The sequence below is a fragment of the Carettochelys insculpta genome, chromosome 18, assembly GCF_033958435.1.
Source record: "Carettochelys insculpta isolate YL-2023 chromosome 18, ASM3395843v1, whole genome shotgun sequence".
Taxonomy (NCBI): Eukaryota; Metazoa; Chordata; order Testudines; family Carettochelyidae; genus Carettochelys; species Carettochelys insculpta.
The window spans coordinates 26098721-26386270 of NC_134154.1; the positions used below are offsets into that span (position 1 = coordinate 26098721).

Below are 287550 nucleotides of genomic sequence, written 5' to 3' on the forward strand. Positions count from 1 at the left end.
ATGGTTCAGGTGCTGGTTGAAGCGCTCCTGGCTGGCAGAGAGATGGCCCGTGTACGGGTGCATGAGCCAGGGCCGGAGGGGGTATGCCGGATCTGCGATGATGCAGAGGGGCATGGTGGTGTCCCCCACAGGGCTCTCCCGCTGGGGGATGTAGGTCCCCCCCTCCAGCCGGCGGCACAAGCCCGAGTTCCGGAAAACCCGGGCATCGTGGGTGCTGCCAGGCCAGCCCACATAAATGTCCTGGAAACGGCCCCGGCTGTCCACCAGGGCCTGGAGGACCACTGAGTGGTAGCCCTTCCGGTTTATGTAGCGCCCTCCACTGTGCACCGGGGCGCGGATGGGGATGTGAGTCCCATCCAGAGCCCCGAAGCAACTGGGGAAGCCCAGGGTGGCAAAGCCCGCGATGGTGGCATCTGGGTCCCCCAGCCTCACGAGCCTGTGCAGGAGCATGGCGTTGATGGCGCACACGACCTGCAGGGGAAGCACATGGGAGAGCACCAATGAGGGGTGAGCAGGGTGTGTGTGGCCCTCCCCTGCCCGGGCCCCCCTGCCCTGCCCTGCCCTGCCCGGGCCCCCCTGCCCTGCCAGGGCTGCCTCCCCCCTTCCCCCCATGAGTCCTCTTACCTCTATGAGGACAGCCCCGACGGTGGCCTTGCCGACGCCAAACTGCTGGCCCACGGATCGGTAGCTGTCTGGAGTGGCCAGCTTCCAGACAGCGATGCCGACCCCTTTCTCCACAGGGAGGGCACGCCTCATGGCGGTGTCCTGGTGCCTGAGTGCGGGGGTGAGCCACTGGCACAGCTCCATAAATGTCTGCCGGCTCATTCTAAAGTTCCTGAGCCAGTGGTCGTCGTCCCACTCCCCAAGCACCAGCCGCTCCCACCAGTCGGTGCTGGTGGGGTAGCTCCACAGCTGCCGGCGTGTGAGGCGGGGAGGGGGGTCGGGGTGCTGCAGGGTTGGGGGTTGAGTCCTCCTCCGCTGCAGGCCACTCCTCCTCCTGTGTGGCAAGGAGGTGCTCAGCTGCCTCCCGCATGGCATGGAGCAGGGCGAGCCCTGCTCCTGCAGGGGTGGCTGGGTGGACCTCTGGCTGCTGCTGCTGCTGGGGATCCATGACTGCGTCGCCCGAGGTCTGCGTGCCTATGGCTCTGCAGACCGCGTGCTGTGCAGGCTGAGTGTGTCTGGGAGGGGCCCTTTAAGGGAGCGGCTAGCTGCTGCCCCGGAAGCGTTAGCCCGCCCTGTGACCCTGTCTGCAGCTGTGCCTGGCACCCCTATTTCAATGTGTGCTACTTTGGCGTGTAGACATTCCCTTGCGGCGCCTATTTCGATGTGGTGCTGCGCAACGTCGATGTTGAACATCGACGTTGCCAGCCCTGGAGGACGTGTAGACGTTATTCATCGAAATAGCCTATTTCGATGTCGCCACATCGAAATAGGCTACTTCGATGTAGGCTTCACGTATAGACGTAGCTTAGATGTGCTAAGTCAAACCCCAGAAGATCAACAGCCACTACATCAATCTTCCAGTAAGGCTGCGTCTACACTACAAAATAAAATTGAATTTGTTACTATCAATTTTGTAAATCTGGAAAGATTTTGTTACATAAAGATCAAAGCAGCAGGTGTCTGCAATGGGCAGCAAGCCCCCGAAAATATTTCTGGCAGGGGAGCTGTGGTTTGTGGCTGCAGAGCCGATTGAAATGTTGAATTAGTCCCCCCAAATATCTTAGCCATCAGGGGTGACTTCCCTCCAGCAGCAGCAAGCCCCTGAATAACTTAGCCACCAGGGGAGGCTTCCCCCCAGTGGCAGCAAGCGCCAGGGGCCCATTGCTAGGGGCGTGGGGGAGTTTCAGCAGGGGGCCAGTTGAAGTAGTCCCCCCAAATATCTAAGCTGCTGGGAGAAACTTCCCCCCCCGGCAGCAGCAATTCCCCAAAAATCTTTCCCACTCTTGGAGCCCTAACTGCATGCAAGCCAGGACGTGGTGCTGCCTGGCAGCCTGGTTGGCACCGAACGGCAAGCACATCCTTTTATTGAATTGGGGGCTGCTCACATGATGTGGCTGAACACAGGAAAGGCCCCAAACGCATGGCACCTGTGGGGGAGGCAGAGAGGTTTGTGCACAAATGTAAACTGCTGAGAAGAAGTTTCTTGGCCTCTTATGAAAGCAGGACTCTCACAACAACCTTGCTGCTACATGGTGTGTCAGGGCAGCAGCTGCTGCCAGACAGCACAGAAAAAAATGCCAAGTGTAGCGACAGAACCACAAACTCTGTGCATGGGCTATCTGTAATGGGTAGATGTGCTCAAAGCGCTAATAACAAAGAAAGATAGACATTTCTCAGGCTCTTATACAAACATGACACCACAGCCACAGGCTTCCTGGTCCCGATTTGAAATTCACAGATTTCCTGTTACCTAATTCCCGCACGCCTGGAGAGCAGTGGCCAGAGTGGAGCAATGAGGGGTGTTCTGGGTTACATAAGGGACACCTCTGGAGGCGAATAAATTTGATTTTAAGATACAGTGCTTTCTCACTGGCCTTTAATTGAACTTTTGAATTTGAGCTTGATGCTATCAGGTACTGGCAATATTGTGGTATTGATATTTGTGCTCCCTAAATCAAGCTAATGATATTTACAATGAAGACAGTCATGGTAATTTGAGCTGTCGGCCTTAAATTAGAATTTACGTCATAACGTAGATGCAGGCTAAGTGCAGATGTAGCCTCATTTGGTCAGCGTTCGTCTCCCCTCCCCAGTCTCCATTTACCATAATTCGCTTCTAATTCAGTAGTTAGCTGCTACAGGTTAAACCTCTCTAGTCCAGCACGCTGAGGAACTGACTGGTGTTAACTGAGAGAACTTGCTGACCTCAGAAGGTCAATATTGTCTAACAGCATTACCAACACTTCCACTGCTTATTGGGCTCTTGGCAATTTAGGGGTAAATTAGAGCTAAATAACAGTACAGAACACTGAGAGCCAGGACTGGTGTCTGTAAACAAACTTTATGGGACTGGGGGAAACTTGGCCATACCCATAAGTGGTTGTGTGGCTAACTAAAATCATACCGGCCCATGGATGTTGCTGGATGAGAGAGTGCCAGACTAGAGAGGTTCAACCTGTAGTATGTAAACATTTTAAAAAACGCACATTAATATTTCATAAGCATGTTGGTGGACACTATTTAAAATAACTTATATGGGATGATTTTGGAACAGGAAATATTGCAAGACTCACAGTAACCTCTTTAAGAAATACTGCCTTTCTATTTGTATGAACTTTAAAAGCTATATTAATGCTTAAAGTTTCCAAACATTTAAAGCTGTTATTTCTGGATATACATTAATTAATAAGTATGACTGACAGTAAGATTTCTAAGGGAAAGTCTCTCTCTAACAAGCAACATGGTGCAATCCTGCACACTTCTTTTGTACATAATTTATGATAGGATGCAAGTAAACAAATGCCATCTGCTGTACAGTCAACATGATGTTTGTACTTTAGTCAGTAAGAATACAAACACTTAACTTTTATTTCTAGAATAAACATTTAAAACTTCTATTATTGAATATATCCGTAAGTTTTTCTTTTGATGAGCCTATATAATTGTAGGCCTTATAAGACTCATGCATGTTTAAAGAGAAGAATAAATTTCCATTAAAGTCACTAGAACAACTCAGATGCTTAAAGTTAAACATGTACATAACTCTTTGAAAGCTTGGAACTACCAGGACCTTACTTTTTAATAAAAATATTCCAATTTTATTATTTGTATTTCTGTAGTGGCTACAGGTCCCCATGAAGTAGGGAGTGTACATAGTGTGTACTTCAGAGAATCTTTGCCTTGAGCTTATAGTCTAAATAGACAAGAAAGATAAAGGGAATATAACATACAGGCAGAAGAAGAAATGTGATGATTTGCATGCATGCCAGTTCCACAGTGTTGGTGGTTGGTGGTTTTTGGGTGGGGTTTTAGGAGGAGGGATTAGTGAAACAAAAAGCCAAAGGAAATAAGAGAAGACATTAGAGGAAGTGGACAGGAGATGCAGCAAAGGAAAAAGAAAGAACCCTCATGAAGGGGACAGAGGAAGTTAGAGCACCTGGCAAATCAGCACAGTGGAGAGACCGACCAGAGTGAAAATGGAGTAAAAAATAGTGTGATAACATCATCAGTGCCTGAATGTTCTAAAGCAGGGGTAAGCAAGCTTTTTACATTGGGCCCCACTTTTTGTCCCTGCAATTAGGAGCCCCTGCAATGAACCTGTCTAATATAATCCAAAGCAATGAAAATTTAATTTATGTTCATATGAAAAACAAAACAAAACACCCTTTTGGCATATGTAACAAAGTACACATACATAAAAAAGTAACATATTTCAATATTTTAATTAGATGGATGAACCTTAGAGCCAGCAGCTGATTGTGCTGCTTACAAAATTTCATGCTGCCCCCCAAGTTGCGCATACCTGTTCTAAAATTCCCATTTGTAACCACTTTTGCTTTGGGTCCAATATGAGCTGCAAAGGGGCTAAGTAGCTTTAGCTGTGTTACATCTATCCACATGTAGCTGCTGTAATGTTTTACTGTCTGCACTATAATTTTAATTATTTGTTTTTCCATAATGTCTAGAAATTCCATTGGTTATTGGATCCCCATTTTGTTAGCTATACACAGATCTTAAAAGATAGTTTCTACCCAAAAGAGCTTACAGTCCAACATGACAAGACAGAGTGTAAAACACTGTGTAAAAAGAGATAGCGGCAGAGAGATGGTGTGCCTCTGACAGCACATAAATGGAAAAGGCAGAAATAGAACGGAGTGTCCTAGTCACTGGACCGTGCCACCTCTCATTTTAAAATGTTTTATCTATTTTACATACTACAGTTAAAGTTCATCAAGCAGATTTTGCTATATAGCAATCCACCTGAATTATTTTGTTTTTCCCTTGGAAAGAAGCATAAAATTAGCATATTTTTGTTAAGCAGATAATGTGAAATGATTAAATGAAACCAAGCAATGGCAGCAGACAGAGAAATTTTGCGTATTACTATTCTGCTTGGGAGAGGGATGCTGGGACTGCATTAAAATACTGTTGTGATTAATATAACAAGGCAATAAAGAGGGAATTTTTGCTTTCCCATATTTGGTTTTGTACATTGGGATACAGAGCATTTCAACTATGAGTTATCAGTTCAAATCTAGCCCAGACGGGTAGCTCCTGCGAATTGTTAAATAATTTTGGGTACCCAGTGGGAGATGTGTTTGTGGTCTTAGAGCAGTATTCAGTGATTCTGTGCCCTCACCAAAGTTGGCACTAATTCACAGTTTCAGCAAAGAATAAGGACTGAAGCAGCACAAGGATTGAACTCCTCTGCCCCCTAGAGGTAGTGAAAGCACATCATGTTACAGAGAGGAAAATGTGGGAAAATTTTTAACATTAAATATCCAGAGCCAAGGATTTTTTTTCTTTGATGGCTCAATAAGAGAACTCAGTGGTCCTGTCAATCTCAGAGTAGTCACCAGCACTTAAGTCACTAAAATTAAAATATAACAAAAACATAGTAGATATTAATCTTAATTAAAAATACCAGTTATAAAAGAGACAGCAGTTTGGTTTTTTTTTAATTCAAAGTTTGCATGCTTGTTTTGTCAGCCACCGCATTTTGCTGTTGCATGCAAGACCCTGGGCTTTCATACGCTGAGCTGGTAGGGCTTGCCTAAATTCAGGTGCTAAATACACTGTTAAGTAGGATGAACTGATGTTAATGGAAGTGATTTAAAATCAATCAGCAAGAAGGAAACTGACTTAAATTACTGAGTTTAATTTTATTTGAATTTATAATTTTTATTTTTCTAAAAAATAAATCTCTCTCGCTAGTTGGTATAATAATCAAAACACATTTAATTGCCCCCATACCAAATTGGGTGGGTGGCTTTTGTTTGTTTTTGCTAACAAGGACAACACAGTATCTATACATATTTACTAAGTAATTATGTAGCTGAGCATAAATTTTTTTAGATTCGTAATTTTAAATTTATATTAGAGACTGGTGAATGACTCATTTCTTTTTTATTAGATAACTTTTTACTTGGGACTTGTGTCAAGCTGCATTTGGATAGAACTAAAAATTGCCCTGAAACAGAAAAATGACATTTAAAGTGTTTTTATTAAATAAAAAAATATTAAATGTGCTGGATTATATCAAGGAAAAGTTTATCAAAATATCTTTAATCAGTAGTGGAAGAATGAACTGTAATGAGTGAGCTGATGAATTGTTTCATGTCACAATGGGAAGTGATATGTAAAATTCCACATAGGTGCTTAGGTCCTTAGAGAGATTTCAGAAGTTTAGGTGCTTAACTTTCTCCCCACCTGCGAGTTAAACTGAACACAAAAGTAATCTAGGCAAACTCTGCGCAACTGAAACAACTTACATTTGGAAAAAATGTAAATAGCAGCATTCACTACACTCTAAAAAACTAAAGATAATATATATAAACACAATATTCAGGGGGCTGGACTTGATGACCTCTCAAGGTCCCTTCTAGTCCTAGTAGTCTCTGATTCAATGTGATTTTTGACAGTGACATATTTATAAAGCCTGAGTTGACCTCAAAGTGTTTCTGCCTCTAATTCTATCTATAATTGAATTTTAGTGAATTAAAGGATGCTAAGATGGGTCATTGATACAACACTTGTAAGAAGATCACAGTAGGGTTATCCCTGAACATAGGTTGTCAATTTCAAATTTAAGTTTATGCAGGTTTGTACTTCAAAATAAAATAACTTAAATTAAAAATTCTGATTAAAAGCATTTATTTTTATCCACTTTACTCTGCAGGCACAGGAGGGAGAATTTAAGTTGAAATTGACATGAGAAGCCTATAAATACCAGTCTGGAGCACCTGACATTCATTTTACAAATAATACAGGGATCAAGACAAGGCAGAGGAGACTGTGAGCACTCAGTTCCAGATATTAGATGTCGATAGAGATTTTTTTCTGAATATTGAGTGACAGCTTTTTAATAGTGCGTTTAAAACATTTTCAGAGCATGGTATGTATCACACACAGTAACAAATTGTCATACATGCCTATATCCTATGATGTGATGCACTCAGGCACAGCCAAGAGAGGCCAAGTCTACACTAGTATTAAAGTTGATTGTACGTACACACTTCTAGTTATGGCAATCGAGTAGAAAGAATCAACTTATCTACAATTGCCTTACCTGGCCAACCTCCCTTACTCCTCGTGATATTGAGGAGTACAGAGCTTGACTGTAAACCCTTGATAGTTCAATTTTGCATGTGCCTACTAGATACACGAAATCAACCAGGTCAATCCTCCAGGTAGTGAAGACATACCCTCAGTGCAGAGCCTCCAGTGAAATCTGATAGCATCAGATTTCATTACTGTTTAAGGAAAGGAAAATAAACAGTAAGCTGTCACAAGACACTCTACAACCAGACCCAAGGCAAAGGTAACAATGTTCTAAAAACATAGTTGCAGGACTCTGACAGGTTGGATCACAGAGATCCCTTTGATACTATCACCTAATGTTCTGTCCTCCTAGGCCAGACAATCTGATCTCCCCCAGCAAATACAGAGAGTTGAGGTAATAGGTCCCTAGCAGAGTAACAAAGATGATGGTACAGGTGAGCTCTGGGAGAGCTCAGCGACTGGGACCTGTCATCAACCAAGAGCACAGCCCCAAATAGGACCAAAATCCCTCAATAAATCCATCTCACGCTGTATAAAAGTTTTACACAGAAAGCTCACAGGTTTGCTCTCCTTATCAATGAAAGAGAGATATGCATAGCTGTTGTTCCCCACAGGTAACAATTATTTACATTGGGTTTCATAATAAACAAGTGTTTTTATTAAGTATAAAAAGCAGGATTTAAGAGATTCCCAGGGATAACAGACAGATCAAATAAGTTACTAAGCAAAAATAAAAACATGCCAGCTACATCTAATGCAATAAGGCTGTGGCCACACTAGCCCCTTCCTTTCAGAGGGACCGTGGTAATAAGGCACTTCGGCAGATGCTAATGAGGTGCTGACATGAATATGCAGCACTTCATTAGCATAACGGCAGCCACACGCCTTTCAAAAGTGTCGCTTTCGAAACCAATGTCACCTGTGTAGCTGGGGGCCTTTCAAAAGGACCCAGGTTTCAAAAGCCCCTTCTTCCCAAAACCAAATGGGAAGCACCATCCATTAGCATCTGCCGAAGTGCCTCATTACCATGCTCCTTCTGAAACGAGGGTTCTAGTGTGGCCACAGCCTAAGAGAAGTTGTTAAAAATCATATTTCCCACCTTAGTTCTTATTTCATGTGCAGCTCTTCACAAACTAGAGCTGATTTTTTTTTCTGACCTGGACCCAGAAACACTCATCTATCCCTCTTGTTACTGTTCTCTTCTTTTTCTTTCTCTCCCGGTGCTCTTATGTATCCTCTTAGAGTTACGAGGCAGTTTCAAAAGCCAGCTGAAGACATTCATTGTTTACTACTCATCCCTTATACAGAATTTTCCCAGAGCAGGAAATCTTTGTTCCATCCTCCCCATTCCAATGGAAAAATACCAAACTCAAGAAGGATTCCAACACTAGGTGGCATGGTCACATTTCTTTGCAGCACCAACCCAGTTTATGCTCACAGGAAAAGCAAAACCATTTACAGATCATTGCCTTAAGCACCAGACTATTAGGGTTTTTTTTTAATCAGAGAACTGAAAGGGAACTCAAAGGGCCATTGAGTCCAGTCCCCTGCACTCACAGCAGGACCTATCACCATCCCTGACAGATTTTTTTTCTAACCTGCCCCAGACCCCTTGAAAGGTCCCCCTGAAGGGCTGAGCTCACAACCGTGAGTTTATAAGGCCAATGCTCGAACCACTGAGCTACCTCTCGCCCATGCCAGTATAACCGATGGTTTTTTACTAGATTACCTAGATTAATAAAAAGGTTAACACTTCATGTTCCTAACTTCACATCCAAAAAGGTACATAAAAGGCTTGTCTCCACTACCCCCTGCTTCGAAGGGAACATGGTAAGTAGGCTGTTGGGAGTTTATTAATGAAGTGCTGCGCTGTATATGCAGCACTTCATTAAGCAAATTCCCCCGTGCAGCAACTTCAAAGTACTGCCTCGCGTCTAGCCGCAGCTCACCTGCCAGTACTTCGAAGTGCCCACGGTACTTCGAAAACCCTTTACTCCTCAAAGGTTTAAAACTTTGAAGTTGCTGCAGGCGGGGGGGATTTGCTTAATGAAGTGCTGCATATGCAGCACAGCACTTCATTAATAAACTCCCAACACCCTACTTACCATACTAGCTTTGAAGTAGGGAGGCAGTGTAGACAAGCCCTAACACAAACAGAATATACATATTTGGGAGAATCGCAAGCTCTTGAATTAAAGGTTACTTTCGCTGTTTTGCATAAGTCATATTCGAGTTATACATATTCATATTCAAAAACATTTCCATAAAAATATGGAGGCAAACTCTCGTAATCTTCTAATTTAAAAAAGAATCCAACCCAGTAAATAGCTCAACTTGTTTTAACTGGAATAACTAATTTAATCCTGATGCTTCTGTCCCAAGACTAAAATTTTGACTTTAAAAATATTTTTGCAGTGTCTTCAAAAAAAATCTAATAATGGAATATATTCCTATCATACTACATTGATGTCTGTTATATAAGCAGCACTTAAGAACTTGTTTCTTTATGCTCCCCTCAAAAGAAATTACAAGATGATATGCTTTCTGCTAATGAGAGGCAAAGCAAACTAGTCTTTGCATTACCACATAGAATATGTTTTTATCAAGGTAGACTATATTTTCATATTAATTTTAGGGAGGAAGCCTGTTTAGGAAAGATAATAGTGCATTATATTTAGCATTGTTACCAGCTGCCATACAGGAAGTGTGAGCTAGCATTTAGAGTGGGGAAGCAGAAGCTTGAACTATTGAATTCATTACCCTGCTCTACCGGTATTGTTTGTATGACCATATCCTCCATGTGTTCTCCTTATGGACCAGGACCCCAATACACAAGGTGCTATTAAAAAGTCAGAACGGAGACAGTCCCATCCCCAAGATTATTACAATCAAAATATAACAGACAAAAGATGCATCTACAGACAGAAGGTGGGGGAGGATATAAGTGAACAATTAGGCAATATTAGTCAGCATGGTAGGCGGTGGTCTCTGCAAAGGAGCGTTGTCAAATTTTTTGTTGGCATCACCATTGACTCTCTATGGCCTTGTCTACACTAGAAAGATTTTACCAAGATAAAGGTATCAACCAGCACTGAAATGTGATGGGATACCCAGGGGTCACATGGCTCTTCAAATTACATGGACAGGAGATGCAAGGTGCCAGAGCCTCTTGGGTGGCTTGAGGGACTAGCAGGGGAAAGGGAATGGATGCCTACAGCAGGTGCTGGGCCCCCCCTCACTCACCAGCAGCCGGGGAGAGAGGGAAAGGAGCAAGATGGCTCTGCTCCCCAGTGCCTGCCATGAGTGACCACACCCTGCACTCATTGGTGGGTAGCTGGGAAACACAGCTGGCAGCTAGGGGAGGCAGCTGGGGCTGCATCACTCTGCTTCTCCCCACCACTACTGGGGAGTCCTTCAGGGGAAGAGGCTGCAGGGGAGAGGAAACATGGGTAGCATTATCCTGACCCTCCCCTGATGGTGTGGGGAGGAGTCACTTGGGGGCAGTCACATGGCTGGTGGGCTCCCCTCACATCCTTCATCACCAGTTGCCCCTGTCAGCTAGTATAGCTGAAGTAGCAAAACTCTCCTACACTGTACATACATTAAGCACTTACTGATACAGGTTAAAACTCCCAAATCCGGCATTCTCTCATTTGGCAACATTCATTGTCCAGTCGGACCATGAATCTTGCATAACCAGAGACTTCCAGGGATGGGACAAGGAGGGGCCATGAAGCTGGGGCTGGGGAGGAAGCTACAGCCTGGTGAGGCTGTCAAGGGGTGGCTGTGGCCAAGAGCTGGCAGCTGGAGAGCCTATGGGGTGGGGCGGGGTGGGAAAAAAGGGTTAGGAAGCCTCAGCAACGGGGGGAGGGAGCCCAGGAGGCCAGGGGCGGGGCAGAATTGACCACCCTGGTCTGACAAAATCCCTCATTCCAAACCACTCAGGTCCTGAGGGTGCCAGACAGGTAAGGTTGAACCTGTATTGGAATATCAGGTTCCTATTCCTAGCATGCAACAGTGGCAAAACTCTTTGTAAAGTCATCTCCCAACCGTGAAAGTGCAGTCTTGTTTAAAGTAGGCCTATGTGAATGTGGTTAAGTCATTTACATTTTGTGCTATCTATAAAATGAATACAAAAACAGATCACTGGGATACTGTGAATCTTCATGTTTGTAAGGTAGTTTGAAATCTTCCTATGAACAGCACTATTTAAGCAAAAAGCACTATCAATACAACTTCTTGTTAGCTCTTTTTATCCCATGCGGTTAGCTCATTTCCAGGATCCTGAAGGTTGTTACAATTAGGAGATAAAACTGATGCTGGAGACAGATTTTTAAAGCAATCCTGTTTATTTACAAGGATTGGGCAATGTCTTGTTTCCCTGAGCACATAAGGAGAGGGTTTCTTTATTCACAGTACCAAGCCTGTTTCAGACAGCACTCAGCCAAGAAGTCTGCTAAGCTTTTACTCAGAGCCATGCTCCTACAGCTCATGCTATCACCTTGGCTTTCAGCTTCTTCCCCATGTCTGTTCCTGTGGTGTGTCTCACTGCTTCTGTCACAACCAGCTTCATCAGTCACTGTCCTACACCTGCCTTTTGCTATATTAGGCCCCAGGTAAATCTCTTAGGCCACCAGAATCAGTGTCTAGTCAAGCCCTGCCTTGTGCCTATGTTTGAGTAATATTCCTATTATTTCAGGTGGCTGTTCCATAAATGAACCCAGTTGCCTTTTTTTTTTTTTTTTTTTTACATGTAGCCAGAATGAGAAGTGGTTGTTACAGCTACCATCTGAAATAAGGTTTGGCCCTAACATTATTAAATTGTTACTTAGATATTTTCTCATTAAAACTTCTTTTTTCCACATTGCTTTATATTCTAGAAAATTGTTCTAGCAGATGTTTCCACTGAAAAGAATTGAACAGTGTATTTCCTGTAACTCACCTATCTGCTTGTCATGTCTTGGAAACAGAGTTTGTGTTTAATTTGGCTCATAATAGCTCATGCACTAACCCAGTGCAAAAATAGGCAGGCAATACACATAAACCATCCAAATGCTACCATAATGTTGAAAGGGAAAACTGGACAACTGCCTGTGGCAGGAAAATGCAACTGAGCGCCAAACTAGAAGCACAACTCAGCAAAACCAGGTAGGGAACATTCAGTACCTCTTACGTACCTGGGACAGACCTAGCTCATAAATCACACATCATCTTCTACCTAGAAATCATCTACTTACAGGTATCGCATACTGTTTCTCTTCAGGGTATTTTCTGTGGTATCCTTTAAAATGGAGATGTCAATCACATGGGCCAGAAGTATTTATGTGGCTCTCGTGACTTTCAGAATCCCAGCACTGAGTGAATTTAGCACCACTGAAAGCCATGATGCTCACAACCATAGAACCTGAAGAGCACTGTCCACTGAGCAGGCACATAGTAGGCAGCAGCTATGGAAGCTTCTCCTTCCACCCTCTCCCACAATGTATTGCCAGCCCTGTTCTGGAGGGGTTGAACACAGGAAAGTACAAACTACCTCTCCCTATAGTCTTTGACTTCTCTGCTAATAATGCCAGCTGCAGTGATGTTTTCTATTAGGTGGACAACTACACACTGGATGGTGTTTAGGTCACCAGCCTATTTCATATGAACATCTGACAGCTAGGAATAATATATGGGAACTACAGTAATTTCTGCCACTAATCCCCTCTTGCAGTCCAGCACCTAGTTCTTGAGAGCACCACCCTCATGAGGCTGGTTTTCACAGTCTGCTGAGGAGAAGGAACTGGCATGGGAGAAGTACGGGTAACACCTTACACAGATGTAGTCATCCCATCTCAAGAGATATATTGGAATTAAAAAAGGTTCAGAAAGCAACAATAAAAATTATTAGGGTTATGGAAAGGCTTCCAAATGAGGAGAGATCAATAAGTCTGGGACTTTTCAGCTTGAAAGACAGACATCTAAGGGGAGGGGAAATGTGATATAGGTCTATAAAACCATGATCAATGTGGAGAAAGTAAATAAGTGTTATTTACTCCTTCTCATAACACAAGAACTCAGGTTCACCAAATGAAATTCATAGGTATCAGGTTTAAAACAAAGGAGGCATATTTTCATACAATACACAGTCAACCTGTGACTCTCCTTTCCAGAGGCTGTTGAAGGGCAAATCTATTTATTTTTTGAACTCTGTTTATAAGGACTTGGGGAGTGGGTCTATCAAAGGGTATTAGCCAGGATGGGCAGGGATGGTGTCCTTAGCCCTTGTTTATCAGAAACCGGGAATGGGTGACAGGCAATGGATCACTTCAGGATTATCTGTTCTAGCCCTTCCCTCTGGGGCACCTGGCAATGCTGTGATCAGAAGACAGGATGCCTGGCTAGATGAACCTTCATTCTAACCTAGTATGGCTGTTCTTAAGTAATAGCCTCCCTGTCCCAGGAACCTCCTCTCACCCCCTAGAGCCGCTAGTTTTACTTCAACATACTGTTAATCTCTTGACAGAGGAGTTGCACTGAGAGAAAAGGAAGGGCTTGACTATCAGGAATGGGGTTAGGAAGTAAAGTGAACTCTGCTAATCATCACTGACTCCTCTCAGGAGAGAATGGAAAACTGGGTGGGTAACAGCTCTCTGAAGGCATGGAGAGAGTTCACTTGATTGGGGGATTAGAACTCTCTTTAATCTGAAAGCAGACTTCAAAAGGTTAAAATAAATTAAAATATTTGGAAATAGGCTTGGGTCAAAAATATGCTACAGGAGCTAACACTAATTTTAATAAAATAGAATGATAGAAATGCAATTAGGGTTATTTGATTAAAACACATGAAAGTCAATTCTAAGTAAGAGGTGGGGTTATAATAAATTTAAAAAAATCTAAAGGCAAGGGTTAAAAGTGCAAGTAGGATTAAGCATAAAATGTGTATAAATGCAAGGTACTATTCTAGATGGTAGCATTTTTCTCCAACTTTGCACTGGAATGTCTATGCAGGTGCATGATCACAGGGAGGTAGCTGTGTTAGTTTGTATCTGCACAAAACAAAAATGCCATTTTGTAGCACTTTAATGACTAACAAAATGATTTATTAGGTGATGAGCTTCCATGGGACTGACCCACTTCTTCATATTTGGAAATTTGGTTAAAAGTAAACAGATCCAGGATCCATTCAATAAAGCAAGATCCATTTTCCTCTTCCTTTCCAACCCATCATTTGGGTGCCTGTTTAGTGCCTGCCTTATTTCTTCCTCCTGTGTGTACTTTTCTATCTCCAGTTTTAATCCCCCACTGAGTTATGGCTTTAGCCTGTCTCTCCCCCACCCCTCACCCCATGCTGCATTGTGTTCCCTTGCTCTGCATAGTACCTGCTCTCTTTGTAAACTACATTGTACACATACGCTAGTTCCCCCTCATCCTTGCCATCAATGTTTCTTTCCTCAGCACCTTTCCTCTATTCCATAAAGTATACAATCATCCTTAAGCATTTTTGCCAGGGGCCCTACCAGCCAGCCAGTAAAGGAACAGTTTTGCCATGGCCATTGTTCATGATGCTCATGCTTTCTAAACCAAAGGGAACTGATATTTCTTCTACTGAACAGCTGATTGGTAGCAAAGGCAAAGAAGAATCTGCAGCTGCTTAGCAACTGTAAACTGCTGTGCTATGCCACAGAAGAGAACTACAGTGAAAACCAGCCAGTATTAGGCAGACCATGTATCCCAGTCAGCTCTACTGGAAAACCCTGGCTTAAAAAACCCACTAGAGTACTCAAACTGCCCTGTCCACAAATCACTTATATCAATAATGTAATTGTAGAAAGGACTCTGCTTGATTTCCTAGCACATGTGAAGTTTGCCAGGCAGTAGTTAGATAAAAAAAAAAAGTCGTAAACTGAACATTTTTGAAAGTCAAAGACTAAAGAGATGGTAGTTAATTTTAAAATAACTCAACGGCATCTTTTATTAACCAGTTGCAGTTACCACACGTGTATTGTGCACATTATTAAAACTAGGGTAGTCAAGCAATTAAAAATAATCATGATTAACTGTACTATAAAACAAAATGCTAGAACACAAATTTATTCAAATGTTTTGTATGTTTCTACATTTTCAAATCTATTGATTTCAGTTACAACACAGAATGCAAAGTGGACAGTACTCTTTTTTTATGGCAAATATTTGCACTGTAAAAATACCACTTTTCTATTTACCTCACACAAGTACTTCAGAACAATCTGTTTATTATGAAAATTGACCTTTCAACTGTAAAATTATGTACGAAGAAAACCTGCATTCAAAAACAAAACTGTAAAACTTTGGAGCTTAAAAGTCCTCTTAGTCCTATTAGTTCATCCAATCACTCAGGACAAACAAGTTTGCTTACAATTTGCAGGAGATAATGGGTGAGGGATAAAGGGGGTGGATAGCCCAGTAGCTAGATCATTAGCCTGCTAAACCTGGCATTGTGAGCTCAATCCTTGAGGAGGCCATTTAGGGATTGGGGCAAATAGATAAAAGCAATATGGGAAAGATTCAATCCTCAGGGGGGCCATTTAGGCAGCAGGGGGTGGGGGAAAGGACAAGATAGTGCTTGGTCCTGCCAAGAGGGCAGGGAACAGGACTCAATTACCTCCTCAGGTTCCTTCTGGTCTCTATGAGATGTATATCCTCAATGCATAGTATGCCACATTTTTCTTGAGTAACCATGGAGGGCAGCCTATCTTGTGGAGCAGTTTGAACAGACCATCCCTGCTGACCAAATCAAAAGCCTTGGTCAAGTCGATGAAGGCTATGTAGAGTGGCTTTCTCTGCTCCCTGCACTTCTCCTGCAGCTGCCTTAGAGAGAAGACCATGTCAACGGTAGACCTCTCTGCACAGAATCTGCACTGCGATTCGGGGTACACCCTCTCAGCAATCTTCTGGAGTCTGCCAAGGATGACGCGAGCGAACAGTTTGCCAGTGACACTTAGGAGGGAGATTCCACCGTAGTTGTTGCAGTCGTTTCTGTCTCCTTTGTTCTTATACAACGTTACAATGTTAGCGTCACGCGTATCCTGTGGAACCTCACCCTCTTTCCAGCACAAGCACAGCAGCTCATGCAGGGGTTCCAGGAGTGTGTCCGCGGCACATTTGATTACCTCTGGTGGTATACCATCCTGACCAGGGGCCTTTCCTGCTGCAATGCTGTCGATGGCTGCCTTCAGTTCATCCACAGTCGGTTCTTGATCCAGTTCGTCCATTACGGGTAGGAGCTCGACGGCATCGAGGGCTGCGTCAACCACAACATTCTCGCGTGAGTACAGCTCGGAGTAGTGCTCGACCCAGCGCTCCATCTGTTTGGCTTTGTCAGCGATGACTTCACCAGATTTGGATTTCAGAGGTGCCATTTTGTTCTGGGTGGGTCCTAATGCCTTCTTCATACCCTCGTACATTCCTCTGAGATTACCAAAGTCGGCACAGGTCTGGATGCTGCTGCATACCTGGAGCCAGTGGTTGTTGGCACAGCGCCTGGCTGTCTGCTGTACTGTTCTTCTGGCCTCTCTAAGTGCTTGCTGGGTACTCTGGCTTGGTGAGCGTTTGTACTCCAGGAGTGCAGCACGCTTCTTTTCAATGACTGGAATCATCTCATCAGAGTTAGCTTCGAACCAGTCGTTCACGTTTCTAGCTCTTCTTCCAAACACCGACAAGGCCGTGTTGTAAACTGTATCCCTCAGATGTTGCCATTTGGATGTCGCATCGACGCCCCCATGGCCGCTGCGCAGATTTTCCTGGAGGGTCTCTCTGAACTTTTCAGCTTTCTCCGAGTTTGCCATCTTTCTGGCGTCAATGCGGGGCCTTCCAGCAGGTTTACAGCGGTACAGGTACACAAGATAGGCTGCCCTCCACGGTTACTCAAGATGATCCAGTCGTTCCACGAAAACGTGAGAGGAACCATCCAATATGACGGCACATTATCGGATGCTTTCAGAATCAGGAGCGGCGTCAAACAAGGATGCGTGCTTGCTCCGACACTGTTCGGGATCTTCTTCGCACTCCTCCTGAAGCATGCCTTTGGATCTTCAACAGAGGGCATCTTGCTGCACACAAGATCTGATGGGAAACTGTTTAACCTTGCAAGGCTGAGAGCTAAGACTAAGGTGCGAGAAGTCCTCATCAGGGACATGCTGTTCACAGACGATGCTGCTGTAGTGTCTCACACAGAAGACCAGCTTCAAAAACTGCTGGATCGGTTCTCCAAAGCGTGCACGGACTTTGGGCTTACCATCAGCCTAAAGAAGACAAATGTACTTGGTCAAGATGTTGCTGAATCCCCATCAATCAGCATTGACAACTGTATGTTAGAGGTTGTCCACGAGTACGTTTACCTAGGGTCCACCATCACTGACACCCTGTCGTTGGACACTGAGCTAAATAGGAGGATCAGAAAAGCGGCCACAACTCTGTCCAGACTCAGCAAGAGAGTGTGGAATAACAACAAGCTGTACACTCACACCAAAATGCAAGTCTACAGAGCCTGCATCCTCAGCACCCTCCTTTATGTTAGCGAGACATGGACCCTGTATGCCCGCCAGGAAAAGAGGCTGAACGTCCTCCACTTGCGCTGCCTCAGGTGCATCCTTGGAATATCATGGAAGGACAGAGTTACCAACACAGCTGTCCTCGAGCAAGCTGGAATCCCAACCATGCACACCCTCCTCAGGCAGCGTCGACTCCGCTGGCTTGGCCACGTCCACAGGATGAACAATGGAAGGATTCCAAAAGACATCATGTATGGTGAGCTAGCCTCTGGCAAAAGACCCCCCGGACGCCCCCAGTTGCGTTACAAAGATGTCTGCAAGAGAGACCTCAGAGAGGTAGACATCGAGCTGGACAACTGGGAAGAACTAGCAGACGACCGCGGCAGATGGAGGCAGGGCTTACACAAGGACCTTCAGAAGGGCGAGTTGAAGATCAGACAGCTGGCAGAGGAGAAGCGAGCGCACAGAAAGCACAATAAGGACTTGCCAGACACCCACTACATCTGCAAGAGATGCAGCAAGGACTGTCACTCTCTTGGGGGTCTTTATAGTCACAATAGATGCTGTAAATGAAGTCTTAAATTGAAACTTTAAAGGGCGCGATCCATAGTCTGTGCAGACTGAAGGATGCCTACTACTACTAGTAGGCCACATTGTTCTCTGCAATGATGCCTTGAGACATAGCTGTCTTACATGACACTTGGGGGAGAGATAGCTCAGTGGTTTGAGCACTAGCCAGCTCAACCCAAGGTCATGAGCTCAATCCTTTAGGTGGCTATTTAGGGATTCCAGCAAATAGATAGCAGGGACAGCACTTGGCCCTGCCAAGCAGGCAGGGAACTGGACTAGATGGCCTTCCATCTCCAATTATTTCTATTTTTAACCCCACCTGCTCCTTGTTTATGTCATCACCCAAAAGTGAGAATAAGCATTTGCATACCTCTGTTGTAGCTGGAGTTACCATATACTTGGATGCCAGATGCACTAAAGAGTCACATGTCAACCACCATTTCAGGGGACTTATAATCATGCTGATGATAGGTTCTGCTAAATAACAATCCAAAGCAGAGCAGCCTAGGCAAGTTCATTTTCATTATCTGAATCAGATGCCACCAGCAGAAGGTTGATTTTCTTTTTTGATGGTGCAGTTCTATAATTTCCACACTGGAGTGCTGCTCTTCAAAAACTTCATACCTCATCCCTCTCTGTTTTGGACACTACTTAAAATTCTTTAACTTTCAGTCAAGTGCAGGGGCAATTTTTAAAAAAATCTCATAGTGGTACCTTCTTTGCATTTTCGTCAAATCTGCTGTGAAAGTGTTCTTCAAATGAACATGGGGCTTGATCATTATCTGAGACTGCTATGAAATGAAATGTGGCATAATATGGGTAAAAGAACAGGAGACCTACAATTTGCCTCCAGGGAGTTCAGTCACACATTTAATTAACACAAGCTCTTTTTTTAAATGAGCCTCATCAGCACGAAAGCATATCCTCTTGAGTCTGAAATGGTGGCTCAAGCATGAGGGTGCATATAAATGATCAACGTATCTTGCAACACCCATTAAAAAGTTCCATGTAAATACTTGTTTTTTGTAACCCACCCACCTGTGTATGAGTCAATCCCATGTAGTGGCACTTAGACCACGTTAGAGAGAATGAGCTTTCTCTGCAGCCTAAACTGAGCACTGGCTAGCTTTTAGGTCAAACTGCAGAGCTGGCGGGACTAAGCTAGAGCAGTCCCAGGATCAAGCCTGCCTGTGGGCACTAACATCTTCACTTTCAGGTGACTTTGTAAAGAAGCAGTTGGAAACAATCTTCTGTAAATGTAAACAAGTCTCAGAGGGAGCTGTGTTAGTCTGTATCTTTGCAAAACAAAGCAGGCAGTCTTATAGCACCTTAATGGCTAGCACTTTTATTTATGAGCTAAAGACCCACTTCATCATCTAAAGTTGTTAGTCCTGCTTTTTCTTCAGCTAATCATTAGGACAAACAAGATTGTTTTACAAAACAAAGCAAGCAGTCCTATAGCACCTTAATGGCTAGCAATTTTATCTATTAGCTAAAGACCCACTTCATCATCTAATAAATAAAGTTGTTAGTCTTGAAGGTGCTACAGGACTGCTTGCTTTGTTTTGTAAACAATCTCATTTGTCCTAATGAGTAGCTGAAGAAAAAGTAGGACTAAGTGGACTTTTATTCAGACAAAATCATCTACAATTTTAGAGTCCCCACATTATGTAACCAAATTTTTTAAACACATGTAAGTTACACTTTCACAAGAGTGCATTATAATACTTGTATGAAGTGAACTGAAAAAATACAATTTTATCATTTTACAGTGCAGATATTTGTAATCAAGCTAAAGGGCACTGTACATTTCATGCTGTGTTATAATACAAATAAATATTTGAAGATGTGCAAAAGTTCAATAAATTTCAAGTTTAGCAGTGTGATTCATCACCATTCATTTTTAAAATCATGAGTAGTGTTTTGTGTTAGTTGGGTGAGTTAACTGATATTATTAGACAGCTCTATTAAAGCAGCTCAAGTACAAGCACGTCTCTAGATCTTTTGAGTGATCATAGTCTCAAAGCACAAATGTTTTGATCCATATATGTATGTTTATGGTTTACCAGTCTTGGCATAGGCTCTAGTTTCCTATAAATAACACAAGCTTAATGAATGCCAAAATTCATAACTACTTAAGTAATTTCACCTTAAAACTTGACAGTTTTAGGCAAAGAAGTATTAAACTAAAATTTTAAACGATTTATTGACTACCACATATTGATCAATTTGAAGTCTGGTTTATTTATTGAAACTTAAAAAAATGTTGCTAAGTAATTTATACAATTACCAGCTATATGCAGTAGGCCCCCAACTTACACGGAAGTTGCATTCTTGCACAACCCCGCAAGTCAAATTTCACATTACTCGGGGAGCCAGGAAACTGATCAGCTTCCCCACTTCCCTGAATGGTGGGGAGCTGAAGCCAACCTCCAGCTCCCAGGAGCAGCGAAACTGAACAGGACTGCAGAGCCAGTCAGTTTCCTCAGTTTCCCCACTTCCCTGAGTGGTGGGCAGCCCAGAGCCAGGCACCAGCTCCACACCACATTAAACTGAGATACAAGCAACTCGAGCACGCGTATCTTGGTGTTCTACTGTACACAAAGGGATCATTTCACTTTAGCAGTAGCTATATTTCAAATGTAAATAAAACTAGATGCTACAACCCAGAGTACAACGGGAATTTAACATGCTATTATTTTATAGCTTAAAAATTACTACATTATCAAAAACATACACAAACTATCTTGATGTATTGCTCATGCTGGCTACGTCTACACTAGCCCCAAACTTCGAAATGGCCACGCAAATGGCCATTTCGAAGTTTAGTAATGAAGCGCTGAAATGCATATTCAGCGCCTCATTAGCATGCGGCCGGCTGCGGCGCTCCGAAATTGACGCGGCTCGCCCCGACGGGGCTCCTAAGGGGTCCTAAGGGGACTTCAAAGTAGGCGGGGTCCTTTCGAAAAGGAGCCCCGTCGGGGCGAGCCGCGTCAATTTCGGAGCGCCGCAGCCGGCCGCATGCTAATGAGGCGCTGAATATGCATTTCAGCGCTTCATTACTAAACTTCGAAATGGCCATTTGCGTGGCCATTTCGAAGTTTGGGGCTAGTGTAGACGTAGCCGCTTAGTCTTATAGAATGTATATACTATGTCTACACAGTGTTGTCAACAAAAGCAGGGCTTTGTCAACAAAACTTGTGGCGCATACACAGTATCAACAAAACTCAGCACTTTCACCAACAGCGTTCTGCCTCTCTGCAATGAGGAATGATGCCTTTGTTGACAAAAAGCTTTGTAAATGCTCAGGAGGTGGCGGGGGGAGGGGTAAGGTCTCTGTTGATAGACAGGGCTTCCGGTTCACCAGGCAGCCCTGTTTTCTTAGCTTCTGGTTAGCTGTTCTGTCAAGAGAGGGCCAAGGAGTCTGGCTGCACTATGTCAATGGATTGGATTGCTTTTTCAATCTGCTTGTGTGTGGATGTGATCTGTTGACAAAAGAGCAACCATAACTTCGGTCACAGATCGCTGTAGTGTAGACACAGCCATAATGAATGGCCAAGCATTAGGGTACACAAATTCATGGATATAACAAATGCCATCATTTTTAATAGACAGGTTCTTTTTACCATGCGTGATTTGTTATGAATATAGCTCAAGACTGAAAAAATACAGATTAAAAGTTCATAAGTCTCATGCTAGATCAGTGGTTCTCAGCCTTTTTGGGCTTAGGACTCATTTGCAAATCTTTATGGCCTGTCACAACCCAGTAAGTAGTGCATGGAGCAGGGAGGGGATCCCAGCCAGCCTTATGGGACAGAAGCTGCAGAAATGGACACAACCCTTTGAAACATTCTGATGATTACTACCCAACGCTGGGTCCCATCCACGGGTTGAGAAACCCTGTGCTAACCACTTGTATATCCCCAGTAATCATATTGTAGGGCCGGAGAGAGAGAGAGAGATAAGGGTGTCCTGTTTAGCGATGGCATCTAATTTCTCAGCAAAAGTATATCTTTTCTGCCCCACTCTAAGATTAAAAATTGTACAACGCGTGCGCACACGCACGCACGCACACAGAGAGGAAAACCATCTTCTGTGGCCAACATTACCATTCTCAGTATTTGAGGTTTTAGTATAACTTATATAAACTTTAGATAAGAAATTTGGTTGATAAAGATAATGTATCATTGATGTAATAGATTTTCCTAAAGCATTTGACTTGACTCTTAAAACACTTTGATTAAGAAACAAACAATAAAAAAAAACAAACCAGTACTTTTTTGTTCTGGTACTGCGTACAGCACCTTGGCAGCCCTAAATGTGGGACTGGCTGGGTGGGAAGAGGAAAGGCAGGGAATTAGCTATTCTTTTTTCTTCAAAAAAAGCACTGGCAAAAATCAACATGGATCAAAACTGTCTGATGAGTCTCACACAGTGTAAACTGTAAGCAGGAAATCATCAATGATTGGTTTTCTTGCCCTATGTTAACATTTTCAATGACCTGGAAGAAATCATGATATAAAATTGTTATTGATTAAAATAGGCAAACAATAAAGAGGAGTAGTGGGTAAATAATGCAGAGAACAGGTCTCTGATGGTATGATCTGGATTGCTTGGTAAAATGGGCTTAAGCAAACAATATATTTAATATGGTCAGGTGTTCTATTCTGGCCAAATCGAAAGATGTACATTTGAGAACAAAAATGCAGACCATGCCTACAGAATGGGAGACAGAGGCCGTTAACACTGAAAGACTTGGGGGTCATTGCAGATAATCAGCTGAACATGAACTTGCAGTCCAATGCTGTGGCCAACAGAAATACTGTAAGCAATTCACGTGTGCATACTTCAAGGAGGTTGAAAAATTGCAAAAAGGCTCAGAGAAAAGCCAGGACATGAATTAAAGAACTGGTAAACACGTTTTGTAGTGAGAGACTTAAGGAGCTCAATCCATTTAGGTTATCAAAAAGAAGGTTAACGATAATTTGATCAGACTGTAAGAACCTACATTGTTAACAGAAGTTTGATAACATCCAAGTATTAAATCTGGGGGACAAAAGATTGAATGGCTGGAAGTTGAAGCCAGATACCCCCTTTCCCCTAGAAGTAAGGCACACTTTTTAAAAAACAGGATAATTAGTCATTGAACAACTTACACCACCACTATATTTTTAAACCAAGACTTAATATTTTTCTAAAACATATGCAGTAGTTCAATTATAGCTATTGGATTTTAAGCAGTAATTAACTGCAGGAAGTCCTACGGCCTGTGTTAGGCAGGAAGTCAGACTAGATGATCACAATGATACCATCTGTCCTATTAATCTAGTGTCCAAGCAGCATGGGAGTTGCAACACATGACTGCACACACACACGGCAGTACTGTACCAGTTTCTAGTTTAGTATTGTAAAATAACCAGGACAGGACCATCAGTATAAAGATTTGTAAGATGGAATACAACAAAAATTAACAATTATCAGGGTAGCTACAGAACATATGAATACTTGCTTCTACAGTGTCTTTCATCCTGGACTGTGAAATGTAACACTGTCACATAAAAGCAGCCAATTCGGGGGTAGAGAGAACTGTCACTTGGACAACAGACACAGAGCATCCTGCAGCGCACCAAGCAGTGGGATACTCTGGGCAAGAACCAATCCTGTTTCTATGGGAAGGAGCATTACTGAATCATTAGTAAGCGTACAGAGCAGAAGTCATCTTTTAAGATGTGTCTCTCTAAAGATTGCCACACACTAAAACCAAGTCAGTTTAGTGCAAAAGAAAGTCTGGGTTGACCTTTCTGGGATTTGAAATGCAGTAGTAGGTAGCCCAGTGTTTCAGAACTGATGCTTGGTCGCTTATCCATCTGTACTATAACTGTTCTCATATTGCCTCAACAGCATTTAGACTATAATTAAAATATCATTTAACAACCTTACAAAAACAAGGAAATTCCAAGTTCAGCCTTATGATGTGATTTTCAGGGATACATAGCCTACAAAGCCTCTCATTCATGAAGTCAGGGACTCCGCACTTTTGAAAAATAGGCCACTAAATCTTCACCCCCAACTCCCATTATAGTACTTACTGCAGCACAGGTTCTCTGTTCACCTTCGCACTACAAGTTGAACCTCTAGTCTGGCACCCTGGGGACCTGACTGGTACTGAATAAGAATTTGCCAGACCACAAGAGGCCAATATTGTTTAGCAGCACTATTGCCACATCCACTGCTGACTGGGCTCTTAGAAGATATTTAGGGGTAAATTACAACTAAACAGCACAGAACACTGAGAGCCAGGACTGGTGGCTATAAACAAACTTTATGGAACGACGGGAAATTTGGCTGTGCTTATCAGTGGTCATGCAACTAACTAAAATTATGCCAGATTATGGATGTTGCCAGACAAGAATGTGCCAGATTAGAGAGGTTCAACCTGCAGCTTTCACCTGCATATATGTGCAATTCTCTAAAACACACTTGTCTAGCATTTGCTTCAGCAGAGGTTGATAACCAAAAGAACAAGAGCATCCATTTTTTCAAATTCAGTAAAAAACTCAATTCAAGAGCCGCAAGGCTTGTGAATACGAGACAGTCCTTAATAAATAATGTCAAACCATATTTTTTGTATCCTGCTATTTTAAGAATAGCGCACACATATCCCATAATGCACTGCATACATTAAAGAGGGAGGTATCCAATGTTTTGACATCATATATCACTTGCTATTTAAATATGAGTTGTTTATTGTTGGGCTTTTAGATGACCACCGGCATATCGAAAATTACCAGGAGTGTTGGGGTTTTTTTTTGTTTTTTTTTTTAAAAACTTTGCAACTATAGCATCAGGAACCACGAAGAAGTCCTTAAAGAGCTTGATGTGGCTCCAGAGCCGCAGGTTGCAGACCCCTATACTAGGGTACTTCCTAGCTTCTGAAATTTTACCATCTGAGCACACAAGTATGGTTTTTTTACACGCTATGAAGTGATTAACTGCACACAAAGGGATTAGCACTGGAGAAGCAACTACACAGATGCGTACTGGGATGGAGCTAAGCAAACAAAAGTTGGACCTTGATCACCCGCTATCTGGAAATCATCATCATGGTTTGGTATAACTCAGTAAAAGTTTGTCAAACTATGTGCAGGTGGGGGAGGAGAGAAGGAGGTGATAATTTGAGTAGTAACATTTGTTTAACCATCTGAACACTATTTAAAAATTAAAAAACAAGTACCAGGAAGTCAGAAGTTGTTCTTAAATTAACTGACCACTTCCTCATTCCTCACTTACATGTTCTGTTTTGTTTGCACAACAGAGTACAAGATCTAGAATGATTTTTACCATAAAAATTCTGCAGCACTGGTTTGATTTGGATGCTGTTAGTTTGTTGTCTTTCAGAAAATTAAAAATATTTTTGACTTCTAGTCTAATAATCAAGGAACATTTTAACAAGGGTTTATGGTAGTGAAAGACCATATGCAAATCTCTTTACTAATTATTAGGTAAAATGATCAGAACTACAGGCATAAGTAAAAAGCCATGAATACAACATCATGGGATAAGGCACTCAGTGAGTTTTGCACTTCACCAACAAAGAGCTATTCTACAGAATACAAATATGCACTCCACCTTCTGCAACTAGCCCAGAAAGAGTTTCCTGTTTTGCCATACAAGGAACAAGAATGCTAGAGTACATAAAGGCTATTTTTCTAACTATAAAAGCCTTGTGATAGAGGAATTTTCATGTAGGAGTTTGTGTATCAAATATAGGTACACATACACACAAGCAGATTCCTTGTTTGCTCTAGTAAAACAGTTGATTCAGGTTGTGGCAGGATTACAGATTAACACATAGTGAACTGTTAAGAGTAAAATAAGCCGTATTGTGAAAAACATGAAAATGCAATACCTTACTTGTACAACCCTACCCTACCTTAATCCTCTCACCACATAGCACAAAGATTTTAAAACAAAAACAAACCACCAAGAAAATGACACAAAAAGGCACAGCAATCCCTGTAATATGCATCTCATCTTCAAGAGGCAAGCAACTTAAGCAACCACTTACCTTTTTCCCCCTCCCACATAGGTTCACAGTATGATTTCTCTTACACTCTGAAGAAAAGGCCACCTTTACACAACTGGGTTTTGCTGGCCCTTCATATAATTAAGGCTGATTTCAACCTCCTATCTAATTTTAGTATGGAATAATGGCATGAAAAGATGAACAAAAAAACTTTTGAAACAACCACAACACCGTCATATTTAGCTAAATGTAGGAAAATATATTTAAATCTGACACATTTAGCATACAAAACACACCCATAATGGATTTAATTGCACTAAAAACCAGACAATTCTGGTGGGGAATGAACCTTCTACACCAGTTTCGGTCTTGACCTAATTTTTTTTTTCCGCATGGAAACACAGAATAGTGAGCTGGCTGTTCCCCTTGATCCTTTCTCTAACCGTATTAATGGACTAATGACCCTCCATTTACTAAAATTTGTGGCTGATAATAAGCGAGAAGTGAGAGAGAGAGAGCCCTCAAACTCATTTGGAAAGGCGAGGATCTCCCGGCACGTACACACAGTGGTGCAGAGGTAATAAGTAATACAATGGCGGCAGCACCCTAAGAAACAGATTCCTGCAGTCCGAGGAGAAACCGGCACAGCCACAGCAACCTGATTTGGCACAGGCCACGCACTCTGCTGTCAGCTGCTCCTCCCTCCCTTCTCAGTGCCGGGTCCACCCTCTCTGGGGCTCGAAGAAGACAGGGGAAGATTAGCAACAACAAGCGGTGCCACCTACTTTGGAAAACAATGAGCGCTTTCAAAAAAGCTCAATCACAGGGCTCCTCCCGCGTTCTCCATAGGAGTACGCGCTTCTAACGACATAAGCCCTTTTCCATTCATCTAAACTGGACTAGACGGCTGGACCCGATGACCTCCTAAGGTCCCTTCCAGCCCTAGTATTCGATGAACCCCAGACAGTGAGAGCTGGTTAAAAAAACCCACCACTTTCGCGGGGGGGGGGGGGGGGAGAGAATCTCCTGCCATTTCCTGCCCGTTTGGCTATTTGGGGTCGCACTCGATCCTCGAAAGCCTGTAGTATGGGACAGTCACTGGTTTTTAAGTTTTAAAGAAGGGACCTGGAAGGTCGTCATAGGAACAGTCGTTTCCTTTACACCCACGCAGGGCTTTGCCTCGAGGCTGCCTTTGTCTTCTCTTAGCTAACGTCCTGTTTCTTTAAGACAGCAGCCAGCCTTGCCCTGGCCTCCCCTCTCCCTCCCATCCCCGGTCCCCCTCCCCCCCCGGGAGCGAATTGCAGAACAACTGGAGCCCTGCCAGGATCTCCGATTACACTCAGCCCTTGCTCGCTTCCTTCTGCTGCTGCTGCTGCTGCAAAGTGCTTGCACGAAATGGCAACCATTTTCCCCCCTGAGCCTTAAAAACAAAACCCTTCTCCTTCCCTCTCCACCAGCCTCACAAAGGCGGGAGGGGGGCAGTCACCTCCCTGCAATGATCGGAAATAGAAACAACGCCAGACACTGGGAGACACAGACGTGCAGCTGCCCCAAACCTGACAAGAATACAGCATTGCAAAGAAGAAGCCATGACGAACCACTACCCCACCCCCCTCTCCCAAAACAATATGGAGTACAACCTGGAGCTGCATGCTGAAATGCCAGACAGCCTCCCCGGCTTTTTTCCCGGGCACTGGGCAGCCAAGGCATGACACGCTTGGTGCGTTAGCAGATTTTTAAAATAAAAATCAGCTGGGAGTGAGTTGCATGGGCTCAGTAGCTGCAACAAAGCACAGAACTGCTCTGAACATCAAACTGCGTCACGTCTTCCCGACTGTAACAAGCCTGGCTGCAAAGGGTTCCCTCCTTTGGTGGCAGTCTCCCTCATTTTGGATCTATTTTCAGACCGTTTCTAAAGCTGCTGCCTCTCGTGGGGAAGGATTTTGCAGCGCAATTTAGTGAAACTTTTGCAGGCTCCTGGCCACCGTTCTGAAAACAGTCCCTTTTTGTTCTTCGCCAGCCAGATTCTTCAGTAATTAGATGGAAAGACACGTAAGGGAGCTCCCTTTCGTCCGTTCGTCTTTTTAAAGTCCTCCTTAGTAATCTCTTACTGTTTGGAGGTAGATTTTGGAGGGGGTGAGTTTGAGGGAAGAGGCACAATTCAACAGCCATGTAATGCCAGCATGGATTCACACTCTCCCTCCACACAAAGCAGCGTTTCTAAGGAGTGTTTTGTGGAGAGAAAAAAAAGCAATCACCCTCTGGAAAATATATATATATATATTAATATAGTCTGCAAAGGTTATCTATGGCACAAGAACAAGTTAGCTACCGTTTTACAGAAGATCATTAGGCTCTCTCGGTCCAGAACAATAACATTTGTTGAACAGGCCTGAGCTATCGCTTTCTCTGCAAGGGCAAAAGGGTTTACTTACCCGCACACCACTGATGAATGCAGTTCTGAAGGTGAAGTTGTGTTGGTTAGTTTTTTAAAAACATGTTTACGAGTATGTAGCTATATAATCTGTATCCTCACTTCTCGGGTCAATTTGCAAATCAAACGTATCTCGTGAAGACAATTAGAAGTATGTATATGGCTAGCAACGGTGTAGCGTCAAAAAAGCTATAGAAAATGTTGTCCACTTATGTAGAGTGACAGTATCCAGTTAGGGCTTTTACTCGAGGCTTAAATCTAGGTTCTTGTGACAGATTTACTCTGCACATGAAAAGGACAGCCAAGGGCTTTCCACACAACTACACAGAAACTCAAAAAATGTTTTCCCCACATATTTTAGTCTGTACATGTTAGTGTGAAAACACCTAGTTAACATTTACTGTATGTAAACATTTAAAAAAACATCTCTCGCTAAATAGTTTGCCTTATAAGTAAAATATTTCAAAAGCATAAGTTGTTTTAGTTAAACAGACAAAAACATTAGACATGCAAATGAAGGCTCAGAAATAAGGACAACTCCAGTAACATTAACATGAAAACTACACTTAGTAAGGACAGAATGGATTGGGTACTTACAATGTAAAAGAAAACAAAAAAGTTTATCATAGTAAATTTTTATGCCAGAATTCGCTATTCCTAAGTCTATATTTAAAACGTTACCTTATAAGCACCAAAGGAGTTAATAAAAAAAATGGCCAGGAATTAAGTGTTTAATACTGGAACTACTTTTTAAAATTTATTGTTCAGTATAATAGAGTTATAAAGCTTAAAAACCCCCAAACAAAAATATGTATTTACTTAGTTTTGAATTCAAAATTGTTACTGCTGACATGAGGGTGTGCCATGACCTAGTTATACAAGACAAAGATGGATTCCAAATCATAATGAAAAATCCAAATCTTTTTTATCTTCCTTCTTCGAGTCCTTTAAAATGTTGTCAGACATTAATACAACACTGAGAAGTCCTGAAATGGATGGAGTGGATTCAAATAAAGTATCCCCTTTTGGAACAAAGGAAAACCCAGTTGGCCATTTAATTCCATTGCAGAAAAATGGCTGCCTGATCTGTTGGCCTCTCCTTAGCTGTCTGGTGAAGGATGTTTTTAGATCAGCGTCTAATAACTCAAGCCAAATGGAAGCTGCGCGCTGATTGGCTGCGGGCGCCTGGTGCCTTTAACCAGCCAATTACCTAACCACGGCCAAATTACAAACCAAAAGCACAAGATGAGCTAAAACGACATGAAGCCCAAAGCCGGGCGAGACGCTACTCGCCCAGGAAAAGAGGCAAAAAGAGCGATCCCCAGCTGCCTTTCACCGCTCAAACAAAATGGAAGCTCCCAGCTGATTGGCTGCTGCAACCCCAGGACCTTTAATAAGCAAAACTGCTACTTTCTCCCTCGGGTTCCAGTCCTGGGCAATGGATACATTGTAACCACGCGGCGCGCCAGCCAGCGGGGCTTGGTCGCGCTGCGGGAAGCCACTGTAGCCAGAGGGCAGGGATGTAGCTCTTCCCCCCCGTGCCCCGGGCTGCGCCCTGGATGTCCCGTCGAGGCTCAATTAGTCCCCCCCAAAACTTGTCCCCCCCCCAGGTCCATCTTGTTTAGAAACAGTTTGCGTTAAGGTAAACGCAGCCCGCAGATTCCAAGGAATTTCCTGCAATGCGCTTCGCCCGGGGAAAACCCCCCTCCCGAGGCTAGGTCGGCTGGGGAAAATGCCTAGCCCTTTATTTGGGGTGGGGAGGTGCCACGGCGCGGCGGGGCTGGGGGCTTCGCGGAGCGCTGCAGCTGCTGTGAATGTGCCTTCGGTGGAGGGCGGTTAGCCATTAGCCGAGCTCCATAGTGGTGTATTGTGGGATGCCCGAGAAGCCAGCCGAAAGCACACACACAATATGTGTTGGCTCGCAAAAAAAGGAGGCAGGAGCCTTTCAAAAGCCATGTAATGTAACCAGCCCCGTGTGAAAAGGGAGCTCGCCTTTCGCCGCGAGGAGACGATCGGCCGCCTCGCACCATGTCTTTCAAGGAGATCAAGGCAGGGGAAAAAGCCAGGCACCCAGAAGATCATGGCAAAAAACAGAGTTCAAGTGAGATGGGGTCTTTTTTCTCTCTTCCTCCCTTTCTGCTGCTGGTCTCCCGGGGGGCGGCGGGGTGTCTGCTAACTCCCCCATTTCAGAGGCTGCCCCTTGGTGTATTGGCTCTCCGCTGTGGTGGGCTTAATGGGTGATGGTTAAAATGGGATCTTCGTTACATTTAAAAAAAAACTTTGTGTTTTTTTTTTCCTTGTGATTATTATTTCCAGGTTGGATCAACGGAATGGAGAACAGCACCCAAGCCAGCACTTCTGTCGAGAAAAGAAATCACCATTGGAGAAGTTACAAATTGATTATTGACCCAGCTCTGAAAAAAGGACAGCATAAACTCTATCGTTATGATGGGCAAAATTTTAGCATGCCTGTAAGTGTTTTATTTTTTAATTGTATTATATGTCCCCTCCACACACTCCTGACATGCCCCCTCCCCACCAGCAGTCCTGGTCTAGGGGAGGTGGGCAAGGATTTCTGGTGCTGTAATAATTCATGTTGTAATAAGTGTGTGTGTGTGTGTGTGGTGGGGGGGAGCCATGAAAGTTACTGCCACCTGACACAACGTATTCAACTGTCAGGATCTCATGAAGGAGCTAAAACCGGAGCTTCATTTTTTTATGTTTCCAGCCTGTCTGTTTCTAGCAGTATTGCAATTTGACACGTGTGTATGTGTGCCTTTCTCTTCCCCCTGAGGCTGCACAGGCTTCCTTGTGGTGCGTTCCCCCCCTGAAATTTCTAGCAATATTCTTGATGTTTCTTGTGTGCTCACTTTCCCCCTCCCCCTTGCAGAACTCGGGGATTGCACCGGTGGATTGTGTCAGAGATCCCAGGATAGGACGAATATGGACCAAAACCAAGGAGCTGGAGCTTTCTGTTCCCAAATTCAAGGTAGCTGCCCTAGTGTTTGGGTTCTTGTTATCGGTTAATCGAGTTTCAGTTCAAAATAACTTACTAAGCTGTTATAATGGCACACTCTTACTGCCTGTCAGTCTGTCTAACAATAAGCCTGTTCCATACAAAAATCAATGGATCTGATGGGATCAGTTTACCTGTTTTGAGCTATAACTCTGAGGCTTGAGATAGCTGCTTTGAAATATGTCTTTAACATGAAAGAAATAACTCTTTCCATATGAATTACTGAGGGCACAGAGACTGGGTTTCTCTTGACTCAGACAGCTGTGAGATTGTAGGCAGTTTCCCCAGAGTTCTAAGGAGTCTCTTACAACTCTGTTTCAAATGGTTTAATCTTCTGCTGCCTATCTCCTTCCCAGTATTTAATTCTGTGTTTGTATACCTCTTCAGATTGATGAGTTTTATGTGGGGCCAGTGCCTCCCAAGCAAGTAACCTTTGCCAAGTTGAATGACAACATCCGTGAAAACTTTCTGACCGACATGTGTAAGAAATACGGTGAAGTGGAAGAGGTGGAGATTCTCTACAACCCCAAGAACAAAAAGCACTTGGGCATTGCCAAAGTGATCTTTGCCACAGTGAAGGGTGCCAAGGAAGCTGTCCAGCACCTGCACAACACATCAGTCATGGGCAATATCATCCACGTGGAACTGGATACGAAAGGTGGGAAGCAGATTTTTAGCTTCATACTCTGTCTAATTACAACTTCTCCAGAACCTGCATCCCCTCCCCTGCTAAAGTGATATGCATTTGCGGTCTGAAGGAGCTGGATGATTAAAAACACTCATAAGTGAATCTTGCTCCTTCCCCCCCCATCTTTCTCCTTTTCTCTGGGCCATTGGAAGTCACGTGGAGCTGAATGTGTTGTCTGTTGCTAGGAGACAGTCCTGTAATTTACAAAATGCTGCCATCCTGTCCATTTCATTCACTCACACTGACACCCCGTTGGCAAACTCTGTCCTTGCCATCCCCCTTGCCCCATTTCAGAATTTCTTTGCAATGCCTTGATCTAAACTGGTGACAGCCTTCAGGGGGTTAGAAACGCACTTTGAAATATGGCTGTAAAGTTTTTTTCTTAGAAATTTCTATATTAAAAAAAAAAAAACAACTGAACTTCAGCAAGATCCTATTTTCAGAGTTCTTGGCATTTCATTGGTACTTTGTAACAAATCCAAGTCTGGCAGTAAAAAGTGCACAGCACTTGTCACTGTGTAAGAGTGAGCAAGTGTCTGTGTTTGTCTGTCCTGTGTGTGTCTCTCTTAAAGGGACAGTAACACTTGTAATTCTCTCTGTCTGAATCACAATGATACTACTCTAGGAATCAACAGTGCAGTAATTATTCAAGTACTCAGAATATTAAAATTCTGCTTATTATTCTTGTTTTATGTATGTTTTTTTTCCCCCAAGCATGTTAGTGAAGGACTTTTGTAAACATCTGGCTAAAAGCTAAAGCAAGTATTGAAAACCATACAGGCATTATTTATAACTTTATTATTATTATTATTATTTACATTGTAAACATGATCATTCTAGTTTGAGGCATGTGTAGCATTGTTTTTCTTTAAGAAGGAGAAAGAGCCCATGAACACCTTTCTTTCAAAGAAAAACAGGTCTAGACAAAGTGTAAAACATATTTCAACAACCTTTAAGTGTAATTTTTACATAACATTTGGTATATAGCACATTTTGTGAGTGTAATTGAATAATTTCTGAAATTACTGCTTGAGTTTTAAAAGAACACACACATTTTAAAATTATTAGCTGTTATACATAAACCATGACTATGATATGCTTGTGCTTTGATTTTGGAATTTAATATTTTAGCACTATGTCATCTTAAAGGCAGATTAACATATACATTTAAATTGAAGGAGTAGCCACTTTTTTAATAATGGGAATTAAAGTGAATTCACAGTGGGTGAGAGTAAGCATTAAGAGACTTCTTGAGCAAGTTGACTGGAGAGTTGTACTCTCTTTCTTGTTTTATATTTTGCTTTTGTAAGCCTGGAACAGGTGGTCTTTCAAAAGCTAGGAAAGTTAACTGCATGTTAAGAAGGTGGTGGTTTTGCATGTTTTACCTACTTCAGTGAAAACACTAACACCACTTAATTTTACATTGCACTTTCATTTTTACAAATAACCCATAAGCTATCTGTATGCCTCTAATGTTAACCTTTTATAAACTTGTGGCTACTTAGTTTTGTTCTTTTAAAAGATGCAATAATACCAGAAATACTTTGTGGTCTGGCAAGACCAGTTAGACTTTAACGCTAAAAACAGCAGTTGTAACTGATGACATTTTTTGTGTACACAGTCTATAATTTTATGTTAACTTTCCATTTATTTCCAATATTCATTTTTTCAAGAATGTAGTAAAATGTATTTTTATAAAATGTCAATATTGGATTTCAAATGGCAGCAAAATGCATATAAAAGGGAGTGCAATAAGTGTTTTTTCTGTGTATTCAATGATGATGTGGTCAGAGAAAAGGACTTGGAGTCTGGAATTTTTGAGTTCCGTTCCCAGTTCTGAGATGGACTTACTTTGGAAGGTAATTCAGTTCACTTATCTTCTTCCGTTTTTCCATCTATAGAATGGTTATAATACTTACTTCCGTGGCGGTAATTCAGATTCTGTGAAAATTAAAATATAAATGCTAAGTATTAATCTAATAATGAATAAAAAGGGTGATGAAGAAGCTAAGATATTCTACTCATTTGTGCTATTTAAAAACAAAATTTTAAAATTGCTCCTACATCACAACATTCATGAGGTAGAATTCAACATTCAAGTGCTATAATTTCATGTGAATTCAATATTTCATATTTTGTGGGCCAGATCTCTAGCTGTCCAGTTGCCATAGTTCCGTTGACTTGACCTGGGCAATGACAGTTTACACAAGGTCCAATAGTTACATCTGTGAAGCAGTGCTCTAAAACCAAACATTATTGAAGCCTAACATGCAGTATTCCTTCATGCAAAGTTGAATTTAATGGGCATTTTTCCTGAATAAAGAAGTATCAAACTTTTAATCCAGAGCAGTTTCTTTAGACAAATGCATTTGTGGTTACTAGTTATGCACAACTATGTATGAGAATTGGTTGTTTGATCCTGCAGCACTTACTTATGTAGCCTTGTTAAGTTGGAGAGTTCTCTCTCCCTCATGAGTGCATTTTGTGTGTGTGTGAGTGAGTGAGAGAGAGAGAGAGGCAGGCATGTTTAGGCATTGGATTTGTGTGCTTTTTACTGTATTTTCTTTTTTAGTTATACATTACTTATTTGTAATTGAAACAAAAAACAAAACAAAACAATAACCCTGGATAAGAAACAGTTTTAGCTGTATTGCCTTAAACTGAATTTTCAATGTAAAAAAAAATTCTCATCTTTTGAAAACAGAGAATCTACTTCTCATATTGACAACATTGAAAAATACCTCAGAGGGACTGATCTAGCTTCTTTTGAAAACTGTGACCAGCTTACTGACTGCAACATGAGTAGACTCAGGCTCACAGTAAACACGCTTGTCTAATATTAATAAACTATGTCTTCACTAAACTTCAGCAGCCTGAAAATGAGTATGTTAAACACAAAGAGGAGTGTTGCATGCGGGTTTGCATTCTTTAAAATGTTCACGCTGCGGAAGTGCTACATATACATTATATTGAAAAACAGGATAGCTAGTACCTAGAATAATTATTGTGTCCCTTGTGTTCATTGCATCTGATTTGTATTAATAATACCTCATACACTTGTGGAAACATGTATGTGGAAAAGGCTTCTAAACCGGCTACAGGTATTGGCAGAATTGGTTGTTGCATTTAGTGAAGTCTCCAGGGGTAGCCCTGTTAGTCTGCATCTGGAAAAACAACACGGAGTCCTGTGGCTCTTTATACACTAAGGGCTTGTCTACACTTGCCCCCAACTTTGAAGGGGGCATGGTAATCAGCGTGATGGGAGATTACTAATGAAGTGCTGTTGTGCATATGCAGCACTTCATTAGGCTAATTCTCCCGCGTGGCAACTTCGAAGTGCCTGCAGGTACACAGCACTCTGGCACTTTGAAGTTTGACACATCGAAGTTGCTGCAGGGGAGAATTAGCCAAATAAAGTGCTGCCTGTTCACCTCAGCACTTCATTAGTAATCTCCCAGCACCCTGATTACCACGCCCCCTTCGACCCAGCCTCACAGATTTATTTGGATATAAGGTTTCATGGGTAAAAACCAGTTTGTCATATGACATGTTTTTTTGCCCCGTGATAGCTGGCGCCCAGATAAATCTGTTAGTCTGTTAAATGTCTCAGGACTCCTCGTTGTTGCCTTTAGTGAGAGGAAGCTTTTATGAAAGTTACAGTTCTGACACACGGACCATTTGACACTTCTGAGAGGAGAGAGGTTACAGCTTTCCAGAAAGCATGGTGCAGAAACAGAGAGGCCAAACAGTATGAAAAAAGGAGGGGTGGCTGTGTGTGTGGAGGGCAGGGGAGGGCGGGGCGGTGAGGACAATGACTACTTAATACCTCTCTCTCTCCCTGTGTCAAGGGAACACATTAGGAGAGGCTACTGTATCCTTAATTATATAAAACAAGTTTCAAGTGTAACAACTAATGATGGGTTCTGCCTTGGCTAATTTTTTTGTAATGCTTTCCAGTACCCTCTCCCATTAATTTCAAAGAGGGATGGCTTATTGATAGTGCATTTTTTCAGATGCCGTGGTTGAAGATGTAGTCACTCCCATAATCTGAGAAAAGGGAGCACCTTGCATCACTTGTCCAGAAGATTTTTTAGGAAACAGTGGCACTTACATTAAGTGCTGCCCTGGTCTCCTTTGTTGGAAAGATGTTGTGCGAAATGGGGGCTATTAAGACTGCTAGCTGGGTCGAGGGAAAGCTTCATAAAGAGACTTATGATGTGTGGCTATTTTTTAATAAACTTTCATTGTGGTTTGTGCAGGTGAAACCCGTATGCGGTTCTATGAACTGCTGGTTAATGGTCTTTACACTCCGCAGACCCTTCCTGTCGGCAATGAGCAGGATGTCCCGCCAACCGTGAATGAAACTCAGCAGGTATGGTTTGCTTGTGTGTATTTGAATAGTACATTTCTAAAAACTTAGAAGCAGACAGAGATTCATTCAAATAGATTCTCCTGTAACATGCAATGTCTAGGATTGTTTTGTTTCAGCCTTGGGTAATTTTGTCAATATATTTTTAAAAAATTCTTTAAAATTAATTATCTGTGTTTAAATCCAGTTATTAAATTCAATTGAACTTGACACAGCAAATTTTATAAGTGTCACATACAAATTCATGCTGTGCCTAAGTGTCTGAATATTGTGGTGAGCAATCTGTGTCCTGTTATAAATGTAAAGATTTTTACCAAGCCAACCAAATGCATACTATTAACCTTAGAAATGTCTGAAATTAAGGATGTTGGGCCAAATCCTCAGTTGAAGTCAGCGGAATGACCTGCATGAATAAACTTGGCCTATTGTCCTTTACTTTTAAGGTTTTTCTACATGTTTACTAGGAAGGATGTATGCTTTGAATTTAGAAAGGTTGAAGTATCTTTTCTGCCCTTTTTTTCCCCCCCCCTCCTAAAATGTTTGGAATGTCCATCCTAGTTCTCTGACTTTTCAGGAGGCTGTCTCAGGAGTCTGAGATTTTTCCCTATGTCTTTTGAAATGAAATGTGGACATGTTGTGTCTTTGACAATATAAGTTCTCCAAAAAGGTCAATAGAATCAGTTATTGGTTCCAGAAATGGCAAAAACAGAGGCCAGAAGTTTCAAATTTGGGTGCCTAAAGCTATGTTCTTAAGTAGTTCTCTACGTAAATAACTATCTTGAACTGACTGAAGAGGCTGTCACCTGGCTATTCACAGACCTCCATTTAAATTTAGAGAGACTCTTTGGGACCCACATTCTGTGTGGAATGACTTTCTGCTTTGATGCCATAGACTCCCAAATAAAAGTGGCCTGACTTTTCAGTGTCCTTGAGCACCCTGAGCTCCCACGGATTTGTGTCCAGTTTCATGTGGGATTTAGATTATGGATTTAAGAGCCTCATTTTTGGCATCCAGATTTGAAAGTTTTGGCTTAAAGAGTTTTGAAGATCGTAGCTATACATCTTTGCCCTTTCTGTGGCTTGTCTTTCTCACTTTCTGATCCTTACAATATTCTCATTTGATTAGTTTTCCAGATAGATAAGACTTGAATACTGAACAGAATATCCCCCCTGCAAAGTCCCTCAGAACAAAACCTTTCAGATCATCCTTCGCCATCATAAAGAGGCCTCATTTCCTCCTCAGCAGTTTACCCTTACATGTGATTTGCCTAGGTAGCCCAGTCCTGCCAGGCGGTGAACATCCCCTGTTGGGCATCTTCCACTCCCAGTGACTTCAACAGGAGTTGATGGTGCTCGGTGTTTCACAGGGAGGTGTTTGTTACCTTATCACAGAAGATCCAAAATTAACGTGTACACATCTACTGTGGATTGGTTTTCATGGATATAAATGAGACCTTTAACTGCTTCATCATTTTCTGTTTACACCAGTCACCACCATTATTTTGGAGTAACAGGCTTGCAATTTATTATATAAAATATATCCTTATTTGAATTTTTTGGGTTACCCACAAAACAGTCAGTCTTGTGAGTCCTTCACTTGTCTACTAAATTCTGCCAAGACACTGCTTATGTTCTGTGGTAATTTCAGTAGAGTGGATTGAAATTTCTTGATTTGCCCCCATCCCCCTTTTTCAGCCATAATGATCAGCAGACTCTTCTGACAGTCAGGGTCCCTTGCTCAGACTGATCCAAAGCCTATTAAAGTCAATGGAACAAGTCCCATTGACTTCAAAAGGCTTTGGATTTGGCTTTTATGTTACCTTTCACTGGCACTGTGCTCTTGGCCCTCACCTGCAGGCATTCAAGCGTTCAGGTGGTAGATACACAAATTAGTTTTGGGAGGAGCAAGTATGAACCTAAGCTGTCTTTGGAGGAGTGGGTGGGATGAGAAATAGAAAGTTTAGCGGCGAAATCTTTTAGGATCTGCAACAGCCAGACTATCAAAAAAATAACACCGCCTGTAAGCGTGTTTGTGTCACTGTATCAGACAGCTGGGTGCCACATGAATCCTGATTGTGCTGATGATTCTGTGGAGCCACTGGCATGTGAAATTTAATTTAAGAAGTAGCAGATACTTTTAATTGATCCTATTCAAATGTTATTACTTCACTGAGGCCTCTATAAATGCTTCTCTGAGTTTCGGTTGGTTGTTTCTGGGGTTCTTCTTGATGTTTTAGATGCTGTTGTGTAGGGAATTTGGATAGGGTCACTTTCTATTGCCTGTCTACATTACTGAACATTGATTTTTTTGGCATAATACTGATATGACTCATCGTTGATTCAAGGTTTTTGATTTTTTCCTTTTTTCTTTTTGTTATTGGCTTCAAACTTTAATCAGATTGTTTGTATTAAACCCTGAATGTGCCTTTGAAGTAAATTTCACTGAGGTAGATTATTTGGATGTTCTGCTAGGTTTGTGTTTTTTTCAGTTTTTAGATTCTGTAGCTGGAAACATTTCCCCTGATCATACGTCTTTGTGAAGTTTTTATGTTTAATTATTGTTTGCAGTTCAGATACAACCTCTTCCAGTGAAGTGGATAGAGTTACTCTTCTGCTAGAACTTAGCATGTGGCAAGTGGGGAGATAAAGAGTTTGAGTCAACAATCAGACCAACGCAAAGCTCCATTAATTTCCACAGGTTCTGTGCTTGCATATGGGCCTATTATGTGGAACTGATTGCAGGTGTGGGGCCAATATAAGATACTTGTGTCCCGTCATTATGTGTAAAACAATCGGAGTCTTTTCATGAAAATGGTACTCTTCCATATGTCTTAGTTACATTCAAAAACAGACAGAATTTTTTATTTTGTTTTCAAAATGCTTGAAGTCTCATGTTCACCTAATTCTCTTGACCTTTGACATTGCTTTTAAAGAATTAGTAGTATTTGCCTATTTCGTTCACTTCATCTCCTTCAGGTCTTTTTAAAGCCAAAATAACTATTCACGTATTTTAATGGATTGTTAGTTATTCTTGATGACTTGGTTTTCAGAGTAGCAAGTACCTGTTATTGCAGTAAAATTCAGTGGAAAGTCTCGGTGCTCAGCTTCTCAGAAAATGAGACATGGTTTTTGAAAGTGTATGTGTGCGCGTGTGTGTATACACCTCTTACTTACTTTCATTTTATTTTTCATAGTTGACTGATTCTGTAAAACGGCTGAAAGACAGTAACCTTTCTTCTACGGGATCATCCGTTACCCCCAACAGTAGCACCCCATTTTCCCATGATACAGCCTATTCTAGCTGTCGGCAAGACACCCCAAACTCATATAGCCAGTATACCCCACAGTCCCAAGGAACCCCGCTCACCCCACGACTGGGGACTCCGTTTTCCCAAGATTCAACCTATTCCAGTCGTCAAACGACACCAGCTTACCATTACGGACAGGACTCAGCATATAAACCCAGGAGGCATGAAACAAAATTCACAGATGCCTACAATAGACGACCAGGACATCACTATGTTCATAACTCGGCAGGTGTTTACAGAGGATCAGAGCATCAGTTTAGCACATACAAGTCTCATCAGCAAGAGCCAGTACAATACTCTCACACTCCTCCCTTGAGTCATTCTGGTTCTTTAAGTTATAAATCTGCCTTCTCTCCGTACCAAGCACCAGCTGTATTTCCACCTTCTGATGAACAGCAATATCCCCAAACTTCCAGAGATGCTGAGTACCGCAGACCTGCACCACCTCCAGCTGAGACTTTAGTAGAAGGAAATGCTGCCACTAATACTGATTTTGTTCCCGTGAAAGAAAAACAGGAAGAACTCCCACCCCTGCCCCAGTCAAATTCTGTTACTGAACAAAATACAACATCCTTCTCTCAGACTCCAGAAAGGAGTGAGACACCTGGCACCCCAACCATGGAGTCTGAAATGCAGCATGACAGTTTAGACTCAAGGATTGAGATGCTCTTGAAAGAGCAGAGAACAAAGTTACCTTTTCTCAACGAACATGATTCGGACAATGAGATCCGAATGGAAGGGAGCCCTATCTCGTCCTCCTCCTCCCAGCTTTCTCCTATCCCATTGTATGGCTCGAACTGTCAGCCCAGTTATAGAGGTCAAACCCCATCCTCACGTCCCTCCAGCACTGGCTTAGAGGACATTAGTCCGACCCCGTTACCAGATTCCGATGACGATGAGCCAATCCCCGGGACAGGTCCTCTGAGTCAGAATTCGAGAGGAACGTCAGAGGCTGGTATGATTTCTCTTGATCAGCTGAGTAGCACATCCAAAGCTGAGGCCTCTGAGACTAAAGAAATGCACCCTGGTGACCGGACGCCAACATCAGAAAAAATGGATGAGGTAAGAGTGCCAGAGAGAATTCAGAAAAGCTACATGAATGTCTGTGTGACTAGACAAAGGTAGAGCATGTACTGTATTCAAAAAGTGGCCTTTCAAAAGGGAGTGGTGGAGTGTTTTGCGGGGGTGGTTTTAGCTTGGTTGGACTTTAGGCGTTGTCAAGGAGGTATATGTGATGTGAACTAATGGTCTTAGTCCCGTTCCTGGTTAACAGGCATCCCTATTTCAAGAGCAACCCCTGCAGTTGGTAGTTTCAGATAGGGATCTCTAGGACTGGACAGGCTGGAGAAGCTGAACTGTCCCATGGAGGTGCTCCTGCGAGCTTAGGGTTCAAACCTATTGGTAAGACTGTTTAGAAACGTGGATTACTACTGCTCATGCAGTTGTTGGCCTGTGGGGGGGGGTCAACAGAATCTTGAGTCACCAAGGCCGTCAGTCCAATAATGCATGCCAAGTATGACGTCTCTTTTTAAAAATACGTATATTTTGGTAGTTGTCCGATGGTTTATTCCGTCAGGTCTGAACAGGAAATAATGGTTGTGTCCTAACATAGTCTTTCCTCAAGTACTTTAGAAAAGAGGGAACCAAACTATGGGTGGGGGCGGGTGTTCCACTGAATCTTTCGATAACAGAGTGCAGCCAGCTGCCTCTAATAGAGTATTTGGGGAGGAAGGACATCAGGAGCTTAGCTGCATGGAATGCTGCCAGCAGACTGAGAGTGCATAGCAGTGGGTGTTTATTTGGTATTTCAGTTGAAACAAATGTGACTAACATACTGTAGTGTACATTTGTTCTCATAACATGTCAGTGACAGTCAAAATATGTATCTTCATAAGTGCCTGACCCTTCTATTGTCCTGTTTATAACACAATTTCAAGCAGACAAAATTGAAAGAATTTTGAGTGCAAAAAAAAAAAATCCCATGCAGGGAGATATCTAGTGTTCTAGCATCTGGCTAGCTAATAAATGAAGACTGTGTAAAATAATTCAGTTAATTTATAAAACATTTCTGTAATTAAACTGGCAGAAAATACTGCCATGCTCTGGTAGACAGTTGCCACAGGCATTCCGGTGCATCTATGGTTTGCAAAAGATTTGGAATTGTTTTGAGGAAAAGAGCTATATCGTCAGTTCACATATTTTAAAATGTGAAATAAGGCGAATATAGAACATTCTCCTCAGATCTATTTTTATGCCTAAAGGATGACAGATACTTTGTGTGTGTTTCGTAAGTACACGTCCAGATTTTTTGATCTCGGGCATGCCAGTCCAACTTTAGAAGCACCTCAACAACCTGGTATATCGCCATTCTTTTTATGTTTCCTTGGCTTCGCTAAGAAGTGAGCTTCTAAATCAGAATACTGGCCCTATAGGATTGAGAGAGGATTTTTTGAAAAACCCACATTTTGTGACCGGCTTATTTACAGACTGAAACTCTGCATGTTCTTTTGGACATTCTGGGTTTGAATCTGCATTTTTGACAAGTATTTCAGCACATTGTGGATGAATGCCAGTGTGAGAGGTTGGGGTCAGGGACTTTCTATAACTGAAATGTTAATATCGCTTACTATCCTCAGAGGAGTTCCTGGTATGTTGTACTGACAGATTGTAATATGGGACAACAGTGTGCAGAAGTTGAAGCCTGTGACGAATCTTAGTTTCCCCTTAATGAGATACAAGTGTCAGAAGTCAATCTTCAGAGGCCTGTTGCACAAATGGAGTAGGTCTGAAAGCCTATTTAAAACCCAAAAAGTTAAGTGTATCTTGAAACCTACACTCCCTGCTATTGTAGTCGTCTTACAAAGGAGTATTTTTTCTTCTTAGAGCTGTTTGTTCAGAACCTCTTATTATTTACAGATCCCCCTAAAACTATTCCAGTGTGTATGCCTTTCATTGCTCCTTTTATGATGTGTGCTCTGGGTTCTTTTATCTTCTGTCCTCTCCGTTTCTCCCCCACCCTCCAAATCCTCACTCCCAATTTTCCATATTCAACATCCAAGGTCCTGGCTACCCTTCCTTTTGCTGAAGTGTTCTTTGAGGGAATGAATAGAGACTCAACCAGAGGCTGAAATTTGAGCTGTAGCTTTCCAGCCTTCCAGTTAGAAAGGAGTACAGCGTTTTGGGCTGGGAAAGCTGTAGCTCAGGCGTCAGCCTACCGTGAGGTCAGTGTTCAGCTCCAGCCCTTCAAAGAATCTTTCCAGAAATAGGGAGGCCAGGACACTATTCTAATATGTGAGGAGAAAGAGCTGTAATATTTGGGTGGCGAGGGCCCTGTGGTAGCCATCTTTGTGTCTTTAAAGAAAAGCAGTAGAGGGCAGACACTTGGAACTCCTGTTTCCTTCATAAATCACTCTTAAAGTGTTTGTGTATTGATACACAGTCTAAGAACGCACATTCTGGCTGTACACACACAAGCTCTCATGTCTCCATACTTGTGGTGGTAATAGTATTCCCAAAAAAGGTAGCAGGGAAGTTTTTGTTTGAGGTGGCAGCAGCTTTGCAAAGGTCCAACCCTGCTTCTGTCAAAATGAATGGGAGTATAACAGTGGGAGCAGGTTTGGTCTCCACATCAGAATTCGATAGGGAAAAAAACATCTATCCAGCATAATGGCAGGAAACCCAGCCTCGCAATTGCAGAGGTTAAAATGAAGAGAGTCAGGTTGGTCCCATTTTAACCACTCTGCAAGACACCTGAGTTTGATTCCAGGATCTGACCAGATTTTTGGCTTGGCAGTGCGTTTGGCTCTGAGAAGGAGAATGCCATGCTTCTGTCTGCAGCAGCTATCCATGACTCATCGCAGGACCATGATTATGGGCTCCAAAGCAAGTCGTCAGCTGAAAGAGAGCTGCTAAGAAACAGAACCTAAAGTGGGCTGCGGGGTAGGAAAAAAGGCACCTTTTACAAAGAACACATGCAAGAATTTGAGAGAATGTGTAGAACTCATTCAAATTAGCATTGAGTACAAGAATGACAACTGGGAGTGAAATACACTTACAATTTTATTTTAGCAAGATTCCATAGATAACACTGAGCAAAGTTTTTTGTCCTGCCTTAGTGACAGTGAGGAACCTGCAATCCTAACAAACTCCTTGAAAAAAAATGTTTGTGTGCATGGGGTTTCAGAAGCTTAGGGGTTAAATATGAAATGTTTGACATTTTGACATCCCATTTAAGCCAGGTCTTGTTTTTTTGCTTGGGGCCTTGCTACAGGAAGAGGCCCTGCCTGCCTGTATTGGGGAGGAGGGCAGGATCAGAACAACTCACTTTGCTTTATGTTGACAATGCCTTCTGTTTTCCAGCATATGAAGACTTAGGGGCTTTTTATTTTTGAGTAATTTTTTTTTTAATTTATGATGAGCCTGTCATCTGACTAGCACTTTACTTTTTAGGAAATACTTTTATAGGAGAAACTTCCTAACTATCAGAGTGGTTAAACTCTGGAATAAATTGCCTAGGTAGGTTGTTGATTCTCTATCACTGGAGATACTTAAGAGCAGGTTAAATAGGCATCTATAAGGGTTGGTCTAGAGGGTGCTTGGTTCTGCAGTGAGACCAGAGGACTGGTTGGTGACCTCTTGGGGTCCCTTCCCGTTTTAGGCTTCTCTGTTATTTTCTGTGAGCTTTAGTAAAGGGTTTTGTAGGACAAATGGAGAGGGCATAACTTGTAGCTGTCCTGAGGACACCTAAAACCTGCTGATAAAACTAACTCTAAGAACAAGCTTTGTTTCTATGGGGAGCCTATTTTAAATTTATCTCTTGATGTTGAGATGGGTTGACACAAGTCCCTACCTTTTAACTTTTGTTAACTTTTGTAAAAATTTAATATAAAGAAACATATAATTTTTAAGAGACTTTGTAGAGCTAAATTTATAGCTCAGAATAAATGAAACATATTCGTCCCTAGTTAAGCTCCACCAAAGTCATTGGAGTAACACCCAGGATGAATTTGCCTGAGGTGTTTAAAACATTTTGGCACTTTTTTTTCCTACCTGGTCACTTCTAGGCTTCGGAAAGTTTACGGTAGACCTGACCCGAAGAAGAGTTGTGTGTGCTTGAAAGCTTGTCTCTTTCATCTCATCTACCTAGTCTCTAGAAATATGACAGGCCAGTTCCGTCCCACCTCCCTATTTCCCCTCCTCAGTTTTAACTGCATATGGCATTTTTCCTGCCCTTCTGCTCTAAAGAGCTGCAGAAAGTCACGGGCTGTCAAACAGCAGCGAGAGTTGGTTGCGTTTCAGTAGCTGGTTAATGGATTCCTTTTAAACAGGTCTAAATTTGCCTGTAGCAGCAGTGACTGTGCTGGAGAGCAAACCAATGCCACCTGTGCTTCTAGTACTAAAACTAGCATGCCTGTTAAGGGGGTCCACTGGACCATTCATTGTTGCTCCTTCATAAGAGTACCTCTTGACCAAGAAGTGTGGCCTGTCTCTTCTTGGTGCTGTGCTGCACCAAACCAGCAAAACCCAGTTTCTTTGTGTAAGGTTCAAAGGTGCAGATCCTTAAAATGCTGCTGAGTGGGATGACAGAAGCTCCCCCCCTCCAAGCCCTTGTCTTTTCCCCATTCTCATGCCTACTCAATGGAGGGCATGATTTGGGTCATCATGTGCTAACTCGTGTGTCTCCATCCTGTCGCTCCAGTGCCACTAATCTCAGGACCATTATTATAGGTTTTAAAGAAAGCCCCTGGTTGAAAGAGAGCAGCTAAGAAACAGAACCTTATCAGTCACCACTGCTGGTTGTATATCCTGTTCTCTTTCAGTTTTCCCATAGTTTTATCATGCGTGGTTTTCTTAATGTTTTAGCCATTTAAAGGAATTTATTATTTTTACAAGGCATATATTATTCCAGTGTAAAAAAAAATAAGAATGCTACTCAGATTTTACATTGTGAAATCTGTAGAAGTCCTGATCCTCTAGGGTTATGCTGCAGCTTTATCATGGGTATATGTGTGAGAGGTGGGGTGCCATTATACAGTGCAAGTCCCTATTGCTGATGAGGCTCCCAAGTCCTCTTTAAGGACTTATTTGTGGCTCCTGACATTGTAAGTGCAAATTTAAAAAAAAAAGTCCTCTCTATCAGTTTTGATAAACAGTGAATGTCTAAAAGTCCAACTGTGAACTACTTATATCTAAGTAGCAAACCATATGTGATCTCAAAATGTTGGCTAACTCTTCCTTTAGTATGTGTCATGCATTGTGGGATATGATACTGTAACTGTGTTTTGATTGTGTTGCTAATAAAGCCTTGATTTTGAAAGGAAAAGGAAGCCTGCGGCATTACTGCTGTGAAGGGCAAAATGCATGTTAGGAAGAAAACTGAAATTAAATGGGAAGTAAAATTGGCATCATTTATGTGGGTTTGGGAGTGAACGTCAGGAAGACAGTGGTACAAACACACATGTAAAGTGTGAGGAAATAGAATATGTAAAAAGTTTGTGACTGTCCTGGAGTAAACATGTATCACATTGCAAAACATTGTGGGTGTGCTGTTGTTAAAATAGGGGCTACAGAAAGTATGGCTTAATGTTATTTATTAAGGACTGTCTCACGTTTACGTGTGTTTCAGCTCCTGAATTACTGAGTTTTTGCCAAATTCGAAAAAAATGGCTCTTCTTGCTATTTTGGTCGCCAACCCTGTGCTAACTGTTTGGGGATCCTTTAAATACACAGTGCCGTATAAACGAATACAAATGACGATTCACTTAATTGCGGAGGCTGGATATTTCTGCCATATCCTCTTCTGAAAGGCACAGAAGTTTTTATTTCAAGGCAAAAAGCAATGTAAATGTACACTGAGGCAGAGAAGCTAGGAAATTCAGAGCTATGGTTTCCACAGTAGCAGTGTCTCAGTCCTTGTGCCCATAAATAGCTGCGTGAATTCTATATGTATTTTATGTATGTGCGCCTTGGACCCCCTTTATAGTTACAGCGGGAATCTGGATGGGGGTAGGTGTGGGGGAAAGTTGCACCGAATTTCCTTGTGCTAATTAAAGATTAAAAGAGCCTGAGAGCTGTGACTTATTGCCCAGTTTCACAAATACATCGTGTATGACTCAAATAAAAGAAATTTCCTGAGCTCTGAGGTCTTCGGAACGTGATCATGCTCCACAGAACTTGCTCATAATTGCAATTCAAGAAATAGGTGCACGTTGTGACCGTTAATTTCCATCTATGCAGCCAGCCAATGTCAGTTTCGCAGACTCTGTAGTATCTGTGCATTATGTTGCTTTCGTCGAACTTGTGCAATGGACTCGGCAAGAGAGAACTACTTAAACTGTGGATTCAGTTCTGTCGTTTTTACTGAAAGTGACTCGTACGGGACATAGTGGAGGATTGGACCTGCAGAGTGTAAGGTTACTCAAGGGAATCCATGGAAGGATTATTTAAACAGAACATTACATTTGTCTCTTTCAAATCCTCTTGGGCCTGCTCGCTTCCAAGTGTGAGTCTATTGTGAAAACAGAATATGTAAAATCATTTTATTTGATCATGCTCTTTGGGACAGGTTCTGCTCCTGTGGGACCAGGTAGCAAGTGTGGCAAATTAGGACACTATTTTTCCTGGGAGGGGTCGGGGGAAAGTGTATGAATAGTTGCATATATGAGAGACAGTCCCTACTATTGGGCCCTCTGGTCACCGTAGTAAAACAGCCACTGCAGCAGCATATAAGGACCATAATAGCCATCATAAGCACTAGGGGAGAACTCCTGGCTGTATCCTTGCACACCCAGTACCCTTCCACCTTGTAAGCCTCAGGGCAGATGGGATGCTAGGGCCAGGTTCATATCCTCAAGTGCTTGGGTGGGGTGAGGGTGAGAGATTCCAGACTGCTCCAGCTTGCAGAGCAGATGAGGCTGCCTTCATGAGGCTGTTGTAAATTAAGGGTGTGAAAATTACTTAAACAAAAGCCACCTTTTCTGTCCCCTCCTCCAGAGTCTCCTGGAGGCCCAGTGCAGGATTTCAAACTTTGATATCCTGTTTGCTGCCGTGACTGAAGAAAAAAGAGCTACTGGTTTATATGCCGGCTAACCCAATAAAGCTAGGAGTGTGAAATGGATGGGTTCTCTTCCTTGTACAGTCTTGGATTTGGCTACTATCTTCCAGTTGGTCCCTTCTACCAAATCTCATTGTAGGCAAAGGAATTTCACAGTTGTTGTCTTCAGTCATAATTTCCTCTGTAGAGTCCATATTTATTGAGGTTGGTGTGTGTGTGTGTGTGTGAGAGAGAGAGGGACTGCCTTGAATCTCACGTATCTGATGGCATTTGCAGGGCTGTTAGAAGAATAGTAACTTGCTTATGAACAGAACACATTTGACACAGAGCTGGAGAGATGACACATCTGGAATTGTTTTTTACAACCACTTTTCAGAGTAGAACTGCATAGGATGGGTCAGAACTTTAGTCTACTTATGTGTTGTATTCACACACGCATGGATAATAACGGGCTTGTTAGATGAAGAATATTTCCCTAACTTTTCATACATAGCCCTGTTAGTAAAACCAAAGAACAAAGGAACAAGTGTCTCGTTAGTAAGAAAACTAGAAATGGTGAAATGCTTTTGAGTCTGACTGAAAAATAGAAAGCGTGTTGCGGTTGGAAGGTCCAATGCTTCTTTCGTTATCTGGTGCCGTGCTAGGACACTGAGGCTTTTAATGTTTGCATATCCATTTTCATACCCTTTTATAAATCACTGCTGCTGGTGATATGTCCTGTTCTCGCTCAGCTTTCCCATGGTTCTACCACATCAGGTTTTCATAACATTTTCAGCCTTTTAAAGGAATTTATTATTATTATGAGAAATATATTGTTCTGGTGTAAATAATAATACTCAGATTTTGCATTGTGAAATCTGTACATGTCCTGATACTCCAGGGTCATGCTGCAGCTTTATTAAGGGTGTGGTGGGGGAAGTGGTATCATTAAGCAATGCAAGTCCCCGTTCACTCAGGGAAGGCCAACTCTGACGCCCTTTCCAGGGGTGCAACGTGCACTTCTTCGTTGCCCAGTTAGAGCCACTTGTTGGGGTGGAGTTACGAGGTTGTGGCCCTGCCACTTATCAAATACCCATGGCCTTGGGGGGATAATATCAGGAAGCAGTGACTGCTCTTCGAAGGGTTTATAACCAATGCAATAGTTGGTGTGACAGGTTTATATATGTCTAAATTCTGCTTTTCACAATGTGGACCTGCATGGAAGTGAAGCACTGTAGCCTGTGCATCTGGCACTAGACCCATCGTGTCAATCAAGTGGGTCAGAGGAGGACTGTGCCTAGCAGGCTTTGCTGCTCCCTGTGATCAGCTCCTGTACAAGAACGTTAGAGAGAGAGACTTCCTGTGCTGCTGTCTTTTCCCTTTCCTGTTGTGCTCCTGTGTAGGATCTCAGTATTTTTGGCATTTTAATTTCTGCCCTTTGTGAATCTAGACTTTTGTTCCCATCCAAGTTCAACCATTAATGGTGATGTTACTGGATGTTTGATTGTCAGAAATGCAAGTGGCGCGTATCATAGTAATGTATATACCTTCCCCAAGAATTCCTTCGGTTTCTGCAATTCTTTATTCGCTGAATTCTCCTCACCTCTTAGTAATTGTGATCACTGATTTTTTTTCAGAAGAACCAGGAAGCTGTTAATGTACTATGTTCAGAGTGCACTTTCTGTCTGTCTGTCTCACACACAGCAGTAGATTGACTAATGTACAGGTTGAACCTCTCTTGTCTGACACCCTGTGGACCTGACTGGTGCCAAATGAGAGAACTTTCTGCATCACAGTAGGTCAATATTGTCTAGCACGTTACCAACGCTTCTGCTGCTTACTGGGCTCTTAGAAGACATTTAGGGATAAGTTACAGCTAAATAACAGCTCAGAATTTTGAGAGCCAGGACTGGTGGCTATAAACAAACTTTGTGGGACCACGGGAAACTTGGCCACACCCACGATAAATGGTTGTCCAGCTAACTCAGATCATGCAGGATCACAGATGTTGCCGGAGGAGAGAATTCCAGATTAGAGAGGTTCAACCTGTATATTCAAATTTTCAGTTGCTATTGCCTTCCCTGTTGTTCCCTAGGAAAAAACAGTTAATCAGTAGGACTTGTGCACACATATCAGTTGCATGTCACTTGTGTCTGCACCCCTTTACTGTTGGTTTTCAGTTTGAGGTATAATTTGTACCTAGTGCAGCAAAGCCAAAACTCAAACTGAAACCAGCAAGTTAAACTCTGTACATCACATACCTGTGCACAAGAGCTGATTTGATTTGGGCTGCTGTCTCAGGTTTTGTAATACAATTGTAAATTTTGTGCCCTTCCAGGGACAAGTTTTTGGTTTAGGTTTCTACAAAAGATTGGGAGATCTGGCAGTGGCAGTGTGATTGTGCTTCAGAATTTACAGAAATAAAGTAGTACCTATTCTGAAAAGGCCACATTATTGAACACTGGCACATAAAAGTCAAGATGCATTAGGAAATCGGAGGGCAGGAGTTGGATTTTTTAATGGTCTTCCCACAACTTAGAGTAAAATCAGTTCTTACATTTTTTGCAAAAGTGAATTTTTAGGAGTGATTTCAGTTAAGGGAAGTTGGTGTTTTGGAATCCTAAGATCATTCTGTGCACATAAAACAGCAGGAACAATGCACAGAGAGAAGAATGAGAAAGGGAAATGAAACCCTTAGGTTTCATTTCATTGTTTGAACCTGGAGCTGGCAGCTTCCTATGGCTCAGAGAGTTGGTTGCAAAAGATTCACATGACTGTCACAAAATTGCCAATTTTGCATTTTGTGACTGGCATTTTGACCGACACGTTTTGTGGGTGGGATTTCAGTTTCATATGCAGATTTTGGGCTGCTCGTTTTGATGCAATGTATATTTTACCTCACATGCAGGTGATAAGTGTGATAAATTTAATTTGTCACAAATTTTTTACCAGCTCTTCTCATTTACCTACTATCAAGAATGTAGGTCAATGGTAGAGCTAGAGAAAGAACTCAGGAGTCCTGAGTCTGCAGTTTTAACCAGTAGTCTGGGGGTGAGAAACAGACATTTTCTTATATTACGGCCTTCACCAGTGCAATTCAGGGTAAGGAGGACATAACTGTGTTCATATTCAAGAAACCTTTTCAGTGACTAGATGGGACTGAAATGCAGTGAATACAGTAATGAAGAAAGATTCCTTCTTTAGAACAAGCAGGCTGATTTTTTTTTAAAGTAACAAGATGTTTCAGAGCTTTCCCTTCTCCCAAAGTCTTTTCCAGGGATTATTATTTCAGGTGCTCGTTGTTTATTCGAGCAACTTAATTTTAATCCAGAGCACTGCAGTGATACTGGTGCAGGCTTTAGTCTTGATGAAGGCCAGGTTTAAGTTAGTGTTGGGTTAACAGTTTGTAGGGTGGTACACCCTTCATCTCCTGTGGCTGTATAATCATTAAATATATCCATTTCAGCTAGAGGGTTTTGTGGCTGGTGGGGTCCAACTGCAGAAAATAAAGTGTTTTAGTGGAAGGGTGCAGTTAATATGGGAAAAAACACAGAAATACATGATACAAGCTTTATACTGTTGCCTGAAACATAATTCTGAAAATACAAAGATCTTTAGTACTGAACTAAAACCTTTTACATTTAAGTGAAATGTAAGGAAAAGCTGGATAAAATCATTAATTGTAGTAAAAGGAAAATGTATTTAATACATTTGGACAAGGGATCGATCTTTGGATTTGTTCAAACATTTTTAAGAAGTGTGTCCAATCACATATGGCTACAAATTTAGATTAAAAAAATTGTAATATAAGAATCATTTACAGAACCGAAGACCGTTAGAAATGTTTCCATGTCTAAGTGCTGTGTGAATGTTTCACACTTACACCTGATCCTCCAATGAGCATCACCCAGAGCTCCATCTCAGGACTGAGGTCTAACAGATTTTTGGCATTTCCATTCCAGCAGAGACAGTTTGCTGAAATAAAAACACCCCACTGCATTTTCTGCAGTCCAGGCCGTGCAGCCTTGTGCCAGAGAACTGGAAAGTGAAACTTGCTGTAAACCAAAATGACATTTCTCACTACTAGATACTTGTTTTCTAGTCTCACCCAAATCCAAAGTGAAAACGTATTAACTGAAAAGCATAAGTTAAAGTTACTTTTAAAGGGAAGATGAATGATTGGTAAGGCTTTGGCGTCTCGGTAGTTGCTGGACTAAATCAAATGCAGAATACTTACGCAGTTTTCAGTGCAGATTTATGTTTTTTCTCACAGTTGCTTACCTATATTATATTGGATGAATAATCTGCTTATGTGTGTACTCCTCTGTAATTTTAAACTAATCAACTAATTTAATGGGAGAGCATATTTTAATAAATACTGTCCATCTGGCGTGACAGAGAACCTACTGCATGTATGCTCACTCATGTTTAAAACTGATATATTGAAGGTCTAATCTATACTTACGGGGAGATGGACTGCGAGAAGATCGATCTTCTGGAGTATGATTTTTCCACCTCTGCTAAGACATGGCAAAATCCACCTCTCTCTGGGCTTGGCTGACGACCCCTGTACACCACACTATCACGGGGAGTAAGGGCCATAGATGTGAGACTTCTAGCCCCGGACTACACTAGGGAAGAAAATAGATTGTGATAAGTCAATTCTAGCTATGCTAATGGTGTAGCTAGAACTGCATATCTGAAATTGACTCTCTTCGCTAGTGTAGATTCACCTGAACACACACAAGTGTTGTTTAGAGAGAGATTTTAATATGGGGGAAACAAGAGCTTTAGATCCTTCCCAGCCCCAACCTCTTTGGATCCTGGACTGAAACTGTAATGCTGATAACATTACTGTGCATTCTTGCAGTGCTTTTTAATCAAAATGCTTTAAGTCTGATCATTCCCATTTTTACAGATGAGGTAACTGAGGCACAGAGAGGCTGAAAGCCTCACAGCAAATTAGGAAATGGATCCAAAGTTTGATCAGGAACCAGAACCCAGGTTTCCTGACATTTAGTCTTGTGTTCTAACTTATAAACAACCTGCCTATTTGCAGTGACTTGCTTACTTTCACAGTGATCACCTCTGAAATACACAAGAATTAAAACGAGCATGCCCTCCAATTTTTTCCATCCATGGGCAGAATAAATTTTGTCACGTGCACCAAAGCGTGTGGATGTGCACCGCAATGGAAACACATGCTGTCCACAGTTGGTGGCTGTGGACACTCTGCTGACTAGCTGGGCGGCATCTGAATCTCTCCAGAGCGGTCACCCAAGCGCTCAATTTACAGGGAACACTGACTGTGGCTTTCTGCGGGAGAGACTAAGGGAAGAAACTGAGTTTATCCAAGCACAAATCAGCACAGGCCAGGCAAAGAATGGCAATGGATAGTCTCAGCAGGTGAAAATAACATGGCCTCATCTGCCTTTTCCATCTCTAAATTCAGTTATTGAAGTTTCCGTCTTTACCTGTTTTACAAATGAACTGCAGTGTTGTGCTTATAAGTATTTTTCATCAAATCAGAAGGCCAACAAAAATGCCAATCCCATTGACGGAAGTATTGAAAACAGTGTTAGTTTCACTGGTCAGGTTTTGGAGAGGGAAAACATTCTGATGCTGCTTGCTGAAGAATATTGCTGTAAGCACAGATGGAGATTCAGGGAGATAGCTGTATTATTATTATTATATGTACATCAGTCTACTTGCTTGATGATATTCTCCCTGCCTTTGTGAGGTTGGGAAAATGAACCAATGATTGACCTAAGATACCTCCAGAGAGAACACCAATGGTCCTAATGAGAACACAGGGGAACTGTTAATTGTGAAATGCCTACTTGACCCGTTAGAGCCTGGTTAACAAGTTTGTTTTTCCTGAGGAAATTGACCATAAGCTGTTAAAAAAAATGTCTGGGGAGAAGGGAGTGGGGAACCAGGCCTCAGCTGATGAGGGAGAGGTGGTGAGAGGGGGAGAGAGAAACACCAGCAGGTCTGCCTGGCCCTCCCAGGTCAAAACTAGGCAGCTTGGCGTGAGTGGCACTCACCCCAAACTTGCAAGGTAAAGATAAGGTGTAGGTAAGAGCAGAGGTGAAAGGAAGGCACCACTCCCCAGCGTGCTGCTCTGGCAAGAGCCGGGTGGGGCACGTTGCTGCAGGCATGCATGGTGCAGCTCACAGTGTGCTCTTCTAGCTGGGCTCCCCAAGCTCCTGCTGGTGGTCAGCATGCAGCCAGGCAAGGCAGGTGGGTGTGAAAGGGGCTGAGTGAGGGTGCACGGAAGGGAGGCGGACATGCTCCTGGTGTGTGTGTGCCTGCCCCTATCTTGCTAGATTTTGGGCAACGCACAAGCAGTCTATGGTGTGCACTTCTGGCGATGGGCCCCTAGGAAGAGTCCAGGGGAAAGGAGCATCAGGCTGGAGGCAGGGGTGTCTCACCACCACTGGTTTCCCTGCAGCAGTGTCCTCACACGGATGTCCCACAGCTCTCCTGTGGGAGTGCAGCAAGGCAGGGACCCATCTACCAGCCAGGTAAAAGTAACTCAGCAGCAACCAGGACTGCCCCCACTCCCCATATACACACACACCCCGGCCTGTCCTGACTCTCCCCCTGCACATACACCCCAGCCCCCTGCCCTGACTCATGCACCCCCTGAGCCCCTCAAACTTGCAACCCTGACTCCTGCACTCCCCATGTCCCCTGACTCCTGTACCCCTGCATTCCCTGCCCTGACGTGTGCACCCCCCGATACTGACTCCTGCACACCCTTCCACATCCTCTGCCCTGAGCCTGTCACGCTGCACCCGATACTTACATGCCTTACAGGTACTGTCCTATCACAACGCTCCACCCAGCTTTTGTTTTCAGTCACTTTTATCACTTGCAGGTCAAGCTTCTGGAAAGAAGTTTTCTTGCAGGTGCTAAGATCTGGTCATATTTACAGGGTTGGGAGCTGGGGGCTGCCAGGGGGAGTTCGTCAGAGAGTTTGGAATATGGCATTCCAACCGTTAGAGAGGAGAAGAAGCCACGTAGTCACTGGTGAGGTGCACTTGAGAGGGGAAGCAAAGGCGTGTGAAAAGCGGCTCAGCTGTAACTGTGACAGCACCTGTTCCAAGAGAAAACTGAGGTGAAAACAGGAGAATGCTAGTTTCGAAGAGGCTTGTAGAATTGAAAGGCGACTTGATAAACGCTTCTTTTGTCCATTGCCTCAAGCACCTCCTTGCTGAGGAAACTCCATCTTGCAAGATCTCTCTTGCATTTCTCTTAGCCAATTTATTTATTACATATCGGACGCATTTTAGTACTGACTGTGGGAAGTTTCCAGAAGTACCCGACTGTAACAAAGACTTAATTATATTGCCATCATTGTTGTAGTAGTAGTAGTAATAATAATAGTTGCATGATTTCATCCATTTCTAGGGGTTGTATAGAGGTGTTAGGGAAGAAAATCAAATCTGCTTAGTTCTGCTGCTGGAGAATTGTTTTGAATACAGCGTCGGTACAAAAATTAACTGGCTTGATAGTTACCTGCCAGGCTGTTCTGCAGACTTATCTGCTTTCTTATTATTTGTGCTAAGTGGCAAGGATCCACTTCACGGGTTAGGTGGAGTTAATAGGTTTATATATGAGAGAAAATCCCAGAGTTTGGGAATTGGCTTTCTGACCTGCCACCTGGTACTGGGAACTGAGTACTTAATCTGTGGATTCTGTTACGGTATTGTGACCTGAACTAATACAGTTAATTCCTTTCTTTAACTTTGATCCTAATGTTCCTCTGTGGAATGCTAAATGGATCTGTGACTACACGTGCAGGGCAATAGTATCGGTCGTAACTATAATAGTTTGGGTACTGCAAAACCTCAGAATAAAGTCCACTGATCATATCTGAGATGAAGAGGAAGCCAATAAAAGGTTCTTTATTTAGAGAGGCTCTTTAGGCCCTCTGTCAGCTAGGTTTGCCTTATTTGTTTCTAGGGACTCTGGACTGCTGAATCAGGTGGTGACGGTGAAGAGATTTACCTGTATGTTCCACTCGCAGCAGGTCTGGCTGATTTACCTAAGAGACGTTTGGAAAGGCAGAGACTATTCCCTGACACTCTTTTTTAATCAGGAGAGGATATTGCAACTTCTCCATCACTTGTGCATGGTTTAGTTTCCCTGTTGGCTGATGCCTTTAAAGTGAGGAGTGCAAATGGACTCCTTAAAATACCACTTCTCCCTCCCCACCTCACAGGGAAACTAGAAGGTATGTCTGCTGAGACTGGCTGCATTGTTAAATAGCTGCTGAGGGGTAGGACACCTTCAGCTTTGGGTAAGACCCTCTCTTGTCTTCTCTCTATGGGCTGTCCCTGCAGACAGCTGTGGCTGAGGATGTTCTAGAGAAAAAGCTCCTGGATATTCTGCTGCTTAAAATTAAGCCTCCAGTGCATCTGTGCTTTGTAGGAAAACCCCCAGTTGTGAAGGGGGGAATGATATGACACAATCAAACATACCCTAACCTGGCGTTTAGCGCAGGTGTTAGAAAGACACGGGGTAACCTTCCCTCCACAAACACACACACTATAAAACATTGCCCTATCCACCAACCCAGCTTGGAATCTCCAAGCTTCTCATGGGAGCAAAACTGGCAGGGATTGTCCTCTAAATTTAACATATTGCACTGCCTCAGCCCGAGAGTTCTCTGTTTAGGAACTTCTGCCACTGCACTCTTGAGGAAATAGGCAGTGGATGAAGCTGCTGCTTGGGGAAGTTAAGCTCCCCAGCCTGCAGTCCCACCCATATTCCATCCCAGCTCCACCAAGGCCCTGCCCCCTCCCCACTGTAACCCTCTTCGTTTCCCTCTCCTGATCTTTGCTCAGCCCCTTCCAGCCAAATCCCTCAACCCAAATATAGCAAATGACAGTTGAAAAAATCCCACCTTTCCAAGCGCTTTCTAAAGAAAATGGAGCCTGTTATCCACTGTATGCCAGATTGTGAAGACTAGACATGCAAGAGGTACCTAATGAAAAGCACTACATTTGGGAATAAAAAAATGTCAATCACAGGTTTTTTGTTATACCCTGAAGTTTTTCAGAGACATTGTAGGATGGGCAAATCAATTGTCCTGCTGAATAGAATAATAAATATTACAGAATAGATTATATAGGTCTTCTCTATTTTACATTTTTGTAATCACTATTTCTAAGATGAAAGTGTACTCGTAAGCCCTCATAAAGTAATCATTCCAGATTACTCCATATTTGAAGCACTGAAGCAAAGATAATAATTAAAAATAATTAGTCAGAGCAGTTTAGTGTGTTCAGAAGAAAGTTCATCACTTTTAGGGAAAGGGAACACTCATTTGTTTTTGTGTGATCTTCATAAAAATAGGCATGTTTATAAAATTTCAGTGTATGTTTATGTTAAAAATATGTTTCCAGAATTTTTAGGCATAACAAAAGATTTTATATCTTAGTAAGGTACTGATTTTGGGGGAGAGTTTTCTTAAAAGTAGTTGATGAAATGGAAGTAAAGAGAGGGAAACTCATTTATCCAGCTACCTGGAAGAAAAGGGGTATTGTCTCTTTACGGGCTCCCTTCAACAGGGGGTGAAAGGAGATCGGGGTGGACAGCAAGGACAGAAAGACTTTAGAAGCAATTTTTTGTACTATGAATACTCAAAATTAAAAAGGGGTAGTTTAGAGAAGAGTGATCTTTTGAAAAAATTATTAAAACAAAAACAAAACTAACAGGAAGTCCTGTGGCACCTTACAGACTAACAGATATTTTGGAGCATGAGCTTTTGTGGGCAAAGACCTGCTTCATCAGATTAGTGCTGATGAAGCGGGTCTTTGCCCACGAAAGCTTATGCTCCAAAATATCTGTTCGTCTGTAAGGTGCCACAGGCTTCTTGTTTGTGAAGATACAGACTAACACGGCTACCTCTCTGATACTTATCAAAACCAAAACTATGTCTGAAGATCCAAGCAGCCAAGGGCAAAGCTGAAGACTCAGATTGCTGCTGAAGATTATAAAATCACATGTCTAAAATAATCCTTGCATAGATTTTTAGATGCACAAACTAATTAAATATTTAAAGTGAATTTTCAACTAAGGTCCCGTAGACTTATTACAGTAATGCACAACGGTTTTTGTAAGTAAATTCAGAAACTGACAGCTATCATGTGCCAGCAGTGTCCCATGTACATTGGACAAACTGGGCAGTCTGTGCACCAAAGAATGAATGGAATAGCTCTGACATCAGGAACTGGAATACATGTAAACCTGTAGGGAAACAGTCACAGAGAGATGGCTGTGTTACTCTGTAGCCTCACGAAATAAAAAAGCAGTCCGGTAGCACTTCAAAGACTAACAAAATAATTTAGTAGGTGATGAGCTCTAACGAAAAAAATAAAGGGGGATGAGGGAAAGAGAGTCACCTGTCATTAACAGGATCAGTGGAAGAAGTAAAGTAAGTGGATGGGTTCCATTCCTGCAAATATCAAAGTTGGGGAAGTTGCTCTTGCAATGCATAAAATAATTGAGATTTCTGTTAAGCCCAAGGTTAAGTATGTTAACGCTTGCAAATTAAGGTGTCTCCTTCTGTAATTTTGTGGTAAAATCCTTTTGTAGAAGAACGGCTACTTTCATATCCTTTATTGAATGTCCAGAGAGGTTAAAGTGTTGTTCCCTTACAGGTTTATGTGTATTTTGGTTCCTAATGTTGGATTTATGTCCGTTCATCCTTTGGTGCAGAGACTGTGTACATGGCAAAGGGGCATTGGTGGCACATGATGTCACGTATCGCATTACTGCGTGTGCAGGTGTAGGAGCCCCTGATGGTGTGACTGATGTGGTTAGGTCCAGGGATGGTGTTGCTAGTATAGATATGTGGACAGATCTGGAAACGGAGTTTGTCGCAGAGTAGGTTCTTGAGTTAGTGTCTCTGTGGTATGGTGTATGGCTGCTGGTGATTATTTTCTTGAGGCTGGGTGGCTGTCTGTAGGAAAGAACAGGCCTGTCACCCCAGGCCTGTGAGAGTGAGGATTAATGTGCCAGTAGAGGTGTAGAATTGTCAGTGATGTGCTGTGGGAGGGGCGGTTAAGCTGAGGGCTATAGGTGATAAGTAGCATTCTGTTATTTTCCTTCTTGGGCCTATAATGAAGTATCTAGCTTCTGGGTACTTATCTGACCCTGTCAGCCTGTTTCTTTACTTATCCTGGTGGGTGATTAAGTTTTCGAATACTGACAAAAGTATCTCTGGTATTGGCTTCGTTATCCCCAAGAGAACAAGCAAGAGGGTTGGGGCTTTTAATAGTTAAACCAACATCACTTTGTGGCCGAAAAGATTCACACGGTGCATACTTGGTCATCCCAGTGGTCATCTGTGGAACCAGAGGAGGCTGATCTATTCTGTGTGCCACTAGTCATTCAATACCAGAAAGTAACAGAGAGGAAGCTGTGCTAGTCTATACACTATCAAAACAAAAAGCAGTCAAGTAGCACTTCAAAGACTAGCAAAACAGTTTGTTAGGTGAGCTTTCGTGGGACAGACCCACTTCTTCAGACATGGGTCTGTCCCACAAAAGCTCACTTAATAAACTATTTTGCTAGTCTTTAAAGTGCTACTTGACTGCTTTTTGTTTTAACACCAGAAAGATGATTCTGCCTCAGGCACTTCTTTCTACAGTACTGTGACCTTAGGTTCCTTCATCTTGATTTATGGGGTCTCTCTCTGTGGAGAGGACCAGTGGCCTGGATTCCAGCTCTGTCACAGACTTGAAAACGGGAGTGGAGTAAACTGGTATTCCTAGTGTCAAAAGAAGCTGAATGTAAACATTAAGGGGCTCTTCCTTCCTCTTTGGAAGCACTAGCCTTAGGCATTTCCCTGCTGTGATAGAGCTATTCTGCTACTTATTCAAATGCCCAGGTGAGCTGAGGCAGCTGACTGCCTCCAATATTCTCAAGCACTCTTCTGTGGTTTCTCCCTGAATGAAACACAGTCTAATTAGGAAGCAGCACCTGAGCCTGGCACATTGTGAGACACAAACATGCACCAGAGTGGCATTTTTTTACACACCAGGTAGTCCTAGGAGTGAGCTGTGGTTTTCTGGGGAATTGTTCCCTCTATTCCTTTGTGTCATCTTAAGGATTCCTCTGAGTGTTTAAGAAAGCATCATAAATTAGGATGGCGATATTTGATTTTTTTTTCTTTCTCACCAATAAGATGCTCTTTGTTTTGTATGAGTAATTTTATCATTGCTATTGTCTCTCTGTTTGTACTGCTTTGTTGCTGTACACTGTTCCGAATGGCAAGTGATTTGTGCAAAAACTAGCTTCAAGCTGTTGCTAGTCTAATAACACAAGCACAAACAATCTAAAAACCTGCATACATGGAGTGAGGTGTACTCAGCAGTTAAAAAATGAACAAACAAAAACTCTAGTGTATTTAAATCCTACACCTTTAGCACACGATAACATCTGCATGGGGGTTGTTAATTAACTTAATCTACTCTCTCTCTCTCTCTCTCTCTCTCTCTCTCAGGATTTTCTTTTTTTAACTCTTGTCCAGTGATTTGATTTAAAAGATGCTGTGTTAAAAGTGTAGATGTAAATTTGGCTATTTACAGTCTTCCAATCTTTAAGCAGTTGAGTTTTTGAGAGTATTCACAGTGATTTAGTTACATTATCATGATGTAATCTTGTAACTTGTGTGTGTGTGTGTGTGTGTGTGTGTGTGTGTGTGTGTGTGTGTGTGTGTATATATATATATATATATATATAGGCACTTTATAGTAATCCTGACTCCAAAGAGCTGGCAGTCTGAACCCAAAAGTGAGTCCATATGGACAATCTGTACTAATGATGTGTGGTGAAGTTTTAGTCTGACACCGCACTCTGGCTTTTGCAAAGCAAACTCTTCTTTGAGAGTGGCAGATATTGAGTCAGGAGGCAGTTCTGCAAGTAAGTTGTGTCATGAACGATGTGGGCAAATGAGGCAAAAGGATCTCCTGAAAGGGGAAGTTTAGTAAAGAATAATGAGTCTGATGTAAATAATAACAATAATTATTGGTGTAACTGCAGATGCATGCATGGTATTGTTTGTTGTCTACAGTATGATGAAGGACATAACTAAGAGATGTGAAAGGTCTGGGGGAGAGAGAGTAACAGAACAATTGTAGCTTCTGTGTGCCTGTTTGTTTGGTCCCAGATACCCTCTAACATCCTGGTTTTCAACCTTTTTTCAGTTGTAGACTCCTAAAATATTTCTGGTGGCTATGCAAACCGCTTTGGAAATTCAAAACAAAAAGCAGTCAAGTAGCACTTTAAAGACTAGCAAAATGGTTTATTAGGTGAGCTTTCGTGGGACAGACCCACTTCTTCAGACCATCTGAAGAAGTGGGTCTGTCCCACGAAAGCTCACCTAATAAACCATTTTGCTAGTCTTTAAAGTACTACTTGACTGCTTTTTGTTTTGATAGTGTATAGACTAGCACGGCTTCCTCTTTGTTATGCTTTGGAAATTGTAGATGTAGTCTGCTGACCTCTAGGGGTCATGGACTACAGGCTGAAAGCCTCTGCTCTAGAATATATGCATCTTTGAGAGAAAGATCTGTTTTATGATCTCAGTTTAAAATGTAGGAGAGGTTTTTCATCAGTGTGTTCTTGAGTGTTTCAGCCTCATGCCTGATGCTACCACACCAAAGACAATTACTAATTGCATCTGCTCTCCCATGTCCTATTGTTCAATCATTCCACTTACGAAAGGCAAAATGTGTCACTGGGTGCAACGTTCTTTTGTGTATATGTGTATACTTTACAGTTCATCCCTAAAGTAAGTTTGTTTGTGTGTGTGTGTGTGTGTGTGTAAAACTAAAACCAAAACAAGCCCACCCTAAAAACCAGCACATCTGCCTTGGCATCTAACTCTGGACAGCAAAATAAAGTAATCCAGTGTTGTCTGACTCTTCAGCACGATTTCTACACTGCATTTGAATCTGTGCTTAAAGAAAAGAAAAAATGTTTCTCAGTGCAATATTGTTTCTTTGAGGAAGTGTTGCATGTGATGAGGTTACATTCTCAGTCTTGCGTTGTTCTTTTTGTTCTGGACGCTGCAGTAAGAAATGTAGTGACAAGTTTAAAATATTCAGTTCTCTTTCAGATTTCCAGAAGATGCAACTCAGAAAATTGTTCAAGGAGATTTGTATGTAATAGAATCATAGGCCTTTGTTTCTTCTAATCATGGGCATAATGACCTTGGGCTGTTTTCTTTGTAGAATGACACTACACTGTCATGCTTATGGCAGGGGGGAGCCCTACATGAACCCTGCAATAAAGGGCAATAATAGCTTGATGCAGTGGGTCACAATCAGGAGTATGCCTACCCTGAGGGAGAACACAAAGGTCTTACAGGGGTCTCACCAATTCATCTAGATATTTGCTTAGGTTTACAACAGGTTATATAAAAACACTGAGTCAGTAAAAATATTCAGCTAGACAATGACTTGTTCATATAGCTCTGTACACTCAAATTTAGGTACGGTATTTCTATTCTGCTGATGTATTTCATAATTATGTGGTACAATGAGAAAGTAAGCAATTTTTCAGTAATACTGTGCTGTAACACTGTAATTTTTTCATGTCTGATTTTGTAAGTAGTAGCTTTTAAGTAAGGTGAAACTTAAAAGCACACAAGACAAATCTCACTCCTGAAAGGGATACAGTAGTCTGGAAAGGTTCAGAGCCCACGCATCTAGTGGCTAGGAAATTGAAGGGACTAGGGTCTGTTCTTGACTCTGCCACTGCCTTGCTGCGAGCTTTTAAGTCAGTTGTCTTGGAAAGAGTCTTCTTAACATTTAAAATTGCTAAGATTTGCTATGTCCTTATTTAAATGTGGACCCTTCATGGCATTAGTCAAAGATTTCAAGGCCAACTTCTACCTCCATAGTTCTCATTTGTCAACCTGTGCATAGGAGAGCACATTTGGGCTTAAATACCTCACAAAAGAGCATTCAAGTGGGTAAAAGTAGTATAATTTATTGTTTGAGCACACTTCTTAAAATCAGACAGTTGTGTGAGCACTCTTAAAATCAGTCTAGATTTTGGTTCCTTTTCCTGAGGTATCACCAGAAAGATAAATCTTAGTGCTACATTTTCCTTTCTGAGGATGTGTTTTGCTGGGGGAGAAGTAAAAGTAAATTTGTTCCCTCATCTTTTTGTTTTGAGCATCAGCAGGAACAGACAATGGAGCTTCTGCATTTTTCAGGCAATGATTTGTTTCTTTATTAATATTAACCTCATGCCTCACAATGACTGCTGTTTTAAACTTCATTTCATTATATTGGTGCTTGATCATTCAACTGGGATTGCTCACTCAGTGCTATTTACTCTAGGGCTGTACTGGAGTCGTGGTTCATGTTTGGTGATATGGGTTGTCTAACACAAATGTGTGACTTGATAAACAGAAAGTTTAAGTGAAAGTAGCTGGCAGCTGGCAAATTCTGATAACATCCAACTGAAAATCTTGACACAGATATCTGATGAGACTTACTTATTTGAAATTAGTGCTTGTATAATCCTCCTGCAGCAGGACAAATATAACATGGACTATTCCAGTGCAGACTTCCAAATACAGATCTTGCCTCTGTTCATGAGATCTCTCTTACAACTCAGAGGAGAAGTCAGTCTCTCTGGCTTCATCTTTGTGCTTGAAATGACTGAAAAGGATACCAGTCTTGCTGCAAGAGCCTTCTGTGGGAACCTTCAGGAATGGTCAGAATAGGAATAGGGGAGTGAACCAGGCCTGCCGGCGGGGGTGGAAAGGAAAGAAGGGGCAGTTCCCCCGCAGCCCCTTTGAAATGCTATGGCAGCGCTGCTCTGGCGGTGCTGAGAGCTGACTGCCAGGTCCCGCTCCTACCTCGCCTGGGTCCCAGAGCAGTTGTCAGTGCTGCTGCATGGAACCTATTTCAACTAAAATTGATAGAGATTGAATGGGATTCAGATTTAGGTCACCAACTGGTGACTAATTTTGATCTTTAGTGACCTAGGTTAGAACAGGTACCCTAGACATAAGGGGCACCAAATTCCATCACCATTCACCCTGATCAGACATAGGATCTTAGGATGTTGTGTTCCGTTCTCTTTGCTCTGCCTCTGTGCTGACAACGCGCTGCATCAGTCTCATATGGGACATTTGGCATTTTGGATTGACAATACATGAGGCCATTTAAAACCAGTTAAGCTGGTCTGTCTGTCCAAAGAGATTTGCATTCCAGGAGAGCTTTGAAAAATTTGGCATGCGTATAATTAAATACTTGTTTTGCCAGCTCTTACACGCAAAGTGACATTGGCACCATGGATGACTCAGAAGTGCAACACACATTAGTATAGTTAGAAATGCCTTTTTTTTGGCAGGATTGACTTCTTTTGAAGAAATTGATAAACTACCCTTTTGAAACCCAGGACCTTCAGGTTTTGGTATAAGATCAAGGACTGATTTAATCTGGTTTTGTGATAATGGAGTCCCCATGTGAACTGCATCTGACGAAGTGGGTCTTTGCGCATGAAAGCTCATGCTCAGACATTTTTGTTAGTCTGTAAGGTGCCACAGGACTCCTCATTGCTTTTGCAGATCCAGACTAGCATGGCTACCCCTCCGGTAGTTGACCCCAAGTGAACTGTTCACTTTTCCTCATGGAGAGAATGAGGGTTTTGTAATTCCAAAAGGGCAGCAAGTCTGGAGAGAGTGAGTCCTCAGCTGATGCCAGAAAGACTTTCATTTTTTTATTTGCTAGAAACAGCTGACTATGATACATTCATATATTCAGGATGTTGAGCAAAGGAAACTTCATGTAACATATAATATTTTATGACATTTTCTGTGTCTCGTTTTGATTTATTTTCCTCTTTGACTAGTTTTCATTTTTTCTTTTATTCATTGATGTATCTATTTCTTTTAGTTTTTTTACAGTGTCCTTTTAATTTTTTTCTTCTTAGACTGACTTTGTGTATATTTGTCCTTTTAAAAATAGGTCATCATTCAGTTTTGTTGAAACCTTCTTTCTTCTAGATGGTATTTTTTAGTGTTCACATGTCTCCCTAATCAAGGGTATTGTTTTTCCTCATCTTTCCTGCTCTTTCTCTTGACTGTTACCATTCAACTTTCTTCTCTCTCTTTTCCTTCTCCCTTGGGATAAAAATTGGACCTCAGACCCTGTTTTCTCACCAAATGCCAGTGATTTACAAGCCCTGATGTTTTCAGAAGGCTGGACAAATATTGTGACTTTCTATACACCGTATCATAAATGTCAGAAGTATTTACAGTGTTGTATGCAGTGGTGGTGTAGCTAGGTTGGTCCCAAACATATTAGCAGGACAGGTTGGGTGAGATGCTATCTTTTATTAGACCAACCTCTGTTGGTGTGCAAGACAAGCTTTCCAGTTTACGCAGAGCTCCTCTCCAGGTCTGGTGAGATGCTCCTCATCCACCTTATCTCTCGGAAGATAGTAGCCTTCCAGTCTTACACTGGACCTTCGTGTATTTCATTTCGGTGCAGGTAAGCCAAGTAAAAGAGAATAAAGTCTGGTGTAAGAGCTGGTGGCCACTATGACAATTTTTCCTTTTAAAACAAAAACACACACAAATTATAATAATTTATGTAGTGTTTTTTTCAGACTCAATAAAAACAGCAACATACAGTTGTCTGTGGTCTTTACTGTAGTGTTTCTTAGATTTTTTGAGACCACTAAACAATAATATTTTTTAATGCAGAACACCTATGAATTTTTTCTTTAAAAAAAAAAAAGTCAGACCAAAAGAAACCAAACAGCAACATATGCAGCAAAACCAAAATGCAGTAATTTAATCAGGTATCCTAGCAATGGAAAAGTAAGTAACATTGTATCTGGTTTTATTAATAGAAAATATAGACCATCAATATATGGTAGCAAAAAAGTATAAGATGCTCATGGCACGCCTGTGAGTTGTTCATGGAACACCAGTGTTCTGTGGAACGTAGTTTAAGGAACACATCTTTACTGGACCTAGACAGAATAGAAACACAAATAAAGTGCTTTGTATGTTCTTATAGACTTGAGTGTTAATAAGTCTGCTTTTTTAAAAAGTTACATTTCTATGTTTGATAATAGCACTTTTCACAGCAGCACACTTGTTAGCTAACTGGGAGGCGGTGAAAAGTGGTATTAGCAAACATACAAATATTGCTTTTCATATCAGACGTACTCAGCCCTGTCAAGGCATGGTGCAAATTAAGTTTTGGATGGGGAGTCAGGCAGTGGGGCCAGCAGTGGTGGTCTAGATGGGTGAGGGACTGGCCCTGGCAGTGGGGACCAGGAGCAATAAGGGGAGGGGATGAGTCTGAAGCCCAGGAGTGGAGTGATGGAGCCCACTTCTGTGCAACCAAAGCCCAGAGCCTGAACCCCCATAATCAGAGCCCTCAGCTACAGCTCACTCTGTGCTGCTAAAGCCTGCCACCCTGTGGGTAGGGCAGAACCCTGAGCCCCATCACGCTGAGGAGGATGGGGAACTCACCACCGGTTGTCTACTTCTACAGTGTTTGTAGCTCAAGAGGAGGGCAGGGCCCATCCTCTCCTTGCAGCACCAGGTGAGGGTCCACTCTTTTCCCTCATCCCCACGTCTGTCACCACCAAGGAGGCTGTGGCCACCTTTTGAGAAATGCTGACCTAGAATGACCCTCTAAGGCTATGTCTACAGTAAGTAAGAACATCGAAATAGCCTACTTTGAAATAGGCTACTTGGACGTGTATCGTCTACACATCCTCCAGGGCTGGTGCCGTCGACGTTTAACGTCAAAGTAGCAATGGAGAACGTCGAAAGGAGATGCCCTGGAAGGAAATGTGGAGCGTCCACACACACAAGCACTCCCCATCGAAATAAGGGGCCAGCAAAGCCTGTGGATGGGGTCACAGGCTGGACTACCCCTTCTGGGGCAACAGTAAGCCGCTCCATTAAAGGGCCCCTCCCAGACACACTCATCTTGCACAGCACGAGGTCTGCAGAGCTGACAACCAGTTATAGACCCTGTGCACACAGCATGGACTCCCAGCTTCAGCAGCAGCAGCAGCCGGAAGACCTGGGCTGAGGGCTGCTGCACACGGTGACCACAGAGCCCTGCAGGGGCTGGGCAGAGCGTCTCTCAACCTCTCAGCTGATGGCCGCCATGGAGGACCCCACTATTTCAGTGTAGTGGGATGCAGATTGTCTACACACGCCCTACTTTGACGTTGAACGTCGAAGTAGGGCACTATTCCCATCTTCAGGTAGGAATAGCGATTTCGACGTCTCGCCACCTAATGTCAATTTCGGCGTCAAAATAGCGCACGGCACGTGTAGACGCGACACGTGCTATTTCGACGTTGTGATAGCTGCTTCAAAGTAGCCGGCTAGCGTAGACGCACTCTAAGAGTGTGTAGAATGTTGGGGAGTTCTGGATGGCGGCTGGCCAGTGAGCAGGTTTTGAGTTATAATGTACACAGGCCACCGTCTGGTGGTGCTCCTCCTGTGCGGATGCTGCCGATCGTGGTGGCCCAGCCCTAGCTGTGCTCCAGAAAGAAAGTGCTGACTCAAGCAGGATCACTGGGGTTAGTGCAGTGTATCGGAGATGGAGAAGCAGGAGCCAGTGAAGTGACATCTGTCCATCTGTTGAGACAAGTTTAAGCTGCCTCCCTTGTTGAAGTGGAGGACTGGGAGAAAGTCTGTCTAGGGCGCACCGAAAATGTGGTTAAATATGGGTCCCAAAATGCTTTCCATGAATTTTTCTCTGCCTTACACTGTTACTCCACTGTGAGGACAGAGAGGTGACCTTCCCCTGCAGCTCACAGCGTGCTCTGCCAGCAGAATACGAAGTCGGTTCTTGCTTTGTTCGGTAACCTGAACGTACGCGATTCCCTTGGGTTTCATAACCAGCAATTGATATTTTGCATTGTGCACCTTCTGCATTGGATCTGGGTGTTCTTTAACAATACCTTTCATGCTTCGCTTGTTGAAAAATGGTCTAGTTCCAAGTAACCACCCTTACACCTGACACAATCTGTCCTTTTCCTTTCCCTCCTTTGCCCCCTTTCACTGGAACATTGTTAAGCTGAAGCTGCCGAATTCCTCCTCATTCCTGATACATGAGACACAATCTGCTACTCCCTGAGCTGTCAGAATGGGCTAGTGGGGGATTTTTCAAAGTGTATTCGACACAGTTGGAAATGGGAAGTATTCAGGATGAAGAGGGCAAAAATCAAATTCCATTGTAAGTTTAGTGCTTCGGGCAATTGTTTTGGACCCCAGGCAAACTTTATTTTTCAATTTTAGTAATTTTAGGATTTACAAAGTACATCCATCATAGACAGTTGCCATGAATGTACAGAGTTACTAATGCAGGACGCTGAGCACTTTCAGAATTCTTTCCATGCCAACTTTACTTGGTAGCGCTGTGCTAACAGGTAGGACTGCCAGCCCTCCAGGATTGACCTGTCGTCTCCAGGAATTAAGATTAGTCTTTAATTAAAGATTATGTCATGTGATGAAGTCTCCAGTCTCCAAACTGGCAATCCTACTACTATCAGTGGACAGGGACAAACCATTATTACCTGTGTTTCAAAACAGAGCGGGGCAAATTTCTTTTGACTAATACCTTGTTTGCCAAAAATGCATTTTCCCATCAAACAAATATACTTGTGATTTTGGATTGAATGGAGCAGTTTCAGCCAAATAAAAATGGAGGAGGGGCTTTGAAAAGTGAGTGTTTCCTTTTGAAATACAGTTGGATCAGTTAAATGAATAGAAGGCTGGAAAAAAGATCTGTTCTAAAAAGAAAAAATATATACTCTTCTCTGTTCCCCCTTAAGCAACCTCCTTCTCCCCTAAACTTCTGATAGAATTAAATGTTTTATTCAAACCCAGTCTTTTTTTGTACAGCTGTTAGAGAATTGAGCTACTGAAAAATCAATTATTTGCTTTCTTTCTAAGGCACCCAGTAAGTAGGTGATTTTTCAGGAGACAGGCTCATTTTTGTAAATTATTTGTTTGTGAATAGTTGGGTCTAGAGCGGTGTTGCTTAAACTTTTTGAGACCACAGAACACCAAACAATACTACTACTAATGTGGAACACCTTTGAAAATTTTCTTCTAAAAAACTGCCAGACCAAAAAAACCCCAAACAGCAACATAGACAACAAAAACAAAATAAATTAATTTAATCAGGTATCATATCAATGAAAAAGTAATATTGTATCTGCTTTAATAACAGAAAATATGTATCATCAATGTATTTTTCCAGATGCTCGCAGCATACCTGCGAGTTGTTCATGGAGCAGCAGTATTCCACGGAATACAATTTAAGAAACACTGCTTTAGAGAAACAAGGTGGGTAAGGCATTCTCTTCTGTTGGTGAGACAGAGCTACACAGAGGTCTTCTGCAGGTCTGCGGGTTGATACTGATGTAATCATTCTGCAGTTTGAGTTAAGGAAAGAGTGACAAAAGAGGTGCACCGCGAGCTGAAGGCTTAGGAGCATGCTCTTGCGAGTTTTGAGCACGTCCTGCTCTCTGGTGGTAGTAGCTGGACAAGAAGTGTCCTTTGATTAAAACCAGCCTAATGATTCTTGTTTCCATAGTATATAATTGGTGAGTTCCTTGTAGTCTCAATGCAGTCTATCCAGCTCTTTTGCCAACACCATCATCCACCTGTGTGCAAATATCCCAGTTAAAAAAAAAAATCCCACAAAAATCAGAGAACCCACGAATCCCTGGACTGTTGTGGCACAAATACAGCCCCAGCTACTGTGCTTCAGCAGGTTCTTCATCTTTGGCTTTGTGGGGTGGTTTCTGTATTTGTGTCTTTATTTTAGAGCTTATGGCAATGTGCAAGCTGTGCGTTCAGCCTTTTTATGCACTGCTGTTATGAGGAAGAAATTGCTGGCAAGAAGTTATAAGGCAGTGGATCTGGTCATGTTCAAGAAGTGGATGCAGAGGGAAAATAGATGATAAGTGATGCTCCCCCCAGTCAGTGTTGCCAGCTGGAAAAATGGAGCCCGAAGTCTTCAGGTATTGTCGCTCTGCCCTAACTGAGATCTTGTTAATAAGCAGCTTTGCTCTGATCAAGTATTCTAGAAAACTGCCTGTGACAGTTGGATGCCTGTTCCACCCCCTATATTTTGCAGCTGGAATTTTTAAGTGCGCGCGCGTGTGGTATTTTTGTTGTTGTTTTGTTTTGTTTTTCATCTTTTTATATTTGCATCCTGTGTGACTCCAACCTTAAAATGTCTTTCCAGTATAATAGGGGGTTGTGATACTGTTTGCTGAGTGCAACTATGTCTAGAATGGATCTAGCTGATGGGTTGCTGTTGTGCGGTATTTAATTTACAAGGGCAGTTCTGGGTGCTCTATGAATCTTAAAGCACCCAGGTGCGCTGTATGTGCTAATCCATTTATGTACTAGCACCATTGATTTGAATGAGGTTTTTGGTGAGGGTAGAGGTGGAACGTAGGTTTTGCATGTTATACAAAATAGCATATTTCATGTGGTCTGTAGAATGTCTGTTCAGAAACTTGGGCTCCATCTACACTTGAAGATAGGGGTGTGATTGTCTTCTCAAGTAGACATACTAGGGCTCATTCTCATTGAGCTAATGTACTAAAAATGATAGTGTAGCCACAGTAGGGCATGCCAGTGGCATGCACCCCTGGGGCTGGGGCAGGTTTGCCATGGGGCACCTACCAGAGTTACCATATATGAACTTTCAAAAAAAGAGGAGACCCCTGAGAGGGAATGTATTTGTATTAGTATGAGCCAACATACAACATGAGTTGCTAGATACTGATACAGATACATCCCTCTCAGGAGGTCTCCTCTCTTTTTATCTGTATCAGTATCTAACAACTCACGTTGTATGTTGGTTGATACTGATACAGATAAAGTCCCTCTCAGGGGCGTCCTCTGTTTAGAAAGTTCAAATATGTTAACCCTAGAGCCTGCCCAGTGTCCATGTTTGGTGTTTCCTTTTCCACTGCAGCTACTGCTATTTTAGTGCACTAGCTTGAAGAGAGTTAGTTCAGTACCTCTGCTCAAGCTGGGAATCCACATCCCTTGCTCCGGGTACAGACGTTCTCTGGGTCAGCATCCCTCCCCATTCCCTTATCGCTCTGAGAATTTTGAATTCAATCCGTGAGGATCAAAGACAATTGAAAAGTAGATACAGAGCTCCTTTCCCAGCCCGAAACACTTTGTCATAAGGTGTAATTGTGGCAGTGGCAAACATTAACGTGAAGCTCACATCTCTTCTGACTATTGAAGTCAATATGTAGCTGCTATGGTCTGGGCATTATGATTTTAAACAAATAGAAACACTGACTTGCTGTATTGCATAAAGTGGCTTAGTTACTCGTTTCAGTTTTGTTTTCTCTCTGTCTGTCTGTAACAGATTGGGTTTCCCACTGATGTGCTGTTGTGGGTGCTTAACAAAATTGGGGCAGTAATTGCTTTGTTGCATGGAAGCAGAGTTTTGCAATTCAGGTGGCTCGTGCCGTTCACGGCGAGGAAGCTTCTGCTTCTGCACTTCCTGGAGGTTCCGTGGGTAGTCTGACATGAGACGGAATGGCTTAAATGAAACTCCGTGTGCTCAGTGGGGCACACTTTGCAGGACGTCCCTTGCCTTTCTCCCGTGGTGATTACAATGTCAGTAACGTAGCTCTTTCTCCAAGCAGCAAGTGTGACGGTAACTCACGCTAAAAGAATGTATTTCTTTTCCTCTTTCTTCCAGGGTCAGCATTCTTCAGGGGAAGACATGGAAATATCCGACGACGAAATGAATTCTGCGCCCATCACCAGTGCAGAATGTGCCAAAACCATTGTGGTGAACTCCTCCGTTAGCAGCTCTGCTGTGATGACTCAGACGATACCCATGCCCCCACCTGGGTTCCCTCCCCTTCCACCGCCTCCTCCACCCCAGCCAGGCTTTCCAATGCCACCACCTCTACCACCACCGCCTCCCCCGACTCATCCAGCAGTCACTGTCCCTCCCCCGCCCCTCCCTGCACCGCCTGGGGTCCCACCGCCTCATATCTTGCCTCCTCTTCCTCCATTCCATCCTGGCATGTTTCCTGTCATGCAAGTGGACATGATAAATGTCCTGGGCAACCAGTGGGGCGGCATGCCAATGTCCTTTCAGATGCAAACTCAGATGCTGAGCCGCATGATGCAGGGGCAGAACACGTACCAGTACCCACCTTTTATGGGAAGCCGCATGCAGTTTGTGAATCTCCCTCCCTACCGTCCCTTCTCAATGGGGGCAGCTATTGGCCGGGGGCAGCAATGGCCACCGCTGCCCAAGTTTGACCCCTCGGTCCCACCACCGGGCTACGTGCCGAAGAAGGAGGATCCACACAAGGCTACTGTGGATGGTGTCCTCTTGGTGATTGTGAAGGAGCTAAAAGCAATTATGAAAAGGGACTTGAACCGGAAAATGGTGGAGGTGGTGGCATTTAGAGCCTTCGATGACTGGTGGGACAAGAAGGAACGTCTAGCAAAGGTAGGAATTCTTAATGCTTCATACCTTAGATTTGTGTAGGTGGTTCTGGAGAAGGGTTTAAAGTGTTCCAACGTTAGGGGGAGGGTAAGCAGAAATGTGCGAGGATCATATTAGAGGGAACTTAAGGATGAAAATCAGGAAATGGTCCTTAAGGGTAAGCAATAAGACTATATAGTACCTTTCCAAGGAAAGAGGTGGATGTCTCATTAAAATTATATTGGAAGGGATGAGTCCTACACTAAATTCGATCCCACTGAAATCAGTGGGGAAAACTCTCTTTGACTTGAGTCACACCAGGATTTGGCTCTAGATGGTCTAATAAACCTGTTCCTTAATGTCTAGGATCCCATAGATAAATGCCCTTTGTTTGTGCTCTTCCTGGCTACACCCTGCACAGGCTAAAGAGTGAATCTTCTACAGGACTAGTCACTTGTGGAAATGTTTTGTATGTCCTGTTATGAATCTTCTTCTTAAGGGTGTTGTAATTCTATAAGCATTATCCTCTAGTGCCAAAGGGGTTACCTGTATTCTTTTATTAGAGCAGTGTACTGGTTGGGGTTGCTGCTCTTGAAGAGAAAGCCAGGTGAAGAACATTTTAAGTACATACCTATGAAACGCCTTCATTTTGGAAAACCTTAGGAAAACTTTCAAAAAATGGAGAGATCTCCTTTCGCTTTAGAAATCATGGCTCATCACCCCCTCCTGCATTCATTTTCCCTTTCTCCATCAGCACAAGTTTTGCAAAGCCTAAAGATCAAAGAGCTTGGTATTTTTTTTCCCATTAACTTACTCAAACTTGCTACAAGCATATATTTAGTCCTTGGCTCTCCCAGCTTGCTCCAAGCACTTCATTAGAGTCAGATTTTTAGACCATCTGGACAAAGTTTGAGAACTTTTGTTAGCTTTTAAAATAAAATTGGACCTTGGCTCCAAAACCAGAGCCAAACTTGAGGCAAATATTTGAAAGTTTTGCTCCAACAGCACCATACTTTCTAATGTCAGGCTTCTCTTCAGGGAAGGTTACTCAAAGAGCAGATGTTTTTATTTTTATTTTGATAAAGATCTGTAGGCATGCATTACTTTGTGCCAGGACTTTTAACCTGCTTCTGGCAGATGTGTGCTTCCCAACTCCCCAACACAGGTGTGTGACTGCTGTTAACATGAAGGCTATGTATTTGGGTTGTCAAATCATTAAAAAAAATTGTGATTCATCACCCTGTTAAACAATAATAGACCATCATTTAGTTAAATACTTGTGGATGTTTTCTACATTTCCAAATATTATTCTTCACTTCCTTTCCAGCTGTTGAGTTCCACCCCAGATATTTGCTGCATTTTAGTTCTTGGTTAAACGTCTTGGATCCAGAATCGAGCCTCCCTCTTTGATTAATACCCAAGACACTCAATTCCTGCCAAGAAGCCTGTATCAGGGACACACTCCTTCATGTTAACAAGGGAGTGAGTGGAACACAAAGGTAGCTAGTGGGTTCGTGAAGGAAAATGGGATAATTAAGAAGTTGGTTTAAATGAGACCAAATATAAGCGACTGTGGTCCCATGAAGTTTGTCTGCAGTGACCAATCCTGGCTCTCAGTCTTCCGTGCTGTTATTTAGCTCTAATTTACCCCAAGTGTCTTCTAAAAGCCCAGTCGGCTGTGGAAGTGTTTGTTGGTAATGTGCCAGACAATATTGACTTCCTGTGGTCTAGCAAATTCTCTCATTCGTCACAGGTCAGGTCCCAAGGGTACCAGACTAAAGAGATTCAACTTGTACCAGTTTTGGGCTACGTCTACACGTGAAGCCTACATCGAAGTAGCTTATTTCGATGTAGCAACATCGAAATAGGCTATTTCGATGAATAACGTCTACACGTCCTCCAGGGCTGGCAACGTTGATGTTCAACTTCAGGGTCACAGGGCAGACTCAACAGCAAGCCGCTCCCTTAAAGGGCCCCTCCCAGACACAGTTGCACTAAACAACACAAGATCCACAGAGCCGACAACTGGTTGCAGACCCTGTGCCTGCAGCATGGATCCCCAGCTGCCGCAGCAGCAGCCAGAAGCCCTGGGCTAAGGGCTGCTGCCCACAGTGACCATAGAGCCCCGCAGGGGCTGGAGAGAGAGCGTCTCTCAACCCCTCAGCTGATGGCCGCCATGGCGGACCCCGCTATTTCGAAGTTGCGGGACGCGCAATGACTACACGGCCCCTACTTCGACGTTGAACGTCGAAGTAGGGCGCTATCCCCATCTCCTGATGAGGATAGCAACTTCGACGTCTCGCCGCCTAACGTCGAAGTTAACTTCGAAATAGCGCCCAACGTGTGTAGCCGTGACGGGCGCTATTTCGAAGTTAGTGCCGCTACTTCGAAGTAGCGTGCACATGTAGACACGGCTTTGGAGTGTGATGTAAGCAGCAAAGCCAACATCCACTGCGGGCCTGGAGGAGAGGGAGGCCTGGCTGCATGCCCCTGGAAGGGGCAGGGCCAAATGTGAAAGGGGAGGGGCTAGAGAAGTTGCCCATAGTGCTTCCAGAACTGCAGCGCTTTCCCCTGCTGCCGCTGCTACTTTGGCAGTGACGGTGGCAACCGCAGCTCCGGACCCCCTTGAAAGGCTGGATCTGCCCCCTTTAACTCTTCCTAGCCCCACCATCAGCAAGTCAGTAAGCTATGTACTCTGTCTTTTAAGGACATCCTAAAGTATCCCTTAGATGGATCCTGTTCGCTGTTTTGTTTAACTCTATAATGATTAGGGCATAGGCCTCTCCTCTGCCAAGATGACTTAATACATTTTTGTATCCCAGATTCATCTGGGTCAAGCCTGACCAATGGACACTTGAAGAAATATGTTCTGAGTTTGTCCTTGATATGCCCCAGTGTTGGCCTGCCGGTGAGGCATGAACAAAAATTCAGACTTTCTAAAGGATTCCTTCATTTCCCCCATTTAAGCACCTGTGACATAATGGTGTGTCTGTCAGAAGATGCTGTCTTTAGAGAAGGTGAAGTCTGAATAGGAGATGGGCCACCCTGGAGGTATTTGACGCACTTCTGGTGTTTGCACAGCCACCCCAGTGTTGTTCCCTCTTTACATGTTATTTCTTTTATCCAGGCATCGCTCACTCCGGTAAAATCTGGAGAAAATAAAGATGAGGAAAAACCGAAGCCAAAGGATCGAATTACATCCTGTCTTCTGGAGAACTGGAACAAAGGAGAAGGGCTTGGCTACGAGGGAATTGGCTTGGGCATTGGGTTACGTGGGGCCATCCGGCTGCCATCTTTCAAGGTAGGAGTTAGTAAATAACAACAGTCTCCCTGATGGAGCATTCGGAGTATAATGGCTGCCTTGCTTTTTCCTTGCAAATCCCTAGAAGCTAGGGCACACCATGACACTCACTTTGCTCCCAAGTTTCTTGTCTAATAATCCCCATCGCTTTTAACATCGGCCATAATCTCTGGAGAGGGGAATTGCTACTCCTCAGCGTCAGTTTCTCCAAACTTTTCACACCATTTGTGGATATGATTACTGAGAGCCACTCTGTGGCACCATTGACCTGTATTAGGGAACAAAACATCAGCATTGTAGGAAAAAGCATTTTCTGCTAGGCTGGGTTATACGCCGTTACCAGTCAGCGCGGAGGAGAGGATGCAGTGGTAGATCTGGACTGAACATAGGTGTTGAGAATGCAACTCTGCCGACTTCAGTGGGTTGTCTCCAGCCTTCCCTCTAATTTTTTCCATATGTGGCCAGAATAAATTTTGTTCTGTGCACCAAGCATGTGCAGATGTGCACCACCCATAGAAACAGATCCTGGCAGCTGTGGGCACTCTGCCAATCAGCTGGGCAGCACTTGACTCTTTCCTGGGTCGCCACCAAAGTGGTCAGCTTATAGGAACACTGGTTGTCACCCATTTACACCAGAGTGAAATTTGGGCCTTGGTCTCATTGTAACACAGTTCAAGCATTTTTCCCAGGCAAAAAAGGGCTTAATCCATGCTAGCAGAAACAATTCTGGATTTTACATTTGCTGAGTTTAAAATGTGACTGGAGGTGGAGCAGTTGAATGAGAAGGCTTCTTGCAAAATCTGCTTGCCCCACTGTCTCTCTGCATGCGCACATTTGCATATTAAATGCTGCAAGCAATATGTAAACTATAAAAAAATGCACAGCATCCTGTGCAGCGTGACAGGATGAGATCAAGCCAGTTAGTTTATTAGGTTCTTATTCCTACCTTGTGCTAGAAGAAAGAAAGATGAGATCACTGCAGTGGAACGTACCTAAATTCCTCAAGTTTGAACCTGTAAGTTTGCTTTCATGCTTTATAATTGTGATGGGTGAACCTTAATGCCTGGAAGGTTTTGGTGTCCTCTAAGGCTACAGCTACCCTAGTGAATTTTGTTGACAAAACTGGTGGAATGTCCACACGCAATATGTGTTTTTGGCTCTTCAGCTGACAATCTTCTGCCTTTCTCAGATGAGAAGAGTGCCTTTTGTCAACAGGTCCTGTTGACAAAAAAAGCTGTGTGGAAGCTCTGGGGGGCCTTCTCTCAACCAACAGGGCATCCAGGACAGCGGGCAGTCCTGTCTGCTAAGCTTCCGGGTGCCTGTTTTGTCGAGAGAGCGGCTGGGAAGTCCAGCCACTCCGCCAACAGTGGAGCACTCTCCCAACTGGCTTTTGTGTGTGGCCACTCTTTGTCAACAGAAGTTTTGTTGGGAAATCTCTCCGGACAGGGACTTCCATCGCCAGAGTGCTGTCATGTAACCATAGCCTCAGAACAGCAAGAAGTCTTGTGGCACCTTATAGACTAACAGATATTTTGGAGCATAAGCTTTCGTGGGCAAAGACCTGCTTTGTCCAATGCATGAGTTTGGGGGTGGTTTCAGAAGGGAAACCCCCCCACTCATGCATCTGATGAAGCGGGTCTATGTCCACGAAAGCTTATGCTCCAAAATATCTGTTAGTCTATAAGGTGCCACAAGACTTCTTGCTGTTCTCGAAGCTACAGACTAACACGGCTGCCTCTCTGATACATAGCCTCAGAGTTTGCCAAAACACTTCTTTGGACTGGTGTTTTCCAATCCTAATCTAAAGATAACCTTATTTTGCAGTTTCTTTAGTTGTTTTAGGCTTGGTCTATGCCACCAGCTTATGTCAGTATATCTACATCACTCAGAGGTGTGAAAAATCCAGCCCTCTGAGTAACAGAGTTACAGCGACCTAACCCCCCAGTGTGGACAGCGCTATATTGACAGGAGTACTTCTCATGTTGAGATAGCTACTGCCTCTCAGGGGAGGGGGCGTACCTACGCTAACAGGAGCATAGTGTAGTAGTAAGTATAGGCAAGCCCCCAGTCTGAGGTTCTCTCACAACTTTCCTCATCTTCATACATTTAAGCACCTCAAGGTGGCAAGGCAGCATGCTGGAATTTAGATTGAGTACAAATCGGGAGGCAGAATTTCATTTACAGCTCAGTTCTATCTGTGAACGATACAGATCAATAGCTCTTGAAGTAAGACACTTTCTCGCATCAGTCACCTCGCTACCACTTATCGCGGAGGTGGATTTATCATGTTGACTGGAGGGTACTCTCTCACTGGCATAGTGTCTTCACCAGTGCAGACCTGTCCTTAGCTACTCAGACGAAGCAGCTGGGATCTGTGTTCTTTATCAGTGAAAGAGAGATGTGCACAGTGGTGACATACCCCCGGATAACAATTATTTACACTGGGTCTGCTAATTAACAAAAACCGCTTGGGAAGTTGGTTTCTTCTGGTTCTATTGCACCTTTTTAGAAACCCTAATTCTGTTCTTTATTCAGGTGAAAAGGAAGGAACCACCTGAAGCTGCCTCAGCAGGAGATCAGAAGAGAATCAGGCCCTCCACGTCTGTTGACGATGAAGATGAAGGTTTGCGGTCCACATTTAATTGATGCGCAAGTGTGAATGCAAAGCATACAAACACTGAAGCCTTTTAAATGTCTCAGCAGCACATTCACTCACAGCTGAACACACAGTTAAAAATCTGAGCCAGAATTTAACCTCCCTTAAAACTCTGATCTGTTGACTGATACCTGCCCTGGAATGTGCTCCCTTAAATTTATAATCCGTGGTTTATGCATAAGTCTACCAAATTTTTTTCTGCTGCTCCAGAGCTGGTCAGTTATCTGAGAGAGCTCAGGTTAGTTCAGCAACCACGCTCCAGAGCTGTGCTTATGTTACCAATATTAAGGCCATTACAGAAGTAAGTAAGGGAAACCCAATTTGGCTGGATTTCATTTTTTTAAAAAATTAAGTAATTTATTTGTCAAATGGGGGGAAGTCTATTTTAAAATATTTTAACCTTTTAAAAAGTTTGCCCTAAACAGTGCAGCTTCAAAATAAGATTATAAGTAAAGGGCATTTGAGGATTCTTTAGAACTAAAGTGCAGCTTACTGTCCTATATAAACTTGATCTTTGATCCTAACAGCTGCTCATGCATCCACGTACAGAAACAAGAGGCTTTATAAACCAAGCTTATTTAGAGAGTTCTAAACATATAAAGGACCAGAAAATACTTTAGATGTGGTTGTGAAGACAGATGTTTAGTTTAAATAAACAAACAATTCTATCACACCAAACTCCCATTCCTGATATGTTCACACCAGTTACTGAGTGAGTGGGAGCGGAAGGGCGCAGGAAGTACTCCCTCAAAATATTAATCTTTGGGTTCTTCCTTCCCTGTGTGATTAGTGAAGCAGCACACGGCGCATGGTGCTGCCCCGTTTACCAGGTACATGCATGGCCAGGCTTCCGGTGTAAAATGATCCTTCAAGCACCATTGAGATTGCAGCCGGTAGCTAAAGGGCTAAATGTTGTAGGACACTCCAAGCCTCCTGAGGCTTGCATTTAACCCTCATACGTTGAAAAAAGCTGTGATGGGCAGCGATCACAGAAATCCCCTTGGGATTGTTTACCAATGTGCTGATCATGCCACTGACACCTGCCTTCTTGCTCTCTGGGACCACCACCCTGTCCTGATGGGCCATATTCTCTGGTCTTCCTCTGACAAGGCACAGAGTTGGGCTTACTGTCTCCCTTTGGAGCAATGCGGACACTGAACTACTTCCACCCTGAGAGGACTCAGTTCTAAGGCTCAGCAGCCAGGAAGCCAATGACCAAAAGGGATCGACACCCCAAATTTATTTTTCTGGGTATAAAAGTTTTATACAACAAAAGTGCAAAGGTTAGCTCTCTTTATCAATGAAGGAGAGATGTGCACAATGGTTGCTTCTTCCCAGGTAACAATTATTTACACTGTGCCTCATCATAAAATACACTTTTGTTTATGAAGTATAAAAAATAGGGTTAAAATGGTTGCGAGTGCAAACAGCCAGATCAAAGTAAGTTACTAAATTAAAACGAACAGAAAATGCATGGTTAGTCTTAATCTATTAAGAAACTTGTTATCCGCACATTCTTACCCAAAACAACTGTTCTTTTTTCAGGTAAAAGCTTAAAACCATAGTCAAAATCTCTGACTTAGGTCTAAAGCTCTTCTAAGTCTCTTTGTATCTTTTTATGGCATACCCGACAGTTCCATAAGCCAGCTGAAGACAAAGGTCTGATAGCATCCCCTTGCTTAAATAGACTTTCCCCCGAGCAGGAATCCTTTGTTTGGCATCTCTCATTTCTATGGAAAATTACCAGGTTCAAAATGGAGTCTAGTACCTGCTGGTATGGTCACATGTCTTTCTAGACCAGTCACCATTTGGGCTTACAGGATGAACAAGGCTGTTTGCAGGTTATTGGGTTGATCACTGAGCCATCAGGTTGCCAGGGCATCAGTAATGATCCTCATTAACACCTTTTAGAATTATAAATAGATCTAGATCTGCACTTCATATTTCTAACTTCACGTACAAGAATGATACATACACAAAAATAGGATACATAGATTCAGCAGACTGTAAAATTAAATTTGATAGGTTGCATGAGGTACTTTTCTAAAGCATCTTTGAAATGTGCATATTTTTATTCATACGCCAATTTTCATGTAGTGAGAGGGAAACATCTTTCTCACCTTTACTCTTCCCCCATAATAGACCCCCTTTTTACCCTACATTTACTTCTGCTGGGTTTTATTCTGATGCGCACATCAAAATTTACTCCCTTTCTGAGGCTGGCCGCATCTCTCACTTCTTCAGCAGCAAACCAGGTCAGAACTAGACAGAATAAACCCACTAGATCTAGTGTGAGGGCCTTTCTATTGATTGGGACAAGGCCTTGCCAAAACTCCCAGAGAGGGGAGCTATCCAGAAATTCTAAAAGCACCACACCCCAAATGTTGGTCCTGCTTTCTCTAGGCATTGTTTTCTGTCTCTGCTGAATGATGAAGGCTTTGTGCTTGGTCTTAGGGGGTGCTTCCTGCTGCACTCTGCAAATACCTGCAGTAAAAATAAAAGGAGCCCAGAAGAGGAGGAGGCCGTTCCTGATGATGGCAGCTTTCTGCCCTCCTTTTACTGCCCCTTCTGGCTTCTCCATGGGGAATCTCAACCCCTGTGGGTGGCAATGAACTGTTCTTTGGCTGCCTCGGCATTTAACCCTATCATTGCTGCCATTTTCCAAATTTCGGACCAAAGACAGGCTAGAAGGCTGGTAGTCAGTCTGCAGCCTACAAAGCATTAACATTAAATCAATGCACAAAGGGCAGATTGAGGCCTGGTCCTAGGATTGGGGCCTAGTGCGCAAGCCCTTCAAGGAGGAATCAAGTTGATAAGCTGGATAAGGTTGACAGAGTAATACGGAAGAAAAGTCTGGTTGGGAGCAGGCCATAACGAGCCCTGCAGAGGCAGACAGATGTATACTGCTCTTTACCGCCAGCTGTTTCAGACCGAGCATTTCAGCTGCCTCCCGGTGTGAATGGGCTCCTGCAGGGTTGCCATTTCCTCTGATGGTGGCTCTGCTAAGATTGATTGATGAAATTTCGTGGCACATTTAGACAGTTCTCCGGGCACACCAGAAAACCACTGATGTAGAGAGCTGCTAGATATGGCTGATATCCAAAATACTGCTTGTTCATTTGTTGTACTTCACCTTGTCAGACTGTAAACTCTTCAGGGTAGGGGTTGGTGGCTCTTTCTGTCCTTTGTGTACACGCACCTGCCACCTCCTGGCTCCCGGGTGCTGCTGACCACTCCTCTTCTCTTTTTTGTGGGTGTTTGAGCCCCCCGATCACCCACAAAGTCAGTGGCTACAGTAGGGACTTATGTTCTCCATAGGATGGTGGAGTCCTCATCCTGATTGCAGTCTTTGATCGTGGCTGTAGTATTATGAATAATAATGTTATGAGCTTGCCCATGATAGTAGAGTCCCTTCACTTCATGATGTTTTGATTTCAGTTCCCTTCTCCTCTTCTCTCCCACTCCTCCAGAGTCTGAAAGGGACAGAGACATGTCTGATGTTACTTCAGACCTGTCTAAGAAGGATGCAGAAGCGGTTGGCCTCCGAAGGAGACCAGCACGACCACTGGAGCTAGACAGTGAAGGGGAAGAAGGAGACGAGACTTCAGGTAAAGAAGAAGAATCCAGTTCTGAAAAGGAAGACGAGCAGGAGGAAGAGCGAGTGTTGGTGAAAGCAGCACCAGGCAAGGTATTTTCACCTGATGTGTCAGATAATTAAATTATAAAACTCTAATCACTGGACTAGACTTATTCATAAGTGTCGTTAGAGTAGCTTTGATAAAATTATATGGGCTACTTTTCCAGTTATTTGATGATATAATTTTCTCATCAGCTCTAAGCAAATTCCTTTTTCTGTCCACTGTATATAATATTGCAAACTTCATAACTCAGAGGTGGGCAAACACCATATGTTTATTGGCCTTATACAGTGTACCCTTTCATAGCGGGCACTCTGTTGTCCAGAACTCCCAAATAACCAGCATTTTAATCGGAAGTAAATTTTAATTACGTTTCCCATAAGTACAGTATAGTGAAAGTAAATGTAAACAAATACAGCAAATATGGTATATGTTTACAGGGTACAATACTACTATTGTTGGTAAATAAAGTACTCTGCATATATTTTTGTTTCTTAATATCTAATCTTGTTTTTCTTTAGTGTAATTCATTGCTAAGTATGCCTCTGTTATCCAGAATATTTGAATATCTGGCAACTTCCTGGTCCCAGGGCTGCCAGATGTGAACGCGTTTACTGTATTTGATTTTATTGGGCTGCAACTCTGGAGAATCTTCCATGGTGCCCAGTAAATTGCGCAACCAGAATTATTCTCCATTTTTAATTGTATACTGCTTTCATTGCTGTGTCGTTTGAGATATTGATTTATTTAGTAAAGCCAGTACGTAGAGTCAGTATATTTTTTCTGAAGTGATCCTTATAATATTTACTGCCAAAGGAGGAGGAGGAGGACGAGGAAGAGGAGGAGGAAGATGCTGATGAAGAGGAGGAGGAGGAAGAGGATGAAGAAACAGTAGAAACGAGTGAAAAGGAAGATGAGCAGGACTCTGAAGAAGGTAGGCAGTCTTACTAGAAACAAAGCGAACTTTAGTTCTGATTGAGCTTCGCCTTTTTGTTACAGTAGAATTGCTCCCCTTTAGGCCAGTTCCTAAACTTGTATTCCCACCTAAATATGTGCAACAGAGTGGCTGTCATTAGACTGGTTGTACCTCTGTGCATATTGGAGTTCACCGCTCTGGGTTAAACAAGAAGAGCTCACCGAATCAAAAACTTGAGAGTGAAATTTGATTATTAATAGGGGAGTCACTAAACGTGCATTAACACCTGCGATTAATGCAGGGCAGAATTAAGGCGTTAAATAAATTAATGCATTGATCGCAGTCTTTAATGCACCCTAATGGACGGCTGGAGCTGCCAGCAGGGCTCCGTGCCCCAGCCGCTCGCAGCCATGGGGCTATTGGGGTGCCCCTGGCCAGGGCAGCTGGAGTGCAGAGCTCCATCTACAGCCACAGGTACACCAGCAGCCCTGCAGTTAATTGCAATTAATCACAATTAATTTTTTAAATCTCTTGACAGCCCTAACTTTAAAATATATTGTACATCCCTGGACCCCATCCTCCAGCCCCAGTTGTCATCTTTAACAGTGTAGAGAATAGTGTCCCCACATGTGCTTCGTTCACACGCAGACACCGAAGTTTCCTCTGCTCCCTAGAAGCTCTCCTCTGAGAGCACAGAGCTTCGAGGAAAACCATTTGTGTTTTATATCATTCAAGAAAGACTATTTTCCCATAGTGATTTTTCATGTAAAATGCGTCGTATTTTTCTCTAAGGCCGGGGTGTCCAACATGTGGCCCACGGGCCAGAATCCAGCCCCCAGAGTCTTGTAATCCCGATCATGGAGCCAGCAGTGGCACCATTTTTAAAAGGTGGCCATGTGGCTCTTGGGGCTTGGTCTGGCTTGGGGCTTGGCACAGGGAGGCTTGGCAAGGATCGCATGGCGCTTGGGGCCCTGGCGGTGCAGCTCTGGCAGCGGCTCCAGTGACTCACCAGGGGTGGGGTGTAGGGTGTCGGGCTGTGGGTGCTGCAGGATGGGGGTGAGGGGTTAAATCTGCGGTTGGCTTGGGGTTGGGGGGGGGGCGTTAAGTCTGGGGGTGGCTTGGGGCTGATGGTGGAGGTGTTAAGCCTGGGGGCTGGGGAAGCGGTGGTCTGGGGCTGTGAGGGTTTAAGCCTGGGGATGGGGATGGCAGGTTTGGGGCTACTTTGTGTTCGGCCCCCAGAACATGTAAAAAATTATCATGTGACCCCCCCCCCAATGAAAAAATGGTTGGACACCCCGGTCTAAAGAAACCCTTAAAATCAGGAGGAAGCCCCCAAAACACTATATAGGGAATTAATTTCCCTGGTTTCATGTGGTTGTTTAATGAAGTCATAAAAGGTCAGTAATAATATCTCATCCTTGCAGATGTAGTGAGTCCCTCATCTTCCAAAGCTGAAGCCGAATCATCTGATGAAAGTGAGGACTCTTCAGAATTTGAGTCGAGTTCTGACTCTGAAGAGGAGGAAGAAGAGGAAGATGAAGAGGAGGAGGAGGAGGAAGGAGAAGAAGAGGAGGAGGAGGAAGAGGTGGCAGCTGATGACCAAGAAAGAGAAGCCATAGCTGCTGAAGTAGAGCCTGAGTCTGCTAGTCATGAACTAGCAGATGAAGAAAAAGAGACCATCCTGGAGCTGTTTCCAGTAGAAGACTATATGGATGCAACCAGCTTGGACCTACAGGCACCAGCTATGGGAGTAAAAGAGGAAGAGATGGAAGAAACCAAGCAACAGGATGAAAGTTGTGAAATGCCACAGGAAACTGCTGGTGCTGAAGGTTTGGTGCTTGTGGAGAGAGACCAGGAAGTAAAGCTACAGCCTTCCCCTATATGTGTAGCAGGTATAGTGTGTTAATGTATTTGATCGCCTGTCACTGTAGTTTCAAAGTACAATATTCTCACAGTATCCAACTACATGTATTTTGGGGGCCTGTCCTGTCCTTTCCTCCTCCTTATCCTCCCAATAATGGGTTTATCCTGGAAATGTCCTCACTGGGGACAGAGGTCTAGATCGAGCTCTTGATCATCCAGGAAGGTGTTCTGCAGCTGGAGTTGTGCTACTGAAAATGCTCTGTGCATTGCACCCAGCCTGCTTATCCTATGGCAGTTTAGTGGCAGTGTCGTGGAAAATAAGCGTCTTACTTAGGGCATGTCTTCGCTGTAATCAAAAACCCTGTGGCATTGCATCTCAGAGGCCAGATCAGTGGCTTGGGCAGCAGGGCTGTAAACTTGCAGTGTAAGTGTCCAGAATCAGGCTGAAGCCTGGTTTTCGGGACTCCACACAGGCAGATGGAGGGGATTGTGTCTCAGAACCAAGGCTCCCCTGGGAGCCTGAAGATCTCTTCTGCTATTGTTAGCCCCACAGCATGAGCCCGAGTCACTTGAGCCAGGCTCTAAGGTTCAGTGTTGCAGGTGTTTTATCACAGCGTGGACATACCCTTGGATGTGTGTCAGTGAAAGAATGAGTAAGTGGCCAATGGGGTAGCTCAGAGTTAATCTACAGAGTGCCTTGTAGGCTCTAAATATTACAGCCAGGAAATGGCTCCTTCAGTGCTCTGGCTCTAAAGGAGCTGTGTGTCCGGGAGATGGAATGAGATGGTTAACAGAGCTTGAGGGCAGTGGAATGTCAGACCTACCTTAGGTCTCCCACCTACAATGGGGATGTCCACTTCGCTCCCTTGTTAATAAACATTTCTCCCAGTGTTGCTAGGAGGAGGAAATTGGTCTTTTGATGTGGGTTCCTTAAATTCACAGAGTCGTGTGTTCCGTGTGAGGACAACCTGAAAGAGATTTTAAAAATGGTTATTATGACAGGACTGGATGAGTAAATCTTGGCAAACCACAGCAATGGCAGGCAACCTGCAGGCTGCAAGCAGCCTATCAGGGTAATCAGACTGCAGCCTGCAAGGCATTTTGCTGACATTGACCATGCGCAGGGACCACCCCTGCAGCTCCCTGTGGCCATGATTTTCTGTTCCCTGCCCATAGGAGCTGTGGGGACTTCCTACAGCTCCCATTGGCCATGAGCAGAGAACTGCAGCCAATGGAAGCTGCAGGGGTGGTGCCTGTGGACGATCAACGTCAACAAAATGCCTCACAGTTTGCAATCAGATTATGCTGGTGGGCTGCAGTTTTGTCACCCACCACCACTGTGGGACTGGAGCTCTGGCCCCTCCTCAGCCATTCCCTCCTGGATGCCCTGGGACCTGGAAGCTCTCTGATGGCCATAGACTTACCTCTTGGGGCAAAGAAGGAACTTTTTCCTCAAACAGGCTCTTGTTCTTGGGGGATTGAAGGAGAGTCTCTGATAAATTCTGGAGACAGCTGCACGCTGCCCCAGGGAAGGTGGCTCAGGTGTGGAGAATCGTCATTGGAGATAGCATATTAGAATTCAGGAGGAATCTTTAGCAGTAGCATTGCTGCTTCCTACTAAGATATCCCAATGAAATGAGGCAGACCATCCTGTTAAGGTCAGGAATCCCTGTTCTACATTTGCTCCATGGCATAGACCAGAGCAAACCCTGCAATCGGACAGTCATTTCCACACACCTTCCTTTTTCCTCTTGAAAATGTTATTTCGGGCTGTCTTATAGACTGAGTGGTGGCTCCTTTTGGCCCTCGGCCCTACGGCGGTAAATAAAATACAGACAAACAAGAGGGTTATGGTTAGAGCAGGATATAAATTTCCTCAGTGATACCAACTGAATGTATCCGCATTCATTCCAGCAGTCTCTCATTTTATTCATGTTATGTTCAAGCGTATTACGCTTCCCTCTTGCTCTCTGCCATTCTTGTGGGCTGACAATTTACCACATCCTAAAAAATAAATAAGGACAGCTGGAGGCTATCGCACCCTGGTTTCTAACAGCCTTTCCTCAATTACTCGCAAATCTGTTTTATGGCTTTAAGAAGCCAGCCAAGGGTTGGTAAGCAAAGTGCTTTGTAAGCAGGAAATCTCAGTTCTAGCCTCTAGAATAGCTAGTTCCCAAGTTAATAATGTGTTTTCTGGTGGTTATCTGGATATCTGTGATTGCTTCAGGGTTCTAATTGCTTTCCTCTCTATCCCTCTACAATGGGAGGTGGCAGAGTTTCTAAAGCCTCCCAGTGGATATGAGCCAATTTTGTAATGCCAATATCTTTAACATGCTCACCCTGGGAACTGACTAGCAACTGAACAGATCTCATTCTGCTTTTCTCCTCAGTGGAAGAGTCTGAACTGGCTATCGAGCCGGAGCCAAAGGTACTAGAGGGTCCAAAGTCTGAATCTCACCATGAAGAAGAGAATTTCTGTCCCTCTGCACCAACAGGGGCGTTTAAAGAAACTCCACTCAGCAAGAGCAGCTTCTTCACTAAGTCTGATGATAGTGGCCTAGAAACCCGAGTTACAGGAAAACTACTATCCTCAGCAGAGGAGGAGGAGAGACTGCCTTGGACTCCCAGACGGGACATAGTGGTCCATTCGGATTCTGATACTCCCATTTTTCCAGCTCATAAGGTGCCACCGTCTATGCTCCCCCTTCCATCCACACCTAATAAAGAGGAAACTTTAATCCCTCCAGAAAATTTCCCTGAACAGTTACCTGTGACCAAAACAGCTCTGGAAGAGGAGCTTCCTAGGACTCCAGGGCGGGATATTATATCCAAGTCTTCACTCGGCTTTACAAAGTCACAGAGTACAGACACTGTTCCAGCCACCCCTGGCAGTGATGCTCCCCTAACTGGCAGCAGTCTGACTTTAAGTTCCCCTCAAGTCCCAGGCAGCCCGTTTTCATATCCATCCCAATCCCCTGGGATTAATAGCGGCATTCCTCGGACTCCTGGGAGGGATTTTAATTTCACACCTACTTTCCCAGACCCTGGTGCAGCCCTCCCTTGCCTGTTGTCTAGCAAGAAACCATCAGAAGATGAGCTAGATGAGAAATGTTTTAAAGAACCTCTTAGTGCTTCCATAATGGTCAGCGTGAATAGCGTTCCCTCCCCCATTCCCTTTGCTAGCCCTCCTGAAGCTGATTTCCACACAGACGTAGACTTGCCCTCTGATGAGCCAATATCTGTAGCAGGCCTGCCATGCCTTCCAGTGGATGCAAAGACATCTACAGAGGAGAGCAAGGTAGCCATGAAATCTGTTTTGCTGTACCCCGAAGCGCCTACTGTATCTCTTCCTCCTACACCTTCCTCTGTGCCCATCAAACGGAAACCAGGTCGACCGAAACGGTCACCTCCTTCGGTGCTTTCATTGGAGGCCTATCCCAGCAAAACTTCAGAGCCTCCTCCTGTCCCAGTGGCCTTGACTGAAAGTGCTGTGAGCAAAGAGTTATTGGGTGGACATCCTGATACTCTTTATGGACTGAAGGATCCTGAAGCAGTCACCCTAGACTTCCGGAACGACAGCTTCCATGAGAAGATAACTCCGGAGGCGATCGCGGAGAAACTTCCATTCAAGGAACTCGAGAATCAGTGGAATGAGGACTTCAAAGAGGAGGAAGCTCGTGTGAAATCTAAAAGGCAGTGGCGAAGGCAGAAAAAGACACCTGAGGACATCCCAGTGATTCCTTCCCCTGAATGTTCTCCACATCGGCCCCAATTTAGGCCCCGATCTGAGTTCGAGGAGATGACCATTTTGTATGATATTTGGAATGGAGGAATAGATGAGGAAGATATCAAGTTCATGTGTATCACATACGATCGCTTGTTACAGCAAGATAATGGTATGGACTGGCTCAACGATACCCTCTGGGTATACCATCCTTATATCCTTTCACATTGAGGGTCTGGATTGTACGTGAAGTATAATGTAGCCTCGGAAGACGCAGCGTGTTGTTTTATTGATTTAATCCTAATTTTTCCCCCTGTAGGAATTAATGCTAATACAGTCAAGTGGGGTAAAATAGCCCATCTCTTCTAATTATGTGTAGAATATAATTTCCACTTCATTTAAAAATGTTAATGGAACTCTGTAACAAAAGGTGGGAAATTCAAGGTTCAGGCAGACGTGCATTTTTCATTCTTTGTTATTTCTCTCCATTCCAACAGACATGATTTAAAGGTAGGGCATCTGCTTAAACTTGAGTTCTCTGCTTTTTTTATGGCTTATGTAATAGCATTGAAATTCATTTCTAATTGTTAGGAAAAAATCCAGAAAGGGGACAAAGCTAACTGTGCCTCTGCCCTTTTTAGTGTTTTGGTTTGAGGTCTTCACGAAACCCACTTTGCTGAATGTCCTTTGTCAGCCTCCTCAGAAAGTAAATGATATAAGATTTAAATAATTGGTGTCTACTTCACTTGTTGGGGTGCGATAAGGAGGGGAAAACTGGGCAATTGAGGACAATGGTGGAAGCGGAACCCATTCCTTACTGGTAGGGGGCCTGGCAGCAGCTAATGGGTGGGTATATGACCTCATGTGACTCTCCACGTGAATCCTCCCTGCCTTCCGCCATGCTTCTCCTCCCCATGATCTTTGGCCCCTTCCTGAAGGTGGGGAGCTTATGTTCCTCTCCCTCTGTGGTTTTTAAACTGCAGCAACAAAAGGAGCAGATGGTAGGGCTGCTTGGCCGCCCCAGACCTTCTGCGCTGGGTCTCCTGCATCTGCACAGCAGCCCCACTGGAGGATGGGGCTGGGAAGGTCCAGCCCCAGCAGAGGAGCTGCTGCCATTCTACTCCTCCTGCCTCTTTCTGGTGCACTGTACTGGCTAGAAATATCTTGCTGCTGTGGCATAGAGGACTGTACCACCCTATTTGCGCTGCTAGTCAAGGGTAGGAATGATGGTCCCAGAAATGGAGGAAGAGGAGGAGAGAGATGTATTTGGCAATTCACGTAATGATGACATTTGAGACAAATTCCTCCTGTTAAGACACAGTTCTAGTGCCAGTTGTTAAGATCACTTTCTACTCCAGTTAACAACCATCCGTAGCTTCCCATCAGTGTATCTGGTCCTACTCCATTGTAAGGTGACTTTATAAAAATAATACTGGATTTCTTATAACAAGGCATCAAGCACAGTGTTGAAGGGCAGTTTCCAGGCCTTTTGTTTTTGTAATTACAGACCTTCTGCTTCAATCCTATAATGTTAAAAAGAGGTCATATACCCACAGGGAGTATTACTGGATAGAGCTATCAGGTCATGTGTTTCATGCACGTTTGTGGACATATGCTTCCAATCAGACAACAGAATTCTACTTCAACACAGATTCCTTCTTTCTGAAGTGAACACAGTCATGTGTAACTGCTGCAGTCTAAATACAGATGTGTGTTTACATTGTTTTTGAAGTACGTTTTAAATGCGTACTTATTGGGAGGCTGTGTCATTTGGCTGGTGGAGATTTTGTTATGGGAAAAGTCATTTTCAAGATTTGTGAAGTGTGTCATCTCTTGATGAGATATTGTCAAGTTCAGTTGTTTTGAAAAACACTTACCTGTGTTAGTGATCCAAGCTATAGGTAGTAAATGAAACTTCTTTAAAGTAATCTTTTGCTTATTTCTTCATTCTCAGCGTGGGTTATTAAAATATACTAGTTAGCATCACTTTTAGGTCTGCTCAGTTTCATTTTTCCCTTTCTTTTGCTCTAACAGCTGCACATGCAGCAATTTTTGTTAAAAATAAAAATACTGTTTCCACTAGAAATATATATAAAAAGTCTATATTTGACTTGGTAATGTCTAGCCATGCAGCTGGCTAGAAGTTTGCCAATCAGTTTCTTTCAGTAAGCAAATTATGTGTGATGCATTTAAAATTGCAAATAACCAGCATCTCTAAATGAAGCAGCTAAACACACACAGTAATAGACTCTATAGCTGCTTAGACATAAAATAGTCATATGTATTGTAACCTGTTTGCAGTGGTTGTTTTAAATGTTGGAATACGAGAACCAGAAAGGACCTTGAGAGGTTATTGAGTCCAGCCCCTTTCACTCAAAGCACCATCTAGATCATTCCTGACAGATGTTTGTCTAACCTGCTCTTCAAAATTTCCAACAATACAGATTCCACAGCCTCTCTCAGCAATTTATTCCAGTGCTTAAGCACCCTGACAGGTAGGTGGTTTTTCCTAACATCCAGCCTAAACTTCTCATGCTGTAATTTAAGCCCATTGCTCCTTGTTCTGTCATCAGAGGGAAAGGAGAAAAAGTTTTCTTCCTCCACTTTAACACCCTTTTAGGTACTTGAAAGCTATTACAACCCCTCTCAGTTTTCTTTTTTCCAAGCTAAACAAACCCAGTTCTTTCAATTTTCTCTTATAGGTTATTTTTTCTAGACATTTAGTCATTTTTGTTGTTCTTCTTTGGACCTTCTCCAGTTTCTCCACATCCTTTCTGAAATGTGGTGCTCGGAACTGGACACAGTACTCCAGTTGAGGCCTAATTAGTGCAGAGTAGAGCGAAAGAATTACTTCTCATGTCTTGCTTACAACAGCAGTGTGCTGTGATATTATAATACTATGACCTTCTGTATTACTTTGACCTAGGACCTCAAAGCTCTCAACAAATACTCGTGAATCTTTCCCATACCTTTGTATGAGGGGGGGAAAAATCATTATTGTGCAGTTGTGGAAGCTGAGGCAAAGCGAAGTGAATTTTGTCATCCAGAATCAGATCAGATTGGTGACAGAATGGAGAATGTAACCTTTTTTTTGCCATCCCCAGCTCCAAGCGTTGCACAGTGCCATTTTCTACATAGGCCAATATCAGGGAGAGGAGGGGTTTAATATTCTAACCAGTCCAGTCCCGAGTTACGTTTGGCCAATGAGGAGTCCAGAATGAGGTTTGGAATCTCTGCTTGGGCCTGATTCTGCCCCTGTGAAGGTCTGGGGAGTTGAGTCCCTGAGGCTAATCAGGAGTATAATTTGCGAGAGAGGGAACGTCTCCTTGCTCTCTCTAGTGCTAAATCAAGTGATGATTCTTCAGTGTTGTGTTATGTATGTGGTATATTGACCACCGTTTGAGAAGTTGCAGGGAAGTTCTAGGACCATTACATGTGGGTGGAAGATGTCATTAAAAGCACACACACAGCAAACTGCTTAGCCAGGCACTCAGGTGGCTGCTGTCTTGGTCCGTGCTCATGTGGTTCACGGAAGTCATCTCCAGAAGAAATTTTTTTGTGATGAATGCACCTTTCTGTTTCATTGTATTTTTATTTTTTTTGTGTTTTAGTGTATATTGCTATCCCAGAGCTTTATAATGTCTGTCTTGCATGTAGAGACATGGGGATGTTTTAGGGTTCTTTCCCCCCGTACACTAAAAAACATTGAATTGTTTGAACTCGTGGAAGATACCAGATTGTTGGTCCTGGAGGCTGACGTTGTTTCAGATCATGTACAGATGGGAATGGCAGTGCTAACTTGTCCCACTCCACTCTGTTCCATCCTTTCCTTGAAGGACCAACTCAACTGGATCGCCGATTAGTCTGGTCTTTGTTGTCCAGACAGTCCCTGGCCCATGTATTGAGACTATCAACTAGTGCCAGAGGCAGTGCTGTCCTATGCCCACAGGGAAGTAGACTGAGATGCCCAAATGCAAGTGACAGGTTACCACAGATTCATGAGATTGAAACCACTTTAATTTGCCAACTCCTAAAACCTACAATAAAATATGCAAACCTTTCTGGAGTCCAGTTACCTGATATTTAGATGTTTACTTCTCTAGTGGCAAATGGTCTTAAATTCACTCCTCTTTTCTTGAAGGCATTGGAATTGTCCTTGTGACTATAAGCACCAAACACCAAGTAGTGTTTTGTGGTCTGATTTCCACATGTAGCTGGATTTCTCCTTAACTTAGTTCCACCAACTAGCTTTTCTACCCCGAAGAAGAAGAAGCGGGATGATGGGATGCGGGAACACGTTACAGGTTGTGCACGAAGTGAAGGCTATTACAAAATTGATAAGAAGGACAAACTTAAATACCTCAACAATAGTCGTGCATTTGCAGAGGAGCCTCCGGCTGATACTCAAGTAAGCACGTTGTTGCTGACTGCTTCCTTGTGTTAATTGGATTTTGTCTGTCTTGAAAGGCGTTATTAGTAATGCTCCTCTCTGAGATTGAACTGCACCTGTGCCACTGTATGGCTTTCCACTGTTGGAAGTACTGCTTTTCTGGGGAGAAATAAAACAAAGATTCTATTGTTTTGAGATCATTAAAGGTCCTCCAGACTATTTTCTATCAGAGTGAAGGTGTCTTCCCTCTGTGGCCTGGCCAAATTCTAGTAAGGGGAATGCATTCAGCCTACTTAAATGTCCATGTTGGTAGAATGGTATATGGTGCCCTTCACCTCCTCTCATAAACTGTTCTGTATGGTTGCTGGTGTTCTCAAAATGGCTGCTGTGTTGTTTGCCATTGCAGGGGCTTTTTTATGGTGGTTGAACTGAAGTGATCCTTCTGTATATGTCTAGTTTGTCATTTTGGAAATACTTTGAGGATTAAGGAACCTGGTTTATATAGAGAGCTAAAATACTTTATTAGAGCTGCGAATACCAAGGTATCATGTCTCAGGGCAAGGAGGTGTGATAGAAAGATTAGAGAAATGGAAAGCCTTGTGTCTGAAGAGAGACTGAAGACTTAAAGGCTACGTTTACACTACAGAGATCTTTTGAAAGAAAGGGGTGTGCTAATGAACCACTTTGGCAGTGCCTCATTAGCATAATGGCAGCTGCGTGCGTTTCGAAATGGGAGGAAGGGGCTTTCAGAGTCTGGGGATCCTTTTCAAAGGCCCCTGTTTACGTGAGCAGCAGTGTAGCCACGGCCTTCCAAAATAACTTCTTTCAAAAGAGGGCGTCCACACACAAAGAAAGTGGATCAAAAGAGTGATCTGCTCCTTCGAAAGAGAGCATCCACACAGCCTCCAGTCTTTCAAAAGAACGGTCCAGGGATTGAAAAATCAGGCCCCAGGAGGACTCCTCTTTCGAAAGAAAGGGCCTGCGGAGCATCTACACACGTTTTCTTTTGAAAGAAGCTTTTGAAGGGGGGCGGGGGGGGCGCTCTTCCTGAAACGGGAAAGGAAGAGGAATTTCGAAAGGAGTGGTGCATTCTGTCAAAAGAACACCTTGTGTGTGTAGATGCTCCACGTGACCTTTTGAAAGAGCACCTTTCTTTGGAAAAATTTTTCAAAATAACTTGCGAGTGTAGAAGCATCCATAGACTTTAAGGTCAAAAGAGACCATCATGATTAACTAGTCTGATCTCCTGAACATTATACGCTACAGAACCTCACCCACCCACTCTTGTAACAGACCCATGGCCTCAGAGAGTGGGACTGTGTGGCTGGAGAGAGGATATGTGATGGAGGTAATCAAATTAACCAGAGAAGGCAAATCAAGTGCTCCTACTTACCTTTTCTTGTGATAAAAGAACAAGGGGGACATTCTGTGAAATTGAAAGGTATTGAATCTAAAACTGGTGAAATGATATTCTTTTGCAATTAAGTGTAACTAACCTATAGAAGTAATTTTTGGGAGGTGCCAAGAAAGATAATGGGAACATCCACAATTATATCAGGATAAAAAATTCTTGGTAGGAGGGTTGTAAGACCTCATGCTGCAGGGGATCAGACAACCACTGACTCAATAGGACTTGGCAGAAACTTACCTCTAAGCTCAAGTTAATTGGTATGTATCCACAATGGTTTTGCACTTTCCTCTCAGGTATCTGTTAGTGGCCACTGTCAGAGACCAAATACTGGGCAACAGAGACAATTGGTTCTGTGGTAGAGTTGGGAGAAGAACCCAGGAGTCCAGATTCTCTGAAACCTGGCTTACGTAGCAGCCCATGTTGAAGATGTACTACAGGGAGCTTTTCACTACCCAGGGCAGACTGTGTTAACTAATCCAGTTGTTTCTACACTGTTTCCCATTCTGATTCTGCAGAAAGATACGTACTGGCTGTGTGGAAATGTGGATTACATTTTTCACTGGCTCAGCTTTGATCTCTGCATGTCACTAGGAAGCATACAAATGAATTGCCTCAGATCTTTTTAAATTGCAACTCCTGAACCTGTACTTCCATGTTTGCAGGGAATGAGCATCCCTGCCCAACCTCATGCTTCCACCCGAGCTGGCTCTGAGAGGAGGTCAGAGCAACGCAGACTTCTGTCATCCTTCACTGGTAGCTGTGACAGTGACCTACTCAAATTTAACCAGCTCAAGGTAGGTAATACAACCAGATTTTTATTCTGGAACTTGGAAAGTGCAGCTCGGGTGATGGTTAGGAATAAGCGAGGGCAGCGGTTCCCAAACTTTTTCCAGTTGTGGAGCACTTGGACGTCACAGTGCTCTTCGCAGAACACTTCGTCTTTGTTACATCATCCTAAATATGAGGGGTTGGGATTCGGGAGGTTTTAACCGGGGCTGTGTGGGGCTAGGAGGGTTGAGACGGGACCTGGAGGGTTGAGCCACAGTTGTGCAAAGCCTGGGGGGTTGAGCTGGGGCCAGGTGGGTGGAGTCACAGCTGCTCAGAGCCAGGGGGTTGAGCTGCAGCTGTGTGGGGCTGGGGCTGGGGGGTTTGAGCTGGGGCCGGGTGGGTGGAGTCGCAGCTGCTCAGAGCCAGGGGGTTGAGCTGCAGCTGTGCGGGGCTGGGGCTGGGGCTGGGGCTGGGGAGTTGAGCTGGGGCCGGGGGCGGGGTTTGAGCTGCAGCCTTGCGGGGCCGGGGGAGTTGAGCTGGGGCTGGGGGAGTTGAGCCGCATCTGTGCAATGCCAGGAAATTTCAGCCAGCACTGCATGGGACTGGGGAAAGGGGTTGACCTGCAGCCAGCAAGGGCTAAATTGCAGCCAGGGAGCTGAGCCACAGTTTACCATAGGTCTAAGCTGGCAGTGAGCAAAACTGTAAAACTGAGCAAATTGCATCCCAAAATTAATTTTTTTCCCTGAGAATGGGGAAGAGACCGCCATTAATCAATTTCACTGGCGGAACACTTTGCAATAGCTCACGGAACACCAGCGTTCCACTGGAACATACTTTGGGAACTGCTGAGCTAGGGCAAAGCCCAATATAAAATATGTCTCTATGACAGAGTTGGTGATTATGGAAATTGAGCAATGATGCCATATGTTTCCTGACCATGTTAAAGAAAATTACTCCATAGCAATATATCTGGGAGCACCGAAGTCCAGGACTTTCACAGGGTTCAAGAAAAAGCTAAATATATTTATGGAGGTTAGGTCCATCAGTGGCTGTTAACCAGGATGCATAGGAATGGTGTCCCTGGCCTCTGTTTGTCAGAGGCTGGAAATGGGTAATATAGTAAGATGGAAGGCCTAAGCCCATACAGCACAGGCCTGGTTTCAGGCTTACGGCCTAGCAACAATGGACAAAACGTGGCTAAAATCAGAGCTAAGCCATGAGCAAGAGGCAGGCCTCTGTTAACAGAAGTTGGTACAGGCAGGGCTGAGAGTACAAAACACTCATTGGTAATAGGCCCAGAACACAGCGATAATTGGTATAAGTTGAAATCACAAGGTACCACCTCGTTAGAAAAGGCCTTGGTACCTTCTCCTCCCAGGTACAGACCCAAATTCAAGAAGGGGTCTAAAATGGCAGCATGATGGATAGAGATGATCTAACCAAACCATGAGGTACAGGGTGATGGGTGGTAACTAAGTAGCATCAGAGGTGGTAATGTGACGTGTCAGTAGTGAGGTGTGCTTTGTTTGTACGTGGATATAAGGTGATGTCTTGGGGGGGACCGTCTTTGTCTGACCTAGGGGGGCAGTGGAATTCCCACTGGCTGTGTCAGTCCATTGCTGCAGGTACATCTGTACAGTGTATCAGTGCAGTATGCTATACTTGGCAACTATTATTTGTACCTTGCTTGGCAATAAAGCCTGGATGGGTGTCTTCAGTCCTTATCTGGTCTCTGGTTTTTGGGGAACCGTGAAGTCTGCTGAGATTATTGGTCCCATATAAGGGAACATGCACGCAAGCAGCCTTCTGGTTATCATCACCGGAACCAAAGACCCAGGAGGACACAACAGCAGTAAATCCGCCGCACTACAGATGACAGGAGAGGGATCACTCATTGACTACCTCTTTTGTTCGCTGCCTCTGGGGCACCTGGCATTGGCCACTGTTGGAAGACAGGATAGTGGGTTAGGTGGACCTTTGGCCTCAGCTTGTATGGTCGCTCTTAACAAGAGCTACTTATTTCAGTATGGCCAGTGGTTTTAGCTGCAAGGAGGTTGTTAATGGAACAAAGAGGGTTTCATCAGTAAATTGTGGGTTCTGGTCCAGTTCAGATGAGTAGTAACCAGCACTAGTTATCATCTGATGGCTGTGTAGCCTGTGGAAAATTAGATGATGGTCTTTGCCCAGCTCCTAGAGCAGTGGAGAGCAGCATTTTATGTCGGGCCTCACTTTTTGTCCCTACAATTACCAGCCCCGCCCCCCATCTAATGTAATCCAGAGCAATGGAAATGTCAGTTGTGTTCATATGGCAAAATAACCCTTTTGAAAATAAGCGTGTAGAATGTAAAAACTTTGTTAATCCATATGTAAGTCTGAATACACAGACATAAAACCAGCAACATTTCAGCATTTTCCTGAGATGAATGAGCCTGACACCCAGCAGCTGATCGTGCTGCACCCCCCACTTAGAAAATGTCATAGTCACTTTGCACATCCTGGTCCTAGAGGACAAGTATGTGCATCACAAAAACCTCCGCCGTGTTCAGCCATCCCTGTTTGTCATCTCAGTGAAGGTTTGGGCTGGACTTCCACACTGAACTATCCTCTCACCCAGGGGTTTGTGCAAGGGCAGGGCGAGCAAGGGGCCCAGCTGCCCCCACATCAGTAATGGACTCGGTATCGCCCCTGCTCTAGAGCTGCTAGCTGCGGTGGCCGGAGAGCTGAAGCCCTGAGGCTGCGGTGGTCTTCTCTCTCTCTCTCTGGACCACATGTTGGGCAAGGGGAGACAGCGAGCTCTTTCTGAGGTGGGGCGGGGAGAACAGCAAACAACTCCCTCTGAGCTGGAAGAGAAGGCGACTGTGAGCTAATCCTGGGGGTGAGGAGGGGAGAGAGCAAGCTTCTGTGTCCCCCTCACCCAAAAAAAAGGCTCGTATTTAAATTCCTGCACACAACCCTGTTCTCACCTCTTAGTGGTAGTGTCTCTTCAGAACAGCGAGTACTACTCCAGTATGGGGCGTTGGTTCTGTTGTCCGTGTTATTACGGGAGGCAGTTCTGTCTTTGATTTAATGCCCCAACACAGGGGGCAGAGGTCAGTGTGTGTACTCTGTGGGGTTTAATTCATGACCAGCAGTGGCAATAAAGCAAAACGAGGCAAGCAAGGAACATATTGGAGCTGAGCCATAGCGCAAAACTGTGTGCTTACTCCAGCCATTAGAAACTTGGGCAAAGGAGATATAGCCCAAAAGTTTCTGCCAACTTGCACAAGATCATTCAATGAATCAGAGCAGGGCTGGGTGTAGAACTCAAGAATCAAGGCATCTTCCCCTCTCTGCCCTCCAGATTTTGCTCCTTTTAACAGCTAACAACAATTGTTTGTCTGATTTGACTCTATAGAGTCAGGTGAAACATGATGAAATGTCACACTTATGACACGGAACGTATCACCAGTGCGCTGTCTTACGTGCGGTGTGCTGTGCAGATTGCTGTTTTGTTTTTTTGCTGATGTCAGTTTGGGGTTGTTTTGTACACAGTTCCGGAAGAAAAAGCTAAAATTCTGCAAGAGTCACATTCATGACTGGGGTCTTTTCGCAATGGAGCCCATTGCAGCTGATGAGATGGTGATTGAATATGTGGGTCAGAACATCAGACAGGTAAGCTACATCTCCCCTGGGGTGACCACGGGGCCTTTGGCATGACTCAAATCTGTGTGGAAGATCTGTCCTTTGTGAAATGTGGAATAAATGCCATGCGTATCTGACCTCAGTGGCATTGCCCTTTATACCTCAGGCTGAGTTTGTCTTCTCTGTCCGACTTGCGAACTTACAAACACTAAAGATCCCTTGAGGCTTTGAATACTGCACAACTGCGTACATCTTGGGCAGTGTTCCCTCTGATATTTTTCCATCCATGTGTGGAATAAATGTTATGTGCACCAAGGCATGTGCACCACCAGTAGAAACACACACTGCCAGCTGTGGACGCTCTGCTTATCAGCTGGGCAGCACCTGAATCTCTCCAGGGCTCTCCTGCCTGCCCCCTATTCTCTGGAAGCCATTTCTGAGAGTAACATGCAAAGTGAAATCATTCTGCAGAATCCCACGGATGATATGTCACAGGTGGGTGGAAATGAGGATAAGATAAGATTCCAATTTACGATCTTTAACAAAGAAAGTTTAAAATACTTTTGTTCACACAACAGACTTTAATGCTGAGTGGCAAAGTCATGGTGTGCTTAAAACCACAAAACACAGCAGTTGTTTAGACTCCTGGATCAAAGTAGGCTGGAACGGGGTTTCTTAAAACAAGACTAAATCCAGACATAGTCTCAGGATTTTTGTCGTTTTTTTTTTTTTTTTAAGAGAGTGACATAAATGTACACAGTCCTTCAGCTACCCATTCACTGTTCTGGAAGAACAAACAATCTCTAAAGGAAATGAGACATGGCAGAGAGTCATCTGCTTTTTGAAAGATGATTGCTGTAAGGGCTCTAAAGTCCAAACTTTTGGGTCATTTGAGCAGTGGGTTCCTGAGACACTGCTTTGCCCTGCAGCCCCTCCCCGCAAACTAGCTGCTTACAAAAATCAACTGATGCTTCTGAAATGTTGTTGTCCACATTTGAGGCTCAGAGAAATGCTCTGATTTTTCCCAGAATGATCTAATCCCATGGGATTATTCTCTGTTTGTGCACTTCACCCCGTGGCCCTTTGGGGAAGCAATACAGAAAAAAAATTACGGAGAGAAAGTTTGTAATTCCAGGTCAACACAAACTAACCCAATGTGTTTAAACCAATCAAACTCTGCAGCTAGCAAGACTGGCCAGAGGATTTGCAGGATATCTCAAGGTTATGCACTGCTCCTGTGCATTGTGACTACAAGCCCTGCCTCTGGCAGATTTCGGAGGCATGAGTTGTTAACAGTAGCTGTTCTCTGCCCGTGTCATGCAGAGGCTCCTTCTGGAAGTTTTGCCCTGACCGAATTTCTGGTTGAAGAGCGAAATTTTAAAGTACTCTAAAATCCACACACATAGGCCATTTTAAACTATAAAGCAGAGCTTTTCCAGAGTCCAAGGGAAGTAGGTGCTGAATCCCGTTTGAAATTCAGTGCCTAATCTTTGAAACCCCTCCTAAATATTTGCCCTTTGGATTCTAAGCCTGTCCTCTCTTCAGAAATTTGGGGTCATAAATATCTTTTTCAATCCTGAATGGCAGTTTGGTTTTGTGTTTGTTAAACTAACTGGATGTAAAGCCCTAGTTCTTTACTGCCCGTGTCTATGGAATGCACTGATCTGACAATTGGTTTGTCCTCTAGGTCATTGCAGACATGCGAGAGAAGCGATACGAGGATGAAGGCATTGGGAGCAGTTACATGTTCAGGGTTGACCACGACACCATCATTGATGCCACGAAGTGTGGAAACTTTGCCAGGTTTATTAATCATAGCTGCAATGTAAGTATCATTTTGCTTATCTGGGTTGAACCTCTCTAATCTAACACCCTCAGGACCCGACCGGTGCTGAACAAGAGAATTTGCCAGACCATGGGAGGTCAATATTGTCAATCAGTATTACCAACGCTGCCACTGCTCACTGGGCTCGGAGAAGACATTTAGGGGTAAATTACAGCTAAATAACAGTGCAGAACGCTGAGAGCCAGGACTGGAGGCTGTAAACAAACTTTATAGGACCACGGGAAACTTGGCTGCACCCAGAAGAGGTCATCCATGAAAATCATGCCAGATTACAGATATTGCCAGAGAAGAAAGTGCCAGATTAGAGATGTTTAACTTGTACTGCAGAGAATTGACCTTGAGTTACAGATAAACCAACCAGACGCTCAGTTGTACTTAGAACCCACATTCAAAGGTGACAGTGTTTTAAGAGGAGCTGCAGTTAACATACTGATAAGCTGATGTGCGTCAAGACTGGTATAATGAACTAGTCTGAGGGGAGTGGAAGATGTAAATTACCATAATTTATAATCAGCTCTGTGTTTGGTCCCAGAAACCCAACTGCATCTAAAGGTTTTGGAGAGAGACTATTCTGCAGTCTTTAAAGAAAATGTGTTTGAGACAAAAGAGAGCCCTAATCTAGCTGTGGTAGCAGTCTCCATATGGCGTTTATGTAAGAGCAGGGTTGTCTGTCTCGTCCAGGCACGGACTCTGCCTTCGTGTGTGTTCTGTACAGCAGTGTTTCTTAAACTACGTTCCGTGAGCAACTCACAGGTGTGCCGTGAACGTTTGGAAAAACAATTCCAAGTTTTACAATAAATAACGATTTTAAGATGCTAACACTAATGGACAATACAGAAGCATAATTTTATTTCTACATCTTGTGAGAGTGGTAGTAGTCTGGCAACGCAGCAAGGCCAAGTAACACTGTGTTAGCCTCTCCTCTCCTCTAATCGTCTTTTCTTATCTATACGACAGCATAGCAACTGGCAACACTGATGGTATATATTTTCTTTTATTAAGACCAAATACAATGTTACTTCTTCATTGCTATGATACGTGATAAAATTATATCATTTTGGTTTTGCTGTATAGGTTTTTGTTTGGTGCGTGGTTTGTTTGTTTGTTTTTTGTCTAACAATTTTTTAAAGAAAATTTGCATAGTTGTTTCCCATAAAAAGTATTGTTTGGCGTTGTGTGGTCTCAAAAAGTTGAAGAACCACTGCTGTTCAGTACTGGGCAGACTGCGTGTATTCAATACATAATAATTTGGGTGTCTTGAGTCATTATTTCTTCCCAGCTGAAATTCCAAAGCCTGTGGGTGCTGGTCATACGGACGGTGCAAACTGTCATGACTTGTAGCTTAAAAAAGCAAAGTGAGGGCTGACTTGGTTTCTGGCTTAATTCCCCATTTTTCCATGAGGAATTGAGTTTGGCTGGAAGAAGTGCAAGGCCCACACCCCAACCCTAGGACTTGTCCTGTGTCCCAACTCAGCTGATTTAGATAACTGCTAAAGAAGCCAGAAAATTGACCCCTTTCCCAATTTGTCACCCCTGCAGCCAAATTGTTATGCTAAGGTCATCACCGTGGAGTCCCAGAAGAAGATTGTCATCTACTCAAAGCAGCACATCAATGTGAATGAGGAAATCACCTACGACTACAAATTCCCTATCGAGGATGTAAAAATCCCGTGTCTGTGCGGCTCAGAGAACTGCCGGGGGACCCTGAACTGACCCTGAGGCATCTCATCACCCTTGCACCTTCGGCCGGGTTGGAACTGCAGTAACCAGGTGTGGTTGCACTTTGCCAAAAGAGAGCGAGAGAGAGAGAGAAGAAAGCCAAGCAAATTTCGCACTTCTGTCAGGATCACAAGTGAAAGCAAAAAGCGCACATGCATATTAGGACTGTTCACGTTTCCGGTGCTCTTCCTCTTCAGATCCAACACACTCACAAGGCGACTACCACTTTGTGACATAGTATATTCCAAACACTAGCTTCTCTCTGTTCAGTTCCTATGTCATTGCTCATTGTACGAGAATGGTACCTGTTTTTGTTGTTGTTTTGTTGTAAACCTTCGTCTTTCCGTAAATGCTGCTACCTTTTTCTCATCAGTTTGTTGTTTGAAAAAGACATTCAACGTTTAAATGTGAAGCAGAGGCTAAAAATGCCGTAAAGGTATGTTGGGAGCTTGATTGGCTGAAATTGCACAGACTTTTTAGAGTAAGCTGTAAATAAATGTATGGTTGATGTTACAGAGCAAGCCAGAGGCTTGGATGCAGGAGTGTGTGTGTGTGTGCGCGCGTGTGTGTGTGTGTATGTATGTTTGGATGTGTCCAGAGTGGGACAATAGGTAAACTGTCCTACCTTTTCATTAGAGATGGGCCTGATCAATTCCTCTAACCCAAACACCCTGGAATGCTGGCAAACATTCAGATCTATAATGGACTGAAACTTAAAACTGTGGGCGTGCCTCTGATTTTCACATGTTGTGCTGGTATTTTGGGGGAATCAATATTTCTATAACCCTCTGGGAAAAATATTTAATACCACAGTCTGTAATAATTAATAAGCTTAATCAGTTATTTAATCCTTACTTGCAAAAGGTGGCTTAGTACATGGCCTTTTCTTAGCTGCATTTCTGGTGGATCTGTTCCTCTCTCATTAAGAATACTGAGGTGGAAATTAAAGGATCAGTACAGTTATCATTTATGCTGTAGAAATCTTACTGTCTTTTAAGCATTACACTACTAGAACTGTTCATAGAAGATGGCACTGAGATTTCTTTCCCTATAAGAAAGCAGTCACTGGGTTTCCGCTGTTGATTTTCACCAACTTCACCCCCTGCCGCGCCCTTTAAACCACCCCATTCCCCCGTGACTTTTCATTCAGACTGCTTGTTCTGCACTGTATGGCTGAAATTCCTGTTTTACTGCTAACAGGCTATTTTCTGCCACTCTTGCTTTCAGAGTAATACCTGCAATTAGTCCCATTCATTTCAGGAGGACTAATTATGGAGTAAGGCAATATTCAAAGTGAGTGAGGGTAGCAGAATCTATCCCAATCTGCATATAGTATGAAAATTAGTTTTAAAGAAGTATAACTTCCAAATAAAAACATTGGCTTTCCTTTTAGAAAATATTTTATCATTATAAGTACATTGTAATGAAATCCTTGGCTTTTCACTAGGGATTCCGTTTCAAATGAGGTAGAAGCCTAGGCAAGTATTTCTTTTTATCTGAAATATATTTGATCCCTGGAAGGTAAGCAGATCAATCTTTCAAACTGTATTCAATTCCTTCTGCTTACAAGTGGAACGTAGTTGTACTAAGCTGTTAAAAAACCCAATCTGAATGGGGGGAAATTGTAAGGTAACATTACCTGCTCATGTTATCTCAGTAACTTAAAATCCTTTTTCCCCTTTTCATTGGACAACTGAATTCCCTACTCTTTTCTGTCTTGTGATGATCACTGCCTGGTCAGGTGTCAATGATCAGAAGCTGTAATGCTGAAAATGAGTTTTTTAGAAGTTATTTATACTGCATATGTATTTGCCAGGACTGTATTACAATATGTCGCGTGAAAGATGGGGTAGATGTTTCTATTTCCTTTCTTTTTCCAGCAAAAGGCATAGAGGAGTAGGAACATATGACTTGTACAAGCTGCCTTAATGTTATCTGCATTTCTAGTGGAAGAAACTTACATTGTCCCTGAGGCTGGACATGCAGTCTCTGCTTTTCTTTTTTTTCTCTTTGGTTTTGTTGATTGCCTCACCACCCCGCCTGCAAAAAATGCTTTCTGAAAATCTCAGTTGTGGGTATTTGTGACCCAAAGACTTCAATTTATTAGAAGCACAGGTGGCTTCTGTCTTTGAGAGCTGTTTATAACTACAGCTGTGTTGGGAGCATTCCTCTGTTTTAGTATGGTTCCTCCTTTCACACACTATCTCCAGTTGGCGTGTCTAAGGGTTTTGAGCAATGCACTAAAGCTTTGTTTCAGAACTAAAGTTCTGAATACCAAACTCATATTAATTTATCTGCCTTCTTCCTTTCCATCCTTTGAAATTAATGTATCCATGTTGGTTTCTTACAAATACATTGTCCAATCTGCATGTACAATATATTTCCTATAACCTATGTGGATTGTGAGGGATGACGGGGTGACCAATGCAATTGCTTTTGTCTATATTACAGAGACCTGTAGAGACTATGGGCAGGGTTTAAAAAAATTATAGACCAAAATTAGTCCCTGGGTTGAAATTATGCAAAGCGCCGAAGTTCCATTAGCTCGCAAGTCTCTCTGTCACTTTTGAAAATTGTATTCGTAAATCCCTATTTAGGCTCTTAAATAACTGTTGTGACTTTTCTGAAGTGGTCAGTGCCCAACTGCTTCCAAGGGAGCAGCTGAGCGCTCAGCACTTTTGAAAGGTTACAGATTTCAGAGTCTAAATACAAGCTTAGATGCCTGACTTCATGCTGCTTTGTGCGTTTTCCCTTCAGACTCTTGGCTTGCAGGCCCCTATGCAAAGCTTCCATCTTGAACCAAGCAGCCCCTGAATGGGCCAGGATGGAGCATCTGATGATGGGACTTGTACCCTGCAAAGGGTGTCTCAGCTGACATCAAATGAGTGGCAGCATGGCCTCCATTTTATGCATATCGGTTGTGGCCACCTAGGTCCTGGCAAGTCACTTATGCGGTCTTGGTTAAGCAATGTCTGGATACTCTGCAGTGCAACTAGTTATTTGGGCTGCTTGTACCAGTTATGCATTTATTACTCTTTGTGGTTACAAAGGCCAGTACTCTACACAACCTGAGATTGGAGAGCAAAGTGGAGAGGATTTAATGTGTAGACTCCAGCCCAAGGCCAGCACAGCTCACCTGTGTGCTCTCAGAGCTATTAAAGTCCCATCGTTAATGAATGAAAAGAATTGTAATGTGGGAAGTCTGCAGGATGGGAAGATGTAAAATCAAAGCTTGCCAGGCATTCTTCTGAGGGAAGGTATTTGCAGAAGTGTTTCTCTTCATTGAAGACCATATCCTTAATTCTGTTTGGGCTTAACGTTAACAACAAACAAAAAGATTGAATGAGTTTCCTGTTAAATTTTATCCCCTGAAACTGGGTCACTTTAGTGTGCTTGGTACATGAAACAATCCCAGAAAATAACACACGATCTGTGGAAATGTCGTTGCAAGCCCTATTGTTGTCCCCAAGCGTGAATGAGCTCAGCTGCTTTAGTTATGTTGGTAAATGCTTTGGGAATTGGCATATATAATAAGTACCGTTTCTGCTTGAAAAACCTGCATGTCCTGCCTGACGTGGTCATTTATCTGTCAGTTTCACATTTATAGTTTCTAATTCCAGAGCTATGTTGGGTCCCAATAAGTAATCTGTAACTATCAGAGGGTGGGAAGGGGCTCATCTTGCAGGTATTTATATTGTACAGAACAGCTTATTTCTACAAAAAATAGAAAAAAAAAACGTTTTTAAACTCTGATGATGTAGACAGTAGATTCAGTTCTGGGTTTTGTGACCTTTTTCAGGGATCATTTCCGTGCATTTCTACATAGAATAAAATTTAAGGAAAAAAGGATTTTGAAGTTTAAAAAAATGCATCTTCTGTACATAGGCAAACTTAAGAATCTTCTCTTCAGACACTGTTTCTTGTAGAAACATGTTGAAATTTTTTGCTGATTTCTTTGTACTTCAAGAGCATGTAAATAATTTATTAAAAGTGACTATTGTAATTTGGAGTTCTTTTTAAAAAGAAGGTTCCAGCTCTAACTCATGCCAGAAAGAGGAGAGAGAGAGAGAGAGAAGGAATTCATAAAGTAAAGGAGCTGGTGGCATTTACAGCTTGTGTCAAGCTTTGTATAATGTAAATTATGTATAAATATTTTTGGTCAAATAAGTAGATGAAATTAGAAGCATTAAGAAACTGAAGACAAAAGAATGCCAAGTGGGGGCTTTTTTTTTTTTTTTGCCAGTCTGAAACCTAATGTGCAAAATATATTTATTTCAAGTGAGGAAATATGTACAGTCTATTAATAGACACCCTAAAATGTATTTAAGCAAATCTGCAACTGGATTTTTTTCAATTTAATGTTTTGTTTTTATAAATTTCCTCTTTAATTGCAATTGTAGTATTTGTACACGTGAAAAGAAACACATTATTGTAAAGGACACGCTAAATCCAATTGGCAGTTTTAAAAATAAACCTGAAGAAGCTGCCCTCATTCCTTCCTATTTCATGGGTTCTGTAAACCAGTTTTTTTAATTCACCCTGTGGAGGTTAAGGGCCTCCTTTAAAAGGAGGCAAGTAAAATGGTTTGCAATAAATGAAAATTCTGTTTTTTTTTAAAAGTTCTTTTTTTAAAAAAAATTCTCTGCTTTGAAGAGTTAGGATTTCTGCTTTCTCTTTTGTTAAGCAAATTTATAAATTTAGGGATGTTTTGTGCATATAGATTCTGTCCTCGGTATGTATCTTGTTTTGAAGAAAGTGTTTTGTTGTGGATGTGTCATGCTGTATATATTTGTTCATATTTTTGTGAATTGAATACTATGTACCATTGTATTATAGTAACTTTTATAAAGCAAACCATAAATATACTGACTTTTCTTACAGAAAAAACCCTACGCTGTGCTTATTCTATTACAGTGCCATCTAGACTAGAGACCTCTGAGATTGGGTGGCCCAGTTGTAGTACAAACAGTAAGGGACTGTTCTTACCCTGCAGAGCCCCTTATCTATGTGAAGCTCATTGCAGGATCAGGGCCTACAAAAAGAGAGGCTGATTCTGCCAGTTTGTCACGTGAATAACCATGTTGACTTCAGTGTGAGTATTTGCACAGGTAAGGATCACTTACTCGAATAAGATTTGTGGGATTGGGCTCATACTTTGTACAGTTTTCCTTAGCCCAAAATGCACTAATTAAGACATGGATTGAGAGATTTTCAGGGCCTTTATGACTGTCTAGCCTGCATGTCTCTCAACAGCCCTTAGAGATACAGAAGGAGGTAGTACAAGCTATGATGTAAGGTAAGCAGGGTGCTTAGTTTGGATATTTTTTTTAACTGTGTTAAATCTGCAAGGAACTCGATTTATCTTTTCAGTAGATGGAAACACAAAATTAACCATCCTGCCCAAAGTCGCTGGTTTGGGATGTCCTTATTCATTGCTAGCACACCAACCGAAAGGTTAATACAGGCCCTTCCAGTCACTGCTGATTGGCAGTCTAACAGCAGCTGGGAAGAAGAAGTGGTGGGGAGCCTAAGAGAGCAGAGAGAAAGGAACTGCCGTGGGCAGACTGCTAGAAAGCCAGCAGGGACAACATCCAGGAAGGTGTCAACAAACTGACAGTCTGAGGTGTCTGCAGAGGCTCAAGAGAAGATAGGAAGGAGCTCAGGGCAGGTCAGGGTCAGCAACCCTGAAACTCCTTGTCTAACTTGAGGGCCAGAAGGAGTGGTCAGGCCTGGGATCCTCTTCGAGCCCCCTGGGACTTTGTGGATTCCTAGCCACCAGGACTAGACAGACAGCTCTGTAGAGCTGAAGGAGTCAGGGCCAAGAACAGCTGCCCCTGTGTGGCCGTGGGTGCGGGGGGGGCACCACATCAGTCACACATCGAGATGGGGGCAGACCTGAAGCTAAAACCCTGGAGTTGTTGCTCTCAACCCTTTCTTCTGTTCGGCCATTAAAACACCAGCCCCTCAAATTACTTGCAGTATTGTGGCGGAGTCCCCAGTGTGTTAGTTGTCTGTGGGAAGAGACAGTCCCTGCCCTCTGAGGGCTTACAGCTGAAAAAGATGAAAACAACAAGCCCTGCATGGCACAAAGAGATGTCATGAACTAGGGTTTGCAGTAGCATATTCCATCACTAAGGTGAGATGCGGTTCCCTGCAGTGGGCGAGAATGGCCTGAATATTCAAAAGCTCTGCCTGGAAAGAAACAGGTAACTTAAGTGGCATTTAAATTCAGACACCTGAATCCCTCCTGGGCAGCTGCACAAGGGCTCAGCTGACAGGGAACCCTGGCCGCCTCCCTGGAATTAACCAAGTCACCAAAATCTCTACCATTTCCTGAGAACTTTCTCCCTCTATCTGCCTGTTTCTGTGACCCATATCATCGGGCTGAGATTTCCAAGCATGGGGAGATGTTTTTTCCTGCAGAGAAACACCACGCGTAGTGAGGACTCTTACTCTGTCCTTAGCTCTGCCTGGTTTGCTGGGGGCCTGATATCACAACACAGGGTAACATTTTGAAAAGCAACAGGTAGTGGGAGCATAAATTGTATGTAGTATTCGTGCTGTGTCCCTTCATCCGTCTGGGCAAGGTTCTGCAATGTTCCCCTCCCCACCAGCCAGTGCCAGGCCCAGCCCAGACCCCAAATGGACCCCCTGCATTGTGCCAGTCCCAGCTCTGCCCTGGCCAGCGAGAGGCCTCTGACAGAGCCCCCCCCCGGCCTAGCGCCCACAATAGAGTCTCCCGCACGTCACTGTGCCAGCCCAGTCCCTTTTCCGGCCAGCGCAGGGCCTGGCCTATACACTTTGGATGTGCATTACGCCAAGTTTCTCTCTAGAACTTTCTTCCAGACCAACTTCCGCTTGCAAGTGGAGCTGCAAACAGGGCCTCTGGTCTCACTGATGGTCAATAGGACATCAGTTCCTCAGACACCTGGGCACGCTGGAAAATCTTACCCAGCATCCGTCTCTGTCCCCTGCGGCAGAGTGAGAACCCCCCTTTCTCTCCCCCTTTGCTGCTTTAAAGCCTTTCAGACAAGGAGCCTTCAGTGCTGCGTTTATTCACCTGGGTGCTTTTCTTCTTCAGCAAACAGCTAGAACCCCGCAGGGCAGCATTCTTGATCTGCAAGCATTCACGTACCCCTTTTGGGACTTGGGCCGTATAGACGTACCCCTCTCCCAATGCCTAGCTCCTGATTTTTCGTCGTTTATTTTTTGCCGGGTACCCTTGAAACAGTGGTGCGCAGCACACTTTGGGAAATGCGGCTGTAGGGCTCTGCTCTGCTCTTTTCACCCTGTGGGTGTCTCATCCCGGTGTGCCACAGCTCTGCCAGATGCCTGCAGGGGCTGCAGGCTTCACTCATCAGTGTTCCTTCGCAGGTCTCTGGTGGAGGCTTAGAAGCTGGGGACTGTGGTTACAGTGATTGACTCTGAAGAGCATAAAGTTTAATGGCAGCTGGGGGCTGACTCTCTTTGCTCCTGGCTCTGTCAAGCGCTCTGTGCTTCCAGTCCCACCCTCACTCCCTAGCCCTTATCCTCCTCGGTATATTGACACTGCAAAAAATATTTCCGTGCTGCCTGGGCCTCATTGCTCAACGGAGGAGGTTAAGGAGACTGGGCTGAGGCAGAGCAGTTAATTAGTTAACTGTTAATTAGTTTAGGAATTAAAACTAATTAGACAATAACTTTTAAAGTGGCGTTCAGGCTGAGCGCGTATATTGGCAGTTTAGGTTAAATCACATGATAGGGAGGTTGTAATTAGCACAAAACCAAGAGTTAGAAACCCAGGAGGTACACAGGTAGGATTACATTTAATGCTAGTCCTAATGTCTTAAGGTCTGACGTGGCGCTAGGGCACCAAACATTCTCTCAGCCCCCTTTGCGCCGCTTCACGCAAATCTTGGGCCGTGCACAGCATGCCGCTCGTAGAGCAGGCTTAACAGTTGTTTCTCCCTGTTACTCTTCGTAACTGAAATTCCTCCTTCAGCAGAAACTGCAAGGCTGCCCCGTAGTGATGATTAATGCAGTTGAGCCGTTAGCGGCCCAGCCCAGATTAAACTGATTTAAAAGACATTGGATGGTGTAACAAAGGGCAAAGTTAAGGCTGCTGCCCTGACATACTTCATCCCATTTGGATTTATTTTAAAGTTTAACTGAACTGCAAGGGCAGTGCATAAATTCCCCCTTTGGGGCCTCCGCCCCCTATGTCCTGACCCCTTCTGCCAGAGACCCTGCCCCTTTCACCCGCTGGAGTTCTGGGGGTCCCTGCTGTGGCTGAAGGAGTCCTGGGCAAATCCCACCCCCGCCCCGATCACTGGCTGCCCACCTCAACTGCTCCAAGCTGCTGGCTGGCCTGGCTTAGCTACACCAGCTGCTGGCCTGGCCTGGCCTGACCTGATGTGTTAGTCCAACACGCTGGCCCAACGCACCAGCCCAGCTCTGGGAGTGAGGCAGGGTGAGGGCAGGGAACCTGTGGATTATGGGCATGGCCATGGCCTGAGTTAGGAGGGGCTTCACCTCCTCCAGCCTATTATACCTGCTGCCCATGCTGAACTCTGAATTTCATTGGTTTATATGCTTGGTTTGGGGCTAATTACCCAAATTATTGGGGATTTTTAACAATATTGTGGAGGCGCTTTCATATGGGCCAGCAATTGTCTGCTGCCTAGCTCTTGCTGAGAGGTTCTAGATGAAGTTAGTTTCTCCTTCTGGTGTCAGTATGGTAAGGTTTCCTCTTGCATCCTGATCCGCTTCTATAGCTTCAAACAAAGACTTGAAATTTCCAGCGCCAAATCCCTACATAAGGGAAGAAAAGAACCGGAGCTGGTATAAGGACCTGGCAAGCGAATCCATTACTTCCAGAGGCCCAGGAGTAGAAGAAGCAGCCACAAGAGGTTTATGTACCATGGGACATCCTTCCCTAATGACACACAACATTACCGGGTGCCCTGGTGGACTAGGACTGGGACCTGAAGCCAGGAACTTTTCAGTCCTCAATGTATTTCTGCCGCTGACAACTGCAGTGGTGATCTAATGGCTCTTTGTGGCTGTTCAGGCCCTGGGAGGAGTGGGGACAGAGTGCAAATCGGGTGATTTGTGGCACTCTGAAAGTGCTGGGTGGGAGGGGAAAGAGCAAGAAGAATGGGGCTCCTGTGCCCCAGTGAGGGAGAGCTCATGGGGGGAGAGAGGGAGACAGGAGTCCAGAGCTGCAGGCGGAGCCCCAGTGGGCCATGGGTTGCTGCGCCCCACTGAGATGAAGGAGGGCTGCACATGTGGCCCTCTGACTATGCTTGGTTGCCCATCACTGCTCTAGGGAATCAAGTCTCTGCAGCAGCTTTTGCATCAATCACAACTTTAAGATTCTCAAAGCAAAATTGCTGGCTGGTCACACGGACATGAAACAGAGCGAAAATGGCACCAGGAGCTCATCCTTCCTTCCTACCAATGGTTTTTGGTCCAGCTCCATTTTTAAAATTCTAATGAAAAATCTTAACATTTTCTGTTAAAATCCGCCAGGAACAAACCTCTCGAGACCCAAATACCCAACAAACCTGATGATTGTGGCGCTGTATGACCTCCAGAAAGACAGTGGGTCTGTCCTGAACGGGTTTGGTGAAGATCTGGAGCAGGTACCCTTTCTCATCGAAGTCAACTAAGATTTTCAGTTCCTTGGAAAGAAAAACAATAAAACCAGGGGGTTGGAGAATTGCGAGATGCTGGAAGCTAGTGCTAAAGACCTGGCCAATCCACTTGAATCTCTCACCAGTATCGTGAAAAGTTTTTTTGATATATGGTTTGCAACCAGGCTGGATGAATTGTCATATCAGGAAGTTTGATACTTTAGGGTCTTTAGCTTATGTCTACACTACAGAGTTATTCAGGAACGGCTTATTCTGGAGTTGTTATTCCAAAATAAACTATTCGGAATACTACGTCTACACTACAAGGAAGCCCCCAGATAAATGAAACTTATTCTGAAACAGCATGTCCCCACACAATGGAGCCTATGACAACACAGCCGAGTTATTTTTGGAATAAGCTATTCTTAAATAAGCTATTAGTTCAAAATATCTAAGCTATTAGTTATATTAGTTATCTAAGCAATTTTTGGAATAAGCTATTAGTTCAAAATATCTATTCCAGAATAGGGCTGTGTAGACAGGAAATAGGGGCTATTTCGGAATAAGCTATTCAAGAAATAGCCCCTATTTCCTGTCTACACAGGCCTATTCTGGAATAGATATTTTGAACTAAGCACTATTTCTTGTGGAAAGAGGTTCATGAAATTCTAAAGCCACGTCTACACGTGCCGGCTACTTCGAAGTAGCCACGCCAACTTTGAAATAGTGTCCGCCCTGTGACCCTGTCTGCAGCTGTTCCTGGCACCCGTATTTCGATGTGGGCCGCTTTGGTGTGTAGACGCCCCCCTGCAGCACCTACTTCAATGCGGTGCTGCCCAACATCAACGTTGAATGTCGATGGCACCAGCCCTGGAGGACATGTAGACTCTATTCATCGAAATACCTTATTTCGATTTCGCTACATCGAAATAAGCTATTTCGATGTTGCACACACGTGTAGATGTAGCTTAAATAAGCTGTCCACTATTTTGAAATTGTTTTGAAATAGCGGTTGCATCATGAAGACACTTGCAAAATTATTTGCAATAGCCGCCGTTATTCCAAAACAACACAGCTGTGTAGACACACCTGTAGTGATTATAATTTAAAGACAATAATGTTTTGGTATATGCCAGTTTGTGGAGTGAGACTGTGTTATCCAAAATTCTGTCTACAGTTTCAGATGGATGCATTAATCTCCACTTTCTGCCTTCCTTCCTAAAGAACTGTCATGTCACCGGGTCGTTAAAACAACAGCTATGATCTGGCCCAGGAGCAGCCGCATTCTAGTGGTGAGTACAGAAAACAAGGATATATTTTCATAAGAAACAGAGAGATTTTGAGCGTAGGGAATTTTTTTTTTTTTTTTTTTTGTGGGGGACTGTTTGAGGCACTCCATAGGCCAGAATAGCTAATACCCTCATGCTTAGGGCATTCACAGGGATATGGGGGAGAGAGATTCATGTCCCTGTTCCAGCCATCCTGGATCTGAGAAGCTTTCTGACAAAATGATTGTGGACACTGGTTCATTTTTGCAAACCATTTCAGTTTTGACAAATGGATGTATTCCAACAACAAAAAGCCCACCCTGCTCAAGCGGTGAGGGAAGAGATGGCTTTCGGCAGAGTGTTAGTGCAATGCCAAAGATTGCACCATTCTGTTCATCTGTGCCTGGGGAACCAGACTCACCTCCAGTTGGTCAATGTTTTCCTTAACCTTGATTTTGGCAGATTTTAGCCTCTCTCGCAGTTGCTGGTAGTAAGTGGATGGGACTGTCATAAACTCCATGCCCCGTTCTTTCAGGTTTATGACCTGTGGCACAAGAGCAAGAGATGTTCAAGTGGTCCGGGTGATTTGCTCAACCTCTCCCCACCCTAACATAGATGCTGCTGGCTCAGGGCTTTGGTTGTGGACATGCCAGCAGCTGGTGGGAGGAGTTTGGAAGCAGGTCAAGTGGAGCTCATCCTGCATGGAGCACTTGATGGCTGGCCCCAATCAAAACCAATGTGCAACCCTCTGAGGTCAGTCCTTGTACAAGTTCTGAACACCACTACATAGCTGTCTGTCTGCATGGGGGCTGCAATGGAACCTGCCTTTAGAGCAGCACTTACACGTTGTTAAAAAATGAACGGGAACACCCACAATGATTTTACAGGGGAAGAGGTTAAAGGGTCACATTAGAAGTCTGCTGAATTCCTGGCAATAGGCAGAGAGACACTACAGGCTTCATCTCTCTGGTCTGGTGCCCTCAGCGCCTGAACAGTCCTAGACTAGGGATTTTGCTGGACCAGTGGAGGTCAGTTCCTGCTAACCTCTGGCTGCATTCCCAGGATCTCCTGCTGGTCGCTTTTTGGACTCCAATCTTGGCCTTCCTGGCCCCTGGTCCTCAGCCCTCACCATGAGCCAGCACTCTCTGGCCCCAGCGGCAGCTCCTTGACCCCACCATGGCCTGGTTGGATGTTGCCGTCCCCCCTGGCTGGCTCAGATGTGGCTGCCAGGCCAGGCCAGGCCAAGGCTCCCAGCCCCCAACTCTCAGAGTTCCCAGGCTTTCTGATCCACCAGCATCCGTGGTCATGTTGGACCATGGATACTGCTGGACCACAGTCATGAATTTTAGAAGTTCAAACTGTACAAGAGCCTAGTTGCTGCTAAGACTGCTCTGCTGCAGTCCAGCTGATCTGAGTTCTAGATGGACAGCACGGATGGCACCAGGAGATATCCTGAGGTTTATCAACAAGATTCTGTGTGTATAAGTGCTCAGTATTCCCAACCACACTGTGCATGTGAGGGAGAGAGAGCAAGAGGGAAGTAGTGCTGGTGACAAAGCTCAGATCAGCAGGCCTGGACTTTCTCATCCTGTGCGTATGGACAGACAAGCACAGCAAGCATGGTGGTAACAAGCACCTCTCCACCAAGCACCCTGCCAATTTGCTTCAGTCTTGACCTGGACATACCACCGCCAAAGGCAAGGCCTCGTCGGCCAGCCTCTGGCTTCTCTGCTGCGGCTGCTGCTATGGGGGACATACAGTGTCAGTTGAGATGGGGCTTTTGTAATGCGGGTGCTGAGCTGATACCCGCCAAACTCCTTTCACAGGGAGCCACCGAGGAGATGAAAGTTTTTCCAGCCCAGGCAGGCGGAAGGATGCACAAAAGCCATTCAAAATAATTATAATAATGAGGTGGGTAAGGCAATATCTTTTCTTGGGCCAACTTCCTTGGGTAGAAGAGACAAGCTTCCAAGCTTACCCAGAGCTCTTCTTCAGGTCTGGGAAAGGTGCTCAGAGTGTCACAGCTAAATGTAAGGTGGAACAGACTGTTAAGCCTAAGGAGTTTACAAGTGTTGTGAGAGCCCATTCAAGGTGAAGGGGGTGGTTAACCTCTTTGCACCCTAAGCACAAAGGAGGGTTCGTGGGTGAGCTGTGAACCACCATTGCTGAAGCAAGTAAGCAAAGCCCTTGGAAACGGCTTTAAAAACATTTGCTGTCACCGGTTAACTCTGCCTTTGTGAATGAGCCTGTTTCTGTTTGCTGTGCAATAGCTCACAGCAAATGAAGGGCACTGCTACATACAGCGACTTTCCAAGTTTGGGCAACCTGCAGATTTCTTTTACTCATTGCCAAACTTACAGCAGTAATAATGTTGGAGGTATTCAGTGCAATGTGCTGGACCCCAGCTCCTCCATAGTATTCAACGTATTCCTATCAAAAAACAAACACACACAATTAATTCAGGGATATTTTTTTTTTGGCTCTGGTTCAACTCCCGCCTAATTTCTAAGTTGCTTTTATGCTTAGAAACAAACAGAAGCAAATGCAGTCGCAGCTTGGACCACGGTCTTGCCCCCTGGTCCACCCATAAAAATAGAAAATTAAACTCACAGGTTTTTTAATAGTGAAATACGAGGACTAGACTGTGAGTCTTAGGACAACGAAGTCTGAGCACAAGCAGCTTCCCTGTTTGTCTAAAGGTCCCTTGCTCTGTTAAGACAGATTTGTTGGATAAGAAAGGGCAATGTTCACCGAGTCATGTTTCCATCCACAGCTGCAGATTCTCATCCCGAGATAACTTCACTGGGACATTGCCATCTCGTGTAATCACCAGGAGCTAACTGACGAGCCCTCCTGACCCCTGAGATTAGGAGCTGGCCTTGAGCAGCTGTTATCTTGTGTTTCTGTGTGAAGCTCTGCGCATGAGGACAGCCCTTAGGTGGACATAACCAACCTGAGGCAGACAGCAGCATTCCCTGTCAGCTGAGCACTTGGGCGGCCACCCAAGAGAGACTCAGGTGACGCCCAGCTGATTAGCAGAGCGCCCACAGCTACGCACAGCTGGCAGTGGACGTGTTTTTATTAGCGGTGTACATCCGCACATGCTATGTTGCACATAAAATGTGTTCAACACATGGATAGAAAAAATGAGAGAACATTGGTCAAGACCCAAGTTTCATGAGTATTTACCTGAATCTGGGATTTTTTCTTGCCCATTGCCGGTTCATTTATGGGCATTTTTATAGTCTCTTCATAGTTGGCGACCACAATGGACCGGAGAGCGCTGAACTCTGTGTGTAGCTGTTTATCATCCACTGACCAGAACCGATGAAACAGAAGGTTCTTCTGGTACCTGATCGGGCACAGAAACGGCAAAGTTCATTCCCCTGCCAGAAATCACATGGCTTCTGAGAGCCTGGAATTCAGCACCAGTGAGTTTTTATCACTAGATTAGGAAAGTAAAGAGGATAATTGCCCCCTCATTGCCAGGGTTAACCCATGAAACTCTTCTGCTTTAACAGGGCTGCATATTGACAGGGCAACCCATCCTTGCCACCATGTCATCGCACCTCTTGAAATCAATGGGCGGTGCTGGCAAGCCTGAATTGGACCTACTCAAAACAACTTCCATTTATATTCTCTCTGCCTTTTGCTGTTGTGACTCACTTCAGTGGCTTTACATGTGACTGACTCAGGCCTGGGATGCACCACCTGATAATGGTCAGGTAAATAAACTTACGCCTTACTTTATCGTCACTCTCTCGGGAATTGGGGAAGAGAGTGGAGAGTTACATTTAGGATGAGTTTTTCAGCTACTTGCTGGGTTTGCTGGGAGTCACATTTTATTGTGGTTGGTGATTGTCTTTCTTTGAGTCACTCTGTCATTGGCTGTTGGTTCCTTTTGCTATGAAGTTTACCTTTTTCTTCAGAATGTCTTCTGACACATCCAGCAAGAGCGGAAATAAATAAATAAGCCAAATGCAGAAGGGCAGTAGCCTAAGAGACGAAATACTTAGGTTCACTCTGACACAGGCTTCCTGAGTGACCTCAGGTAAATCCCTTTGGGCTTGTCGACATCCTGCGGCAGAGGAGGCCAGTGAGACGTGATTTGTTAAGTGCACTAACACGTTACGCTCTAATCACACCATGTAACTCCTACTGGTGTGCTGTAGAAAGAACCTCATTCAATCATTAACATGGGCTGTGTGAACTAGGTTCCTTTCACACCACACCAGCTGGGGCTACATAGGGCAGTCAGGTAGGGTGACCGCACTGCCAAATGGCAATTACGGCGCACCGGCCTCCAGGGATGGGGGGGCTGCTGTTCCATGTCAGGGTTCCTCAGTCAGGGGGACAGCTGCCCCACACTGAGGCACCAGGCCTGGAGGCTCCATGGCATCCTGATGAGGGGGAGCAGAGGATGGGGGCTCCATAACCTCCCAGCAGTGGGGAGCTCAAGGGCTTGAAGAGGCCACCTCATGGCAGAGCTCACTGGCAGTGGAGGCTGCTTCAGTGGGGTGCCAGGGAACGGGCCAGCTGCCCAGCAGAGGAGCTCCCTGGCAGCAGAGGCTGCTGCCTCAAGACAATGGGTGCCGGGGAACAGGAGGCCCACAAAATATGGAACAATTAGCACATTTTCTTAAAAAAAGTTGGGATGCGTGTGAGCTTAAATAAGGGACTGTCCCAGGAAAAACGGGATGGATGGTCACCTTACAGTCAGAACACTTCACAAACCACACCTCTCTAACATGCTTTGCCAGCACTGGTTAGATCAGGCCTTTAAGGTCTTTCTGTACCTCAGGGCAGGTCCACAGTACAGGGTAAAGTCAACCTAAGGTACACAACTCCAGCTATGTGAATAGTAGAGGTGGGGGTCAACTGACCTCAGGTCAAATAGCTGTGGGGTCTCCACTGTGGGGGGCGGGGGGTCAACAGGAGTAACTCTCCCATCAACTTCTCCTACCCTTCTTGTTCTGGTGGCGTACACAAAAGAGTGCTCAGTGGTTGATTTAGCTGGTCTTCACTAGACCCATTAAATCAACCCCAGGGGGCTTGATCACTACACTGCTGATCTTCTAATAAGTATAGACATGATCTCAGATTCCCATCAGGACTATGGAGATACTAGCACTGCCCTGCCTCACACAGGTGTTGTGAGGATAAATACGTTATGTTGTGAAGCATTCTGAGTTCTGTTCACAATAAGTCCCTGATATAAGAGAGAGGTAGTATGAGGTAGACTCCAGATTTTGTAGCATTTAAACTGATGTGGTGATAACCCTTTTTTCCTAATGTGCAGGACAGTCAGTCAGTTGGCATGTAATGTAGCACACCTTATCCAGAGCCAGGTTCTTAACTCCTCAGCTCATCCCCGAATAAATCATTTTGTTAGTCTTTAAAGTGTTACATTGCTGCTGCTTTGTTTTCCTCCCATCCCAGTCATTTTATCACCCTTATAAAAATTAAATACCGTGTAGTCAGAATTAAACACGATCATGTTTCCAAAACGTAGAAACTTGAGCTAGAGGCATGGACAGTGTTTTCTTCACTTTTTGTTCTGCATTAAGCATCTTGTAATCTCTAGTTTCTACAGGGGGTACGCACATAACACGGCTGAAGTCTCAAGCCTTAGGGTAGGTCTACACTAGACCTGAAAGTCAATCTTAGATATGATATATGCAATTCCAGTGACAACAATTGCGTGGCTGGAATCGATGTATCTAAGATCGATTCACCAGGCCGTCCTCACAGAGGGAGGTTGATGGGACACAGTTGCCCATCAACCTCCCTTTCTCCTCACAACAATGAGATGTACCAGGGCTGACTGTTGACCTGATGGTTCAATTTAGCGTGTAACCACTAGGTGTGCTAAATCGAACCCCAGAAGATCAACCCTGACTGGGTCCATCTTCTGGTAAGTATAGACATATCCTAAAATATACAATCCCATCATCTTCAAATCAACCATATCCAAAGCAGGCAGCTGCTATACTAGTTCTGAGCAAGGATCAAATTCTGCCCTGGCCATCACCCAGGGAGGTCAGGGATGCTGCCAAATGCTTCTGCTGCTGCCCAAATCCTGCCTGTCCAGGTAGAACCCCATGAGAAGGGAATGGTGGAGTTGCAGCTGATATTCACTAATGTTCCTATGAAAGAAATCCGCGTGTGCTCCATAAGAGCGCAGTCTGCAGACAGGGGGCTTAGCTAGCCGATCGTACTCCCCTTACTCCCACAGCACACTGGCTGGCTCTTGCACCCTCGGGAGCCATGCTGGAATACAGCCCCGCTCCCATGAAAGCCAGGGTATATCCCCCGAAAAGAACTGACCATTCTGTGCCATGTCTGTCAGCTAGACAGCTGTGTTACCCTAATAAATAGCATGTTAAGCAGCAACTTAAATTCCTGATCAGTGTTATTAACAGAGAATTGCTCGAGTGGCTCTCTTTTGAATGTTTTTTTTTTCCTGACTACTGCAGTTCTCACCATTCTGCTACAGAGACCATCTGAAGATCTGGCTGGTTCCCCACTACGTGGTCAATGAAACTCAGCTTGCCGCTTGGTCTGGGAAAGAAACACCAGGTCAGTTTTCATTCAAAAAGCAGCTGGCGTTGACGCATGTCGTGACAGCTCTTAAAATACAACCAGGGCCATCCAAGCTGATGCCAGTTAGAAGGAACCAGAGTCCCACTGAGGTTTGCTCTTCTGCTTCTAATGCACATCACCCACTCTGGGCCAAAGAGACAAAATACAACTAAAACTCTTGGCCAGTTGTCCCTGGGGGACATTTCCTCCTGACTCCGGAGATGGGTACAAACACAACTGCTTGCACTGTAATGGACGGTCCTGCTGGTTGCATGCTCACATGTGTGGTCATGTGCTGCCGTAAGGGGCAGGGGACTGGACTTCATGACCTCTCGAGGTCCCTTCCAGTTCTAGTAGTCTATGATTCGATATCAGTCCCTAGTGGCTGGGCTTTGGGAGAAGATTCCAGCAGCCACGCTGGGTTCTGAATTTTGCATTCCCTCTTCCCTGTGTCTTTAATAAGCCAAACCAGACTCCCGAATTCAGACACATGGCTCTTTTGGGTGGGGGTTGGGATCCAGAACTAGTGAATTTTGTGGATCAGGCCCTCAATGCACCCCAGTACACAGAAGGTCGGAGGGCTTCAGTTCGCAGATCAGTCTCCTCTACTAGACTGGGTTGGCTACAGAGCCTCCTTCCCAGGGAGATACACCAGAAATGGGTCTTCCAGATCCTTTAATGTACTGCCAGGACTGGCTATCGGGAGCTTAAGTTATGTTGCATATGGCTCCATCTAGTGGCTGAACTATATAATACAGTAACAGAGGGAAAGCCCTACTAGTCTATATACTATGAAAACAAAAAAGCAGTCAAGTAGCATTTTAAAGACTAACAAATTAATTTATTAGGTGAGCTTTCGTGGGACAGACCCATTTCCTCAGACCATAGCCAGACCAGAACAGACTCAATACTTAAGGCACGGAGACTGTTTTTGGTTCTGGTCTGGCTGTGGTCTGAGGAAGTGGGTCTGTCCCACGAAAGCTCACCTAATAAATTAGTTTGTTAGTCTTTAAAAAGCTACTAGGCTGCTTTTTTGTTTTCATATAATGCAGCTCAGCGTTCCATAATCAGGCCACTCTTAAGTCTTGATCGGGTTTCACTTTGTTTTCATACGCATCTGAGGCTAAGGCTGCGTCTACGCTACGAGATAAATTCAAATTTCAAGGCTTTAGCTCGATAGTTGAATTGGAATTTAGCGTCCCAGCCCTGCAAATAAAAAGGGCATCCATTATGAAAAAATCCCTTTGCCCATCACGTCGCACCGCGTCGGTCGCCATCGCATCCCATTGGCAGCAATTATCGACAGCCCTCCACTGTAATCGTGAGCACTCAGGATTGTGATCTGACCAGCACTTCTCAGGCTCACAAGAGAGCCCCAGCTTGGTCCCACCAGGAGATTCTGGATCTCATTGCCATTTGAGACCAATTGGTGGCGAAGAGATTTCGGGTGGCCAAGAGAAACACGGCAATCTGTGATCAGACAATGCATGAGATGGCTGCCTGAGGTTACTTCTGGGACTCTATGCAGTGCCGGGTGAAGGTTAAAGAACTCCATCAGGCCTATCAAAAAGTCTGGGAAGCCAACCAACAGTCGGGGCGGCTCCACAGACCCACCACCATTATCAACAGCTCCACATGCTTATGGGGAGCGACCGCACCAAGGAGCCCAGACTGACGTACGATACTTGTGGAGGCCTTGGTATGGATTCTGGGGTGAGCACGGAGAAGCAGCGTGGCCTGAAGGAAGACGGCAACAGAGAGGAGGAAAGCAGCAAAGAGCAGGGGGCAGAGGAAGTTGCTCCAGACAGCCCAGAGCTCTTCACCATAGACCTGGAACCGGGCCCCTCCACGGCATTCCCCTCCTTGCCAGGATCCTCCATGGTAGTCCTCTCCACGCCGGTCACCTCTGTACCAGTCCCCGAGCCCTCTGGAGCAAGCGGTTCTGATGAATATTTATTCTGCATATGAGAAGCGGGTTGGGGGTGGGTATAGCTATAGGGTTTTGCACAGGTACAGGTTTGCTCGCTGTGCCCCTCAGAACAGCGTGTTAGTGTTTCTTGGGATGGAGCGCTTCTTTTCGGAAATCTCCTCAAAGGTCTCATCCAGGCACTCGTATTTTTTTCACGGGCAGGCCTGACTTGTTGCAGCTACCATTGTAGCACACCTTGCCACACCGGGCAACCAGATAGCAATCTGGTGTCAGGCACCACATGGCATTTTAGCAAATTTTCCAGGCTTTTGGTCACACAGCAGGAGTAGCTGTTCCTTCTCCATATCTGTTAGTTTTAGGAGGCTGATGTCTTCTTTGGCAACCTGCGGAATTCACGTCCATTTTGTTTGTTTGTTTGTTTTTTTAACATGCTTCTTACCCCTTTTCATTGGCCTGCAGCAGCTGGTGGGTGCTCCATCACCCACCCCACAATATGGTTTGTAGGCTTTGCATGTCCCTTTCCAACCAGCATTTCTTTTCATTTTTCATGACACACCGCCCCTCCACCTGCCTGCGCCATGCTGCTGCTGGACTCTGCTGGGCATTTCCCCTCCCATGTCCCTTACCAAACCATTTGCAGCACTCCTGGGCACCACACGGCTGCTGGGCTCTGCTGTGCTTTTCCTCTCCCACGTCCCTTTACATCCAGCCTTTCCGTGGATATTTTTTTCTTTACATTATTTTTATTGTGCATTAAAGCCCCACATGCAGCCGTCCATTTGTCACTGCCACAGGACATCTGGCCAGGACACCTGGCGGCTGCTCCTGCTTTGCAGACCTTCCCATTCTCACCAAAAGAGGATAATTGCTTATAACTTACCATGTCCACAAAGCAATGTGCTGGAGATGTGATGGCAAGTGAGGTATTGTGAAATGCACGCTTACTGTCCCATCCTTAATAACCCACGTGTCCTTCAAAAGTATACTAGCACACAGAAAGACCCATTCATTGCACTTCAAAGCCCATTATGTGAATTGTATCTTAATTTTGACCTTCATTTTCCAGACCCAGTGCTCAGTGTTGCAGAGGAAATCAGGAGACGCAGGAAATGCAACCAGGATATGCTCCTGCAGCGCATGAAAGACACTCAGGGGCTACGTCTACACGTGCATGCTACATCGAAATAGCTTATTTCAATGTAGCGACGTCGAAATAGTCTATTTCGATGAATAACGTCTACACGTCCTCCAGGGCTGGCAACGTTGACGTTCAACTTCGACGTTGGGCAGCACCACATCGAAATAGGCTCTGTGAGGGAACGTCTACACGCCAAAGTAGCACACATCGAAATAAGGGTGCCAGAAACAGCTGCAGACAGGGTCACAGGGCAGACTCAACAGCCAGCCGCTCCCTTAAAGGGCCCCTCCCAGACACAGTTGCACTAAACAACACAAGATCCACAGAGCCGACAACTGGTTGCAGACCCTGTGCATGCAGCATAGATCCCCAGCTGCCGCAGCAGCAGCCAGAAGCCCTGGGCTAAGGGCTACTGCACACGGTGACCATAGAGCCCTGCAGGGGCTGGAGAGAGAGCATCTCTCAACCCCTCAGCTGATGGCCACCATGGCGGACCCCCCTATTTCGATGTTGCGGGACGCGGATCGTCTACACGTGCCCTACTTCGATGTTCAGCTTCGAAGTAGGGCGCTATTCCCATCCCCTCATGGGGTTAGCGACTTCGACGTCTCGCCACCTAACGTCGATTTCAACTTTGAAATAGCACCCAACACGTGTAGCCGTGACGGGTGCTATTTTGAAGTTGGCGCCGCTACTCCGAAGTAGCGTGCACGTGTAGATGCGGCCAGGGAGAGCAGAAGAACTTGACAAAGCACACCGCTCAGTGGCGTCACAACACAGCTGAGTGGCGTCAGAGTCAAGTAAACTTTAAGGAGAGAATGCTTGACCTGCAGCAGCACCAATTGTCAAAGATGAATGAGGCTGCGGCAAAGCACACTGAGGCCTCAGCAAAGCTCATAAAAGCTGTTACTGAGCAGACGGAGATCCTGCGCTCTCTGCCTCAGTTGCAGAGGGACTCCCAACGCTCTTTTTTCAGTGGAAGGGGGGTTAAGTTAATAAATAAACTGTGCAGTAACTTCAGCGCCCCCCCACCCACCCCTGCCCACTCGGTTCCCTCAGCTGCACCTCTGTTGCGGACAAGGGAATTTCACTGTCCAGCTGCACTCATCCTCGCTTCACCTGCCCATTTTGATTTGTTTCACACACACCCCCCCGGCAGGACAAGAAATCACACTGAGCTCAAAGGAATGATTTTATTTGAGGGGAGGAGAGGTGTAAGTGGCCAGGAAAAGAAGCCTTCTCAAGGGTACCTAAATAGCCTTTTGCAATGGCCCTTGGGGATGGAGCATTACAGATCAGTCATAAAGCTGTTTTTTAAAGCGTCCCTTATTGCTGCAGCCTGAGCGTGGCTCCTGGTGGATGGTAGGGTAGACAGCTGTGAGTAAGCCTGCCTATTGCGGCTGCTTCAGAATTCCAGGTAGATGGGAAAGTGTCCCAATTTGGTGCACATATGTTATGCAAAAGAGCACACTCTGTAATAACAGTCAGAAATTAGCTTCAGAAACGTCCAAACAGGTCAATAAACATCTGAACCTCACTTTCAAACAGCCAAAGGCGCATTCCGCAATCATTCTGCACTTGCTTAATCTGTAATTAAAGTTTTCCTGGCTGGTGTCCAGGGCTCCTGTGCAGGGTTTCATCAGGCAGGGAAACAGAGAGTAAGCAAGGTCGCCCAGTATAACAATGGGCATCTCCACGTCGCCAATCTTGATTTTTCCGATCAGGGAAAAAAGTCCCATCCAGAAGCTTTTGGTACAGTCCTGAATTCTGGAATATGCGCGCATTGTGAACCCCCCCGATCAGCCAACACTGATGTTGGTAAAATGGCCTTTGTGATCTACTAACCCCTGCTTGACCATGGAGTTAACCCTTCTGATTGACCCTTCTGATTAATATACTCCAAGGCCAGGTGGGATGAGGCCATAATGGGGATGTGCATGCCATCTATTGCCTCACCGCAGTTAGGAAAGCCATCCACTATGGCCTGTACATCTCCCAGGGTCACAGTCTTACTGAGAAGATGCTGACAGATTGCATGGGCCTCTTTCATCATCAAAGACCCCCCACTGTAGATCTGCCCACCCTAGTAACTGTCGAGGGTTGCAAACTTCCACAGGGCAATTGCCACTCACGTCTGTATCATTAAAGCCTGCCTCATTTTGGTGTTGCTGTGCTTCAGGGTGGGCAGCAGCACATTGCAAAGTTCCATACAGATGGACTTGCGCATGCAAAAGTTCTGCACCCACTGCTGGTTGTCCCACGACTCCAAAACGATGTGATCCCACCAGTGTGTGCTGGTCTCTCGAGTCCAAAAACGCCACTCAGCGGTCATCAATGCATTCATGGCAGCCACCAGCTCTGCGGTCTTGGACCGCAGTTGGCACAATTGCTGTTCCAAAATATCCTCTCATCATCGTCAGCAGCAGCAGCATTGAGCTCTGGAATTGAAGTATAAATTGTGTGACAGCCGTTGTGGTTTTTGAAACGATCTGTGCTATGAGTTGGAGTGTGCGTGGCTCCATGCTTGTGCTGGAATGCTGCAGCAGGAAATGGCGCAATCTCCAGTTCTTTTTTTTCGTGCGGTTAGTGATGCACTGAATTCTGCGATAGCGCTTGGCATTCTGGAATTCCAACATGGAACACCCACAAGCAACCGGGGCTAAGGCACTGTGGGATAGGTACCCACAATGCAGTGCTCACACTGTCGAACTTGCATGGGCCAATGAGGACATGGAGATTCGACACAGAGAAAAGGTGGGTCAAATTTCAAGAAGCTTTGTGGACACTTTATTTGAATTCATAATATCGAGATTAAGTGTTCAAATTTATTATATCAATTTTATCTCATAGTGTAGATGCAGCCTGAAAGTCCATGCCTACTTGGGAAGTGACCAACCCCAGTGGAAAAAACAGAAGTAGTTTGCAAGAGACTATGCAAAGCAGGATGCTGGAGTTCAACACAGATCTTGCTAGAGCTTACAGCTATTGAATATGGACAGCCCAGCCTCTGAACCTTTCCCTGGACCATGCAAAGGTCTGAACCTCCATTCCTTGCTCAGCAAAGCCAGTGGGAGTTTTCCGTGAGTAAGAACTGCTACATCAAGCCCTGTACAATGTACTTACAGCTTTAGTAGCAGTGGGTCTTTGAAGAGAGGAGGCTGAAAACCAGGTAAGAAGAGTCCTTTGTAGTTGATATTTTCTATTAACGTGTGCGTTGTGTCTCCATACTGGAAGGGGAGAAAATGGTCAACATGGCAAATATTGTTCCTCTCCGAGGATTCTGCGATAATCCAATAACTGTGGAATAAGCATTTGGACCTGCAAAATGCTGCAGGTTCTGATATGGTCCAATGAAACTTTTTGCCTTCTAGCTCCACATTGCCAGGAGTGCCTAATGCCAGAGCCTGGAGAGAGGCCATTCAGTTGCCATTTATGGCCAGGCTGGGAAATGCAAGGGCTGGAAATCTGACAAAGCAGCCAATCCTGAGATTTGCAGACCCAAGATATTCAGAGGAGCTTCCAACCTATTGGATTCTTATTAAGCCTAGCCTGAACTTGGAACTCTTTCCAGTTCCCCAAGCATGACCACTGGCTCGCCATGGACAGGTTCCAAGGAAGTTAGAATATATTTTGAAATGTCCCATGTGTCCCTAGCTTCCTGTGGTGGATGTGCTCCAGAAGGGAGGTGTAGGGAACTATATGGGCCTCAGTTGACCTGGAGCCAAGAAACTCAGCTTAGCCTGCACTATGCCTGAAGTTAGACAGATCTTTTGCTGAAAGGGAGCAGGTAAAGGTGGCCTTAGGCCACCTCCAGGAGTCTGGAGTGCTCAAGGGGCTGTCACAACCTCAGTATACACTAAAGCAGCCCCTGTGGCTGCTCTCACTTGCAACAGCTACCTTGAGGCACCCATGGGCTGCTGTAAAGACCACGATGGTTGATGCACACCAGCCACTTAATAAGAGCCATGGTAGAGGGGCAGCAAAGCAGACTGGAACTGAGGCCTGGAAGCTCAATTCTGCAGCATTTGATGGCAAGTGTCTGTGCAGCTGATGGATTTCCCATCTCACCCAAGTGTGATTAGTGATTGTGCAACCCCCACCCCTCCAGCCCAGAACATTGCAGATGATGGGACAGCAGCAGCTCTCTCCTCATGCTTACCGTCCGGATGACAGCAAATTTCACTCTCCCGTATTTGTCTTCCTCTACCCAGGGCTCTCTCACTATCTCTGCCCCACGTTCTTTAGCTTTCTGTGAAAGACAACAGAGCACTGCAAGAATTGCCCTGCTGGGGCGGAACTACCCAGCCTGGTCTTCGGTCTCCAGGACTAGCCAAGGCTGGAAGCTTTAGGAGAAGACATACAGCATCTAACTCTATAGTATTGTTGGAGATGAGCCACAAACTGGAGAGACCCTGGATTGACTCTCCAATCCCCTGGGGCTGCTGCAGGGCTGGGAGTTAGAAGAAAATGCCTTTTATTGTAAAGGATGTTCATGTGACATGGAGCAACTGAGCCACAGCACACATGGGGCCTCCCAACGCTTTATCTGTGGAGTCTCTTTTCAGGGCAGAATACTACAGAATCCTTCCAAGCAAGTTCAGGTCCCCATAGAAGGACACTTCGGTGCATCATGTTCTGTGTTTCCCCGCGTCCATGTTTGCTTCAGTGCTGTAGCTGCAATTTTGCGCATGGTCAAGAGAGCCCCTCAAACTTTATAAGTGATTAAACTAACAGGAGCTGCATGGAGTACTTAACCCTACAAGACCTGGAGGTGTTAACCTGGATCGGGTTGGCAACTTCAATATCTGGTCCTGCCTCAGCACAGGGGAAGTAGATGACTTTCTCAGATCCCTTCCAGCCATTGCTTTGTATGATTTTTGCTTACATCCTTTACCTGCACAATTAAGGCACAATCCTCGACTTCAAATGCAACATCTTTTACGCCATCTCCATGCTTCACCAAGTGCTCTCCCATTTCTGTGAGAAGGGAAAGACAACATGTGTGTGAGCCGAGGGACTTTTCATTTGCTGTGCCCAAGAGACAATCTGCAGAACTTGCTGGCAGCCAGTGATTGCGGCTGGGCTACTTGTCTCTGTTATGCTGCTCTGCCTTGCACGGCTCCTTCCTCTTGCTTAGATGCAGACGTGTGAAAACCAGTTTTCAAAGTTCACATTTATTTGGCAAGTGAGGATTGCATGTGGATGTAAAGGGTGTGAACTGCCAATGGATTGGCCTGGCTTAGTCCAGAGCAGGATTAGCCAGAGCCACTATTACTCCCTAGCCCTGACTCACTTGAGAATTCAAAGTCCCCTGCTCACAGAGAAGGAATGTGAGGCTACGGGAACTGATTCATGGCAGTTCCAGATGGGAATGGCTGGCTAGGCCTTCCTCCTCACTGCCCCCACCCTGCTGCCTTGTCTGCTGAAAGTGGCATGTCAACCCTTTGGGGGCCGAGACCTTCTCCTCTTAGCTGTACTGTCAGATGCCAGCAGAGCTTTAGATGCTGTAAAATAATCCTGCCCAATAACAGACCCTTACTGTGGGTGTGCCAGGGAGGAGGGTGTGTGCTTTCCGCAGGAGGGTGGCCTGGGACTTCACGGAGCAAGTCAGAAGACTAAAGAGGTGTGCAACCAACTAAAAGTATCAACTGGATTTGTTCCAGTTCAGAGCCACAGTGCTTTTTGTAACCCAATGAGATGAGACATCAATGAGAAGTCCTGCATCTGCATTAGAGATGCATCTGACGAAGCGGGTCTTTGCCCACGAAAGCTTATGCTGCAGTATCTCTTAGGCTATAAGGTGCCACAGGACTTCTCACTGTTTTTGCAGATACCTCTCTGAGATTTGCCACAATGCGACGAGAAGGGAAGGATTTCCAGCCACACAAGATCGAACCCTCTTTCCTTAAGAGCTCAGGTCTGTTCCAAAGGTACATGTTGAACCTCACTAATCTGGAACAACAAGAAGTCTTGTGGCACCTTATAGACTAACAGATATTTAACAGATCTCTTAGAAAATACCTGTTCATCTATAAGGTGCCACAGGACTTCTTGTTGTTCTCGAAGATACGGACTAACACGCCTACCTCTCTCTAATCTGGCACACTCCAGATCTGACCACTGCGGGATGAGAGAATTTGCCAGTCAATGTTGTCTAGCACATTATCAATATTGTCCATCAAACTTCCACTACTTACTGGGCTCTTAGAAGATACTTAGGGATAAATTACAGATAAATAACAGCACGGAACTTTGAGAGCCAGGACTGGTGGCTATAAACAAACTTTATGGGACCACAGGAAACTTGGCCACAGCCGTGATAAATGGTCATCTAACTAGTTAAAGTCATGCCAGACTAGGGATGCTGCCAAACGAGAGAGTTCTGGATTAGAGAGGTTCAACCTGTATTTGCAGCTACTGCGTCTTTGTGATCAGTCCTTTCGTGTAAACAGCGGGCAGAGGGAAATAGCTTGTGCCCCTTTTTACTTTCCACATGCAGCCCTTGCAGGACAGGGTAATAAATGGTCCTGTAAGAGCAAAGCAGGAAAGATGAGGGAAGTCTACTCGCTGTCGCCTTCAGTAGTGTTCCCTGTGCAGACTGCACCCCAGCAGGATCTGCTGCCTGCAGTCCGTCCTCATCCCCGATGATCATTTTCATTTACCTTTGTTTCCAGGATTGAGAGCAGATGAGAGGACAAATATGATCTAAGAATTAAGCAGAATATCGTAAGTTATTTACAGTCAGAGAGGGTCAGTGGGAGATCTGTGCAAAGGAGGGGTTTGCAGGATTGGACCCTAACGAGTAAATTGAAGACGTATATGTGTTTTTTATTTGTATAAATGCTAATGAACACTTCTAGCCAATATTCAGCCAGCTCTCATTTAAAACACCCCAGCATGTTTTGCATTGCTCTGTTACTGACTGAGATTTGGTCCTGCAATCCTGACTCGAGCAAAATGCCCACTGAAATTAATTGTTCAGCCTGAGGACAGGCAAGGAAAGAACGCAGGACTGGCTTACGAGAGACTGGAGATTAGAAGGTCCCTTTTGGGGCCAAGGATCAGAAAATTGTAAAAATGTCACCCTTCTGCCTGAAGGTGAGCCCTCAGCCTCAGTCCTAGCTGAGAAAGCAGACGTAACCAGTGCATCACCTCGCCGGACAGCACCATGTGAACGAGCTCGTCCAAATCGTTTCAGGGACGCTGAAGCAGTTTATTTGGAAGCCGTGGGACCAGCTGGAATTCAGATGCAACCAGTCTGTCTTTGCCAAGTCGAAAAGATAAGCACATCATGAAAATTAACTTGGGTGTACACCCCCTCCACTGTCCGGGGAAACTGAGGCATATGGGTTACATCACTTGGACAAACTAATAGGATGTCCACGTCAAAGCCAGGATTGGAGGCCCTGGTTCCTAGTCTGGTGCTGGGCCCTCAGACCAAATTCCTTCTCTCACCTGATTTAACCAAATGGAAACAACTTTATTATCCCCACAGCCACTAGCAGAGTAGGGACCTCACTCTTTTTATAGTGCCTTAAAGCATTCTTCTGCAAGCTTACCTTATCCTGCTTTATTACATGCGATACCACTTCTCTGCTGCCAGTTTCCAGGCCCTTGTAAGCCAGTTCTTCAAATCCCATTTTGTTACAATAAAAGGAGGCAGCCTTTGAAAGACACGAACACGTGTCAGGTTTCAAGGAAGGGATGGTTTGCTCACAACACGCATATCCATACCAGCACTCCCCAAAGCCCGGATAGACTTTCAGCCTCACTGACAGGTCCCAGTCGCTAGGGAACAGCTAGTGTACAATAGGATCTTGCTGCTGAATGAGTTGAAATATTGTGCTTAAAAAATAAAATCGAACATCCCTTTGCATCTAGGCCTCTAATATTGCATAAGCAAATCCTTGTGTGTGCTGCTGAATGGGATAACTATGCGCTGTGGGCATACCACAGCTGTTTTCAGGCTGTGGAGCTCTGGTGCTCTGCAGACCATATCTAAGGGATGTTTGAAAGGTTGTTGTTATCATAGACTAGTAGCTTTCAGCTACCCTTGAGGGTTTGCAGACTATGTCTAAGATTTCCAAAAAGGTCTGTACCTCCATTTGAAACTTTTTTGGGGGGTCCTCAATAGAGGTCCAGCTAATTTTTTACAAGGGCAGAATAAATTTTATGTGCACTAAGGCATGTGTGGATGTGCCCCACCAGTAGCAACATGCTGTCGGCTGCGTGAGGCCATGGGGGCTCTGCTCATCAGCTGGGCAGCCTCCAGATCTCTCCTGGGCAGCCACCCAAGTGCTCAGCTGACAGGGAATGCTGGTCACAACCCAGCTTTTTCACAGATTCAAGTTAAGTATTTCTGTACTGTGCAAAGCTTCAGTGTGCCAGACACAGTCCCATTCACACTGTTGTTTTCCAGGCCCTGACTAAGGCTGTCAGAGTGCCAGGCTGCCCCAGGTCTCTAACTGGGTAATGTTATGATTGGTCACGTTATGAGGATGGGTGGATACATGGCTACCAAAGATGGTCTTCTGTGGCCAGCTTGCTCATGGAAAGCACCTTCTAACGGCCAATCTGAAGTCCTGCAGCATATGATCCAGAAACTCTAGTTCAGGATCAATTGTCTTGGCAGCAAACTACTGGACAGGTTCTTAACTGCTTTGAGAGTCAGCCTAACCAGGCACTACAGGAAAAGTGTAGGATCCAAAAAGAACATACAACACGTGCAGTTGCCAGCTTTTTATGTGACATCTGTAATTGGCTCTGCCGATCGAGGGCTGGTTTAGTCGCTCAGCGACGGCCTCATGGAAGATGAGATGCATCAACTCCCACCTCAGCCCAAAAAGAACCGTCTATCATGAGGGCACATTGCAAGATGCAGTGGCTGGTAGGTGACTTGATGCTGTGAGCAGTGACATGACTACCGGCTCGGTCCTACAAACCCTTCCCGGGAAGCAGGAGGTACGGGGTACACCCCACATGCAACCGAGGAGATGGCAGCCACTGTGGGCTGTGTCACTCTCAGCACAGCTAGCCAGGGCCAGCAGCCATGAGCGAGGAGGAGGAAGGCTGGAAATGGGGAGTATGGGGTGGAGTGGTAGGGGCAAGGCTCCTCGGATCTGTTGCTTTTCCCGCAGTGTGGGAGTAAGGCTAGCGCTGAGGTCCAGGGAGGCAGGGGCCACCAGCTAACTCACAAGAGGTTGAGCAACTGTCCAGTCAATGCTGAGTAACACTCTGGATAGCCTGGGGTGGGGGTGCTCCTTCTGCATCCCCTAACCAGCTACACAACCCTCCGTCATGCCCAAACAAACACCCGCACACAGAGACTGGCAAAAGGCTGATGTCCCAGTTTGCCACGTGCCCTATGGTATGGGTACATTATGATTGACAGTTCCCTTTGCAAATGCATCCTCCGCATGACAAGGGCATGGCCTGGTCCCTACTCAGCAAGGGATTCAGTCTAGCTTGGTGTCCTACTCCTCTTGCACAGAAGCGTAGGAAAAAGTTCTGAGAGTGACTGCCTGAGAGACAGGCAGAATCTTGGACCCCACAGGCAGTGGTCACAGATCTCCATTGACCCCCAAACTGTGACGTTTGGGATTCTTTGTCTGGTTGTGTTAACTCGTTCTGTTTTCTTGGTATAAGCAATCTCCCCTGTGGGAAGGGCCCTGGTGAGGGCTCTTATGGTTTTCTGCAGTCTTTCCAACAGTGTGCAGCGATTCACACATTTTTTAATATTTTTCTGCACCTGCTAAGTAGGCTTAATCAGTTGGCTGGAAGAGAAAAGGCTCCAGTCCACTGTGAAAACCTTGCAGTCCATGACATGAAAAGGAGTCTGGCAGCAGAAGGGCAGGCCATAACGTGTGCTTACAAAATTTAACAGTGAAAGAAAAGGTTCTGTGACCTTTTAAAAAGAAATGGCTTATTGTGAAAGGGATGTTTCCCCTTTTAGTTGCAACCCAACCCAAACACTGCAACATCAGGCCAACACAGGAGAATTAGAAAGAGAAGCCAATTAGTAGCTGAGAAAAAAACATGAGTCAAATTGACTACCCTTTTCCAGGCTGAATGTAATTGAAAGTGAATTCAATCAGTGAGTGCATTCATCCCTCGCTAGACAAGAACAGCTGGTTCCCAACTTTCTGCTCGTAGGTGAAAACTCATAAGAGGGACACTAAATTCCCATTAAAATAGATGTAAAAGTCTCTGATTGGTTCCGAGTGCTCCTAACTCGGTGAAGGAGTGGCAGCACGTGGCGCTGCTTTTGAAAGATAAGTGAACCTTGGGTTTGGGGCGGGGGTTGGGGAATGTTAAAGGCTGGGGGCAGTTTGGAGCCAGAAGTGGGAGGGAGGGTTAAAACCTGGTGGCAGGTTGGATCCATGGGGCGGACAGGGGGCGTTAAGGCTGCAGCGAGTTCGGTCCATGGGGAGGCCGGGGTGTTAAGGCTGCAGTGGGTTGGATCCGTGGGGTGGGTCCAGGGGTCCAGGCTGCAGCGGATTGGGTCTGCAGGGCCGGTGGGGTGGTCAGGCTGCGTTGGTTTGGGTCTGCAGGGCTGGCAGGCGTTCAGGCTGCCAGGGGCAGGAGCCACGGGGAGCAGGGTAAAACTCAAATTAGTGTGGGGGTTCACTTGTCTAATGAACAAAGGTAGGTATATGTGTCCCTCGTTTTAGCAAGTACAGCACTTGTTTAACGAGGGATGTGTGTAAATGTAAGTGAACTTTCTCATATTCATTCCATGAACCTAAGTTGTTACTGAGAAAAAGAATCGGGTTTGTAAAATAGAGAGATTTCAACTTGCCAGTGTTGTTTTAACATGGAATGATGTATCTGCCGGTCCACAGTGAAGACTGATATCTTATCAGTGAGCAAACAAGACTGTCACATCTCAGTGACTCACAAAGGCCTGGAGATGGGGTCATGACAGTGGAAGCAGCAGAAACTATGTGCTTGGGGGTGAGGATCATATTATACCTATGCCACTGCAAATCTCTTCTGCAATTTTTCTTGTTTTAATTTATTTTGAATTTGAGTGTTCACTGCCATTGAAGAAGATGAATGTTTATATGCATGGCCACACAAATACACCCTGTCTACAGTGTAAACAGAACTGTCGCAAGATCACCAGAGCCAGCCGCTGGTGGAATTTTAACTGAATACAGAACCTCAGGAACAACCAGAAATCACATGGCTGACCCTCCCCTCCTGACAGCCAATAGCAAAGGCCGATTACAATATGTCCCTGCTCTTCAAACAATGATGGCGCACAAAAATGGTCAAACTCCCAAACCCCTGCAAGCACAGGAACACACGTGACTCTTATCTATATACCTGCTTAGCATTTCCAACCCAGAACGTGAGAGAGTGGAAGTGGAGAAATTTGCCTCCGTCAGGCTAAAAAGAACAAAAGAGGAGTTAATACGGACTTATTAGGTTTTGGATTTCATTTTAAAGCAATCTTTGTGCAACACTCTCAAGCTGACGCCATCAAGTATTTTAGCAAGAAGCAGTGGAAACACCTTAAGCCACCCCTAGATTGGTATAGTTAGAGAAACACGGTGTGATTGCACAATTATCCTTTGAAATAACGAAACTAGGTAAAGTACAAATCTGAGACTAGAGTATTATAAACTCTACACCCCAGAGAGCTGAAATTAACCAGGTGGGAAATAATTTCAGGCATTCCGACCTCACAGGTTTTCTGAAAAGTCCCTAGTGAGCTCGGATGGCTGCAGGGCACTGACCCCCAGAACACTGGACTTTGAAAAAGCCAGGGAGTGGGTAGGTTGTACATTTCAAGCCAAACAATTAATTTGTCTTCTAAACACGCACAAGTCATTTGCCTGAAAATAAAGCTTATTTATAATGTCTGGATGCCAGTCACAAGGGTAAATTGTGCGGATTAAATCACAGCACCCCATAAGCCTGCTCTGGAGGAAAAACACTCATGTGGTTGAGGGAGGTGCTAGTAAAATATTCACAAGCCAGGACGGAGGAAAGCTTGGGGAAAAAATCCATGAGTCACTTCCAGGGTGGTTCTTTCCCTTATGATTCTGGAAAATAATAGTTTTGGGTCCCCTGCGGAGAGAATACACAGCAGCCAGTCCATTCAGTCATGGCTTGGTCACTACTGGACACAAAAGACCCGATTCTGTTCTTCCAGGCTTGTAAAGCAGGAGTGCCTTCACTTGTCATGTAAAATCAGTTCCAGTGAGAACAGAATCAAGGCAATGGTATAATTCTTCTCTCCCTTACACTGATTATAATGCGGGCAGGGAGGGTGAGCTGGAGAGAGTAATAGAGAATAGACTTTGTTCTTTGGTAGAAACAACCTGCACAATGGTTTGGATCCAATACTAGTTTCTTAACTTTGTTACATTAAAGATTAATTCTTGTCAAAGAAAGCTCCTGTTCAACTGCAAATGTGGGTCCAAATCACAGCTGGGGAGTTTAACAAACTTTTTTTGAGCATTTTATAACATCATTTGGTCAAACACTACTTTAATAAACAGCCTTTCCTTCTTGCCTATGATTTGACACCTACTCTCTCTTGTTTTTGTCATTTTAATCACTATTAATTACCTGTGCATGCATTTTGTATAAAAGGTCATATATAAGGTAAACCTATGTTATATGGTATAGCATTTAATAATTAAACATAATTCTGTTGTACATATCAGTAGTCTAAAAATACACATTGAAAAAATTTTTTGAAAACAGTGAGAAATAATAGACTAAATCATGCTTATGTTTAGACTTTAAGAGTCAGATTTTAACTAGTAGATGTCAGTAATTTACATTTCTCCTTCCTCCCATCCAAAAAAAATGAAGAAAAGGGGCTTACATGATTCACTGCAATTTACAGAGAAGGAAAACGATAAATATAGGCTGTCTTTTGACACTATAACACTGGACCACGTCATGCTTTTAATCCTACCTAGCCAACAATGGATAAGAAAGTAATATTATCAGTGTTGCAGTAACGGTACCAGTCTTTCACTGATGGGAACATAAACCTATTCCATGCAATTGTGTTCTTACCTTTTCTCCTTTGTCTGTATAAGTTGTCTAAAGAGAGAGAATTAAAAAAAGAGAGAGACATCTTGACATTTCAAAAATGTGCATTCATCACCAGAAAACTATAATCGATCAGGTCAGTTTTTAGAAAATAAGCACTCAGAAGCGCTTTAAACAGATAAATTAAATAGTCCAGCTTTTCAAAGTACAAACCGTACTGTGAGGAGCCGTGCAGAAAAATCTATAGAAACACAGTGGAAATTTTACTTTTTTTACCCCCAGAATGCATTGGTAGCAAATTGGAAAAAAAAAAAAATCTCACCCTCACCATTTTTGTAACCTGGTTGAATGTGATTATGCCAAGAAAAAGTCAGACTCTTTTGGTGCATTTAATATAGCCATGGAAAGCAAGAAAGCCCCTCCCTGACTCCACCTTCTCTGGATTGTAAACTAAATGATTTACTTGGTTTGAATTGACTGACTTAGTTGGACTCATTCTGCCCAAGGGAGTTCAAAGTTATGTTGAAAGCAAAAGGAACTGTTTACCAGATCTGAGCCTAGAACCTTTGTAACATAAGTTGCAGTTTATTTGTGAGTCAGATGATCTAAGGAAAGCCTAAAAGAAAGGACAGATTTGTATCAGAATGTGGTGTAAACACATATTTAACACCAGATTTCACTGACTTTAGCCTGTCTACCATCTCACCAGGTACCATCTCCCTGAAGCAGGGCTCTGGCAGTACCGGCATCTGCAGATGTTTGCTACAGAGAGAGAGATTTTAAAACCAGGAGCCTTATCTGAGGTTGGCCATGGATTGCCTAAGAAATTGGCAGGGGGAATGGGTGGCTTTCAGATCTAGACTATTTCTTCAAATATAGAATAGGGTAGCAGTGACCAAACTTTACTATTTTATGGCTGTGCAGTCTACACCTATGGGATCCATCATTAGGTCTGATTGATATCAATTAGAGAAAAATCCTGGAACTGGGAAATCCAATCATAATACAGCATCTTCCCTGTGTGGATGGAGACGTGTTATAACCAAGATATGAAAGGTTGCAGGCAGTTGACTTGGGCTACAGCAAACAAGGGTACCCCTCTTCAGTCATAGTCGTCGAGGCTGCTTGGGGGACAAGGAGAGATGCTTCTGGCAAGTACAGGAGTCATAGGACTCAGCTGAGCCCCAGCTAGGGCATTTTCCATTTTCTCACTTACTGATTTGATTTGTCCATAAGGGAAAGCTGATTGCCGGTGGGGGTTGTTAAGTCTGAATTCATACTGTTTTCTTCTCAGGAATGACATAAGACCAGATTGTCCAAGCCCCTCAAGAGGAGCTGCCACAGTTCGACCAGTGTGAGCACTAGAGCAGGTGACTGCATTGGGCACCCTCTCCAGAAAACTTTCTTTTCATTCCCCATCCTCACTCAAACCACACTCACTATCAGCCCAGCTGAAGAGGGACAAGAGGCCTGTTAGCCTATGGCTGAGCCTAGCTGTCTGCCAGAGTTCAAGCACACTCCTTTAGCCTGGTGTTTTCTGTCCAGACAAGCAAGCAAAAGTTGTTCGCTCTGGTTATGTTTATTACTAGCAGACTACCCTGTGGTGCTCAGAGCTGCTCAGGTAACTGAAGTAATTTTTGAACATAAAATGAAAAATGCACATGCTTTTTTCAATGACAGTATTTTTCAAAACTGAAGTCAAGGCAGGTGGGAGGTGCAGAAGTTAGGGAAGCAGGCTCAGGAGAAAGGGCTTGGAGGTGTGGGATTACTGGGGCCACTTGTGGTGGGAAGGGTGGCACTGGTTCTGGGGGCTGTCCCTGCTCCAGTGCCCTACAGGCTGTCTTGGGGGAACTAGGCCTCAGTGGGTTACCCCTGGCCTCCAGCTGCCTCCCCACTGACCTGCAGCTGGTCATGGGGTGGCACTTTGGGGGCACCCCTTGCCTCCAGCAGCTCCTTCCATTCTGCAGCCTGTTTGGTGGGGTGCGCCAGGGGCTGGGCCAGCCTCCAGTGGCCCCCTCCCCTGCATTGTGCAGGCTGTGTGGATGGTGAGCTGGGCTCTGGGGGGTGACTCCGCAGTCCAATGGCTGCAGGCTGTCTCGGGGGGGCAGCCACCAGGAGCTACCCCCCCCCAGCTAGTGTCTGTCCCTCTGAATGCCTGATCCCACACTCCAGCCTTTGTTTTTGAAAAATACCATCATTGAAAAAAATATGTGCATTTTTCATTCATTTTTAAAAAAATTACTTTGGTTAAAGATCCAAGCAACTCTACGTACATCTGCTTGTACAGCATTTCCCAAACCATTTTCCATGGTGTTCCATGTAATGTGAATAGGGGTTCCATGAAAAAATTTTGATGCAAGAGATCTTGTTCCTTCTAAAATATTAAATATGAAATTATGTGTGGATTAAAAATACTAAGGTACGTGAATAGGATTTAGATCGTAGGTATATTAAATTTATAACACATTCATAATAGTTTAGTAGTTGTTATGCAACGCCTGCCAAAACAATCTGAGTCTATTCAGATTGTTTTGGCACAAGTTGCCTTCAGAGAAATCAAGTGATGCTGCACCTGATATGAGGATCCAATTCTCCAGCATTATTCCTAATATTAAGCAGATTTGTGATCAAAAGATACTCTCTCCATTAAAAAAAAACATTTTCCAGTAGTTTTCTGTGAAAAAAACAAATTTATAAAAACATAAACTTTAAAAATATTTTTCCACACTTAACTTGTTTTGCATGCTTTTCCCTTAAAACTTTTTTTTAAGCTGTAAGGAAGGACAATCCTTTTTTGAACAATATTATACTTTCTATTTTTGTACAACAGGACACCAGCCATCTTTGTATACTGTTTGGTTTTTGGTTGTACTTAATCTTTAATTATTATACTTAATTAAAACTTTTCTATCTGCATTGCTGGTGTAGTGGTATCATGCGAGATTCCCATTCTTGCGACCTGGGTTCAATTCCTGGGTAGTGCACAAGTTTTAGGGATGGTGCTTCATTCTGCCAGGAGAGGGGGAGACCAGGACTGGATGACCTACCAAAGTCCCTTGCAGCTCTATGAGATGTGTACCTCCATATGTTATTTATTACAACTGTCTTCCTATCAGAAGGATATTAGTTGTTCATTCAGATGATTTTCTCATTTTTTGTTGTTTGTAAAATAAAACACACCTTAAAAAACCTCTTTTAAATCAGCTTTTGAGCATCACCTGTGGCAATTTCAGTATGAAACCCTGCCACTGCCCCGCCACCTCCTCCTGACCAGCATGGCTCTGTTCTGTCAATATATCCCAAGCCCAGAAGTGTTCCATGGTCAAATTAGTTTGGGCAACACTGTGCTGGTAAATAGATAGCGGAAATCCTATTTTCCTTCTCAGTTCAAAGGCAATTCAATGCAAGCATTCTCTCCTCAGCCCAACAATGAAGTATTTGAAGCTCCATTCATCCTTGTTATGAGATTTCCTGCAAACACAAAAATCTTGACAAAGCAAAAATGTATGTCCCTAAGAGCCGCCATCAGGCCAGAAGCTAGAAAGTAGATGTGTGAGGAGCAGCCAGACTCTGAAATTTGGCCAACATGCAGCATAATGTCATTTGGTCACTTCTTCAGCCATGACAGGAGCAAATCGGAACTACAAATGTGAACATTGTTTTTGTCATGAAAGTAGCTAAAAATAAGTTTGCCTAAAAGACTGAAAAGATAAGAATCCCTCCAGTCAGAAGAGGAAAAAAAATCCAACCCACCAGCAGCCCCCCTCCCCATCTGGTATTTATGTAAGAACTGTTCAGTTCAAAAGCTATCTGCAAACATTCACAGGTGCAGGCAACAAAAACTAGGAAACCATCAGCATGCAAAGTGTCAATGAAACTTGGTGAATGTGAAGTTGCTTGTCCACTTTGTAGCACAGGCTGTACTGTGGTAGCACAGATTGCTGCCCTGAGGTCTCTTTCCACTAAAAGTCTCATGTGGCCACACTTGGCCAAAACTTTGAAATGGCCATGCTAATGGCCAAATCAAAGAATACTAATGAGACGCTGAATTGGATATTCAGCACTTCATTTGCATGCGCACGCTTTCAGCTGCGGCACTTCGAAAGCACCACTTTTGAACGCCCACGTCTCGAACCAGCTACGAGGGGGGGTCCTTTTTGAAAGGACCCTGCACATTTCGAAATCCCCTTGTTCCTCTCAGCTGAGAAGAGCAAGGGGATTTCAAAAGGTGCTGAGTCCTTTTGAAAAGGACCCCATGTAACCATGTCAAGCTGCGCATGTTTGAAAGCAGCGCTTTCAAAGCGCCACGGCTGGAAGCATGCGAATGCTAATGAGGCGCTGAATATTCAGTTCAGCACCTCATTAGCATTCTTTGATTTGGCCATTAGCATGGCCATGTCAAACTTTTGGCCAAGTGTGGCCACAGCCTCACTCTCAAAGGAGATACAGACTCCGGCTACATCTACACTAGCCCATTCCTTTCCTATTTGGTTTTAGGAAGAAGGGGCTTTCGAAGTGCCGGGGCGGGGGGGTCCTTTCGAAAGGCACCGTCTACACAGGCGGTGCAAAATTCAAAAGTGGCACTTTCCAATAGCATGCGACTTCTATTATGCTAACGAGCTGCTGCATATTCATGGTAGCGCCTTATTAGCATCTTCCCAACTCACTCATTACCATGCCGTTTCTGAAAGGAAGGGTCTAGTGTAGACGTAGCCTCGGAGACGAAGCTGTTAGTCTGTAGCTTCACAAATAACAGGCAGTCCTGTAGCACCTTAAACATGAACAAATTCATTTATGGGGTCAGGAGGGTGCAAAGTGGGTGGGTAAGTCCCGGGATGGGGGGGGGTGAAATTTCATAAGAGGGGGTGCAGCACCATGAGCTGATGGGTCTCAGGCTCATCCATCTCATTCAAAATGTTGAGCTGTGTTACTGTTTTGAGGGACGTGGATTCACATTTATATACGGGTTAATAAAGTGTTTACATTCCACGGGCTTATTTCCTTCTATGTGATGATTTTTTTTTTATTTTTTTTTACTATATGAACATAACCAAAACTTCCATCAGTTTGGACGACGTCAGTTTGGCGGAAGGACGGAGACGACGTGCGGGAAGGAAAAGCGGAGCCCCACGTCCAAAGTTCGCTCTCCCCCGTGTTAGGTGCACTACTGAGCTTTCGTGGGTCAGACCCACTTCCCCGGCGCTAGTCAAAGAAGCCGAAACGCCGAACCGATCCAGCCGATTTTTCCCCCAACGCCTGGGACGGAGGCGGCTGGAACAGCAGATAAAGAGGCAGTGACAGGGACACCCCGGTACCGCCCTTAAAGCCTCTAAACGCGCCCGCTTACAGACCCTCACCACGCCCAGGCTGTGGGAGGGGTCGGCTGGTTTGCAACGCCCGGTTCCGTCCGGGCTTTGCACTGGCTGCGCAGCCGCAACTCCCCTTCCCCCCGCCGTCCGGCCACCGCCCGCCCACGTGTGTCTGGCTCCGCCCACCCCCCGTCAGCCCCGCCCAGAGCCGGGGGCGGGGCGCTTCCCTGCGTTGCTCCGCCCCTCCTCCGGCCCGTCCTGCCGCGCGGCGCGTGACGCTGCTGGGCCGGAGCGATGGCGGGGGAGGCCGGGCCAGAGGCCTTGACCGTGCATGAGGTGCAGGAGCTGGTCCGCAGGAAGGATGAGATCGAGGCCCAGATCAAAGCCTGCTACGCGGTGCTGGAGGGGGTGAGTGCGCGGGGGTGGGGCTGCGTGTCCTCCCGCCCCCCCCGCCGAGCTCTGTGTGTGCGTGAGTCTGTGTGCCTGTCCGTGTGTGCCAGTTGTTCTGTGTGTGCCCATCTGTGTGTGTGTGTGTGCATGTGCATGTGTGCCTGTCTGTATGCATGACAGTCTGTCTGCCTGCTTGTCTGTGTGTACATGTGTCCGCGCGTGCCCGGGTGTCTGTATGTGCGTGCATGGCAGTGAGCGCGTGTCAGTCTGTGTGTGACAGAGTGTCTGTCTGTCTGCCTGTCTGTGTATGCGTGTGTGTGCATCATTGTGTGCCACTCTGTCTGGGTGTTCACGTGCCAGTGTGCATATGACTGTCTGTGTGCCAGTCAGTCTGTGCGTGTGTGTACACATCAGTGTGTGCATGCGTGTCAGTCTGTCCGCGTGTGAGTTAGTCTGTCCGTGTGAGTTTGTCAGTCACAGCCAGGGCTGGGGGAGTCTGTACAGACCTGAGCTGGGCAGTATGTGATGCCTCTGTGTGTTCAGGGCTCAGGGTGGGGAAGGAGGCCAGGGCTAATGGCGGGTGTCTCCAGGAATTAAAGATTCATCTCCAGGAATTAGAGATTGCTCTTCAGTTTCATGTCACCTCCTTTGATGAAACACCCAGGCAGGCATCCAACTAAAACTGGCAGTCTGGGGGTCCTGAGGGGGTCTATGCAAGCCTCAGATGTGCAGTGCCCTGATGGACTCTAGTTCAAGCAGGGGGGAAGGTAATTGCCATCCTTAGCAACATGGGGTGGGAAGCATCTGGGGCCCTGGAAGGGGCAGGGCTTTTGGCAGAAGGACGAGGTTGGGGGTAAGACTCCACCAGCCAACTCTTTGTGGTGGCTGCTGCTGCCTCAGCCAGGAGCCCCAGGGTTGTGGTAGTGGGGGCAGCTGGGATCTGCAGAGCTCTAAGGATGATCTGAAGGGCCCTAGGCTCCTGGCTGCAGCTGTGGCCTTTGCATTAGTGGCACAGGGGAACCCCAGGTCCTTTTTAAATCATCAGCACAGGTGCTCCTTTGGTTCTTCCCCATTGGTGGTCCTGCTGTTAAGGTCCAGCAGGGCCACTGACCAGAGGAGAGCAAAAGGGGCAGTGATGCTCAAACATGGTTGTAGGAGGGCTTTAATGTCAGCCATGTATGGGCTGGTACCTCTGGCTAGTTCTAACCTGTATGCCATATTGGCCCACTCTCACCTCTGAGTTCAAGCTAATAAACAAGGTGTTGAGACCACAGATGCCATATTTTTATCCTTTAAACCTGTGAAACAAAAGGTATTCTTGAGACAGGCGACTTGACCTATGAAAGTATTTCTGTCCTGCAGCAAAAGGGAGTTGGGATGAACGAGCCACTGGTCGATGCGGAAGGGTATCCACGTGCTGATATTGACATATACCAAGTCCGTACAGCCAGGCACAACATTATCTGTAAGCAGTTCTATCCTAAAAAGTCTTCAGGGGCTGGGCTAAATGAGACAGCTAATACTTGTCAGAAATTTGGCTCTTGTTTTACAAACATCTGGTCTGGTTTGGTTTGGTTTTTCCTCTCAGCAAATATAAAGAAACAAAACGGAGAATAATACATTTGCATAAAGGGAAATTGTTTGGAAACTCATGTTTAAAGGGGAAAGTTTCTTTAGTTTATTAATAGCTTAGATTATTAAAACTCTTTATTAGTAAAAAGAATTGCAACCATTTTTATAGTAATAACTTCCTACTGCTGTTTAATATTTTCATTTCATTCAGCTTGGAAAATAAAAACATGTCAATTTGAGTTTCATTTCTAAGCCACTTTCCCCTCTGGTCACGTACTACAAAAGTGCCAGGGTAGTGGCTCTGTCATAAAAAGGAATCAGCTAAAATGCAGTGTGCAGCATTATTAATGCATTTATTAATCACTAATAAAACAATAATATTGTAAAATCTTTCTGTGTTAATTACAGAGTAAATGTTGGGCTCAAAATTAGATGACACTGTACCTTTTAAATTTAGTTCTTGCTTTGTATTTGTGGAGGAATTGATTACATCAGTCATTGTTTTGAAATGATTGTGGCATGTAGGGGGTGTTTTGATGGGAAGGGGATTTGCTTGCTTAGTGTTCTTTATGTGGGCACTGATCTCTCTAGTCCATATTTTAGGTCTGCTCTATGAAATTTTATTGAATTTGTAACATGTTTTTTTCTGCACAACTTGTTTGAAAATACATCTGTTGTGTGACTGTGCTCATGAGCAGTACTCTGAAATAGCTGTCAGTCTGTAACCATGGCACTATCAGGCGATGCCTATTGTAACCCATGTTCCTGGCTGCCTAACAAAGATTTAACTTGTCAGAGAAACCAAATTAGGAGCAGCTACACTAGCCAGAGGAGGTTGTTCCTAGCATAGTTTCTTCTATGATGTAGGCCTAAAAGGAACATAATACTTTTAACTGAATGCTGAGAATCTCAGGCAGAGAGAGAGAGAAATGTATCTGCTAAGTAAGGACCTTAAATGAAAACTTTATTGTTCTTGACTTCTCAGTGGTAATGTGTCTCACCCTTAGGTTTGCAGAATGATCACAAGGCCATAATGCTGCAGGTGGAAAAAGCTCTCCATCAGCTACACGCCCGAGAAAAGGAGAAGCGTGCAAAGGATGAGGCAGAAGCTCAAGCTGAAGCAATGAATCAGAACCAGAGTTTGCCTCAGCCCTTTGCCAGAGTGAATGCTGTCACCCCAGGCTCCCCGGCTAGCATCTCGGCAAGTTCAGTCATCTTGTTTCCAATGGAGCAAAGTCTGCCAGTTGGACCCCAGATAGGGCAGGTGGTCCTCTCTCCCCATCTAAAATCAGGAGCAAAGTTTGATCTTCTGTTTTTAAACCAGATTCTTGCTGGATGGTTATATCTTTCCTCATGGACATAATTGTTTCTGTTAGCCTACACAGCGTAAAGTATGCATTGCTATAACTTGTAGAGCTGTGGCCATGTTAGAACATCTAGCTAGTGGATCAGGCATTGGGGTGGGAATCGGAACTGGGTTCTTCCCCAGCTCTCCAGCTGAAGCACTGTAGGACCTTGGGTAAGGCCACGTCACCACTTATGTGCTTCAGTTTCCTCATCTGTGTAGTAGAAATAATAAATACTCCTCCCATACTTGTTGGGGGGGGGCGGGGGTTGTCATGCAGTGTAATCTAAATTTTAAGACACTCAAATGGAGGCACAACCTAGATGAATGTTCACCAGCTGCTTTCAGGAGCCTTTGATTAAAGATGTTTTTATATAGACACAAAGCACTGTGTATCGTTGAGAATAAATGATGATATTCTCCTCTTGCTTTTTTGTAAAGGGATTACAGGTCGATGATGAGATAATCGAGTTTGGCTCTGTTGACACACACAACTTCCAGAATCTGCAGAATATTGCCACCGTGGTACAGCACAGTGAAGGGGTGAGCAGGTTACTGGCTTCGGCTGAGGTCTATTTTTAGTCTTGAATGGAAGATTGAATGTTTTTAATTTTGTGGTAGTTCGAAGAGACTATTGGTCTCCATTTCCCACTATGAAACCGAACATCAGGCTGATGCTTTTGATGTGACTGTTGGCCCTGTAGCTATGTTGTTACTACTGTCCATGAAACCAGCTGGTTTCCATAGAGAAGCATTGAGTTCTTTCCTGGGCTGGCAGAGTTGGGAGCAATGTAGATATTATGTGTTGTCTCTATTGAGATTGCTGCCTCCTGTCAGCTAATCAAGGAGCAATGGAGATAAGCTTGAGAGGGAGAGGAGTATTAACTCTCTTCTGTAACCTTGAAATTCGCTGTTGATAACTACAAAGTAATGCATATTGGAAAATGAGATGCCAAATATACATACAAAATAATGGGATCTAAATTAGCTGTTTCCATTCAAGGAAGAGAGCTTGAGGATGCTGTAGATAGTTCTTTGAAAACATCCACTTAATGAGCAGCAACAGTAAAAAAAAACAAACAAACAAAAAAACCATGAACAGAGTGATAGGGACCATTAGGAAAGGGGTACTTAATAAGACAGAAAATACCATAAGGCCACTATGTAAGTCCAGGGTGCATCCATGCCTTGAATACTCCTTGCAGTTCTAGGTGGCCCATCTTAATAAATTATATGTTTATAATCAAACATAAAGAATTATTAAGGACACAGAACAGCTTCTATCTGAGGGGAGATTAAAAAGATGGTCGGGATTGCAACCAGTGTTCCCTGTAAGCTGAGCATTTGGGTGGCTACCCAAGGGAGATTCAGGTACCGTTCAGCTGATAGCAGAGCACCCACAGTAGGTAGTGTGTATTTTTACTGGTGGTGCACATAACAAAATTTATTCTGCCCATGGATGGAAAAAATAGAGAGAGCACTGGTTGCAACCCCATACTCTGGGTGTCCCGAAACCTCTGAGCTGAGATTGTGATGGGATGGATCACTCTACAAATTGCCCTATTATTTTCACTTCCTCTGAAACATCTGGCATTGTTCATTGTTAGAAGACAGGATACTGGGCTGGATGGACCCGTGGTCTGATCAAGTATGGCCACTCTTATGTTCTTAGAGGGTCAGGGAAACGGGAGCAGGGCCAACTTGACCGGGAAAGGTGCTGTTTTTCTTGCCTTTCAGAAACCGCTGAGTGTGACTGTGATCCGTAGTGGCAAGAAATTACACCTTGGGCTCACTCCGAAACGCTGGCCTGGGAAAGGACTCCTGGGGTAAGCTTGCCATTTCCTTCCATAGCCTCTGAGTTCAGGTTGGCAAAGTACATGAATATCATTGGTATGCCATAAGCCAGCCTTAAACAGGAAGACTCCATTGCTGAGCAGAAGAGGGTCTGAGCCTTTGGCAGAGCACTAATATTTTCCTGGTGCTTTGTCAGATCACCCTTTTGCTCCTCTACCTGAGAGAGACTACAAACTGGCATTCCTCAGCACCAAAGTCTTTGAGTGCCACTTTGCTCATTATCAAGGCATACTTCTGACATGCCAACCAAGGAGGGTCATTGCTGGCACTGTACAAAGTGCAGCTGCACCCTTTTGTGTCCCACCCCTGGTTTATAATATGATTTGGTTTTCCTGCGTAGACCGGCCCAAGCCATGTTACAGCATGTTGCAGCTCTGGAAATGTAATTCCTTCACTAGAGGAACCGACTTCAGTGGCTCTTACTCGTGTCATCATTGTGCTTAAGGAAAATAGTCACTAGCCTGAAGAGCCCTGATCTACACCAGGGAACAAAGATGATCCTGATACATCAATTCTAGCTACACTAATGGTGTGGCTAGAATTGCATATCTGGGATCGACTTTGATCCCTAGCATAGTCCAAGCCATAGACGGGATCTTCCCACTGCAGATGCAGCTGGGTGCAATAGTCTTCTGCACTTCACAGAATGGATAGGGACTTCCACACAGTATCAGAACTGTGAAACCTGCAGTACGGACAGAACTAATTGCTCTCATGGAGTTGGGCATGTTTCAGTCTGCTTACATCACCCTCTCAAATTTGATGATCACTTTTACATCCTTCAGTGAAAGACATTATGTAAAAGTCAGTTGTTAAAGGTTTAGCAGCAGCGGTGTGGGAGGTGCACGATATCAAGAGATCAGTTTGGGAATGAGAGGGTGTAGTCTGGCAACCTGCTGGCCCACTACGGATGCGAAGGAATTGTGTGTGGGGCTCTGGCTAACAGGAGGGGAGGGTTATGGCTGTGGAACTTTTGTATAGAAGAAAAAATTCCCCCCCCTATTTCCTTACTCTGGATTTAATGCGAAAGACCTAAATTATTCCTTCACATTTTTTTCAGCTGCAATATTCTTCCCTTGCAAAGATGATTGAGGCTTGGAAGACAATAAGATCAAAGTTTGTGCCTACTTTGTGAACTCCAGCGTGATTTGAAAAGTTTCCTTTGCAACCTACATCTGCTTGCTAAAGCTGGAGTGTTTGTAATGGGTTCCGAGGTTCTGACCTCCAGCCTGTCAGATATACTGCACCTGAATTGCTTTCAACAGACCTCTGCATGGTTATGATTAGTAATTGTACTGATTCATGGGAAATAGCTTGTAGAGTCATAGGACATTCACTTTCACTGATGCAAATCAGGTGTAAGATCAAAGCGAAGTCCATGATTTTTCTTTAGCTAGAATCTTTGCCACATTATTTTGTAACCTTTAGTGAATATTTTTTGTTTGTTCATGGAACGTAACATTTGTCAATAAAGATTTAAGATGGGGTTTTTTGTTTTTATATTTTTGGTGATAACTGGCATTTATTTTTTATCTAACGATTTTCCTGAGCAGCTATAGTATTCAATGGGCTGAAGTGTACTTCAATTTCAGAATTGCATTTTATATTGTCTGTTACAGAGAAATGCCGTATGATTTTGAACATTGTGTTACAAAATGTCTGAGGTAACTACATCTGAAAGGTTTTTTTAATTTAATTGATTTATGGTGTCAGTGAAATTGAAGGGGTGCTGTGATTGCTTGTTATAATTCTTATCGCTTTGACTGTAATTTAGTTCTCATTTGGTTTATATCAAGTTTCCTAATTTTATTTTCCTTGCTGCAGTTTTCGGGTTGCGTGCACTGCAAGGAGCCTTTTGTTGGCTTGCTTTATTTTAAGCTGTTTTCTCTTGGAATTCTTTTTTGAAAAAAGACGCTAATATCAGTTATATGTATGTCTGTCATAATTTCTGGAAAAGGATATGTTTTACAAAATTTCAATTTTTGGGCAGACTCTTATCAACAGAAGCAGATTCATACTAGTCTCTAGTCATCAGCTGATCACACCTCTTACTATTGAAGTTCCATAGGCTATAATGGATTAATCACATACATCTTTAAAGTATTTTACAGATGTGTGGTGTATACATTATGTATGGTTATAAGCAGTTCTGTAGAATGTGTTATTTAGAAGTTTTAAGCCATGGCTGTGAACAGCCTATTGAACCCATATTCCAGATAAATTAATTATTAAAATGCCTATTAATAATCCTTCAGGTGTGAAACTTTGTTAAAGTATGACTGATCATTAGCAGTATTACAAAACGTTTATATATACAAGCCAGTATGTAGCTGAGTTGTTAAAGCTTCAAAGAGGAGCATTGCTTTTCTAAACTGTGATAATTTGGTGCTACCTGTATGAAGTGGTGTGAACAGCTGTGTATAGAAGTGCGTTTGGAGGGGACTGCTTGTATGTTTCCACATCAGGCCCCTCCTTCCCCTAATCGACTCCCAGCCGGCTCTTTCCTCTTCGTTGAGTTTTCACTGAAGCAGTCAAGAGGCAGGACAAACTTAGTTCAGCCACTACGCTTTTTCTTGGAAAACGAGTGTAAAAAAAGAGCTTTTCTAGTTTGCTCAGTGGTGTATAAAACCTATTTGTCCATTGGCATCGGTTCTGCATTAAGAGTTTATCGCTTCCTGCACTGGCAAGTGCTGAACTTAAACTACTGCCGAAGCCAAAATGATTTTATAGCTTTGACCAATTAAACCTCTTCTGTTTTTTTTTTTTGTTTTGTTTTTTTTTAATGTAGAGCTAAAACTCCTCACCAATTGGCAATGAAATAACTCCCAGTTCTCCGTATACAAAGAAAACACTTGCAGGTCTTGCTGAGTGTCCGTCCCATAGGAGAGCTGACAAGCTGAAATGGGGAACAGTAGCGTGAAGGACTTTGCAAATGAATTGTCAACAATTTTCTAAAAATGCATCCTGCCTAAATTACTGGTGACTGTCAGAAGAGGACTCCCCTTCTCCACTTGCAGTTTTACCTGTGCTGTTGATGTCACTTTGATGGACAGTTGCCTGTGCTCACAAATCAGGCAGTTAGATGTCAATTTCAGCCATCACATGTACTTGTAACAGGGAGGATCAGGTTTGGGCAGAATGCTGGAATCTGCTACATTTGGGACATAAGTCTGGAATAGCTATGATAACGTAAAGATGTGTTTGAGTTAAACAGTGGTTCAGAGAAATGTCAGTGCCCATTAACTCAGATCCTTTCACTGCCTGGAATGTTGGCTCTGCTTCCCACTTCCCTTTCTGCCTAGCATGGCCTTGAGTAGTGCTTAGAGCTACACTCTGGGAACTTACTCCTTCCGTAACAGAGAACCTAAGTTCCAGAGTGACTGCATGTTTGAAAGTCCTCCTGCTCTGTGAAGTCTCCCAAGGCGTGGGGTAGGCTCGTTTGCTTTTCAGCTGTACTGTTCCTGCTTACTCTGCTTGTGGGTGTTTTCTATGTTAGACCCAGAGGTCAGTCATTCAGAGGTGTTGGTGCACAGCAGCCACTGTATTCAGCAAAGTGTGGGTGCAAAATGAGATGCAGCCTGCAGGTGGAGAGGCCTTAAACTCCCTGCTTAGACCACACACAAGAGTCCAGTGAGGAGGAACTGAACAGAAGTAGGCACATGTGCTAGTCTTTTAGACCAGTATCAAGGGGAATGACTGGTTTTGTACTAGTGTAATTGAGAGTGGACTTTGGCCTTTCTGTCTAATTACAGAAAGGTAGGAAATGATGGAATGAATGTTAGTGGGACTATATAACAATCCATAATCACCAGGTTTTGCACTAACTTATTGTTTACTAGGGTTATTATCTGTTGGACATTTAATGTTTGTTGTTTGCAGCTGTCACGTGGCAGGCGATTCTCTATATCCTGAGAGGGTGAGTTTCCTGATCCTTCTCCACCATCTTCAGCCCCTCCAGGGCTTGCAGCACCCTCCTGGCCACGCTCTTGAAGCTGTGGCTGAAGTGGCGGACATGTCGCCATTGCACTGCTGGGCCCCATAGATCTTGATCATGAAGTTGACGCTGGCCCTGCTGTGCATGTACTGGTGGTGGGCATGGAAGCTGCTCTGGTGTAGCACCAGTTTTCGTCCAACAGGGCCAACTCCTTATGCTTGGCCATTTTGACCATATCCATCCACTCAGGCACCTTCAGCTTTCCTGACTTCTTGAGAAAGGCAGCAAGGGTCCTGACGAAGTCTAGTTGGTCAAAGCCTTTCACCGTTGATGCCAGGCATCTAGCTGCTGGCTGAGTTGCTACTATAGTGAAAAACACTACTGTCAGAAACAAGATAAAGTGGTTTTTATTAAATACTGAACTAAATAGATTTTAATAAATACCAAACCAAAGTACAACTACAAATGTAAATTGTTTTTTCTCCCTGCTCTTGGGTGGAGCCACTCTTTGGCTGTTCATAATTGGACTAACACTCGCCTCTATGGAAGTCCCAGGCTAGTGGTGTGGGGTGCTACAGGCCAGAGAAATATGTCACAATACGAGGAGGCAGGCCTGACTGCAGGCCACTACAGTCACACTTGTGCTGCAAGGCAAAGGTAGGCCTGGGGAGGCTGAAGTAATTGAAGGACGGTCATTGGCTGACCAAATTGTGCCAGCTGCTATTTGGAGTCCTGGAACAGAGTCCACCTTTAATTCCCCTCCCCTTGAATGTATCTTCAGCGTGGGAGAGGGAGCACGGAATCTCAGCCTTTCACTAGAGCTGAAAACTGGCTTCACTTTGAATTTTAGCCAAGTTCCCAGTCCTCCAAACATTCAGGTGTGCAAAGTAAGGCAATAGTTCCAGTTTGTATCTGCTTTCCTTAGTCATTTTATCTTTCAACTCCCTAAAGTGTGCCTCATTCCATTTGATACATAAATATACACTCAAAAGTTGTTTATCCTTTTTGCTTCATGGATCTAATATAGTAGCCTTGCACTTCACACAGCCAAGCTCTCTCTTGAAAAAATGTTTCAGAGGAGAAAAAAAATCTCTGTTATCCAGAGTATTTGAATATCCAGCAACATCCTGGTCCTGGGGTTGCTGGATATGAAAGAACTTACTGTTGCAAGCATGAATCCAGCAGCCGATAGTTTAAAGTTCATTATCTTTTGAGGGAAAGCAATATTTTTGAAATATATGTTTGCAAATTTGCTTTCAAAGAAGAATTTCTCCCTACCCTGGACAACGCTGTTAATGGATTGTTTATATGAGCGCTGTGCAACCTGAGGACCCAATACCTTATTTCAAACAGGTAAAGGAGCTAAAGTCAATGCTTTTATTCTCTAGCTTGCTCTGCTCCATTTTCCCACTCAAAATGTTCAAAGGGAGCAGATGTAGTGATTGGATGATGAGGGAATGAGGAAGGAGGAGGATGTGTTGCCAATTCTGATATATTATCAGGGGATCTCACAGTGTTTAGAGTTTTTCTCAAAGCTGCAGCTCCTGGAGTCGTGCTTATGCAAGCTTCTGAAAGGCAGTGATGTGGCACAGAAAACTCAACTGACGTATTAGTGTGCTGTATGCTCAGCTCAGGTCTTCCATCTCTCAAGCTTCTTCTGCTGCAAGGTGAGCCCCCTTGTTCCAGCGACATTGGGCTTGTCCTTGAGGCTGGGTTCATGTTGTACAGGGGATTCACAGGCAAGGTCTCTCTTGTAGGCATGAATGGGAGCTGAGTGTGGGTAGAGGAGGGTGAAGGAGCTGCTGGGGTCCTGTCAGCCAGAGTACAAGTAACAAGTTTCGACAGGTTCTGCCATATTACGCTCCCCCTTATATGCCACCGGCGCAGGGCAGGAGGTTGTTGTGGGTGAGGCTTGTGATAGGACAGTACCTGTAAGACATTTAAATGTGAGAGGGAGAGCCAGGGGCTTGGTGCAGGAGTCAGGGCAGGGGAGTGGGTTGTGATGGGTGCAGGAGCTAGGGATTGAGTTGGGAGGTGTGTGTGGGGGAGTTGGGATGGGGGTAGGAGGTACAGGAGTCAGAGCTGGGGGTGTTGGGGCATGGGGGAGCTCAGGGCAGGGCACATGGCCGCCACTTTGCCTGGCTGTTGAATCGCCAGGGGTGAGGTCTGGAGACCATGCAGCCTAGGGTGCTGGTAGCATCCCAGGCCAGGTCAGTGTCTTACCAGTGCCTGGCATTGGGGTGCACCCGCTTACTCTCACCTTTGCCTGTTAGTGTCCTGTAGCAGAGCGCAGGGGTGGCCTGTGTACCATGCACTCAGGAGCAGCCAGTGGGAGCAAGGAAGTGTCTCCTATCCCATAGGTGCTGGAAATAGGAATGCAACACCCTCTCGCTTTAAATGGTTTCCATTTCACACCAGATTTACAGTTTGGTTCACTGGCGCTCAGTGGCACCCCCATTTTAAAAAACTTATCCAGCTCCACTGTCTTATTCCCCACCCCCTGAGGAACTCCCCCCAGCTGGGTAGTGCCTTTGTACCCACCATGTCTCCCCTTCCCTCCCTCCTGCCCCGCAAGCTCCTCTGGGACTGCCCTTTCCAGCCTGTCACTCCCTGCCTGCTGCACCAGCAGCTGTTACTATGGGAACAGGCCTCCCATGCAAACAGAACCAGGCAGCTGGGCAGGAGCTGGGCCTGCCGCAGCAGGTGAGGCTGAGAGGGGTCTGAAAGGGAGTGGGAAGTGAGAGTGGGGCCCGTGGAGGGTGATTTGGGGCAAGGCCTGAGGAAAAGGAATGTGGGTGAGTGAGGGAGCCTGGCCAAGGGCATGGAAGGGTTTTGGGGAGTCAGAGGGACGTGCAGCATGAGCAGTGCTCAGAGGGGAGATGGTGGTGGGGTCTGAATGAGGCAACAGGAAAAGGTGGGAGGTTCTTTGACTCTAACCCCGCAGTGGCCACCGAGCAGCTGGACTGAGAGAGGCACATGGCAGGTGTGTTCTGGAGCTGCTCTTTCAACTGCATTCCTGTCTCGGCTGGACGAGCGGGCCGAGGCTCTCCCTGGTTTCTGGCACAAGGAGCTCAGTGATTCACACCCTGGTTGGTAACGAGCCTTGGTGCAGATAAGTGTGTTTTGGTGGGTGGTGCAAAATGTACGGTGAGCTGGCGAAGGACAGAAGCACAGCTGTGCCCTCAGATCCGAATCAGACAGAGGCCTCTAATGGGACGTGAGCTGAAGTGTGCAGTGTGCATCCTCAGGCCTGGCACAGCAAGTGTGTATCGGCTTTGGTGGGGTCCAGAATGGGGACAGGTCCCACCTCACCCCCGCATGTGCTTTGTAGAGCCAATATATGTATTTTAAAATCATGTACAAATGGCCTGGAAAGAGTAAGTGTTTAACAGTTTCTCGGTACAGTAGATCCCTGACTTACGTGATTTTGACTTATACCTTTCTTGCAATAACAGGAGGCAACATCGTGAGTGGCGGGGAGCTGGGAACCAGGCAGCAGCCTGGCAGGCTCCCTTCTGCTTGCAGCAGCGGGGACACCGACTAGCGCAGTTGTGCTGGTCAGTTTCCTGGCTCCCCCCTACCCCTTTCTCCACTTGAGACTGACTAGGACAGTAGCACTGGTCCGTTTCCTGGCTCCTGCTAGCGGAGTGGAGCCAGGACCCAGGCGCTATCAGAACTGGGGGACCAAAGGCGGCAGGACCCCCCTCCCTGACCCTGTCCCAACTTGTGTGAAATTTGACTTACACGGGGGTGCCCAAGAATGCAAACTACGTGTAAGTCCAGAGTCGAGCGTATTGCGCAATGTCACTATTGTAAGAAAAAATATTAAGACTGTCACTTTAGAATAGCAGCTTGTGTGGAAGGAGTCTGGTTTATGCGCACCACGACGGACGTGATGTGACAAATCACCTCCAAATTGATGCACGTAACAAAATTAATGGGGTGGGAGCTGAGGGGCTTGGGGTGTGGGAGGGGATCAGGGCTGGGGTAGAGGGTTGGGGTCTGAGGAGGGTGAGAACGCTGAGGTAATGTGGGGCGGGGCAGGGACGAGGAGTGTGGCGTGAAGGCAGGCTGCCCAGGGACTGGGGCAAGAGGAGGATTCCTCCTCAGTTCTCTCCCAGCTGACAGCTGTGACTTGTCCCAACCCCCAGCAGCACATTCAGCCCTTCTCACTTTCTCTGCACATGCTCCTATGGCCCCACAAGGCGAGGACACCTCCTTGCCTCTCCTGTGTGTGCGCCTCCTCCCTCAACATACACAGAAGTTGTCTGTCTGTCGCTGGCACTGCTCACTTTGTTATAGCTGGTAAGAGCATGTGAAGGAGCACTGTGTAGAGAGTCCAGGCAGCCAGCCACTGCCCAGGACACAGGCAGAGGTGCTCTGGGGGGCAGGTGTGTGGGGATAGCAGGCAGGGCCCTGGGAGAGATCCGTCTCTGAACATTGGTTGAGCCAAGCCCCTAGGCCCTGAATATTGCTGGACCATGGGGCCATATAACTCACTGCCCCTGCTCATGGCCTTTGTAGTGCCCACACAGTTCAATATGATGTTTGAACTGAACGGGTGGGAGAGAGAATCACAGCTTCTGGTGGAGTTAACGTCCTTCTCTGAACATGGCTGTACGTGGGGTTCTGTTGCCCTTTCTGGGCCATAGTAGCAAACGGTAAGGACATTTTAATATTTTGGACCAACTTCACATCCCCAGCTCTTTTCTCTTGGGGATTTTGCTCAGGATCAAAGTTATTTGGGTTCCTATCTGATACAGCTCCAGTTAGGAGACTAAAGCGCCACCTTCTCAGGGGAATGGACTCTGATCTAGAGGGCGTTCATGGTAAATGCGAGGGATGATAGTTGAGATAATGTGTCTTTTGGAAGGAATCTTGTTGGAGAAGATGGCTGATGATTCTAATAAACCACCAGTGGAGCAACCAGCAGGAGGCAGTACAGAAGGAAATGGAGCTTCAAAAGAAAAGACACAAGATGAACAAGGTGCTCGGGAGACTGAATTATCCAAGCAGGTAACTAAAATGCCACCTGATATGGTAGAGGGTGACACAGAATCCACAGACATTATGGAAATGGCAGTCCAGCCCCTACCACCCTCAGCAGAAAAGGATGCTGCCACCCCTGAGACACAAGAGAATGAACTAAGCATCACAATAAGTGAACATGTGAGTATGGACATCATATAATAGACTTCCTATTGCCAGCTTCCCTGCTTGGCTAGCTTATGACACCACTAGTAGGGTGTACTCTGTTCAGTGCATATTTTCTATGGAGTCTTTTATGCTCACTGAATTACACTGCACTTGTAGAGCGTTAAATAAAGCATCTCCCAGAGTCAGTGTCTGCTCTCTTTCATCCATACAATTCCACAGAGTCTAGTTCACAGAGTTCAATGGACAATAACAGTACAAGGAGGCATTATTATTTTCAGTAGCAAATTCTATCGTTAAGATGAAATCCTTCAGCTAAAGCATAGTTTTTATTCGGCTTCCTTTGCTTAGTTTCAGTCTGTTATTGAATATGCTTGGAAAATTGGAGCTATGTTTTAGTTATGAATGGGGGAAACCTGGGCTTATGTCATATGATTCCATGAAATTTTGACATTTGTAGCTCAGAAACAGTGGAAGAAGGTAGAAACCCCAAGCTAGGCTTATTTCTGTGATGAGAGGCTACTGAAGACATTTAAGTTGTCCTGAGGAGGGAAAGTATTGTCATGGATCAAATGTGGCTACGAGACAGAAAACAGAGTAGAATTAGATGGTCCGTATGCATCATAGCACCAAGTTAATGGTGGGCTTCCCCATACATCCACTGCTATTTGATATATTTCTTAATGATCTAGAAAGAGGGCAAGCAGTTAGGTTTGCAAAATTTCTATTTTTATTTTCCCTGTTAAGCAACTCTAACATATTAGAGTTCCGGTTGTTAAATATGTGGTGTGCCATGCAGAGGTTGTGCAATGTAGCCAAGTTAAAATTAGGAGCAAATCCTTAACTTTTGCGTTTCCTATTTTTTTTAAGTTTATTTCCTACTTCCCCCTACTTTAGCCTTGATTTGATATTTGTTTCTTGCAAAGCATTGTGGCCACCTGTGACACTGTAAACATGATCAGTACTGTTTTTGCATATCATGTAATATGCTTGGGGCAGAGAGAAAAATGTATGTTCATCTGAGCTTAGAAAAGATATGGAGGTTTGTTGGGAAATTCAGGAAAGCTGATCTAGACTACTAGTGTTGCAGAAGAGAAATCTCTTGCCTTAACAGCAGTGAGATTGATTGAAGGAACCTAGAGGAGGCCAGGACTTTATGAACAGAAGGAAGATTGAGAGAGGAGAGAGATTTTCTATCAGGTTATCTGACAGAAAACTTAAGGAGGCTTTTAAAACCAGCAGAGGAATTTATTAATGTCACAGCCCAAAAATGGATTCGTACTTTATGCTACGAGTGGAATCCACCATAGAACTGATAGCATTTGAATAATCAATAGGATTGTAGCATTCAGATTAATGTCACAATGCAGGATGGAAGAGAAGGAATACAGTTTTCATTCTGCAAAGTGCATGTTGAAGCCTTTATTTGTTTTGAAGGAAACTGTGACTGATGACACTGAAGGGCCATCAGAAAAAAGAGAAGCAGGAATATTAGAGGATGAACAGCAAGGGCCCACAGAGCCACAAGGGGAGAGTGAAGTGCCTGTTCGAGTACCAAGCTCCACCAAACTCCAACAGGACATGCAGCAAACAAGCCAAGAGGTGCAAGAAAGTGACCAGAAACATCTGGAGCACAAAGACAGCCTTGCAGACCAGGAAATCCTGCATGTAGAAGCAGGAGCTGAAGTGAGCCGAGAAGAGACAGGATCCCTAGAAGCACCCATCACTGCCAGCTCAGCTCTAGCCGCGGAGGAATCACTAGTGTCCTCAGCCACTCCTGGCCTGTTGTTTGAAGAGAACGAGCACATCAAAACACATCCAATTGTGAGTATCGTATGCATTTGTAGGAGGTTGAAATCGGTGTCAAAAGTTATTCTGATGGCTTTTGGCTCTGTCATAGCTAACAACTAGCAGCTGTATTTTCATCTTCTGCCAATCAAAACAGATTTAGTGCATCGGGGGGAACTTATTATCAGAAGGGATTTTCTGCAGTGTTCTTGGTCAAATGTGGGTGGAGTGTGTTGCTGTCCCCTCGAAAGGCAACAGGATGTCAATGCTGATTGAAGGGATTAGAACTGAAGCAGATTATAGATGCTATCTAAAAGTAAGAGGTGGTGTTTTGTGATAACTCTGTCACTGCTTAGGGTAAAGAAGTAACTGTTTTCCTTACAGAGCTTGTCTTGGGTGTTTGGTTACAACAGCTCCCTCCCTGTTTGTAGCCTCCTTGATGAAGAGCACAGGGTGATTCTGTATGTTTCCTCTCACACTGCTGTGATCCACGACATACTCAGAAACAGGCAGTATCATCTACAGGTACAGAAACCCAGTCCCAGAGAACATCTTTCCCACAGCACTGACCCGCATTGCTAGAGACAGGCCAGAATCCCACCTGCAGGCACAGAACCCTCTTCCTACAGGTGTAGAACCCACCCACAGGAAGGGCACTAGCAGACTCACCTATTGTGAGCTAAAGAACATTCTGATGACCTTTTTATCCGTCACATCTACCCCGCCTCAGCTGCATTTTCACTGTTGGGCAGTGGAGAGCCTCAGTGAATCTGTTTATCTTCAGCTGATTTGGCTCCTCACTTGTACATTGGTATTATACAGCTCTTCTGACATTTATGATATAATGATCTCTACCAGGGAAATACTTATAAATTGTTTGTGCATATGGCTGCAGAGTGCCCTGCACTGCGCATTTTTGGGCTCTGTATAAATGAAAAATAATCCAATATTACATCTTATATTCATAAGCATATACCTTGTTTGTGCTATGAATTTTGTCTGCACTGAACTATAGCCTTATCAAAGATTTTTGTTATTCTGTTACAAATGACAATATATATCAGTCTCCACTTTATAAATACAGAGAAGACATGTTCTGTTTCCTGTCCTGGACAGCTCACAGTGTAAATAAGGCAAAACAAGACACAGGAGGGAGGGGAATATAGATGGTAAAAAGGAAGGTGGGTTTGAAAGGAGAGAATAGATATGGACATAGAGACTGTCACTGGTGTCATGCACAGCATCAGCTGGTGCAGTTTTATTAGACTGTTGGAGAATGATGGCATTAAAATGTTGATCCAAGACCTTTCACGATACGTTCTCTTATTTTGGCTGTCTAGGGTCACTCTAATTCCATTTCTTGTCTGTGTGTAAACGAAGACAGGCGATGGATTGTAACAGCTGACCAAGGACCTGACAGCCTAATCATCGTGTGGGATGCCTTCTCAGGGTAAGTTCCCAGGGGTTTCAAAAGCCCCTGTTTGAGCACATTCTGTCTCTCCTGTAGCAAATGCACCAGATTGCCCAGGAGATGCCAGTTTCTCAGCATTCCGTGTTAACTGTCACGTAACCTTCTTGTCCCAGTATTAGCAAAAAAACAAAATTGAGACCCACCAAGCAAGAAATAGGAAAATTTCCTGAGCTGATATTTTAGCCATTTCATCTTTTACATAGTCCAAGAATGCAGGATGGATAAATAGCATCAAAGGGGGCCATGGTGGAGTAATGGCTTCAGTTCAAATCAGCCCAGGTAGATAGGCCCACGTGAGATAGGACAGAACACCCCTAGGCCTAGATTTTCCACGTGACTGCCTGAGGTTGGGCTCCTATGTCCATAATTGGGCACCTGACGTTACTCACACATTTTTTTTAAATCTTGGCTCTAGTTCTTAGAATTCTGTGCTGTGAGGCTTTGGCTACTGGCTGTGAACCTGTTTCTCACATTCCTTCCCACTCCTGGTTACCACTGCTGCAGCTTCCTCCAGAGCAGTTTCAACCAGACCCAAAACAGGCAAGAAGCTGGAGCTTCCTTAGAAACATACAGCCCTCAGTGTGCATTGTTCAGACGTTACACTCGGCTGAGGCCCTCAAATATGAAGCTGAATCTTAGCTCTGAAAGCAACACAGCAGCTTTGAACAGGATGCGGTTCAACAAGGAGAAGTGTACAGTCCTGCACTTGGGACAGAAGAATCCCAAGCACTGTTATAGGCTGGGGACCAATTTGGCTAAGCAGCACAGCAGAAAGGGACCTAGAGGTTGTGGTGGATAAAAGTCTGGATATGAGTAAACAGTGTTCCCTTGTAGCCAAGAAGGCTAACAGCATATTAGGGTGCATTAGGAGGAGCATTTTGAATAGATCTGGAGTGGCGGTTGCTTCCCTCTGTTTGGCACTGGTGAGGCCACATCTGGAATATTGTGTCCAGTTTCGGGTGCCCCAGTATAAAAATCACATGGATGTGCTGGAGCAGGTTCAGCGGTGGGCAACAAAAATGATTCAGGGGCTGAAGCACATGACTTATGAGGATAGGCTTGAGGGATTTGGGCTTGTTTAGCTCACAGAAGAGAAGACTGAGCGGTGATTTAATAGCAGCCTTCAACTTTCTGAAGGGGAGCTCTAAAAGGGATGGAGAGAAACTGTTCTCAGTGGCGTCAAATAGCCGAACAAGGAGCAATGATGTGAAGTTACAGAAGGAGAGGAGTAGGTTGGATTTTAGGAAAAACTACTTCACAAAGAGGGTGGTGAAGCATTGGAATGCGTTGCCTAGAGGGGTGGTGGATTCTCCATCACTAGAGGTTTTTAAGTCCCGGTTTGACAAGGTCCTGGCTGGGATGCCTTAGTTGGGGTTGATCTTGCTTGAAGCAGGGGGCTGGACTAGATGACCTCCTGAGGTCCCTTCCAGCCCTATGATTCTATGATTCTATTCTATGACCCTTGATTCTGATGGGAGTGGCTGGGAGTCCTGTATGACAATACTTTATTTAAAAAAAAAAAGAAAAAAAGAGTTACTGATTAATAACTCCCCCTGCCCTCAGAGCACTATTGAAGCAGGATTCCCAGTCTCCCAGTGTTTCAAATTTTTTTGAGTTAGTTTGTAACAGCTCGGGGTGGTGGTAGTTTTGCCACCAATGAGGGTGAAACAGTGATTCCAAAATGACAGGTCATAGAATGTTGTGAAAAGTATTGGGTGTTTGGGGCTGGAGTGATAGTTAAAAGTAATATTTTAATTGTTTATGTCATAAATAACTTCATAATTAGTTTTGTGTAATTAGTAACTGTGTATGCATTGTTCTGCAGGATTCCTGTGCGTACAATATTTGATGGTCATCCAGAAGATGGGGTTGGTGCTATTGCTATTTCCCAAGATGCTAAGTATTTGGTAACGGTTGGTGCTGGCAAAATACAGGTAAAGATAATCTTTTCTCTTTTGCATCCTGTAGAGACTGAACCTTGCAAACTTGCACCAGTGTAACTAAAAGGAGGATGTAAGTAAAACTGGGGAGGCTGAGGGTTGGTTTTGCAAAATCATGGCAGCTGAGTTTTGGTTTTGCAAACTCAGAGGTAATTCAGGTCTGAATTTCATGTATCTTCAAGTTGCAATGTTCAGAAACATGCATAACTCAGGATAAACTATTCTGATTTTGACAGATCTTTCATTAAAATATCCTGATTACAGTAACTAGCAACATGCAGTCCAGTCACCTTTCAGTTCAGGCGAAAAAAAAACAAAACATAAATTTGTTTGTTTTAGATCATATTGTCAGTCTGCTCCAATATGTCAGTAGGAGTATAGTATGAGACCTAGTGAGCAGTGATGTAATGGGAGTTTCCAGCAAAATTAGCTTTGCTATGTTATTCATACCCAATATTAAAGCCAAAATATGCCGGGCTTAAGATAGTGGAAGATCACACTATATTCTAATGTCGTCTCCACATATTCAACTAAAGACCACCAAACTCATGCTCATTTGAGTTCACCTGAGCCAACATTGGGACCCAGGCCTGCAGAAGTGAAAATTGAATGGCATGACCTCTTGAATTGTTCTGCACCCTCAGGCCACTCTTGTTTGGCAAATAGCCATATGTAAATGTGGTTCAAATGCAGCTGCAGCAAAACTGATTTATAACATAGTTTTGACGACTCCCTGGGACACAGACCCCAGACTGTTGATCTTCTGTTCAAAAAGTGTGCTTGACTGCAGGCCTGAGCCTGCTAGGTATTAATTTCTGAGTTTGCCTACAATCAGTGTCTCATGTAATCAATTTTTAAAATGCCAGCCTAACCAGAAAGACCCTGCTAGGCTCTGTTCTGCTCTCGTGCTCCCCCAGGCCACCCTGCTGATTTTCCTGGAGTTGCTGCAGTTTGAATAAGATGGATTAGGCTCGTTCAGACTGCAGTGCAGTAGTGCTCAGTAAATCATATTGATGTTACCTTGCTTCCCCTGTCTGCCAGAGAGTTTGCATTTGGAAGTGGACTTCACCTGAAGACAAACCTATGTTTAGTATAGAATTGCAACCTGCGTTCGGTTATCAGGTGAGTAATTCTGATTGTTAAAAGGGATCAGGAGAATGGAAACAAACCATTGTTAAACAGAGCATGCCTGTTTTTTACTCAATTCTTGCACTTGGGGCAGGAATAGCATTGGGTTCCAGGCAAAGCTGTTGTTGCCTTGCTGTATTCTGAGGCTGTGCAGGGCTCTGTGCAGACTCCAGTGTATGTTAGAGCAGCCCCAGAAACAGTAACTGCTTCCCAGGATGATCCTCTATGGGCCCTGAGACTAGCAATAGATTAGCACACTTCTGCTAGGCTGATGACTCTCTGCTGTGGTGACTCCTCATAGGGGTCCAGCTCACAAGGCTGTTTGTACCCACTTTAAGGCACCATTAACTTGCCAGAATGACATAGGAAGGCCTTAGTGAAACAGCATCAGACCAATGGGTCAAATTCTCTGCAGATTAACACTATATCTCTAATGCTTGGTCTACACTGGGAGGATAAGTTCATTGTAGATATGCAGCTCTAGCTACAGCAATACGACTGCCAACACTCGAGAGTTTGATTTCACATCTCTGCCAGGCGTGTGTGTAATCGAACTCTGGAAGATTGGCCCTGGTGGGGTTGATCTTCTGAATAGTCTAGAGGTACTCTAAGAAGAGTGGATGTTGTGAAGCACAGTGAGCTGCTGCGCCACAGCATTCAAATGGATACGTGTGAGTGCCCGACATTGGCCAGTGTGAATGTTAACCTGACTTTGATGTTTTAATTTCAGAACTACATTGTGTTTAATCCAAAAAATCACAAGGAACTAGTCAGCAACAGCAAAACTCAAGTGATATTTTATCTGTGGGTAAGTAAGCATAGGTGTTAATGTGATTTTTAGGAGTTCTTGTGGTCCTGGAACAGGATAATTCTATGAGGGAAAACATTATTCCAACATGTTATTTACACTACATTCAGAAATACAATGGAAAAGCTGAGCATACTGGGCTTATAGAAGGGTGGAGACAGACATACTGTACCTCTGTTTCAGCATGGCAGCAGAGTGGGGACTGGGTTGTCTCTCAAGAGTCCTGCTCTCTGTTCCTGGTTCTGTCAGTTCTGTGGCCCCTAGCAAATCACTCAGCTCTTCTATTTCCTCTCCAGCCCTTTCTTTGTTCCACTTACTGTAAGCTTTTCAGTGAGCTGTCTTCTTTTACCACAATATTTGCACAGCGCCTGGCGGAATGGGGTGCCAATCTTGGGGGTGGCAACTAAATGTTAGTATAGTAATAATAGGATTGTAATGTTGGTGTCCAGATAACAGGAACGAGCATATTAGACAGAGCTTCTTTTCTGATCAAAGTCCATTTTCAAAATGATTATTTTTATGTGGAACAAGTTCTCTGTGTTTTTTCCTCAGGATAGAACTGGTCTGCAGTACAGCGCTCCTTCTTTAACTGACAGAGTGAGTATTAACTGACAGAGTGAGTATCATGCATTTGATGAAGCCGGTCTTTGCCCCTGAAAACTTATGCTCCAAAATATCTGTTAGTCTATAAGGTGCCACAGGACTTCTTGTTGTTCTCGAAGAGTGAGTATTGTAGATGTTTAGCTGGACTGTTTTTTTTTCCTGATAGCGATGACCTGTCTGTCTTACTGAACAAGCACAGTGTCCTGAATGGAGTAATCTTGCGATGTTCCTCCATATCAGTTTATCCCCTGTTGCTTTGTGACCATTATTGTAAAATAACATTTCAGACATTGGTTGATTGTGAGATGCTGAATGGCTATCTAGGGCAGTACTTCCCAACCGGGGTGCCTGTATCCCTGGGGAAACACGGAGGTCTTCCAGGGATACATTCACTCATCTAGATAATTGTCTAGTTTTACAATAGGCTACATAGAAAGCACTAACAAAGTGAGTACAAACTTAAGTTTAATGCAGACAAGGGCTTATTTATAGTGCTCTGTATATTATATGCCGAGGCTGGCCAACCAGGTAGGGACGAAGACCCACAGATAGATTTTTGCACTCCTATCTATCTGTCTGTCTGTCTGTCCCCACCCATCTATCTATCTATCATAAATATAATATTGTATTATCTCTATTACAAATATGTAATATGTGGCTCAGTGCCCTTCCCCTTCCCCAGAGCCAGCCACCCCTCCTGCCCTTCCCCCACTCTAACTCGATGCGGGAGACTCACCAGAGTCACCGCTGCCGCTGTCTCCATGGCCACCCCGTGCTTCTCCCACCAAACACTGGGGCACGTGTGCAGAGTGGCAGGCGGCACTCCCTGTAACTGGCTCTGAGGAGGAGTTGCATTTAATGGCTGGAAGAGCCACATTCAGCTTGAGAGCCGCGGGTTGGCCACTCCTGTTGTTCACTGAAATGTAAGTAAAAATATTGTATTCTAATGTATTTATTTTATAATTGTATGGTAAAATAAGACAGCCGTTTTTCAGTAGCAGCGTGTTGTGACCCTGTTGTGGTTCTATGTCTGATTTTGTACATAGTTTTTAAGTGAGGTGAAACTTGGGGGTACACAGGACAAATCAGACTCTTGAAAGGGGTGCGGTAATTTGGAAAGGTAGGGAACACTGTGGGTACCTGAGGGGAACAGTCTGGGGTTGCTGGGGGGTGAGATAGGAATGGGGCTCCCAAAAAGAGCTGGTCCCATCCCACTTCTTGCCGTAGGACCTTCCTCCCATTGTCTGCATGACAGACTGGCCTCTGCTGGGTCTGCCATAAGGGGAGGGGGACTGTCACTTCTTAATGTGGAACTGGGGAGCAGCTTCATACTGAAGAGGCAGGAGCTGCCAATAACCAGCTGAGGTGTCTGTAGCACTTGGCACTGGCAGAGAGATTCACGTTGGCAGTCATTAGTTAAATAGGGTTTGATGTCCCTCTCTCCATCTGCAGTGGGAAGGAAACAAGGTGTAGGAAAGACCCAAAGCCCAGCAGATGAAGAGAACTTCTTCTTCTTCTTCTTCTTCATCCAGCAAAGCCCCTCCATATGACCAGCACATAAATAGCTGGAACTCTGTAGATATTCAGGAGCAAATGGAGCTGTTGTTCTCTAACCTATCTTGCTGCCTCTAACACCAGGAATTTGGAGATAATTTGTTTCCTGATCTCAGATTTATGAGTTTTTTTTTTAACTCTTTTTTAATTTCAATAGATGTTGCAAGGATAAGGTTAGGTTTTACCTTCCAGCGAATGCCACACAGGGTCTCTCTGCTTCCTTTGCAGACTTTCAACAAGACAGTAGGACTTTTTAGTCAGTCAGTTTTTCACTTTAGCAATTTCCAAGCTCTCACAGCCACATCGGGAGGAAAGCTGGTGGTGTGGGATGCAGTCTGCCCACCGTCCACGCCTGCCAGCTTGTGTGTAAAACCACATAATATGATGGCTATTAAGCTGATGTATGTGCAGAAAGATGCCCTCACCGTGCTTACTGCATCTGACAGGTAATGATAAAACGCTGTCCTGTTTTTGAGCTAATGTGGGCATTTAAAAGCCTGTGTGTGTGTGTGGCTGAAATTAAATATCAGTGTTCAAAGGTGGTTTTTATTTTTTTTTAAATTTTGCACTGTTTGTTCAGCATATGTTTATTTTGAATCAACTCTAGAAGTCTTCACCAAAGCAAACCTCCAATTGCAGTCAATGGAGGTTTGCCTGAGTACCAGTAGGTAAAAACTAGTAAGGCCCTTGTTATCTTTCAGTGTATTTGAGATATTGAATTGGTTTGAAATGAAAACAGGATTCTCTGGATTGTTCACAGCCATTACACCTCTGCAAAGCAAGGAAAATATTCTGTTGCGATAGTATTCTGCACCCACTTTGTACAACTGTCAGTGATTATATGAAGTTTAAGGCAGTGGCAAATCAAGCCAATCCACTCATCACAGGATCAGGGATCTCCATGTTAGTTATGAGGCCAAAGGGCGGCATATGGTCTAGTATAAAGTTTCTAATAACATAAATTTGAGGGTCTCTCATTCTGATAAATGGTGGTGTATGTGGCTCACCTCAGACAAATGATACTAGAACTTTACTGTCCCTATACACTATGCAAAATTTTAAAGAGACATGTAAGCTGGGGTTGCTTTTAGAGTTCAAAGGTGGGTTTTTCAACACTTTTAGCAGTGCTCTAAATCTATTCCCAGGGTGCGCTTTGTTCAGAGGGAGCACTTGTGAAATTGCCACTCTAAATAATAATATACATAATATTTTCCATATTCATACACACACAAATCTGTGTGGCTTTAGTTAATACAGTGGGTACAGAATTAAAGGCCCTGGCAAGATATTATTAATGCTAAAAACATAAAATTTATTTTATGTGCATACCAGTGTTGCTGTTTTAAAGTTCAGTATCTTGCCTTCTTCTGGGACTGTATGAAAAGTCCAAATTCACTTGTGGTATAAGAAGGAAACTCCACTGACTTCAGATGAGTTCTGTCAGCTTTCATAAGCAACAGTTTTGGCCAAAATGCTCCTTATTACTGTAAAGGGGAGACTCTCCCTTCTGTAATTATATAAGGCAGGCTTTTATTCCCCTAACAATCATAAGCTAGCAGCCATTAAAACCATCTACATTCACTGTACTGAATAGTAAAAATAGGGTCTCACTTAATATACTCTGTCACAATCTGTGAAATCTCCCACCCCATACCTAATACACAGGCTCCACAGTTGCCCACTAATTCCATAGGGATTAATTTTTGCTATAAAGCGAATTGTAACTGTTTTAGCCAGTAGGGGGAACTGATACACGCTTATCCTACCTGTTGAATAGTAACAGAGAGAAAGCCGTGGTAGTCTGTATATTATCAAAACAAAAAAGCACTCCAGTAGCACTTTAAAAACTAACAGAATAAATTAATAAATAAAATAAATTATTTTGTTAGTCTTTAAAGTGCTACCTGGCTGCTTTTTTGTTTTTATCTTACATGGTCTGGCAGATTCCATCCGGTAGAGGATAGTAGTGCTCATATGTTACATTGCAAGTCAATATACGTAACAGCCCTTCCTGACTGGTAGTCACTCTGCTTTCTTTACCTGGTACCTCAGTTGTATTCTATACCCCTGTAGGACACTCTTGATGTCTGACTTCTTCAAAAATATCTACTTTAGATTTTGCTGTTCTGGCCAATAATTTTACAAAAGACACTTCAGAAATTATCTGAGAGATGCTGAATAGAAATCAAGGTCAAAGGACATTTTACCAACTTTAAAATAATTTCTTGGCAAGCTATACAGTGATACTGTTAGGTATTACTAGATGCTTAGCTTTAACTGCAGTATTGTATCAACCTGTGCTCTTTAAGGATAGGAAACTAGAAGTTAATAGATGTCATAAAGCAACACCTAGCATTTAATTGTTTATACTTTGAGAGTGCTGTCCAAACATTAACTAACCCTGACATCATTCCCTGTGAGTTAAGTGAGTTAAGAACATTATCCTTGTTTTTCAGATGGAAAGACTGGAGCACAGACCATTTAAGTGATTTGTCCAAGATAACACATCAAATCCAGGGCTGAGTTAGAACTCAGGAGTTCTTGGTTTCTAATGCTAAACCTTTCTACTATAGAGTATATAGATACTACTTCTCCTCACATGACAAGGCCTTGTGTCTAGTGGTTAATGCAAAGTATTGGGAGTCAAGGCTCTTGGGTTCTGTTTTTGGCTGTGTCATTAACACATTGTGGGTGTGTCTACACTACAAATTAACTTTGAAGTTAACTTGAAGTTAGGCACTACTTTGAAGTAGCCAGCAGAGAGTCTACACACATTTTCCCTTACTTTGAAGTTAACTTTGAAGTAGGGAGCCCAACGTTGAAGTCTTTACTCTGTTCCCAGGAATGGAGTAGTGTGTGTGTGTGTGTGTGTGTGTGTAATGGGTGTGTGTAGATGCCCTACTTCAAAGTTGTACTTCGAAGTAAACAACTTCAAAATTATTTTTGTAGTGTAGACACAGCCTGTGTGATTTTGGGGAATTCAAGTCATCTGTCTGAGTGTTTTTCCAAGCTATAAAATGTGGATGAAAATATCCTGCAGTAGAATTGTGAAATATAATATCCTGATTCTGCTCTCATGCTAGTTCTGCACCCATGTAACTCCACTAATTACAATGTGCAGTTACTTTTGACTTACACCAAATAAGAACAGGATCAGGCCTTGTGAAATGTTTTCCTTCATAAAAATTCCTAGAGAAATGCAGAATATTAGGACTGGTCTAAACAGTTTGAGGCAAGCGGGATGGTAAGTCTACCCAATATGCTCCAAGTATCTTCAAGGAGCCTGCTGCCATGTGCTTAAAGTTCTGTCGTATACGTTGATGTATTCTGCTTTGAAACAGGAGTCAATTGAAGTGCCTCAGGGAACTATTGGTGCACAGCAACAGAGTCCGCACAGACACTAATTGAGTGGTACACAAGTGTAGATTTACGCGCTCGTTTGCCATGAGAATGTTTGTGTAATAAACAAGCCTTTGGTTTTTTCTTAAACTCATTAAAAATGTTTTTGTTTAACAGAATCTTGTCCTTCCTTTCAGCTATTTTGTAACTGGTGATGTCAAAGGTCATATTAAATTCTATGACAGCCACCTGCAGCTTGTGAACTGGTACAGCCACTTTAAGCTGGGGCCCATCCAGTCCATTTCCTTTTCAAAAACCTCTCCCAGTCCTGCCAGCAACAACTCAGACTACTCCCGTTCTTGCACTATAAATGGTCAGCCATTCATTATCAGGTGAGAGTCTTCCAGGGATGGATCTAATAATTGATTAGTAAGAATCGGTTGAAATGTTCAACTAGGACTCAACAGATTTTCTTTGTTGTGCTTTGGCTTTACCTAGGGTGACCACATTGCCCTATGGTAAATATGGGACACCGGCCTCCAGGGATGGGGGAAGAGCTGCTGTCCCATGTCAAGGCTCCTTGGTGAGAGAGCTGCTGTTCCAGGGTGAGGCACCAGGGATAGGTGCTCTGCAGCCTCCTGTGGGAAGGCACCAGAGTTGAAGAGCCGTGGACAATGCGGGGCTCCAGAACACACTAGTGGGGGGTGTTTCAAAGCCCCCCCAGCAGGGAGGACCAGGGGATGAAGCAGGAGCTGTCTCACTGAGGCGTGGGAGGCCAGGGAAAGAGGCAGCTGACCTGTGGAGGGGCTCCCTGGCTGCGGGAACTGCCTCCCCTAAGTGTAGAGCACCAGGGAACGAGGCAGCTGACCCACTGTGGAGTTCACCTGCAGCAAGGGCTGTCACCGTCGGGTGCCAGGGGCTGGGGCAGCTGCCCCACAGAGGAGCTCTTGCCACAAGGTGCAGAGCTCTGGGAAACAAGGTAGCCACTCAGTGGAGAAGCTCCCTGGCAGAAGAGCCGGCCACCCCAACACACAAGGTGCTGGAGAATAAGAGCCTGCAAAGTATGAGACAATTGGCCTATTTTCTTAAAAAAGTCAGGACGCCTGTGAGACAGCTTAAATAAGGGACGGTCCTGGGAAAAATGGGACAATGATCACCTTAGCTTTACCAGAATGGATCTCGAATCCTAAATCTAGTTGAGTGTGAAATTGTCAATGCACTTGATTCAGGTCTTAATATACAATATGATGGGTATGCCTGTCATTGTACTTCCCCCTCAGCAATAAAGGCTGCAGAGCTTCACATGGGTCATCTTGATGCAGAATCAAACTGTTCATTACAGGCAAGGGCCTATCCCTCTGCTACAGGTTGAACCTCTCTCATCTGGCACCCTTGGCACCTGACTGGTGCCGGACGAGAGAATTTGCTGGACCACAGGACGTCAGCATCATCTAGCCCATTACCAGCATGTCCACTGGTCACTGGGCTCTTAGAAGACAGTTAAGGGTAAATTACAGCTAAATAACAGCATAGAACATTGAGAACCAGGACTGGTGGCTGTAAACAAACTTTATGGGACCACGGGAAACATGGCCGCACCCATGATAAGTGGTCATCTGGCTAACTAGAACATCCAGGACTACAGATGTTGCCGGACGAGAGAGTGGTGGACTAGAGAGGTTCAACCTGTGGTTCATTTTTGCCTCCTTTGCCTAAAGCCTGAAGCAGCGCTCCCTTATGCGGAGGTTTTCGACTCTTTTGGTAACAGTTTTAAATTTCTCCTGTTCTCTAGGGAGCTGTGGGCATAGGTAGACTCTTTTGTACAGCTGAGTTCTATCACAGGGAATAAATATTTTCCCTATTGGTGTCCTTTGTCTGGTTCCTCTTGAATAATAGCTGCAGTTTTGGGGCACTGACAACCCCTTTGGGAAGCAAGTAGTGGTAGAAAAACTAGGGGAAAGGTGAAAAGACACTCTTGCTCTTAGGGTCCTATCGTTAAACGTATAGATGCAGATTGCAGCTAGCAGGCTCTGCAGACCATCTGCCGCCCAGGAATTACAGCAGTCTCCTTTGTCCAGGCCGATCCCCACCAGCTCTGAAAACACCAGGCTTCACCCCAGGACAAATAAGTGCAAGGCCCTCTTGTCCCACAGGGGAAGTTGGAGCAGGCTTATAAATGCTAGAGAGAGGAGGTGTGGTCTGAGCACATCACTGACACCCAGGAGCTCCTGGTTCTCATACCTTATTTTTTTCAAACACCATTCATGGCCTTAGGGTCCCTGTGTTCTCTGTGGATGATTCATGTGGAGTACAGTAAAAGGTGACAGAACTGATCTCTGAGAGAGAATTTCAAGATTCAACCCTTTCGTTGGGGCCAGTCTCTCAGATTGCAGGACGGCTGGTGACCACTTCCTGATAAGAGTTTAGAACATTAATCCAGGGTCAGTGTTGTTTGTTTTTTATATCTTTGCTTATGTATCTGCTGAAACTGAAGTCCAGCTGCACTGAAGACACAGCTGGACGAATGGACAAGCAGCCATTCTGTCCATTGTTTTGGGGAGCAACCAATGGCTAAATCCCTCATGAGAAATTAGCCTGCTGTGTAAGTGGGAGGGAGAAGACTCCACATGCTTGAGTCATCAAATTGTTTCTCTTTCTTGGTGCCAAACAGGAATTTTATTCTCTCCACGTTGGATGCGATGGTGCTTCACGTTACAGCAGAGGGGACAAAACTGGACAAATTGATGGAGGAGGCCAAGGAAGCTGTTAATGCAATTGCTTGCCACCCGGACCAGCCTCTTATTGCTGTAGGAAGTCACTGTGGGCTGCTGAAGGTGTGGGACTGTATGCAGACAAAGTACCTCGTTAGTCGAATCTTTAGGGGAGCCAGTATCCAGTGCCTTTCATATGACCCTGAAGGTATTTCTTATCTTGAGATATCACTGAATGTTGAGCACCAGGTTTCCTGAAATGATGTGATCTGTAGAATAATTGTTCTCTGGGGTGTATTTTAGGTTCTTTTCTGGCAGCTGGTTTTACTGACGGAACTGTTTCCATCCTTGATTCTATTTCATTGGAAGATGATCGTAAGGAGTTCAAATACTCAAGAGGCCCAGTAACTCATATAAGCTTCTCTCATGATTCCCAGTATCTTGCAACTGCTGTAAGTTTCTCTCAAGTTCATGGCATCCTCTTCAGCGTTCAACCCTCCAGTGTGCCCCAATTCCATTCTCCCCACTCCTGGGAGGAACTGGCAATCCTCAGTCCTTGTACCCACCTTAGCAACCATCTGCAGTCCAAAATCTAGCCCCTCACGTCAGGGGAAACTGCAGTCTGGATCAACCACATTCTTCAGCAGCAAGAGTGGTGCAAGGGCATGAGGAGAGACCACCCAGGCCCGTCCCCTACTCTGGGTCATGAACCAGGGACCCACTAGGCATCAGTCACACACTACGTCTCCTGCAACCCACCGTCCCTTTCCCTGGGTCACGTGTCTGTAGTCCCAGCACCTTCCCAGCCCTTTGGTCCCCGTCAGCCTTGATCTCCTTCTTGCTCTCCTGACCCTGCCCAGAACTATTCTAAGCAGCCAGCCCCTCTCCCTTGCCCTCCTGGGAGACACTCACGTACCCTGTGCCTCAGGCTGGCTCTGATTGGCTGCTTTCAAGCCATCACTTGATTACCTCTCGTTAAGCCCTTTCTTGGCTAGATAGGGCTCTGTGCAGCCTCTCTAACCTTCTTTAACCCTCTTCCCCACCGAAGTAGGGCACCTGTCCCACTACTGTATCATCAAAAGAATTGTGAATGCATTTTCATATTTTGGTGCACAGTTGTAACTGGCAGTATTTGAAGGCAATGGGGTTAGGGTTTGGAGTGAGACTCTTAATCATTGATTGACTCTGGGATCTCATGGGATTTGAGTCAAAGAAAAAAAAATTTCATTTGCTCCGGACTCACTGGCCACATCTACACTAGTGAGATCTCTCGAAAATGCCGGGGCTCTTTTGAAAGAGCACCTGGATTGTCTGCACACAAAATGCATTCTTTTGATATTAAATCAGAAGGATGCAGTGCTTCTTTCGGAGGCTGTCTTCCGTGCCTGGATTAGGAAGAGCGCCTTCTTCCAAAAGACTCAGAAAAAAGCACGTGTAGACGCTCCGTGAGCCCTTCTTGCAAAAGAGTAGTCCTCATGGCACCAGATTTTGCAATCCCTTGTCCATTCTTTCAAACGAGCAGGGCTTGTGTGGAGGCTCTCTTTCGACAGAGCAGGTCACTCTTTCGATCCGATTTTTGTGTGTGGAGGCAATCTTTCAAAAGAAGGTTTTTTGGAAGAGATCGTCCAGAAGATCTTCTTTCGAAGGATCACTGTAGTGGAGATGCAGCCACTGAGCCAATCAATGTGGTGTTTTATATCATCATTTTTACATTCCCTTTCCAGAGCAGAAGTACACTCTAGGATACCCCTGGGGTTGTTCTGTGTCTTCCTTTCAGGCAGGACTGAAGAATTATTCCTTATTATTCTAGGGTATGTTGGTTCTGTTCAGATCTTTCCCCCCAAAATCAGGCATGTTGTTGTTATTGTCATTCTATTTACCTCATTTTCCTTGTGACTTATAGAGCACATAACTAGAAATGCATGTAGGCCAGACTAATGAGCTAGGAATTCTCCAGACAGCTGGAGGAACACAATAGAAATGCAGACTGAAGATAAACAAGAATACTTTTATTATTATTTTAGGATGAAAAATATTCAGTGACTGTTTACAGAAGAATTCTGAAAAATGGCAAAAGATCCTGGGAGCATCTCGCAGGGCTTCATTCGCATTATAAACCAATTCGAAGTATACTATTTGGAGTCCTTTTAGACGGTGATCAACCAAGGCTCTTAAGCCTTGGGGAGGACAGGCTGTTGGTAAGTCCACTTAAAAGCATGCAAGACTGTAGCATTTACTGTGAGGGCAGTGGCTTGGTGGAGGGACTCCTGGGTCATTTTCATAGTTCTGACTCAATTTACTGTTTGACCTTAGGTAAGTTACTTCAGCTCCTCTGGGTACTCATCTGTAGCCTGGCCATTTCCAGGGGCCACTGACGGTTCCTGGCTTCATATATGAAACCCCATGTGGCTTGGTCCTGGCTGTCTCCTACATGCAGTTTGAGAACTGCGCCCCTCTCACTGGTAGTTGTTGCGTTTGTCTCTTGGCATGTCTAGAGCTTGCAGCAGGGTAGTCTCAGTGAAGGGCTACTGACTGTCATCTGCTCCCTCTCTTATGCTATGCTTAAACTAAGCAAAGTAAAGCGACCACAGATATGCAATTCTAGCTATGGCAACTGCGTTGCTAAAATGGACATACCTGCGCTTGGCTAACTTGGCCATCGCTACTGCGAAACGTCAATGGGAGGTCAATTGCAACCCCCGAGAGCTCAGTTTTGTGCATCCGTAGTAGAGCTGAGAAATCAAACCCCGGAAGATTGACCCTGAGCGGCCAATCTTCCAGGGTAGCGTAGATGTAGCCTTAGTCAGGTAGACCCACATTTTGAGCTTCACCTCGTATTGCAAGATCTGGCTCTTCATGTGGAGTGAAGAATGTTCCCCGATGCTCCACACCACTTGTTTTTAGGGCAGTGAAGTTTCAATAGGGTGAGGCCTTATTCCCCTTGCTCCCGAACTGCAGAACAGCAGCAGAGTGCAATTGATCCAATCTGTTTTTGGACCCTTCTCTGTGGGAAGCAATGACCTGTTGATGCAAATAGCAGTGGATACAACAATCCAGTTTTTTACAGCCTATTGTGCAGAAACAGTGTCGCTGTGATGTGCAGGGAGCCAAATGCCCCTTCATAGACTCCCCATGTTCTTCTCTCATAAGGTGAACTAACACCAATGACCGAAGATGTAACACCAATCCCACTGCAGTCAGGACCCTCCACCGCTAAGGGATTTGCACCTCTAGCTTTGGCCGAAGGTTTAGTGTGTTAGCAGTGAGCTGAGTTTCTTTTACTGTGGAGTTTGTATTTATTGTGTTCCCTGTAACTGATGTTGCATCAGCTTAGGTTATGATCCATGTGTTTTTTAATAATTATGAACCTGTGAGCAAAGGTTGCAATAATAGCATTTTATAATGAGAAAAAAAAAATCTCCTCTCCTGCCCTGCAGGGCTACTGAGGATGTGAATTTGTTAGCATTTGTAAAAGCAAACTCAAATCATTAGCGTAAAGCAAAGGAGCCGAGGGGAGCAGACTCCCATGAGTGCCAGCAGGCCTTCGCAGCTGTTTCGCATGGACCTTGCTTGTTGTGTTCTCTTCAGGTGGAGTATGATCTAGGCAGCAGCAGTAAAGAACACTTGGCAGTCCTGCGAAGAGACCGCATTGAACAGAGTGCAGTCCCCATGTGTTTGGCCTGGTACCCTCCCTTCACGCCAGAAGCTTTCATCCTCACATCCAATAATCAGTATAAAATGAAGCTTTATAATGCTACCACTAGAATGTGCAGGTAATTGGGAAACTCAGACCCTGATTTATTTTCATAGTGAATCCAACCTTGCATCCCTTTCTCCCAATCTTCTCCTCTCTGTGGGCACCCAAGATCATTGGACATAACTGAAGATTTTGGCCTATGGCCATGTATGCAGAGTCAGAGCTGGTAAGAAGCTCAGAGTCCTGAATGCCTGGGTTCTGTGTCAAACCACTGGACCCAATGTTCTTTGCTAAAAAAAATTGAGGGAAAACTATGAATATCAAAGAGCTGCATTGATTACATTTATAAAGCTGCCTGTGTACCCCTGCTTCCATGGTGCTAGCTATCAAAATGTCAGCTCAGAAGGTTTTTCCCTAGTTACAACAAGCATCTTGCCCTGGTGAGACGAGCTAATTAGCAGACTTTAAGCCCCTATGCTTCCTGTATTGGTTTAAATGAAGAAAATATGCCTGAAGCCAGTATCCAGCACAGCCCAAGCCACTCATGGGATCGACCTTTTACAAAAGCTACACAAATATCTTTTATTAAAAGCTGAAATAGTCCATGTTCTGAATGGAGCTAGATTTTACCGGGTGGGTGTAACGGAAGGCAGGATTCAGCTTTTAGCTCCCCCTTTAAAACTCCTGTGGAAATGAGCGATTTCTGTGTAACACACGTTAAGGGAGCAGGAGCCAGTGCTCTCACAGAGGACACACTAACTATCCGTTGAGAATGTTAGTGACTGAATTAATCGCCGTATTTGCAAAGATGATCAAGGAGAGTGGTTCTTTAAAAGCTCCTTTTGCTGGCTTGCCCTGAATGTTAACCCTCTGAGATTATTTAATGGTATGTAATGTTGCCAGAGCCTAAAGAGCTGCATATGTTGGAAGCTGAACAGTTTGTTCTTCAATCAAAAGAGCACAGTCCCAAGGGGAAGCCAATATTGTGGGAAGCCCGTCTGCTTCCGTGAAGGCCAAGAACTGAAAGGAAACTGAACTCTCCGTACTCTCCCCATGGTGGGAGAAGATAGGGCATTTGGCTTAGAAATTTTGGTCTCTAAAGCTCAACATCTTGACAACTTTCACCAGCATTAAATTGACATTCTCATCCCCCTCTGTGCACGTGCATGTGGACGTCCATACTTGTACACAGCAACATTGGTATGAAAAAGTGGGTAAGATCGACAGAGTAAATGAAAGTGGTGTTTGCCTTTAGAAAGACACTTCTGGGGCCAACCTATGGGTCTCCTCTGGAGAAGATAGAAATCCTTCCAGCAGCGAACAGTCAGGATCCACAGAAGCGATATCTGGCCTATATTACAAAAGATAAGGTACAGATGCCCTGTATGTTTATGCTTTTTGGATTGTTTTGCATAACATTGTAAAGTAAAGTTCCCATTTGTACTTCAGGGAACATAAAAGCGGCCATACTGGGTCAGACCAAAGGTCCTTCTAGTCCAGTACCCTGTCTGCTGACCGTGGCCAATGCCCACTGCCCCCGAGGGAATTAACAGACCAGGCAATCAACAGGTGATCCTTCCCTGTCTCTCATTCCCAGCTCCTGGCAAACAGCGTTTAGGGACACTGTTCTTGCCGACCACCATTGATGGACCTATTCTCCATGGACTTATCTAGTTCTTTTGTTAACTGTTATTGTCTTGGCCTTCACAACATCCTGTGGCAGGGAGTTCCTTGTGGGCCTTCTCCCTTGTGTGCATTGTGATAAAATACTTCCTTGTGTGTTTGTTTTTAATCTGCTGTCTATTCATTTCATTTGGTGACCCTTAGTTCTTATGTTGGCACACAGGAGAAAGACACCATATATTTAAGGGGAGCAGTGTCACCAAGAGCGCTGGACCTAGTACAAGGGAGGTCTGTAGTCTATCACTGGCTGTGCCATCGCCTTTTTGGATAAACCTGGGCAAGGCATTTTCAACCTCTCTGTCTCAATCTTCCCATCCGTAAAATAAGGCTAAGGATACTGACCACTACTGGAAAGCACTTTGCGATCTACAGATGAAAAGTGCTAGTAAGAGGATACAGCAAGGGGCACTATAGATATATTTTGTAGTATGAACAATAATAGACACTTACAGTGCTTCTCACTGTACCCTCTAACTACACCACAGCGATCTGTTGACAGAAGTGTCTTCGACAAAACTTTTTTCGACAGATTGTGGTCACGCACAAAAGTGGATCACTCTGTTGATCCCCTCTGTTGACAGAGAGAAGATGGACTGCCCGGCTGTTCTCTCAACAGAACTACCAATTGGAAGCACAGCAAATAGGTCTGCCCAGTGACCCAGAAGCCCTATCTGTTGACAAAGGGTCCCCCGGAGCGTACACTGGCTATTTTGTCGACAGATTCTGTCGAGAAAGGCGTTCTGCCTCATGGGGGAGAGGCAGAAGGCTGTCAACAAAAGTGCCGAGTTCTGTTGATAATATGTCAACAGAATGCATTTTTAGGATGGATGCTCCATGAGTTTTGGTGACAAAACTCTCTAGTGTAGACACAGCTTCAGTGTGTGCACATAGTGAAACCTGCCCTCAACAGCTATCTAGCATAAAAGAAAAATTCAATTTCAGGAATGCTTTAAAGCAGTGTTGTTTAAACTATGTTCTGCAGAACACTGATGTTCCACGAACAACTTGCAGGTGTGGCAAAAGTGTTTGGAAAAATACACTGCTAGTATGTATATCAGAGAGGGGGCCATGTTAGTCTGTAGCTTCGAGAACAACAAGAAGTCTTGTGGCACCTTATAGACTAACATATATTTTGGAGCATAAGCTTTCGTGGGCAAAGACTCGCTTCATCTGATGAAATGGGTCTTTGCCCATGAAAGCTTATGCTCCAAAATGTCTGTTACTGCTAGTATATATTTTCTGTTATTAAAACCAGGTACAATGTTGCTTCTTCATTGCTATGAATTTAACTGCTAAATTCATTGTTTAGGTTTGACAACAAGTTTTTGAAGAAAATTTTCATAGTTGTTCTGCATAATAATATTATTGTTTGGTGTTCTGTGGCCTCAAAAAGTTTAAGAAACACTGCTTTAAAGTGCTTGCTAAGGAAAAAAGTTTTCCAGTTGTAAATATAGGTCCTTAATGGGTTAACCCTAACCCATAGACAGTCATGGAAGGTTCTGAGTTTCAGGTAATCTAGTCCTGCATGTGCTCAGCATGACACATAACAAAACAAGTGGAAAGAAAGTAGAAGTCTGAAATGAGAGTGTTGCGGGGAGTAAACGAAAGATGGGGTTTTGGGCCAGATCAGAGGCATTGGAAACTGAGGGATTGAGAGTAGGAGATAAGGGGATTGGGATGGGATTTATGGCAAGGGCTTCTTTAGCCTTTCTGCTGAATTTCACTTGGGAGTCAGTTATACCACTTTTCTATGCTCAGTGGTCACCATTTAGAAAATTCCATATGGGTGCGTCTACAGTAGGAACTAACTTTGAAGTTAACTTCAAAGTTAGGCGCTACTTTGAAGTAGCCAGCAGAGAGTCTACACACATTTTCCCTTACTTCGAAGTTAACTTTGAAGTAGGGAGCCCAACTTCGAAGTCCTCACCCCATTCCTGGGAATGGAGTAGTGCCCTACTTCAAAGTTTAGCTTCGAAATAGGTGTGTGTAGACACTCTGAAGTTGTACTTCAGAGTAAGCAACTTTGAAGTTATTTTTGTAGTGTAGACACAGCGCGTGAGTATGAGTACCACAGTATTTCTCTGTTCTTTCAATAGGCAATAACTATGGTTTTGAATTTTGATACCCACCTCCCTTCCCATGTCTGAATATTACCTGTCTCTTGTGAAAGTGTTAACCTCAGCTCAGTATCCCCCTCCTGCACACAGGTCCACAGGGGAGGGGCTATAAAAGTTGATCTTGGCCGACAGCTGGGTGAGAGAGCCTCTGGGATGGGCTGGCTTCAGCCCAGGGGTTACAGAGCTGGACTGAACTAGAAGCTGCGGGGTTGCTGTTTCCTTTTCTGCTTAGATACTTTCTCCTCAGATAAAAGACCCTGTAATCTGTGGATGTGCTTTTCCACCAGCTTATGCTGAGCTCCCTGTGTGGTTACTGTACAGAAGTGCTGGCCGATGACTGTAGAATAATGCACGAGTGACTTAAAAAAAATAGCAGCTTCTTAGGTGCTGCAGCAGCTTGAGGCCCATATTCAGACCTACCGTGAACAGATATAACTACAGTGAAGTCATTAGATCGTTCCTGGGTCCACCCACATCTGAATTATGCTCTTGGAATTTGAGTATCTCAAAAGAGCTGTGAGTTGTTCTTCCCTGGGTTGCTGATTTGGGTTTCCAGCAGGCATATTCCACACTGATATGGGCACCTGAAACCCAGGAACAGAAATGGAAACTGTGATTACATTTGGAACCAGAACATGGCCCTTACATACATGGTGTACAGGCTGGATGATCTGTAGGACAGCCGCCGTTAGTGTAGGGCGGGCATTGCCCGTGCCCTTGAGAGTCACGCTGCTTCCTGGAACAATCTGGTAAAGCTTTAGCTTTACATGTTGATGGGCCCTTCTTTATTCAGCTCTTTCATCCGCACTGAATTATTTCTGGGGTAAATCTTGTCCCATTTTCATCAGACTAGAGGTCTCTGTGCACTGCAGAACTGGTGCATTTTCACTGCACTAGGGTGGACTGGGCATAAGGACCCCATCCAGAAGATACAGGTTCAGGACACAACTCGATGATCTCCTGAAGTCTGGAAGTTGCAGAAGTATTTTCAGAACAGGCTCAGAGTTGATTCCTGTCACTACAGAACCTTCCACTGTGGACAGCTCAGGTGCGCAGAGGGCCCATATGGGGGTAGAATTTACCCCTTGGTGTCACATAGGTCACGGAGTGTAAAGCCAGAAGGAACCACCAGAACAAATAGTCTTACCTCCAGTATTCCACAGGTCATCAACACCATTTAAATAATGAAAGAGCTTAACTGAATTTGAATCATCAGAGTTACCCTTTTTCGTGTTAGGTTGGCCTGCAGATTTTGCCCATTGATGGTAATCCCCACAAATCCTCAGCTTTCATTTGCCATCCAGAAGGTGTCTCCAACCTTGCTTGTTCCTATGATGGAAGCCACATCTTTACAGCAGGGGGAGATGACTGCATCGTGATGAAATGGGAGATTAATGTGAAGTGAGTAAACACCTGGGAAAAGCAAAGCATGCTGTTCTCATTGATGGGGATGTGTTCTGTCCTTTTATGCAACTGTGACCAATATAGTTGACTCATGTCTTACTGGCAAAGAATTGATATTTCTATCGGAACTTTCATTGCAAACAATCAGAGCTGCGCCGGTGGGGCCCAAGGCGGCATGTTGACAGCGGGGCCCTGACAGTGGGCTGTGGATGCTACAGTCAATTGGAGTGTGGGGCCTGAGGCAACAGCTCTGCTCGCCTTGTCCTAAGGCCAGGCCTCATTCTGCTTCAGAGTGGCTTAAAACTGAGGCCCCCCCAAAAACATTCAAACAGGAAGCATTAACTTAGGTACCCTGGTGCAAGCATGACTCTAATACCGTTCTGTATGGCACTGACCCTGCACTTCAGTGGATTCAATGTCACCTTATTTAGTGTTGGCTTGCAGAAGAGCTGCTGTTAAAACAGAAAAGGCTGGACCTTCACACATGCACCAGACGCACAATTAGAACTAGATTTTCAAAAAGGGCTCAGCTCCCATTTAGGCTCCTACCTGAACTGGGCAGATTTTCAAGGGCATTCTCAAACAGGAGTCACTAGGGATGCCGAACTCTTCAGAAATTCTGGTCCCCTGTGTCCAGGGGTGGATTTGGAGATGTACCACATCAGCTGAGAGGGTTGGCAGTTGAACCCCCAATTCACTCAGTCCAATGTATATTTAAAGGTCCATTTTTAACTAAGATCCCAGAAACTGGGTATTGCCTAGGCTTCTGCACTGTCAGCTAAGGGCCAGATCCTGTGAGGCACTAAACATGCTTATGTCTCATGGAAGTCAGTGGGAGTTTAGGGTACTCAGTGCTTCACAGGTTCTCACCCATAGTGAATGCAAAAAAGATGTGTTCTAGTGACCTAAACACAGGGGTGGGAATCAAAAACTCAAAAGTTCTCATCCTGGGTTGCACCCTGCTGCCCTGTGGGAGCTGCAGAATATGTCTTACCCTCTTGGTTTCATCATCTGTTAAAAGAGGATCATTCTGACCTACCTATTGCATAGGCTGCCATTATGCTTCATAAATTAGCATTTTAGAATTATTTGAATATGGAAGGTGATATTTTAGTGTTAGGTAATTTATCTGAAAAAACTGGCTTTAAGATCCCTGCCTCAGAGGCTATGGACTGGGATCTTTTCAGAGCCAGGCAGTGGGGTTTGGAAGGGAAGGTGGGTCTAGGGGCTCACCTGTTTCTCATAAAATGCTGAGCAAGATGAAAAACAGTAGAGAAGAGCTGATATAGACTGTCCAGTTTACAAAATGTCCAGGATATCCTTAGTGCATTTGCAGAATAGCTTTATGACCCACAACTCTAATGCCTTGCTCCAAGAAGTAGACCAACTGAAGTAACTGGGACTGCTCCTGTAAGTAAGGACTGCTTGTATAGGCCAGTTTTGTGCTGCAAACTTGGACTCTTCCTTTGCTGCTTCCGACTGATGAACTGTGCTGAAAAGATATGGGGCACTTCCTCCAAGAACCTTTGGTTATGCCACTTGGTAAAGATGACAAAAAGCAAGACCATGTTCGTGGCCTTTGATGTAAACACAGGGTGGGCTGAGGCTCTTGGATACCACCACGCCAAGCACACTGTGACTGCCTCGCAAGAGAGAGGCAGTTTCAGAGCATGCTTGAAAAGGGAGGAGGTGAAGCTCACTTTTGAGCCAGAGCTCACTTTAGAAGGGTGGTTTACTTTAGGGGTTTAGCTATTTCTCTCTCCCTTTCTGCCTTAGGGTTTCATAATGCTTGTCACCCGTGTACGTAAGGTGGGAATTCATCTTCTCTCTGATTTCTGCTCAATTGTGCTAGCTGGGGCTGGCTTTAAGAAACCGATGAAGAACACTTGCCCTTTGTGGGGCACTGAATGGTATGAACTAAACAGGAGAGTCCTCCTTTTCCCCCCACCTAGGACTTTATTTGTCAAACGTGCTCACTCTTCAAAGCATTATGCACAAAGCACTATGAATAAACTCCTCTGGATGAGTCCCTACTAGTACCAGCCAACTGGACAGCAGTGAGGTCACAGAGCTAACTAACCACCCTGCTGGGAGAGCGGTGGCTGAGGTGTTTTCTTTTCCCATTTCATCCGGCTTAAACAGGGGAGAGGCGAGATGGAACAGGCAACATTTTAAGGAAGACAATAGAATGTAAATGCTCCTCCTTTATAGAGGTTTGCCATGGTCGAGGCATCATTACATTTTGGTGTAATTTGCTTGGAACAAGGCTCTTTAGGAGATAATTGTCACTTCACTACAGCTTCTAGTGTCTTCTGTCTCCACGATGTTTAATATCCAGATAACTTATAAAACCACCTACAACTTGCAGATAGCTCAATGGAGAACAGCATGCCAAAAGGGCAGATCAAAGCTGGTGCCATGGAGTCATGAATGCACAGGGAGATGGTTGATGTTGTGGTACCAGGAAATTGTAGTATCTTGGGCTGTTTTCACCATGGGAACTGTTACCTTTCTGCATCCTTACTGCACATGTGGCTCTTCCATTTCCAATTGTTTATGAAACTGAAATTTAGATCACAGGTGATGGAGCTAACACAGCCAGTTTATATATACATGGCATCTAGGACATTGTCTTCCACTGCAGGGAACAAAGCTTCTGATTAACGAGGTTGGATCTCTTACCAGGAAGGAGTATGTGTAATTGCTAGAATCTGGGGAAATTGGAGCAAGCTTTGATTCTTCTAGGCCAAGCTCTGTTCACCAGCCCTTTACCATTTCAAAGCGCTGACCTGACATAAGCTAATCAGTCCTCACAATATACCTGTGAAATCACACATTTATAGAGGCAGAAACCAAGATCCTGAAAAATTAAACATCACGCACAAAGACTACGTACCTACTCAGTGGTAAAATCTGGATTAAAATTCAGTGTCTCCTAGCTCCCAGCTCTGTGGTCATTCCCTGAGACCAGAGACACTCAATAATAATTACTTACAATACTGGACTATTGTACATAAAACAATGGGAAATCCTGGGATGGGGAATGCTGACTGTTTATTGAGTAGCATAAGGTTCAAGTTAAAACTGTGTCTTTCCCTGTTTGTTGTGAGTCTTGGGTGGATTTTATGTATGGATTTGTTTGCTGTAAAGTTCTGCATGGTAGGCAGACTGAATGGAAAGAGAAACATGGGTCCTGAGATGAACCCTTTTTTCTGAGCTATCTTTTCATTGTTGCCATAGTGCTCTGGAGGCTGCTGTCTCTTTGGGCGGTGAGGATTTGATCCCATTCTACAACCTTTTGGATGGTGGCCGAGATGGAGAATTCTTCAGGGTAACTATAGTCGCAGTAAACACTGTATAGTAACAGCTGGTTAACATGTTAGAATTAAGTTATACAGGTCCAACAAATTTTGGAGGGATCCAAATCCGCTTTAATAACAAGAAGTGGGTCTGTCCCACGAAAGCTCATCACCGAATAAATCATTTTGTTAGCCTTTGAAGTGCTACATTTCTGCTGCTTTGCTTTGAGCAAGTTCCTTAATATGTCTTAAAACAGACATGAGGAGAAACTGAACTTCATTTGATTTTTCTCTCAGGAGCTGGAGGACTATTTTTACTATGCACAGCTGCGCAGTCAGGGTATTGATGCAATGGAGACCAGACAGGTGTCAACACATATTCCCTTGGAGGAAGTTCCATTTGTAATGAGAGCAATGGGGTTTTATCCATCAGAGGAAAAGGTTTGTTTTTTACCAGAGAGAATTATTGTATTTACAGACTATACTATTGGCCAATTTCTGATCTGACTTGGACTGGCTAGATCAGGACAAATCTGGCCCAAGTCAGTAAGTTAAAAAGTTTTTATCATTTGGTGGCCTCAGTCCAGTTCTCAGAAAGTAAGTGCCCAAAGCACAGAAATCAAACTCATAATAGGCATGTCAGAAGGAAGGTTGGTTGGTTCCCCCTGAAAAGAAACTGAAAGCACAAAAACTGGATTTTCCTTTCACTCTGTGGAGGTCCCTGGGGGTCAAATTGGGGCCCATCCAGAATTTCCTCTGCTTGTGTTAAATGTTGTACACAAATGTGTCTTTGGAACTTTCTGCTTTATGTACTGACTCATCCACCTACTATAAAGGCTCTTATTTTACTTCGCTTTGTGTTTTATACTAATGATAATGATTTTATGCAGAGAGAGCACCTCTCATCTGTGGGGACCTCAGCAGCTTCCACCAACTGATAAATGTTTGACCAAAATGCTTATGAAAATCTCCCAAAGTTTTATTCAACAGGTCACAGCAATGGAGGGTTTTTTTTATCAACAAATTCTTAGGAGTTTTAAGCCTCAAACCCTCTTTGTACTGTAGCTAAAGATAAATCCCTTAATAAGGTTGATTATTCTTATCCTATTGTAACAGTAATTCTGAGGCAGTTTGTATCTTACACATACCTAATTTATAGCACTGCAACCTGGCAGAAAGGATATTAAAGTGCCTGAAGCAGACTCTGTTGCAAGGAGGTGTAAATTACACCTCACAGGGCCAGTCTAGTCCCTTCATCCATGAGGAATTCTCTCCAAGGGAGAAGACTAAGCAGTGACATCATTGCTGTACTCTCTCAGGCTTTCTACTAGGGAATAAGCTTTAATTTTTGCTGGGGCTCCATAGGATCCCCAGTTATGGAGGATGCCCTGAGGCAGTGCCACCCCTGCAAAACTCTCTCCCTGGGGATCCAGCAGAAGAGAAGTTGTGGGCACTTTTCGTCAATGTAACCTTTCCCCAGCCGACTTTCCTTGGGAGTTCTGGAGCTGTCAGAAGCCTGATCTTGGGAAGAGCTAGCGCAAAGTCCTGTTTTGCTGTTATAGTTCTGTACATAGTTAGATATTTTCCTGAGCTCATTACATTGCCACCTCCTGCTAATGGGGAAGAAGAGAATTTATCCCTCTCCTGCACAGTTGCTGGAAGGGGCCTGGGGAATGCCTCCTGAGAAATAGTTTGTAAGAAATTAGAGGACAGCATTTCAGTCGTGGAAACAGCGGTGCTGAACTACCTGAAACTGGACCACCTATGGTCTGCTTCACAAAGCAGGTGGGACAATATTAATTCAAAACATGAACATTTTTCTCTTTCTGGTGCATTTTATTAGATAAAAAGTGGGAGGGAAAGATCAGTCTGGACCCCACTAACAGGAGCTTTTAGGAGGCGGAGAAAATTTCTTTTGTAATGCACTCGGATGGAGAGCAAATTTAATCCCAGATCAGCTGGAGCCGAGTGAAACGTTCTCTTCTTGTCCAGTATGGCTTTCACAAGGGTGGAAATATAAATCCATAATTTCCATCTTCCCTCAGCACCATTCAGTAGAAGAACTTGTGACACGAGGACAAAGGCCCAGGGCTGAATGCAAAAGCCTCCCCAGGGGGCTTTGCATTGGCCTGCCTCCCTGGGGGGCAGAATGCTTGGTACATGTTGGCACTGGGAACTCTCCCAACATTTAGCTCCATTTGTAACTGTAAGGAGGCTGCTGCCTTTTTAAACATGAGCACAATGAAGGCATGGAACAGAACCCGCTTTTCAAACAAACATCTGCAAGGCTTTATGCCATTCTGACTCACAGCAGCAGGCTTCAGGAAAGCTGTTAAACTGCTAGTGACAGTTAGACACTGCCTGGCTGCCCAAGAGAAGGACTGCTGTGTGAGTGATACAGTGAAACAAAGGGCAGGATGTGGGATCCTTTATGCAAAGTCCAGTCTTCTGCAGTTGCAGAGTGCCTGAGAGGCAGTTTACTCTACAGGATGTGTGGGTATTAGGAGTAGGGACATGAGGAGGAGAACTCTGGAAGCTGGTTCATGATTTGCATACTATGCAGTCAGCTGCATGCATGGAGACTTCTTGCACACTAATTTGTAGCAGGATGGAGTCACCATTTTGTGGACTCTGTCCATTGTCCCCAGAGCGGAGGCGCGGCTGCAGTGAGGCAGCCCCAGAACTGTTCTGCTTTTACTGCATGGCCAGTGGGAGAATCATTCATTTCCCCTGTTATCAGTTGTTGGATACATCTCATAACAAAAGATTTCCTGGGTAGCTTACATCCCAGGTAAAGTGTTTCTCTCAGAGTAACAGAAAACCCAAGTGTATTGCAAAAATTGTACTACTGGGGTTGATGTAATTTTGACTGTGGTAAACAACTTCTTTAAAGAGACACTGTCAACTAATCTGACTAATCACAGTTATAGTGTTAATCTAGTGACTCCGGTAGAATTATTCTGGTTTAATATTGGCACTGGGCTTTGAAAGCAATTTACATAATGTAAGTGTCTTTTGTCTTGATTTTTAGATTGAGGACATGATAAATGAAGTCAAATTTAGCGAGTATGTGGAGACTGGAAAGCAAGTTACAAATATCAGTTTAGGAGATTTTATCAAACTTTACATAAATCATCGACCAGCATTTGGTCTGTCAATGAAGGAAATAGAAAATGCCTTCCAAGTTCTTGGTTATACTAGTGAGAATGGAGAAATTGTTATCAACAGAGGAAACTTACTGCAACAACTTCAGAGCAGAGGTGAGTATTTTTCTATCAGAGTTATATTTGTCTGTTCTGTCCTTTGTTTCAAAGAGTATCCATTGCAGTGAAAAGTTGTCTGGCACCATGTCCCAAGTTTCAATAGGTGGCATGTGACTTCATCTGTCTTTGAATTTTAAATGAAATAACCACATAAATTATCTGGCGATATATATATCTCAAGTTTCAATAGGTGGCATCATCCCTCTTAGAATTTTAAATGAAATGACCACATAAGTTATCTCAGTTGGGCTGTGTCCTCTTGTTTGGAAATTGCTCCATGTTCCAGGTATTCCATCTGCTCTCTGAAGAGTGTGAATACTGGAAAATATTACAATGCCATTATATTCATTAATGGTGTGTTCTCACCAGGAATACTATACTCAGTTCAAAAAAGTAGCAGTGGAAATTGAAGAGTTCAGAAACAAGTGACACAAATTTAGAAGTCTGGAATGATTTCAATTTGAAAAGGCTGGGATGGTTTAATTTAGAGATTAAGTGAATGAGTAGCAATGTGATAGAGTCAGAATTATTAATGGCATTGGCTCAGAGAAGGAAAATTAGCTACTTCTATATTCCAGCTTTTATCGTGAGAGCAGGACAGCACTCCAGTAAGCTAAAAGACAGCCAATTTAAAATGGGTAAGAGGAAATACTGTTTTAATCAACTCATTATTAACCTGTAGAATTCATTGCCACATGATGTTATTGCATAAAGGGCTTAAGAGGAGGTTAAAAAGGACTAGACATTTATGTAGATGAAGAAAACATCCACGGATACATGACATAGGATAAAACATTTTGAAAGGGATATAAATCCTCATGCTTTAGGGCATCAACCACTGACTGATGCAGGTTAGGAGTAAACTCCTATGTGCGGGGCTGTTTTGTAATAGTTGACTAAATGTTTTCTTGCACCATCCTTTGAATCACCGTGGCACCAGTCATTGCAGTAGACCATTGACCTGATCTGGGAATTCCTATGAAAAGGAACAGGTATAGGTGCAAGCTGACCCAAAAAGTTGCCTTTCCCACTCCTACAAATCTAACGTATATGCAAAAAATGTATGTCAGTCACAAGAACCAGTTGCTTTTCGATCGGTTTTCTTGCACTGGGATCAAGCATTCTGATTGGTGATATGGGCTACCCCACGGAGGAACTCAAACCATCCCATTTTGTCCTTATGCCATTTTTGCTAGAGATGTTTGTGCTGGATTTGTGTTAATGATGCTGTGAGAGAGCTTAAAGATTGTGGTTTTGCTTTGTGTGCAGGGGAGCACATGACAGAGGAGGAGCTGGCAGAGTGTCTTACCACTCTGTTGGGCATGAATCCAGAGGGCGGGAGATCTGAGATGGCCACCTATGATCCCTCAGGTATAGGATTAATGTTCTATGAAACATAGAAATAGGATTATTCAATGCCTTTAATGTAATAATGAAACTGCAAATCCTGTTAACCTTGTTACTCTAGTAGCTGTTTAAAAAGTTCAGCTGGGATTGCAAAATATAGTCACAGGGCCTAATCCTGTCCTTGGTCCATGCTGTTATCTTCTGCTGATGACTGAACCTCATGTATATATAAAAAACCAATGAGATGTAATGGTGTCCTTGACTACATTGTTACTGTTCATCTGCTGTGATCCACAGGCAAAGGAGATTCTTATAATATGCAAATTCTTCTCAGCTCCTTGCAGAATTGTCCACTGTGATTAGAACCTCTGACTTCTGCTAAATTCATGCACTTTCTGAATGTGTCCCAAAAATGTGTCCCAAATCTAAGTGTCTGTAATAACATCCAGATGGAATTTTCCACAACTGATGTATGTCTACTGAAGGTGCATCTGGGGACCAGCTTAGCGATGTAAGCCCCAAGTTTGAAACACCTGGAGTCCTTCGAAATTTAGATTTAAACCAAATCATCCCTTTGTGCTTCCAAAGTAGATACAATGAGTGTCATGCAGTTTTCTGATGCCTCACAGATGCCTGAGATCTTACCAATCAAGGACCAGTCCATTCTGCACAGATGTTAAAGATTCCAAGTCACATTTCATTAGGATCTGGGCCTAAATTTGTTCTTTTGTTCCTAAATGACTTGAAACAGAGAATGAAAATTGTTGTTAAAGCTACTGAAGAAATCTGAACAACAGTACTCAAAATACAACATGTTCAAGAGAGCTTTGTAACCATCTTTAAAAAAAAATCATGGATAAGTAACAGGAAAAAAGCCATGCAGGATTAGAGGAGTCAGAGATGGGGTAGACAACTGTAGTGCTATAGATTACGTAGCTTAAAGTTACTTCTCAGTGGGAATTGAAGAAGTGCTGCACCTCACAGGATCTGTGCCTTTGTTTCTTGACAAGGGGTGTATTAAGTATTAAACTGATACTACATAAAGGCCCTTTCATGTATTTTGTAGACATTCCATTCAACACTCTGCTGCTGACAAATCCTATTGATCTGGAAACCTGATTGCTTTAGGGATTGTTCGGTTGTTTATTCTTCCCCTTCCAGGTGCAGCAGCTGTGATTGAAGAAGAAATTCCAGAGGAAATCACAGCAGAGATATTTACTGCTGATATTCTTGGGTTACCTATTCCTGATCCAGACAAAACTGAAACAGAAAAAACCCATGAACTGCCAAGTAGCGTGAGGTCAGCAGAGTCATAAAGTTTGTAGTTTTCCAGCCAAACATGCATTTTCTGTAATAATCTTTTCTCCTCGTACACCCGGGAAACTATATTTTTGTACTTTTATTACAAAATAAAGTGAGCTAAGCATTCCTCAGGCTCTAGAATGTACTGTCAATTTAGGGAGTGTCACGAAGCTATGGGATCGAAACACCTCACAGTCTGGGCCAGTAGTCAAGCAGCAAAGGCGAATTCTGCGAATTCTACATCAAACAGAAGATCGACAGAGTCAGGGTCAACCTTCCAGGGTTCGATTTCACAAACGTGGTAGGGAGGCATGAAATCAAACTAGGTGGGATTGGCAGTTAACCCGTGTACTCCTCAATATCGCGAGAAGTGAGGTTGGCGGGAGAAACTCTCTTCCATTGACTTCCCTTAATGAGAACAGCCAGGTAAGTCAACTGTAGACAAGTTGATTCTAGCTTTGCAATTGCTGTAGCTAGAATTGCATATCTACACTTGACTTTAACGTCTAGTGTTGACCTGGCCTAAGTTTGGGGATCAAGCGGGAGCGACTTATTCTGTCTCTGGGATATGGGTTCTCACAATAGATATTTGGGTCACCTCAGAATGTGACCACCAACCCTTGCTGGTGGCCACTATGACAATTTTTCCTAAAATACTTAACGTTAAGAAAAAAATATACATGTCCAAATTATTGTAATTTATGCAAGTTTTTGGATACACTCAATAATTAGAAATAATTTACAGTTGTCTATTTTTTACTGGACCTAAACAGAAAAGAAACACAAAAGGTCTATGCATATTTTTCTGCTTCTTTAAACTGCTACAGTGAAAAGTGGCATTTGTGTATTTGTTGATATTTTTCACAGCAGACCTGCTACCTCGCTGGAAGCCTGTGAAAAGTGATATTATATGTCACTTTTCACAGCGGACTCACTCCACTGCAGCAAGGTGGGAAACAAATTAAGACCTTGATGTCTGGGAGGTGGGTAGGGGAGGTGTCGGGGGTGAAGGGTGATTGCGGGATGTTAGCCTAGGGTGGAAGTCTGTGACTCTGCTGTATGGCTGGAAACTGGAGGAGACAATAGGAAATGGGGAGAAGTCTCATACTGGTGGCCACCTGCTCCTGCAGTATTTATGGCTCTTGGAGGGGACACAGATTTGCTGGTGGTCCCAGGGAAGGTGTTATTGGTTTGTCCCTCCCTCCCCAGATCACTGCCCAGGAAGCTATAGCCATAAGAAAAGTTGAGAAACACTGCCTTAGGGGGTAGGGAAAATCACATATTACTGACCAATTACCTCCTAAACAGACACACCAAAAACAGGATTGGATTCAGCAAACTTGCTGCTCAGACTGACACAAAAATCACAAACACTGACCTGAAGACGTTTCTGAGTGCAACATTATGGCTTTGCTCTAAAACCATCCAGTGCGCCATTAGGGCAATCAGGGATCACCATGGTATAAGGATGCAGGGAGAAGAGTGAAATAAGAGCTGGCTCAGAAGTTCTATGCCGTGCATAATTCGCTGTCTGGGAAGAATCCTTCTGTGGATGGTAACGTTAGCTTAGGGCAGTTTACACTAAAGAGGTAATGCAAAACTAAACCAGTACAGCCCAGTTGCAGCATATGACAGGAAAAGTTGTTTAACCAAAACTTTGCAGTATAATAGCAATTAAAGAAGTACTATATCTCAGCGGTTCTTAAACTGTGGGTCAGGTCCCCAAAGTGGGTCATGACCCTGTTTTGATGGGGTCATCATGGCAGCTGTCAGCCTTGTTAGGGCCCAAAGCCCAACAGCTTCAGCCCTTGATGGCAGTGCTCAGGTTACATGTCCCCAGCCTGAGGCTGAACTAAGTCTTTGGTCCCCACCACCTGCAGCAGTGGGGCTCAGGCAAGGCTCTCCCCTCCTGGGGTCATATATTAATTTTTGTTGTCAGAAGGGGGGTTGCCATGCAATGAAGTTGGAGAATCCTTGCTATATCTGAATATATCAGAGTGATGAATTTTAGTGAAGGGAGCATTTTGTGATGTGGATTAAAATGGACTTTCATTTTTCTCTTATCTTTGTATTTCTATTTGGAGATGTTAGTTCCAATTAGTAGAGTAATACCAATGATAGAGCATCTCACCGTGTTTGTATGAAGAATGTATTGCTGCCAATACAAGCTGCTGCAGAAGGATCCTCTCTCCAACCTATTTGTTATATTGAACTTGTTTATTTCTTTTTAGTGCCCCACAACATCAGTGGGTCTTTGCATAATCAAGTGGCTGCTTATGAAGTACTCCATTCAATTGTGATGTTTATTGCATGGAAATTACTATTATGCACCACAGAAATAACTATAATTAGGGAACATAAGATGTGTACCTGGTTGGCACGGCAGTTTACAGATAAAAGTCAATACAAAATAAAAATAAAGTAAGGTGTAAAAAGGGTTTGTGACAAAGATTCCCTGAAAAGGTGATGCTTCATCTGACCCACTCTCCAACCAATTTTTTATATACAGTAAACCCTAGAAATGTGCAATTCATCACAACCCCCACCCGGCATGGCCCTGGTTCAAACCCCTTGGCTTGGCTCACCACCTGTGCATGGCTCTGGCTCAATGCCATCCTCCACCCCGCAACAGCCCTAAGCCACTCCAGACTTAACCCCCTTGCCCCCCTCCCACAGCCCCAACCCACCACCAGGCTTAACCCTCCCCAACTGTCCTCCCAACCCAAGGACTTACCTTTCAAAAGGAGCTCTAGGTGCTCCTGCTGCTTCCCCAGCTGCAGAACATGCATTCAGCTGAGGGAAAAAAAGCTACCCCTGACTTATGCAAGGGTGTGTGGGACCACAATCCTTCCATATGTAATACTGACAGACCTAGACTGCTGGCCCCAGGGACAGAACCTGTGAGCATAGGAGCTAAAGCCCTGCATTCTACCACATGAGGTAAAGGCCAGCTGGCTTGCAGATGAGGCTGTAGAGCAGACTTCACTCACCCCAGATGAGGTCTCAGTGCCTCTAGGTACTACACAGAGATAGGCGCACTACTGTATATTTACACACAGATGTACAGTGTTGGGTTAGATCCTCAGATAGAAATTACAATCTCCACTGAAGTCATTAGAGATACATTGACTTTCACAGCTGAGGATGCAGCTCAGTCTCTCTGCCTATCTTTTGATATTACCTCACAACATTTATATATGATGCCTGATGAACTGGATTATTAAATATCCTTTCCTTACTTTTAAGAATCATGTATGTTGTAAAAAAAATCACCAAACAGCAAACCACAAGTCTGCAACATAGTGCCATAACTATTTGCACATGGGCTCAATCAGAAACTAGTCACTCAAATAGCCTATCATCCATAAAAGAATGCACTTGAGGACTCTCAAAGATATCAGATGTCCTTAGTGTAAGAAACACAAAGTTAAGGAATAAATAGATAAAATATTTAATAAATAGATACAATATTTATTACTGATTGAGCACACTCTGTGTACTCTACACCCCATGTATACTTGCTTATACAAAGATGTGATCCCTGCTCTTGGGGCTCAGAGTGTAATTTGGACACCCAATAATGCTCAGACACACATACAGTAATACAGCAGACGATGGCTGTTCGGATTGTAAGAGGGAAGTGTGGTTCAGTGCACAGAGGCTGTCAGTCTTATTTCTAATCCCAGCTCTAATATTAACACGCTCATTAGAAAATTACCACTCTGCATCACTTTTCCTATCTGTTAAACATTTTAAACCTCACATAATCATTGGCAGAGTCAATTGTTTCTAAAGCTGAATATTATCATCGAGCTTTCTAAAGCCTGGGGTTGCGTCTTTTGCATATTTTATTATATAATTTTAAAAGCATTATATAAACAAGCAATCAACGATTCCTAAAAGTAGCCTTAAAGTTTCCAGTCCTGCAATTTATTGCAACACCTTCGTTGGCTGCAGGGGCAGGAGTGAAGCCACAGAAGGGTGCCATGCCACAGCATCTCCCTGGCGGCAGAGATCAACAAAACTCTTAACGATGATGAACTTTACTTCAATAAGCTTCACAGCCTCCGTATATGGCAGATAAAAGCAGCGGCGGGAAGCAGGGGTACAAAAGCCGCAGTGGTGTTAAGTGACTTGACCAAGGTCCCAGAGTGAATCCCATCCCACCTCCTCTATTACACCCCCCACTTCCACCCAGAGCCAGGGGTCCAGGACCCGGTCGAGCCAAACCCCTGTATATAATGGAAACCACTTGAAACCAGGGGGTGCAGCACGCCACACCCGACCTCCAGCACCTATGCCCAGAGCTGGTAAACAGACCCAGGAGCCTGGGTTCCCAGCTGCAGCCAGTGGGTGCCACAGCACCTCCTCGGACCAGCCATAGGACCCAGGACTCCCGCCCCCCGCGCCCGGGGCACTCCTCGAGGACTCCGTCCGGCATGTCCGCTTCAGCCCCGGCGGCGCCTCTCCCGCGCCCCACGAGCCCAGGCTGCCGCGTGCTGCTGCGGCGGCGGCGGCTCTGGGCGCCTGCGCAGTGCGCGGGTCCCGGCGGCGGGCGGCTGTGAGGCTGGGCGGAGCCGAGCGGCGGGAGCATTGTGCGTGCGGCGCAGGCAGCCGGGCCGGGCCGGGCCGGGCCGAGCTTCGCATTCTCCGCAGCCGCCGCCGCCGCCCCGTCCGCAGCAGCATGTCGGGCCGGTCGGTGCGGGCCGAGACCCGCAGCCGGGCCAAGGATGACATCAAGCGGGTGATGGCGGCCATCGAGAAAGTGCGCAAATGGTGAGCGGGCCGCGCCGGGCCCCCGCCCCTCCCCCCAGCCGCGCTGCTGCCCGGCTGGCCGCCGCGCGGGGCCGCAGCCCGCCGGGCGGCCCGGGACGGGGGCGGGGAGCCGGCTTCACCCACAAGCCAGTTCGCTCGGGCGAGTCACGCGAGGGCGGCGTGTGAGGGGGAGGCAGAGAGGCGCGCGCCGGGCTCCATTGTGCGGCTTCCCCGCGCTGTACCCGAGCCGCTCCCCCGCCGCGGGACCCCAGCCCGCCGCCTCTGCGGCTGAGGGCGCCCCCCCCGCCTTCCTCTAGGCGCCCGGCCCGTGTTCTCTGCGGCCTCATGGCCCGTGTCCTTCCTGCCCTTAGCCCCCCCTTGTGTTGCCTCCCTCGGCTCGCCCCCTAGGCGCCGTTCTTGTCCCCCTTGCCGAGACCGTCCCCTGTCGGCGACCTCCCTCATCCCCTTTCACGCTGCCTCAGAGAGCCCCTCCCCCCCCCGCGATCCCATCCCGAGGACTCCTGCAAAAGTAATGGGGGGCAGAGGAGTGACTGCGACGCTTTGGGACTTGTGAATGGGGGGGTGGCCACTCCCTAGAGTCAAAAAAAGAGCTGTAGGGGCCCGGCAGGGAGTGATGCACGGATGGTAGCAGATGGAGCAGGCATGAGTCAGACACCCCACCCCGCTCCAAGCTTTGGTCCCTTACAAAAGAAACCTGTTCTCCCTTCTCTGAAATTTCCCTGTCAAAAACACGGCGGGGGAGGGGAGTGAGGTTTTAAAGAGTCTTATCCGTGTAGCTCTTTAGGGAAACACGTTTTGAAACGGTTTGTGATGCGGCAGAAATAATCATGATTTTAGTCTGTAACTCCAAAAGGTGGTGTTTGTTTTTTCATGCTTGAGAGCTGGTGAAAACAAGTAGTAAAACCAGGATCTTGTATTAAAAATCCCAATAGGTTTCGAGTTACCATTTTTTTTAAGTTCAAAGGATCCCATATAGGCAAATCAGATGTGAACAAAAGTGTCTTATTCTAACGTTCTGGTGGTTTTAAATCCTGATTGGAATTGGAGAGGTGTAATTGCTACTTGAATTTATTTTGAATTACATAATTAAAGGTTGTACGCATAGTAAAATAATTCCCTTTTATTAAACCTTACAAGTGTTTTGGTGTTTTATGTTTTTCTCTTTTCCTAGTTTTATTATGAAAATCAACATGAAGCAGTTAAAGAATACAGTGGAACAGTTATTGTAGCAAAATAAACAGTCTGGTTTTGGATGGGATAAAGAGCAGTGTCAGTATGATTCAGGAAAGTGTTACTTTGTTCAAATGGCTTAACTATGTCTGTTTAATAGCTTTTGCATATCTATCCTAAAATGTCTTTTTAAAATATATAAAAACAGAGTAAATCCCTTGGGCCATATTTAATCTGCATAACTCATATTTTTGAATAGGATAAAGTGAGGGTTCCTGGTTTGCTGTGTAATTTATAACTTACACTAAATTGATTTAACAAAAGAAGAAAATATAGAAATAAATCTGAATTTTTTGTTGTTCTCTCACTGAACTGGATTGTTGCCATTTTAAAACCCTTGAACTCTCTGAATAGGCTGGTTGGCTGGAATCGGACAAAGAATGAAAACGTGTGTCCACTAATGCAGGGCATGGGAAGGAGATTTCAAAGTAGGAATCCATCTATTATGTTGGGAACTGAAGCACTCTCGTAGTGCTGTAGTTTGATGACAGCAAAGAGTTCCTGAAATAATACTTCTCATGTGGCTTTTTTAAAGTTCTTGCTGACTGGCTAGTTAGTATTGAGGGATCAAATGCAATATGTGAAAATGTGATAGTACTTTTTCTCGGTGGCAATGTAAGCTTGTGTGCTCTTTTTTATTTTAATTTCCTGAGATTCCATGAAAGAGAACACTTACTTGTTTCCTTTAGAAAAAAATTCTAGGCAGTGTATAGGAGAGACAGGAGTTGGACTGCTTGGAGAGGAGAGATCAGAGTTTGATCTTTTCTTCATGGTCAACAAATTAGGATGAGAAAGGCTAATCTTTTTTTGAAAGTCTTTTCTGCCATTATAGCTACTAAGCACAGATGCTAGCCTGACTTGTACCAAATGTAAAGATTTTAGGGTTAAAATGGGATTTCTGAATTTTAATGATCACAGGGTAACTTGTTCAAGGGCAACCTTACACAATTACTAAAAGCACTTATTCTGACCATTGGAAGATTTATTCATGTAACTTCTTGCACGAAGGTCTGACAAGTACTTGCATATACCATCTTGTACAAAGATGGTTTTCACATGAATCTGTTGGAGCTCATTGTTTTGTTAACAAACCTCATGTCTCTTTGTTCTTGTTTCTCATCCCCATAGTCTGTGTAGCATGAAAAGGCACTGAGATATTGAATATTTTGAGTGAAGTGATTAAAACATTATTGAAAAGGAGCTTGTTGTGAATTCTGAGATCTATATAAGCCTCACCCATACCTTGTTAAGAGCTACCTGTGCAACTTGTAAGGAGTGTGAGTGCCAAGTCTAATTTGTATAACTGGGAGCAGTTTGTTGCCATTCTTGTCTTTACTGTGGAAATACAACCGCTGGAGGCGAAAAGTCCCAACATAAGTGTTTCCATTGCTTAGTCAAAAATGGAGCACTACATAGTGGGACTGTAACAACATGAGAATATAAATATAAAAACGACCATACTGAATCAGACAAGTGGCTGATACTAGGTGCTCCAGAGCAGTGTTTCTCAACCTTTTTTTAATAAAGTACTACTTTTATTTAAAAAAAAAAAGGTAACCGCAGACTTCTCTCGCATACCCCTAATGGTTGAGAAACATGGTCCTAAGGTAACCTGAGGTCTTGAAACTCGTTCCATTCAATCTCTTCCAGATTACTGTACCCTTTTTCTGGAGTCAGATTTTTTACAACTCACTTAAAAACTACTTTCAGGAACATCACAGAAGACTACTCCTGAAAACTTGTTGACTTTCTCTCCTCTTGCTATCAATTAAATGAATTGTAATAGAAATATTATACTTGCATTTCAGCATAAGGTATATGAAGCAGTAGAATCAAGTCATTTTCTGAATAAACATTTACATTTTACTGACTTTACTAGTGTGTTTATGTAGCTTGTTGTAAAATTAGGAATTATCTAGATGAGTTGATGTACTCCCAGAAGGCCTCAGTGTATCCCAAGGGTACATGAGAAACACTGCTTCAGAGGGAATGAACAGAACAGGGCAATTTATCAAGTGGCATATCACTCTATGCACTATGGGCCCAGCCGTTGGATTGCATCATTGTCAGCCAGGAGGAGAGGTTATAACTGACTATCCAAATAATTCAATGGGCACTTATCAAAGATTTGTGACATAGTCTGAAGTTGATCTCAGCTGTATTGCAGGTCACTAGAAAAAATCCCATTTAAAGAGGTTGGCTGTAAAGGTGCCCAGTCCTGTTTGAAACAGGGTCAGAGAGGACCTCGGATGTCTTGGGAGATCAAAACCTGGAGGATAGAGGGTTGGATAAGTGATGAGAGAGTGGTTCATAACTGTCATCACTGGCCACTTGTTGTGACAAGCAGTTTTTGCTGTCATGTCCTCTGGCGGCATAAGTGACCATAAAGGCATCTAGGAGAGGTGAGCTGGTGTGTGGTTGAAGAGTTCATGTAGGAAAGTAGGTTAGTGTTCTCATGTATCTTGACCCCCAGCATGACAGAGGAGTACTCATGGCAAATTTGTGTGATGCTATGTTAAGTATTGGTAACTATGGCGACCAAGATGCCCATAAATTCCTGGTAACAATATGCATAGCATTAAGCTCTATGTTGACTAGCTCTGTGTGAGATGAGTGACATCAGACAGGAGAACAGTACTCTGCTGTTGAACAGCAGAGGGCAAGGACTGATGTTCTGAGTATCTGTGTGCTTGTACCCTGGTTGAACAGACCAATTTCCTAAGGAGGTTGTTCCAAGTGTTGACTTTGGCTTCCATCTTCCTCAAGTGATTGCGATACAATAATGACCTAGCCACTGTCACATGGAGGTAAACTGGGTTTAGCTCATGCTGCAGGGATTGTCCATTGAAGAAAAATGTTTAACTTGTGCCTTGTGCTTGCATTATGTGGATAAAATAACTAGATACTGTCTTGGAAAAGTTAGGCCGTAATCATCATTGATTACAATAGTTTGCCATGAATTTCACATCATCGTTCAAAATCTTGTCAGTTTTGGAGCCAAACTGAGCTTGGTAGGTGCAACAGGTGTCACTGACAAAGCCTAACTTGTGCAAGATTGTAGCTGGCAGTTTAATGTACGTTATTGAACCATATCAGTGGAAGAACAGAACCTTCAGGAAGACCGTTGATCTTATACTTCCAAAAGCTACAGCAGATGCCCTCGTGTACTATAAACTGCCTGTTTTGGAGAATAGCTATACTACTTGGACCTCCCATTGGGCAAAGTGAGAGTTTAAGCAAAAGGCCTCTGTGCCAGATTGAGACATAGGTGGCAGTCAGGTCCAAGAAGATGCCTCCCTTCTTTAGATTTTGTCGAAAACTGATTTAAATAAATGTAGTTATGGCCAGGATTTGGTCATAGGTGCTGTGTCCTTTCATGAGTCCTGCCTACTTGATCTGCAAGGTATCGTCCAAGGTATCTGGAGTGGTTCATTAGAAAATCAAATGCTGAAACACCTTGAAACACATAGACAGCAAATATATGGTGTGGAAATTAGATGTGTTGTGGGAGTCCTTGTCTGAATTAAAAATGGCAGTAAACCTTGCTTCATGCCAGATGTGTGATAACTTCTTCTCATTAATGAGCTGTATGTAGAACTAAGTAAGCCACTGTGATGTGTTTGGTCCAAGATGTTTGAGGAATTCCAGCAAGATGTTATCACAGCCTACTTCTATGCCTGATTTGGAGTTAAGTGTCTTATGCGGTTTGGAGCTATAAATGTCACTAATTGACTCTTACTCACATTCTGTTGCCAAAATAGGAGTATTTGTTATATACTTGCATTTGAATCACTTCTGCAGTGGTAGCTTTGGTACCCACAGAAAATGGCTTGCAGCCTCACTGGGCTTAACCAGTGGGTGATTTTGATATGGAGGTCCTTGAGCAGCAGTCACCTATCCAATCACGTTCCAGCACTTCTGACTGGAATAAATGAAGTCACATTTCTCCATAGATTTTTTCCACCAAGTAAGCCTGGCAATCTCCAGTGACTCAGTTAGGGGGTCAGTGATGTTGGGGTTGCCAGATAATTTGAATTTCCTGTACAAGTCATGACATTCGGCACTCAGGGCGTGAGTGTATATTGGATGACAGCCCTGTGGCATAGCTGAGCATGCAGCTTTATAACTGGAATCTTGGAATCGACATCAGGCTTCATCAGCTGGCACTCAGTGCAGTGGAATGGTAACTGCACTAAGTTCCAGTCCATCATAGAACTTTTCCCGGTATACCTTGCAGAAATTCTACCAAAACTTAGTTGAGCTTTGAACTGCGGGTAGCTGGAGCAAGCCCTATATGGCTAAGTGATGGTCTGTATTGGCTACAAGGGATGTTATCCAATACTATCAGCTCATTGGTTGTGAATGGCTGAGCTAACTGAAAGATGTGGTGTGTTGTTTTTCATCATGAATCTGTATTAAGTCATTTTCAGTTACTCTGTCCATGAACCATTCACTGTCATCATTGGAATCAGTATAACCCCAGTCAGAATGGTGACTTTTAAAATCTCCAGATAATATTGCTGGATGATCAAGTGTTGTGAAGACCTGCTAGTCCTAGTGGATTCAGTGGCTTAAATATGTTGACAATGCTAAAGCCACCAATCTGGATCACGTTGTAAAAACTGGAGGACAAAAGTGCAGCAGCATCAGATACGTCCACGCACATGTATGTTGAATGGCCATATTTGACCTCTGGGTGTAGAAGTGATGTTAAAGCCATTAATACTATACAATCCTTCTGTGTTAATTGCAGTATGAGTTTCCTGTAAACAGATTACATTAATGCTGTGATGAGTGGCTAAGGCACTAATGATGCTGCATTTGACTTCTTGTAAGCCTTTAAGATTAAGCTGAAGAATTTGAAAAACCAGTCCCATGGCTTGAAAGTTGAAACTTTTGTGGGTAATACCCACTTCTTCAGATAACCCATGAAAGCTCATTTCCTAATAATTTTTTTAGTCTTTAAGGTGCTACAGGAGTTATTTGTGAAGCTACAGACTAATGTGGCTACCCTTCTGAGACTATCTTATATAAATAGTATAGTAAGAAAAAATTAAGTTGTTCACTGTGTATGATTTTGATCTTTGAGATTAGTGCAGTTTACTCAATTGGATTGTTTTAGAGCACTATATCAAGGGGTCTAGAAGATCCTCAGGTGTATAAATGTGTGTTTTTGCATGCAGCTTTTCAACATATGACAAAATTGTGACCATTCCTGGTGCTACAAGGATTGAGCCCTATTTTAGCCAAAATATTTATAATTTTATAATCAGCCTATTCAAAAAGTGCCCACAATCTAATTTATCTTAATGGATTTAAGAGGCACCTATCTTGTCTCCCTAGCTCCTTATCATGCATAGCTTTCAACGCTTGAGAAGCACCATTAGATTCTGGGTAGGCTTATTTAAAACATTTTATACAATTACAAGAGTTTTTTGTCAAAAACATGGGAGATTTTGTCATATTTCAGTAAAATGTTTTTGTTTGTTTAATTTTTACTTGACAGAAGTAAACCTTAGAGCAGGGGTGTCCAACCTTTTTTCATCAGGGGCCACATGGCAAGTTTTTACATGTTCTGGGGGCTGAACACAAAATAGGCCCAAACTCCCAAGCCCCAGACTTAACCCCTCACAGCCCCAAACTGCTGTCCCCAGGTTTAACCCCCCCCACAGCTCCAAGTTGCCCCCAGATTTAAACCCACCCCCCCGCCTTCCACAACCAGGAGCCCTACACCCCACCCCCCGTGAGTTGCTGGAGCCCCAAGAGCAGAGCTGTGCTGAGCTGTGTCCAGCCCTGAGAGCCGCATTTAGCTGCGTGGCCACCTTATAAAAATGGCACCACTGCCAGCTCTGCTGGCCAGATTGTGGCCCATGGGCCATGTGTTGGACACCCCTGTCTGAGTATTTCAGTGAGAGAAAAATGTTTATTAGAGGTATTTGCCTGATGCATATCACAGGATTTTTAGAGAGAAGACGTAAGTGGGAGATCAAGATCTGGAGAACCCACATGAAAAAATTAGCAGGTGCTCAGCACCCACCTGTAGCCAAGCACACCTCTCAGTGCCACTTGCCTTCTGGCAGATCCAGTGACCAATTCCCCCTCCCTGTGCCTTCCATCTGATGCTAACAGCTGTTTCTCCCTTTCAGGACACTCAGAGGGAGGATGACGAGCTGGAACAGGGCATGATTTGCAGAGTGGGGGGAGGAGGCAGGAGGTTGGTGAAAGGAGTGAACTAGAAAGAGGTGTCTGCAGAAGTTGTGGTGGCTCATGGAAAGGGGATGGCATGTGGGGTGGAGCAGGGGTTGGGCGTGGGCATGGGTGTGGGGTGGGTTGAACACCCCCCAGCTAGAGGGTAAGTTAACTCCTGTGGGGCAAGGATATGTGGCTTAGAGTGAGGCAGAAAGATCATTCACAAATATATAGGATGTTAATAGTTAATAACTCAACTCCCACAAACACACCAAGAATATAGAGGCAACAAGAGACTGGATCAGTCTCCTGGTCTACATGATAGAGCACTGGATGCCACTGAGTTGCTGTGTGACTTTGCATAGGTCATTTAGCCTCTCTTTCTTAATTTTACTAAGCAGTAATACCCGGATGATGATACTTTACCTCTTCTTGTAAAGCATTTAGAGAGCTGCGGATGAAAATCATCATCATAATAGTCTTCTATCTGTGCCTTTGTTTCTCTGTTTGCAGAATGAGGATGATAATACTGACCTCATTTGTAAAAGGCTTTGAGAGCTACAGATATAAAGCACTATATAATAGAGGTGGTGGTATTATAGAAGTGCTCAATATTTATTATGGAAAAGACTGACTCCACAGTAGAAGCTTCCAAAGGAACACAGACTAGGAAATGTTAATGATGTGTGTGAGAGCTAAGTAGCAAAGTAATTCATTTGTAGAGGAGGAGTTTGAAAGATCAGGGTGCTCTCTACCAGGTGCGCTGTGGTTAACTGTAGATTGGTACTTTAGGTATTACCACTGAAGCATCTTTATTCACTCTCTCTCCTTGGACTGCACAAAATACATATGCTGTTTATCTTTCTGAGGTTGCAAAGATACATTACAGGTTTTATTGATGGTACTTCTTCCTTAAAGCAGATTTCCTTGGGTTTTGTCCTTTCCACTTCCTTGCTGAAAATTACTGATGTGTGGGATTTCTTCATGTGGCGCCATTAGGAAACCTTGTGCTAGAGATGTGTGAAATGAAACCTCAAGCATGTTAAGTTCATTTGGTTTATTAAGGTTCTTACAAACCTTAGACTAAGTTCTGGCTCTTCAAAGGTGACATCGCTTCAGAGGAAACTTGGTCGGTTTGTAGAACTTGGGCCTTGTGGGGTTTTTTTGTATCAAATTTGTACGTAATCTGTATCTTGACTGCAAAGATTGGTGAGTATCAGTTGTTTTGACTGAGTTTTGCATCTAATTTGGGGGTTTGTTTCAAGTTGAAACTGAAAATTCAGGGTTCAGACAGTGAAAATAGATGTTCTTCCATACAGATCAAAATTAAAATGTTAGTACAAAGCTGACTCTAGTATTGATCAAGTCAGGGACATCAGACTAATACAGGCCTGGTGTAGAATCAGTGGGTTAATAGGTTAATATTTTGCCAATGTTTTCCCTCTGTTGCTAACATTATTTCAGTTCCACTAACAATGGGAATGTTGGATGCCCTAGCATAACAATGCATCTGTTGACAGCATTTGACATTATATCACATAAACTTTCACAGAGCATGATGGTAAAATACTGTCAAGTGTTATATCCAAGCTAGTGTTTCCAACATTGCTGGTACTGGTGTAGTTAAAGAGGTGTTAGTACTTTCTCTAGTGTAACCAAGCCATCTGTTTGAGATTATGTAATGGTTTATAGGGCCCCTTTAATGTGGCTGAATTAGGTTGTGTTTGTGTCTCATTATATATTCCACTTGAGTCAGATTCTTCTCTCTGATATGCATGGCCCACCGATTTCAGTCAGAGGTGTGTGTGTGTATAAACACACCATTCAGATTAGTGCAGTCAAAAAGGTTTCTCTCTTCAACTTGGGAAAACAGTAGAATGCATAAAAATGGATCCTTAGGTATGTAATTGACATAGGGACTTTGATACAGAAAAACAGTTTGATGAAGAAGAGTTTGAACCAAAGGACATACTTGGTCAGTCCCGTCCCTCCCCGCCATTCAGTCCAATGCTATTTTAGTGGGTATTTTTAGTATTACAATGGGGTTTAAAGGCCTTTTTGCTAGTCACTGTTCAGATATCTACAAAGTCACCTTCCCAGCTCTGACGGGAGAGCCTAGAGTTGAAAAAATATTTTCATTTTTTCAATTTTGTTTTTGTGCATTTGAGAGCACATTTTCTTTCTAATAATGGCATTTTCTTTCCCATTTCCCCCCTTTCTCCTTCTGCTTGATCCCACAGGGAAGTCATAATTCTGTGATTTTCACCAAACTCTGTTGCAATGCAAGTGAGTGTGATGTGATAAATTCAGCATTATGACATCACTTCGTGACCATCAAGAGAAGATGGGGTATGCGGGAGCTATCCTTGTTTAAATACACATTGCTTTAGTAAATAACAGACATGGTAAGAAACTATGCAAGTAGTAGATTTCTTCAAGTCTGATCTCTTTGAAAGCCTCTGTTTAAATGGCATTGCTGTATCTGCAGCAAAGGCTTTCAGTTCTTTTCTGTTAAACATTTTTATTTCTGGTATTCCATATGCATACAAAAACCTTGAAGTTTCATACATGGAGCTCTGTTTCACCCACTAATGTATTGCATTTATATATGCAATTTGATGCTGAGTTTTCTTTGAGGGCTTTGGGGTTTATGTATGTAATTTTTGCATAAAAAGTCTTGGCTCTTTAAAAGTAAACCTTGAGTGATTATGTAACTTAAGTTAGTGTGTCCAAGCTTATGTCTACGTTAAAGAGCTTACAGCAGCCAGCATTGCAGCTATGCCATTGTAAGATCTCTTATGTAGTTTCTCTTTGCCAACAGATGAGAGAGATCGCATGGGCATAATTAAACTACTATGCCCCCTCCCCCACCCCCAAAAAAACGTGTTAGCTGTGTTGGTGGGAGAACTATTGGAACAAAGCGCTGTGCCCACTACTTATGGGCTAGCGTAACTTATGTCGCTCAGGGGCATACAATATTTAGACCCCGAGTGACATAAGTGGAAGTGTAAACATAGAGACATAAGAATTAAACACTAGCATTTATTTTAAATGCTTGAGTATCTGTTGCAGTTTTCAAAATATTGTGCAAACCTTAAAGGACCGTTGCTGCCCTAAAGCAAATTAAAGAAAATAATTTAGACAAAAATGTGATGCCCTTCAATGGTCTGATTGTCAAGCCACAAATATTGTCAAGGATGGCTGAGAAGCAATTGAAAATAAGTATTCTTTTCTTTTAACAAACTAACTTTCAAGCTGAGTATGGGAAAACTGAGACAGAGAATTGACAGCTGAGCAGTTACAATTCAGAAGCTTCTTGCTTCTGGTTCCAGGTTCAGTCAACTATGAGGCTGTGCTACAGTTCATAATTCATACAGCATCTAGGACATTGTGGGTGCTCTTGGAAACACAGATGAGTGTTTTATTTTAATTCTAGTTTACTAAAAGAAATGCTTTAATTGGCAGATCAGAGTGATTTTTCTCTGCAAAGTGAGTAACATAGAGGCCATCAGAATAGAATTTGGAGTTTTTTGAAATGGGAATATAATAAATATTGTGGATAAAAATATTGTAGGAAGTACTTGTATCATTTGTATTTGTGCTTATAAATTATAAAGCTGAATTCTCCTGCCTGTTCGTTAGACTTTGGAAGATATCTGTCAGTATTCGCAACATGTAAAATTTATTTGTTACCAAGTTTATAATGGTAGCTTAATTAAGAGTTTGTTTAAAAAAAAAAAGCTTGTCATCTCTCTTCTTCTTAATACTTGTGCTTTATAAAATCCCCATATTTCAAGCAGATTTGTAAAGTGAAGTTCATGGGTGTGATCCCATTAAGTTTACAGTTATTGCTCATATGCATAAATGTTTGCAGAATTGGGGCTTTGGTCTTCCATCAAAAATTATTATTCCATGTTGTGTTTCTGTTCATTACAGTTCATTTAAATCAGAAGAAAATCCTTTCCATTAATTATCAAGGATTAAAATACTGTTTAGGAATCTTAGTGGAATTGAAATGGGGCTAATTTTTATATTAGAAAGAAAAAGTTACTAATATAGGTTTCCTCCTGTGTTCTACAGTCTATCCAATGAAGATGCTGATTTGAGGCTGCTTTGAGATGCTAACCAGGTACCTTGAACTTTCGGTTTTCCAGTGCAGCATCTCTAAGTAATATTTTGATGGAGAAGATTAAAAAAATCTTGAGATTAACAATTCATTCTTGTTTCCATAACTTCAAAGGCTTTCTTAACTAGAGATGAGTTTGGATTGTTTTATATCTTTAAAACAAGCAAACTCCATATCATAATAATCTCTTTACAGTTTTTCTTCTCCTTAGCATTTGCACAGTCTTATCTCCACTGCCATTTTTATCATGTTTAGGAACAGAGTTCAAACTGAGTTCTAGTTAAATTAGTTTCTGACATGCTTTGGCCATCTGGTGTGAATGAATGGGTGGCGCTAAGCCACATTTACAAAATTATGATCTAAGAACTGAAGCAGGAAGCCATTTAATCGGAATGTTGTTTTCAAATACAAATTTCAAACAAATGTGAATGTAGGAAAAGACAAAATTTCTTAGTGAAACGCCATAAATATTTCCTTTTCTAAGCAGGAAAGAGTATCTCTTAAGCTAATGAAGAACAAGGTTGACGTTGTCTGTAGACAAAAGGGAAAAAGATGGGAGGATAATGATGGCACTTATAGAATGTGACTGCTGCTGATTCTGTAAGCCTTTCCTAAAACCTTGAAGCAGATGTGCATTCATGGTAACAGGAGTGACAAAGCTTTTCCCATTCTGCTAACATGTATCTTATAATGTATTAAATAATAGATTTGGAATCCAGTGGTAGTATTGTGGGATTTCTAAAAGGAAAAACAACAAAAAATCCTCCGAGGCCATAAATGTTTTGAAATCTTGCCAAATTAATTTCTGTTGCTGCTCAATAACATTAGTGTGGTTTTGGTAGGTTTTTAATTGAGCTGTTTGCAGAATTTTATTTTGAATCTGCGAACCATCAGTGAAGATCTGTGACCTGAAAACTGATTACCAGAGACGAGATGAAATTTTTCTGACATAGTGGACCTTCCTTTAGTGTTCTTGTGTAGTGATTGTTTCCAGGGAGTCAGACTCCCAGTTTTTTAGTTCTTGGAATCCTTGCCATCTCCCCGTTCTGTGTGCGTTCACAGCCTCAGGTTTGAGTGACAAACTCCCAACAGTTTCCTTTTGCAACTCATCAGTGACACTTCATGGCTGTCTGGCTGTCGGGGGTCTTCGTAGAGTATGGTGGGCTAGGTTCCACAGTATTCTGAACCCCTCCTGGTCCAGGGAGCCAGTGTTCTGGAATCAGATTCTAGCCTTTTGTATGGCAGCACACACTGCTACCAACAGGCCAGCCTTAATTTCAAAAATATTAGATATGCATGTTGAGTGAATTATAAAATTGCTGCCAGAAAATTTCTCTTCAGAAGTAAAATTCCAATTATCAGACAGCACCTAGATTTCAGGTATCACTAAATTTAACTATACAGAAACCAAAATGCCACGTGTCTGAAAACGTCTGCTGTATTCAGAGTTAAATAAAACTTGAAAACATTGTAGTTGTATTTTTGGTGGGCTAGAATTCTGCTTAACAATATCTCTTACTCAGGTCTAATTACTGCTACTACAGTTACTCATCTAAGCTAGTAACTGCTTTTGTAATTGTGGAATTATTTTCAGGCTATAATTTGGGTTTGTTTTTGTTTTTTTTAAAAGAACGCAGGTAATTGTACTAAAGATGCCGACAGAGATCATCTTAACTGTATGATCACCCATTTAAATTTATGGCAGAATAGTAAGTCATTTTGTGAATATGAAGCTTTTAACTTTAACTTCTTCCGAATTGTAATTTTACAGGGAGAAGAAATGGGTGACAGTTGGTGACACATCCCTCAGAATTTACAAATGGGTACCAGTAACAGAGCCCAAAGTTGATGATGTAAGTATTTCTAGACATCCTGTAGCTATCTTGGAAGCTTTGGAATTGTAAGCCAGTATTTAGTCAAAGTGATAAAGGACATACTGTGTCTCCTCAAATCTCAAAGTTAAGATTATGGTGGGCCTAGGTACTCGAATAGAAGACGTCCAGGGAAACCAAGGTTGCTGCAAAAAGTAATGTTGGCAAATCAGTAGGGTGGCCCTTTCTTCCCTTGTCTTACTCTAATACAGTGGTTCTTAAATTTTTGCAGTGGTGACCCCTTTCACACAGCAAGCCTCTGAGTGTGATCCCTTCCCTTATAAATTCAAAACACTTTTTTGTCTATTTAACACCCATATTAATGCTCGATACAAAGCCAGGTTTGGGGTGGAGGCTGACAGCTTGTGACCCTGTGAGGGGTTGTGATGTCCTAGTTTGAGAATCCTGGGTCTAGTATATGTCTTTTAAAGGGAAGCTGTTAATCTGAAAATGTGTCAGTTTTAAAAATAATTATAGATTCTACATCCCCACATTCCAATTTCATAATATTTTCCTATTTTCAAAACAAACATTTTCTTTCTGAAAGACTTCTACAACCATTAGAGGAAAGTAAATTGTGCAGATGACTGCACATTTTGTGTACCATATCTTTGCTGTGTATAGTGAAACAGTTGCTACATCTCTTAAGAGACACCTTTATTTGCATCTTTTTGATTCCTCTGTGTATGTGTTGTTGATAAAAGTATTTTAGAATTCTTTGGTGTAAAAATAGTATGAAAATGTGAGATATTGTATTGGTTAAGATGTTCATACCAAGCAATGTAGAATGTTCCCTGCTAATATAATAATTTTCTCCTGATAAATAAGCATTGCACCTGCAGCATATTGAAGTTTTTACTGTGCAGTGCATTGTGAATTCGCTGGTTTTTTTTTGCTATGATAGTCACACATGGCATAAAACAGCATATATAATGAAAATAAAAATTAATAGCACTTATCTTTTCATCCATAGATCTCAAAGTTCTTTAAAAAGGTAAGTATGCATTATTACTCCCATTTTACAGGTGGATAAATTTGTGCAGAGAAATTATGATTTACCCAAGGTTCTACAGTAAGTCAGTGACAGAAGCGGGGAAGTATAGCTTGGATCTTCTGGTAACCTGCCCACTAGAGAGAGAGAGAGAGAGAGAGAGAGAGAGAAATAAGTCCCAGTTTGATGGATCAAACAGTTTAATATTGTAGTATTCAGCCTATTGTTGCAGATCCCAATGGACCACTGACTGTCAAAATAGTGGTTTTCACTATGTTGTCAGAGGATCCCCAAGAGGACTCGGACTGAGATTTTTCAAAGGGGTCAGCACCTCCACTAGAAATTTTTTAGGGGTCTGCAAATGAAAAAGTTTGAAAACTACTGGTCTAATAATAGTAATGTCCAAAATAGTGGCTATTAAGAAGACTGAAGCCTGGATTCATGCTGCTCAAAACCCAGCTTCCAGGCCTAACTGTGTCCACTGATTGGGATTATGTTAAACTGAACTAGTCTTTTTCCATGACTTCGTTTGCCTTGCAGAGTCAGCTCCTTAAGGTGCAAGACATGCCATGTCTGTCCTGTTTTAAAGATGTGTCCAATCCACCAATCTACCATTTTCAGTTCAAGAACCTCCGTTTGGACAGTTTCTTTAAAGAATCTCTGTTGCCTGTGGATGGCAAGAAGTGCAAACAGCTACTGACTATCTCATGACAGATCTAATAGTCTAGCCCCCTGATTTTGACCTTCCGTGCAGTCTGTGGCAGGGCCTTTGTAACTTTCCCCTTCGCAGCTTTGGCCACTTACAAGATGTAGATGATATAAGCTGCATCCATTGCCGGGCTACATTCTCTCATGCACTTGCACAGTGCCTTCCCTCAGCTGTTGATTGGTTACAATATTTAAACTAATGTGCCTGACTTGGATGTCTGTGTAAATGCAATTGCCATTTAAAAAGTTGTGCTAAAGACTTCAGTAGCTCACATGCTGCAAAAATTTCTAGCGGCTCTTGTATTTAAAATTTTCTTTAAAGCTGAACAGCTTGTGTGTGAAATAAACTTTCATCAGTTCGGATGCCTATTTTTTCACAGAAATGTTCTGCGTAGAAACTTTTTACTTAATTGATGAGTGTTGGCACTAATTAGATTACTTGTTACGCAGAGAAAATGATAGCTGTTATAATGATGTATGCTTTTTATAATATATTTGAGACGGGTTTACATTTTCCAGAGTTTTTCCAGGCAGTCTTACCTGCATCCAACAGAACCCTTGACTTTTTTTTTAAATGTGTTTCATAGTACATTAGAACTGAGTTCATAGGGACTTTCTGTGTTAACTTACCAGCTTTGCATAGGCAGATCTTCCTTAGTCAATGAGGCTCTGTTTGTCAGAGTCTGTTCACAGAGTCAGTTACAGTGTTTGGACCATAATTTAGCGTATTGGGCAAATAACCCTTGGTTTTGAGCCTAAAACACAACTGACAGATGCTGTGTGAAATTAGGTCATGCTAACATTCATGTGCTGTTTGCAGGCATTTTTAATACTAAAGGGTGTCTGCCTTGCGCATATGAGGATCCCTGAACAGAAAATAGCTGTTGTTTATGAGACAACCTGAAGGAGGACGGTCAAAATCTGGGCTTTTTTTTTTACTTAGACACCAGGGTTATCATCTACCTGCCCTTGGCCTACATGCACAGAAGCAGATTAAGACACTCTTCAGGTGCTCATTAGAATGGTAGGAAGGTCTTACTAACATGCCCTACAGTGCTCCCTCACTCCTACGGATGTTGTACACCATTTTAGGGGTCATAGTTAGTGTCCCAGCCCCATCTGTGCACATTGTGTTCCTAGGCCCCCACCATAGCTTTAGTGAGAAGGTTTAGGGGATGTTCACACAGCTGCTACCTCACCTTACCGCTTCCTCTAAAAAGACACATTCTGGAAAGTGGCTTGCTCGATCCAGAGCTATTAGGTTTGTTGATAGCTTTCTGAAGTATGTCTGTGAGTGTTTGTATTTATTATGTATATTTTAATTTTTTAAAAAAGCCCTTATTTCAAGGATAAAGTGCCCCAGTATCTTTGTTGTTAAATTCTTTCTGCAGCCTTACAGTATGCTTAGTTGTTGCCTTGTTTCTCTACCTCACTGGAGAATGTTGCTTGACCCTAATGGGTTGGCTACTGAGCTTCTCCCTCTCTGGAGGGAGGCTTTTCATACTTTTCTAATCAGGAACTAGGTGTTTCAAGAGCAGTGCAGCTGGCACTTTCTCCTAGGAGACCAATTACATCATCTCCTAATTGAAAATGCTACATCCCTTTCAAGACATGGATTTTCTACATGATGGATGCAAATGTGTCCTTTGTTGCTTTAATTCTTGTAGCCACTTTTATTACATAGGTCATGGAGTGGAGGTGTCGGGTGCATGTGGGATTGGTTTGCTGCTGGTGGGATTGCTTTCTTTCATAATTCCTCCTGCTCTACCTTTTAGATTCAGTGCAGAAACCTCATTCTGTACATAGAAGGGAGAAGTTTCAATAGCCTGGGTCAGTGGGATGGAGTCAGGAAGGCAGGCAGTCATGCTTTCCATGTGAAAATTCTCAGTGCCCCACCATTACCATCATACACGCATTCTAAAATACATGCAAAAAGTGAAGAAGTTGCAGCCTAGGTGAGTAGCTGATAAGCTGGAACCAGCTGTCACTTCCTAATACAGCCCTCCTAGGAGACAGTTACCTCTACTCCATTCTCTCTCCAGAACCGCTTCAGACTCCTTAAAATCCATAGCACTTGCAGTATGCCATTCTTTCATCTAGCGATCTTACGGTGCTTTACCAAAAATGTTAGTCACTTCGCTGTGAGATAGGGCACTGTTACCCCTATTTTCTAGAATAGGATACTGAGGTACAAAACAGGGAATTGATTTACTCCAGGCTCCAGATTGGCCACCAGAAATAATGTAAATAACTTGCAAATCCAGGCCTTAATCTGACTAATGATGATGTCCCTGCTTTTGGCTTCTAGATCTTGGCAGCAATTCTCTTGAACTTGTCTGTTTTTTCTAGTTGCCGTTATAGCTCTTGGGAATTGGAAAAAACACAGCAATAAAAATATTTTAATGCACCCAAAAACCATGCTAAAGGTACATAATAAATTAAATTACACATCTATAGAAGCGTCCTGTTGGTGAATTACATACCTTCAAGCCTCCCAATACACCAGCCGTGATAGAGGAGTACTCCATAGTCTTAGCTCTAGGCCAAACAGATGCTAGGCTGAAAATAAAATGAGTTTTTTATTGTGTTCTTAAGGCCAGCAGAGCTCTGGCAAACATCCAGGGGGAGAAAAATGTGTTCAGATACTTCACGTTAGTAAACTTCTACTCCTGTCTCTAGAGACAGGTGCTCCCAGGCATAACATACAGGCGGGCATTTGGCTACAAAGTAGAAAGACTGCGCTTGGGAAAGGTGCAAAACTGCTAAGGCCTGTGCTTTTGATTATAGCACTACAGTAAGGTATGGTACAGTTTCCATAATAAAGAGCGAGGTTTGGTATTTTGGTCTGCCCACAGAGCTGGCACTGATCAGTTTCCCAGTTCTAATTTTGATTCTTACGCAGATCCTTCATTTTACCTTGGATGAGTCATTGGTGTGTTCTGCCTCAACTTCTCCAACTGCAAAATGGAGGGGATAATAATGAGCTACCTCACGAGGTGGTGGTTTTATTTGAAGGTGAAAAGTGAAGGTGTCCTCATGTGGTTAGGTCTTCTAACTTTTACATTATACAAATAATAACATTTATGAATACTAAACATAAGCAAAATTTTGGATAGTAGGTTTTTTGTCTCCATGGGTCACAAAGAATAAAGTGTATAGGTGTTTCTCAGAGATTTTTATGATGACTGCCATATAAGTGTTCTTGATAATTCTTGACTTGTCCTTATTTCCCACTTGAAAGTTATAAGCATAATATGCTTACAGGACTCATGTACTGTGAGCTGAAAGTGGGGTTTTACTCTAACATATGGATGTTGGTTTCTTGGCTGTCAGTTGGCAACTTTAATTTTTGGGATGTGTTTTTTGTTTTTCAGAAAAATAAAAATAAGAAGAAAGGCAAAGATGAAAAATGTGGCTCTGAAGTGACCACTCCAGAAAATAGCTCTTCTCCAGGGATGATGGACATGCATGGTGAGTGGAAAAGGGCTAACCCAAGCTACTCCATGTGCTATTATAAAGGAAGTGACCTATGGACAAAATTCCGTTCGGAGTTAACAGGCATTGTGTCTGTGTACATGAGAACAAAATTTGGTCAAGTGAGAATAAAAAAAAAAAAAGCATGGTACCAGATCATTGTATGGTATATGTCCATTAATGTTTTTGGCATAAAAATGCAGGTTTCACTCAGGCAGTATATGAAAGGAAATCACTATGTCTCCTGTGAGGGGAGCAAAGATACTGAAATAAAACATGAAAAGGTCAAAACAAAGTTCATCCTGGAATCTAAGATGATGATTCACTTATCTAAGTGAAGTAGTAGCCTCGTGCAGCTTCCAGACACTGCTTGTTTTGGCATCGTAAAGCTAGTGAATTCTTCTGCATGTATTTGGTAACTCAGACTATCTGCAAATGTCTTCACAGTGTCTGTCCTTGAAGTGCACATGTAACTACCTAAAGAAATACCCTTTTCTTCATTTAGACTATGTCTACATTAGAGTGGTCTGTCGATGGGAGTTACTGTCCGAAGATACCTTCCGACAAAATTTTTGTTGACAGATCGCAGCCAGACTGAAAAGTGGATCAAAAAATGATCCATTCTGTTGACAGAGAGCAGCTGGACTGCCTGGCTTCTCTCTCGACAAAACGGCCAACGGGAGGCACAGCAGACAGAAGTCCTGTCTGTTGACGGAAGATCCCCTGAAATGTCCAGACTGGCTTTCTGTCAACAGAAGGCCCTCTGGAACGTCCAGACTGAATTTCTGTCAACAGAGGTGCTCTGCCTCATGGGGGAGCAGCAGAATGCTGTCAGCAAAAGTGCCACATTCTGTCGATTTACTGTGGACAGAACGCTTCGGGAATGTGGACGCTCCACAGTTTGTTTGTTTTTTAACAAAATGTAGAAAATGCAACATTATGTTAGCAGTTTGCATCTTTATCACAGACTTTTTGTGTGGCTTTCTCTTGGACAAGTCATTTAATCACTGTCCATTCCTCATTTGTGAAATAGGGATAGTACTACTTGTCTATTTAGATGTATACTCTTTGAGGCGGGGATTTTTCCACATTTGGTATGGTAACTATCCCAGTTAGGACCTGATCTCAGTTTGAGCCTTTAGGTCCCACATCAATACAAATATTAAAAATAAGTGTTCTCTGTGGGCGTATACCAGAATGTCCCTGAAATAATTTAGCTGTTACTGAGGCATGTTGCGTGCTTGATTAACAGATTGTTTTATAGGAATTACGTTACATCAGTGCTCCAAGAGCTGTACTGGTTGGCTGTCATTCTCTGGTTGCAATCCATCTCTTGATTTGAACCTATAATGTAGTCTGGGAGTGCTTCTTGCCCTGCACAGATATTACTTGAAGCACTCAAGCAGGCATCCCCTGGTTTCCCCAGAATTGTGTGCAAACAGGGCATTCCGACTGAGAGGCTCTTAATATTAGGATTTAATTCTCTCTTTGGCTTGACATGATCCAGGTTTGTAGACCTTCAGGGTGCTCTGGAAAGCCCACCTGTTCTTTTGAGTAGAGGGAGAGGCATGAAGGAATATGTAAATCTGCATAGTAAGTATTAACAGTCCATCTGGGTCTTGGTAGATGAATTGGTAAAATTAGATTGCTCTTCAGTCATTATCTTTTGTTCACAATACAGAACTCTGGCTTTTCATAAGCGATGTATATAATATAAATCCAAGAATTTCATTGCTGCTACTGGTTGGAGCCCTTGGTCGTCATATTTGAAGAAAATACATACTAAAGTTAGGCTGCACTATGTGCAACAGACTATCAATTGCGCAAAGAGGACTTAACACTATGTCTACACTGCAGCATAAAGTGAATTTTAAGGCAGTTAGCTCAATTTTACAGTGTGACCGTCTTCTGCAAATACCATTAGCTCGAATTTACGGAGCACTAAGGTCGACATTCTTACATCGACCATGCGATGCAGCATAATGCCAAGTTCGAATTTAAAAGGTCAAATTAATGCTAGTGTGGAAACAGGATTTCTTTAAATTGATTTTATTGGCCTCCAGAAGAATCCTGTAATGCCCAAAATGTGTATGTTTTGTCCACTTTTACCTCCCCTGCGCTCCAGCTGTGCAGGAGGTAGGAAACAGGAGCCCCAGCAATTTGAATACATTTCTTTATGATCAGTGTGGTAATCACATCTAGCCATAAAAGAGAGCCTCAGTATGGAGCCTTCAGGAGATCCAGGATCTCATTTGGCTGGCAGGCTAGCCCCCAACGTACTACATCACATGGCAGCATGGCTGTGAGGACCAGACAGCAGTATGTCCTGCCCCGTGCGGAGTGAAGGCCGCTTCCTTGCACAAGATTTAGCCGGAGGGGCTGAGAAACCTTTTTTCTGCACTTCACATTTTTATGGGGCACCCTCTCTCCTCTCCCACAGGTGCCATGCGGCTGGTGGGCTAGCCCCCTCCCCACCACATGGTAGCTGTGCAGTGTGGACCATGCTTCCAGACAGTGGCATGTCTTGGCCTGTATGGGGTGAAGGCTTCTGTGCTTCACATTTCTCAGGGGCTCACCAAGCACTGGGGGGCAGGCTGCCCCCCCCCCCAGCAAATATTTTCAGGGGCTGGCCAGCCCTGCTAGGCCCCTGTGGTAGCACCTATTTTCTGGGCTGGCTCCCCCATCAAAGAAACCCACTGACTTCACTGTGTCAACTGGTCCCTCAGCAGAGCCCTGCCAGCTGAGTTTTGTTGGGAGACTGGCCCCTGGGCCCTGGTCCAGTACTCTCCTTTCCCAAAGCATGTGACTCAGGGCCGAGACAGTCTCTGCAGTGGCCTGCTTGCTGTATTTTCACTGGGAGAAAAATAGTTGAGCGACCTGTTCACATGGCAAAGTCAACTGGGTGCTCCCTTATTTTTCAAAGTCACTGTTTTTCTTTCCCTTGGGATACCCTACTTTTCCTTCTTTTCTACTTTGCTTGGGAATTATACAAAGTCTTTCCCAAGCTGCATAGGCATCATGGGTGCATGGCACAGTCAGCTGGGTGCTCCCTAAGGTTATTTTTAAAAGTCACTATTTTTCTTTCCTCTGGGATTATTTGAGCAACCTGTTGACATGGCACAGTCAGAGGATGCTCCCACAGCTCTTTTCCTAGTCACATGGAACCAGTTTGTTCCACTTGGGCATCATGGGTACCTGGTACAGTCAACTGGGTGCTCCTGCTGCTCATTTGGGTGCTTCACCTTGTGATTCCATCTCTACTTCTCTGCATGTGATCTGGTTTTAATCAACTTTTATCATAAGCAACATTGTAGTATGTGGGATTGACAATTCCCTGACAGGCTGCTTTAAAATGAAAGGTTTTCTTTCACTGGGAGAACTAGTTGGGTGACCTGTTGTCATGGCACAGTCAGTTGGTGCTCCTAGAGCACATTTGCAAAGGGTGCTTCAGCTTCTGAACCCCACCACCTGTTTGACTTTCTTTCTCTTGGGATTCCTTACTACTTTTGTGAATAATATTAAGCCTTTCCCTACTCACATGGATTCAGATTCTTCCACCATTTGGTGTTCCTTCACTGGTTTTATAAAGTAGTAGTTGAGTTTCCACACCTGTAGTGGGAAAACTAGTTGAGCAACCTGTTGACATGGTTTAATCATCTGCATGCTCTCAAGAAGCGTTTGGTTAAGAGGTCTGTAATGCTGATGACTCAAACAATTTCTGTCATCGGGGAAAGAGACTTCTGAAAAATAGCCATTTGTTTTCAACGGGAGGGGAATGAAGGTAGTGCAGTTTGGGAAGATGACGTCACACACCCACAACCACTTCTGGGGTATCTTTTTCCCCTAATGCACCAGAAAAAAAAGTCAGAATGCTATGGGGCTGCGTGAACTGTGGGATAGGTTCCTACAATTCATTGCTGCAGTATTCGAACTTTGACAACTTAAGGGGGGCATTCTCTAAGTTGCCTTTGTGGGGAGGTGCGGAAACTGAACTTCAGCTTTATGAAGCCCAGTGTTACAAAGTCAACTTTAATGAATTTGACTTTGTTTCATAGTGTAGATGTAGCTTTAGTGTAAGCAGTCCTACTTATCTGTGAACCTGAACAGTCCTCACCTCACCCAGAATTTCCTCGGAAGTCACTAGGATTCTTGGGAAGGCAGAGTCTGGAGGATAATGTCCAATATTAACTATGCAATGATGTATAAAAATATATGTCTTCAAGGAGAGAGAAAATCTTCTGTTTCATTCACTTTTCATCAAGGTAAATTTTTTTGCAGATGACAATAGCAACCAGAGTTCAATAGCTGATGCTTCTCCAATAAAACAGGAGAACAGTAGTAACTCAAGTCCAGCACCTGAGCAGAACTCAACAACACAAGCAGATGGCATTGAAGTAAAGTCTGATGAAACCCAAGCAGATGCAAAGGAGCAACTTTGTTCAGAAGGTAATAAATATAGATGTCTTGTGCCTGCAGCTTTTTAAATAAGAAGGTTTAGTTTAACTGAACACTCAGTTCTGCATTCTTGGTAAGAAACAACAAGAAGCCCTGTGGCACCTTATAGATTAACAGAGATTTTGGAGCATAAGCTTTCGTGGGCAAAGACCCGCTTCGTCAGATGCATCTGACGTCTGACAAAGCGGGTCTTTGCCCATGAAGGCTTATGCTCCAGAATATATGTTAGTCTATAAGGTGCCACGGGACCTCTCTGATACTTGGTAGGAAAGAAACTCAAATAATAAAAGTGGAAAAGAATAACTGGTATGCAATACAGATCACAACCATCAGTTCATTCAGCTCAGTAAAACAAGTACAGCTTTCAAAACCACTCACAATCAAAAACAATGAATTGTAGCAGTCCATGTTATTAGCTATTTAACTTCTCAATAATCATGTCTAGTTGGCTTAAGTCTTCTAAACTTCACTGTAGTAATGATGCATGAATCAGAACAAAGTTCTTTTATATATAAAGTGCTTTATTTATGTACTTAAAACTCCTGCTGACTTCACAGGGCACAAGAACAGGTTTAAAATAAATAACAAAATTGAATTTCTTCCAACGACTAAGTTGCTGTCCCAGTTCTGAAATTTTTACTGCATATAGATGCCTTGTGGCTGCAAAATAGAGAGTAGAAGATACTTTTCTATCTAGTTTTATGCCTTAGAAATGCAGGTCTAAATGGTCTAAACCAGCAAAATGGTTACATTACAAGATCTGAACTGGTGAAATTTGATTTGCAAAGAGAGAGATTTTTTGGTACTTTTGAAAACTTGTATTTTATAAAACTTATCTAATGTAACTGAAAATTAATATTTTAAAGGAGGAAGTTCCTTCAGTATGCAGAATCCTTGGGTTTCTTGAAAAATCACAGTATACTCACTACATTGCTGGCTGATGTGCCAGTGAAAGCAGGGAAAGTCAGACTTAACATTCCAGATGTTCTTAAAGTAAAAAACAAACGAGTGAGGGAGGAAACAAAGTGTTAAAAACAACTACATTTTGGTCTTTTTAATCCATACAAGGAAGTAAAAAAAGGCGTAGACCCCCCAGTCTTAAAAAACTTGTTTGTAGGTCAGTATTAGGACAGTTACCAAAGCCTTGAACCTGCCATGTGCTCAGCTAGTTGGAGGTGAGGATGTGTTTCACCTAGCATGATTGGGCCATAAATGAACATGGAAGTAACGAGCACTAATATTTTGTAACTTTTATGTGTAAATTTTTATTTTAACTTTACTTTTTTAATTTACTTTACTACATTTCTGTTAAAGCCAACTTTGAATTTGCATGCTCAGTTTTCTGACAAATACATAATATATTTTATTTGCTGTGCAAAAAAACCACCAAAAAACCACACCTCCAAAAAGGTTCTGAATGTCACTTTCTTAATACTATATTTCTTTGGTGCACTGTATTTGGTGCTGTGTATTTATGCAAAGTTTTATGTTGTGATATTTTGATAGAAACCATTTTCTCCTCCCTATTATAACAAAGAATGTGGTTAAGTGTATATTTTAATAATCTGGTTGCAAATTTACTGCCATAACAAACCATTTAAATTGTTCATGGCACATCTTTTCCGATTGATTTATTTCTTAACTCAGTAGATCCAAAATCCATTTTAAATTTAGATTAGTTATCTCAGTAATATTAGTACCATTTACATTATACAACTACTTTCAATGATTAAAATGTAACTGTTAGCTGCAGGGCAACTTAATAGCTAAATCACTACCAAAGTAGACACAGGAAAGCCAAAATTTATAAATTAGTATTCCCAACTGACCATGCTCACTGATTTCATGCCAGATGGTAAACTTGCTGTTAACTAGCTCATGGCTGAATTCAGCTGCTTACATAACGTACATGCTCCCACAACTAAATTTAGGTTCAAGGAAAATCTTCCCTTGGTGTGGTTCCAGGGCCTATTACTGTGAAATGAGAGGGAGATGCTAGGGCAAAATGCATGCTAATCAGGCCTTTTTGCTGGTTGAATACTGTCTTTATTTAGTGACTCTAAAGCCAGATAACTCCTCATCCACTGGAAAAAGATGTTTGATCAAATAGGTTTAATTGTAACACAGCTAAGTTGAATTTAAATAGCAGATAACAACTTAAGGACTCAGATCTGTTCTGCTGTACATATTGTGTGACAAATCTGAAAGCTTTGGGGCAACTTATGGGAAGAATTGGCCCCTAAGTGCTGAAAATCAAAATTTTTATAATAAACTAATACTTTAGTGTTTTCCTTTGTACACTAGTTATTAGCAGGTCTGAATGACTGTGGACAAGTAACGGGACATAGATCCTTTTGTCTAACAATCACCAGTTTGACTCCAGCGAAAGTCTATAGCAATCAAAAGCCTACTGACGTAATGGTTCTTAGGGTATTCCACTGCTGAAATATGTTTGGATCTTTGCTAATTTCATCACTGACAAGTGTCCACATTATAGAAGCCACCATAACTATCACTAATTGATCTTTTTTTATCAACAGTATCAGTATAGGCAAAGGGTTGAAGTGCATGTACAAATTGTATTTCCTGCAGTGACAGCCCCTGAAGGTCAAAGTGGAAGAGCATTGTTGAGGCAGTGTATAGGGAAAATTGGCATTGTCCATGTTGACTTATTTGAGATTGGAAGACTGTTGTTACATTCATAAAAAAGTACTTTCAGAAATGCAGTGATGACTTCTCCACACGTCACCTGTGTCAAAAAGATTTTGGTCTCAGTTCTGCATTTCTTTCACAATATTATTGTCACATAGACTCCTCAGGACAGCATCTTTCATTTATAAATATATAAGGACCATTATGTATACCTGGCTCTGTGAACTCAGAATTCACAGTGAAGCCAAAGGGACTTTGGGAAGAGCAAAGAATACTGGATCAAGCACTTAAACCGTAGCTAGTCTTCACATGCATGAATGGGACGGACCAAATGTTGATCACATCTGCTTTGTAAAATCAGCTTAGACCACAATAAGCTTGCTTATGTGCAGATGCACGTAGGGTTAAAACCCAGCTAGGTCTTGTCAAATAGAAAGAACTGAACTGTAGTTTAACAGTATCAGCAGATTGTACTGTAGAAGGTATAAGGAAATAAGGCCCTTGATTAGAAGTGCTTTTAATCTGAAAGCGCAGAAAAATTACCAGTTTTCTTATAGCCACACAATTCTATGGCAAATTAGAGGGAAGACCCACAAAACAAACATTTTATATCTGAGTCACTTTCAGAAATTTAACCTTCAGATCACATGCAGTAACAGATTTTCTGGAGAAGGCAAGCCTTTTAGTATATGTGCAAAGTTTCAGTGGGTGTTGAGTAGCCAGTAAAGAACTTTTAAATTTAACTCTATTTTTCTAGGGAGATTTGAGAATTTTGAAAAAAGAATGAGAATATTGAAGGGATGGATTTAGAGTGTGCAGGAATCTATTCAAAAGCTGCTTATTATAGTAGCAATGAAAACTGGAACCAAAAAGGAACCGTTACAAAGTTGAAACACCTAGGCTACAGCTATACTAGAGAGTTTTGTTGCAAAAAGCAGGAATTTTTCTGAGAGTGTTCTGCCTCTTCATGATGAGGAATAGCATTATTGCTGACAGTTTCTATTGACAAAAAAGCTGTGTAGATGCTCAGGGGGCCCTCTGTTGACAGACAGGGCTGCCCAGTCAACTGGAAGCCCTGTTTGCTAAGCTTCTGGTTGGTTGTTCTGTTGAGAGAGAGCTAGGGAGTCTGGCCATGCTCTGTTGATGCAGCAGATCGATTTATGATCTAGTTTTGTGTGTAGACGTCATCTGTCGAAAGAAGTTTTGTCAGAAGATCTCTACAGGCAGTAACTTCTGTTGACAGATTGTTGTAGTGTATACGTAGCCCTGGAGTAGATTCTCGCAAGCATCCAATAGACTTGAAAATCAGAACCTTATTTATGAAGCTAGATTCCTAGCAACTGTGTTAAAATGATTTCATGCCACTTTTGTAGGAATAGGTTTAAGTGTCAGCTGCCCATCTACCTATCATGTCCTCCCATCAAAGTTTTTTTGGATATTTTATTCTTTCACTTCCTGTCTCTAACCTTCCATCCCATAGGTAGCTGTATTTCACTACTGGCTGTAATAATTTCCATATTTTCATCTGGTTATTTTCAAACTTTTATTGGCTGTCAAGTACTTTGAAATTTTTGTGGAAAACAAATGTGGGTCATGATCACCCCTATTGGCGAATCCAAACAACTGTATACTTCACAATTAACAGGTAGAAAGAATTATTTAATTTAATACAAGTGGCAGAAGCCTGCAGTTTGATTGCTGAATGTAATGGGTTCAGTCCACCCTGACAGTTCCAGTGGTCTAATCTGTATGAAATCATAGCTGCTTATATAGAATTAGAGAGCAAAAGGTTTTATTGAAAATTGATTCTTTGTGTTTATTCTTTCAGACACCTCTGATGAACAGAATTCACAATCTTCAATGGAAAATTCCATGAATAGCTCAGAGAAAGCAGAAATTCAGTCCCCTGGAGAAAATGATATAACTACAGAGGCATCTAAAAATTCTCAGGTAATTTCAATTAAATACAAAAGAGCTACATTTTTACAAATATATTTTCCATATTAAATATGAGCTTTTTTTTAAAAAAAAAAAAAAAAAAAAAGTTAAAAAATAATCAGGAGACCAGCCACATTGTCATTTATTTCCTTAACTGTGTTACTAAAGATCACCTTGGACTATTAAAGATTTTAAAATATCTTTTTTCTCCATTCATTTGGACTACTGTTTCAATTTCGTTCACTTTTAACAGTAACAAGACTGATGGGTTTCATTTTTGGGCTCAGCTCCATCAGCCCAATTGTGAGGTGTAAAAAAAAGTTACAATTCAAATAAGGATATTTTTATTTACTTACATTTTGGACACAGACTAGTGGATGGTATCTCTTTAATTTTCATTTGGAAATAAATATATTTTCTGTAAGAAGTAGAATAGTAGAGTTTGAAAAAAGTTTAATAAACTCAGTGGGATAAATTACTGACTTCATGCATGTTTGTCCTTGAGATCCAGGGCTGGGAAGGGGGCTCTGGATTGTGAATTTTCCCACCTAAATCTGCACAAGTCCTGCCTGAGACTTGGTGGCTGTTTCACATCTGAGTGTACTAGGGATGTAAAATCCTGTTTAGTTAGTTAACCTAGCATTTAACTGGTTCAATGAAATGGGTTGGGCCAGCTGGGGAGGACTGGCTGGAGCGTGAGCACCCCTGTTCCGGCTCAGCTGGAGTGTCCCTGGCCATGACACCAATGACACTGCTCTAACCCATACCTGTTAATCATAACCAGTAAGTGTCATCCCTTTAGTTAACCGGTTAATCTTTAACATCCCCAGAGTGTGCCCATTCTACACCTCATACACTGCTACTAGAAGGGGTAGCTTCAGGGGGCGGGGGATCCTTCATGCCTGGAATCAGAATTTTGCCCTTTGTGAGTAGGTTAACAACAAGACCAAGAAAAGTGATGCTTAGAGAGGTGATTTCAGGAAATGTGTTTGTTTAGTTATATCATTCACATCCTAAGATATTTTGTGTCCCCCAAGTAACGTGAGAGTACTTACTCTTCATTTGTCTGATATCTATGGCACCTAAAATCCAGTCCAATGATAACATGAATTCTTTCTCCCTTTTCTATTAAGGACTCTGAAGGCGTGCCACCTTCTAAAAAGATGAAAATAGAGGCTTCCCAACAAAATGTTGAAGAAATTTAGACTATAGAGGTTCCTGATCAGTTTTTATGTAAGGTACATCAGTGGGCTTAATCATAGAACAACCTTACTTGAGAATCTTCTCTTGGATGAGGACAGAACTCCTAACTTTTCAAGTTACCAAGCAAAAATCCAAGAAAGCCTAGCAAAGGTTTAACTTCTCAGACACTGAAAACTTTTTCCTGTGAAACAAACATTGAGAACTTTTAAGTTACTGTCTCTGAAATGGTTGGAGTAAACAACTCAGGAGGGGTCTACGCACTGTTTCTAAAGTCAAAATTACAATTATGTTGCTGCTGTTTTGTTTTTGTTTTTTCATTTCTCTATTTAACAATGTAAGATATTTAAGGATGGTACAGGTCAGGTATTAGCTTTCATGTGAAGTTCATTGTTCTGGCGTGATGTCTGCTTTTGTTTTGTGCCTTGTGTTCTGAAAACAGTGCTAATTTTTAAAATTGTTTTGCAGCTGTCTTCTTTGCAAAGTGGCCTATGTTTGTATAATGCCATGTAGTAAGTTTTTTCTGTTTTTTGTTTTTTTGGTTTTTTTTTTTATTTTAAATCCCTGGTGCTTATACTTTACAAATAAAGGTGAGACCTGGAAGCCATTTTCACACTTGGAGTCCAAGGAGACAAAGAAGCATCATATTTTATTTTTCTGCAACTACAGTGGAGACCATTTATTGAATGCCCAGCATTCGCAAACTGTAAATCAGGTCTTTTAAACTATTCTTAACTTCATCAGAAGTTAATGATTTATGTACCACTTATATTGCAGATTTGAATAAATTTAGTAGAAGTAAAGTAGATTAAGTATTAGGTCCAGATCTCTGTACTGGGTACAGTATTTTTTTTATAGAAGGGTTCCACTATAAAGATAGGATCAAAGGGATTTGATGTGCAGCAAATGATTTATTCTGATATCAGGTTTTCACTGAACTGGATTTTCATTGTACTGTTCTTTAATAAGATGTTTACTGATATGTTCTAGGCTATACTGTATTTGGAATTTTTTTAAGCTTTTAGCTAGTCTTTGTAAATAAGTCTTATTTCCATAATCTCTACATTACTGGTACAAATGATCCTTTCTTTACGATTATGTTGAAGCGTGCTTATGCTAGGCTTGCTTCAGAGGCTCTGAGCACGTGCCAGCTCCTTCCAAGTGAATGGCATTTAGAGGTGCATCACATCTACATAAATCAGGCCTTTCAGGGTCTGATGTTACAAGGGCTTAGTACTTCCAGGGAGGTGCCAAGCCCCTTTAAAAACCCAGTGATGTCAGTGGTGACTACTTGTGTGACCAAGGAGTATTCACATGAGGTGTAAATGTTACTGGATTGGGCCTTAATCTTCATTTGCTGTCAGAGGGAGATGGGTCTTGTAATTTAAAACCAGATCACACATCTCCAAAAATTGTGCAGTTTGTAAGCTAGGAACTGTAAATATTTTAAAATAATTTTTTTCCTGTCCACACATTTTCCTAATTAGCTCTGTGTAAACTTTTTTATTTCTGAATTCTCCAATGGTGAAAATGGCTTGAGCTTTGACTACTGCATTGCATTTGCAATTACCACCTTAGTTATGAAGAACAGTTGGGAGTAAGAGGAGTGAAGAGCCAATGTTGACCTTCCTAAAGATGTCTATTGGATTAAACTTCAAAGCAACCTGCTATGCTCAGTTTGGGAATTTTTCATTTTTATGCCAAAATAAACTTTTTTTTGGAGCTAAACTAAATAAAATTTGGTTGCAAATCATTCATGAAGCCAGTGTGCTCCCTAATAAGTTTTTGGATTCTCTGGTAAGATCATGAAATCCATTAACGTTTTGAAAACAAGGAAATGAGGAGCCAAAAGTTGTATTTGCACAGTAAACACATTGGAATGGTAATTTCTCTCTTGACTTGTGCGTATGCTTAAAAATGTAGATAACTGGCCAATGGCTATCAGTTTGTATGTATATTTCACTCAGATTTAATTGATATTTTGTGAGAAATTCTATTTGATATATAAAATGGGCAAACTTTAAAAAAAGACTTTTAAAAATGCTTTGATTCACTGGCATTAATATTTTGAATGCTAAAACTACATGAACCTGATGCCACCTGTGACAAGTAGTTATGTTTACTGATCATCTTCAGAAGCATCCCAAAATGTTTTTAATTTTGATTTTTCTGTCTGTTTCCAAAGGATTAGATAGGCTCTGATTTCAAAGCTGATTCCTGTAATTTAGGAAGAAAAATATAAATAGCACTAAAATACCTCAACTTTTTCATTTTATAGAAGTGTTTATTGGCATTGCTGACACCACCAGGTTTCACTATAAAAATCTCTTCTTGTCCTCCTGTGGCTTCTACTCAGAACTGTTTCCGTTGTTCTGTGGCTTGGAAAACAAAGCAGTTGTTGCTAGTGGCTTTATTTCTAAAATAGCAACTTTTTATTTACAGCTTATACAAAATACATTCAGAACTTCTTTTAAGTACAGATTCTAGTGACAGACAATTGAACAAGCAGATAGGTTTGGGTTCCTTAAACCTGGTAGTGTCATTCTCCAAGATGAGAGACCTTGACATTATCTGGTATGAAGAAATCCAAAATAACGTATAAGACTGTTATTAGTCTTTCTTTGAAGTGCCTGATAACATTAATGGGCCAGTGGATGTGATTAAACACATTTTTAATGCCAGAAAGTAAAGATGTGACCAGACTAGAATATAGGATTCAACTCTACTTACGGTTTGGAACCACATCTTGATCCAGTGTTTTGGCTTGGACCCATCTCTACCAGAAATTTGTTTTTAAAAACTCACTGTAAAAGAGTATTGAAAGCATTGAGACATGAAGCAGAAGGGGAGTTGTAATTTACTTCAAGGTGACTGAAAGTTCTCAGCTAATGTTTTAGAAATAGTGCAAATATTAAGAAGTGCTTCCTTGCTACATGCTGAATGTTGGAGCTTCAGTTACGAAAACAAGAAACTAGAAGCAAAAAACATAAATTAGCTTAGGTTGTGAAACACATGAGAAGGCCTTCCAAATAAGTGATTTACTCAGCCAAACATTTTATAGCAGAACTATTCCTTGGAATTTTTATGCTTGGAAAAGTAGTTGTTAAACATTCCAAAAAGTGCTGGCACTTACTAAACAACAAATCAACAAGGCAGTATAAAATATTGGTTTTGGGTGGCTATCTTCATACATAAACATTGTCATGTTTTGGAATGTTCTTTATATCTAAGGGTCTGTTAGAAGATGTAAAGAATTTTATTTTGTTTTTTTTTCAATACCTAATCGTTTTCCATTTTATGATTTGTGTGTGTTGTACAGCAGTATAATTTTTCACTTATTTATTCCATCAGTAGCTATGGTTTGTACAATGTACAATGGTTTCATTTAAAAAATAAAATTAAAAATCACAAGATTAACACTGCGTGAATAATTTTTGATCAAGAATTTATATTTGAGAAGTTTTTCTAATTTAAAATATTTCAATTTATAGATTTTTTTTTTTAAATAGTGCATTATGTGGTGTCTAATTCCATAATACATTAAAACAAATATTGTAGTCCTCCTGTCCCTTACCGAACTAAGGTGTCGTGATTACCACTTCAGTAGGACCCAGCTTGTATGGAGGAATGGGTGGAATTAAAATAGTAAGTAAACTAATCCAATAAAAAAAGTAAGATTACTGGATCCCACAATGTACTCAGATTATTTAAAGTTACTACTTTGATACTTCGAAGGGTTATATGTTTTATTATATTTTGTAAAACAAAAAAAACTTTGTAATGCTGGCAAATCACTGTAGTGGTGTCATATTGATTTTTTTTTGCTGAGAATTGGGGAAGCTTGGGACAACATCTGAAAAGTAGTGTAACATCAGATTAGTAAATTCCTACTGTGTGTGTTTTGGGGGAAAAGCTCCACATCAGTGTGTTCTGCAAAGAACAGACCCAATGAGAGATGGGATCTCTACCCTGTGTCTATTTTCCCAGTTCTTCCAGCTGTTTTGAGAACAACTTAAAACGTTCCAATTTTCATTTCCCTTTTTTCTTTGTCAGGACCACAAAATGTTCAAGATGTGCTGTTGTATCAAATATAATTGGGTCTTTATTTATTGGGAACACTCAGTCTAGTAGAACAAGTGTTCAGTGTGATACAGTGAGTGAATGGGAAAAATCGAATGTTATCGAAGTTGTACTTTTTCTTGAAGAGAATGTTCATGGTTGTTGGACACGTGATAAACTCATTAAGTCACTGTTACTGGAAAAAGTCCGCTTCAGAAGTGTGACTGTGTCACTGAGTCAAGAACTGGAAGTAGTAAAATCAGCATGTACAAAAACACTTTTAAAAGTGTATTTCATAATCTGTCTGAAAAAGTTGCTATACAAATGTCTCTCTTTTATTTTGAAAATATGGTCACCTTATCCCTGTCCCAAACACCTTGCATTCTAAGTTACACTGTATTAGACCAGGTATATGCACGCTAATCAGGGTTTTATTTTAAGGCTCACATTTTTAGTGGATTATCTCAGGTTTCATAGAAGGAGTATGCAAAAGGAGGATTTGCATGGAGAGGATTAATTCTTGTAGAAGAAAGGAAACTGTTCCAAACATAAAAGGAGGAGTTAAAGGATGCACGAAGTGAGAAAAGTCCTTTTGTATATAATAAACTAGAGCAACAAAATTGCAGTTTTGCCAGTATTAACTATTTACAGTCTGGACTGTGTTGGCACAATTGTGTTGGTAGCAAATTGCACTTCCTCGTGCCTCCTCTCTGACATAGCACAAAGCTGCCAGAAGGTTATATTGTGGACCGGGCTTCCTGTAGAGACTAGAATTGGGAGAGGAGAAATTAAAGTACATAAAATGGGGGGAAAATTGTAGAGAATGAGCTACCTGAGTGAATAGTAGTAAGACTGTGCCCTAATTATGTGTGTATTTTATGATTGGTATGAACTTGTGAACCAGAAAGTAAAACTAAGTTTAGATTCAACAGTCCAGGTTGAATAAAAATAAATATATATACAGCAAACCGGGGACTTTGAAGTGTTATGTTTTAATAGAGAGGCGTCAACTATCCAGGTAAAAATATCTAATATCCAAAAAACCCATGTGATTTTTATCCTGACACTGTCCAAGATTACATTTTGGACAGCTAACTGGTGGTATGGTTTCCCAATTTGGTTGTTTATATTTTGTGTTTTTAACATGGGTCCAGAAATAATTGGCAGCAGAATTCTAGAAAAGCTATATTGTTCCTAATAGACTACCAGCCCCATGACCAGAACTGGATTGTTCTCTCTTGTACTTTTTTTTGTTTTTGTCTTCTGCAGAATCACTAGGACTTTTGCTGCTTCTCCCAGGAAAGTATTACATATTTTGTGGTTGCTAATTTTACTCATCCTGTGCCAGCTTTCACCTGTGTCTAACCTTATGTGAGGTACCCATATCCTCCTACCCTCATTTCCTGTCAACTACGGGTAGGCAATAAGTGGCCCGCAAGCCAGACATGGTATGCCATGGATAGCCCTTTGTGGGTTTATCAGATGCTTGATTTACCTGAGACTCCATGGGCACAGCTGCTCATGGCTCCTGTTTAGCTGTGGTTTGCCATTTCTAGCCAATGGGAGCGGTGGGATGTGGAGATACCTGTGGATGCTCAGGTCAATAGAGCATCTGGTGGGCCACATCCACTCTACAGACCGCTTATTGCCCACCTCTGCTGTAATTTTTAAATCACACTTTTAGTTTTCCCACCCACTGTAAACTCTTCTATACGATACATAAACAGGAATTCCTCAGTAATCAATTATACCACCCTAATATTAGAAAGAGAAGGAAGTTTATACCTAATTTTTTTAATCAGTGTCCACTAGGAGGAGTAGAGAGCAGTTCTGTTCCATTTGCAGTGGGATAGAGCAGGAAGGCAATTGCAGGCAGCCAGACCCCTACAGTATAAATGTGCCTGGCTAGAGCAGTGGTTTCAGCCTTTGCAGATGTACCCGTTATAGGAGTCTCATTTATCTCATACACCATAAGTTTCACCTCACTTAAAAACAAAGTAGTTTACAAAATCAGACAAGTTTCACTATTACTGAAAAATTGCTTACTGTCTCATTTTAGCATAATTATAAAACTTTTGGAATATATCATACTGATATATATATATATATATATGAATATAAATATCATACTGATGTATAAGTGTATAGTAGAGCAGTATAAAACAAGTCATTGTATAGAATTCGAGCATGTACCGACTTTGCTTTGTATATAGACCGTTGTAAAGTTTATGGATTTTCTGTGGGGCCTCTGCATACCCCTGTTTGAGACCCACTGACTAGAGCACTGCAAGAGTGCTGGCAGTGCTAGGGTTGCACTGCGCGATTGCAAGTAGGATAGGAGTGCGGGGGGGGGGAGTTGTTGCGGTAGCAGGTGGTTAGTTACATCTGAGTCAAACTTCCCAGTTCCCTGTGTGTATGCAAGAGACAAGTCTCCCATCTTCATTGTAAATAACCTAGTTGTCACTCTGTGATTAAGTTGTGATATAATAGTCTGCCAGGCAGTCTTTTATAGCTGGGGAGAGGAAGGTGGTCAGCTAAGAAAATTCTCTTAACCCCAAACTGTACACAAGAGGGGGAAGTGAACATGATGCCTTTTGGTTTGAAACTGCCATATTGCAACAAAGCAAAGCAGGGAGTAGTGGCGTGATTGCAGCATGGATACATGGAGAGTTGATGTGGTGGGGGCCATTGTAGTAGTGTATTTGCAGTGTGTGTTAGAGGAAGTAGTGAGTTTGAAGAATGGCAGTGTTGGCATAAGCATCATAGAACCAGAGGTTTAGATGGAACCGTAAAGGTCATCTAGTCTAATCCCTTGCCAAGATGCAGGATTTGTTATGCCTAACCTATTCGAGACAGACTGCTATTCATCCTCCTGTTGAAAAACTCCTGTAAAGGAGCTTCCTGAAGGCAGTCTTCTTTGGGGGATTGGTTGGGAGAAGTGGGACTGCCCTGCATCAATCATCTTGGTATGTAGATTGCAAGTCCTTGCCCCCCAAAGTGTTCTTTTGTTTGTGCAGCATCAAGCACAATGGAACCCTGAGTCTTGATTGAAGTTGCTGAATGTGTCCATAATACAATGAACAGGAGCAGTGCCTGCAGGTATTTATAGGCGGTTTTCTGTGGAGCTGCAGTGTTTCCTGTATCTGTTGTTGGAGGGGGTGTGAGTAAGTACAGGGGGATTACAGTGTGTGTGTGTGTGTGTGTGTGTGTACACGCAGACACACACACACATATATAATATATGGAAGGCTGTGTAGGAGGATGGTAGTACTGTATCGTAATTGGGTAGGTTACCAAGGTCTGCAATGGAAAGGGATTTTTAAGTGAATTACAGAGCAGGAATTAAAGTGAGAGGAGGACATCGGGTGTGCCAGGAAGGGCTTGTGGGTGAGGTTAAAGTTGGGGTGGAAGGGTGGCTGGTGGGCAGAGGCTGCGGTGGCGGGGAGTTTGGGAAGCCTGGAAGAGGGGCAGGGGCCTAGAAGTGGGGGTGCGGTGCGTGCACGGCGCGGGAAGCGGGAGTGCTGGGGGACAGCACCTCCTACTTGCGGAGGCCGCCCGGCCCTGCTCCTTTAAGTGGCGGTGCCAGGCCGGGGGCGGTGCCAGGCCGGAGGCGGGCCGGGCTGAGGCGGGGAGGGAGGGCCGCGAGTCGGGCGGGGTCCGGCGCCGCAGCTAGAGCGGGCCATGGCCGCCGACGTGTTCATGCGGCTGGGCCGGGCTCCCGGGCCGGCGGGACCCTTGTCGCGACAGGCAGAGCCGGACGAAGACTCCTCGGACACGGACGATGGGGGCTCCCCGGCGGGGCGGCGGCCCGGGCCGCGGCGGGGGCAGCCCGCGGGGCCCCAGATCATCCACTCGGGCCACTTCATGGTCTCGTCGCCGCACAGCGAGCACCCGCCCAAGAAGGGCTACGACTTCGACACGGTCAACGAGCAGACGTGCCAGACCTACCGCTTCGGGGCGGCGCGGGGCGGCGGCGGCGGCGCCGGGGGCCGCCTCAGCATCGACGCCTCCCTCACCAAGCTCTTCGAGTGCATGAGCCTGGCCTACAGGTGCGGGGGGCGGGAGGAGACGTTTGGTGGTCCCCACCCAGGGCACACGGTGTCATGGCACCGGGGGAGCGCGGTAAAGCCTGGGTGTGTGGGAGGACATGGGAGTCGTGGGGAGCTTGGGGTGGAGAGGGAGGGCAGGGGAGCCATATCCGGGTAGAGGGTGGCTGGGGCGTAATAGGGTCAAAAGGTGCTGGGAAGGGTCGAGCATTTGTGTGTCTTCTCAGTTATGATCTTCTAGAGACTTGAGGAGGGAGCGGGGGAAATCGTGAGAACTCGTGAGGGGGAACATCCCCTGGAGTTAGGAGGGGATGCAGAGGGGTAACCAATAACCTTAGGGATTTGGAGACAGGTGCAATCCCTAACGAAGTCTTCGAAACAAAAAAGCAGCGTGATGAGGAGGAGTAAATGGCACTTCCTTGTCGTCTTTCTCTGCGTCAATTAGGTTGGCATATGCGTCAAAGATGACCCTCAATTATGGTGAATAGTAACAGAGAGAAAGCCGTGCTAGTCTGTATGCTATCAAAACAAAAAGCACTCCAGTAGCACTTTAAAGACTAACAAAATAATTTATTGGGTGAGCTTTCGTGGGACAGACCCACTTCTTCAGACCATAGCCAGACCAGAACAGATTCAATATTTAAGTCACAGAGAACCAAAAATAGTAATCAAGGTTGACAAATCAGAAAAAAAAAGATCGAGGTGAGCAAATCAGAGAGTAGAGGGGCAGAAGGGGGGGGAATCATTTATTAGATTAAGCCAAGTATGCAGACGAGCCCTATAATGACCCAGAAAATTCCCATCCTTGTTCAAACCACGTGTTAATGTGTCAAATTTGAATATAAAAGAGAGTTCAGCAGCCTCGCTTTTAAGAGTGTTGTGAAAATTCCTCTTCAGTAAGAAGCAAACTTTTAAGCCATTAACAGAATGGCCCACTCCATTAAAATGCCGGCTGACCCGTTTGTGGATCAGGAGTGTGCTTATGTCTGTTTTATGCTTATTAACTCTTCGTCTAAGAGAGTTTGATGTCTGTCCAATATACAAAGCATCTGGGCATTGTTGGCACATGATGGCATATATATGATGTTATTTGAGGAACATGAGAACGTGCCCGTGATTCTGTGAATAACCTGGTTACGTCCAGTGGTGGTATCTCCAGAATAGATATGTGGACAAAGCTGACAGTGGGCTTTGTTGCAAGGAAAGGTTCCAGGACTGGTGTTCCTGCAGTATAGTCTGTGGTTGTGGGTGAGAATCCTCATAAGGTTGGGAGTTGTCTGTAGGAGAGGATAGGCCTGTGTAAGGCAGGAACTGGTAACATAACACTAGACACTTAGGTAGAAAGGTTACATGCTTTCCAAAGGGACTGTGTCTACAGTAGTACACCCCTTTTGGTAGGAGGATGCTAATGATGCATCAGAATATGCTAATGAGGTACTGCAATGAATATGCAGTATCTCATTAGCATAATGGCAGCCGCGGCACTTCGAAAGTGCTGCTTTCGATTGATTCCTATAACCAAATAGGAGTAAGGGGATTTTGAAGTGTGCGGGGTCCTTTCAAAAAGGACCCCGTGTAGACAAACCGTGCGCTATTGAAAGCTGGGTACCTTCATTCTGTGGCTGTTCTCTATCTTCTTAAGATACAATAGCTGTCAACAGTCCCAGCAGCTCCTTGGCATACCTGTTGTCTGGCAGTCCCTCTTGGGCACAAACCCCAGTGAGGGACATCCATATCCTTCACCAGCTCCAGCCCAGCTGAGCCGCAGGGCCCACCTTTTATACTTACTGTCTGCCCCTCTGTTTCTGGCATGCAGGTTGTGGCTGGCCTGGCTCCCTTAACTGGGGGTAGACAATTCTTCATCAAGCCTAGAAGAAAGCCAGTCCCCTGGCTACATTCCACATTTGACATACACTGCAAAAACAGACAGAGGTGGAGGGATAAATGCAGATCTAAAAACTGGTGACTTGTGTAGTAGTTTTAGTATATTTAAGATGAATGGTACAAGTGGAGCCTCAAACAGTTGTCAACCTTAATTACTGTTTTTGGTTCTCTATGCCTGAAATATTGAGTCTGTTCTGGTATGGCTGTGGTCTGAAGAAGTGCATCTGTCCCACAAAATTTCACCTAATAAATTATTTTGTTAATCTTTAAAGTGCGACTTTACTGCTTTTTTAGTTCTGAAATGATTTCACTTAGGGGGTGACTGGCTTTACAATCCCTTCCAAAGTTGTCACTGTCAGTCTGCATTGTGACACACTTTAGAAAAGGTACTGAGAGTGCATAGTCTCATAGGCTATGGTTATAATACAGTGCTCTGTTGACAGAAGTCACTGTTGGGACAGATTTCCTGACAAAACTGCTGTTGATAGAATGTGGCCACACACAAAGGCCAATTGTGAGAGTGCTCCACTCTGTTGACAGAGCAGCCAGACTGCCGGTCCGCGCTCTCGACAAAACAGGGACCCAGAAGCACAGCAGACAGGACTGCCCATTGTTTTTATCCCATCTGTCGAGAGAAGGCCCCCTACAGTGTCCACACAGCTTTTTTGTCAGTTGACAGCAGTGTTATGCCTCATGGCTTTGAGAATGAATGCTGCTGGTGAAAGAGCTGAGTTTTGTCCACTCACTGTCAACAAAACACATTTTGTCTGTGGCCGTTTCACTTATTTTGTCAATAAAACCAGGGTTTGGTAGGCAAAACTCGCTAGTGTAAACCTAGCCATAAGCCTTGGTGATAATCCCTTTGGTGGAGTAGTGGAAAATACAGGGATGTTGTTGGAGCAGAACTGATGCGGGAGGACATAAATAGTAAAAAGCTTTCTTTTACGTTCAGTATTTCCTTTCTGTTTTGTTCAAATGAAACAGCAAAACTTGAGCTACAGAAAATTTTGGAGAGTTGGTATTACAGAGGCAAACCTTGTTTCCTAGAATATAATTGAAGTTCCAAGCAAAGAAAGGTCTTCACTACATTCTAATATGTGTTGCAAAGGGAACGAATAGCACTAGCATCTGTATATTTTGAGAATTAAAAATAAAAGGATTTTATTCTGAGAGAATCTGAGCTCTTCCTGTCTCTAGATGTCAATAACAGTTGAATTACTCAGTACCTCTTGGGATTTGGCCCAAAGTTAGCTGCAATAATTAATCACAAAGTTGAATAATTTGTAAAGGACATAATAAACATTTCTACTTCCTGTTCCATAAGAAAAGTAGCAAGCTATTTGTTTGCGTTTTTCTCTTGCAATTTCAAGAAATTGTTAGTCAGCATCTTTCATTATTTTACAGTAACACTTTATTTAACTTTGTTCTGGTGAGTGGAGTTTGTTAATATTACTTCCTTTATTTATCTAGACGTGCTACTAGAACTTCAGTCTTGCCTTCCACCGTATTGCTACAATATTATGTTAACACTTATCACCTGTGTCTCTAGTCTTCCACATTGGACACAGGGACATAAAGTAATCAACCGCTTCATTAGTAATCTCCCAACACCCTAATTACCATGCCACCTTTGAAGTGGGGGGCTAGTCTAGACACAGCCAAAGAAATTAAGGGAAAACTGACTGTAAACTGAATAGTGCAACTGGCTAGACACAGTTTTCTGAAGTTTGTAGTGTCGTGATACTGACTCCTTTTGATTACCTTAACAACCTTAGTAGGTAAATAATTTCCATGAAGAAGAGTGATTGTAAATTGGTTGTGTATGTATGTTTGTGAACTCAGACAGGAGAGTATTGTGCTAATACATGAAAATCAGCATGTAAAACGAATTAGCCTGTTTTTATTGTCCAAGCTAAGAGAAATGCAAAAGGTAAATGTTGCTAAAATGAACTAGATTTAGATGTATTTCCCTTTTCACTCTACTGTGTTCAGTTATATGTATAATTGAAATTTTGAGGAGTGATCATATTTAGTGAAGAAACAATTCAGGGGTAGTAATACGTCCTTATTGAAAATAGGTAACCAGTTGTCATAGAAACACTAAGCCTCTGTGTGTGTGTGCATGTGCGCGCATGTGTGTGTACAGTGGGGTCCCCATATTCACAAACTTAAGGTTTACAAATTCAATTATTCATGAGTGGCTGCTTCCCAGAGCTCCGGGACAGGGAGTGGTGGCAGCCACCGCTTCCCCGGGGCCCCAGGCAGGAGCACCAGCAGCCTCTGCTTCCCGGGGCTCTGGGATGGGGAGCGCTGGCAGCCACCACCTCGCTGGGGCTCTGGGCTGCCGTATGCATGAAATGCAACGTTTGCGAGGGTTCTCAACATGGAACCCTCACGAATGCTGAGACCCTACTGTATTCAGCAAGTGTACTTGTTTATATTAAAGACTCAGATGTTCTGGATCCCCATAATGCTCAAGGCTGGTTTATTCCACCTGATGAAGTTCCCTTCATAGATTTCAAATAATAGACTGGGCCTTTCCAGCAGAACCTTTTGACTACCAAAACAAAATGATCCCAAATTTGTGCCCTTTAAACAAGCTTGTCTTATGTCTGGCTGTAGATATTTGGTGAACATGGTGCATGTAAAATTAGTAAAACTGAGTGAATGGTTTGTTGGTCACCAGCTGAAGAATATTTGATAAAGCTTGGAGACTAGACTACCCCTGCTCATCCTGGGGGCACGTCTGTACTTCTGGGGAGGTCGACTTCGTCAGGTTCGATCTTCCAGAGTTTGATTTTGCACGTCTGATAAAGGCACACACAATCGATTTGTCTGGGGTTGGCAGTTGACCCCTGTACTCCTTGCTGTTGCTCCCGTCAACCTTCCTTAGCGAGGACAGTCAGGTAAGTCGGTTTCCAATATGTTGATTCTAGCTGTGCAATTGCTATAGTTAGCATTGCATATCTGAAATAGAACTATTTTTCCTCGTATAGCCCAAGCCTTAGAGTATGTGTCTACATCCTGGGGATGCCCAAGACACACACACATACAGTAGATGTCATTCTCCAGTCCAGAGCCTTCACAGGCAGGAAATCCATTACTTCTGAGTATTAGAAGTTTAAACAGAAACAAATGATGTTTATGGAAAATGTCTGATGTGTGTGTTCTGCAGCTGTTGCAGAGACAGCAGGACTAGCTGTATTCCTAGAGCTGGGCAGACATGGCCTGTGCAGATACAAAAAGAAGGAAAATCACCATGACAAAATTGTATTTTTATTTGAGACTTTTTTTCATTGATGTCTGGGTGATTTACAGGCTTAAGATAGTTTATTCAAGGCCTCAAGAAACACTAAAATATATACAATTTTACATCTTTAACATCTAGGAAACCAGGATTTAATTATGTGGGAAGGCCTAGATAAAGTGCATCTTCCCTAAAAGTGTCCAGTTTTGTGTTGTCATAATTTCTAAATCAGCCTTGTAGTTTTGTCTCCCACCTTGAAGTGTGCTGCATCATTATTTTTTGATGGTTAAACAGTTGCCATGTTTCACATGAAGAAACCTGTAGGGGAGGGAGGTGATTGTTTCTCCTTATTCTATAAATAGAGCAGGCTTCAAGGTTAGTTAAACTTGTTTTTCAGTTGTATTGCAGTCATTTAAGTCATGGTTCTTTTTAAAATCATGTCAGATCAACCACTTTACAGAGAAAGGTGTGACAAGACCCATTCCAATATGCAGCTTAGTAGGTCAATCACAAACTTTCGTACATCAATATGTTACCTATAAACAATGGAACAGATTACAGCTATCACTTGTCCTGTACTATACACTTTATCTCAATGTCACTTGTCATGAGATTTACTGGGAAGGGTACCTTTTTTAAGGTTGGTAAATGGACTCAGGTGCTTTCTTCTGTAACCCTTTTACCTCAGCCTTCCAAAATTCAAAATGTAATTAAAATTATAGATTTTAATTTGTACGGTGCCCTCCCCTTTTAAGAGGCTCATTACAACCTTTTAAACAAAATCTCTTTGCAAAAAAACCCGAAGTTTCGGATTGTATTTAGGATGTTTCTAGCCAGAGCAGCAATAACTTGAATTATGTTCTGGGACTAGGAAAAAGGACTTGTGTCCCCACCCCCCACTTCTTTTTGGGCCTGATTTGGTAAGAATGAACCTTTAATGTTCATTGACTTCAGTGAGAGTTTAGGATGCAGCTTCCCTTTCAGGATCAGGCCCTACTACCTGTGAAAGTTGAAAGATACGTGCATGCAAGAGAAAGTTCTGATATAAGAAATTTGCAGCGAGCTTTGGGAAGGGTTGATCTCATTAATAAACCAAAGTATAAGTGATGTCAGAGTGATATGAGAAGTTTTACCTTGTAAACAGTGGAGTATTCAAACCCAGGAGTTCACACTTAAAATAATATAGGGCAGAGCTCTACTGTAAGTGCCTTGGGACACAATGTGTTTTTCACAGAGCACATACTCTCTTGTAGGTAGTTGTGCATTTGGCAGGATTCATTAGCATCAGCCCTCACCCTTCTTTTGGGCAGAGAAAATGTGCCATAGCGGAAATAGCAAATAATTAAAAAGCTTTGATTGTGTGAAAAAATGCTGGGAGTTGTTTGTGTTTTTCCTTTGTACATGAAAATTGGTGTTTATAATTTTACTTTTCTACTCAGTAGTTGCTTCAATATCAATGCCACTGACAGTCTTCTCGGAACTAAATGACAAAGATACTAAAGTGTTTGAAAGCTGTGTAAGTGTACTGCAGGTTTGTATTTGTTTTCTTTTTGTCTAGGCAGAAGACTGGTGCTTTATTCCTAGAAAAAAGGGTGGCGGAACTCAAGCTCCAAACTGCCCACACCCTGCCCCTGCCCTGAGGCCTGATGCGCCCCCCGCCGCACATCTGCAGCTTAACTTCCCTGTGTGGGGCCCAAGCTACCCTGTATGAGGCCCTAACTACCCCCTGGCGGCTTAACTGCCTGCCGTACGGAGCCCAAACCACCCCCCGTGGCTTAACTGTCCAGTGTGTGGGCCCAAGCTGCCCCCAGGAGGCTTAATTGCCCCCCAGTGGGGTCCAAACCGCCCTGTGTTGGGCCCAGGCTGCCTCCAGTAGTGTAACTGCCTGCTGTGCTGGTTCAAGCTGCCCCCTGCAGCTTAACTGTCCCCCGGGGGCTCCCAACCTACCCCCTGAGGGCTTAATCACCTGCTGTGCGGGGCCCAAGCTGCCCCCCAGTGGGGACCAATCTCCCCCTGCCCCGCGCAGCCCCCAGTGTGGCCCACATCTCCCTGCACAGCCCCAACCACCCCTTGCCTGGCAGCTTGCCTCCCCATGTGGCCCAATCCCTCCCCGCCCCCCGGTGACTTGTCTCCCCACATGGCCCCCAGCTCCATACAAAACCCGACACATCCATCGGCAACATTTTACCTCTCCCCTTCAGGTATAACACCTCTCTCGACAGTGTTCTATCAACAAAACAGCTGTGTAGATGCTCCGGGGCCCTTTTGTCAACAGACAGGGCTTGTGGTTCACCGGGCAGCCCTGTTTGCAGAGCTTCTGGTCAGCCATTCTGTTGAGAGAGGGCGGGGCAGTCTGGCTGCTCTCTGTCAACAGCGCTGATTGCTCTTTTAGTCTGCTTTTATATGCAGACACAATCTGTTGGCAGAAGTTTTGCCTGGAAATCCCTTCTGACAGTCACTTCTGTTGATGGCGGTTTCTTGTGTAGACGTGGCCCCATTCAGTAATCTGTCAAAGGAGGATTTGTATTTCAAAGATTGGATTTAGTAAGCACCTCGCCCTAGGATCAAAAGGAATCACAGTCTCACTGAGATTATACCATACATTTTTAAGGACAGCACATTCTTAGAATTTTCTAAGACAAATAGAAATGAGGATGAGAAAATTCTGGCAGAGGGTTCTATTGATTGGAACAGGAGCCTGGAAGCCGGAGCATGGACTTTCTATTTCTACTTCTTGCATGGACCCCATTAACACCAGTTTACTCAGGTTTCTTAACCACTTTAAGATTCTGTGTCCTATGTGTAAAATGGAACAATAAAACCTTATTTCACAGGGATTTTCGGAGGCTTGTTCATTAAACATTTTGAAGGCCCCAGATGAGACACTTCAGATAAAAGGCAGTGGAGAAATTCAAACATTCTCTCATCTGGAGCTATCAAAGCATTTTACAAATTAAGCTTCATTACAAACATGTTAAGTGGGGAAATTTTGTTAACCCCAGTTAGGAATATGAATGTGTGGAAGACTAGTTAAATTACACCTTTCAGGTCAGTGGCAGAATCAGAAAAAGCAGTCATAATTAAGACCCAGGATTCCAGAGTATTGTAAGTATTGTACCACAGACTCTTGACTATACAAACCTGACATTTGGTCCTATTGAAATTAATTGAAATTTTGCTTCAGCGAAGAGTGCAGAATAGTCAGTGACTTTAATTCTAGTCCATATTCATAGATGTAGGGCAGATAGTTTATATAAATTCAGACCACCAAAGGAGCAGAGAAACAATGACACAGAAATCTTAATGTTAGTGTGTGTATGTTTTAGTTGATGAAGTATTCCTGACACTTCAACATATTTTTCTTCTGCAATCGTAATTAGCATCATCCCATGCTGAATGGAGATATTTAAAAGGTGAGATCAGGGATTGCCATTTGAAGAGGCTGGAAATACATATTTGAGATAATAACAAGATGCACTATGCCAAGTGTGCTCTCAATCCCCTGCTGTTTTAAATCTTCATCTCCTAATTGCATACTGAGCAGATGGGCTTTAGTCTGTTCTCTGCTGAATGACTACTGGAGGGAGGATGCATGTTGTTATTTTCTTTAGTTTCTGATTATCATTATTATTGTTTCCCCCCCCACTCTTGGAGCCCCTGTCAGGTCTGTGAGGGAGTATTTCTAGGAGGGCACTAAGACATGAGCTGTCTGGGTTCTTTTTCCATCTTTGGCACTCGTGCAGTGTGACTGATCTGTGATACTTGTAGAGCAAGCTGCACAAAGTTTTCTAAATAGGTTAGAATTAACGTTTATAAAGTGTTTTGAGAGTCTCAGGTAAAAGATGCTATAGCAGATCAAGCCCACCCATATAATAGACGCTCTCTCACTTGTGAAGATATATACATAAACATAATCAGTTGGGATGTCAAGCTTTTCCCATTTGACATGAAATGCCTCTCTTGCTTGATACATTTTTCTAATTGCAAATTATAATGAGACAGAAGGTAGTTAGTACAGCTGAATGTTAATTTAAGAAAATCTGATTACCAGTAATTAGGACTAGAAATGTGCTGCTTTAAAACACGATCATTTTTGATGCACATACATTTTTTCTCATCCTTATTCACAGTGTGGTTTTTTAAAATTAATGTTATATAATAATTATATATTAAATATTAGAGGAGTTGTGTCTGTAGTGTGGCTTTTCCTGTTGTTTCTCATAATCCTTTGCATTGTTCAGGATAGGGTACTTTGTTCTTGTGAAGCACCTTTCTGAGAATGAGTGTTTTACATGCTTTAATGTTCACATCTCTCCTTGGAAAGAAGATAAAGTGGAAATGCTGGAAATGCAGATATAGAGCAGTGATGTGACCTGCCTGTGATGACTTGGAAGATTGGAGGCATAGACAGAAATGGAACCTGGGGGAATCTTTAGCTTCCCAATTGTGTGCTCAAACTACAGCATTAGGTACTGCACATAAAATAAGAGGTGGCTCCACAGTTTCCTTATATGTCCCAAAGGTTGGGTGAAATACATTGTGTTTGACTAAAATTAAATAGCCTTAGAAGTGCCTGGGTTATTTAACTTCATCTGTGTCTTTTGTTCCCTGAAATTGCTCTGTTTGGAAGTATCTTGCTGCACTGGGAGAAATGCTTCATTTTGTTCTCTAACATAAGGGGGTCAGAATTACTCTCGGTATTTATCTACAGTTTATACACTAGTAGGGCTGATGAAGCATAACTTTACAGAGAAGCAAGTACGTGCTCTGTGTGCTGCTGCCTCTGGTTGCAGATAAAGCAAAAAGTTAAATGTTTTCCTCGCATACTGGTAAGCAGAAAAATTGAAGCCAAAATTATAAGACTACGTTCTGGAAGATGTGAAATAGGGGACTCAAAAGGAGGAAGAAAGGCACCCTAGTTCCCTTTCAGTTCACAGAGCCATATATCCAAGTTCAGATTCAAGAGTTTTACTCAATGAAAAATCATCTTGTATTATCTCTAAGATTCTAATTTGTTTCTTTTCAGCTACTCATTGTAACTTTGGCAAGGCTAGATCTGTGGCATAGCATTGAAAGTTTCCTCTTGAATCAGGAAATAAGAAAACTCATCTTATTTTTGTTCATTTAGGCGGGAAATTAATGGGATTGACTAGAACTAGATTTGGCTCGTGTGTTTCTATATATATTGTTACAATGCTGAGCATCAGGGCTGACTTGTGGGGAGCCCTTCTAGACTTGGTTTTGCCTAAGAGACTCACCCTTGAGAACCATCATGCTGTTGGTTTAGGGAGTGAGACAACATTCACTTTGTTTGCATTTGGGCTCTGTAATTGGGATTGATAACCAACACCAGTTATTTGTTTGAGGACCTCATTGCATGTCATTTGTTTGTGATCCTCTGTGTTGCTGGTTCCTGCACAGACAATTTTCTCCCATGCTAGTCATTTTGAGAGAGTGCTGGTGTCAGTGGCTGCCTCTACTGTACCACCACTATTTGTAGCAGTAAATTTGGGAGAGCACTCAAAGGCCCCAGGTGAGTGTGGGGCCCCATTATGCTGACAAACAGTCCTTGACCTGAAGGGTTTGTGCCATACAATCTAATCCTGCTCAAAACAGCTTTTACAGCACTCTAAAGGCTGAGGCGGTTCTAGTCTCTTGCTTTCAGCAGTGGAGCACCTGGCAAGTGTGCTCGGAGTGGCATGTGAGCCAATTTTCATCAGCCAGTGAGGTGGTAGCTCAGTCCCATCCCTCATTCCCCTGCCGCTGGGAGCTTGCTCAAAGCCATGCCACCTGTGGATTAACGAAGACCAGTTAATGCTACCAACCACCACCTAAAGTTTTGCATCTTTGTTTATTTACTAATGAAGCTGTTGTATGCAGGGCTATTAGTGACTTTAAAATGCATCACTGGCACTCAGACCGTAGAGGTGAAAAGGTCAAATTTCTACACTCTGCCACTGAAAGGTTGCTGACCAGTGCCGTAGAGTGCCCTAAGTCTATAAATGCTCTTTTTTGTGGTGGAGTCTCCTGAGCTCTGTTTTTACAACTGCCTTGCTTGGGACATTTGCCGCACTCCAAGTCTTGAATACTAAGAGACTAGTGGGAATCAATCCATGCATGGTGATCCATAGCCCTAGCCACAGGGTCACCATCTCAAAGCTATCATGGGACTGCCTATCTAAAGCAGCTGGCATGCCATAAGGAAACAAAACTACACAAAGATTTCACAGTACAGTACATTCTAAAAATCACTGAGAGCCCTCTGCATTTCCTTAGTGTTTAATAAAGTGGTTCCACGTGAGCTATGAGGAAGAGCCCTCACTGTTTGCCAAGCTAGCCTCGATCCTCTGGAACAGCTTGCACAGAAACTTTGTCACCGGCTTTTTGATCAGTTTGTAATTTTTAAGTACTGTTTTCAGAAAACTTAGACTGATTGGAAGATGAGTTAGGACAGAATTATGCTGTACTTAGTGACCACTTGCTTTTTGAGGCCTTTGTTGTACGATTTTTTAATTTCTCTACAGCAAGAATTTTTTTTCAGTGATGGGGTATGTTTGTTTGGAAGATCTGAATTAGTTCCTGAAAACTGGTCTCTGTTTCCAAGTAAAAATAATGTTGACTTAGTGAGAGAGCGACTAAAAGATGAGCAGAAAACAAAGGAAAAGCTTGGAAGAAAAGGAAAAAACGATACTTTGTGCCTTGTTGGTATTGCATAGAAATTTCCAATTGGAAGAGGACAATAGGTAGGGTCTTTGTGCATCACTGATGTGCCCCATATTGGATGTGGGTGCTGTTCTGCCATTTCCTTCAGCTAATTCATTCTCTTCTTGGATAGTTTGTCTCCACACATTACGATATAAAGCGGTCTGTATAAATTAATTTGTCACTGATTGACAGCTGTGAAGTCAACTGAAACAGTTTACCAAGGGCTGGGGTACATTCTCCATCCCTTGCAATTTTTAAATCAAGATTAGATCTTTTTCTCAATTTCATGGCTTGTGTTGTTCAGGAAATTAAACTAATTGGTCATATGGGTCCTTTTGACCTTAGAATTTATGCATACGTCCCCTGTACATCCATGGAACACACACAGCCTAGGTGAGACTTCTGACTTTGGTTTTAACTGATAAAATATCCCCAATAATTTTGTTTATCCAATGGAGAGTATGAAAACACTGGAAATGGTTTCTTGTATCTCACAGCTTGAATGCAGAGAGCTGAATGCACGCTATGGGGGAGTGATTTCTGAAACTCATGGACATTTTGGGAGGTGTGCACTTTAACATAGGGTCCTTTTGAAGTGATGTTACATTAAAGCACACTGGAGAACATTACAAAGAGCTTATTCATTATAGCGTATGAAAAAACTCTTGATTTTTGGACATGCACAAAAAACTCTGAAATTATTAAAAATAACAAATAAAACCTGAAAAACAGAAGCCCTAAGCAAGAGCAATGCAAATTCCCTACCATCCCAATCAAACCTCATTCAGTCCCCATGGCCTAATTAATGTGACCTCTCAAAGTGTCAACAAGAGAACTTGGTGTAGTGACAAGTTTTTGCAGTGTGGACACACTTGTTTACTAGGAATTGGACTGAGATAACCATGTTGCCTTGGTTCCTAGACTTGCATGCAATCCAAATAATTCGATGGGAACAAATACACACAATGTAACAAATATCTGCCAGTTTTACTTACCATACTGTGTCATTTCAAGATTAAATTTTCTAGCAACGTGGCATCCTTTATCTAAAGGGAAAAAAGGGGAGATTCTGGTCTCAGCATAGGTGATAGTCAAACTAAATACTCAGTTCTGCAGATTGTGACATCTGAGACCTTTACCTGTCTCAGAACTACAGCATCATGTCCAAACTAGACTGTCAAGTAAACTGAGGCTAGAATCCTTTAACACTGGGGTGGCAGGTTATTGCAGGGCACGTTCCATTCATGCCTTCTTGCACCCTAGAAACCTGCTCGGACTCTACTAGTTCTGTGCCCACAGCTTGCTATTTATATATGTTCCTTCCACCAATATTTTTATAGTTTGTGTAGCAATCTTATTTACAGTCTCCTGTGCTTTTGTCCCTTTTCTCAAGGCCCGAGAGGAGCAAAAGTCTCCCTTCTTTAAGACCTTTTGTGAGCCTAGGCTCAATTAGCCCTGTTCTTCCATCCTTCCTGGCTTCCTTTCTGTGCCTTTCTGATCACTCTTGATGGAATAGGCTAATTCCAGTTACTGATGATAATTATCTAACCAGTAGGGGGGCTGGCTGAGGTAGAGGGGTAATCAGCCTTCTTTGGGAGAGCTAATAGGCATCAGAGCACAGGGTCACCTCTTAGCTCCCAGTCCTCTGTTAAAGAACAGGCTCTTGGATATACCTACACCAATGCAGCTTCTGTGCTGGGAGACTGGTGTAAAGGTGTAATCCACTGAAATGGTTAAAAAACAGCCTTACTGTTCAAATAAGAACAAACTGTGCTGCATTCTTGGGCATTGTTGAGCTACAGCATGATTTCAGAACATGTAGTTTGGCCCCATCTGTGCTTCAAGACCAAACTAATTTGTGTCGGGACAACTGTGCTAGAATCTCATTCCCAAATTGGTAGTTTCTACAATGTAAACAGGATCCAATTGTGCAGCAGTTGTTTTCAAAAGGTGGGGCTCGTTAGTAAGTTGAGAGATAGGGAAGCGAGTGGTGCCTTGTTCAGATTGGCTCACACTTCATAGTCATAAATCACAGCTGCTCTACTGGGGAGGCTGTAGTGTAGGCAGGGCCAGAGGGTGGTAAAAGCTCCAGAGTCCTTGTTTTGCTACCCTTCTGTTGTTATTGCTGGGGTGTGGTTGCAGTGATGCTCAATTACAGCCTGTGAAGCTGACTAGAATGAGAGGATCTGGCTCTTAACAAAGCTATCAGCAGGATGAGAAAATGTGAAAACTGCTTCCAAGAAAGGTGCAAATGCTCCATAAAGGGACATGGAAATTCAAAATGCTGCTTTATTGTGACCATACATCAATTACTCTAGTTTGTTCAGGCTCTGGTTTGGTCAGTAAATAATATCATAGTCTAGATAAAAAATATGGAGGCAGCCTGCCAAGCATTGGGGAAGCCCAGGATAGTACAATGGTAATGACTGTTCTCTGCTTTTGCTCTTTACAAAATAGAAGCTTGTGTGATAGACAAATTAAGCATTGTACTTGTACATTAAAGGAAAAATATAATGACACAGTAATGTATAGGAAAGGAGCCTTTTGCATTTTGTATTTTTGCATAGAGTACCAAGTCTAACACTTCACGGAATTCAGACATGGTTTCAAACTTTTAGGACTTCTGCAGAACGAGATTCTGTACATGTCATCAGCATATTAAAACATACCCAGTGTAGGGATGGGAGGAGAAACTTGATCAAACAACCTCTGTATCCCAAGGCAGAACATTTGAACTTACTTTGAATTTTCGGAGCTGCACAGACACACCAAACTTTATCTGTACCCGTGGTACAGACACTTTAGAAGAATTCCACAGAGACTTTAACAACCTACACCCCACCATCAACTTATGCCTCGATTACAACATGCAAGAGATACATTTCCTGGACACTACAGTACTAATCAAGGATGGCCTGATCAGTACCACACTGTACCGAAAACCTACTGATCGCTATACTTATCTACACCCTTCTAGCTTCCATCCTTCACACGTGACTAGATCCATTGTTTACAGTCAAGCTCTTCGATACAATCGCATTTGCTCTGATCCAACTGACAGAGACCAAAAGCTACAAGAACTTTACCAAATATTCATAAACCTGAATTACCCACCAGGAGAAGTAAAAAAACAAATCGACAGGGCTAGACGAATACCCAGAGACCAGCTACTCCAAGATCGGCCCAAAAAGCCAAGAACAGAACACCACTGGTCATCACCTACAGCCCCAACTCAGACCACTGCAATGAATTATTAAAGACCTACAATCTATTCTTAATCAGGATGCTACACTCCAGAAGGCCTTGGGTGACATGCCTGTTCTCTCCTACAGACAACCTCCCAACCTTATGAGGATCCTCACTAACAGCCACAGTCTATACCCCAGGAATACCAGTCCTGGAACCTTTCCCTGCAACAAAGCCCGCTGCCAGCTTTGTCCACATATCTTTTCTGGAAATACCATCACTGGACCTAACCAGGTTACTCACAGAATCACGGGCACTTTCTCATGCTCCTCTACTAACATCATATATGCCATCATATGCCAACAATGCCCAGATGCTTTGTATATTGGACAGACTTCTGACTCCCTTAGACAAAGGGTTAATGGGCACAAAACAGACATCAAAACACTCCAGATCCTCAAACCAGTTAGTCAACATTTTAATGGACTGGGGCGTTCTATTAATGACCTAAAGGTATACTGCTTTTTGTTTTTAAAGGTATGTGTGTTACTGAAAAAGAATTTTTGCACCGTTCTTCAAAGGGAGGCAGCCAAGCTGGCTTTTATATTCAAATTCGGCACATTAACACATGGTTTAAACCAGGACGGGGAACTTTCTGAGTCACCATAGGGGCTCGTCTGCATACTTGGCTTAATCTAATTCTTGACCTCCCCCCCGACCCCTCCACTCTCTGATTTGCTCGCCTTGATTATCTTTTTCTGATTTTGTCCTCCTTGCTTACTGTTTTTGGTTCTCTGTGCCTTAAATATTGAGTCTTTTCTGGTCTGGCTGTGGTCTGAAGAAGTGGGTCTGTCCCACAAAAGCTCATCTAATAAACTATTTTGCTAGTCTTTAAAGTGCTACTTGACTGCTTTTTGTTTTGATAGTGTATAGACTAACACGGCTTCCTCTCTGTTACTATTCAAACGTTATCTGAGTGATCACAGTAGTAGTAGTACGTACTAGGGTATGAAGAAGGCATTAGGACCCACCCAGAACAAGATGGCACCTCTGAAATCCAAATCTGGTGAAGTCATCGCTGACAAAGCCAAACAGATGGAGCGCTGGGTCGAGCACTACTCCGAGCTGTACTCACGCAAGAATGTTGTGGTTGACGCAGCCCTCGATGCCATTGAACTCCTACCAGTAATGGACAAACTGGATCAGGAACCGACTGTGGATGAACTGAAGGCAGCCATTGACAACATTGCAGCAGGAAAGGCCCCTGGTCAGGATGGTATACCACCAGAGGTAATCAAATGTGCCGCCGACACACTCCTGGAACCCCTGCATGAGCTGCTGTGCCTGTGCTGGAAAGAGGGTGAGGTTCCACAGGATATGCGTGACGCTAACATTGTATAAGAACAAAGGAGACAGAAGCGACTGCAACAACTACCGTGGAATCTCCCTCCTAAGCGTCACTGGTAAACTGTTCACTCGCGTCATCCTTGGCAGACTCCAGAAGATTGCTGAGAGGGTGTACCCTGAATCGCAGTGCAGATTCCGTGCAGAGAGGTCTACCGTTGACACGGTCTTCTCTCTAAGGCAGCTGCAGGAGAAGTGCAGGGAGCAGAGAAAGGCACTCTACATAGCCTTCATCGACTTGACCAAGGCTTTTGACTTGGTCAGCAGGGATGGTCTGTTCAAACTGCTCCACAAGATAGGCTGTCCTCCACGGTTACTCAAGATGATCCAGTCGTTCCACGAAAACATGAGAGGAACCATCCAATATGACGGCGCATTATCGGATGCTTTCAGAATCAGGAGCGGCGTCAAACAAGGATGCGTGCTTGCTCCAACATTGTTCGGGATCTTCTTCGCACTCCTCCTGAAGCATGCCTTTGGATCTTCAACAGAGGGCATCTTGCTGCACACAAGATCTGATGGGAAACTGTTTAACCTTGCAAGGCTGAGAGCTAAGACTAAGGTGCGAGAAGTCCTCATCAGAGACATGCTGTTTGCAGACGATGCTGCTGTAGTGTCTCACACAGAAGACCAGCTTCAAAAACTGCTGGGGTGATCACAGTAAGTAAGTTTTAAAAAGCACTCATGAAATAGACAGATGCCTGAGGTACATTCTTGACATCAAATGGTATGACATGCTCTCAGATGAGGAGCTCTGGAACAGAGCAAGACAAGAACCACTTGACAGTCAAATCAAGAGAAGAAAGTGAAGATGCCTTGGCCACAGTCTTAGGAAAGTGTCATCCAGCATGGTCCATCAAGCTCTCCTTGGGCAACATGGAGACAATCTACCGAGATTGAAAGACAACAGCTGGGGTACTCCAGGAGTCAGCTAGAAGTTTGTCCTGAGACAGGGTGAAGTGGAGGAAACTTGTGAATCACCTTTGATCCACCTGGAATACAAGGGTTTAAGTCAAGTAAGTCATGAAATAGCTGAGAAACCTGCTGTAATCCCTCTGCGTCCTAGTAGATTAAAACAATGTGGTGATTGCCAAGGGGCTGACCTTCAAGAAGAATTTCATCCTCCCACTTCAAAGGAACCAAATAAATTAAAACATAGTCCCCAGCTGGCCAAGTATAGAAACAGTTGGGTGATTAAATATGCAGAAGGAGAAATACTGTTCCAGTGTCTTTCATTGTAGGATCCCAAAACACCTCCCAGCATGCCAGCAAAGTTGGTGAGAACATTCCCGCTAACACAGAAAATTGATGCAGGGAGTTTAAGTGGCAGAGATGGCAGGGAGAGAGAGAAAAATGTGTCCTTACTTCTAGTCCTGTGCACCTGCATGTCCAAGTTCCATACATTCTTCTCCTTCTTCCACAATACGGCTCTGTACTCTCCAACCAAAAGATGCATACACAGGCAGCACGTAAAGGGAAAAAGCTATCACCCAGCCTGAGGCAGCGACAAAGGACTAATGTGATACCTCAGAAAGCAGCTGGATGGCAACCCAAAGGACACTTATCTACATCTCTAGAACAAGTGTCACTTCTGACACACACTGTCTGTATTTTCCTGACAAAAACAAATTTCCGATGTGCATTTCTGTCTCAAGTCTCTCACCGGGGGGATGCACCTGTCACTGGAACCCAGTTTGTGTCACTGCATCCAGTGAAGTAATTTTCCTCAGCGACACATAAATACGCGACAGGAGGGCTACCCATGTTCCATTTTGTGCTATTAAATCTGTCTTCAGCACTCAGGGCTTGTGTGCACTTAACTGGAGATCAGCGCCTTGGAGACCAAAGTCCTGGGGTTGATTTAGCAGGTCTAGAAGGGATGTGGTAAATCGACTGCTTGTGGTCACGAGGGGTAAGGGAAGTTTCTCCCGTCATCCTCCTGCTGTGGGGATGTTGCAGAAATTTGGCATAAGATGCATTGATTCCAGCTTTCCTATTCATGTAACTGGAGTTGCATATCATAACTCAACTTTCTCCTTAAATGCAGACCTGCTCAAGCGGTCTGAAGTTCTGGTTTTGTGGTGGATGGGCACGTGGTGTGCTCTACATAGGCCTGGCTCATGCTTTTCAGAAGGGATTTGCCCCCTCTCCAGGGTGACTGTAGGTGGCAGGGATATAACTAGCTTCCCAAAATATGGAGTGGGATTCTAATGATTGTACAGGAAGTAGTGTCCCTCCTGTCTTTCACATGCTCAAGCTGTCCTCACCTGGCTTATACGTCTGAGGATTTCAGGGTGCTTTGCAGGCATAACTTTAGAAAGGGTTTTATGCTGCCTCCATATTTTTTATCCAGACTAACATATTATTTACTGACCAAACCAGAACCTGAACAAACTAGAGTAACTGATGTATGGTTTTATCCTCATTGTGCAAATTGGGAAGATGGGTTAGGAGAAGTGGCTTGCCTCAGGCCACCCACTGTCCTATGACTTAAGAGAGCAGACTCTTATCTGCTTTAATCAGGATGTGACAACTGCTCCACTTGGAAATCTGTGCTTGGAGAGGAGGATTGCTCCAAACTGTTCAGCCCCCCCAGTGCAATTCTGCCCTTGGAGCTGATGAAGGGTGAATCGCTTAACACAATTTGTGAACCTGTCACGCAACCAGATATTTCCGGCATGATATCTTTACTGATCTACTAGCTTTCTGTGGGTGAATTTCTGTCTTTGTGAACTTCTAGTACAACACAACCAAATACTTCTCTCTGACACTCTCCACGTTAAAGTAAAAAGCAGTCAAGTAGCACTTTAAAGACTAGCAAAATGGTTTATTAGGTGAGCTTTCTTGGGACAGACCCACTTCTTCAGACCCACGAAAGCTCACCTAATAAACCATTTTGCTAGTCTTTAAAGTGCTATTTGACTGCTTTTTGTTTTGACAGTGTATAGACTAGCACGACTTCCTCTCTATTACCGTTCCACATTAAAGTGTTGATTAAGTACTGCTTGATAAGGTTAATCGCTGTGAAGTGTTCTGAAGAGCCTGGCCTGCTGTGAACACTGAATGACAGAACCACTTGAGCTTCTTTTCAGTTATTCTACCAGGCAGAAGAATAGCTGCAGCTCCTGCGACTTCACAAGTTCATCTTTCTGTGGAAAATGCCTCCTATTTCTGTCCAGGATAGCATGGTGCCTACATATTTCAGTAATGAGTTAATTAGACGTGCAGAAGTCTGTGCCATAGGAACACACAAGCAAAAAAGGGGTGTTGTCATGTTCTCTTCTGCTTGTGCACTCCCCTGTCCCATCTAATTAATCTGTTTTTCCCCAGAAGACATGACTATTAACCTAAGCATATTTTTGTAGAAATGAGAAAAATAAATATTTTGCAGAGCACCTTTAACTCATATTTAAAGCAAAAAATTTGGGGGCTAGGGTTCTGAGTTTCCAAGTATGAAGAAGTGGGTCTGCCCCACGAAAGCTCATCACCTAATAATTTTTTTTTTAATTTTCAAAGTGCTACATGACAACTTGTTTGTTTTGCTACCTTTGTGCAGTTAGTCTAAATCCTGAGATTTTTGCAGCCTTTACTACAGAGCAGATACCAGCAAGAATGTGATATTTGCCCCATGGCTCTGATTTATTCTGAAGCCTGTCAGTCTAAGGGGGATTGATTCTTTAGTGATTTTTTTTAAAGCCATTAGAGTATGAGTAAAATCAGGAAAAACAAGACTGCTTTTATATAGGACCTTTCAATCTGAAGAAACCCGCAGGACTTTACAAACAGTTTATGTACACAAGTCACTCTGACCTCTCTGGGACAGAGTGTAACAGCGAAGTAATTGACATACTACATCAGTGGAAGAGGTTCAAGCAGAGGACCACTTCCATTAAAAGCTATCTGGGCTCTTTAGTGGCCCCAGAGACCAGATGAGGCTCTTAGATTTAAGACCTCATCCAGAGTATGATGCCATGTTATAAATGGTGCAACTGAGACAGGGGGAAGTGGCTTGTCCCAGATTGTCCAGAGGTCTGTCAAGTAAAATGAGGTCCTGGAAAAGACTCCCCTATTTTCTGTCGCTTCATTATACTCTCCCCATTCCCTGGATTGGGAAGAAAAGATGCACCTTCTTGACAAAGGTCTTTCTTATAGATTTGCAAAAATAGAGAACACGGTGCCTACAAAATAACCTTGTCCAGAGTGTTTGTCATAGCTTTTCAATGTTTTCTTTTTCTATCTCTTGTGGTGCCTGTCTCCAGAATGCATGAGAGTGTTTATATTAGTTGCTTCTGACCTTGGCTCTATGCAGCTGTTAAAAGTAGAAAATGAAGGTGGGAGTAGGGCTTTTTGCTTGTTGTTTTAACTCATTGGTAACTGCAGACAGCTATGCTACTGCGCTTTTAAGACTTTGTTTCATTGTTATGCTGGTTGGCGCTATTGTGCTAAGGATATTTCGTAGACATGAGAGCAAATGTTCTGCCAGGGGGATTCTGCGGTAATCCTTGATCAAAAAATTCCTGCCTCCCACTATTCAGAAGAGGTTGTCATGCCAGAATGTCAGAGGGTGATGTTTAAGGGAAGGTCCTAGATCTTCATAATTTTTGGCCTAGGACCACATCAGACCATTCCCAGTATGTAGGCTCCCTATCCTATACAGCTTACTCCTGCTCCTGGCATTCCTAATCAGCATGTTGAATAGTCACTGAGCAAGAGCTCTGTTAGTGTGCTTTTTTGTTTTGTGAAGATACAGTCCTGTAGTACTTTAAAAGACTAACGAAATAGTTTATTAGGTGATGAGCATTTGTGGGACAGACCCACTGCTGTCGCGTGAAAGCTGATCTAATAAATTATTTTGTTGGTCTTTAAAGTGCTACAGGACTGCTTTTTTGTTTTCTGATCAGCATGTGGCAGCCAAGAGGATGAGCTGGGGACCTTTTCCATCGGATCACAGGCATACACAGTAACAGCGTTTAGTTAGTATGAAGATGAGTAACTATTAACTGTATTTGTTCTAAACCAGACCTCCTACTGACTCATTAGGGGACGTGGCCAAGTTATAGTTTGTAGAAGAGAGTGGTGGGAGGAGTAAGCAGTGTTTACATTGCACTTGGAAGATGGGGAGGGTATATCATATAAGAGTTATTAAACTTCCAAAGATTCAGGCAGCATACCGCTTAACTGATTAAATCGGCCCTGGAACTGATTGGGAAAAGCTATTTACAGCTTGTATAAATGAATTGTATATGAGGAGCTTTCCCTCCACCCTTCTATGCTACTCACTATATAGCTCTTTTGTTTTCTTTTCCTTTAATGTCTGAGTTTGAAGATTATTTTTAAATGATTCACTTCAAAGATGTTGATAAATGGCAAATCCCCATTTTTAAATATGAAGTCACTTGAGTGCTGATAAGCCTTACAGCTCTGGAAGCTGATGCCTTTATCCAAAGAACAATGCCACCACAGCTAGCCAGCCTTCAGGCTTCTTGTGCATGCTGATCTCTGTCCCCTAGCCAGTCTCAGTTAGGATCAGATGGAATCCATGGCCTGTTCAATCCTTGGCTTACAAAACAATAGACGTGGCAAGTACAATGGTCATTTCTGTGTTGTTAGCATTTGTAGGCTAAGAGCTGGCTAGATACCGTCCCAGTTAATTTCGGAAAGAGGCATCTGTGTAGCCTTTAGATGGTGGTGACTTTCAGCAGCAGTCAAGGTGAGCTTTATTTAAGATGATGAACTAGGTACGGGCAAAAGTTTCTCTTTTCCTGATACCCATCCAAACCTTTTAACGCGGGATGCGTCTGATGTAGTGGAGTTGGTTTTAAAACAGATAGGCTTTTTGTTCATTCCAGTTTTGTTTGTGGATTACATGACAGCTTCTGATTTTTTTGTTGGCAACATTACTGCATCTGTGGTTAGCTTATACCTTTTTGCCCCCCATGTGTTCAGTTTCTTAATTTTTATGAACACATTCAAAGTTAAATGTTCTGATGAAGCCCTGGAGGCTGTCATGTTTGGGGTTGCAGACATGCTACAAAATGTTGCTCAGTAGGGGAGAGGTGAGGAAGAGTCTGAATGTTTTACACACAAGCCAATTTTGGAATGAGATCTCTATGGGCTTCCAATATATTTATAGGCTTGACATGTTGCAAATGTTATATTATCCTCTGTGACTGAAAAGCTGGTTTCAGATTTCTTGCCTGCTGGGCCTGGTAAACAGCTCTCAGGCCTTCATAGTAGAGATTGTTTAAAATGATTTGCATTGGTCTTGGATTTGTTGTATTTTAAAGAGAATTCAGAGATATTTAATGTTTTGAAAGGTCATTAGAGGGTGCAAGATAAACCAATACAAATGAAGTAAAAAAATAATTGATTAAAAACTAATTTCAGTATATATTGGTAAAACAAAGAAGCACCAAGCAGATATTAATATATACACACACATGCAGAATTCTACTCCCTCTTCAGAACACTTAATATATCTACAGCAAAACTACTGCCATTCTCAAAATAGCTTTTGCAAAAGCTACCTTGATGATGATGATCCTAGGGATGACACTAAAGTAACTAAGATTTTATTAACCATATAGAATTTTCTTTTGCATCATTTAAACCCTTCTAATCTTGCACGAGATGCAGGGAGTGCAGATGAGGAGAAAAGAAAGAATGGAGAGGGGAGTGAAGAGTGCTGAGATTATGGTGATTATTTTTAAAGAGGGGTGTTCAGAGGAAAGACAAAAATGTGATGACACAGCAGGGAAAATCCCAGTGTGTATTCCCTCCTCCTTCCCCTCCCTTGCTCTGTCAGAGCTTCAAATTGAATTTGCTGCTGTGACCAACAAAGTATTGTGAAGTCACACTTGGTGTTATGGTTGAGTTTTGTTTGAAGCAGGATTTAACCTCTGTTGTGCAAAACACACCATATTCTCCCTAACGGAAACTGAGACAAAAATCTGTTAAAATAGTTGTGATTAATAATATGTGTCAATAGTTTAGAGTAAAATATAATTACAGAGATGTTTTAGTTATTCAAAATTCAAGCATTATGAACACAGGAAATTCAGAGGTAAGGTTACACTTAAAAGAATGAAAAATGTGTAAGTAAAAGTATACAGTTAAGGTATCCAAATAACCCTAACTTCTCCCTGTATTTATGCTATGAGGGGGATAGCATGAAAAAAATCTTCTAAAAACCAGATGCATCTAATCTGAGACCACTAACACAAAACCATATGATTACGATTAAAATGTTCATTACATGTCATTACAGATCAGAATTAAGATTATTTTGGGTGTCTAAACTATATATTTTTTACCTCTAAATGTAAAACTATATCTGAAATTCTTGAGTTTATAGTATTTTGGGGATAATTACAACATCCCCTTAAATTATTTGTACATACTTCCAACTTTAACTCTACATCATAGATTTTTATTTATTTATTTACTTATTGATTCAGGAATTTTGTACATAGCAAATGCTTTACCCAAGGGAGAATGGGGGAAGCAAAACCAAACACAAAAAATGTGCTCTTAATTCAACAACAAACTAAATGCAGAATTCTTGATTATAATGTTACCAAGTTGTTTAGATTTAGGTATTTTTACATTCTTTAAGGATGACAGGTCTGTGTCCATTTCCCTGTTTCTTTTCTCCAAGTGTTGTGCATATTGATAAAAAACTATTATTTAGCAATTGCTTCACCCAGAACTGCAATCCTGGGGTGGCTGGGGATGTGAGAGACTAATTTGCCTAATGGCACCATTACACAGTAGTGTAGAATAAAGGAAACCAGCAGTTACAGCTGGCACCATGGAGGCCTGCTCTTTGGAAGGAGCAGCCTGTGGAGCATCCACACACATTTTCTTTCGAAAGACTCTTTCAAAGGGGGTCACTCTTCCTGAAGCAGGAAAGAGAGAGCGATTTCAAAAGGAGCGCTGCATTCTTTCAAAAGTACTTTGGAAAGAACTCGTTTTGTGTGTAGATGTTCCACAGGATCTTTCAGAAGAGCCCCTTCTTTCAAAACGTACTTGGAAAGAACATGTTAGTGTAGACGTAGCCAGTCTGAAAGGAGAGAACTGGGTCATGGAGCTGGGGAAGGGTACACTGCTAATGGACGAGGACCCTGGGGAGTAAGAGTAGGATTGGGTATGGGTGCGGATAGGGACATGGCTAGGTGGGAGGGGGGACTGGTGGCTGTGGAAGGTGGGAAACAGGTTTGGTAAGGAAGCAGTGGGGAGGGGAAACCAGTACTTCAGGCAACATGGGGAAGGGGAGTTGAGAGGAGTCAAAATAAGATTTGCTAGGCAAGGGGACTGGGATGAGAAACCTGAGGAATGGAGACTGGGACCAGTCAGGTGAGGAGACCGGAACAAGTACAAGGAACCAGAGGTGGGGAAGGGGCAGAACTGGGACAAGGACTGATTGAAGGGGACAGGGCAGGACAGGTCATGTTTGGGAGGAATGACCAGAAGAGTCCGTACTCACTAGAGGACATTCCCATCCAGAGCCTGGAATGGAGGCAAGGTCTGTGAGCAGCACTGTGCCTCCTCTGTCAGCAGACATCTGAGAAGCTCACTGGCAAGCTGGTGCATATAAAAACGGGTCGTCTTATTGCTGTCAGGTACTTCATTAGCTCAAGTGGCAGGAGTCTGTGTATTGGACCTGAGGGTTCCAACCTTGCTGATGACACGTGGTTATTAATAAAATGCCACAGGAGGGAACATAGTTTTTTCATTATTTTTAAAAAGCACAAAAACTACACACACACTATATTAAAGGATTGCTATTAAGGTTGCAAAGTCAAGAACTCAAAGGTTTGGAAATGTCTGAGTTGAGGTTGCCTCTGCAACCTTACTTTGGCTTCCTTCTGCATATTCTTTATGGTAATCTTAGATTACATGATCACATGCTAATTTTTACACCAGTCTCCTGCCTCATTCAGCACACAGGATAGACCAGGTCTGAAGATGGATCAGACTGTGTTGTAAAGGAGACTGTTGTTTGTAGGACTCCAGTCTCATTTGTTGCAAAAGTTGAAAGATGTGCAGCGAATGAAGCAGGAAATGGCGTGAAAAGAAAAGGTGGTTTCGTGGGTCGTTGAATGCTCTCCTGGAATTTAAGTAGGTAATATCCATTTTGTGCAAAGAATGAGAAGGGTCCTGTGGAAAAAAACAGTAATTGTTTAATTGAAGACTGTAGGATAACGCTAAAGTGACCATCTATCCCATTTTGGGTGGTACAGCCCCATGTTTCGGGTGCCAGGAAGGCATCCTGTTTTGTTTTCACAGAGGGGCTAATTGCCCCCTCTATGCGTGGCTGCTGGGAGCCAGGAGTGTGCAGGAGCAGCTGCTGCTTGGCTCCCAGCTCCCTGCAGCTCGTGGGAGCTGGGAGCACACTGGCACAGCTGCCTCCTGGCTCCCCACAGCTTGCAGGAGCCAGGAAACAGACCCACACAGCTGTGCGTGGCTCCTGGCTCCCCCTCACTCACAGGAGCCAGGAGCTGGACCGGTGCAGCTGTCCCTCACTCCCAGCTTCCTGCCACTTATGGGAGCCGGGAATTGGACCAGTGTGGCTGCGCCTGGCTCCTGGTTTCTCACCACTCACTGCTTTTTTGTTTCCATTTATCCAAGCCACAGTGCGCCCTTGGCAGAACTAGGAGCTCAAGAGCTCTGACAACCAAGCTCCTGATTTAATCATTTGGTGGCATTTCTCTCAGATGCTCGGGAGGCTTTTCCAACTTTCTGTCTGTTTTAAGCCTGATCTGATGGAGAAGGTAGCTTCATCAAAACGGGCGAGACCCCAGCATTTTCTTTTAAAGCAGTCTGTGGTTAGAATTAGCTTTCTAGTTATTGTGGATAGTTAACATGAATCTGTGTGAGTTTTACCTTCGTGTGAATTATAATTCCTGTCCATGTGATACTCGAATGTGTTTGTTCCACTTCCTGCCTCTTCATTCTGGCACACAATATGTGAATGTTCTTGTAATCTGATCCTGTGAATGAGCCTTTGTTTGAGGAAATAACTGTTAGTTTTGGCTCTTATTGAAACTTAGGTGATAAACCCCTCCCAAATAAACACAGAAGAGGATAAAAACAAACCAAAATCTCCGAGTGGATTGATTTCTCTTACTACAGCTTTCTGTATTGTATACTTGAGTGATAGATTCGAAGCCTAGGTTTTTTTTGTTTTGATAATATATAAACCTGGTTAACTAATTAAACAAGCCATAAGGATTAGCAAAACTGAACTTCTTTTTCCTAGCAATATCCAACACAGCAAACAGTTTGGGAGTTTCCTTGTCAAATCGCACTTACATTAAAAGGCATAGAGAGAGTCTTGAAGAATGATGCATTGCAAAGTGAATTGTTTAAGTTACTAACCTTTTGATCCACTCAGCCGTACCCACATCTTCATCCACATCATTTTTCCCTAGTAAGCGTTTTTCCTTGTGATGTTTCATTCTTGCAACTGGGCTCTGCATCTTCCTTTTGTACTGCTTACACTTAATCCAAAACCTTGCTTGACTAAGGGCTTGTCTCCACTGGTAAGGTGCTGCGCTGTAACTTCCTTGCTGGGGGGATGAGGGGGGGGTTGTGAAAAAACACGCATCCAGAGTGCAATAAATTACAGCACTATAGTGTTCCAGTGTAAACAGATTCCCAGAGCTGTTAGCTACTCCGTTGGTGGAGATAAGGTTTAACTAGAGCAGTGAGGTCCAGTAGGAATTCTTCCTTATTTGCCACAGCCCCCACCCACCCCTCTGTAAATAAATGCCACCCACCAGCCAGGCTCCCTCAGGCACCCTCCCCCCCCCGCTCTAAATAAATACCCTCCCCCTCCCCCAGTGTCCCCCTAAAAAATGTCTTTCCCCCTCCCCCAGGGCCAGACAGCCCCAGACCCCTGCTCTAAATCAATAGTGGATGGAATAGTGAGAGAGAGAAAAAACTGAAGCACAAGTAAGCAAAAAACATTTTTTCATCTGAGATTTGAAAGGAAATAGAGACTTGATGAAGTGATGAGATATCGGGGAAGCTGTTGTACACAACAGAAGCCACAGAGCAAAGACTCACTAAAACTGATGAGACTGCATGAAAAGGTAGAAAGGAGGGCACTAAACAGAGGAGGCTCAATTCCATGACAGATTTTGCAGACACATTTGGTAGCTTAAAACTGGATTTTAAAACAAATGGGCTGTCTTCATCTGCTCTACCCTGAGAGCTTGTTGGTTTTGCAGCATCTCCCTGGCATTGTTCTTGTAGCAATGACGTGTATCTCATATAGTGGAGCTGAAAGAGACCTTGAAAAGTCATCAGGTCTGATCCCCTGCCCTCACACCAGGACCTATCACCATCCCTGACTTTTTTTTTTTTTTTTAAATCCCTCCTTCAGATCTTTGAAAGGCCCCTTCAAGGATTGAGCTCAGAGGCCTGGGTTTACAAGGCTTGTGCTCTAACCACTAAGCTGTTCCCTCACCCTCTTAGAACACCCCACTTCTGAGCCTGGCAAAGAAACAGCAATTGTATGAGTACCATGCTGGTTACTTTCAGTGATAGCGAGGAAGAAATGTTTTAGTTAAAAAATGTTAAGCATAGTGGAGCTGCAGAAATTCATGTGTCTTAGCAAAAGCTGATCATGGGACAGGTCATTTGCTATGTAATTCGGTAGAGAATAGAGTAGAGGCACTATGGAGGTGTTCAGGTACTGCAACAGTAGATGCCATATAAGAACCTCAAATAAATACCAATGGGTGAGGAGTATGAATAAGATATATCCTGTATTATCATTGAACAGGAAGGAGCTCCATATACAATGCTATTAATCTTCATTATTTTCTAATCCTGAAAACTACCCTGGGAATAGTTCTCAAAAGTGAACTCAACTCTGCCTTGAATACTTGGTGGGAATCAGTTTTATTTTCTTTGCTGAAATGTGGTTTCTGTTATTTAAAGTAACCTCCTCAAATCTCAAAGCCTGCATCAGGTTCAGGGATTTTTTTAGCATAAATAAAACTATAGTAAACTTGCTTATTTTCAAATGTAGGTGGTTCAGAATACAATATGTGGTCACTTGGGGGCTGTTCAGTGAAATGACTGTATAGTTGTCATTGATCTATTCCCTAACCATGGAATCAACTTAGTCCTTTTAGTGCACTTGAGTCTGATCTCTGCACCGGATTCACTGCGCGTATAGTATAGAACACTAGAGAGGCCTTAAAAAAGAGGATAGGAAGCAAAGGAAAATCTTTATATCTTAGGGTAGAACCTACCGTGGGCTAAAATATAGATACAGATGGCAGTATACAATAGAAACCAGAATCGACAGGTGGCTAGTTGGCTGTTCCTTCCCTGGCAACTTAGCTGAGATCTGGCATCTGATTGTCTCTGTGGCAATCTAAGATTGCATGGATAGTAATGTCAGCTGCAGTGCTAACGAGAGAAACAAAGGTGAGCTGAATAACCCAAACCAGCAGTGACTGGATGTCATGGTGTTGGTAGTGTGATGCTCTCTGAGCTTTTGTATTAGCAGAGGCCACTGGGAAATTGTTATTCAATACCCATATGGGTTTGCTCATATGTGGTGCTACTTGACTTCCTTAAAAATAACCAGGAGTGGCTGTGTGGAGGTAGGCGCTTACAGGATTGGAAGTTGGGCATACCTGAGTTGTAGACCTAGCTTTGACAACACACAACAACAGGGGACAGGAAACACTAAAAAATAGGAAACTATGTGACTATAAAACAATTAAAAATTATTGCTTTAAACTGACAATATCAAAGTGTCTAACTTTCCCTGCTCTATCTGTAACATAAGGCTAATGGTAACGGAGAGAAAGCCGTGCTAGTCTATATACTATCAAAACAAAAAAGCAGTAAAGTAGCACTTTACAGACTAACAAAATAATTTATTAGGTGAGCTTTCATGGGACAGACCCACTTCTTCAGACCATAGCCATACCAGAACAGACTCAATATTTAAGGCACAGAGAACCAAAAATAGTAATCAAGGTTGACAAATCAGAAAAAAAATGATCAAGGTGAGCAAATGAAAAAGTAGAGGAGTGGGAGGGGAGTCAAGAATTAGATTGAGCCAAGTTTGCGAAAGAGCCCCTATAATGACCCAGAAAATTCGCATCCCGGTTCAAACCACATGTTAATGTGTCGAATTTGAATATAAAAGAGAGTTCAGCAGCCTCTCTTTCCAAAGTAGTGTGAAAATTCCTCCTCAGTAACATGCAAACTCTTAAGCCATTAACAGAATGGCCCACTCCATTAAAATGTCAGCTGACCGGTTTGTGGATCAGGAGTGTTTTTATGTCTGTTTTGTGCCCATTAACTCTTTGTCTAAGAGAGTTTGACATCTGTCCAATATACAAAGCATCTGGGCATTGTTGGCACATGATGGCATATATGATGTTAGTTGAGGAACATGAGAATGTGCCTGTGATTCTGTGACTAATCTCGTTGGGTCCAGTGATGGTATCCCCAGAATAGATATGTGGACAAAGCTGGCAGCGGGCTTTGTTGCAACGAAAAGTCCCAGGACTGGTGTTCCTGCAGTATAGACTGTGGCTGTTGGTGAGAATCCTCATAAGGTTGGGAGGTTGTCTGTAGGAGAGAACAGGCCTGTCACCTAGGGCCTTCTGGAGTGTGGCATCCTGACTAAGGATAGGTTGTAGGTATTTAATAATGCGTTGCAGTGGTCTGAGTTGCGGGCTGTAGGAAATGACCCGTAGTGTTCTGTTCTTGGCTTTTTTGGGCCGATCTTGGAGTAGCTGGTCTCTGGGTATTCGTCTGGCCCTGTCGATTTGTTTTTTTATTTCTCCTGGCGGGTAATTCAGGTTTATGAATATTTGGTAAAGATCTTGTAGTTTTTGGTCTCTGTCAGTAGGATGAGAGCAAATGCGATTGTACCTAAGGGCTTGACTGTAAACCATGGATCTAGTTATGTGTGCAGGATGGAAGCTAGAAGCGTGTAGCTAAGTATAGTGATCAGTGGGTTTCCGGTAAAGTGTGGTGCCGATGAGGCCATCCTTGATTTGTACTGTAGTGTCCAGGAAATGTATCTCTCTCATGGAGTAATCGAGGCATAAGTTGATGGTGCAGTGCAGATTGTTAAAGTCTCTGTGGAATTCTTCTAGAGTCTCCATACCATGGGTCCAAATCATAAAGATGTCATCAATGTATCTTAAGTAGATGAGGGGTAATAGGGGACAAGAGCTGAAGAATCGTTACTCCAGGTCAGTAGTAGGCATCCTTCAGTCTGCATAGACTATGGATCGCGCCCTTTATAGTTTCAACTGAGGACTTCATTTACAGCGTCTACTGTGACTATGAAGACCCACACGAGAGTGACAGTCCTTGCTGCATCTCTTGCAGATGTGGTGGGTATCTGACAAGTCCTTAGTGTGCTTTCTGTGCGCTCGCTTCTCCTCTGCTAGCTGTCTGATCCTCATCTCGCCCTTCTGAAGGCCCTTGTGTAACCCCTGCTTCCATCTGCTGCGGTCGTCTGCTAGTTCTTCCCAGTTGTCCAGCTTGATGTCTACCTCTCTGAGGTCTCTCTTGCAGACATCTTTGTAGCGCAGCTGGGGGCGTCCGGGAGGTCTTTTGCCAAAGGCTAGCTCACCATATAGGATGTCTTTTGGAATCCTTCCATCATTCATCCTGTGGACGTGGTCAAGGCAGCGGAGCCGATGCTGCCTGAGGAGGGTGTGCATGGTTGGGATTCCAGCTTGCTCGAGGACGGCGGTGTTGGTCACTCTGTCCTTCCATGATATTACAAGGATGCGCCTGAGGCAGCGCAAGTGGAAGACGTTCAGCCTCTTTTCCCGGCAGGCATACAGGGTCCAAGTCTTGCTGCCATAAAGGAGGGTGCTAAGGATGCAGGTTCTGTAGACTTGCATTTTGGTGTGAGTGTACAGCTTGTTGTTATTCCACACTCTCTTGCTGAGTCTGGACAGAGTTGTGGCCGCTTTTCCGATCCTCCTGTTTAGCTCAGTATCCAACGACAGGGTGTCAGTGATGGTGGACCTGAGGTAAACGAACTCGTGGACGACCTCTAACATATAGTTGTCAATGCTGATTGATGGGGATTCAGCAACATCCTGACCAAGTACATTTGTCTTCTTTAGGCTGATGGTAAGGCCAGAGTCCGTGCACGCTTTGGAGAACTGATCCAGCAGCTTTTGCAGGTGGTCTTCTGTGTGAGACACTACAGCAGCAATGTCTGCGAACAGCATGTCTCTGATGAGGACTTCCCGGACCTTAGACTTAGCTTTCAGCCTTGCAAGATTGAACAGTTTCCCATCAGATCTTGTGTGCAGCAAGATGCCCTCTGTTGAAGATCCAAAGGCATGCTTCAGGAGGAGTGCGAAGAAGATCCCAAACAATGTCGGAGCAAGTACGCATCCTTGTTTGATGCCGCTCCTGATTCTGAAAGCATTCAGTAATGCGCCGTCATATTGGATGGTTCCTCTCATGTCTTCGTGGAACGACTGGATCATCTTGAGTAACCGTGGAGGACAGCCTATCTTGTGGAGCAGTTTGAACAGACCATCCCTGCTGACCAAGTCAAAGGCCTTGGTCAGGTCGATGAAGGCTGTGTAGAGTGGCTTCCTCTGCTTCCTGCACTTCTCCTGCAGCTGCCTTAGAGAGAAGACCATGTCAACGGTAGACCTCTCTGCGCGGAATTTGCACTGCGATTCGAGGTACACCCTCTCAGCAATCTTCTGGAGTCTGCCAAGGATGACACGAGCAAACGGTTTACCAGTGACGCTTAGGAGGGAGCTTCCACAGTAGTTGTTGCAGTCACTTCTGTCTCCTTTGTTCTTGTACAATGTTACAATGTTAGCGTGGCATATATCCTGTGGAACCTCACCCTCTTTCCAGCACAGGCACAGTAGCTCATGTAGGGGTTCCAGGAATGTGTTCGCGGCACACTTAATTACCTCTGATGGTATACCATCCTGGCCTAGGGGCCTTTTCTGATGCAATGCTGTCAATGGCTCTCTTCAGTTCATCCACAGTCAGTTCCTGATCCAGTTTGTCCATTACTGGTAGGAGTTCAACGGCCTCGAGGGCTGCGTCAACCACAGCGTTCTCGCATGAGTACAGCTCGGAGTAGTGCTCAACCCAACGCTCCATCTGTTTGGCTTTGTCAGCGATGACTTCACCAGATTTGGATTTCAGAGGTGCCATCTTGTTCTGGGTGGGTCCTAATGCCTTCTTCATACCCTCGCACATTCCTCTGAGATTACCAAAGTTAGCACAGGTCTGGATGCTGCTGCATAGCTGGAGCCAGTGGTTCTTGGCACAGTGCCTGGCTGTCTGCTGTACTGTTCATCTGGCCGCTCTAAGTGCTTGCTGGGTACTCTGGCTCAGTGAGCGTTTGTACTCCAGGAGTGCAGCGCGCGTCTTTTCGATGACTGGAATCATCTCATCAGAGTTAGTCGTTCGTTTTTCTAGCTCTTCTTCCAAACACCGACAAGGCCGTGTTGTAAACTGTATCCCTCAGATGTTGCCATTTGGATGTCGCATCGACGCCCCCGGCGCCACTGCACAGATTTTCCTGGAGGGTCTCTCTGAACTTTTCAGCTTTCTCCAAGTTTGCCATCTTTCTGGCGTCAATGCGGGGCCTTCCAGCAGGTTTAGAGCAGTACTCCAGGTCAGCCATAAATATATTAGCATATTGTGGGGCCATGCGGGTGCCCATAGCAGTTCCACTAATCTGGAGATATAAATTGTCCCCAAATTGGAGATAACTGTGGGTGAGAACAAAGTTACAGAGGTCAGACACCAAATTGGCTGTACTGACATCAGGGATGGTATTCCTGATCGCTTGTAATCCGTCTTCGTGTGGAATATTAGTGTACAGAGCCTCTACATTCATGGTGGCAAGGATGGTGTTGACAGGCACTTTTCCAATGTTTTGTAATTTCCTCAGGAAGTCAGTGGTATCTCAGAGATAGCTGGGAGTGTTGGTGGCATAGGTTTTGAGGAGAGAGTCCACATAATTGGATAGTCTGGTGATAAGGGTGCCAATTCCCAAAATGATAGGGTGTCCAGGATTCCCAGGATGGTGGATTTTGGGAAGTAAATAGAATAATCCAGGATGGGGCTCAGATGGTGTGTCTGAGTGAATAAGGTCCTGAGTAGCAGCAGGGAGTTCCTTCAGTAGTAGTTGGAATTTCTTTTGGAATTCCAGAGTAGGATCAGAGGAGAGAGGTCTGTAAGATGTGGTATTGGAGTCTGGCTGCCTCCTGTTCATAGTCTGATTTATTCATGATGACAACAGCACCCCCCTTTGTCAGCTGGTTTGATTATAATGGCTCGTTTATTTTTGAGACTCTGGACAGCATAGCATTTAGCAGAGTTGAGATTGTGTCTCATTTGGCATTGTTTGCATATAATTTCAGTCTGAGCGCACTTGCAGAAGCATTGTACGTAGAAATCCTGACTTTCACTACGACCATCGGGGGAGTCCACATAGAGTTCTTCTTTTGGTGTTGGTGGGCGGGGTCGAGTCAGACTGTTGTTTCTACTTGTGTTGGAAGAATTCCTTTAGACAGAGGCAGCGAAAGAAGGCTTCAGTGTCACCACAGAATTGTATTAAGTTCGTGGAGGAAGTAGGGCAGAAGGAAAGACCCTGGGAGACGCTGCTGAACTCTCTTTTATATTCAAATTCGACACATTAACATGTAGTTTGAACTGGGATGTGAATTTTCTGGGTCATTATAGGAGCTCTTTTGCAAACTTGGGTTAATCTAATTCTTGACTGCCCCCCCCCTCTGATTTGCTCACCTTGATCATTTTTTTTTTCCTGATTTGTCAACCTTGATTACTATTTTTGGTTCTGTATGCCTTAAATATTGAATCTGTTCTGGTATGGCTATGGTCTGAAGAAGTGGGTCTGTCCCACAAAAGCTCACCTAATAAATTATTTTGTTAGTCTTTGAAGTGCTACTTTACTGCTTTTTTGTTTTCATAAGGCTAATACTTCACAGAGGTGTTCTTATGGTTTGGTAGCTAACATTTACTAAGTGTTTATGACCAGGCTAAGCATTATCAGTGTCTCCCTTTCTGGGTCCTTCACATATGAGCTGTTTTTTTTTGGCACCTCACCTTTGGTAGTACGGCACTTAATGTTAAAATTTTTGCTTTTGTAACTAGATCTAGAGTTTATCAAACGAAGCGTTGAAAAGTTCGTGGGTGACAATTCAGCTAACTCTGCTGGAGTAGAATTAATGTTGTCATGTCATCGGCTGAATGCTGTTGGCCTGGGGCCATGACCTGGTGCTGTAGGTACAAATGTGAAATGTCTGAATACAGTTCCTCAACAGCTAAGATACACCAAGCAAAAACCAACTAAGTCTGCTGTGCGCCATGCTTTGTATATGATCTTCAGGGTGGTCTGATCCCCAAGGTTGGTGGAAGTGATGTATTTGAATTCAAGGTAACTGTGTTAGGCAAGAGAAGTATGTTTGAATGAAATGAATTATGGTCCCTGGTGAAATTTCCTGAATGACAGGTATTCACATCACAGAATTGCTCCCCAAAACTGTTAGCTGAGAAATTAAGAAATTAAAGAATAGAAAAGCCTTGGAGATTGAACTTCCCTGTCACATTTAGATCTTTGGGGCAAGTGTCTGGTATGTTGTCAGGTTAGTGCATGGTAGAAACTTGTTCTACGACAGCCTTAGTTTCACTTCTTTCTAGTCTCCAGAGCTGTCAGACTAGCTAGCACTTTCATTAGCTGCTGTATTTGCTTTTTTTTTAAAAAAAAATTGCGGTTTGTTTGTTTTATTTCAGTGGGAAGTTGGTTTCACCAAAATGGAAGAATTTTAAAGGCTTAAAACTTCAGTGGAGGGACAAAATTCGTCTCAACAATGCCATCTGGAGGGCGTGGTATATGCAGTGTAAGTTGCTTTTAGGTAAACATGATGGCGTGCAATCCCAAAGTGTTTGCATCTGCCCATTCAGGTAAGGGGCATCCTGGACAGGAGGTAAAACCACAAACCCCCTTGTGATGGAAACACCCAACTGGTTTGTTGGTGACCTAAATCTTGAACATACACCCGTGACCAAACCATCCCTGTGATGTTCAGCACTGCTTTGTGCAGTGCACCACTTGGATCCAGGTGTGGTCTGAAATGGCCTATTCCACAGTAGTGTGTTGCAGGGGGCCTTCTCGGAAGAGCCTTGTTAAAAGTGTTTCTTCAGGGTGGAGAAGGGATCCCTGAATAGCATCTGTGCACCCGACACTCAGGTTTTCATGTCTGTTTCAGACCTGGAGAAACGCAAGAACCCGGTGTGCCATTTTGTGACTCCACTAGATGGCTCTATTGATGTAGAGGAACATCGGCGGCCTGAAGTATGTAAAACTTGAACTGTAGGTTTGATAATCTTTGTGTGTCTTCTACAGGTTGCACCTCTCTGCTCCAGGGTCCTTGTGACCTGAGCATTCCCAAACCAGAGAGTTTTCTGGACCACGGGAGGTCAGTGTTCCACTTCTGGCCATCCCCCACTCTTGGGCTCCCCTCTGGGTCACCAGACCACTCCACCCACTCCTGGCTACTGGGCTCCACCCCCAGTCTGACAGAGCTCTAGGCTGCTGGTCCCCCTGCCGCCAGCCCATCTTGCAGATTCCCAGCCCAAGCCAGGGCTCCCAGGCTGCTGCCAGCTTGCCTGCTGCCACCCTAGCCCTGGTCAGGGATCCCAGCTGCAGCTCCCTGGTTGCCACAGGCTCCTCTGCCACTGGCTCAGCCCCACCTGGAGCTCCTGGCCACTTGACTCCCAGCTGGCACCCACTCCTGGCCTCTGGGGCTCTCTGGTCCACAAACATCCATGGTCTTTCTGGATCAGAGAGTTCTGCACTTCAGAAGTTCAGCCTGTAGTTCTTTTTAGTTGTGAAGGCTCTGTAATACTGCCGTGTTTATGTCCTTTCTATAGTGACAAATATCAACATGTATACTATATGGCTCCTGTTGAGTCAGATGTTATACATCCTGCTGTATTAGAACCAACAAGGTGTAGCCAAATGGTGACTTACAGCCACTGGAGTCCTACTGTGCAGCCCAAGGCTGCCCTCCTGTTTGACAAATCTAAGAGGTAGAGGTTTAGCCTGAGACCCAGGGACTCCAGCTCACCTGAGCCTGTTTTACTTTTTCCTCTCAAAGAGTCCATTTCAGGGGTCCGTTGTTGAAGTCAGTGGGAGGAGAGGGCAGAGCTTCCCTGTAGGACCAAAAGGAAAGAGTTTATGAAAGATTTTCATTTTTTTTCCATCTTATTCCAAACAAAGAAATTTCTCATCCTGTTGTGTAAACTATAATCACAAGTGGCTGAGGATAGGTCAGTACATTTTCCTTTTCTTTTATTGTATTTTATTATATGCAAACTGTTTACAGCCCTCTGACTCCTATCCTATCAGGCCCATGTCATTGCAAGTTTGGGGGTCTCAGCTACTGTGTAACCTTCGATTGGGCTCAAAATGTAGACCCCATTCCATTGACCCTACAAAGCAGAAGCAGGAGCAGAAATGGGCTGCACAAGCATGTGTGGAACTGTCCTAGTATCCAAAATTTTTGAAAAGCAGTTAGACCAATCTCTAGGTTGAGACACAATTCAGTCAGACGAAGTGGGGGTAAGTCTGTTTCAGCTCTTGTAAACTTGCTCTGTTGTCCGTAGTTTTGCGGTACTTGAAGCTTGTTAAAGTCCCATATTCTGATTTCACTGTTGTCATTGTTGTACAATACAAAAGGCTTGAAGTGTGAAGGTTCTCCCAGAGCTTTGTGAGCTGGCTTTTGTTGGTTTTTGTCTTTCCTTCACAGCTTTGTTGATAGTGGCTTACAGCCTTTTATTCTTCCACTCACTCCAGGGCTGTGTCTAAGACTAGAGGGTTTTGTAGACGGAAGTTTTGTGTTGGAAGATATCTTCTGACAAAACTTCTGTCGTCAGGTCACATCCAGACCGCCAAACCAGATCGAAAGAGTGAGCCACTCTATCGGCAAAACGGCCATCCAGCAGCACAGCAGACAGGGTTGTGCAGTATCCCTGAGGCCTTTTCTGTTGACAGAAGGCCCCCCAGAATGTCCAGACCAGCTTTTTGTGGACAGATCTCTGTTGACTACAGTGTTCTTCCTTGTGGAGAGTAGGGTATGGATGTTCTGCAGGTTTTGTCAACGTTTTGCTGACAAAAAACCCTCTACTTTAGATATAGACCAGGAGAGGAGGGGTTGGTTTTTTTGTTTTTACTTTCCAGTGAGTACATTTTTTTTCATAGTTGCAATGGTAAAGGGTAGGCCTATAGGATTTGTACCTCGGCTGATGAATTTTGCTTTCTCATGGCTGTGTTAACATACATACCATCTTAAATAAGTTTCTGAAACGCAACTTTTATTTTTCCCTTGTACTATATTGTCTTTGCAGATTGATTACAGATACAAATAGTGACATATTGGTGCAATATTGAACATCATCACTTTTTATTATATGTGCATAAGATTAAATGGATCAGTGGTTAAATTTGCTCTTCAGCAGCTAGATTTAAGCTCATTGTGCCTGCTGGGGTATGAGGTCAAACAGAACTAATGTGCTTACTATATGGCTTCAGTCTGCCTGAAAATGTTGTGTAGCTGTTTAACGTTTGTGTATATTTCCTGATGTAGTTTGTTTATTTTCAGGCCATTGCAACAGAAGGGAAGTATTGGAAACGAAGAATCGAAATAGTCATCAGGGAATATCACAAGTGGAGAACATACTTCAAGAAAAGGGTCTGTTATTTTGTACCTGTGGTAGTGTCTTGACTGGAATGATGGGTTTTTGATATAATAGCTGGACTTCTGGTATGAATTTTACTAGCATGCAAAAATGTTGGAAATTCAGTTATACCTGCATAAGCTGGGGGTCAGCTGATACTTAATAAGAATAAATTAATACACTAGCTCCAGTCCTGCAGTGCTTTATCCTTTGAATAGTCTTTCTTATGATTGAACTCATGAGGACTAGAAAATGACTTGCATGAGTAAGAACTAATCACACGAGTAGGGGGTTGCAGAATCAGGTCCTGTGGGAAATACAAGAGCTATTTTTTTAAAAAATATTTTCATTTGATCTCTGCAGTTACAGAAACACAAAGATGAAGACCTTTCAAGCTTGGTGCGGGTAAGTGACTTTTGCAGAGGCAGCATCAGTACCTCTGTTTATTGAAGGTGGGATAAATAGCAAAGGTGTATTAGCATGAAAGCTTGCGGTAATTAAAACCTAGAAGCATACATTTAGCTTTAGTGTTTATTGTGAAGAGTGGGCACCTTTTGACTTTGTATAAATTATATAATAGAGAGCAGTATAAGTTTCCTAGCTTAGGGGGAAGTCTTGGTCTAGAGTGTTGTGATGTCAGAAACGAGTGAGCAGGCAAGCTGGACCAGTCCACTTCTTTGCACTTGGTCACATGACAACTTGTTATGGAGTTATAACTGGCAGGATTGCCTGCCTTGAGGAATCAGGAAAGGATGTGTGTGCTACAAGTGGAAAAGAGCATAACAGAAGAAAACGAGTCCTTTTTCTGTACTATTGTAGGCAAGTAGTTTGGTAAGCATCTGAAAAAAGTCAGGTATTGAGATGTGTAACGGTATCTGTTCTTCAGAGACCTGGAACAAAACCTACTAGCGCTACGGAGCTTTCTTTGGGCAAAAACTGATCACCAAGAGAACATTTCTGAGCTTCTGTAACTAAATGTAAACCCAACCTGGATTCATTCTTGGTGATATGCCCAGAACAATTCCTTGGGTTCACAAACTAAACAGCAAATCTGGCTAATGTTCAGATATACCTCAGGAGGTAATGGTTCTGGATGGAAGCCTCACCTGTTTTAACTGAGTTTTCTTAGGTCTCATTCAACGCCCCTCCCGACCAAATCAGTGGAATTCTGAATGCAAAATCCCACATATATCCCCAAAAAATTAAAAAACATTGCCAAAGTTACCGTGGCTTTATGCTGTTCTGATCATCAGCTGGAGTGGGGAAGATGTTTTCCCCCAGAGTCTAATGTCGTGCAATGATATGATTCACAGAGGTTTTATGCTAACTTCTGAAACACCTTGTTTATGACATTGAGGGAGACAAGTACTGGATTAGACATATGAATGGGGTGCTCCACCACAAACAGAAATGGTATACTAGACTAGAGCAGACAAAGGTCTGTTTGGTATGTTTTTAAAAAATAAAAAAAGTCAGAGTGGATGAACTGTTTGGTCTGAAGTGGTGTGGAAGAAGGTGTAATATTAGTGTTGGCTGTTGCTCTGTTCCACGTGACTGAAGGCAGGAGGCTAGCAACTTGGTCTGATGTATTTTTATTGCTCCTATAGAATGTTCCTCTTTATTAAAATGTTAAAAAATAATAAGCTTTGTCTGTCTGATGCCATAATAACTGCATGTGATTGACAGCTTCCTATAAGCAGGCTTTTTCTTCTTATCCCTTTGGTAGGACGATGACCTGCTTCTCAGGCATCCGAGTAGGTATGGCAGAGACTCTTCAGTTCCCATGGAGGAAGAGTCTTTTCTGGATGCAGACTGGCTTATGTCTGAGTTCACAGACACCCTCTTCTCTACGCTTTCTTCACACCAGCTGATTGCCTGGCCAAATCCCAGAGAGATAGGTAGGTGTTTGTTTTTGGCTGTGGTGATTTTGCAAGGAGAGGAGAAGAGACTTAAGGCTTGTTACATCACTTCTCTTTCAGCCTTACTTCTTTGTTTTTCTGGTTGAGAAGGTGGCTACATCTTTCTCTTTTGGTGCATCTCCCTGGGCTGTTTATACTTGTATCAGTTTAACAGAAGTACAAAATGTAAAATTTTTTTTAAAATATCATACTATAAGGCATCAGAAATATCCTATTCATATATTCAGCCTAAATTTTCTTTCTTCAAGTGCTAGCTCATATCTATTCGAATTAGGTGTGCATGGCTCTGGCTTGCCTCATCAGTCCCATGAGACCATGCACCCGAAGCTCAATGCTAGGCATGCTCCTCAGGTGGCTCCTCCAGGCACAGCCTTCCTGTTTGGCCTCTCCGACTTCGCTCTGTGGCTCCATGGTGTCGGAGCCTACTGGCCTGGAACAGGAGTCTGCTGCTTCACAGTGGCTTCCTGCCCAGTGGTTGTTTTGGATGCCATAAGCATACCATGAATCGCAGGGTACCATGCCTTCTGCTCGATCACATATAACAGCTACCTCAAAAGCCCCTGAGGCTACTGCTAGCCACCCACCTCTAAACTCTCGTCCGCCTGAGGTGGCGTTATTCACCCCACCTCACCAACTGGAGGTGCTCCCCCCTTCTGCCCCATGTGAGAGTAGACGGCAAGAAGGAACTGAGTGGGATGCCAGGTTGACTGGGTCATATATAGGCTTTGCGCAGTTGCCGCTCCGAGGGGCTCCCCAGCTGACCCGATCGGTAGTTGCTAGGGAGAAGCTTTCCAACAGCCGTGCACACGTGCGCACACCTACCTTGAGCTACAAGCATAAAAGGAAGCAAGAAGGCTTTTTACAAATACATTGGTAGCAAGAGGAAGACTAAGGACAGGGTAGGGCCATTGGTCAGTGAGGAGGGAGGAACAGTAACAGGGAATTTGGAAATGGCAGAGATGTTTAATGATTTCTTTGTTTCGGTCTTCACTGAGAAATTGGAAGGAATGCCTGACGTAGAGAATGCTAATGGAAAAGGGGTAGGCTTAGAAGTTGAAATAAGAAAAGAACAAATTCAAATTTACTTAGAAAAATTAGATGTCTGCAAATCACCAGGGCCTGATGAAGTGCATCCTAGAATCCTCAAGGAGCTGATAGAAGAGGTATCTGAGCCTTTAGCAATCATTTTTGGTAAATCGTGGGAGACGGGAGAGATTCCAGAAGACTGGAAAAGGGGAAATATAGTACCCATTTATAAAAAGGGGAACAAGAATAACCCGGGAAACTACAAGCCAGTCAGCTTAACTTCTGTGCCAGGAAAGATAATGGAGCAGGTAATTAAAGAAATCATCTGCAAGCATTTGGAAGGTGGTAAGGTGCTAGGGAACAGCCAGCCTGGTTTTGTTAAAAACAGATCATGTCAAACCAATCTGATAGCTTTCTTTGATAGAATAACAAGTCTTGTGGATAAGGGAGAAGCGGTGGATGTGGTATACCTAGACTTCAGTAAAGCATTTGACACGGTCTCGCATAATATACTTATCAATAAACTATGCAAATACAACTTAGATGGGGCTACTATAAGGTGGATGAACAACTGGCTGGATAACCGTACCCAGAGAGTAGTTATTAATGGTTTTCAATCTGGCTGGAAAAGTATAACTAGTGGGGTTCCGCAGGGGTCTGTTTTGGGACCGGTTCTGTTCAATATCTTCATTAACAATTTAGATATTGACATAGAAAGTACACTTATAAAGTTTGCAGATGATACCAAGCTGGGAGGGGTTGCAACTTCTTTGGAGGATAGCGTCATAATTCAAAAGGATCTGGATAAACTGAAGAAATGGGCTGAGGTAAACAGGATGAAGTTTAATAAGGACAAATGCAAAGTGCTCCACTTAGGAAGAAACAATCAGTGTCACACATACAGAATGAGAAAGGACTGCCTAGGAATGAGTACAGCAGAAAGGGATCTGGGGGTTATAGTGGACCACAAGCTAAATATGAGTCAACAGTGTGATGCTGTTGCGAAAAAGGCAAACATGATTCTAGGATGCATTAACAGGTGTGTTGTGAACAAGAAACGAGAAGTCATTCTCCCGCTCTACTCTGCGCTGGTTAGGCCTCAGCTGGAGTATTGTGTCCAGTTCTGGGCACCGCAGTTCAGGAAGGATGTGGAGAAATTGGAGAGGGTCAAGAGGAGAGCAACAAGAATGATCAAAGGTCTAGAGAACATGACCTATGAAGAAAGGCTGAAAGAATTGGGCTTGTTTAGTGTGGAAAAGAGAAGATTGACAGGGGACATTATAGCAGTTTTCAGGTATTTAAAAGGGTGTCATAAGGCAGAGGGAGGGAACTTGTTCTTCCTTGCCTCTGAGGATAGAACAAGAGGCAATGGACTGAAATTGCAGCAGGGGAGGTTCAGGTTGGACATTAGGAAAAAGTTCCTAACTGTCAGGGTGATCAAACACTGGAACAGATTGCCAAGGGAGGTGGTAGAATCTCCATCACTGGAGCTATTTAAGAAGAGGTTAGATAGATGGCTTTCAGGGATGGTCTAGAAAGTGCTTGGTCCTGCCATGAGGGCAGGGGGCTGGACTCGATGGCCTCTCAAGGTCCCTTCCAGTCCCACTCTTCTATGATTCTATGAGCAACGCATCTCAAAGAATACCAATTACAAAAGTGAGTAACCATTTTTTACCTTTATCTCGGTACACCTTTTGGTAATAATAAATCTACTCAGGGCATGCACTAGAAAGCATTGCTGCTTATGAGGCTATTATAATTGACATCAAATCTTACTTTCCTTTGGTAATGTAACAATTATTAATTTAGATAGACTATAAACTTGCAGAAAGTCACAGTCCCTATAAAAGCCAATCCAAATAAGTGTCGTTCTATCAACATGCAACTTTGAGAGTTTGGAATCTTCAAAAAAAAAATCCTTCTTTCTTTTAATTAGATGAATGTTCCTCTTTCCAGCAGAACTCCGCTCGGATTCGTGTAGCTAAAACTCAGAGTTGCACTCTGTGGAACCTAATCCCTGAACTGCCTCAGTAGGAGTTCTGTGTGCAGAGTACTTTTAAAACCCTGAGGTTTCTGTTCAGTTCCAGCAAAGTGCCGATCTTTGTTTGAGTGACCCATATCTACAGTGTCATAAACTGAAGTGGCATGTTTGCTGCAAAATTAATCTCTCTCTCTTTGTTTTTCCAGCACACTTAGGAAATGCTGACATGATTCAGCCAAGACTTAGCCCTCTCCATCCAAATCTGGATATCATGGATAGTTTTGAACCTTTTCAGGGTAAGAATAAGGGGAAAAATGAGTTGACTGCATTTGTAGTATTATAGTACCAATTTCTGCAATAGTGATAATGGGTCAAACTGCAAAATAAACTGCAAAATCTATTTATCGTCTGGAGCCAAAGCTAAAAAACATTTGAAATGAATTTAAAAAAAGAGAGAAAAAATGTTGATAAAGCCTTTTAATTTTGCAAAACCAGTTTTTTGCACGACTGGGCTTTAAAAAGCACTTGTAAGAAGGAGTCTGTGTGTCCTAAGAATCAGATCTGGAAGAGTACAGCTTTCAGAGAAGTGGCTTTTGAATCTTTACCCATTGATAATATTGGGAGAACATTGGGTGTCAGAAGAGTATCTTATAGGAGAATAATTCATAAGCTATGTCTACACTACAGCATAAATTCGAATGTAAGGCACTTAGCTCGATTTTAAATTGTGACTGTTCATACATCAAATACCATTATTTTGAAGTTAGGGGGTGCTACGACCCATATTCTTACTCTAACAATGGAAGTGGGATTAACAGGCAGTTCAAATGTAGGCATTTGGATTAATGGTGGTATGGCAACAGCTTCCTTTTAAACCGGTTTTATTGTCCTCCAGAGGAGTTCCACTTGTATCCCACAATGCCCCACAGTTGTCTGTTCTGTTTGGTTGCATCTCTGGTGCTCTCCAGGTGCACAGGAAGTAAGGTAACAGGAAGCCCACGAATTTTAAGATTTTGGGGCTGGCTGTCGCTGTGGGGTGCTGGGGGAGGCTCCCTCAGCCTAGCAGCCAAGATTTTTGGGGGCTGGCTGTCACTGGGGGAAGACTCCCCCCACTTCCTTGCACCCCCACAGCAAATGGGTTGTCTGTTGCTTGGGAGAAGTCTCCTTCTGAAAAAATAGCCATTTGCTTTCCATAGGAGGGAATAAGGGCAATGCAATGTGTGAAGATGACATCACACACCCACAACCACTTATGGGGCATTTTTTTTCCCATACTGCACCAGAGAAAAAACCCAATATGCTACAGGGCTGAATGAACTGTGGGAAAGGTTCCCGTAATGCACTTCTGCAACAGTCAATATTTGGTGATTTATTGTGGCAGCACTAACTCGATTTTGTGAGGAGATAACGTTATGCTTATAAGAGACAAACAGGATCTTTTTGAAGGGAAAAGGCAATATGCCACGTTTATTGAGAAAACAGTAGATACGCAGTTAGCATGTGCTTTATGAAGACACACACACATCCTGCAGATGGTGCATAGTTATCGCTCCATGGTGGCTCAAGTCAGTCTTAGTGGCCAAGCAAGGCTCACTGAGTCAGGAATTGGGGTTCCCAGAGTCCCATGGCAAGAGCTTCCCTTCTTCTACAGTGAAGTTCCCATTTGGGTTTATGGGTTTTGCAGTGTCATGCTGCAATCCACCGTTAGAAGGTATTAATGTGTTTTTCAGAGAGAGAGCCATGTTAGTCTATATACTATCAAAACAAAAAAGCAGTCCAGTAGCACTTTAAAGATTAACACAATAATTTATTAGGTGGTGAGCTTTTGTGGGATAGACCCGCTTCTTCAGATCATAGCCATACCAGAACAGAATATTGAGTCTGTTAAATATTAAATACTAAATATCGAGTGTGTTCTGGTATGGCTATGGTCTGAAGAAGTGGGTCTATCTCGTGAAAGCTCACCACCTAGTAAATTATTTTGTTTGTCTTTAAAGTGCTACTGGACTGCTTTTCCGTTTTGATTGTGTTTTTCAGTTATCCTTTGATGGTCATTGTCAGGCTGCCCATCCTTGTCTCTCGCTCTTTGGTGGGGGGAGAATCTCTGCCTATCTCCAGGGTTTGTCAATGCTGCTCATGCAATTCAGCGTCAAGACACAATGCATTTTTCCTGTTGTCTTCAAAGTTGCCACTTCTTGATCACCTGGACATTTGAGATGGCTTGCACTCACACACATCCTTCACTCAGACCAAACAATTGTACAGAGTTTCAGACGAGCAGTAATTACTCAAAGACACAATGTAGTTTGTGATACAGACAAGGGAGACAACTTGGGAACAAGGCCTTACAGTAAACAGTAAACATTTTCTAAATAAGAGAGAGAGAGAGAAATAGAAGCTCAAGTCATTATACATGAAATTATACATTATACTTAGTCTTATAACAAATACTAACAATAATATACAGTTTTGCTACAGTGAGGATAATCAAATTCAAATTAATAAAACCCAGCTTTACAAAATCAATTTTAATAAAACAAAGTAAAATCAAATTTATCTCTTAGTGTAGACTTAGCCTAATTCATTATCATCATCAATAACTGTGGGCTCAGCGCCCATTGGTGTCTGATACGCCTCTCACTATTTCCTTCCAGTAGCCTAATTGGTGTCTCCCTAATCCTCATATCCCCATTGTTCACATATGCACTCTGTTTTCCCATTTCCTAGTAACAATTCAATAGCCAAATGCAAAGTCTCATGTTACAGAGACGTCCATTTTTTTTTGATGATTTTATCTGGAACAGTTACTGGAACACTGAAGAATTATACAGGATGTTGTTTAAATGTTTTGTTGAAATTTTTCAGATAAGGTAAAATTCACAAGTGTATAAAAGCCTTGTCACTTAACTAAGCTATGAAAATAGAGTTTAAATGGGACTCAAAGGCAGTGCCTACACTTACTAAAACTTCAAAATGGCATGCTAATGGCCACATCGAAGAATACTAATTCTGATACATATTCAGCGCCTCATTAGAATGCCACCCATTACTCGTCTATATGGGGGTCCTCAGTTGATAGGAATAAGAGGATTCTGATGTTGATGGGATCTTTTCAAAAAGGACCCCTGTGTAGACAAGCCGTGGGCGAGTGAACCACGGCACTTTCGAAGCACCACAGCTGACAGCCTGCTAATGAGGTGCTGAATATGCATTTCAGTGCCTCATTAGTATTCTTTGATTTGGCCATTAGCATGGCCATTTTGATGTTTTTAGTAAGTGCAGACGTAGCCACGTGGTGTCTGGGCCTTGTGCTGGTCCTCTACATGGGGCTGAATTTCACTCTCAGCTATTAAATTTGTGTGCCATTTTACAGGCATAGCTGAATAATCCCCTGTCCAAAGAGTTGATAAATTTCAATAAGACAGGATTTCTAAATAAGCAAAGTACATTTTGTGATAATGAAATTTCCTTGTTTTTTAATTATTTATTCATTTAATTGTTAATTCTCATTGTGTCTCCCATTACCTAGTGCTGTGTAGCAGCGTTCTACCATTTAATGTTTGTTTTCATATCCTTTCAGATCTGTTCTCATCCAGTCATTCTGGCAACTTGTTCACTTCTCTCCCTGCTGCCAATTCTGCCATGACAGATACCTGCAGCCATTCTTCCCAGGTAAAAGAGGTTTTATATATTGAAAATTGCCAGAGCTCAAATTTAAAATATTATACAAACCTTCATGTACTAAATATACGGCATCAGGCAAACTCATGTAATTAGAATTAAATAAACACGATACTTGTTTAATACAATATATTTTCCTCTGATTTACCAATAAAAGAAGAATTACAATTACCTAGAAGTAAAAATAGCTGTTACATGTACTGTAATTGCACTGTTGTAACTTAGATGCTTTTGTCCTCCACCTTGTCAGGTTCAGAAAATAATTATCTTTGTCCTGTAAAATATTAGTTTTTGAGGAACAGCCTTTGCATTATACAGTGACAGTGTTTTGTGTGTCAAGGTAAATAATGCAGTGCCTGTGTGGAGCTGGGCCTTTCTGTAAAGAATCATATGTGTTAAGAGGGAGTGTGGACTAGCACATAAAATGGAGAACTGGGAGATTTAACTGCAGGGTTCTGTTTCCAACTGTATCTTTAACTAGCTGTGGGACCTGAGCCCCATCACTGTGTACCTCAGTTTTCTCATCTGTAAAACAAGGGTATTGGTGATTGCCTCCGTCTGAAGTGCTGTAGATCTCAAAGGCCTTGAAGAGTTTTACTTACATATACTTAAAAAAAGTCAAGGAAAAATGAGCAAAACTAGAGATAGTTGCAGTTGTTCAGTTCTTGATGTAGAAGGGGTTGGCTTAGCATAACCAGGAATGATTCAGATCTAAGCCTCATTCTCCCCTTTCACAATTGGGCATAAGGAAAAGTTCAGGTAAAAGTTTCTGGTGCTGGCCCATTTCCAATGTCAAGCATTAATGTGTACCATTTTCTTTTTCCTCCCAGACTTCTGTCCTACCCTCGGATACTTTACCCAGCGCACTCCCGACAGTGAACCTCAATGAAGGACTGATTGCCTCGTCCATACCTGCTCCTGTCATTCCTGATGTTGCTGCTAGCCAATGTTCCAGCATTAGAAGTGGGGGCTCTTTCATCCAGCCATCAGACTTCAATTCCGGTTCATCTCTCAGTGGCCAGCAGTCATTTCTTCCAGCGTTCCCAGCTCCAATGTCCCTGTTGCAGTCCACGGCCCCACCACAGCAAACTGCTTTGCCTTCCATGCCTCTGAATGCCAGCTTGAATTCCCAGCAGTCTGCTTTTACTGCTCCAGAAACCCAAAAGTTTGGCCCCTCCAAATCTTCTGTTGTCACCCACACAGCTTCTGCAACCCTGACCCACAACGCTTCTGCCACCACCTTTAGCCAGAGCCACAACCTCATCCTGGCAACGCAGCAGCCAGGGGGAGGAGTGCCTTGCAACCTGACTCTCCAGCCTGCCGTGGTGCAGGGGCATCCCCGGCCTCAGATACAGCCCCACCTGACATTTGCACTCCCTAAAGCTGTTGGTCTCACGAATGCTGGGATAAGGCCCAAACAGCCACCAAAAATAGTGCCTGCTCCAAAGCCTGAAACGGTGTCCTTGGTATTAAAAAATGCCTTCTTCACCCCAGGTGAGAGTCACGGGGGCTCCTCCTTGTTCTGCCAGGAGGGAGTAACATGAAGGAGGGGTACGGTTGTTGTTATCCTTACCAAAAATATGCTAATCTGCTGCACCCCAGTTGTCGCTGATGGTACCTGGATATCTCAGTGGTGAGGAGATTTATTGTTACTAAAGGTTGAACCTCTCGTTCAGCATCCTCAGGACCTGACCGGTACTGAACAATAAAATTTGGTGGACCACAAGAGATCAATATTGCCTTGCACATTACCAACATGTCCACTGCTTACTGGGCTCTTAGAACAGCCACAGAGAGGTAGCTGCGTTAGTCTGTATCTTCACAAAACAAACCAGCAGTCATTTAGCACTTGAATGACTAACAAAATAATTTATTCAGTGATGAGCTTTCGTGAGGCAGATCCACTTCTTCAGATCCAGAAAACAGGCTCATTGGAGTGTGCAACAACATGCAGCAATAAAAGTCTCTGGTGGTGGGAAGCTGCTAGGGCCTTTCTTCTCTGCCTCTCCCTCACCAGAGCCTTTCCCTGCTGCCAGAGTCTTTCACTAAAAAGGTAGATGTGGGAAGCATTGCTTGGGTGTGCAGAGAGCCAAGCGGAGTATGTACCCACAGGTTCTGGATATCCTGCTAAATTCACCTAAGCAGTGCCTCACTGTCTACACAGGTATTTATATCTGGGATAGCTGGGCGTAATGTGTAGACTGTGAGGCACTGCCCTATGAATGCTAATGCTTGTGAGCAGGGCTGGCGTAGTGGGGAAGAAGACATTTCAGTGATCTGAGGCCCTAAGAAATAATGTTTCAGGATTTCTGCCCTTTGGCCTCATACTGCTAACTTGGGGCTCTCAGAGATTTAGTTGAGCATTGTCTATTTTCAGGACAATGTTACGCTTTCAAGGTAGAAGATGCTAGAGACCCCTCAGGATCTGATCTTGTTTCAAACACAGTCTCTGAGATGTCCCCATGGATATGTCTGCACTACAGAGTTATTCCAGAATAGCTTATTCTGGAGTTATTTCACAATAGTGCATCCACGTTATAGTCTCCATGATAACACAGTACAGGCACATTTAATTCTTGGGATGATTATAGGCTGCTTTTACCTGGTTGAAGGCCAAGTGACTTCAATCATCCAAAATGGGCTAGACTGTAGGAGTTCTCTACCTTTTTCTTTCTGAGGTCCACTCAGTGTGCTTTAAAACTTCCTTGGCTCACCTGTGCCCTACAAACTGGTTTGCTGCATATCAAAAATAGGGACGGTATTAGGAGGTAGCCGGCAGGACAGTTTCTCAAGGCGCCCTGCCATGGAGGTCCTTATTATGCTACCTTGCACTTTAGTTTCAGCCCTCAGTGGCAGGGCTCAGGACCTCAGGCTTCAGCCCCATGAATTAGGGCTTTAGCTTTCTGTCATGGCCACCAGCAAGTCTAATGCTGGTCCTGCTTGACAAACCTTTCTGAAACCTGCTTGAGACTTCCCAGTGGGCCCCAGATCTCTTGTTGAAAACCATTGCAATAGCCAGTCCCCCAGAAATACACAGCCTAAAAGATTTTCGTGAAATGGAATTGACTGAAGAGCAAAAAAGTTTGTGTATCTGCCTGCCATGGGCAAGAGACTGTGGCAGCCCACCAGAAACCCTCCTTAACATTCTCAAGACTGCTGCCTTCCAAACCTTCACACAAAGATGTCACTTGAATAGTTTGGTTCATGGTGAATAGCATGAATTTTAAAGCAAGACGCCATGGGTCTTAAACACCCAAGAAATTCACCGCTGACCTAGTGAAATTTATTCTAGGCCTTTTCTCAGTAAGAGGCTATCTCTGTCTTCATACGCTGGGCTAAGGTGCAAACCTGTAACCCATGGGATTTGCCCCTCTGGCAGGACAATTAAAGGCTTCATTGTTAATGAGCTTGGCCTCAATTCTGTCTCTAAATTAGGTTGCACTGGTCACAGCCTCAAGGTGCACTTACATCAGGTATAAAACCCACATGATTTAAAACACTTGATCCATAGGCATCTCAAAAATCCACACGCTGATGTATCTGAAGTTCTTATAAGCCTTTTTTGTATCCAGAGCCATGTAGCAGTGACTGTCTGCATTACAGCTTGATCTTTGAGAGAACTTGGACATATGATGTGGCAAAGGTATACAGAAGATACCTGTTGGGTCCCATTTAGTCCATTCTCACAATCAATAGTAGTTTGCTCCCTGCATAATATTCTCCAGATCTTTTGTGTCACTAACTATTCTAACTTGAGTTGTATTCTTCAGCTGCCTTTCAGGGACAGTCCAGAGCTGTGATTGTAACCCCAGTGCCTTTAAAAAGAGAGGGGATGTTGACTCCAGCCATTTCTCCGCCTAGTGTTGTAATTGCACCAGCTGGAATTGTCAGGGTAAGGAAAAGAAAAAGAAAATTGGATTGGATTGGATTGGATTGTGCATCTTGTTAGAGTGTTAAAGTGTGGTAATGCTCCAAGAATGACTAGGTATTACTCAAGAGATCTGTTGGTATACTCTGAGTTGTCAGTTTTTGATGTATCTGCATTATGTAGCTGCTAGCCCTATATAATCTGCACAGCTTTGGGAGTTTCTTCTGTGGCTTACATGTCGGCAGACTTCATGACAGGCACAGGTTACAAAGGTTTCTTAACTCATGGATTCTCAGTCAAGATGGGGCCATCAAGATCCTCTCATCTGACCTTCTGCACGTTGCAAGCTACAGAGCCTCATCAGTCCATCCCTACGATAGGTTCATAACTGATAATGATGGAAGAGCCAGAAAGAATCCAGCTTGAATTTCCAATTGCAAGTTCAAAGGTTTATTTTGGCTATTGTTTGTCCAATTGCATATTAGAGACAAAGTTTCAATATACCTGAGTATAACAGGAAATTGCTTTTCCACTGCTGCTAACATAGACTAATGTTACATTGAATTATGGAAAAAAAAAGTGGGATTCTTACCAGAAGTCTGATTTTTGTGCCTGATGGTCCATAATATATTAGTGTGGGGAGTTCCTGCCACCAGATGCACTAAATTAACATTATAAATAGCCATTGAAAGGTAATGTACTAGAATTTATCCTTTTCTTTTCCATAACATACCTGTGCTGTTTCTAGGCTCCTGGGGTGACGGAATTCCATAACAACATTCTGGTTGGTCAGCCACAGCAAGTTCCAAGTAACCAGCAAGCCCAGTCCCCTGTCCCACATCTCTTCTCTCATAGTGCAGTCCAAGAGGTGAAAGGAGAGCAAATCCCTTCCCACAGTACCTGTTCACAAGTTCCTTCACCTACACCTAGTAAGTTAAAGAGATCCAAATTCTCTGACTCCCCATGTACATCCATCTTTAAGGGAGATGTAAAACACACATAGGCCAGCTGTGGTTATTACGTATCCTGGGGAATTTTTTGTCAAAATAGCTTTTGATCCCCCATTCCCTGCCCCAGGGGTTCTCCAACTTCATTGCACAGCAACCCCCTTCAGACAGCAAAGTTGCTACATGGCCCTAGATAAGGACTGGAGACCAAGCCCTGCCACCCCAGGTGGAAGGAGAGGGGGCCGCAGACCAAGCCCTGCTGCCTTGGGTTGGGGGATGGAGTTCAGGCTTCAGGTTCAGCCCTGGATCCCAGCAAGTCTAATTACACTGGGGTCCTGACATACGTTTTGAGATCCACTGCCCTACCCTTTCAGTTGTCTCTAATAGTCTTCAGTTCTTGCTATAGGCTTTTGGTTAGCGTCTCTACACGGATAAGCTGCAGCAGTCCACCCCAGAAATAATAGCATTTCAGTACTTCATAAAATGCTATAGACATCTATCATTTAATATAATAAATATAATTCTAGTGCTTCGCACCACTTCCACAACAGCTTTCATTAGAGGTTGTCTATACAACAGTCTAGCCTCACAACTTATCAAGGGTTCCCTGCACTATCTTGGCCTCTTCCTTTAGTGCACGACTTCTGAGGAACATGTCCATTTCCAAGGGACAGTAAGAAATAATTAGTAAATCTAAATGTTTTGCTTTCTGCTTAGGAACCTGGAGGGCCGGAGTGCATGTAGGCCAAAGTAGAATCGTCAGTTTAGATCTTAGACACCCTAATACACGTTTGCCTGAAGTGGAGAGAACTAAGGATGCATTTAGCCATTGCTTGTCAAATATTTGGATTTCCCACCTGATCATCCCACTAGAACCTACATATTATAACACTGGGGCTACGTCTACACGTGCACCCAACTTCGAAATAGCTTATTTCGATGTTGGGACATCGAAATAGAATAACGTCTACACGTCCTCCAGGGCTGGCAACGTCGATGTTCAACTTCGACGTTGCTCAGCCCAACATCGAAATAGGCACAGCGAGGGAACGTCTACACGGCAAAGTAGCACACATCGAAATAAGGGAGCCAGGCACAGCTGCAGACAGGGTCACGGGGCGGACTCAACAGCAAGTCGCTCCCTTAAAGGGCCCCTCCCAGACACACTTTCATTAAACAGTGCAAGATACACAGAGCCAACAACTAGTTGCAGACCCTGTATATGCAGCACGGACCCCCAGCTGCAGCAGCAGCAGCCAGAAGCCCTGGGCTAAGGGCTGCTGCCCACGGTGACCACAGAGCCCCGCAAGGGCTGGAGAGAGAGTATCTCTCAACCCCCCAGCTGATGGCCGCCATGGAGGACCCCGCTATTTCGATGTTGCGGGACGCGGATCGTCTACACGTCCCTACTTCGATGTTGAACGTCGAAGTAGGGCGCTATTCCCATCCCCTCATGGGGTTAGCGACTTCGACGTCTCGCCGCCTAACGTCGATTTCAACTTCGAAATAGCGCCCAACACGTGTAGACGTGACGGGCGCTGTTTCGAAGTTACTGCCACTACTTCGAAGTAGCGTGCACGTGTAGACGCAGCCTGGATGTTCTAGAAGTGCAGTCAGTGGCTAGATTAAGTGATCTAGGTAGAAACTGCTGCTCAAATGTTTAGTTTGTTATAGAGAGTTATTTTTTTAATGATCTGATATTTCTTTTTTGAAGGCCGAGATTGTCAGAATTCAGGACATGCCTCTCCCTGTCCCTCTGAGCAAAGCCCCAGTCCTCAGTCTCCACAAAATAGTTGCTCAGGAAAATCCACAACTGACCCTCAGATGGTTGCATTTAAGGTACATGTTCCGTCCTGTGAGTTTTTCTTCCTTATTTGTCTCTGTAGCGTATTACTTTCCTGATTTAGACTTTATGGACTGAACTGTGAGTCACTTGGCAAATGAGATGGCATGTGTAGTTGCAGCTTAGCTTGTATTACGTTTGTGTTGCTGCATTTCACTCGAAACATTTCATTATGCCTTCTGGCTTTGTGGTGGTACTGATCTTGCCCTGCTCAGCAGTGATTTGTTATCCAGTGTGTACAACGAGGTGGTATTTATTTCTCCTCATCAGCCATGAGTTATTTGATACTGTAGCTCATGTAACCCTTACAAGAGATTTAGTTTTAACTGGTAGATCTGTATTCATCTGGTTTTACCCTGAGACTTCTAAGCCATTTTAGTTTCTCTGTGCATTTGTGTCTTTCATCCAGATTATTGCTGTTTTGTTGAGAGCTGTTTTGACTTCTCAGTTTTGGAGGCTCTTGATCTTCAGTGCTGTTTGTTGAGGTGGTTTCACCTGCGTCTGATACTTTCTGGTAGTTCCTGGTAGTTGCACTGTTTGGTCCTTTCACAGAGTCTGAAGAAAGTGCAAAGACTGAGTAGTCTGATGTGCAACAAACTTTAATCATAATGAAAAAGCAGGCAAATTTCGTGGTAATGGAACTCCTGCTGGCTTCCTCTCTGTCAGATCTCTCCTTTTACCAACACCATGATACATACCATGCCTTGATGGCCTGGCTAAAATTATGTTTGGGTAATTTTAGATCCAGAGTCTCTCATATTCCTTTCAAAAATTCATTTTGGTGTGGTGTCTTCACCACTCTTCCTGAGTAGAAAGTGGTAGCTCTGTATGTTGTTAAAGAGCTGCTACCACAGAACGGTGGCTGTAAGTCACTTGGGGAAATATTTCTTACTATAGTAATTATTCTCTATGTATAGTGGAGGGTGTTCTTCCCCACATAAAGTCATTTGTAGATGGAGTTTCACTGCAACTGAATAGAGTTAGCCTAATCACAAAAAGATCCTCTACTACAGAAACCTTTCTTTGCTCCTGCTAGAGAGCAGATATTTCCAAGCTGACCCATTTCCCTTTACTCCTTGCAGTAACTATAGCATGAACTGGAGTTAGGAATTTTTCTTAGCCTTCAATCCATCCATCCATGGAGCAGTGGCATCTTCTCATCCTCCTTGGCTCTCCTTCAAACGATGGAGCCAACCTGTAGCTGGTAGGATAGCTGCTGCACTCCAAAAAGATTTACACAATGAAAGCCTATTGAAATTCACTGAAATCCCTCAGCTGCACAAGGTGTATCATTTATAGTCAAGTGTGCTGTAAAGGCTGTGTTCACACAATGGTTTCTAACCTTGATTGAGTAAACAGCATCACAGTCACCATAACCAGTTACAGTTGCCCAGTTCAGTTTGTGCTGACAGCTGTTTTTCTGCTGTCACTATAGTTTTGTGCTGCTATATCTACTCTATCTAACACGTCAGCAGAGGATAGAATTTTTTGGCAGGCATGCACATGGAGTGCTAGGAGAAGCATAAATCCTTAAGGATATCTTTCCATACAGAGCTGGAGGGATAGAAGAATGGCCATGCCATACACGTGGCTAGGGGTTCCAAAGAGAATCCACTGACCCAGTTACTGAAGAGAGCCATCTGCCAGCCTAGCTCTGGAATGGCAAAATACTGAGCTGCTGTCGTGGTTGCTAGAAGAGTCCTAACTGTGTGCTATAATGACATATACATCTATATGAGTAACCTTACAAGCTCCATTCAGAGTTGTAGTGTGGCTTTACTTTAGCATGAGAACCACTATAGAAATCCCAGTTGTTAAATCAGACTGCTACAGGTCTTGGGTATGTTTCTCAGACTAATTAGCCTTTGTAGATTTTTTTTTTCCCCTTAATTATACAAAAACCACAACAGACCCTAGAAGCTATTGACTCTGTTTCTTTGGTGGTAGGCAGCCACTAGATGAAGTGGTGTCTTTTGAGAAAATAAAGCTACAGTGCATCAGATTTATAGCCATTTTGTCATAAATATTGGTGACTCTGAATGCTCTGTATTTGAAATGTTTGAAGTCCCAGTATGTTGGTAAGCAGGCAAAGGATCAGTGATTGTTACAGGCTGTTAGATGTTTGCCCGGATTTAGCCTTCCATTATTTTTTGAAACGATGTTTTTCTCAGAACTAAAGGTGATGATCTTGCTGAGCAAAACTACTTAGATTACACGACAGTAACCTGTCTAGTGGGTAACGCACTGGATTGTGAGTCGGGAAAACTAGGTTCTATTTCAGAATCTGCTGCTAATGTGTTGTGTGATATAGGCATCTGCATTACCTTGTTGTTCCTCATTTTTCTCTTCTATAAAAGGAGGTCAATGACAGTTTCCCACCTTCTGTAAAGCACAGTGAAAAGCACCAGGAAAGTGCTAAATCTGATCAGTCCTTTTTCAAGGTTCTAATGGGAAAAAAAAATCTGATGGGCTTAGAGATGTGTGCCAGCACTTACTCCTAGCAGTGATCTAAACCATTTGTACGTGCCAAAGGTTGCATCTCAAATGTTAAGGCCCTGTTGTGGGTTCCTTTCATGCTTATAAAGTCCACTGACTTCAGTGGTCATTTTTGTTGCTTTAGGAGCTGTGAGTCAGGCCCATAGTTCGCAGGTAATTTAGAGGTCTAAGGATGAAAAGAGACAGTGTCAGAATTTTAGGGGTTTTTGTTTGTTTGTTTGTTTTTTGTTTTTTAAATCATGAAATTTAAAACGAACAGAAGCGTTTGTAAACCTAAGAGGAATACCTTATTAAACAGGTTTTAGATTGCATTTAGTATACTGTGCACTTCTGAAGGTGTTGAAATTGCCATGTGCAAGTAATTAGTATCGCTGTACTATTTTGCAGCAATAGGAAAGCTGTGACTACCTTGGTAATTTTAATTCAGCAAAAGCTAAAACTGGATAGATTTTAATAGCAAAAATGGCCATGGGGCAGTGGTGGAGAAACCAGCATTGACTGAGGAGTTAATATTATTTGTTTATGCAGAATCGAAGGATGAAGCATATTTCAGCTGAACAAAAGAGAAGATTTAATATCAAGATTGGTTTTAGCACCCTGAACAGTTTGGTATCTGCTAACTCTAAGTCAGTAAGTTGTCCACGAGTGCTGTGCAATTTTAACCTGGCAAGAATCTCAATATGAAGTTTTAGAAACCATCACTCATTCTGAAAAGTGTTTCTAATAAACCTGAAAATTGCTTATTTTGATGGAGAATTGAGATACAAATCAAAGTGAAATTAGTTGATGCATCTGTGCCA

At 43.5% G+C, this 287550-nt stretch overlaps 6 protein-coding genes and 1 non-coding gene across 14 annotated transcripts in view; 6 read left to right on the top strand and 1 right to left on the bottom strand.

The window, feature by feature from the left end:
- The first annotated feature begins 30513 nt into the window (after nucleotides 1–30513).
- On the top strand, nucleotides 30514–107916 carry SETD1B (SET domain containing 1B, histone lysine methyltransferase). Of its 2 annotated transcripts, none has more exons than XM_075012590.1 (18): nucleotides 30514–30866; nucleotides 31082–31236; nucleotides 31656–31754; nucleotides 32169–32439; nucleotides 36729–36841; nucleotides 40033–41208; nucleotides 71944–72711; nucleotides 75815–75988; nucleotides 78524–78611; nucleotides 82115–82332; nucleotides 83099–83216; nucleotides 84623–85090; nucleotides 87452–88999; nucleotides 93027–93193; nucleotides 95249–95380; nucleotides 98886–99005; nucleotides 100663–100800; nucleotides 102361–107916. In XM_075012590.1, exons 1-18 carry the CDS (start codon nucleotides 30794–30796, stop codon nucleotides 102532–102534), a joined length of 6000 nt encoding a protein of 1999 aa, XP_074868691.1. In that variant the 5' UTR covers nucleotides 30514–30793; the 3' UTR covers nucleotides 102535–107916. The 2 variants fall into 2 exon arrangements, with proteins under 2 accessions (XP_074868691.1, XP_074868692.1); XM_075012591.1 differs by having other exon boundaries at nucleotides 83102–83216.
- Nucleotides 107917–109584: 1668 nt separating this feature from the next.
- HPD (4-hydroxyphenylpyruvate dioxygenase) lies at nucleotides 109585–136450 on the bottom strand. Of its 3 annotated transcripts, XM_075012955.1 has the most exons (14): nucleotides 136415–136450; nucleotides 136111–136137; nucleotides 134401–134463; nucleotides 130632–130736; nucleotides 129735–129777; nucleotides 127967–128049; nucleotides 127232–127321; nucleotides 126196–126299; nucleotides 119906–119983; nucleotides 116612–116774; nucleotides 115781–115852; nucleotides 113844–113966; nucleotides 112086–112202; nucleotides 109585–111330 (listed from the first exon to the last, which is right to left on the bottom strand). In XM_075012955.1, the coding sequence occupies exons 1-14, from the start codon at nucleotides 136415–136417 to the stop codon at nucleotides 111220–111222; spliced, it is 1182 nt and encodes a 393-aa protein (XP_074869056.1). In that variant the 5' UTR covers nucleotides 136418–136450; the 3' UTR covers nucleotides 109585–111219. The 3 variants fall into 3 exon arrangements, with proteins under 3 accessions (XP_074869056.1, XP_074869057.1, XP_074869058.1); XM_075012956.1 differs by lacking the exon at nucleotides 127232–127321; XM_075012957.1 differs by lacking the exons at nucleotides 130632–130736; nucleotides 134401–134463; nucleotides 136111–136137; nucleotides 136415–136450 and adding an exon at nucleotides 130225–130307.
- A 2549-nt stretch (nucleotides 136451–138999) lies between these two features.
- On the top strand, nucleotides 139000–139070 carry TRNAG-CCC (transfer RNA glycine (anticodon CCC)). The gene has a single exon. It is a non-coding gene; the product is annotated as a tRNA-Gly (tRNA).
- Nucleotides 139071–141632: 2562 nt separating this feature from the next.
- On the top strand, nucleotides 141633–148042 carry PSMD9 (proteasome 26S subunit, non-ATPase 9). Its single transcript, XM_075012647.1, has 6 exons — nucleotides 141633–141803; nucleotides 143148–143250; nucleotides 144365–144558; nucleotides 145144–145245; nucleotides 146440–146528; nucleotides 147617–148042. The coding sequence occupies exons 1-6, from the start codon at nucleotides 141690–141692 to the stop codon at nucleotides 147642–147644; spliced, it is 630 nt and encodes a 209-aa protein (XP_074868748.1). The 5' UTR covers nucleotides 141633–141689; the 3' UTR covers nucleotides 147645–148042.
- Nucleotides 148043–148944: 902 nt separating this feature from the next.
- CFAP251 (cilia and flagella associated protein 251) lies at nucleotides 148945–189215 on the top strand. Of its 3 annotated transcripts, none has more exons than XM_075012644.1 (22): nucleotides 148945–152157; nucleotides 155364–155659; nucleotides 157082–157468; nucleotides 157817–157957; nucleotides 158773–158882; nucleotides 160729–160837; nucleotides 161885–161965; nucleotides 162702–162779; nucleotides 163332–163376; nucleotides 165165–165382; nucleotides 168473–168667; nucleotides 170947–171194; nucleotides 171290–171438; nucleotides 173011–173184; nucleotides 174575–174759; nucleotides 175939–176053; nucleotides 179721–179884; nucleotides 183128–183218; nucleotides 183484–183627; nucleotides 186218–186446; nucleotides 187719–187820; nucleotides 188958–189215. In XM_075012644.1, the coding sequence occupies exons 1-22, from the start codon at nucleotides 152112–152114 to the stop codon at nucleotides 189110–189112; spliced, it is 3462 nt and encodes a 1153-aa protein (XP_074868745.1). In that variant the 5' UTR covers nucleotides 148945–152111; the 3' UTR covers nucleotides 189113–189215. The 3 variants fall into 3 exon arrangements, with proteins under 3 accessions (XP_074868745.1, XP_074868747.1, XP_074868746.1); XM_075012646.1 differs by having other exon boundaries at nucleotides 155364–155506; XM_075012645.1 differs by lacking the exon at nucleotides 183484–183627.
- A 4448-nt stretch (nucleotides 189216–193663) lies between these two features.
- BCL7A (BAF chromatin remodeling complex subunit BCL7A) lies at nucleotides 193664–226119 on the top strand. Of its 3 annotated transcripts, none has more exons than XM_075012678.1 (7): nucleotides 193664–193874; nucleotides 207191–207272; nucleotides 208264–208284; nucleotides 212364–212460; nucleotides 216742–216909; nucleotides 221399–221520; nucleotides 222642–226119. In XM_075012678.1, the coding sequence occupies exons 1-7, from the start codon at nucleotides 193783–193785 to the stop codon at nucleotides 222711–222713; spliced, it is 654 nt and encodes a 217-aa protein (XP_074868779.1). In that variant the 5' UTR covers nucleotides 193664–193782; the 3' UTR covers nucleotides 222714–226119. The 3 variants fall into 3 exon arrangements, with proteins under 3 accessions (XP_074868779.1, XP_074868780.1, XP_074868781.1); XM_075012680.1 differs by lacking the exon at nucleotides 193664–193874 and adding an exon at nucleotides 205397–205422; XM_075012679.1 differs by lacking the exon at nucleotides 208264–208284.
- A 4312-nt stretch (nucleotides 226120–230431) lies between these two features.
- Nucleotides 230432–287550, top strand: part of MLXIP (MLX interacting protein) — a 72807-nt gene continuing 15688 nt past the window's right edge. The window contains exons 1-13 of the mRNA XM_075012364.1: nucleotides 230432–230816; nucleotides 266044–266150; nucleotides 266520–266605; nucleotides 268914–269003; nucleotides 269353–269394; nucleotides 270716–270887; nucleotides 274122–274211; nucleotides 277496–277587; nucleotides 278427–279090; nucleotides 281367–281488; nucleotides 282213–282393; nucleotides 284126–284250; nucleotides 287279–287380. Coding sequence (XP_074868465.1) covers nucleotides 230449–230816; nucleotides 266044–266150; nucleotides 266520–266605; nucleotides 268914–269003; nucleotides 269353–269394; nucleotides 270716–270887; nucleotides 274122–274211; nucleotides 277496–277587; nucleotides 278427–279090; nucleotides 281367–281488; nucleotides 282213–282393; nucleotides 284126–284250; nucleotides 287279–287380 — 2241 coding nt within the window. The 5' untranslated portion in view covers nucleotides 230432–230448. The remainder of the gene's footprint in view (nucleotides 230817–266043; nucleotides 266151–266519; nucleotides 266606–268913; nucleotides 269004–269352; nucleotides 269395–270715; nucleotides 270888–274121; nucleotides 274212–277495; nucleotides 277588–278426; nucleotides 279091–281366; nucleotides 281489–282212; nucleotides 282394–284125; nucleotides 284251–287278; nucleotides 287381–287550) is intronic.

Coding starts and splice junctions, on each gene's coding strand:
- SETD1B (XM_075012590.1), top strand. CDS start 30,794: ATGTCTTTCAAGGAGATCAAGGCAGGGGAAAAAGCCAGGCACCCAGAA. Junction 30,867..31,081: donor TGGCAAAAAACAGAGTTCAA/GTGAGATGGGGT, acceptor TATTATTTCCAG/GTTGGATCAACGGAATGGAG. Junction 32,440..36,728: donor CGTGGAACTGGATACGAAAG/GTGGGAAGCAGA, acceptor TGGTTTGTGCAG/GTGAAACCCGTATGCGGTTC.
- HPD (XM_075012955.1), bottom strand. Junction 127,322..127,966: donor ATTGTGCCTTAATTGTGCAG/GTAAAGGATGTA, acceptor TGTCTTTCACAG/AAAGCTAAAGAACGTGGGGC. Junction 115,853..116,611: donor AGAAAAAATCCCAGATTCAG/GTAAATACTCAT, acceptor GTTTTTTGATAG/GAATACGTTGAATACTATGG.
- CFAP251 (XM_075012644.1), top strand. CDS start 152,112: ATGCTCAGCTCAGGTCTTCCATCTCTCAAGCTTCTTCTGCTGCAAG. Junction 157,469..157,816: donor ACATCAAAACACATCCAATT/GTGAGTATCGTA, acceptor TTTTCCTTACAG/AGCTTGTCTTGGGTGTTTGG. Junction 173,185..174,574: donor TTGGGGAGGACAGGCTGTTG/GTAAGTCCACTT, acceptor TGTTCTCTTCAG/GTGGAGTATGATCTAGGCAG.
- PSMD9 (XM_075012647.1), top strand. CDS start 141,690: ATGGCGGGGGAGGCCGGGCCAGAGGCCTTGACCGTGCATGAGGTGCAG. Junction 141,804..143,147: donor GCTACGCGGTGCTGGAGGGG/GTGAGTGCGCGG, acceptor TCTGTCCTGCAG/CAAAAGGGAGTTGGGATGAA. Junction 144,559..145,143: donor GCTCCCCGGCTAGCATCTCG/GCAAGTTCAGTC, acceptor TTTTTTGTAAAG/GGATTACAGGTCGATGATGA.
- BCL7A (XM_075012678.1), top strand. CDS start 193,783: ATGTCGGGCCGGTCGGTGCGGGCCGAGACCCGCAGCCGGGCCAAGGAT. Junction 208,285..212,363: donor TCTCAAAGTTCTTTAAAAAG/GTAAGTATGCAT, acceptor TTTGTTTTTCAG/AAAAATAAAAATAAGAAGAA. Junction 212,461..216,741: donor AGGGATGATGGACATGCATG/GTGAGTGGAAAA, acceptor ATTTTTTTGCAG/ATGACAATAGCAACCAGAGT.